Source organism: Euprymna scolopes, chromosome 24, assembly GCF_053919585.1.
Source record: "Euprymna scolopes isolate OS-2025 chromosome 24, ASM5391958v1, whole genome shotgun sequence".
Taxonomy (NCBI): Eukaryota; Metazoa; Mollusca; class Cephalopoda; order Sepiida; family Sepiolidae; genus Euprymna; species Euprymna scolopes.
This window is the reverse complement of record NC_136505.1, coordinates 111,259,352-111,496,851: the sequence shown is the minus strand read 5'-3', so window position 1 is coordinate 111,496,851 and position 237,500 is coordinate 111,259,352. Positions and strand designations below refer to the sequence as shown.

Genomic DNA, 237,500 nt, shown 5'->3' with positions numbered 1-237,500 from the left:
AGAATGTCTATAATATTTAGCATAACACATTTAAGTTTAAAAAATTACATTAGTCTGTGATGCTTATTAATGCAATAGCGTGTCCGTTGACCTGTCGTGTATTCTATGAATGTAATTTATATCTTCTGTCAACCTTGATTTTAACTATATTTTTATTTTGTCTGTCATGTTTGAGTTTGACATAGATGTTCATACAGTTCATAATAGGCTATGTTTTTGTACGGACGGTTATTCCCTTTGTCAGGCTTAGGTTGGAAATATTATTTTCTTTGGTCTATCACGCATGAGTTTTAAATGTCGTTATCTTCGATCTGTCTAGGTTAAGTTTCAAATAACATTTTCTGTAGTCAGTTTTAAATACCAATTTTATTTAGTCTGTCACCCTTAAATAAAAATATCATTTTATTTAGTCTGTAAGGCTTTAATCTCATTTATAAATTTCTTCGGTCTGTCACGTGCATGTTTAAATATGGTTTCTGTTATCTGTCACGCTTAAGTTTAAATATCATTTCTTAGTCTGTCACATTTAAGATTTAAATATATCTGTTTGTCCGCTCACACTCAAGTTTTAAATAACATTATCTTTAGTCTGACAAGCTTAAGTTTTAAATATTTTATTTTGTCTGTCCTGCTTAAGTTTTAAAAAAATTAGTCTCTAGTATGTCCCACTTAAGTTTTAAATAATATCATCTTTAGTGTCTCACGTTCAATTTAAAACGTTTCTTTTGTTCATATTACTTGTATCAATCGGATTAGTGTTCTCATCTTGAGTGTTATTTGTGCAACGTTTAGGTCGGATTGTCCTTCGGCCGTCTTTAGGCATGTTAGTTTTTGTTTGGAAAAGAAAAGAAAAAAGTAATGGCACCGAAATTTTTCGTATTCTGTGATTTAGTTTCTATTTTACGGTTTTAGTTTCAAGTTTATGAAAAAATGGTTGACAAAAGAGGAAGCCACCTTAATAAAGATCGGTAGGGGATTATCTCCTTTTCATCACCAAGATTTTAAGCGTGTACACTGCTTTTTGTTTTCTATAATTAAAGGCCCCCAAATGCTACTAAAATCTAGTACGATCAATACAAGTAATAAAAATAAGCAACCCTTATCTAAAAAATTCAGAACTTTAATTTCTTTTGTTCGTTCATTTTTAATAATATATGCCTGTCTGCCGGTCTGTCACATTTTGTTTTGAAATAGAATTTTCATTACAAAACGCAAGATATGTAGGACGTCTCCCACAAATCTCTGTAACAAACAAGAAAAATTGCTTAATAAGAAGGTCGGAAAATAAAACAACCAACACGTTCTAAATAGAGCAGCCATAATAAAAATAACAGTCAGAAACGTAAATCAGAACAACAATTAGTCTCATAAATATTGTGGAATAATTCATTGCAACAACGTGCACCCCGCCTTGGGAAAAATAATTCTAAGATATTATCTTAGGCATATGTTTATGTAATAGACTTAAAACCTAAATTAAAATATATTTGTATGATTTACAAATGGAGAGGGGGTTCAGATAACAAAAAAAGAACAAATATCTTAGGCGAAATACAAATATGATCTTAAAATTTGGATAAGAAAAATTTATGAAATTTACAGAAATTGGTTTGGAAAATGTTAAACGTATGAGAAAATAATAGAATGCAGTAAACTTGTTTTTAAATGATATATAATGTTTATATATATATATATATATATATATATATATATATATATATATATATATATATATAATCAAACGATATATGCTTATATATACAAGGGTAAAATAAAATGTTAAACAACTTTCATCTCAGGTAGACAAATGCGAATTTGACCCTGGATAAATGTAAACGTATAAAACACAAAAGAATTGTTTTGAAAGCTCTTAGGAATAAAAAATTGGGAAAACCATATAAAACAACCAACAGAAGAGTCTTTTTTGTGATAAATTATTTTTAAACAACCTTAACGTTTTTACCAGTGATAAATATGATGATGCATCCAAAAAGTCCTTTTATATATATATATATATATATACATATATATATATATATATATATATATATATATATATATATATATATATATATATATATATATATATAAATTATCTTATTTATAAAAACATTACTCAATAAATATGTGCATACGTTTTCGGCTGCGATATCCTTTTAAGCTGGCTTCCTCAGGGAATCTTAAGTTTATATGATCTTAGAAATGAATTATATAAAATTAAAAGTTTGCATATCCTAGAACGAGATGTAAATAGTTGAATGCATATATACATACGTACACACACACACACACACACACACATATATATACATATATATAAACATATATATATATATAATATATATCTAATTATTAATACTTTTTTATTTTAATTTTTTAAATAATATATATATATTATTTTCGATTTTTGTAGCTGATGAATATAAAACTTGTATTTTTATGTAAATACAATAAAATCTGTTTTGTGAAATTTTTAGAACTAATTTTGAAAGATATAAATATAATTTTGGAAATATAATTTTATTATAAATAAAAATTGTATATTTTTTGACGTTAGATAAACTATAAAAGTACAGCAAAAATAATTATAGTGTATAGCTTTTAAATAGATTATATAAAATAAAGTAATTTCTATAACCGAGAACAAGGTTTAATATTACAATATTAATAATTTCTTAGTGGAAAAATTAAAATAAAATACATTTTGCTTTTTAGGCATTATCATCTGATAGACCTAAAATATAACAGTATTGTATAAGAGGTAAACATTCGTAAAATGATTTGAACTAATGGAATTTGTAGAAGTTGTTTTCAAAACACTCAAGGAATATTCGAAATGGAAATTTTAAAAACATTTAATAAAAATGAAATCACAGTAAAATGAATTTTGGCGTGGAACTTATTAATCATTTGTAAAAAATAAACAGTTTATTCGTGAAAAAAATCGAATATTATTATAAATAAAATACATTAATTGAAGAATTGAAAAAAAAACAATTTTTCTTAAAATACAACAATAACTGTGTCTGAGGTAAATATATAATAAATATGTTTGGTGTCAAAATTATTTCAACGTTTTATAAAAATTTATTTGGAAAAGTTTGGGATAATTTCAAACTTAGGAATATTGAAAAATTTAGATTTATATTACACAGGGTAAAGTATTTGAACTTATATATGATTTATGTAAAATATAGTGTTTTAGATATTTGATAATGAGGTTAAAGATAACATTGAGTACATTGACTCGAGCCAATAACAAGTGAAAAATAAAGAGAATCTCTCAAGCTGCATACAGTCAAAAAATGCTGAGTAAATGTCGATCACAGTGACATTGAAACATAAGTAAAAACTATAAACCTAGTACATTCCTTACCAAAGATTTTTAACTGTCCATGTTATGCAATACATATAAGAGAAAACAATATATATATATATATATATATATATATATATATATATATATATATATATATATAAAAAGTGTTTTTGGTATGAAATCTAGAATATCATCTAGCATTATATTGCATTATGAACTATAATAGCTTTGTACACTATTGAGCTACTACATAATCTTTGTGGAAACTTAAATAATTTATTTATGTATATATGTGTGTATATATGTATGTATGTGTGTGCGTATGTATGTATGTATGTATGTATGTAGTGTGTCTTTGCATATACGTTCAAATTATTAAAAGTAAACCGATCAAAATAAAAGCTCAATGGATTGGATGTTCTGTGAAGGTAATGCTCTTTTAAAATGTTTCGAAGTTTATATTTTGAAAATATAATCAGAAAAATAAATAAAATATTAGTCACTGTAATGTAGCCTGAAAGTATATATATATATATATATATATATATATATATATATATATATATATATATATATATATATATATATATAACTGGAATGTTAGAAAAATGCAAACATGCATTAACTTTTTGATTGATATTTTAAGCTGTGATAACTTAAAGCCAGAAACCGGTCATATGTCATAAAATTTCTATATGTATTAAAATTATTCAATAATGTTATGTAATCCTGAATAATTATTTTTTTAAATCTCAGGAAAAATAGGAATGTTTTAACACACTTGATAAATATTATGTGATTAAAATTAACTTCTGTTTAGAAATGATTTATGTAAAATAAATATTCCTAGATGAAAAAGAAAGATAACAAGTTCGAAATGCAGAGGGTCTCACAATGAGAAAAAGGCAATAAATGTCTAGTCAGTTTTGATCACAATTCATTTGAAATACATTACATTTGTATATAGATACATCATAAGAGTAAAACAATATATCTGATCGCGCATTCAACGTTCGAGCTTCTAAGAACACTATTCCCTCTCACCCTAACACTATCAATTATTTTATTCCCTCTGACTTCGGGTTATTCTTTTTTCAAACACCTCTTCCAACTTTATGTATATCTGTTCGACCTTTTCAATAAACGATATTTTTGACAAAGTTTCATCAATAATACGAAATAACGAAATCCAGTAAGTACGATTTTTGTCTAATTATTTTAAACTATTAAATTTGTTCTGTGTTTATTAACATTATTTCTATTTGTTTCTGCACATATTAAAAAACTAATTAAACACTAAAATTAATTTACATCAATCATTGACAGTAATTGCACTTACAAAACTGGCGCTTTTATTTAACTAATATATTTATGTATATATATTATACATATCTATACGGCATAATCACGTTCGCACATCGGCTCCCGCTGAATCACCGTACTTAAGAAACGTTGAACCTAGTCAGTACTAAATGAGTGACCATTTGAGACTTCCAGGTGCTGTATGTTCTCTCCGCTTATCTCGGCATTATTTTTACTCGCCCTGGACTTCTCCTTGCCACTAGAGTCAAACAGTGCCAATTCAGAAAGGTGTGTTTGGTGTTTGCGCAACACTTGTCTCACAATTACACGCTAGCTGCCCTAGGGGGTATCCTTTGTCTTTCGACACTGAACGGAAACATCGATATTTATGCCATATATGTTCCTTGTACAGTATAATTACTCACAACAAAGATTTCATCAGATGATAACTCTGTATGAAGCATAGTTTCAAAGTCGAAGCTTCATCACCAAATCAGATTCCACAGCGGTTTCTCACGATACTCTCACACTTTGTTGAGATGAAATCATTTTCTGGAACTAACATATTCATTCTGATGCAGATAAGCCGTGCCTTGTGTCTTCTTTATGCATGTTCTCTTTTCCGATGGGAAAATTCCAAGATTAATCATAAATGCGGAGCTTGATTTGGCAATAAGTAGTTTACTAAATATTTCCAAAATGTGCCATCTTCATACACAGTGAAATTAAATGAAGTAAAGTAATTATGCATAAAAAGTCAGCATTGATAGTCAGATTGGACACATATTGCTTCGTGTTGTGAGAAAGAAAACAGTTTCAATCGATTTCAAAGATAGTAATAGTGTAGCTTCGCCTTCAGATATAGAATTAACATTAGTGTTTGCAATTTCAGAAAGGCAGTAATAAATAAAAATAATATAGATTTGGCTTCTGATATGTTTCCTAGCAAATGAGGAAAATTTTGCATCGTACTTTTTGTGTATTGTTTACCTCATATGATGTGTCTATATATTACGAAAATTTTAAAATAGAAAACTTCCTAGATTGTTTATTTCCTAGGAAAGTGTAATAAAAAACTTGGTTGATCACAGATGAAATTGAGAAGTTTAAAATTTAATTTAATTTAGACTTCGATGGACAGTACTTTTTAGTGAATAAAGCGATAGTGCGCATGGAGTTAGACGCACTAAGACAGGGATGCTTTCATATCAAACAAACTAAAATTGGGGAAAAAGTGAATTTGGATTCTAAAACGTGAATAAGTGAAAAATGTATTATGCATTAAAAGCTATTTTACAAGGCCACAGACGGATATATTGTGACAAGACCCAACAGGCAAAAATATCTACTAGTCCAAAAATAATTTCCTTTTTTAAAATAAAAATTCACCCTTAATACGTTAAAAATAAAATCAATAATGTAAGTTTAACACATAATATTTATAGGCAACAGTTATTTACAAAATAGTACAATTGCGTGAGTTTTTGCAATTCATTTAGTGACTTAATAAGTAAAGGTATTACTTGTAAACACGTAATAATTGTAATTATATCGAAAATAAATTTCTTTCTTCTCCCTAAATGGTACGTTAACTCATTATACATTTTGTTATCATATAAAAAAGAAAGCATGTTTAAACATAATCGTATATCGTATTATAGTTCTAGTTAGTAATATAAAAGTACAAAATTGAAAATATAGATATATATGAAAATTAAACTTTATATTTTAATATATATATATATATATATATATATATATATATATATATATATATATATACGTAGAGTATATATATATATGGTGTGTGTGGGTGTGGAGCATGTGTACGTGTGTGTGGTTGTGCGCATATATATATATATATATATACGTAGAGTATATATATATATGGGTGTGGGTGGGTGTGGAGCATGTGTACGTGTGTGTGGTTGTGCGCATCTGTGTGTGAGCGTAAAAGGAAAGCAAATAAAACAGAATATGTAACTAAAAAAACTAGAGCAGTACCGGTTTCATTCGGAACAACAGATTTTTTCTCGAAGAATTCTGTTGACCAGAACGAAATCGGTAATACCCTCGTATTGTATTAGTTATTTCAGTTGACGTTTTCTTTTTGTCATTTTTCCTACATTCTGTTTCCGTGGTATTTCATTTTATGATTTATCGTGTATATATATAAATATATATATAAATAAATATATATATATATATTTGTAGTCATCGACATAGAGTCTTGTTTCGTTGTATCACAACTCATCAGTGCCGCTAGACTAGCACCCCTCCCAAGCCAAGGATCGAAACTAGGACCGTCGTCTTTAGAGTCGGTAGCTCTACCCCTCGACCACGGAAGCGACGCCCGTAAACAACCCCTCCGAATGTCTATTTAAACAAACATCTGTCCGCTACTTGTAAAGTGCTCGAACCGCCTGTTTGTAAACAAACCGTGAGCTTCGCATTTTTCAGCCAATTAAGTAGCTAGTTAAATTAATTACGACAGTGCACAACCGAAATAGTGAGGCTTTTTTGTGTCTGAGAAGTTGACAACCAAACTCAAATCTCCATGCAGTGGCCACTCCAATACCTCAAATCAAATAACTTTTTTCTTTGAGAACATTTCTAATCTGTTATGCACTTGAATCGTGAACCCGTAAACTAATAAACGGGAAAATAAATATATACTTTTTTTTTATAAACACTATAATGATGTGCAACTTCTGGGACACTCTCTCTCTCTCTATATATATATATATATGTATATGTATATATTCATACATATATGCATATATATATACATATACATACATATATATATATATATATATATATATATATATATATATATATCCAAAAAGCAAAATAAATCCATTATTTAATATATTATCAAAGAGAGAATATGCTAAATCAAGTATTAATTTTAGATGTTGCGATGACAATTTCAGTCTTTCTACATTTCTATATATTTATATATTTCTAAACACAGGTAAACTCAAGCTGCTTCATCAAAAAGCCTCTTCATAAAAAATCAAAATATTTTTCTTCATTTTTACAAGTTTACTTCTTGATACGTCATATTTAGTCCGTGATTAATCCTTGTAGAAAAATGTGTAAAAAAATTTTTGCTCAGAAATTGTTATTATATTATTAAAATATATACTCTTTAACTTTATACTATATATATATATATATATATATGTATATATATATATATATATATATATATATATATATATATATAATCGCATTCCATGAAAGATTCGAAATCCGCTCAACATATGCAGACATGTACTCTGAAAATAATAATTCCACATATAAAAGTCGTATTCGAACCATATTAGCAGATGTTTTTTTCTGATATATATATATATATATATATATATATATATATATATATATATATATATATATATATATCCAGATTGAAAGATATCTAAAAATTAAGAATAAATTCGAAAAGAGGCATTTAATGTGCATTTTGTAAATCTTTATTTCTATATTCGACAAGATATATATATATATATATATATATATATAATTAGGGGTTTCTTTTTTTCAGGGGAAAGGTTACCAGTGAAATGTAAGGAGGTTAATACAAGACTTTCACTTTCAATATAAGGAGGTAAATACAAGACTTTACACTTTCAATTTGTCTTTACATAAGCAGTAATGCTTATATAAAAACAAGTTGAAATTATACTCGCTGATAGGTTCATAAGAGTAGTGATTGGAGGGCAAACATCAGAAGCTCACAGTATTAATGCTGAATCCCTCAGGGGTCAATTGTGGGTTTAACTCTCTTCCAAATCACAGCCTTAGATAATGTGTAGATATTAATGATGATGACACTACCATCTATGGCAGCACATCAAAGGCCGTAAACGACCAAGTTATCTCTAATTCTTTTTCCTCTGATCTTGAGCATATGGTACAATGGGGAAAAAGTGGCTGGTGACTTTTACAACATCTTAAACCAAGCTTCTATCTACACCATCACTGCTCTGATACCCATCAGACATGCATTGAAATGAATGTCTCTCTGCTTGGTGAGGATCTATGTTTAGATAAGCTTCTGGGTTTGACCTTTACCCCTGATTTAAAATGAAACACATACATCAAATCCGTTGCCAAGGTCGCTGGAAAAATGGTGGGATCCTTCTATCGATCCAGTAGATATCTCACTCATGATGCAATTCTCTACGTATATAAGAGCCACGTACGTCCAAAGATGGAGTATTATTGCCACACCAGGGCAGGAGCTAAATGAAAGACCTTATCTTGTATTTACAGAATTGAAAATAGACTTCGTAGCCTAGCGGGGGATTTCTTTTTCTCCTTTCCTGCAATCTCTTTCTCAGAAAAGAGACGTTACGAGCCTTCTCTATTTTATCGTTATTTTCATGGCAAGTGCTCGTCTCTGCTTCAATCTATGCCCCCACTCGCCAAATATTCACCAGAAACACTCGTCTAGCTGAAAACACTATCAATAATTTCCTCCACTCTTTATCTGTTCTTAACCTAAAAGTAGATTCCATGAACAAAACTTCTTTCTTAGAAATGCACACCTGTGGAACTTGTTCTGTTTGCCTTCTTTCAAGGTGACTACGATTTGTTCGTCTTAAAGTTCAACGTAAACAAGTTCTTGATAGGCCGTCCCCCTTAAGTAATCCAATTTACCAAATTTACACTACTACCGATTACTATATTACCCCATTGATTACTGTACACTCTTTAACTCTTATCATTGAGTGGCGTCTGGGCCTTGATAAGTAGTGACTTCTTTGTAAGAATATATATATATATATATATAGGTATATATATATATATAGATATATAGATATGTAGATACGGTAAAATGTTACATTTTGTGAAAAAGTCTGAATAAAGTATTTAAATTTTATTTTGTGATATGCTGTATACATGAATATATATACGATCGGAAAAGTATTTAACATCCAACAGAATATGTATAAAATTAATTTACATATACATATACAGTTATACGTGTCTATAACATACACACAGACATATATATAATGTATATATATAATATTTATATATGAATAAATATGGATAAAATCCATTTATGTACACATTTGATTATATACATGTTTCAAAGTTTTAGCGGAATATAATTAATTATATAATTAATTATACAAAATAAAGCAGTTATAAAGGCCGAAGTTTTTTTTTTATTTACCAAAACAATTTAGATATAAAAAATTCATGATCATTTTGTAGGGTAGTGGGGTTGTTAGTGGTTGGGTTAAAATTACGATATTTAGGGATTATTTAGATAAAGAGATCGAATGAGGAAATATCTCACGGTAATTATTTTTTTTTATCTATAAAACATTGGCTTCTTAGACTTACTTTTTTATTATTTATATATATATATAAATGAATATACATATCATATTAAGATTATAAGAGAGGGTTTTATAAATTCATGCTCACTATTAGAAACAGAGCATTAATATAGTTTAAAGAATGTAAATAAACAGCAAATATATATATAGTTACATATTTATTTCAAAATTTCGCAATATTACAAAAAGAAAACAGAGGAAAATCTATATTATATAATTTATATTATTTTCAAATAATTATTTTAAGTGGATTCTTTCTTTCCAAAATTAACCTAATCATTCTGACGAGAAGATTATTTGAAAGAGGTTATATGCGTTCACTTCTGTTTTTGTTGATCACTGAGACATTTTGAAAATTAATACGTAGCTATATATATATTTGATTATTCCATTTCTCTTTCAATTAAAAAAAATCTCTCTCTCTATATATGTATATATATATATATATAACATATACAAACTGTGTTAGAACATACATTTTTAAGACTGATACATAAATGCATATTAAAGAACTAACACACGAATGTGTATGTCCACATAGAAGTGAATACACAGAGATATTGACACGCACATAGATAATTCCGTAACGCATATAATACTGAACCAGACGTTCACTGCCGGGGCCGGATTTCGAATCTTGGAACGCTCGCCACACTACTATATATAAAGGGATGTATGTGTGTCTGCCTATGTGTACATATACATGTATATATATATGCATATATTCGTTATGCTAGTACGTTTACATGCATGATTATACATTTGTTCAGTAATAGAAAGTGGCAGCAAACACAACCCAGTTCCGCGAATCTCGACTATATTTGTACGGTAATACCCAACGAGCGACCGACACTCTTTCCAAACTAGCGTATGAGCCGACAGTGGGTATTCTGATGCCCAAGAGTGTTTTTGACTTGAGACCGGGAATTAAATATCGCAAGTGCACCACGATCAAGCCCACAAGCATAGCAAATGGAGGCAAAATAACATATTCAAACCCTGCGATATGAGGCGGGACTACGAACGAAAGAAGATATATGTACACATACATTTTGACTAGAATTCACAACACTCCCCTAATCTATGTGAATCGATAGGTTCTGTTGCAGGTGCCCAATATTTACTTGCTATCGAGTGTCGAGAGCCCTCTTGCATCCCTTTTTCCTAAACGGTGTTTCACTATATTGAAACGAAAGTAAATCAGATAACGCGTTTAAGGTAATTTTTATTTTTCCTCTATCTTATATATATTCATAGTTCATTTGTAATGCTTTACACGAAATATCATTGCTTCTCAACTAAAAAGGATAAAACATATGCATACATGTACTCCGCAGATAATAATTCCACATATAAAAGTCATATTCGAACCATATTAGGAGATGTTTCTTTTCTTTTGATATATATATATATATATATATATATATATATATATATATATATATATATATATATATATATATATATATTCCAGATTGAAAGATATCCAAAAAATAAAGAATAATTGAACTTTAACAAAGGTCGTTGATAGTGCTCAATCAAAGAGAGCAAATTATAGTTCTTCTTTTTCTTCATGTCTTTCTTTATGTAAATACAGTAATGACTGTATTTAACTAAAGAAAAATCAAAACTCTATATATGTATATATATATGCATACATACATACATACATACATACATACATACATACATACACACACATTATATATATATATAATGTGTGTATTTAGGTAGCATTTTCTACTTACGAAAACATTGTTAAACACAGAAACATTCTGTGATTTATATTATAAATATAACTTTTCAATTTTTCTAATGATCGTGTAATAAAGTGGAAGTAATTAGTGTGTAAGTAGCCAGCAAATCTTATTTTTGATAGAACTTTATTGCACTAACAAAAACCACCAAAACAAATAAATAATCAAAAGGCGCCATCTTAACAGTTGTTAGTAGAATATTTTTTAATTATATATTGTTTTCATATACACTCATTATTATATATAACATATTATATACATTGTTATATGTTTATATGTAGTATACTTATATTGCTATTAATTCTGCTTTATTACATTTATATTGTTATTATTTCTAATATACCATATTTATATTGTTATTGTTTAAAATATATTATATTAATATTATCATTTTTAATACATCATATTTATATTGTTATTATACATATGCATTATTATGTAATACTGTTATATAAAATTACACACATACAAACAAACACACTCACAAACATACACACATATATTTAATAAACTAAATTATCTGATAAATTCGAGTGCTAAATATTCTATGACTGCTTCCATTAATAATTATAAAAAATATTTAAAAAACAGTTAATATGTTTCAAAAAGCTGAAAACGTTCGAAAGTAATTTATTTCATCAAGAAAAGACCTGCCTGCAGGACTGTTAACAATTGATAAAACTTTAGTACGCTGTATACATAAGTACATATATACACATACATATATATTAAACATTACATATATATATATATATATAAACACACACACACACATATATATATATGTATATGGATGAATAGATATATGTACACCATTATTTAAAAATTTAGGCGAATTGCCAAACGTATAAAATAACAAATGTCAGAAGCTAATAATGCGCAATATACAAATTTACAAACTTATTTGAAAAATGTTTCAACTAACATAGAAGCAAGTGAGTTTCTTCCTTGCGCGTCTGAAGGCGCGATAACAGATGGAAGTTGCATTTCGTTACGTTAGAAGCTTCACCCGTCGACTTTTCTAATACACGATGAAAAATGGAGACGCAAAAATGACGGGGTGTATAGAAGAAAAAGGGGGCCATTTGAAAGTAATGCCCATTTCAATTATGAAAGATTATCAAAACTAGACAATATAAAAAATAATATATATTCTTTAGGACAAAAATATGTTAGTATTTACGGATTTATATGTTTTCTTTTTCTAATTTAAAAAAGTACAAAATATTTCAGGACAAAGATAAACATATTTAGGAAGGGAAAACTTTGCAGACAGTAACTGATTGAAGTATGAAAAAATTGTAATGACTATTTACAATTTACAATTAAGTATTCTAAAATAATAATAATAATAATAATAATAATAATAATATATATATATATATATATATATATATATATACACTTAGAAACGTTTATCAATACATGTTTGATTAAAGATAATAACATTTTCTCTTTTCGTTAATTTCTTAACTGTTGTTTTTACTCTGCAATATCGTTTTTCAGTTTCTGGTATTCATTTGTTGGGTTTAGATCGGAAATTTTGTTTATCTGTCACGAGGGATTTTCATCTTTATGATCAATTTAGAGCTGTTTTTGTTGCAAAATTGTTGTTATTTAAAGTATGTAATTATTGTGGTATGTAGTTATTGTATGAGAAACATAGTTCTGTTTGCTGTATTTTTTATTATGGTGACTCAGAAAATTGATATCAGAGTTGAGATAACGATTAAGAAAGTAACGAAAAGAGAAAAACATGGTTGCCTTTATTCAAACATGCACCCCCCACACACACATATATATATATATATATATATATATATATATATGAATTCTCAAACACATTAAATATTAGGAAATAAAGCATATGATTAGGTATATGTATAAGTTATCTGAACATCCCCCGATGTGTGAAACCAATGCTCATGACTAGATATCTAATAACAAAAATCTACCTCTCAAAATCGGAATAGAGCCGAATCAAAATATCAGACCTTGCACACAAAGCGAGCTCAATATTCTTTAAGCTAGAGCTATATAAAAATAAGAAAAATAACTGTTCTTTTATATTTATATATATTTCTGTGTGAAGACCAAATGTACAAGAAACAATTTGAACAAGTAAGAGAATGTTCCGGTATTTTAAAGTCAATATATTCAGAAATTGCTTATATATATATATATTTACATAATCCATGAATTATTAAAAAAAAAAACAGGGAAAGCATAAATATGTACATAGATTCAGGTTAATTAATTATTTATTTTACAAATTCATGCATGTCCTTACTAGTTTTAATATATTTATGCATATAATGTTCGCTCAAAAGGTTCTAAAACAATTAAAGTCGTCAGATAACCTTTCCCTAGCGTGTATGGTTACTTTAGTTAATGAAATTAGAACTTATATTATTGTTAAATACCAGAAGTAAAGCTATACATAGGGTGCTTGGTAATTTTATATGTTTTAACCCGTGAACGCTTCTGGCATATGTGGGTATATATACATATATATATATATATATATATATATATATATATATATATATATACATATATATATATATATATTAATATAAAATAATGGGAATAATATTTCAACGTGGTGGAAATGAATAAATAAAAGAATTAATCATCCCGAGAAAGTCTTTAAATGGTAAATAATTAAATTTTATTTAATTTAATGTTTTCCACACACGCAGCCACACATACACACACATTTACATACGCATGTTACTGCAGTTTTCTCTCTTTTTATACATACATTCAAGTATATTTGAGTTTATTAATAAAAAAATTTTCTGTCTAATTCTATTTTTTCTGTTTTTTTTCCTGTCTCTGCCGTTTTCCTATTTCTATTTTTTTTTAATTTCTAGTCGTTTCTATTATTATTATTAATAATAATAATAATAATAATAATAATAATAATAATAATAATGATAATAATAACTAGCCTCGGTTGCTACAGCACAAAATTGCCATGTATGGTGGAAAAACAGAGGACAGAACACTAACAAGACCTCGGTTTGAAGAGTGCGGAATATACTATGACATTGTTGAGATATATTACCATCCAAAATTCTGACAAAGGACAATATACACGGACAGGCAAGAATCTAAATCAGTTGTAAGTGGTTCTTGTTAAAACGCATTATCATTAGCAATGGTTATCGAAAAATGTGGAAAATGCTAGGAATCTGAAGAGGCAGTGCCACTCAGACAACAGAGGACAATACTAGTTATCTTTAGTGAGCAATCAATGATAATTACCTGCGTCAGTAAATAATAATAATAATAATAATAATAATAATAATAATAATAATAATATATTATTATTATTATTATTATCATTATTATTATTATTATTATTATTATTATTATTATTATTATTATTATTATTATTATTATTATAGAGATTAAATCCTCTGTTTAAGTTTCTATGTTTGTAGACATGTCTACGTGTTTTCTGTAGTTTCATTTTTTGTCATCCTTATGAATAATAATAATAATAATAATAATAATAATAATAATAATAATAATAATAATAATAATAATTATTATTATTATTATTATTATTATTATTATTATTTAGGATGACAAATGATGAAACTACAGAAAACACTTAGACATGGCTACAAACGTAGAAATTTAAACAGAGAAACTAAATCTCTAATAACCGCACAAGATAACGAGATTAGAACCAATCACATAAAGGTCGGCAAGACACAAGAAAACAGTAAATGCAGATTTTATGGTAAAGAGACAAAAATAAATATAATAAGTGAATGCTGCAAACTAACCAAAAAAGAACATAAAAATAGACACGGCCAAGTGAGGAAGGCAGTACACTGGGAGTGATGCAGACAACGGCATCTTGACCACACTTGGGCACAAATCGGCATCAGTACGTAGAAACAGAAGTCACAGAATCCTACTGAATATGAATATACAAAAAGATAACTCCATCCAATCAAGACAATCAAATGTCATAATAGTCAACAATAAGAAAAAGACCTGCAAGGTCGTAGATTTTACCGTTCCAGCAGAGTACAGAGTTAATATTAATAGGACAGAGAAGCGAAGAAAATAGACGGAAATGGCCAAAGAATTCAAACGCATATTAGAGATGAAGAAAGTCAATATAACACGAATAATAGTAGGAAAACTAGAGGGATGGCTGAAAAGTGCAATGGATAGCAATAATGAAAACAGCTAAAATATAAAGGAAATCCATTGAATGAGAAGACTTATGCACATAAACTACAAGCGCAAGTTGGACATACAGAAACTGTTACATATGTAAAATACAGAAACACCACATGGAATCAAGACAACTGAAACTGTATAATTGTAAGACCACTCGCGACCCCGCCATTTCCCTTAAATATAAATAAAAATAAATAAATAAAACAAAAAAATGTAGTGTGAGCATAAACTAACACCACAATAAATAATCGAAAAAGTCCAAGGAGGATAAAAAGATCGAGGAGAAAAATCACAAACCAGACCTCCACTGGATGAGTACAAAGAGGTCTGGGACCTTGAGGAAGTTTGTTATGACCCAAATTCCGGTGAAGACTAATGGTCGCTGCCAACAAGAAGTCAATGGTAAACAGCTATTGCGATAACGCAATCTAATTTGCAAAGTTTATCGAAACAGGTGGGGAGTATTCGAAATTTGGGGAGACAAAGGAACATCACAGGTTTTTCTCAGAGAGAATTCTTTGATGATGACCAGTGTGAAAATTCCTAGTGAGTAATGATGAAAAGACGAAGGAAAGAAGTAAAGTTTACATCCTCTTTCTCTCTCCACACACATATACACGGACATACACACACACACACACACACACACACACGAAGTCACCAGCATAGTTTTGTCCCACAGAACCTAGTCGTGATGAGTTTAAGAGAATGTGCAAAGCCAAAAATTAGAAAGCACCACCCAGATATCGATTAGCAAAGTATACAAGTATTGGAATCTTTTAGGCATATTTCTACTTAAATCCAAGAGAAAGTCATTGCTCATTATCAGCGAGGATTCAGTGCAAATTGATTCACAATGGTAATCGAAAGAAGCAGAGAATAGTGGAGCTGTGAGATGACTGGTTGCCACTCGAGCTTCACTGAGCGCTACCTCTTCTTTGATTATGCGATCATTAGTAATTATACATGTGAAAACTCCTAATAATAATAATAGTAACACCGGGATATTTACCTAGGTTAAGCTAGGAACTAAATATGGCGTCACACTTATTTTTAGAGGGCCTGTAACTTAAATATTTTAGTGGGTTTATAGCTCTGTAAAAATGATGAATTAAAACAAAACCTTACAAGGGGAGCAGAAAACAAATGAAAAAGCCCAGATTTCATTGGTTACGATTATATTATATTAATTATTCGCCATTTCCTCTTTGAGGTACATCATGATTGTATTTCTTCGATCGAAATGCCATGAGGCAGCGAAGCTTAAGCAAGAGCTCTCATTGTACACTCTCGGCGTCTGGTATTTACAGGTAAGAATCTTCACGAAGGCCCGTCGGAAGGACGTGTTGAACATAGTGTAGATGAGTGGATTAGCTAACGAAGCCACATAACCCATCCACAGAAATATGGACATCATCTCCGGCGTCACGTTGCTCATGCAGTCAGTACACGTTGCTGATATAATATTCACAATGAAAAATGGGGTCCACAAAACTACAAAGACGGCGAAGATAATTCCCAGAACTTTCAGAGCTTTCTTTTCATTGCTGGCAGTCTTGTTGCTAAGCAGATGTCGAAACGCTTTCTTGATTTTCGGTTTTTCGTTCGCTCTCCTCAGGTGGGCCTTCAAGAAGTTGCGGAACGTACGCGTGACTTTGTTGTGATAGTTCTTCTTGAGAAGAGTTTCCTTGATCCCATTGGGTATATTTCCGTTCGCTATGTTCCCGTTTGGTATGTTCCCGTTATAAGCAACCGGCTGTTGTCCTAGGTTCTTCTCCGGTGTACTTTTTGTCGTCGTCGTCGTTGGCGGTGACGGCTTGGTTGGGTTGGCGTCGGTTTTCGTCTCGACCTTCACCTGCGAATCGACCTCTTCGTCCTTTTCTGAAACGGTCTCGTCGATCGATGATACAGACACGCGCAGAGGTATCACAGGATTTTGGATAGAACGGCAGTGTGCAGCTTCGTCACCTGCCTCGAAGACATCATCGTTCTCGTCTTCGTCCTCATCCACCAAGCCAATAAGACACGGAAAGACATCGTCCGGCAAGTGGTCATAACTTCGTTTGGGATCGAGACCGAGATTATTGTTTAAACCATGGTAGCTATGATAATGACTACCCTTTACAAGCGAAGAGACATTCCATTGGTTGATCTCCATCAAGTGTGAATAAGACTTTGACGGATATAAGGGTACGGGAGTTGGCTCTTTCACAGTATCAGCAGATGGTACTCTCTCAAAATGCACCTTAGAACAGCGACGTCTCTGTAGCGGCAATTGTAAGCTTTTCCTTCGCATTTTATGGGGGTCAATTAAAGGTGGAAATGATTCAGAACCAGTACGACTTGGGGCGATACTAGTGCCCTGTTCAGATCCAAGGGTGCAGGTTGTGATTGTTGTCTGGGCTGAATCGAAAGAATTCCGCACACTGTCACACTGTGTCCAGTGGGCCCTGGCCGCTCTCATCTCATGGTGTCGAATAAGAGCTTGGGGTATTTCAACTTGACCGATTTCGCTGATTCCTACAACATTAGTATCTGGTCCATCTGTCTCGGACATAGCAGTGCGGTTTCGATTTTCGGGGGTTGTCTCGGGTTGCGATCGGGAAGTGATCGAGTATTCTTTCTTTTCGGGAATCGCTTTCTCCGATGCTCTTTTGTCAAGTTTCTCAATACGGGTCATGAGATTCTGATTTTCCCAAAGGATCTGTATTGTCAGAGCGTACGTAACAATCATAATCAGTAGAGGGATGTAAAACGCAAACACCGAGCCAGAGATGAGGAACGTAGGTATGGTAGGGACACATTGACCATCATTGAACACTGTCCGAGTGTCCAGCAGTCCTGCTATGCTAACCGGGCAGCTAACAGCTATAGAGACAAGCCATACGAATAGGATTTTCACACATACCATACGTTTCGTTTTATTGCGACCGTAGCGCATGGGATACTTCAAAGTGAAGAAGCGGTCCATTGACATCGTGGACATATGCCAAATAGAAGCAGTGCACATCAGGACGTCTGTTGTCACCCAAAATATACACATGTGCGCACTCATCGGAAAGAAACCTACAAAGAAAAAATAGAAAGAATATCATTACTGTAAGCATAAATAATTAAATAATAACATAAAAGTAATTACTCCAGAATTTGCTTTATAGCGTTATTTCTTCACCTGTTCTCCGTTTTATAGCTTTAACATAGACATACATTAACTAAGAGAATCCGTGGAAATTTCACGGTGTATTAAAAGATTGAAATATAATCATTTTATTTGGTTATTGGCATAAACAGTTTACCCTCATATAGGATGAATAGTAGTTTCAAATACGGTAGGCATATATACGTATTAACGAAAACCAAATGAATGAAGGAAAGGGTTAACTTCATCATACCTGTTTCTGAATTTGTGTAATGAAGAATTAGTATTTTGTATTGTTTGGATTACTCGGTCTGTGATTGTTATTCTCATAACGTTTCGGTCGATGTAAGCTCCGATCATCTTCAGATGTATCTTATCGCACTAGAGAATCTCCATTCGAACTCAGGAATCTTCACGGAATTTCAAACAAAACACTTTATATAATCAATGACAACAGTACTCTATTTTAGGACGTACTTGGCTCTATAGAGATAGAAGATGGCATCGGTAGTGAGATACCTACTGGAGCGATAGAAAGATCAAACCATTTTTACAGCGATTATCGAAATAGATTTGGTATATGTGTTTCGTGTTAGACCAGAAGTGAAGGTTATTCCCATAAGCTTGTAAATACCTGGCGCTTTCCCAAGACGAGAACCATTCACTTCAGTTAGTGCTTGATAGGGTGTAAGAGCGATTATGGTGAAATAAGAGAAGCGTTGTTTTAGTTGCATTAAAATGAACCAGCCACCATTTTCTCCATTGTACCACATACTCAAGATACTAGGAGAGAGAATCAAAAGATTCTGATCATTGCTGGCCGTTGAAGTGTTGCCATAGATTCTGATTGTCTATCAAAAGCCTCTGCTATATCAAGAGTTATTTCTCTAAAAACGAAGGTCTCATCGAGAGATTCACTAATCTTGTATGATATTACAGTTTGTACATCAACTGTAGATCTAGCGGAACAGAAACCATATTACATGTCATTGTGAAACGTGTTTTTGCTATATATATACATATATATATATTTTAATACATTTCCATTCATATATATATATATATACATATATATATATATACATATATATATATATATATATATATATATATATATATATATATTAACAATCATATTCTTTCCAGAAAGAATGTCTAGCTGTACCCTGCCACGCGTTGCTGTGGCTTAATTTCGTGTAATGGAAAATTCTAATAAAAAGAGAAAATGCATGTTTCTTATATTCTTAGTACAGCAATCCACTCCAAAAAGTTAGAAAAAAAAAAAAAAATAGGCGAAAATGAAAAAAAAATATCGTACTCTTGCAGAATTGGATCCGGATCCTCGGGAGTTACCATCAATCATGGTTTGTGCTCGACCAACATTCAGTGGATTAAGCCGAAAGTTGCTAAACCATAGAAACGCTAAATAGTTTTCTTTTTTATTGTATTAAAAAAATGTGAGTTTTTAATTAATATTTGGGTAAGGGGGTGTTACTATTCACAGATTCGGAAAAGTTGTTCAAAAACCAATAAATGAAAGCAAAGGTAAGGTAAATTACGTTTCTATCTAACTGGATAATTTTTTAGTGTTTTTATTTAATGTAAAATGTATAATCGGCTCAAAAACGCAGTGTTTATCTATGTATTTGAAAAAGACGAATGGTCGCGGACTGTGTTGAATACGTTAAGTTTGGGAAAATCTATACAAAACAATGTCAGACACCTACTGATTACATGTTATTGTGACATAGGCTGACATATTCGGTGGGTTTCTGATAGTATTTTGTTTATTTTTTTATTTTTAAATCATTTTCTCAAACTTAACATCATCAACAGTGTCCATCACCGTTTGTATTTTTCAAATTTCCAAATTTAATTAAAGTTTTATGATATGTTTTTTTTTATTCAATTGTAAGGTTAAAGTACAGAATAGATACAAAACACCCTCCCCTCCCCATGTTAAGAATGGCTTTTTAAATAATAACGTTATTATTTCAGCACAGATCACTCTCTACATGAGTACCTAATATTTTTTTCAGCCATTCTTACCATAGAGAGGGGATGGTGTTTTGTAACTATTCTGTGCTTTTTTAACTAACAATTTATTATTAAAAAAAGATATTGTGAACTTATAAAAAAAATAAAAAGATATTGTGAAAGTTGAATTTAACTTGAAAAAACCCCAAAAAACAATGTGAACGGCGCGTTCAACATTGTAGTCGGATCTTATTTGGCAATAAGGTCACGTGAGTCGATTAATGGGTGTTAATGCACTTACTGAGTCGCGCTATTTTTAAAAATCGTTTTTTCAAGCTTAATTAAAGGTTTATGTTTTTTTTGGTATTTTTTTAGATTAGGTCCACCTCCACAACTTTCTTTTAAATGACGACTTTTAAAGGGTTTAGACTATGCTGAATACAGAAATCGCATTGAAATTTTGCAGAAATAAGTAGTTATCGAGATATAGATAGTTGTTTTATGCATTGTATTATTTGGCGGCCATCTTTGTTACGTGCGTAGATTTGTTTATGACGCGCGCAAGCGTGTAAAAAGACGGCTGCCAGAGATTACAATGCATTATACAAATTTTTAATATCTCGATAACTACTTATTTCTGCAAAATTTCAATGCGATTTCCGTATTCAGCATAGTCGTCATTTAAAAGAAAATTGTTGAGGTGGACCTAATCTAAAGATTTACCGTTTTTTTCATTGAACTGTAAGGTTAAAGTACAGAATAGGTACAAAACACCCTCTTCTCCCAATGTTAAGAATGGCTTTTTAAATAATAACGTTATTACTTCAGCACGGATCAATAAGTGCACGAGTACCCAATCTCTTTAAAAGCATTCATATTTTCTTATATAAAAACAACTTCTGTAAAAAAAAAGTGCACTTTCAATCTTTGTTAAAAAAGGTTTTCTTGAAAAAAAACCCCAAAAATACGGTAAAAAAAACAAAGAACAAAACGTTAATCGGTATTCATGCAGAGAGTGATCCGTGCTGAAATAATAACGTTATTATTTAAAAAGCCATTCTTAACATGGGGAGGGGAGGGGGTTTTACCTAATCTGTACTTTAACCTTACAATTGAATAAAAAACATATAATAAAACTTTAATTAAACGTCGAAATACGATTTAAAAAATAGCGCGGATCACTCTCTGCATTAGCACCGAAAGTACAGAATAGTTAGAAAACATCCTTCCTCTCCATGTTAAGAATGGCTTTCTAAATGATGTTAATGCTTCAGAACTGTGACTTGTCTGCTTAAGTTTAATTTTTGTTTATTAAATTGTTAGGTGAAAGTCCAGAATAGTTACAAAACACCCTCTTCTCCCAATGTTAAGAATGGCTTTTTAAATAATAACGTTATTATTTCAACACGGATCAATAAATGCACGAGTATCCAATTTCTTTAATAAAGAAAAAGCATTCATATTTTATTATGTAAAAACAACTTCTGTAAAAAAAAAGAAAAAACGTGTACTTTCAATTTTTGTTAAAGGTTTTCTTGAACCCCCCCCCCAAATACGGTAAAAAAGCAAAGAACAAAACGTTAATCAGTATTCATGCAGAGAGTGATCCGTGCTGGGAGTGTGCTTTGTACCTAATCTGTATTTTAACCTTACAATTGAATAAAAAACATATCATAAAACTTTAATTAAACCTGGAAATACGATTTAAAAAAATAGCGCGGACCACTCTTTGCATTAGCACTACCAACCAATCTTATATCGAAAAACGAAAAAAATAAAAATAAAAGAAAACTCAAAAAGCAAGCGACGTTTTTTTTACCTTATATAATAAAGAAAAAATGTTTAAATTAAAAAATATGGAAGATAAACAAATGAATTATGTTTTTTTTGTTTTTTTTTTACTTATCGAGTAAACAGAAAATGAAATCTACTTCGTTTCGTCAATTCGTGGCTGTGAAATGAATCGAACCGGAAGTTCAGTTTTATCAACAGAACAGTTTCGCACTAACAGTTACAAAAATATATTTATTTTATTCAATATTTTAATAATTCGCGAGGAAAATTTATTTTAATAACATAAAAACATCCCTCGACTCTAAAGATGGGTTGTCTGAAAATTTCAAACGTAGAAATATGGGTTTATTCACTTGTAACGAACCAAATTTACATTTATATATATATAGATATATATTTTAACAATCATATTCTTTCCAGAAAGAATATCAACTGCGTTCATATTTTTGAAAACATGTTAACGACTATATGACGTTATTAAAAATCTCCCTCTCTTTAACAACGCAAGCTCCCCTCCTTTTTTGAATTTCCAACGTCTGTTTTCGTTTCTGAAATAGAACAGCGTTACATGGAACATTTTCAAATATTTATACTGGTGCTTTTGTTTTCTTAATCTCATTCATCCAGAGGAAGTCTTGAAATAAAGACGAAACGCAGAACTCGTTTTTTTCTTATTTTTTATTCCTCTATTTTGTCGGAATACTATTTCCATTATTCTCATCATATATATATATCTATATACATACATATATATATATATATATATGTGTGTGTGTGTGTATGTGTGTATGTGTGTATATATATATATATATCTATATATGTGTGTGTGTGTGTCTAAGAAGGCCGTCCAGCATTGCCCAGAAGTAAAATACACATAAATATTATATTTTAGTTAATACAGATTTCTTATAAACAGAAATATTCTAAGTATTAAACGAAACGTTAAATTCCTTTGATAAAACTGAAGTAAAAAATCAACGAATATAAACTGAGACATGTGCAAGCGAGTATTATGTTTTTCATTGTTCACTTTATATAAGTAAAAAAATATATAATCGAGCTTAGATCGAAACCAAAACCTGAAGATAGTTAGTCAAGTACGATAACCATTAAACCAGCGTTACACAACGTTTTAAAAGTAGTTTGAACCCTACTTTTTCTTAACAAAAGGAAGCTGCCATGTTTCAGAACCGCGTATGCGCAGTCGTAGAACAGTTGATAAATCCGATGACGGCCATGTCCAAATTTTAAAAAAAATTATCCATTAATAGCCCTTTTTTCCTGATGAAGACATTAAAAAGTCTTCTACATGTTTGAATACCTATATTTCACGTCTATAAATAAAAAATCTTGCAATTTTATAGGTAGAGAAGTATCCTTACTCACAAACATCCTGACTTTTATATATATACTAGAAGATGTATCCAGCTTTACGCTGTATTAAACGTAATCTTAAATTCTTAAAACAAAAATAAAGTAAAAAAAAGCGGAAATAAACTGAGATATGTACATGCGAGTATTATGTTTTTTCTTAAGAGTTTACTTTTTGTCAGTAAAAAAAAATATTTGAGCTGTGATCGAAACCAAAATCTAAGGTAGTGAGTTAAGTTCGATAATTATTACCTAGCTAGCCACGATCTTTAGAAAGTGTTTTCAAATCCGATGACCCACCCCCAATTTTAGACGATTAGCAGCATTTTTTTCGGGATGAAAACCGATAAAAAAAAGTTTTCCACCTGTCCGAATACCCGATATACCACATTTCAAGTCTGTAGATCAAAAGTTCGTTGAGTATATAGGTTGAGACGTGTCCTCTCACACACACGCACGTTCTTCATTTTATAGATATATCGACTAGCGGACAACCCATCGTTGCCAGGTCTTAAAATACGCATAAATATTTTACTTTAATTAATACAGAAACCGTAGCTAGGATTGAAACAAAAAAACAAAATACAGTGAGTCAAGTATGATAACTATTAGACCAGCGCGACACGTTCCTTAAACGGTGTTTTTAAACCAACATAAGTAATATCTAATGTGAACTATTCCCCCATGTGTATTCGTGAAACAGTTAGCAAACATAAAAATCCGATGACTCCACGTACCAATTTATACCGATGCACATAATCGGTAATGTGGCTGCAGCAAAATCTATTTTGATTAGGATAGAAAAAATAATTATAGGGCTCTAGTGGATACAGGGGCAGAAAAATCAACAATACCTTGCAGTGTTTTCAACTCACTTAGACAAGAACCTGTATAACGAAAGAAACTAGTAAATTTAAGGACAGCTAATAGGTCTCGATTAATTGTGGAAGGTCTCTCCCGATTAAGGGTACGGATAGGAAGTCAGTTCACCATCATAATTTCTTTGTTGTGTACGATCTCGACAGAAGTAACCTGATTGGCTTAGGCAAAATGAGTAAAGAATGTATTTCGGTTTAAGGACAATTAGCTGGGTGTATTACACCTATTAGCATTACTGAGTTTACTATGCCGAATGAACAAAATAACAGTATAACTGATGAAAATTTGAAGGATATAAAGGTACCGAGGAATTCAAGTTGGAAAAGATTTGTTCATTACCACAGATAATGAATTGGGCATAACCAATATTGTAGGGATGGTAATTGATACTGGAATATATGAATCCATACAAATGTGCCTGTATCAAACACTGCTAAAGCAAAATAAAATGGTAGATTAAGTAGTTTACAAAATGATACAGGTAAGGGTAATTGAAAGATCAAACAGTTTTCCGATAGTATTAGCTGAAAAGAAAGATGGAAATAGGAGATTCTGGGTAGATTTTAGGGCACTAAATAAAATCATGAAGGATGCCCGAGCATTACCGGTTATTGACGATACATTAGCCTCACTTGTGTCAGCAGAATTACTACTCAAAATTAGATTTAAAATCATGTCACTGCCAAATCAAACTGAGTACTGCGTTCACTTGCCACTGGAGGTTATTTCACTTTAATGTGATGCCGTTCGGACTATCGAATAGCCCCAGAACTTGATGTTCATAGTTTTACAAAGACAAGAAAAATTTGCTTTACTGTATTTGGATGATATACTAATACTCTCCAATACAATCAAAGACCATTTAAAACACGTATATATCGTACTAGGTAGTTTATGCAAACATAATCTCAGGTTAAAAGCAACGAAGTGTAAGTTCCTTAGAAAAGAAATCTAGTATCTGGAGTAAAAAAGTTAATGGGAGGGATATACAGTCAGACTTGAAAAATTCACATCTATAAAATCGATTTCGACTAAAACCACTGTGGCACAAGTGAGTGCTTTCATCGCCATTACTTCATACTTTTGGCAATCTATACATTTTTTCCGATATCACCAAGCCATTAGTCCGGTTGACGAGGAAGCATGCGCGTTTTCAATGTCAGTCTGCCTTTGATAGCTTACAACGAAGCTCTTAGATATGACATTCTGGAGTTTCCTGATCCAGATAAGGACTAAAAACTGTACGAATTGCCCCAATCATTTGATTAGAGCATGTTTGCCACAAATGGTCTATGATCAGAGGGAGTATAGAAAGATTAAAAAAAAGTTATTTTTTTATCCAATGAGCTGAATAATACGCAGGCAAGATGATCAACCATAGAAAAGGAAGCATATGAGATACACTAAACCCGAAATAAATTAAACCACTACTCGCATAGCGCAACCTTCATCATCTATACAGATCATACAATCCTAGAATACTCGCTGGACTCACCAATACAAAATAAAGATACAGATGTTGCCTTTATGTATGGCTGGCTATACTTGCCCCATACAATACCTTAAACGTAAGGAACAGTTTTATACGGATCTTTTGTCATGCTCAATGGATTCGAGTCAGGACAGTTATGATTCCTCGGTAGAAAAAGCCAGTAGAAATTATCTGGTTAGTGCAATAAGCTCGAATCTTTTTAATCCGGCATCATATAAGTATTTTGAGAAGTTATCAGTAAAGGATGAACGACCTACGTTATCGGGTGTAGATTTAAATTTAAAGCAAAACAAGGACATAATAATGGACGAAGTAGTTTATTATTATCGCAATCTGACAACAAATCGCTAGTTAGATGGTATGTACTGTCACATCTTAAGAAAAAGTTGTTAGTTAAACACTATGACGACAATTATGACAGATGTGTGGATAAAATGCTTCACACTATTAATCAGCTATCATTCTGGAATTGTTTATTTAAGGAGGTAAACAGATACATAGACAAATGTATTCCCTGGAAAACCAGAAATCTTAGAAATCAACAACTCCAAATGCAGGAGTGCGATTTGACTCTTTTTAGTTCGCTTAATTGGGGTTAGATGTTTCCAGGCGCTACCTAAAGACTCATTCAGGTAACCAGGAAAATACTATAGATATGTACAACGGTTTACCAGAGGCTTTTGATGTTCCTAACAAGAAGGCAAAAACTCTGGTGCATCTGTTGATTATCAAAATTCTCCCCAGATTCTGGACACCACTCCAGTTTTTACAAATAATATAAATAAGGTAATGAAAAGAGCTTTGGCGGGCCTTAATATACATTTTGTGACCACATCATTCTATCACCCTCAGAGTAATGAAAATATTGACCGATTGATAATATTTTAGCAAAACAAATGGGGAACAAAAAACAGTCGTGAAATATTTACATTAATCAAACTGTTAGCGGCTTTTAGGTTCCATTAGAGCGAAACAACACAGTTCTCACCATACTAATTGCTCCATATCAGAAGTGGTATTATGGAACCTAGATAACATACTGTGAACTTCTAGAGTATATTATGAAAATAGTCATCACGAAATCGCTCTATATAAAAAAATATTGACTTTCATTTTATTAAGAACAAAATTAGAAAGGCCAGGAAAAAGATGAAAGACAATAGCAGAAAAATACTGTATAATTTAAGATCAGTAATTTACTTTATTATAATAAACCACCAGAAGCCGTACTATGTAGTGATAGAGAAAACTGGACTTGTCTCTTATAGAATTAAGATCAGTTAACGCCCCACGCTGTACATCTTTGGGCAGCGTCTATCGGGGATTTGGAAATCCACATTACAGAGACGCCGTTGAGAAAGACTGTATTAGCGGCCCCAAAGGAATCTGGCGATTCCGACAGCGAATCGGTTACAAAAAAGGCGTTTTTTTCATACAGAAGCATCGACACCAACGCGAGAAATCGGACGAGAAATCTGACATACCCTTGATGGGGCGGAAAATCGTGACACGTAGAATGACGTTATGACGTGTTAATAGCATAGACGCAAGCAGTGCCCTATTTGCGTCCCTTTCAAATCATAAAGATAAAAGTAAGATCAAAACAGAAATAAATAAGATAGCACTGAGACTGGAAGAACAGTGGTGTCTTTTGTATGAACTGTGACAACGCAGTCTTTTTTAATATATAATTTTTATTATTGGGACAATAATCATTTCATTATTCTGTTTTGTTTGCTCTGTTTTGTTGTTTATGTTCGTTCTTGTGGCTTGGGTGGAGATTAGACTGGAACGAAGAATATATATTCATTCCATGGATACATAGTTTGGAAATGAGGAGAGAAGGGATGTTTTTTTTACACGGTGGTCACCACTTATCAAGGCCCCGAAGCCACTCAGGGATAAGGGTTATTGCAAGTACAGTACGTTAGTGTGGAGATTTGATGACGTGTTTACTTAAGGGGGCGGTTCATTAGGAATTTGTTAACGTTGGACTTGAACACATCCAAGTTGTAGTCAGGTGGGAAGCATGCAGACGGAACAGAGTTCCACAGGCGTGCAGTTCTATGAAAGAAGCTTTGTTCATGGAATCTACGTTTTGATTTAGGCACAGATAAAGAGTGGGGGAAATTTTTCACAGTGGATTCAGCTAGACGGGTGTTTTTCGTGAAAGATTGGCGAGGGGGGAATAGAGATTGGAGTTCAGACGAGCACCTGCCATGGAAATAACGATAAAACAAGGATAGGCTCGCAACGTCTCTTCTGTGGGATAGAGGTTGCAGGGTAGAGAAAAGGGCATCCCGCACTAAGCCACAAAGTCTACTTTGTACTCTGTCAAGGCAGGATGGGCTGTTTTTAGCAGCTCCTGCCCAGATATGGCAGCAGTATTCCATCCTTGGACGTACTTGGCTTTTATATAGATAGAGAATTGCATCAGTAGTGAGATATCTTCTGGAGCGGTAGAAGGATCCCACCATCTTTCCAGCGACCTTGGCAAAAGTCTTGATGTACGTGTTCCATTTCAGATCAGGAGTAAAGGTCAAACCCAGAAGCTTGTAAAAACACGGGTCTTTCTCCTAGACGAGAGCCATCCATTTCAATTGATGTTGTATTGTGGTCGGGTTGTGGAAGCGAATAACTTCAAAAGTATCAGATATTTTTCACACACAAACAAGGGCGGATCCGGGCAATGCCGGGTATCATGTTCCGATTGGTAACTGGCTAACGTTAACCCATTGAAACAAAGTTCGTTTAATTTTAGGGTGAACAAAGAAACCAACCTACATTTTCACCTCTTACGTCAAGTACCAAAACAATGAGAGATCTATGGAATGTCAATATAAATGGATTGTTTTGCACAGACAAGGCGTTTTAGGAATCGTCGCAGTAAACGCGTGGACACATTTTGGTTGCAGCTGTCGCCACCACATAACACACACGCGCCCATCTTTGTTCCGCCTCGTCGTTGCTGTAGCCGCAACATTAAAGCTTAAATAAATGTAATTATTTTGATTTACTAGTGTCTTACTATTTTAACCACTGCATATTTCAACGAATTAGTGTTATAGTTTGCAAGCACGAAAACACGTAATGCGAATTATATATATATATATATATATATATATATATATATATATATATATATATATATATATATATATATATATATATATATGTTCAGCGCACGGCAATAAAATAACAGACTCGTTTGTACGTTATATAGACCGACTATATAACATGGGATTAGCCGAAGAAACGAAAAGGAAAAATGAACAGAAATAAAAAAAAAATTGAAACGTGATTACTATTTTCTATTTATATAAAAATGTCTTATTAAAGTCTAATAATCGAGAAAAACTAAGCTGCACAGTTTAAGTGCTACCAAATCAGATTATCTGGATGTACTTTCTTCTTGATTTAAAATGCACCAAACATTGCCTTTTCCTTTCCTTTCGCAAAACTCAGTAATGTTATACAAATTCAAACAACAGAACAGCTGTGACACCACATGCATCTTTTCCTGCTCGAGAACTTACTGACCACAAGGTTATGTGTCGTGGATTTTTCTTTCATCTTCTTTCGTTCCGGTTCTGGTCGTGTCGTCGTCTTTTACGCATTGGCGGCCATCAGCATAGTGCGTACACTTTCACAAGTATAAAAATAAAATAGAACACAACTCCAAAAGAAAACACCCACCTCGATGCTTTCTGTACATATTTGTTAGACTTTAAGTGCGCATGTGAAAATCACAACATCTTCATCTACTGTCAAGCTGTTTATTAGTCATTACCCCATATGCTTCGAGACAGAAACTGTCTTAAACTGTCCCCAACTTTTCAAGTGTCTAACAACCGACTCAAGTTTAAATGTCATCAACTGTTGCCAAAAACCGCTATCAACGTCGTAAAAACTCATTGATTGTTTAAAACACATAGCCACGCTCCACAGTGCCCGCAAACCAAATCTAAATATATCTACATCAATTGTTCTGTTCTTTTATTATCGTCATCGCTTCATTTTTATTAAAAACTTACCTTAGCTCTCTTTTGTCTGCAATAAGGACCTAATTCTGATTCATTGTCTACTTATAAACTATATTTCCTATTTCATTTTGTTACATTTCTTTCTTTATTTTTTCTGTTACTTCCCAACACTTGGTAGCGGTAGGGCGCCAGTACTATCACGCCAGCAAACTTAACACTATGAAAAAATATTTAAGAATATAAAACACTTGAAACACCAAAACATCTTCCAAAATTACTGGATTGTATATTAATTACATCGGAAAATGATTGATATACCGTAAAAAAGACACACTAAACATAAACAAATTCTGTGTGATTATAACTCTATTCTATACTTCCGTTATTGTTATAAAGACACTTAGTCAATGCACGCTACTGTTGTGAATCTTCTGTTATGCTGGGATAGAGCCAACATATGTTTAAATTATTACATTTAAAAGTTAGATGAATGTACGTCAATTCCTTATAAAGACTTATTTTTAGAGACATTTATTTGGTTGATGCCGCATAGTAATTTGTAGTAGCAACGCGTCGATATTTATTAATTTTAAACTATATATATATACATATATATATAAGTCTTTATAAGGAATTGACGTACATTCAGCTAACTTTTAAATGTAATAATTTAAACATATATTGGCTCTATCCCAGCATAACAGAAGATTCACAAACACACAATCTCTCTCTTTACGCAGACAACACAAGTGACTTTTATATAATAGTAGACATATATATATATATATATATATATATATATATATATATATATATATATATATATATATATATATATATATTGGATTAGGTCCTTGCTAATGGAGTCAGAGATGGCTTCTTTTGTCGAGGTTAAATCTATCGACCGGTGTTAATCGTGACACCCTGCACTGATGATGCTCGAAAGGATGAAACACTAGTGTATGTGGGTATTTAATAATTATTATTGTAAATAATTATGTAAGCCTCGTTAAGAAACTCGTTATCTTTCAGTTTAAATAAAGTCAGCCAATTTAGCTCGTATGTGCAGATAGTCATACAATGATTTGATAACTCTGTCAGACGTTAAAAACAGTTTAAAATAAATGTTAAATTTCAACAGTATTTCTCGCGGTCATTGCTAATTGAGTCAGAGGTGGCTTCTGTTGCCGGTTTCGAATCTATCCACCGGTGTTAATCGTGACACCCACCACTGATGATTCCCGAAAGAATGAAACACTAGTGTCTGTAGGTTTTAATAATTATTGTAGTAAATAATTATATATATATGTGTGTGTGTGCGTGTGTATGTGTGTGTGTCTGCGTAAAGAGAGAGATTGTGTGTAAAGAGATTGTCTGCGTAAAGACAGAGATTGTGTGTTTGTGAAGAAGAGAGAGTAGTTCGTGCTCCATCAACATAAATACCCACAACCAAATCAACAATGCGCAAAATCCCATCGTTTCTCTATATCGGTCCCCAGATATTGGAACATTTTATGCTTATGGATTCTTTTCGTTTGCAGTGCTTGCTTTTGGAATTCCTTCACTCTCCTGGCCTTGATTAAAGGGAGACGAAAACTTGTTACTATGGTTTCAAATGATCTGAATTAACAACAAGGGGGAGACTTGATTCCAAATATTTCTCATATGTTATATCCCCTCTCTTTTCTTTTCACACAAAAAGTAAATATCACAATGTATAAGGATTATTTGATACTGGAAATATTCATAATCTTTTCCTGCTTCCAAAAGTGTGAAAATATAACACATGAGAAATATTTGAAATCAAGTCTCCCTTGCCGTTATGTATATGACAAAAGGGGTTTGGGAATATATATATATATATATATATATATATATATATATATATATATATATATATATATATATATATGCGGCACTTTGTGAGTGTAAGAGAAAAAGAGAAAATGTGAAAGAGAAATAGATATAGTAAGTTCGTTCTCTATGGGCTCCGAAACAGTTAGAGCGATTTGTACTTAACGCGTTTGACAATGTTCTTATCTTAGATTTGTATCAAAATGCACCCAATCTGTATCACAAACTGATAACCGAAAAAATTCGATTAAATGATTTTCCTTTTACGTTTTTTTTTTAGATGTAGGTGTTTTCTTTGCTGGTTCTATAGATTCTAATTTATTTATTTTTTTATATTCACTGTTTACAAGGGGCCTATTGTAAAAATGTTATGTTAATCAAATATTTCCTTGCATGAGGAGTTAGAGCTAACTCGTCTTCTAATGGATTTGGAGATATCTATAATGATAGCTTTAGGGTAATTTGAGAGAAGGTGGACATATACAGGGTAACTGTTATCTTTTGTAGAGTCCATAAGTTCCATAGTTTAGGTTTAATGTAACATCTTGGAAGTGAACTATTTTTATAATCGTGGTAATTTCAACCTTAAGTTTGATTCTTTTGAATTATTTATGATATTTTCTGATTTTATCACATTTAAAGCCGCAAGCATGTTTTACTAAAAGAAGACCATCATCCCTCTATAAGCCAATTGTATCTACTCTTATATCTTAAGTTAGTTTGTACAGGATATATAATTCAACTAAGTCCGTGTATACCCTACTCTACTTCGGTCTTGAGCATTCTTATATAAACCTCGTGAGTCTTAATTGGCTACTTAACCTCGGGAAAATAATAAACTTATATATATATATATATATATATATATATATATATATATATATATATATATATATACTATTCGACGAACAATTATATACGTCTATTATGTTACGCACATTTCATATTTTTACATATCAAAATTAATTTTCCCCAAAGAAATTAATTATGATTTATACTACTTGATTAACAATGAAATATTTAATTGAAACCAAGTTGCTTAATCTATAGCCAACGTGACTGATACGTGCACGTTTGTGATACATCTGAGAGTATCAGAACTCGGACAAATCGATTCGATAGTTAAAGGTGTTTCTCATTTGATCATTAATGCTGACACCCCTTTACCTGGACGATACCATTAGGCAGCGTTGGCGTGTGTAAAGAGGCTGACCGATTTATTGGCAGTTATTCAATAGCTTTGCTGAATCCCCGTCGTGATTATCGATAATCAATAATCTAGGACAATCGATAGATTTAATAAACGACCAACACCTGACCTGGCTCGACAAAGATTCACAACATCTCGTGCATGATAATAGGAAACACATTTGTATTAATAACCCAATTTAAAATCGGGTTATGCATAACTAGAAGATAAATTAGGCCATTTTAGTGGTTTTTATTATTTTATTATGTGAACAACAACACAAAGGGTTTATTGAGTACATCGTAAATTACATGATATCATTCTAGTTTTTAGTAAAACCTCACCGATATTATATCTTTTATACATTTGCTCCTTAAGGCGTCAGTTGATTGGGATAATAATTGGCGTTTTATTTTGTGAAATTATATAACTTGTGGAAAAAGATAATTTCCCTCTTATGGATGACTACTCATGCAGACGAACACAAAACCTAGCAGAGTCCTATGAAAAGTGTGGCGTTCGCACACAATGTAACTCGGTGTAACAATTTAAACAATCATCCGTCTACTGTTCTTTCTTTCTGCAAGATCCTTCAACCTGTTTGTGTCAGTTATTGCATATCTTTATAAATGTCTTACAAAAATTAAACATCGACGTCCAACACATTATGTCCGTAGACTTACAAAGACTTAGGGTCATGCCACTACACACAACGACAACGAATGTCTATATACGACACTGTCAACTGAAATTGCGTAACGATGGAAATTTTTTTTCTTTAGGTAAACAATGGCAAACGAACGTTAGGTATGCTGGCGAATGCCCCTCTAGTTCGGAATCGGCAACTGGGAAGGGGAGCTATAATTCCCCGACAGTAGAAAGTTCAAAACATTACTCCAAGACATACGCCATAATCACGTTGACACACTGGTTATCATTAGATCACCGAAGTTCAGAGACGTTAAGTTAAGGCGATCCGTGTAATACGTCAGGGAGATAAACGCCCAAACATTGTAAAAGTTTCAGTAAATCCTTGGGTAAGGCACTCGTTAGCCCCCCCTCTGATATTCTAGAGGATCATCATACATGGGGGTATATAAAGTTTTTCAACCATATATATATATATATATATATATATATATATATATATATATATATATATATATATTATTGATAGTAATCCGAATGAACTCAGAAAAAACGATAGAATACCCCCCAAATTCTATAGATACTAATTCAGTTCAATTGTTAAACCTTTAGGTTAACCGGAGCTATTAGTGACCATTTCAAAATAAGCAATATCATAACACACTTATATTTTTTCCATGTACGATAATTTATGGGGAAAAGATTCATTTACTTATACGTTTTCCTATCAGTACAAATGCAAAGACAACAACAAAATGCAAAGACAACAACAAAACACTTTTGCATTATTTAAAATTAACTGAGAAAAAAGGGGTATGGGAGTATATTTATTTTCTTCATATAAAGATGATATTTTTAAGATAAATATAGTACTTCTGTAGTTTAAAGCCCGTTTTCCATTGAGTCTCGCTTAGCAACGTCCATCTCACGACGGAAACCGCCGTATTATGCCGAGCGAACGGAAGTAAAAAAAACAAAAAAACTTAACAACCTACTGTAATAATTTAATAAATTTGACTGTTTTATTTATTTTTTACAGCAACTGTATGCTTTTCTGTTTTTTTAATTTGTTTTTTTTGATAATAAAAGTTTTGTTTCCTTGAATTAGTGAACAAATATATTTTTTGTTTTTTTTGTGTAAGAAAAGTAATTTTGATATATTTTTACGACATGCCCCAGCGTAGTATAAACACACCTAACCTCCCCATGTTAATAACGGCGTTCGGAATAAACACCCCAACCTCCCAATGTTAAGAACGGCTTTCGATGTTGGAGGTGTTTATTTCGAAAGCCGTTATTAACATGAGTAGGTTGAAGGTGTTTATTCCCAAACTCTTACGTTTGCTTTTTTTTCTTCCAATTTTTACCATCTGCTGGCTCGCGTTTCTTTTTGATCCCTCGGTACAATCCGATGGATCCCGTCGTTTTCTGGGCGTTGCCGAGCGAAACTCATGGAAAAAACAGGCTTTAAACTGCAGAAGTGACAGAAATATTTATAATGGGTTTTAAACCTGTTGATATATATATTTAAACTTTCGTTCTCATTAACGTACGAATCTATAAGTACTATCAGCCTAGAGATATGAACTCAGTCAAATACTCATTCTTGACTTCGTACTATGGTATTAACATCCAGGCTACCAGTACTTATCACAAAAAAACAAGGAAATTAAGTTCTATTATTAGGCGGAATCCACAATAACTAATCAGATAGTATTCAAGGACACGTGTCGTAAAAATGCATTGCGCTAGGATTAAGCACTTATTGTTAATTTCTCAAAGATAAAAGATAATCCCTCCTTAAATGTGTAGCCAGAGCAGTATATAGGAAATTTATTGCTGTGAGTCCAGAATGAATTTACATATTGTTTCCGCTAGGAAGATATCCTCTGAAGATGAGGAGAGATCCGACTAGCTTCGTCAGAATTCATAGTCGGACTGAGTTTTAATACCAATAAGAATGGAAAAAATCGTTGTAGATGAAGGGGAGTTAGATTAGAAGGAGGGAAGTTGGAGGGGGGAGAACCTTGGTTTTAAAGTAGTATGAGTGTACATAATGAGAGGGGGTTATTAAATATTAATTATGTGTTTATGTTTATAGACGCCGTTGTAATTTATAACGGTTTAAGGTTAAAACTTTGAAGATAATTTTATTGTGTATCTTTAAGGTTTAAATTTTTAGGTGGAGAAAACTAATCTATCAAAGAATAAGAAATAGAGGCGAGACCAGGACAAAAACAAAAATTTGGTTGAAATAAAAGTAGGCGATGGGGGTGGGAGAGAGAAATTAGGCAGAGAGTTAAAGTTGTAAGTAGCGGTTAGTAGTAATTTATACAGCCATATACCATGGCAACTGGCTGCAAAGTCAGAATTAGTCGGCGTGGTGTGGTGGGAGGAGGGAGAACAGGTTGTATACGGGGTTTAAAGTGATAGTGAGAGCGTTAGGCGGGGGGGATTTGAATAATATTTTCTACTTTTTATTTTTATTTTTTTAATTGTCGGAGGCTAGGTTTGAAAATAGAAGGAGAAATTAAGGAATTATACGTTACAGGTTTTTTTTTGTAATATAAAAAAGTAAGAATATCAGTAAATTAATCAAATGATAAAATAATAAAAATATTTAGGGAAATGTCTATGATAAGTAAAGGGTTAGTGGACAAAAATAACCAACTAATAATTAGTAAGAAAGGACCAATAATAAACAGATGTGGGATTTACGAATCAATAAATATTGAAATGTAGATTATAATGTAACAAATAACTAGTTGGTTAAAAGGTAAATATTAATATTATTAAGTAATAGTAAGATTGAAATTAATGGGGGAAAGAAAAAATATATACGTACTTACACACACTGGAACATACATATACACACACATATACACACATACGCACATGTACACATATGAACACACATCAATGGAAGAAAAGCACATACGTAAATATATATATACATACACACATACATATATATACATATAAGCTTCGGATCAAAAAGATAATGATTAAAGAGAGAATTACTAAGAGGTAAATATAAATATATATATATATATATATATATAAATGTAGATGGTAAATTAAATAATTAGTTAAATAATGTAGATGGTAAATTAAATAATTAGTTTTTAACAAGTAAATAATAAACAGAAGAGCATGTCAGGGGATTCAAATTATGATAAGGACGTAACTAAAACATTAGCAATCAAAACCTAGCAATCAAATTAGCCAATAAGATTATATGAGGCTAGAATTCTTAGCGGATTATTAGTATAAACATATTACTGAAAATTACGGGTTGTAAACGTGTGGTAGATAGGGCTACAGGGTCATACACGAGTGTATAGTATTCAGGTTAAGGGACTGAAACTTAAGGGGCTTAGGGGGTAAAGTTAGGAGGGGTTTGGAAGCTATTGTGGGTAGCACGTTGAGGCAAATTTTTGGTGTGAGGAGGCGGTATAGGGAAGTGAAAGTGGGAGCCAATTTATAGAAAAGCGACGTGTAAAATGCGGTGTGTTAATTAAGGCCAGTACTTGTGTGGTGTTATGAGGGGGAAGGAGGGTTAAGATGTGATTAACGGTTGGGATTTAGATTTTAGATAATGAAATGAGGAGTGAGTTAGGCAAAGAGATATACAGTTAACAACTTGTGGGAGAAAATGGTGGGGGTTCTGTGACGAGGTACTTTTAAAGTGCATGGGGGTATATACAGTCTCGGTTGTAAGTAGGGTGTGTGTAATTAAGGATCAAGTGAGTTGTGTGTTTACTATAATTGGGCAATTACGTTATTGGTATGCGAACGGTATGGTATTTTATTTTAGGGGTGGGTTATAGATATTGTTAGAAGAGTGAGAAGTTACTTAAGAGGTGGGATTTATAATGTTTGTAATTAAGTGAGGTTTCGGTTTTTTATTTAAAAGTTTGTCTCTATCTCTAAAATTCGTAATCAGTAATTTTTCAGTTAAGCATAAGTAACATGGGGAGTTTAGTGATTTACAGGTACTAGATCTATTCAGAATTTCCCAGCTAATAATTGGGGTGAGGTGGTTACGGGTAAGTAGTAGATAGTGGTTAGTTAGTGAAGTACTATTGGGGTAGTTGGCGTTATTTAGGGAGCATTTGTGTACCCTAAATCTGTCTTTGAACGCAGTGCTTAAGATGCCAATGTAAAATGTTTTGTTTTGTGGGTCTTCAACGGGAGCAATAGTTGCTTTGTAAACTACATTAGTTGAGAGAGAATTTTGTTGGAGCGGACATTGAGCTTTGTTAAGGCAGTTACAATTATTTTGACTATTGTTTTTTTTTTACACAGTGATCACCACTTATCAAGGCCCGGAAGCCACTCAGGGATAAGGGTTATTGCAAGTACATTACGTTAGTGTGGAGATTTGATGAAGTGTTTACTTAAGGGGGCGGTTCATTAAGAATTTGTTAACATTGGATTTGAAGACATCCAAGTTGTAGTCCGGTGGGAAGCAGACAGACGGAACAGAGTTCCACAGACATGCACTTCTAAGAAAGAAGCCTTGTTCATGGAATCCGCGTTTTGATTTAGGCACAGATATAGAGTGGGGCAAATTTTTCACAGTGGATTCAGCTAGACGAGTGTTTTTCGTGAAAGATTCGCAAGGGGGGACCAGAGATTGGAGTTCAGATGAGCACCTGCCATGGAAATAACGATAAAACGAGGATAGGCTCGCAACGTCTCTTCTGTGGGAGAGAGGTTGCAGGTTAGAGAAAAGGGCATCCCGCACTAAGCCACGAAGACTATTTTGTACTCTGTCAAGGAAAGATAGGCTGTTTTTAGCAGCTCCTGCCCAGATATGGCAACAGTATTCCATTGTTATTATAGTTGTGGTTATTTAGTATTTTATTCTTGTGTTTTTTATTTTATTTTCTAGATTAGTTGTGCAACTGTAGCTAAGTTTAATAGTGTTCTTATTAAAAAAAATTATGCAGGATATTGTTGGGGGAAGTGATGGTTTAGGAGCATAAAGAATTTTTTACCTAATTTAGTTTTATCATATTATTATAGGGAGGGTTAAACCAGAGGATTTTGCAGGATCTGTTATTCTTATTTGTATTATTGGGTTTATTTGGGTCCAAGTATATGATATTAGTGTTGGGGTATCCAGATTCCTTTAAAGGGTTTTCAAAGAAGTGTTTGTGTAAATTAAAAATTTAAAAATGCTGGGATTAGATGAGTTTGTGCTAAGCCTTTTTTCTATTGATTTAGGGATATGTTTAATAATGTGTTTGGGGTGGTTGGATATAGGATATATATATAGGGGGTTTGTATTATTTTTGGTGTATGGTTAGTATGTATTAATAGGGAGGTTAAAGGTAACATCCAGAAAATTTACTGTTTTTAAGTTGGAAGTCATTTCAATCTTTAGGTCCATATTCTTCAATTCCCTGATTATGTTCTGTTTAATGCCTTCGTACTTTGGGCCGTTGGAGTTTTCAACAATGATGAGGCCATCATCTCTGTAAAGTCCCACGTTGTTGTTGGATATATACTGTGTGAGATTGTATAGGATGAAAAGGCCTACTAAATCAGTGGCCCCCGCTGAATCAAGGGCACTCATCACAAGGTCGAAGGAGGTGGGTTGGTCTTTTTTAGTCCATTGAGAGTCTTGGCTTAGTAGGATAATTTTACGGCATTTCATAATGATGTCGGTTTCGAATGGTTGAATATCAGAGAAAGTAGAAACAAAATCCAAGATAATGTCTTTGATTTTGTCCTGGTCTCGCCTCTATTTCTTATTCTTTGATAGATTTGTTTTCTCCACCTAAAAATTTAAACCTTAAAGATACACAATAGAATATCCATCAAAGTTTTTATCTTAAACCGTTATAAATTACAACAGCGTCTATAAGCATAAACACATAATTAATATTTAATACCCCCTCTTATTATATACACTCCTACTACTTTAAATTCCAACGTCCTCCTATCCCTTCTAATCTAACTCCCCCTCTTCTACAACGATTTTTTCCATTCTTATTGGTATTAAAACTCAGTCCGTCTATGAATTCTGACGAAGCTGGTCGGATCTCTCCTCATATTGAGAGGATATCTTCCTAGCGGAAACAATATGTAAATCCATTCTGGACTCACAGCAATAAATTTCCTATATATATATATATATATATATATATATATATATATATATATAAGATGATTGTCACGTCTTGTCAGACTAGTGCTGCTCCCTCAATCACATGTGCTTGAAGATGATTTTTCAGTCTTGCCAGCGACTTGCACACCCTTAAGCAGACATGACACTGAAGACGGTCTTTGGTTTGGATGGAACTAACAGCAACGGAACCTGTATCATCGTGCACTTTCAAGTGATTAACGAAACATGCCTTTGACAACAGAGCCCGGTCACACAGCTTACAGATCCAAAGATGTCAATGATTGGGCGGCAAAGATTGACGTTTCCTACATGCTCTCTTGAGCTTCGATCGATCGATCTTGGCTGCTTCAAAGTATTCTGCTTCCCTGTATATCAGTCCTTTCCACTGCTTGCGATCATACGCTAAGGACTACTAACTGTCAACAGGAACCTGAAAGCTCACCAGGCTCCTCTTGATGCTATCAGGAAAAGGTTTTGTTGGGCTTGTGATTGGAGCTTTTTCCAAGAAGGAGCTCACGATAAAATAACGGTTTTGCGTGTCGACTATTATCAAGCCGGACAGGATGACCCGTCCAACGCATCTGGCTCTTAATAACAATGGTAACAATACTGGTTATTTTGTCCTTATTTAAGACATATGTATTAGGGACAAAACTATCCTACTTAAAACCAAGAATGTGTCCAAGGAAGTACCGATGAAACCTCTCGCACTGTTCTACGTGTGACTGGTACAAAATCCATGTTTCAGAGGTATAGAGTAGGAATGGCAATATACATATTTATATAATGACATTTTAGTTGTCAGAGATAGATCACTATCAGACCAAACTCTTTCTTCTAACCGTCTAAATGCGCCCAGTGGCTTGCTGATTCTCTGTCTTATTTCCGCATCAAGAGTGCGATCATTTGATAAGGTACTACCAAGGTAGACAACATTTTTTACGATTTCAAGACGATTTCGATAGACGAAGATATCAGATTCCACATACAGATCACCAGAAGCGGGAGTGTACATGATCTTAGTTTTCTTAATGCTAACTGTCAGGTACAAGTATTCGTGAAAAGATACATCACTAATTGCATATCAGCTGGGGAGTGTGTCACCTTGTCAGCGCCATCAGCATACAGCATCACCCTAACAAACTAATCACTAACAAGTGTTTTGGCTTGGAATCTTTTGATGTTGAACACTTTTCCAGTCGTTCTGAATCCAATATAAACACCCATTTCGCAATTGCTGAAACCATGCCAAAGCATAGCAGTCAAATAGAGCGAAGGCAAGGTTAGTATATTTATATATACAGTAACGTCAAAAAGTAAGGGTAAAATTTTAAAACCTTATATTTGTTAGAATTAAAAACTCTGAAAAGCTGAAATTTTGACAACTTGTAGTCGTTATCATCCATAATAACATACTAAAATTTGAATCATTTGCAAAGGATAGAAAAAGAATTAGAACAATTATTTATTTTCAAAATAGGAACGTCCAAAAGTAAGGGAGAAAATTGAGAAAACAATGTAAACAGTATGCTATATTCAATTTTTTAAATTTCCTCTAAAGAATAAGTCTTACTTAGTCATTTGTAAACGTTGCATCAGCCGGCACCATGGCGAAACGCCAAACTCTTGATTACTCTGTGAGACAAGCTATTGAGAAGTTACACAAGGAAAAGCACACCATTAGAGAGATTTCAGCGGAAGTGAAACGTTTCAAGAATGTTGTAGGCAGGCTTGTTAAATCCTACAATGATATTGGCAAAATAGTTAGTGCTTTTAAAACCGGCAGACCCCGCAAAACTTCGGCAAGAGAAGATCGAATAATGCAGCATATGTAATTAAAGGGCCGTTTTAAGTCTTGCACAGAAAGTAAAAGGGTTATGAATAGTACCCCATGTGTTAATGTGTCAAAACTGTTTCTATACGACTGCAAGAAATAGGACTGTTTAATCGAACCCCAAGAAAGAAACCACTTCTTAGTTCGAAGATAAAAAAAGAAGAGATTAGAGTTTGCAAACAGGTATGTAATTTGGACATATGAAAATTGGGCAAAAGTATTTGTCAGTTATTAAAGCAAGTTTAATTTATTTGGAAATGACGGAAAAACAATGTAAAGAGACGTATTGATGAAAGATTAAGTGCAAAGTATACTAAGAAAACTGTCAAGATGGGGGCGGAAGCATCATGGTATTTAGAATGTTTTCTAGCCAAGGTAGAACGCCTCTTGTCCGGTTACAAACTCGTGTAAACGCGCAGATCTATAAAAACATTGTCCAAGATCATGTTATATCAATCATACAGAATTCAGGTTTCGATAGGGCGACCTTAATGCAAGATAATGCCCCATGTCACAAGGCAAAGGTGGTAATGAGTCAACTTAGCGACCAAAATTTCGAAATTATGGATTGGCTACCGCAAAGTTCTTACTTAAATCCAATAGAAAATCTTTGGAAAACCTTAGGAGTGAAAGTTATGGAAAGAAATCCCACTAACACGGAGGATTTGTGGGTGAAACTCAAGAAGATGGTCTAAATTTAGTATCGAGGATTGTTAAGTAAGAACTGATTCGTTCTTGTAGTCGAAAATGTGCAGCTGTCATTGAGAGCAAAGGCCCATTTACTAAATATTGATTTTACATGTATTTTTATTGTTTTTCTCAATTTTGACCCTTACTTTTGGAGTTTCTATTTTGAAAATAAATAAATAATTTTTATAATTCTTTTTTATCCTTCCAAAATAATTCAAATTTTAGTATGTTATTATGGATGATAACAATTACCAGCTGTCAAAATTTCAGCTTTTCACAGTTGTTAGTTCCAAAGTTTTGGACGCCATTGTATATATATATATATATATATATATATATATATATATATATATATATACTAGCAAAAGTACCCGTCGTTGACTGGGTTCAAAAACAGCCGACAGAAAATGGACTCTTATTTATGAAAGTATGAAAGCAAAATATGATGAAATTAAAAATAAAATAAACCACATAATTTATTATACCATACCTGTTCACACTGAAACACTTATCACAATATTCTGTGGATCTATATTAAAAAACCTTGTTAAACTTTGTGATATATTTCCATTCTATGGAGGTCAGGCGCGAACGAACACCCAATAATTATATTATACCATATTTCTTCAAAATGAAACATAATTATCAAAGTATACTTACGCAGATAAATATGAAAAGTCTTTATTAAAGTTTGTGCCTATTTCCATTCTATGGAGCCCAGGTGCGAACGAAGACCCCAAAATTTTATCATACCATCCCTATTTATATTAAAACATGCTCATCAAAGTATTATTATGTACATCTATATCAAAAACACTTGTAAACGTTTGTTTTTAATTTTTAATTTTTTTATTTCCATACTTCGTGGACCAGGCGCGTTCGCAGACTCCCCAATTTTTATGAATCATCATTATGCCAGATCAAACATACATTATTCCTGTGTCTCGATACATCTTCTTTCATTATATGTGATCAGTTTTCTATAATAGTCAACCATATAGGAGCCTATTCGTGACCACACACACACACAGACGTTCAGCTTTATATATATATATATATATATATATATATATATATATATATATAAGGTATCAACAAAGTCTGGCTAAATTATGTAGCGAGACGTTTTAGGCATCAGCATCATGTAGATTATGTAACCAGACTTTTTGGACAAGTGTATATATATATATATATATATATATATATATATATATATATATATATATATATATTGATCTGAAGTGTTCCGGTCTGGTCCTTCTTTATTCTCATTGGAGTTGCTTCGTAATTGTAGACTTTCTATCTACTTCGTGTGTCACGCCATTTATTTTGACGCAATATCTATTTCCTTATTTTACAGATAACCCCTATGTATTCTTTTATAACATACGTTGCTATGATGAAATCAGCAACATGTACCACACATATAATTATACCTGCGAGAATCATTGTCATAAAACATCTTTATATTATGGGGCAAAACACATAATTGATTTCAAGCAATAACTAAGTACTTTAATCAAATGTTTTATGTGAACTGAAATGTCTACCGAGATGGACGCGTCTATACTATTATGTATTTGTTTGCATATCTGCAGTTAGCAATTTCATCTATGCTCTATGCTCGTTTATGTAAAGAATGAAACTCCCATGATTCCACCTATATTTAAATTCTATAAAAAATATATGTATGTTACACGTTGCTGATTTGAATGTATATCTTAATATAGACACTGAAGTCCTTAAACTAAACTGGATTGTATTCCTGACCCTCCTATCTAATTCCCTGCTCGTTCCCTTGCCGTACCTTCATCCCCTAACTTATTTGTCCTTACGAACAACACTCATCTTTTCAGGGAAAATTAATGAACAATAATTTTGGATTCAGTGTCGTTCATTTTCTTGTCTAATGAGGTGGATTCTTTTAAATTGAGATTCCACTGAAACATGTATGTGCATATGTAGCCAATAATGTTTGCATGATAAACATTATATATATATATATATATATATATATATATATATATACCATAGAATGGCTTTCTTGTTTGGAATTTAAGAATTTTTAGTTGTATAAAGCTAGAGGATCACAACCATGCCAACATGCACGTGAAACGTTTTTGCATTCCTTAAATAATCCTTTACTTGTAAAAGAGTTGGTGCTTATGCACATTTGCTAATGTGCCATATTTTTTATATAGTCTTTTCAAGTAAAATTAACGTTTTACGATATCATTTATATGAAATTGTTAAGTGAAAGTAGAGAATAGTTAGAAAACACTCTTCCCTCCTGATGTTAAGAATGGCTTTCTAAATAATAACGTTATTGCAGCGCGTTAACATAAGGGCATTAGTACCAAACAGTCAATTACGTCCTTACATGCAGTAGTTTGCACATGTCTGGAAATACTGCTCAAATCCTTTTCCTACATTGACAGAGTGCAAAATAAACTTCGAGAGAGAAAAATATGAAAGCGTTTCCATTTTCTCTGCTTATTAAACCCATCTTTTTCTCTTCATAATTACTCGTTCTTTTTCAGTCCCCCCTCTCAATTTTTGTATCATGTATATCTCTTTTTATATCTCTCCAAAAAAACATCTCTTTCAATCTCTTATCTCCCTTCTTCCTGTTTACGTCGAGTTCACTATATATTTCCTCGTTCTCCAATCCCCTATTTCTCTGCCTCTTTTTCTCCATCTGTTTTTTTCCTACAATTTCCTCTCTGTTTCTGCCTCGCTATCACTATTGACACTCTTTTTGGATTTTGGTTTCTCTTGCTGTAATCATCTATCCTCTTTTCAATATATTCTCTATATCTATTTACTTGTTAGCTTTCTCGTCTCATTCTTCTTTTCTCTCTATCCTTCCTTCCCTTAAAGTTATACACGAGCCAATAGAAACGCCAGTTAGCATCTACTGAGCCGACAATCAAAGATATATAATAGCTAAACAAATCATGTTGAAGCGTGGGAGATGACATGGAGATAAGGAGAAACAGATATGGTAAGGCATAGAGAGAGAGAGAGAGAGAGAGAGAGAGAGAGAGAGAGAGAGAGAACAAACATTCTTCACAATCTGATTATGTCCTTAGTTGCGCTGGAGAAGTCGTTCCAATTTTAGTCCTTCCTAATCTTTTTATCCTATTTTTCCTCCTTCAAACAAGGTAAATGCAGCAGGATCAGCTTGCCACCCACGCAAAAAGACGCCCACGTATTCACACGCACATACATGTACACACACGCACATATTAGAGATTATTTTTAATCTTGAAAAACAATGAAAACTTCTGTGTTTCTCTCAGGAAGTATATGGTGAAACAAGGCTTGCGCATTCACCAACCTGTGGAATTACTTGGTGTCAGTGGCAACTAAAAGTCCAGGATAAGTGGAAGCAATGCTGAGATACTATACCTTTGACTTTTGAATCATTTCTTCTCCTAACTCCGTTACTCTACCCAAACTTCAGAGTCTATGTTACCCTACTAGGTAATCTTTAACTGCAAGGAGGATATTTAGTTTCATACGTTTCCAATTGATATTAGTCAATTTAATGTGGTTGACCTGAGGTAACTCAAATGCTCGAACAATTCGAGTCACGAGTCGGCCATGTTCACTTTCTTTATGGCTAACATGATTCTCTTATTATTTCAACGTGTATGGCACCATATAGGTTCTCTTCCCACCGCCATCAAACTGTTTTAGTAGATGATATAATTTTATATTAAATAATTATGAAGAGAATATATTCGTTTCCTATGGCTCTGTTTTACTGTGTGACGTCATTTCTGCATGACGTAATCGAGCACAAAAGTAGACAAAAATCACAGCTTCTGTTTAGTCTTGATAAGCAAAGAACACATACGCCAGCTGGTATTCCCAAATGTCCAGTCTTAATATCGTTTAACTGCGGTGATCTAACGGAAACCGCTGTGTCTACGTGCCATACGCAAACATGATCGCAAACCAGATAATAAAAAATAGAAACGGACTTTTAGCAGCATATATATATATATATATATATATATATATATATATATATATATATATATATATATATATATATACAAACACAGACACACATACACAGACACACATATATATATATTTGTGTAAACAAATTGAGCTCAGGTATTTGGACAGTGTCAAAACACTGTTAATTCACTGCCCGAATAGCAGCAGCTGAATGGTTAGAAGCTCCGACTGTTGTTTCGATTCTGGCTCGAAGTAGTTGCTTGTCTAGCTGCACTGATGAGCTGTGAAACAGCGAAACAATACTGTATATAGATGACTATAATGCTCCCTATCTTAGTTTGAGCATATTGAGATGTGATATACAAATTACCATTAGAACAGTAAGCGAAGCTTTTTGTGTAAACAAATTGAGCTTATGTATTTGGACAGTGTCAAAACACTGTTAATTCACTGCCCGAATAGCAGTAGCCGAATAGCGCAATGGTTAGAAGCTGCGACTGTCGTTTCAATCCTGGCTTGAAGTAGTTGCTTGTCTAGCCGCACTGATGAGCTGTGAAACAGCTAAACAGTATTGTATGTAGAGGACTATATATATATATATATATATATATATATATATATATATAGATGTGTGTAATACAGCGAAACAGTTTGTATATATATATATATATATATATATATATATATATATATATATATATATATAGTAAGTTATAAATTATATATGGCGATTGAACGCGGAATATTCTGTGTAGCTTAATCGCCATATATATTTCATAACTTATTACCTAGCTCTACCTACGTATTCAGCACTGTTGAAGTAAATACTTAAAGTTTACGCATAAATTTATACTTTCGTATATTAATTTATGTGATTAAATGAAATAGTTATATATATATATATATATATATATATATATATATATATATATATATATATATATATATTACTAAAGGGCCATTGCTTATTAAGACCAGAGGGGCCACTGGAGAGTAAATGTTTAAGAGACTGTCATCCAGACGATTGTCATAACGAGTGAAGGACCAGCAGATTAGATTGAATATCAAAGATGACCCCCAACTTGTGTACATTAGACTTGAAGACGATGCTCTATTGATTACTTTATGTTAGCCAATACATAAGAGTGGAGCGCTGTCTTGGTCCAGTCTTATAATATGCTTAAATATCAGATTTTAATTTTTGCAGATATAATATGTATTATGCTAGAGCCAATATTTTATTAATTATTATATTGTATCCAATATATAGTAGCTATTTCAAAAGTAAAACACAAAATAAATTAGGAAACCGATGCTATCAGATAGAATCGAAATTAAAAATGAGTCGACTTTAACGTATAAATGGATATTTTCACATGCGTAGAAAAGTACTTTATGTGGACTTGCAGCTGTTAAGTTCCACTTCTTCAATTCTAACCCATTATACGCTATTTTAATCGGTTAAGGACATAATTATAAATCTACAAAGAACACGTGGCGCAGTGGTTAGAGTAGTTGAAAAAAAGCAATTGTAAAAAGTGGTATTCTCCTGGAGGTTTAAGGTTCTATCCTCAGTGTAGGTGATTGAAAAAATACAATTGCAAATTACTTCTATCTAGTCATGGCTGATTGAATAAGAGCACGCTACCCCCCGTGAAGTAAATAAAGGTTTCTGCTCAGTATTCCGTCCAAATTTCCGAGTTCGACAGAAACATTCCCCAATTCGACAAGATACACCTAAAGAAGGACAGAGGTTACATTGACAGAAACATTGTGAAAATCACACTCACGATGCGAATAGTAGTCAAAATAATAAGTATCTGTACTATTTTAGAACAGAAAAAGCCGTTGCCGTTTTAAAATGTGTACAGCGCTGAAGAGTAAAGGGAGTTATTTAAAATTATATAGATCTTTAGATATTTAAAAAAGATATGATGCAAGTTACGTTCTTTTTTGGAATAAATATAGCCGTTAGGATTCAAATGTGGATGTGTAACTTGAATGAAATGAGAGGATCTTTGTATTGTTATTTATTGACTGATAATATGCATATATGCAATTTTATTGATAGTACACACATGAAACTCGTCCTCTTCAAATTAATCTGCTCCGGCTGCAATGCACTTATTGTACCGTTCCAACAACTTTCGGAAGGCGCATAAATGTCCTATAGTGGGAGAATTTCAATGAGCCTCTTTCATCTCCTTAATTGTCTCATAACACAGCCTTTAAAGTTTTTCATTAGCTTGAGGAATAACCAAAAGTCAAAGTAAGCAAGGTTGGGACTATAGAGAGGGTGCGGAACTGTCTTAGTGCCTATTTTCGTCAAATAGTCTGTGACAAGGATGGAGTTGTGGATTGGTGCATTCGCGCAAATCTTCTGCATCTTTAATCTCTCGCCAATAATCGTGTGTAAAGTTACCACACTGGTATCAAATTGTGCACTTATTATCTCTATAGACACACAACGGTTCTTATCCATGAAATCCTTTATTTGGCCAATCAACTCTGGCGTTGTGACTGCTTTACTCCTCCCACACAACTCATAATCTCTCACAGACTCCCTGTATTTCTTGAATTTCTGATGCCACTCAAAAACTCGTGTTCGCTTTATGCAAAATTGTCCAAAATCAGTTTTAAGTATTTCATATGTTTCTGTGACATTATTCAAGTTTAAAACAGAATTTTATTGCATATTGTTCTTCTAAAATGTCTTCACGTACACATCGCATTTCTGAAATTCACTAGCTGTGCCAACTAGGCTTTAGTAGGTGGTATTTTAATTCCTGTTGCACCTATTAGTTTGAACCTGAAATTATAAAAATTGGTCAGTCATCTAATAAGATGTATAGTAAAAACATACTGAATTTTCAAAAGTTCACGACAATTTAAAATGCTTGCATAAAATGTTTGGAAACTCATTTAAGGAACTTCGTATATATAAATTATTATAGGTATTATTGTTCATGGTTTGAGTTATCCCGCGTCCAAATTACCATTTCGTTCTTTTAAGACAAGTTTACTTACTAAAGGCGATAAATTGTAGCAACATCCGAGCTGTTTATTTGTGTTTGAGATTTCGATGACAGCAAGTGTATTTTAAAATATTGTACTGATATTTTATTTTTAATTGATTTACCCTGATGAAGTATTGAAATATAGATGAAACGTTAATGAACATATAACTAGGTAACATACAAATATCCGTGCATGAGGTCGCCAAGCTAATCAAGAACCTTGATTCCAGTAAAGCAACTGGCCCTGACGGCATCCCAATTATTGTGTTAAAAAAGCTTCAACCAGAACTTGCTCTCATACTTACGAAACTGTTTAAGCGCTGCCTTAAGGAGAAGTGCTTTTCGACTCCCTGGAAGACCTCATCAGTTTGCTCTGTATTTAAGAATTCAGGTGATAAGTCATCTCCCTCTCAGTACAGACCAATAAGTCTCCTGTGTGTTATGAGTAAGTTGCTGGATTCCATATTAAATAGAGAAATAGTCAACCACCTCAGCAGAAACAACTTTCTTAGTGACACACAATATGGTTTCCGCTCTGCAAGATCTACCGCAGATGTGCTGACGGTTATATCTCACAGGATTACCGAATCTCTTGACAAAGGCTTTCTTTCCAGGGCAATTGCTTTTGACATATCAAAAGCCTTCGACAAGGTATGGCATAAAGGTCTACTTCACAAGATTTCCAGCTACGGTATCTGGAAATATTCTCTCAATCATTAAATCATTTCTCTCCGATAGGCTCATAAGAGTAATGGTCGATGGACAAAAATCAGAGGCCTGCAGTATTAATGCTGGAGTCCCTCAGGGGTCAATCCTGGGCCAAACTCTCTTCCTGATCTACATCAATGACCTCCCTAAACACATACTTAAATCATTCGTTGACATCTATGCTGATGACACGACCATCTACGGCAACACATCAAAGGCTGTAAATGACAAAGTTCTCTCTGATTCTCTCTCCTCTGATCTCGAGCGCGTGGTTCAGTGGGGGAAGACGTGGCTGGTTACCTTTAATGTATCCAAAACCAAACTCCTATCCTTACATCATCAGCTCTCTGATCCCCATCTGGCATCAATTGGGATGGATGGCTCTCGTCTGGGAGAGGCCCCGTGTTTTGACAAGCTTGTGGGTTTGACCTTTACTCCTGATCTGAAATCGAAACACGTACATCAGGTCTGTTGCCAAGGTCGCTGGAAAGATGGTGGGACCCTTCTACCGCTCCAGAAGATATCTCACTACTGATGCAATTCTCTATCTATATAAAAGCCAGGTACGTCCAAGGATAGAATACTGCTGCCATATCTGGACAGGAGCTGCTAAAAACAGCCCATCCTGCCTTGACAGAGTACAAAATAGTCTTCGTGGCTTAGTGGGGGATGCCCTTTTCTCTACCCTGCAACCTCTCTCCCACAGAAGAGACGTTGCGAGCCTATCCTTGTTTTATCGTTATTTCCATGGCAGGTGCTCGTCTGAACTCCAATCTCTGATCCCCCCTCGCCAATCTTTCACGAAAAACACCCGTCTAGCTGAATCCACTGTGAAAAATTTCCCCCACTCTTTATCTGTGCCTAAATCAAAACGTGGATTCCATGAATAAAGCTTCTTTCTTAGAACTGCACGCCTGTGGAACTCTGTTCCGTCTGCCTGCTTCCCACCTGACTGCAACTTGGATGTGTTCAAGTCCAACGTTAACAAATTCCTAATGAACCGCCCCCTTAAATAATCACTTCATCAAATCTCCACACTAACGTAATGTACTTGCAATAACCCTTATCCCTGAGTTGTTTCCGGGCCTTGATAAGTGGTGACCACTGTGTAAAAAAAAAAATAAAAATATAACTTGTTTGGTCCTTTTAAACGAGGAAAATTACATATAATTTTGTTATTTGATCGGGTCAATTAGAAAAGAATACGTGATAAAACCCATTTAGGCCATTGAATTTTGAAGCTAAATGCTTTTCATCAACAAAGGAGGGTCAACAAATATAAAATATGAATAAAATCAGGCTTAAGAACATTAATTTGTAAATGAAGTATATATTAAAAGGTATTAAAGAAAATATAAAATACAAAAATAAAATATTAAATTATGACGCCAAATAAAGAATTAAGCGTAAGTCAATGTTGAGGGAAACATGAAAAACAGTATATAAGTAATAGTAACAAAAAAGAATCGCGAAGAAATAAAGGGGGATCATTAGAAAATACAATAAAAAAGAAAAGGGAGAAACAAAAGAGGAAACAGTGAAAAAAAATAAAACTGAGGATTGAAAGAGAATTTAATATATACGGAAATGCATATAAAAAGAAAAAATATGTATGATAAGAGATACATGAAAATTTAAACCAAAAATAGAAGAATGAAAAATCCAAACTCTATAAAAAGTACACACTAAAGTCTTAAAATATCAGCATTTTATAAAAGCCCTGTGTAATAATGGTATTTCAGAGGTAAAATAAATGACAACTATTTAAAAATAAAAAGGTTCATATGAGTTGAGAGTGAACTTTATACATACACGCACGTTATATATATATATATATATATATATATATATATATATATATATATATATATATATATATATATTGCTATTTCATTTAATTTCATAGATTAATATAAGGAAGATATAATGTTATGCGTGAATTTCCAATATTTACTTCAAATGTGCTCAATGCATAAGTAGAGCAATGAAGTAAGCTATGAAAACATATATGGCAATTTAAGCTACACAGAATATTCCGCGTTTCATTCTCGTGAGAATTCGTTAGGTTCATTGTAAAAATTGTGGTATCGCACATTTTTATATAAACTCATCGCATAGAGTAAGCTATTCAGATTTTTTAGTTGTAACTGCGTCTATCTATCAGCCAATCGTTGGAAACTTGCAGGATAAAGGTACAGTTGAACTCAGTTTCACATTTTTTCTTTGTGTGTTTTATGGCAAGGGTAGTTTTATTTTGTGAGAAGAAAGCTGACCTACATCCAACCTAAGTGTAGTTAGATACTTTATTTTGTGTTTTGGCTTATATTTCGGATATTATTTTAGTTTTATTTATAAAATAATTTATTATATTATATATATTATATATATATATATATATATATTTATTATATATTTATATATATTTATATATATTATATAATGTGAGTTGCGAGTGAAATTTATACAGAAATGTATCTATATATTAAGAGTGAAATATATATATATATACACATACATATGCATATATACATATATACATATATATAAGCATATACGTATATATACATGCATACAGATATAGAGAGATTTAAAGTAATATATTCTTGGATTGTAGTTCTAATATTCACATCTGAAATGTTTGTTTCTAAAAAATCTCTATTTCTATAAACATTCGCAAATGTATTATAAGAGGTCGAAAGTGTCAGAATTCCCTTCTCCATCCGTACCAAGTTCAGGGCTTCAAATCTGATAATCTTAGAAAAAGGATTATGGATCTTGTATCAAGATTCTTTTAGGTCAGACTAGAAAATTTAATCTCTGTTTTGTCCAACGTATGTCACTATTGTCAATAAGATTGTCTATATATCGGTCTTTACATTTATGCTAGCAAGGATAACCGCAGTTCCCAGTTTACACAATGCGTCTGTGTCAGCATGTTCCCAGTATTGCATATTGGTGGCAACGTATGTTATGTACACATACGGTATAATTCACGTTGACACATCGGTTTCCGTTAAATCACAGAAGTTAAGCAACGTTGAGCATAGTCCGTACTAAAATGGGTGACTTTTTTTGAAATTTCATGTGGTTTATATGCTCTTCGCTTATCTCTGCTTTTTCCAGTCGTCTAGCACTTCTTGCCACTAAACTCAAGTAGTGCCGATTCGGGAAGAATGCTGTGAGGGATTGCGCAATCCTTGCCTTACAATTACACGCGCAGCGACCTTTACATAGGTTATCCATTGTCTATTGAAACTGAACGTATGCTAGTACAAATATCAATGAAATCTATTTTTTGCATGGTTCTTAGATTCGTAAACAGGATATATTGCAATATTTTTGCAATTATTTACTGGTTAGATAAGGTTTACTTCTTTCTTACCGAAGGAAAATGTGACACAAGGTCAGAAGATGATGATACTCACGCCAGCACACCTCAACAGGGAGCATTTTGGCCTAATGAATACAGCCTGGGGAAGCCTGTCGATAGTCCTCGGTCAGAACATATCAGACAATAAGAAATAACGCTGTTTCACCCGAAAGCTGGAGCAAGACTTGGGAGTGTGGACCCCCTATCTATTGCAGAGGACGGATACCTCAATCTGACAAGTAAACAGCTATCGAAATGTCACATAATCTGTCAGGCTGATTCTTGAGAACGAATACGCAACTGGCATTGCAGGTGAAAACCTCTAAGCAACCGAAGCATTTAGGAGACCACTAAAATAATTTACTGGGTATGATTGTTTATTGTGCAGACTTAGACAAATATATTTCGAACCATGGGCGATAAGAACAAACTAATCAGATATAAGAATCACTGTATGAAATATACAAAATCACTTTGGATTTTCAGTGATAGCTTGACACAAAACAGGAGGCACTTTGATCTAAACTGGATTAATACTATTATTCTTTAATACTGTTACTTTTTCCTTGGGAAAACTACCTTTAATATTCAGAGTTGAATAATTTTCTTTTCTCTGCAATAGTTATTTATTTTTGCCATCCATTCTTGGCTCATTTTACTATTACAAAATGGCATTACGTTCTAGATAATATACACAAGATAAAAAGCCATTAATATCTCATGGGGATGACATTTCAGAACATAAGAATTATTTTCGTAAGTATAGGAAGCGATAAAACCTAGACGGAAGTGACTTCATGTCGGTGATAAAGTGGATAGCGGTTACAATCTACATAATCTAGCTGAGAGATTCGAACAGACAGAAACTGTTTTAAGATTTTCTTATGAAGCGTTACAATAATTAAGTCATGCGCTTAAATAAGCTTTTACCTCTCCCTCTCTCTAGTTCGCTGTAATTTTATCTGCTCCCTATTGATTTGGAGGTCAAATTTTGATGAATAAACAACCCGTTTTTTTTTGTTTTTTTTTAAAATTACTTTTGTTATATCTTTCTTTATTTAAATAAATACTACTATAATCATGAGAGGGGTTTGATTACAACTACAAAATTGTCCACAGCTCGGAAGGATCTCTTTAACATGAACGTAAAAATCAAACACTGGAGAAAAACAAGATGATTTGAAGTTTAATTAATTTATATAACCATACGTAACTAGGTACTATGATTAACTAGTCTACAACTCCATATTAAAAAGAAAATTGTTTAAATGAATGTAAATAACGTGAGAAATTTTGTTTCGGTATCTTTGGGATGACGATTGATAATTTGTAATTTTTGGATTATTCGAACTACTATTCTAATTTTAGATGCTATACTAACAACGTTTGACCGATGAAACATCTGCCCTTTTTAGAAGCATCTTGTCGGACTCGGGGATTTTTATGTCGAGTTAGTGAATTACTGCATAATTTACATGTAGTGCAACTGTCAAGTAATGTCCAGTTCTACGTGACAATCTTCTGGAAGCTGATGGTTCAGTCCGCACTAAAAGCGATACTAATAACGACCCAAAATAAATTTACTTAAAGACTTCTACCCGGCAAGGCCTAATAGAACGATAACAATCAAACTCCGTGGAGTAAATCAGACATGAGTTAGATGTTCCGTATAGATTCCAAGTTCGACAAGGTTACATCACTCGGAACGTTTTAAAATAACACCCCCAAAATCCCAATGTCAGGTTAGACAAACTGTACACTAACATAAGCATCCTCATCACAGTTTCTGAGCCTTATTACTTCCATGCTGGTTCATGATAAATTCGAAGCGGATGTTTTAATTGAGACACCATCATAAAAAAGATTGACGTACAGGACAAACGGATTGTGCCTAGTTAGTTTATTTTTTAACAGAGACCTGATTTCCTAGATTTATTTTCTTTCCCATAGCTGAGAAACTTTACGTGGTCGCTGCATGATAACTCTCCAGATTATCAATGGAAAGCTAACAAGCGCTACACCTTGTCCAAGAGTAACCTGGGACTGTTCAATTCCTCCGAGTTATTATTATACCGGCTTATATGAACACATACAGCACCTAGTATTTTAATAGTCAGATATCTGGTACAGGCCAAACACAACGTCGCTTAATTTCGGTTATCTCACAAGAAGCGGTGTGTCAACTTAATTATGCCGTATAAATGCGGCATAAAATTGAAATAATACACTGCTAAAGTTCTCTTAGCAATTTATTAGTTTCTAACCCTACGATATTTTTTATCAAAAACCTTAATACAAACTATATGCCTCTGTTCGAATCATTGTAAAATGGCGCGGAAGAAAAATCTATGATTGATCTTTTTATAGGGCTTTCTTTACAATTGCATCATTAATCATACAGAGTGATAGAGTAATTACAACTACTTGAAATGTTGACTAGATTTTAATTAATTTCTAGCACCTAATGCTACCGTGATAGATAAAAATTCCGATCGTTTCCAGAATAATGGTGGTTCACTCATAGGTAAAAATACTTTCTTGTCGGGTAAGAACAGACAGTTGTGACACAGTGAAACAATATGTTTGTGGGTTACTACATATGCCAACTTACATTCACGGGTTAAGCACTGGGGTAATATAGATCGTTAGCAGCTTTAACGAAAATTAATTAATCATCGTTTTTTAATCAATTTTCACCCCAAACAAGGCACAGTGCCACTTTGAAGTAGGGGGCTACTATCGGGGACATAAGTTGCAGGGGCATTATGAAGGGAGATGAGTAGAAAGATGTTTGTTCACATTATACTTGAACTTTTGCATGTCAGTACAGTTGGGAAAGCAGAATCCCGGAAGGGAATTCCAAAGTTTAGCAGTTCTGGGGAAGAAACTATTGGAGTAAAAGGCTTTCTTACACCTAGGGATATGTACCGTGAAGAGGTGGGACTTAGCTGCTTGCGGGGTTTGTCGAGGGCAGTAACGTCGAGGGGATACATGTGCTTGTAGTTTGTCAGAGCATTCACCATTAAAGTACTAATAGAACATGCATAGTGATGCAACATTTCGTCGGTGTGAGTCTAGATGACAGCCCAGGACCTATCAGGTTAGCGACTGTTTTTTTAACCCTGTTCAGGAGTGAGAGACAAACAGCAGATGCACCAGCCGAAATGTGACAACAGTATTCCATACATGCGGGAATGGTGGCCTTACAGAGGTACATGATATTTTTAGGCGTAAGTAGTTTTTCTAGCACGGTAGAGAGAGCCCACCTGTTTGCAGCAGTCTTGGCAATGCTCTCAATGTATCTATTCCAGTTCATGTTCCCTGTAAACGTTAGGCCGAGGAGTTTAAATGAAGTACTTTCGGGTAATGTGTTCTTGACCATTGCTCTTGGTGGTAGAGAAGGTTTCTGGTAATTATTGAAAGAAATAAGTTTCGTCTTGGCAGCATTGAAAGTGACAATCCATTTTTGTCCCCATTCCACTACAGATTGTAGGTCGAAAATTAATTCCGTTCTCTCGGTCATTGAAAATTCTTATGGATATATTTACTGATCACTCTACGCTCTATCTACAACAAGCAAGCAAATAGACGCACACATACCAAGGTAACGGCTAAATCCTTGGAAAGGGAGCCCTAGTCTAGAGTGAAATAGATTGTTACATTTAATTGTATCAAAACCAAGCTCATTCCTTTAACCTTACTAACCACCGATTGGCATAGCTAATTTGCACCCTACCAAAGAGACCAACACTCAAATATCCCGCTCTAACATTTACAAGTAACATTAAATAGAACAATGACATAAAAATACTTAGCAGTCTACTGTAAAAAAATGACTCCTTCTATTTTGCTAATAAACTTCTATCAGCTGCTAGTTTCCAATATATCTACAAGATATCTATTCGCTCATGCATGAGTCTTTATTGTCACATATGGGTTGTTGCACCAACAACTAGTCTCTCTCTTTTAAATAAGGTACCTCATAATGTCTGAAAACTATAGGTCTTACACTGCCTATAAAGCTGCAGCACTGTCACATCGCTACCTCACTTCCCAACTGAGGATTCTCTATTTTTCTATCCTCTAATTCACACGTTACCTTTACGTGTAAGTGGTAACGTTTGGGTGAATATAATTGAAAAAAAAGATATTTGCTTAAACTTTAAGTGTTAAAATCGACGTGACGACATAATTTCCGGGCGGAAACAATTAATTTAAAAATAAATAAAGTCGGAATTGCTTTCTTTAGCGACATCAGATTAAATTCTAATCATAGTTTTAAAATGTGTGAGACAGGTGATAACACACTTACAAACATGACATACATTAGGTATTATTATACAGATGTTTTAGATTGGATGAAAAATGAAATTTGTATTTATTTATTTATTAAAGAGAAAGTGAATAATAACTTTGTCACTTTTGTTGCAAAAGGACTTATTATTTCCTCAAGGAAAATATCATTAGACTTTGTAAAATGTCAAATTGCGATCAAAATGATTTAATTAGTTGTTAACAAACATAAACGAAATTAAATGGAAAAGGGCTATCAGAGGAAATAAAGATCTTCAGGAAATATTGTTAAAGAAGCATAGCAAGTACTACTGCAACTTGAGTGGATTCTTAATTCCTAATATATTGAGAGCATTTACATTTTCTCTTGTTTGCAATTTCTGTCTCTACTATCTTAATCTGTCTGTTTACTCTTTTTTCTCTTCTTATATATAACTAGTTGGCTGCACGGCGATGCTCCATCGTAAAATACGGATAAATATTACATTTTAATTTATACAGAAACTGCGACATATGCATGCGAGTATTATGTTTTTTTTCCAAAGAGTTAACTTCTCGTAAATAAAAAAAATACTTGAGCTGAGATCGAAACCAAAAGATAGTAAGTCAAGTACGATAACCGTTAGACTAAGTTGACATGGTCTTCAAAATGTGTCTTTGAATAACTTATTTTTTAACATAAGTAATATGTAATATGAACTATTCACGCATGCGCATTCGTAAAACAGTTCGCAAACAAATAATAATCCGGTCACTCTAGCGTAACAATTATTCAAATTTGACTCCTTAGCAGGTCTTTCTTCCAAATAATTACGGATTTAAAAGTTTAGATGTTTGAATATACTATATACTAAATTTCAAGTTTGTAGATCAAAAATTCGTTGAGTATATAGTTTGAGAAGTGTCTTCAAACAGCTGCTCACTCTTATAAATATATAGAATATATATATATATATATATATATATATATATATATATATGGTAGCTTCCTTCAGTCTTGGCAGACTATGGATGCCTACTGTAAAGGTGCTTGCGCGTGGAATTTTTGTGGCAAATGTTGTTCAATCTCCAAGCACATCTCTACTGAGACAGTGTTGTTAAATACGCGAGAAAAGTGGAGGTTCAGTACGACTGGAAGTAATGCTGAGATAAGCAGAGGTCACATACAGCGTCTACAATTCTCAACGGTCACCCATCTGGTACTAGCCAAGCTCATCGTTGCTTAACTTCGGTGACCTGATGAGAACCAATGTGTCAGCGTGATGATGCCGTATATATCTATATACGGTCAGAGAAACTATACTTTGTCCGTAATTGAATGATGATGAACAGATGTTTCATCCTGCCATATTTTTGTAATCGAAATCAGTGAAATCGCCCATTTTTTAATTAAATCGATTGATTGCCTTTTTTAGTTAGCGATCCCCCGCAGTGTAATGGGAGGAAGCTTCACATGCCTTAGTCTACAATACATTCTAGGTTATATAGCACTGCACAGAATAGACTGTTGATTTTCTAAAATTATCTGTAAATAATGGCTTCAGTTAAAGTTTAAAATGCAAAAGTCATGATTGTGTTCTATAATAAAATATTGATTTCAAACGCGCCCATGCTTTATGAAAGAACCAATTGTTAATTTTAAAAAAATCTGTTTTAGATAATCATTGAATAAAGATTAATTGTAGAAAAGTCAAGCATTATTGTCCAATTATCTTCTAAAAGGAAACCTTCATTTCGCACGCACCCTGTCTACAGTTTATATTATAGGCTGGACCTTTCTGCTTGTGCACTGATAAAACTTTTTGCATTGAGTCTTGATGTAAGGTTGTATAAAAGTGTAAACTTTGGTCAAAATCGGACTTCCTGTTTTAACCGGAGTTTTTCGATCATTGATTTTCGATGCTTATTTGATGCATTCCGATATAAAACCAGAACATTTAAAGATACATTCGTACTTTCGTGTGAAATAAAAAAAATGGCTCCGCCATTTTCGAGTCCACAGGAAATAGATTAATCATATCGAAAGAAATCCTACTATCTAGCTAAATTTAACTCAAGAGTGTTTTTTGTTTTGTGTTAGCTCTCCCAACTTAAAACCCGAGGCATCATGCTGATCTAAACGTCTGGAATATAAATAAATATTACCCTCGCATAACTATTTGGATTTCTTCTGCATAATGAAAGCAAAAATTATATTCATACGAATACACACACACACACACACACACACACACACACACACACACACATATATATATATATATATATATATAATAAATTCCACAGCCAAACAACGTTGCAGCCCACAAGAGCCATGACAGTAAACGAACCGGAAGTCCAAGACTATATATATATATATATATAGATGTTGTCTGTTTTGGTTTTAGCTATATGTTTTGAATGAATTCAATTATTTACGAAAGTGCATTTTTACCTAAATGCGAGTTAGGATTAATTTTCCCTTTAACCAATTTGGTACCCCCATATGAGGAGCGGAGCGGTATATATATATTATTTTTAAATATAATTATCCACTGACACGTTTTTCGTCGTCTAGGACTCATCAGAGTAGCTGAATCTAGCGAGATTCGAAATAGAGACCCCACGGTAATGAAGCTAAACCCCTTACCGTTCACCCATCTCGCACGACTGTCTTGATATATCGCGATTTACTTAGATGTTGTTTGTTTTGCTTTTAGCGATATGTTTTGAACGAATTCAATTTTTTACGAAAGTGCATTTTTACCTAAATGCGAGTTGGGAATACTTTACATTTTAAAAATGATATATATACCCCTCCCTATGTGGGGGGGTACCAAATTGGTTAAAGGGAAAATTATTCCCAACTCGCATTTAGGTAAAAATGCACTTTCGTAAATAATTGAATTCATTCAAAACATATCGCTAAAACCAAAACAAACAGCATCTAAGTAAATCGCGATATATCCAGACAGTCGTGCGAGATGGGTGAACGGTAAGGGGTTTAGGCTAGATTCAGCCACTCTGATGAGTCGCAGACGACGAAACACGTGTCAGTGGATAATTATACTTTAAAAATAATATATATATATATATATATATATCTTATTCGAGAAAGAAAGCAGTACGTACATAAATAAATATAAATATATATTCAACATTTATAATGCAATACCACCAAAAAATATTCGAATGTTTGGTTTGACAAGATACACTAAAAGAAGTTAGGAGGTTACATCGACTGAAACGTTGTAAGAATACCACTTAAAATAAGAACAGTAGTTCAGATAATGAAATAATACAACTCATCCTTACTTGACATTTTTGTGAGCAGCAATATCTAATATTAGTTGTGATACTACGCTTCAGCTTTACTGATTTAGGTCAGTGAAAGAATAGTCCCTCTAGATAGAGGTAATTATTATTTTTGTTAAAATCCTGAGTACATCTTTTAAGGGATTTAAAGTCTCTTTTCATTAAAACTGACCTTGTGTTTAAATCCCTTCCCCGCTTGAAAAAAACAAGTATAAGGGAACAAAAAGGATTTTCACATGATTAAAATATTATAAAACCGTAATTCAAGAAAAGCGGGAAGAAAGAGGGAGAGAGGGAGGAGAGAGAGAGAGAGAGAGAAAAGAAGGGACAGAGGGAGAGAGGGGATATTCAACAAGCAGAAAAAGACTTATTATGAAGTGTTTTCTGTTTTTTTTTAAATATATAACAATTTACTTTTCAAAGTAATCTTTTCCTAGTTCCAATACGAACTTACTAGGTAACCAAACGTGCCAAATATCTTGTGTATATCTACAGATAAAGTTCTTTTTATAATACATTGAACTTAATATAGGTATCTCTAGATCGTCCCTTGAAATGACCATAAGAAAATGGTAACCATACACGTTCTAAATCTGCCACATGAAACTACATAGCGTGAAAATGATGGCGATATTTTGCAACAGTCTCTGATCGCCAACTTTTTTTCATCCTTTTCAAAAAATCTCGGAATCGAATCGAACCGTTGCGGATAGACTAGAATCAAACAATTGCTTTTGTCCACGGTGTACTACACTGTAAATACCACCTGCTTCTCTGAGAGGGAGTGCTTATTTTTTTCAACCCCCTTCCTCCTCCCACTATGTGTTTCATGCACCCTCGACTGTCCTACTTTATGAGATAATCAATACATGATTTCTTTTTCTTTTAAATAGGTAATCATTATTGGCTTACTCTATGATAAACACAAGATCTCGCTGTGCTCGATTCTTTGCATTATGCGATCGATAAAATTCCACTTTGCGAGAGAGTAAAAAAAAAACATGGAGCCTGAATTCGTCAATATTTCAGCGAAGAGAAATTCGATATTCTCCCGCGTAAAGAGTACTTTTTTTGCACAATGCAGGCGCGAAACAGCTGACGAATTGCCCGACGATATTTTCCCCCAGCAAAAGACAGTATGTTAAATTTTAGCTATAAAGAGACAGATGTATGGATAGATAGTTAGCTAGCTAGCTAATTAAACGCATTATATATATATATATATATATATATATATAGTATATATAGTATTTTTCTTTATGTAAATACAGTCATATCTTGCTACGATATGCAGACCGTTTCGATCATAATTGATCTCACCAGGCCAGAAAATTCAAAATTAAAAAGGTTCAAGACCATTTTCAATTTTAGAGAAGAGAAAATATATTTTGCCATGAATTGCGTGAAGCAATGTTAATGTTCTTATGGATTTAAATTTAATTGCAAAAATCAAATTTCTATTAAGGAAGGGTGAGGTAAAAGAATAGTTTTTGGGGAAGATTATAGAAAGACATAAGAAGAAAAAGGATAACAGAAAGGTATAGAGAGGGTATGAATTCACTAAGAGGGAGAAAAAAGGCAGAAGGGAGGAGCAGAAAGAAGGTCATACAAACGAAAACAGTTGGCAGGTAGCAAAAGAGAATCTCATGGGGCGATATTAACTAATTCACAATTAAAATAATTTAAAAATGTCTCGACCATGAAGACTAAATTGGTCCAATCGTCTGTCTATAAAACCTGATATCATAGCAAGATAATAACTATTTATATAATGGAAAAATAAAAACTATTATTTACTCTCTTTGATTGAGCACTATCAACGACCCTTGTTGAAATTCAATTATTCTTAATATTTGGATACCTTTCAACCTGGAATATATATATATATATATATATATATATATACACATATATATATATATATATATATATATATATATTCAAATGACTTAAATTATAAAATAGTAAATATCTCTTCCTGACACCAGCGTCCTTGCATGTAAACTCTCCTTCCCACCTCTTCTTTTTCCCTTTCTCACCATTAGTGAATTCATACCCACTCTATATCACTGTGTTACCCTTTTCCTTCTGATCACTCTCTTTGATCTTCCATCAAGACTATCCTTTTACCCCCCCTTCTTTTACTGAAATTGTAATTTTGTAATTAAATTTAAAACCTTGCTTCACGCCAGGCATGGTATATTATATTTTCTATGGTCTTGAATCCTTTTTAATTAAAATTTTTCTCGCCTTATGAGATCTATTAAGATCGAAACGGTCTGTACATCGTAGCAATATATGACTGTATTTGCATAAAGAATAATAAAAAAAAACTATATATATATATATAAACATACTCGCAGGACCCGTTAACTGGCGTTTCCCGGTGGAAGCCTGCCCTCCACCTTGCAAAAAAAAGTAAACTACAATAGTTATTGGTGGCGATTGCCGTCCCTGAACAATTACGGAAACTGGCGGCCGTGGCCGAAATTAAATAACATGACACTTAATTGTTGCGTAAATCATATTAAGAGTTTAGCTCTTTAAAACCAAAGTACCATTTAAACGAAACGTTGAGTTTCAGGTCTTCCATATTCTTATTTTAATTCCTACTTATAAATCACACTGTTTCATTTATTTTATTCTTTATTTTTCATATATGTACGAAGGAAATATATGACGTTTTTATTAATACGATATTGAGATATATCAATATCGTATTAATAAAAATAGATAAATTTAATGGTTAAAATTTTAAGATGCGAAGGATTTTGAATGACCACGTGAACTATGACGATAGAAAAAACGCCGGCGACACCGAAGAGAAAACGCTGATATATTTAAAATTCAGAAAAATGTGTTCAGCGTGTTCATAAAGTTGACCATTAAGAATTTGAAACGCAAGCCAGTTGCAGAAAAGATCTCAAGAACGATAGGTATCTATGCGACTCCGCTGGTAAAAGGAAGACAACACTACGAGAAATATGAAAAGGAAAAACATATTTGTTGTCAACCAGTATAAAACTAAAGGTTGGTTAATCCTTTACTCTTTTCATTTGTCAGTCATAAAGATATATATATCGAACCAAGGTAAGAGAAACTATAAAATATCAAAAACTCAGAAGTCTAGCTAGAGCTTGATAAAAACATATATCATACGAAAGAAAGAAAAACAGACAAAAGAAATAAACAGGAAATCAACCGGATTAACGTCTCTTGGTCTATTATAAAAAATATCATATGAATTAATTATGAAACGGGCATAACTCTGTAAATTATCTTTGTTGTAAACTTGTCTTTACTTTTTTGCTGGGAGTTTGGTCTGCGAGACATATCTACACGTATACATATACAAAAAAAGAAAAAGGAAAAAGAGAAGAAAGACTTATGAACTTATATATATATATATATTATCATCCTTTAAAATTTCTATATATTACCTATTCGTTCTTTGATCCTGTTCATTAAAATAAAAAAGTAATATATATGTGTTGAATTATTTATCTTTTCATGTTAAAAATATATGCTAAACCTCTCTGACCTACCATTTCTTATAACGACAGACAGCCGATTGCTTAACAAATCTATCTATCTATCTATTATCTATTTTATACAACAAACAAGCCTATAGACCGTATTTTAGTCAAAAAGAGCAGATAATTGTTATCCCCATTTAAAATGCTCTTTTTGATAGAGGAAGTCAATTAAATACAGACTGGCACGTAGCACCTTAGCGGCCTTCCATGCGAACTGAGGAAATTATTTTTTTAAAATTAATTCACCACGATCGGATAATAAAGCAAAACCTCAGAAGGGGCACGTCATACGTTTCATATGATGAAAAGTGGTGAAGACAGAAGACATAGACTTTACCATTTTATGGTTATATATGCGCTGTTATTAAATAATAACATTAATCGAGTTTTCATCATGAATAATCTATGTCAATTAAAAGATATACGCTAAAATATATATATTTACACACACACACACAAACACACACACACACACATATATATGCATATATATATATATATATATATATATATATATATATATATATGTGTGTGTGCGTGTATCCGTGCGTGTGTGTTGTTGAGTGTATATTGTACACAAATATAGGTGGGAAGGAGAGTTTACATGCAAGGACCATGCTCATGTGTATCCAAATTGTTACGTATGAACCTGGCAGCCAGACAAACTACTTAGGGTTATTTCGTACTTGTTTAACTTAACGAATATTGTAATCGATTTTATCACCACGTTGAATAAACAAGAGTGGAAACATTCTAAACGCCCAATCCTCACACAGTACACACACAACAGAAACAAGTGAATAAATGGCTAATTATTATGAACTACACTGGCAGAACCAGTGTTTTACCGGTGTCATTTTTTTGCGTTACTAAATATCAACGTATATCAATAATCGCTTCAAGTAACTTCTCTCCAAAACAGCTCCATTACTAATCAAGTACAAATGACGCTTCAAGCAAATTAAAACACGATAACCCCGTTACATCTGGGTACATATTACACACATTGTCATATACTACACATCTTGTTACATGTTACAGAACACATGTTGTTACATGCTGCAATACAAATTTTGTTAGATACTAGTAGACGTATGTTGTGACATAAACATATTTTGTTGCATATTACAATAAAACTAATTTTGTTGCATATTACAAAAAAAAGAACACATACTTACATATAACATAACCGTTATTACTCTGAATTAGCCACAATACGGTGTAAGTCAAGAAATGTATTAATAAAAGACAAACAAAGAGATACAGAATAAAAAGAGTGTTTTGCATTCCACTAAGCAAGCGAAGTTAACTCCGGAACTAGACCCCTACCTGAGATCGTTAAGAGTTCTGTATATATGGATGATGGTTGAGTCCATTCAGAGGGTGGTCCCCTCATAATAATAACACATGTTGTTTAGAAAAGAAAAAAGAAAAAAAGAAACTGGAAATATAGGAAGCTCTCCATAGTTTCATTAAATATAACAGTAACCGAACTTAGGGAAAGAATTACATAAACTACCTGACAAATATGTTACACATAAAACCTATTTTGTTTCAGATGACAATACACATATGTTTACAGAATACAAGGCACATTTTGTTACATTTAACAAGACACGTCTTTTTATTAAGTACGGACTGATTTTTTTGTCACTACGACCAACAGACTCTTATCTGCCCTGGTTGCAGACATCATCTATTTACGAGGAGCGTGCAATAAGTAATGTCCCTGACCCACTTCCAGTTGTCTGATCTAGCTGAAATTATGCATGTGCAATGATTTATACATGTCTACAGGTAATGTGGCAAATTACAGCTCTGAACTAATTAGGGTTTCTGTTTTACAGGTGTTTGAACTGAGTCAGGTGTGAAATTGAGCCTGTTGAATGTCGAGCAGTGATACGGTTTTTGTATTTGAACGGACGCACACCACAGGAAATTTTGATGAAATGAAAGAAGCTTATGGTGATAATGCCAAATCATATGACCTTTAAAACGCTGGCATCGTGAATTCAAACTGACTGAGGGTACCCCTGTGAGAAGGACGAGCATATGCTGCTCCATCATTGGTCTGCACAATCACAGCAGCAAATGTCATTACTCAACATGACAAACTTTAGGCGCGGTTTTCTATCGACTATTCATACTGAAGGACGCCAACAAAACTAAAGACGAAGAAAGGGAAAATCTGAAGACATCAGACGTTATGGAACTTTCTAACCAAGAGGGGATGAGAATGCTCAGTGAAAATGACATACATATCTATGGGTTTTAGAAGCAGACACAATTAAATCTACAGAAATAAAAGCTAAGTTTGGAAAAGAGTACCTGAGAAAAACGAGGAAATGCTTGAAACGAAGCTATACAATAGAAATTTAACTAACAGAATAAACACTTGGGTAGTATCGCTATTAAGGAACTCCGAACCGTTCATAGAATGGACCTAGGCACGTTACTCAAAGGGCGAGAAAATTAATGACAATGCACAATCCATTACGCCCAAAAGACGATACTGGTCGAGTCTTGTGAAAAGAAGCGAAGGAGGAAGAGGAAATATAAATGTAGAATACTGCGTAGAAAGCACAAAATGTACATTTAAGAACATAGGAGTGAATGCAGCACACTAGTCCAAAAGGAATGTAAGGACAGGCACGATTACATGGGGAAGGCAGAGCACTGGAAACTCTGCAGACGATTACACCTCGAACATGCTGATAAATGGTTCAAACACAAACCAGAGAAAGTACAGGAAAATGAAAAACAGAATCCTTTGGGACATGAAGATACAAACAGATAAACCCATTTAAGCAAAAGATCGGATGTCATAATAATTAACAAGAATAAAGGAAACGGCGAAATTGTAAATGTTGCTGCCCCAGCAGACGACAGAGTGAAGATCAAAGTGACAGAAACATGAAATAAATAGGCAGAACTTGCCAAGGAATTTAAAGGAATATTGAAGCCAAAGAAAATTAACACCACTAAGTGTAGGAGAACTACGAACAATCCCAAAACCTTGCACAAAAGACTAGGAGAAATCGATTCGGGAAGACTGAGATGTTGCAATGAACAGTAATTGTGAGAACTGCTGCAATCTTAAGGAAAACTATTGAATTCAGAAACCAATCCACATTAGCGACAAATTCTAACCGGGCATATATAAACTGCATCAGAAGAAAGCAAGAGAACTAATACACCAAAAGTGATAAGTGCCTATTTCTCTTCCCCATCCGCCCTTTCCCTCCCACTCCCCTTCCTTTTCTCCCTCTTCCCCCAAAACCTGGTGTCAGTACGATTAGCACCGCACTAAATAGTCAAAGGGTCAAGAAGGATAGAAATACTGAGCCTCCACCGGATGAGTGCGAAGAAAACTTGGGCATTGGGGAGGCTTCTTGCTACTCAAATTCAAGATCAATGATCCCTACTAACGAATAACCAATGGTAAACGGTTGTTGGGATAACACAAATTAATTTGCAAATGGTATCAAAGAGGCGGAGAGTATGAAACATTTGGGGAGACTTGTTGTCACTCAAACAAAAGGGAACACTACAATTCTTTCTCCAGAGAATTATCTGACGATAACCTGTGTGAAAACTCCTAGTGAGTAATAATAATAATAATAATAATAATAATAATAATAATAAATCGTCTCTCTGGAAAGGGATGGTATTAATTTCCAGAGGATTTCCCTTAATCCCGGCTTCAAAACAGGAGCTTCAAAGATCAAGGGTTTTCCTAAGGATGTTAGCGGTACCCATAATTGCAGAGGTCTGAAGGCCGCCTAAAACATCGGGGATTTACAGTTATTAGAATTGTCCTTCCAGACGACTTGATACTACTCCTAGTGTACCAATTACGACCGGGATTATTTGTGTTTTAACCCCGTATATACGCCTTATCTCCAAGGCCAATGGAGCATAATTGCTCCACTTCTCATTCTCCTTCTCTCTCATATTCCTGTCCCAAAGTACTGAAAAGTCAACAATCTGCCAGTTTTTTGAGACCTTGTCAATGACGACCAAATCCGGACGATTATGTTCCAATTTCTTGATCGATATGACACTTTTGTCCGACCATACCTCTACCTCGCCATCCTAACTTGTTCTCACTTCATCAGGCACCTCCTCAAACCATTTTCTAGCACACTTAACTCCAACCCTCTTACACACCTCCCTATATATCCGGAGTCCCATACGATTGTGTCTTTTGCGGTACTCTCTCTAGGCCAGTCCCCTACATCCTGTTGCAAGCTGCCCAATTGACTCTGAGGTCTTACTACAAATCCAGCATTCTGCATCAACTTCCTCTTCTAGAACCACTTTTCTGAACAATCGTGTTCCTAATGCCTACTCTTTTGCTGCACAAACAAAAGCTTCAGTACTCTTAGCCAGATACCCAGCTCTAAGCCATTGCCATGATCTTACATCAGCCACTTCTGCTATATACTGGAATAACCTTCAATGCATTTTCTTCCTAGTCAGTTCCTCTGCCCTTTCTCTATCCACACGTTTCACATAATCAGCCTTGGTCTCACATACCTGCACTTCATTGGCCACCACCTTAAGCATCCACTCCTCACTTCTAACCTGATGCTCCTTCAACGACACCTCCTCGGTTCTAACACAATCTTTTACACTTTTCAATCCTCTCCCATCATTTTTCTTCTTTTTATACAGCCTTGTTACGCTACTTCGAATGTGAAATATATCAAACATTGCTAAAACTTTTCTTGTTTTGATTTCCATGACATGCAAATCCTTGTCAGACCATTCTAAAATTCCTGCACTGTGTTTTAAAACATTGACTGTCCATGCGTTACTGCTTTCATTAAGTTTCCTCCATACAGTTTCGACTTTGCAATTAGTTTCACTCTTCTGAGATACTCCTTCCTGACTTTCTCCTTCATTTCTCTGTTCATGATGCCTACACCCTCTAACTATCCCAAATACTTACATCCTGTACCTTCTATTTCTTTCATGATTTCTCCATTTGGCAGGCAGAACTATTCCATTCGAATGAACCTTTACTCATCTTTTCATCACAAGCACCGCATATTTACAAATCCCAAACTCCATCCCAATGTCTTTTGAGTATGTCCCCACAAGTTTTACCAGTCTCTCCATTTCCTTTTCATTTCTACCGAATATTTTCAAATCATCCATAAACAGTAGATGGTTGAGACGTTTGTCACCGGATCCAAAGTTATACCCCAGTTTTCTCTCTTCAAGATGATGCTCAGCGGCATCATTATCATTACGAAAAGAAGTGGCGATAACGAATCTCTTTGAAATATTCCACGTTTAATGCCAACATGCCCCATCTCCTCTCTGTTTGCTGTCAGCATCGTTTTTCATTGAGCTATACTTGCCTACAAAAGCCCTACCACATTGTCAGCAAACTTCATCATCAATAGTGTTTCACGTATCCAGGAATGAGGAACCATGTCCATAAGCCTTTCTGTAATCGATCCATGCTACGCTCAGATTCCTCTTCTTCTTCGCATCCTGCATTAGGACTTTACCAATTAGTAGTTACTTTTTGGTACCTCTCGAGCCTTTCCGGCACCCCTCTTGTTCGTCAGGAAAAACATAATTGCTCTGTAGATGTTCATAAATTTTCTCCGCAAATATTCCAGTCAACAGTTTCCACATCAATGGCAGACATGTAATTGGTCTATAATTATTGGCATCTGTTCCTTTTGCAGGATCTTTCCTAATCAGTGTTGTTCTTCCCTTCACAAACAAATCAGGGAAATCTCCTGACTCTACAACCCTTTGCAGAGCAGCAGCTATAGGTGGATAAAGGCATGAAAACTGTTTAAACCAGAAGCCCATCACTCCATTTGAACCAGGTGCCTTCCAGTTTGTCATCTTTCGTATGCGAGCCTTAACGTCATCGATAGTTATTTCAACGTTTTTCATCTGCTGCATTTCTGATAGCCTCTCTCTGACCTCTTCCAACCAGCTAGCCTTCTTATTATATCGCCCTTCGACAGACCAAATCCCACTCCAGAACTTCCTGGCATCTTTTGCATTTGGGGTGTTGTTATTTCACGCCTGTTTACTACCATTTAATTCTTTATACAGTTGAGACTGATTGTTCCGGAAAAGGTTGTTCTGCCGAAATGCAACACTTTTTCCAACAAAGTTTCAAATTTTCATTTCTCTTTCAACATTGTTAGAACGTTCATCGTTCCATTTTCCAGCAATCTATACCCCCTTTCAAGCTCGTCCTTGACTTTCTGACCTAGTTTAACTCCTTTTCTTATTTCTTCGATTCTACCAATGTCTTTCCGCCACCGTTTAATACTTTCCTGAAACCGCCTCTGCCAGTATGGCCTTCTATCCTACATTTCTCCGTTTTTCTTCTTTAATAGGCCAAAACGATTCGCAATAACGTATGGCGCTGCATACAGAAGCCTGTAAAGTTTCGTAATCGATATGTTTTTCTTATGATGTTGTGAATTACTCCTTAAATTATTTTTACCTCGTTTTTCACCTTCCGCCTATCACTATTCTTCATACTTGGAATCTCTATGATATCGTCTCTAAGAAGAACCTCTCTTAATTTCTGAAGTACTTCTTTTTCTATAGAAGTCAAAGTTCGAACTTCATCACCACTTCTCCATACATCTGCTCCTTACATTCTCTCAGAGTCAATGATCTAATCTGCCTTAGATCCTTCAAACTCTTTCTCATTACTTCACCTAACCAAAGGATTCCATACCTCCTCAGTTGTCCGCCTCCCATCATCACTTACATTTCCCTTCTGCACTTCCACCCTCTCAGTTCTTTCATCAGAGTTAGTTTCATCAATTTTACTTCCGTTATTCATTTCATTCCTACCCATCCATTCAATCTCTTCTCTTGCAATCACTGAAAGTAGGTTGTTATTTTTAATTTGTTTTAACTGGGATACCAAACTCGCGACACTTCTAGCTCCTCTTCCTCTCGATTCCCATTCTTCCTTCACTTTTCGGATATATCCACCAGATTTGGTACTTTCACTTCTTACAAAGCATTCCCTCAGTACTCTCCTTTCCTCGTCCGTCCACGTTTTTTTTTTTACATTTCCTGTTCCAACTCCCTTCGTGCCTTGGGACCCTCTCTGGCAATTCTCACTCCCACTATATCCTATTATTATTATTATTATTATTATTATTATTATTATTATTATTATTATTATTATTATTATTATTATCCTATAATATTATTATTATTATTAATAATAATAATAATAATAATAATAATAATAATAATAATAATAATGTAGAATAAAGGCCTGAATGCGATTAGAACCAAAAGTGAAGGGCCAACGCCCGGCAGGTGTATCTTGGAACAGCGTGAGCACCCGGTTGTTATCCTTCAACTGCTAGAATAGAGTAGAGTAAAGAGATTAACGAGTTAATTATGGAGTGCTTCTTTAGAAGCAATCCTTATAAAAATGTAAAGCCTATAAAGGGGTAAAGAAAACGTATGCTTAGAGAATGGGAAGAACGCGTAGCATTTAAATTAGCAGAACAACGCATGCGTGGTCAGGCAAGAGCAATACGGAAGAATCGATGTTTATCAGAGCTGGGATTGGACGGTCATAAAAAGACAGATGATAGCAGAAGTAATGGGGGGTGACACAGCCAAGTTGTTCAGACTGATGAGGAAAGGGCAAAAATGTGGAAGATGTGGATAAAGTGGTAGGAAATGAAGAGGAAACAATTATATTTAAACTTTTGCATGTAAGTAGAGCCAGGGAAACAGGGATGGAAGTCAAAATCTCTAACTAAAGAACAAAAGGATTTCCGACATTTAGGGTCCTCTACAGTGAAAGGGTAGGATGTTTTGCTAGACGAGTTTGTCGGAGATATCTACGCCGAGGGGGTACAAGTGGAGTGAGTTCTTCAGAGCACATGTCGTTAAATACTTGTAAAACAGGCGTAACATTGCGATGATAAGGCAGTGTTGAAGCGTTATTGATAGTGCAGAAATCATTAAATTGTAACAAAATATTGAACAAATAGACTTGTTTACTAGGAAACATAAAAGCATTCTGATGGATTTAACTCTGTAACGAAAAAATACTTACCAAAGATTTCCACAACCATGCCCAAAGGCATCACCACGATTGAGACAAGAAAATCAGCAATTGCTAGCGACATTAGAAAATAATTTGTCATGTTTTGGAGCCGCCGTTCCCAGCATACGGCCATACACACCAATAAGTTGCCCGATGCGGCACAGATAATAACTAACACCAGCGACAGCATTCCCCATCGGAGATGCGTCGGCTGTCGGACACTCGAGACCAGGTCATCTGTCAGATTGTTCATGTTCATGTTTATTGTGTTATTCAGAATGAGTTGGAGCATTGTGCTGTTGGAGCAGGGTTGCATCGTCTTGGCGAAAGGTAGATATTGGTTCAAGTGAAGGATGGGTATCCAGGCTTTTCAGTTATTCTTCTTTGGCAAAAAGTCCTGGTGTTCAAGGATAGGATTGGTAAAATTGAGCGTTTGTTCCGAATGTGCGTTTTAGTACAGCGGCCCAAATGGTATAGAATGGATAAAAAACGAAAGATAAAAAGTTTTACTTAGACATAGCCTTTCTATGGCGGAAAGGCTCCATCACGTTGATAGTCCTGTGTGCAGAGGATCTGAGCAATGTTTTAATCTGCAGAAAGAGAAGAAAAAATACTTAAGTAAAAGCGAAATTGAAATATTAGGCATTTCGGTCAAAGAACTTCATAGGTTTGGTCATACTAAATCACAGAAACGATTTTTTAGAACTTTTTAGTTAAGGATTGATAATTTATATTTTGATTAACATGATTATCTATCGTTAGTCGGGATAAAGTGTAAAATTTAAGTATTAAAATTTCTCTCACCCTCTCTATCTGGCTCTCTATCTGGCTCTCCTTCACTCCCTTTGTCTCCTCCACCCAAACTATTTCATATATAGTTGAACATGCACAACCCTCTTTTATATAATAGAATAATGAGCCGGCACTTTCATTTCAAAATTAATAGATAATAAAACTAAAACCTGGCGAAACCTGGTCCAATTGATCCAACGAAGAATAAATACTTTTTCTAATTTTTAGATACTATTTATCCAATCGCTGATCAAGAAAACACCAACTTTCTATGTCTTTATTTTGTAGTTTTTAACTTTTACATGACGGATAAACATACACGCCACGTTCATTTATATAATGTATTATTCTAACTACTACAATCGTCTTCGATGTTATTCTCAAAATGTTAGTGTAGAAAATTGCGACGTTCGACAACATACACATGAAGAATGTTGGAGGTTACATCGTCTGAAATGTGATATATATAAAAGTTTTAGCCGATGTATAGTACAAACGTACTACAAATATAATAAGAAGGTTCTGCTACAGTTTATGGGTCGTGATGAAATATGTTATTATTTAGAAACCCATTATTAATATTGGAGGGAGGCTTTTGAAAATAGTTTAAATATTCACTGAACAAGTTAATAAAATACATAGGCCGTAAAATCTAGATTTAAATTTAAAATACTATTTAAAAACAACACAGTCTATAAACTGCAGAAGTACAATAACATACTAAATACGTTTATCCAGTGAAGGCTAACGCAACGAAAACAATTTATTATCGTGTATTAAATAAATATTTCAGTTAAAAATTCCGCGCAGCTTCCTGAGTTCAGCAAACAACTTCCGAGTTCGCAAAAGGCAGATAGAAAATATAGAAAGTTATAGTGACCAAAGCATTATGTCAATAACATTCACAATGACAAAAGTAGTTCGAATGATTCAAATAATTATGACGCTATCTTAAACTACATAAGAAGATTTGCTAGTAAAATTCTAATTACTAATTTATCTTCAAAAATATGCGTTATCTCAACCAAAAAAAGAAAAACATATATGTAATGGTAGCAAAGGTCAAAGAATGCTTTGTTCGCACGTGTTCGCAGTTTACCGTATAATTCCCCAACGAGAAAAACTGAAATGATGATTAATTGGATTCTACATGTTCTTTCTATTAAATAATAATAGAGCAGAATCAAGATACACTTCTTCAAGCTCAGTGTAGGGTAAAAAAATCAAAGTGAACGTAAAACTGTATCTATTTCAAGTCTGTTTGATGATATAGCTTCAAGTAAGTCCATAGTAACAAATGTAAACTTAGAGCATCTAGACGCCTAAATAAACCTGGAGACTTCAACTGCATGTACTAGAGAAATACAAGAAGAACACTCTAAACTAAAAAAGAACAAACTCCTTATTCATAAGTACACAAAAGAACTCGATCATTATGTAGTTTTACCGTTACACGCAAGTAATGATGATCCATTTCAGTGGTGGGAAAAGGCACAAAAGACCCTACAACAGCTAAGTAAACTGACTTCAAAATATTTTAGCGCATCACCTTCATCCGTGGAGAGTGAGAGGCTTTTTAGTACAACAGGTAATGTGTATTATCCTACGAGGAACAGAGTATGTCCCGATAATAAAGAAACTCTAATATTTCTACATTACAACTTAAGAGTATTCACATTGAATACTGATGCGACTATGAGAACAGAATGGGACAGGCAGCAAGAAAAAAAGGAAATGCAGCAGCAATAGGTGCAGAGCAGTGGTAAACACTGCATCATGCTCTAGTGAAAGCAGACCTTCAGATTATAGCTATTCACTTAAGGACCGGACTTTGTACTTTGTAGTATGTTTGCAATTTCTTTTTATAGATATTGTCTGATTATATACATTTACGAATTGAACAGCAGCCAGACACTTGACAAATATCAGTTAAATTGTCAGTTATTTTGTTAATGTGTTAAATCTATCTGGTAAGTCACTTGGCAATGATGAAATTGTTTTTCTATTTAATATATTTATAATCAACTGTTACTATAATTGTAACTGAAATCTACAGTGATCTTAGCTGCGTCACTAGAACTTTTTTTCTCAATAGATACAATGTTTTGTCCCCAAACCTTAATGACTGCCTATAAATATGAATTCCGAATCACGACGAAATAATTGTTTCTCTTTACCTCCAAGACGACTGCCTATGTCTAACCTGCATGCAAAATAGGGAAAAGGGAAAATTTTATTCCTTTCTCCAAAGCTAAAACAATACTTGAAACTCTAAATTCGAATGAAACTTTACTGTATTCTGTAAGTTAATAACCCCGACCCTTGAAAGCTAACAATCTGCCCCCTCTCTAGCTGCCACTAAAACCCTACATTACACACGCCTTAGTAGTGGAATCCTTAGCCTCCAGCTCCTAAATTTTCACATGCTAACCGCCTAACAGTCATCACTAAACATCTATACATTTCTACCTCTGACATGCATTAGAGTTCATTCATATCCAGTTTGGTACTTACCAGCACACGTATGCACTCGGATGCAAAGCGATCTTCATTACATAACAATGCCTCTCCCTAGATGGTATTGGAACGAACAATACTAAACCAAATCCGATACTCCTTGTTATGCAAAACGCTCGGTGACTTTTAAATGAAAACTGAAATTATCTCCCTTCAATAGTAGAAACACTAACACAACTTCTATCTATTTGCAGCGACTGAAAACTTGCCCAAATATCTATTTTAATTATACATACGGAATACGCCATGACTTAAAATGTACCTCCAGTTATACCCTTACTGTACTGAACTCAAATCTTACCCCTCCTTAATATAAATATACAGTGACCGGGCAAAATTCTTAGCTCAAATCCTAATACCTACTCACATATAACGTTATCCTGTACCTAAACTAACATAAAGTTAAATGGAAAAATCTAAGGTAAAAATTTTAATCCGCACTAACGCTTTTCTAACAAGCCTGCTCACATAACTACTTCCACTGCATGTCCCTAAATCACTTTGAGGAATGTAACTATTCATTAGATATATAACCTCTACAAACTAACCCTGTAACATTAACTAACCACGCGGGGTCCCAGAAATACATGGATTAGGACCCAGGCGCGGAGCAAACCCTCTCAGGGCTGATGGACCCAGATCTTCCCAGATCACCCGTCTAGGAGAAGGAAAACTCCGAAATTAAACCAAAGAGGAGGGAGGCCTCTCCAGTCTTTGATGACAACCTTCCTAGAGCTGGTGACTCAAAATAATTACCAGTCTGCAAACCTAAATTGCTTAAGAAGTAGATAGGCTCTGTCTTTCGCCCGGCTTCCATATTCCTTCTTTGCCTATTAGTACGGCGCAGAGATACTACCACAGTGAATCGACAAAACACTTAGTGGTAGATCTTGTTTCCTGTCTAGGGCAATGAATGCCGTTTCCCCACTCCCGACACATCCCGCCCCTAACAACTGGGCACTTGGGAGTGCTTGAGTACCACACATGCCTGTGCAATTAGATTAGGGTGATCTTTTTCTGATGGGTTGAGGGTACCGGATTGACAGTTCCTGGCTGCTGTTTCCGACTGGTAGTACAGGGCCCTAACTCTTTGATAGCGCTTAGAGCGGCTGCTCCACCAACAGTTGTATAATATCGGTATGTTTGTAGTGCCATGTCGCGCATGGAAAGGGACCCTGCACTCATCCCTGATGGGCTTTCCTGAGGCCACAGTCCTAGTTGAAGAAAGGTCAGCTAATGGGCTACTTGTTTTGCATGTCTTATACCCTGCATAACCTCTTGTTTAGCTCCCCCTTACCTAACTGAAACTCTTTAAAAACATGATGACAGTACAATAAAAAATAAGCTTAAACCAGGCCTAGGGACAAACAAATCCAACTTGCCTCCTCCCTTGAGGCTTGCATTCACTAACATCCGTGGGCCGAGAACTAATTTAGCTGATGTTGAAGCATTTCTCCTAACAAATACCCCGGATATCTTAGCACTAAGCGAGACTAACCTACACTCCTCCGTCCCCTCTAACTACTTTAACATGCCTGGCTATCTCCCACTCTGCCGTAAGGACTCTGCCGTAAGGACTCTGACATATACACGGACTCTGCCGTAAGGACTCTGACATATACACGGACTTGGAGTCTACATTCGAAACACCCTCCCCCTGACTAGAGAAACAAACCATGAAACGGACGAGCAAGCCTTTATGTGCTTTAGACTAAACATACAACATAACATTAGCTACTTTTATTTTCTGTACCGCTCTTCCTCGACCCAGGACTGCAACATAATAAACAGTCTCTGACAGCATAGACACAACACTCTCCCTCGATACTAGCGCACAAGTACATGTATTTGGTGACTTTAATGTTCACCACAAAAACTGGCTTGGATTCTCTACTCACATAGATGCAGCGGGCAGCACACACATAGCTTCGCTATATCTCACTCTCTATCACAAATGGTTACGTTTCCAACCCGTTTCCCTGACCAACAAGAACAACACGCATCACTTCTAGATCTGTTTCTGACCACAGTTCCCGAGGATTGTATTATAAATGCTGACAGCCCACTCGGGAACGCTGATCATGCAGTGATAATGGTCGAAATCGGCCTAAACTCTAGACCCAAAACTGAAGAGCCAGTACTCAAAACAACGAGATATTATAAAAAGGCTGTCTGGGAAGCCATCAGAGATCTTATCAGAGATGCCCCATGGGGAAATATTTTTCTCTTCCTGCTGAACAGTGCGCAAATGAGAACACTGAATGGTTCAAAATAGCAATTGAAGCACATGTTCCCATGCGGAAATTTTATAGCAAGTCCCACTCTCCCCAATGGTTTACTTCTACTTGTGCAAATGCCATTGATCAAAGGCAGCATGCATACTACAGATTTAACCGACATAAGTGCAGTTCAAACAAACAGAATTATATAGAAGCTAGATGTAATGTTAAGAAGGAAATAGCGACAGCTAAGAGAGAATTTACTGAAACCACTAAAAAACCCATAGAAGCACAAAAATTAGGAACTCGTGACTTCTGGAAAATCTACAACAGAGTAGTAAATAATGGGCAATCAACAATTCCACCACTAACCAACAATCACAAGGTTGTTTGCTCAACAACCGACAAGGCTAATATGCTTGCCAGACGGTTTGCCTCCAACTCCACACTGGACCCTTCCAACCACCCCCTGCCTGACTTTACTTTGCGAACAGAAACCACGCTAGACGATCTAAAAATCACCCCTGCTCAGGTGCATGCTATCATAAAAAACCTTGACACCTCAAAAGCATGTGGACCTGATCTCATCCCAGCTGTGCTATTAAAAAAGTGCTCAGCCGAAGTAGCTCCAGTTCTCTCCAAACTCTACAACAAATGCCTTAATGAATCGTGCTTTCCGGATTGTTGGAAAACTGCTTCTGTGGTACCAGTATTCAAGAATTCTGGCGAAAGAACTGATTCATCAAATTATCGCCCCATTAGCCTCCTCCCACTTTTCGCCAAAATATTTGAGACCATAATTAACCATGCTCTAGTCCGTCACCTTACAGATGCTAAACTTCTGACTAACAAACAATATGGATTTAGACAAGCCCGTTCCACCGCAGACATCCTCACTGTAATCTCTGAACGTATATCCCAGTCACTGGACAAAGCAAGGGAGGGCAGAGCGGTAGCTCTAGATATATCTAAGGCTTTTGACAGGGTATGGCGTGAGGGGCTCCTCAGGAAAATTAAATCATACGGTATCACTGGTAGAATATTAACATAATTAAATCCTTCTTAGATAAGAGAAAAATCCAGGTTGTCCTCGACGGTCGTACATCTAAACAATATGATATAAATGCGGGAGTGCCTCAGGGGTCTATCCTTGGACCTCTATTTTCCTAATATTTATGAATGATCTCCCCGACAAAACTGCCTCTGAGATGGGTATATATGCTGATGACACCACACTATAACAGGCATGACATGAAAACAAATGAACACATAACTAAAAAAAATGGCAAAAACACTAGAGGATGACCTCCGATCTTTAGTGGAATGGGGACAAAAATGGATGGTCACATTCAATGCTGCCAAGACTAAACTGGTTTCCTTCAATAATTACAAGAAACCTTCTCTGCCACCAATAGCAATGGCCAGTGACTCCCTATCTGAGAGTACATCTTTTAAACTGCTTGGCCTAACGTTCACAGGAAACATGAGTTGGAACAATTACATTGAAAACATTGCCAAGGCCGCCGCGAAGAAGGTAGGTTCTTTCTACCGTGCTAGAAAACGACTGACACCTGAAAGTATCCTGTACCTCTATAAGGCCACCATTCGCCCATGTATGAAGTATTGCTGTCACATTTGGGCTGGTACATCTGCTACTAGTCTCTCGCCCCTCAAAAGATTCTATTGCTAGCATTGATTTCCCCAATATTTTTTCTGGTCAGAAATTTTTCTGAAAACACATCTTGTACTTATGAGAGGGACCATGTGAAGGTTGCCTGCATCATAACTGAAAAACATTTTTGTGGAAGAAACTGAATTCGAACTTGGCGCATCGAGATTGCCAGCCGTGTCGTTGACCATTTGACCACCGTCACCTCCCCAGAGTCTTCTATAGTATCCTTTACCCAATCACGAACACCTCATCGGCGTTTTGTCTGAATCAGCTAAAGATTATTTGGCTCCATCTAAACTATCGCCACAAGTAAACTGCGGCCTGTATTTGAACAATACCAAAAATAAAAATGTAGTAAACAATTGAAAATATTTATTTGTTAAAAATATTTTCCTCTCGGCTTCAATAAATGTATTTCTATGTCGGCTGTTGCTGTTTGCCACGAAAGTGATTCTGTAAACAATGATAAAAATTAAGAAAAAATACATCGAAGGTTTTTTTTTTCAATACGATCTATTTTCGAAGAAATTTTACCCGTAAAGAATTGTAATAACTTATTTAAAAAATGATAATTTCTATTGAGAATAATAATCGACTGCAATAAATAATTGCTTGAGATTTCTTTTTCCTGATATCATCTTTGTTAAATAAGATATGCGATCGCTATTTCGGAAACTGAATCTCTTTTTGTAATTATCTGAATATTGGCAATTTTATTCGTTCATCATTTAAAATGCCAGTCTCAATCTGTTATTTATATCTCTCGACATCTTTTATTAAATATAGTAGAACCTTCATTTTTTAACATAATTCATTTTAAAAACGAATTGTTCAAAAGCCAGTATTTTCCCATTAAGAATAATGTAAAATAGATTAGTTCTTAAATTCTAATTTATATACTATTTTGCTAGGTATTTCATAGGTGAATATACAAAGTTAGTAATATTATTAATTTTAATAGTTACTATAGTTATAAAAACACTCAACATTTTTTGCCCCTTAAACAAGGGCAAAATAAACTGTAGCTCGTTTACCTAGAATTAGTGCTTAATCCAAAATTGATAATTGAATATGGTTATATTTGTGCTCAATTTTGCATTAAATACTAATCCCTATCAATCCTTAACTATACATTAAACGAATATCATAATACTTAGTTCGCTGCACCTAATCATAATAAATGACCATACAAAATTTCAGCAAGATCAATCAAGCAGTTTATAAAATAACGTTGAACATAAAGACAGACACAAACTTCCGAAGAAATATATTATATATTATTTCTTTAAAATATATTGTCTTAACATTTTATAAATTAAGACTATTTTACTTTTTAATTTTGTAATATTAAAAATTAACTGACATTAAAAGTATAGTTTCTAAGAAAATCTCAGAAATTTAAAAATATAAACCTTAATTGGTAAGAAAAATAGAACTCAATGTAAAAAAAACTCGAGCGAAACCTTGCATAGAACCGTTGACATTTCATCTGACGGTTGGCGTCAGCGTGGTAGAGAATGGGAATTTTGTTAGAAAACCGTGACATTTCCGGCTTAAATTTCTGTTATATCGAAATCCGAATTGTTCCAATTCTGAACTGTTCAAAAGCCGAGGTTTGGTCACATCTATATCAATATGTGCATATGTGTTTGCTTCGAATATATTATTTGGATTATTCTGACTACTATTTTCATATTACTTGTAATATTCACAATGTAACCGACCTTCTGGGATTCTTTACATCAAACTAAGAAACCTAAACGTACTGATATTTTTGTAGCATATCTTTACACCCTAAGACACTCAATTATCGATGCTTATTGTATCATGCCACGGACGTTCCTGTAGTCAATTCATATCATGACTATGTTCTGTCTTCTGTTTTTTTTTTTTACATTTTTTAAAAAGCCTTGGATCAATGTATAACAGGCCGCACGATCCTACTTTAGCTTTGCAGCACCATTTCTCCTCCACATGGATTAATACACGATTATTAAGGAAGTCGTCGATCTTTTTCTGTCAATTTTGCCACTGAAATATTCCACAGGATGGTTATGAAGGTTATAGGTTTGAAGTTATTTGGCATGATTCTCTTGTCGTTGCGTTTTTGTATTAAAATAGTTCTTCATTAGTCATCCAATTTGATATTTCTGTTTTATATCTACGATTTTCTGTGTTTTATTTAGATCAGCGTGAAATTATGACATTCATCATATCAGAAAAGCTTAGAGCAAAACTACGAAATTCATTTAAAAAATTGCCTAAATTCAGGTAAATTCAAATGGCAGAAAATATCAAGTCTTTTATTTAAAACAGTGTCTTTAAAAAACCTCTGGTATCACATGTGTATACGTTGACACATGTTAACAAACAGAGAAAAATCGATATATTTTATTGATTCGAGATTGTCTCTTAATTATCATCCAGTTTTAAGTATGCCCTCACTCCTACGAGAATTCGATTACGTAATAGACTTCAACATAATAAATAGTGATCTATATCATAAAATAAGAATCAGATCATTAGGATTAAATATGTTAAGAAAGAGAAAATATAAAGTGTTTATTGGTAAGAATAGCAAAGTGCAACACGCGATGAAACAACGACGGTTAAAAAAAAGAACTAGTTGCTCAAAACATTGTATTTTGTTTTTAACATGCTCACGAGGCCATATTAGTTTCATTAATTTTGACTTCTTAACAATTCGCTCACAAATACAATTACAAGAAATTTAACGTTTAGCAAACTCTTTGAATTGTTTTTTTTTACACAGTTTTACTTATTTAAATATAGATTGTGTCTGTTTGTCCGTCAGCCACAATTCTTTTACGTAACGGATACATTTATTACTTTTAGATATTGAGAATATTGTATGTATATTAAATAATAAATTCCCAACAAATTAAGCGAATGGCATGATTGGAAATCGGACGCCGAGGATTGTCTTATCAATAGAGTTCAAAGCATTATTTTAAGAAAATAATCATAACTCTTGTGTGGCATCATAGATTTATAATTTATGTTATGTTTCAAAACATAAGTTCAAACATAAGTGATCATTACACATAAATGTATGAAAGACATTAACGGTAGCATTGGAAATTAATAGAAATCGATCCGGCAAGGTGTGAAGTTTGTTGATGCAAGGAGCTAACAAAAATAAAAGATGATTATCACAAAGACAAAAGATGCTTATTAGCCTTTCAAAGACCAAGGTTCTAGATAAGAGAAAAACAGTTACCAGGAAAAGAGTTCTACGAGTTTACAGTTATTGGAAACAATTTATTTTACTTTAATTAAGTATAATATGTTATTCTTTTACAATTCTAAAATCTTCGTACCTTACAAAAATATGTAACCAAAGTGGGAACATATACTATTTAGTTTAATTAAAATTGAATATTCGTATTTCATATTTAATGGGGGTTCTTTGTTTAATGGGGGCCAAAATATTTCCATTACAGTGTACGCGTTTTTTTTTTTTTTTTTTGGACCACTATCACTTATTTTCCCGGGTAATTATATATATATATATATATATATATATATATATATATATATATATATATATATATATATATATATATATACTAACAAAAGTACCAGTCGTTGACTGGGTTCAAAAACAGCCTACAGAAAATGGACTCTGATTTATGAAAGTAGTATAGGTTATGAAAAGAAAGGGTTGTAAAGAGATAGCTTCGAATTTGGGGGAATCAAAACCAAAGCAAAATATGATGAAAGTAAAAATAAAATAGGTACACCCTATAATTTATTATACCATACCTGTTCACACTGAAACACTTATCACAATATTCTGTGGATCTATATTAAAAAACCTTGTTAAACTTTGTGACATATTTCCATTCTATGGAGGTCAGGCGCGAACGAACACCCCATAACTTTATTATACCATATTTCTTCAAACTGAAACATAATTAGCAAAGTATACTTTCGCAAGTAGATATGAAAAGTCTTTATTAAAGTTTGTGCATATTTCAATTTTATGGAGACCAGGCGCGAACGCACTCCACAATTATACCATCCCTATTTAAGTTAAAACATACTTATCAATGTATCATTATGTACATCTATATCAAAAACACGTGTAAACGTTTTTTTTAATTTTTAAATTTTTTATTTTCATACTTTGTGGACCAGGCGCGTACGCAGACCCCATAATTTTAATGAATCATCATTATGCCAGATAAGCATACCCATTCCTGTGTCTCGATACATTTTCTATCATTACATGTGATCAGTTTTCTATAATAGTCAACCATATAGGAGCCTATTCCTGACCAGACACACACAGACGTTCAGCTTTATTTATATATATATATATATATATATATATATATATATATATATATATATATATATATATATATCTCAGTAAAAGTGTCTGTCGGTCTGTGTATATTTCCCTACACAATAACTCTGTCAATTTTCAGTCCACAGACTCGAAATTTGATATACAAGGTAGTGAAATTTGGAGAAAATCTATGTAATCGGTTTTCGGTCATAAATTTGGCTGTTAAGGGGTCAACGTTCAACGATTGGGGCTTTGAGAACTCTACCAAACTCCTCCGACAATTTTGGGTCGAAACACTTGACATTTTTGATATAGGTTCCTTGGACATGGATCTTTGTTAATAACTTGATTTGAGCCCCAAAACAATAAATGTTAAGGGGTCATAATAGCGGTCAACGTTAAAAAAAATTTTGACCTCTGCTGTCTCTACAAAATTACTCAGACAATTTCTGGTCTAAACATTTGAAATTTTACATAAAAGGTATTCAGAGATAGGCCAAGCGTTTTAATCGGTTTGAGTAAAAAAATTGAGCTATAAATATATAAATCTATGTATGTATGTTTACATGTCTGCCTAAAACTTTTCACAGAAGCGATGGATTTTCACAAGATCAGTATCGTTTTGAAGCTCGGCCCTTCAGACGACTAATACCCAAACATTGGCTAAAAACATAAATATCTTAACCCTCAACTGGGCACTTTTCTTCAGGGAGGGGTCGCTTTTTTCGCCGATATTTTGGAAAGTCATCCCCTCTTTTCGATTGTCTAGCCTTAATTTAAACCTACGTCACTTCCGTTTGGCGGTGATCGTAACAGCAAAAACGTAACGTTTTTTCCACGTTCTTTTCCTCATTCGCAGTACGGGTTAGAGCCTGCCTTCCTACTACCACCTTTTTTTTTTTTGCTCAACTGACACCTCCAAACACCCGGGCAACGCCGGGCAACGCCGGGCAACGCCGGGCAACGCCAGGAACCCACGCTAGTATATATATATATATATATATATATATATATATATAATTAAAAGTTTATCAAAATAAAATATATTTGATGTTTTTAGTGAGATTTTACGGATTTTTAAGGACTACTTACATTATCTTCCTAGAAAATTTTTATTGGTATAAGTTTAATGTTATCAAACACAGCAAGGTAAATATTATTAACACTAGTTCCGACTTTTCCTCCCGTTAATAAAGAAAGATTGTAGAGGAAGACGGAAAGAGGAAAACGGATACATTCTGGACAATACGTGGAAAGTATCACGGAATCTTTCTTAATTGATGCCCCATTAAGTACTATGGAGCAAACTCAATACAAATGTGAGATATTCTAATTTTTATATAAGAGGTTGAGTCCATATAATGACGTAAAACGTTTTAAAATGCACAATGGATACAGAAATTAGATGAGTATTTATTTATGGATGTCTACCAATAATTGTCAAAATTTCACAAATATCGAAGATATCCAAATTTCACGTAGAGTATCCATACTCTTGAAACTAAATGAAAATAAATATAGCATACATTTTGATACCCTGAGCCCAGCAACTGTGCTCAAAATTCCTATGGTCCTGAATATGACCTTAAACTATATCCAGTGGTGAGGCCTTTTTTTTCTTCAAAATCTTTGGATTAGGCATTAAATAAGCTGAAAAGGCTTGATATGCCGTAAAACAAAAACAACCAACCAACCAATCAAAATTCCTAACGATCGGATAATTAGTTAAATAATGAATCTTTTTGTATACAGATAAATAAGCATGAAAACATATCTAACTTTATAAAGATATTGATAGATATAGAAACATACCCGATATACAAACATACCTGATGGATATCTAAATAAATGCACAGATGTATCAATCTTGGATCTCACCATTCTAACATTAACATGCTTGCTATTAAACATGATTAAATAATAATAATAATAATAATAATAATCTATACATTAATACGATAGCGTGTGTGTTATTTTGTGCCTCACGTTTACATCCGGGTCGATTAATTGTTATGTTCTTCTATTTCTTGTCATACATAATTTCATCAAAAATTCTTTGTAGGTTTTGATTTCGGTTTCAATTATGGCCGCAGGAACTGAAGTTATACACATATTTTTTTCATAAGTTTTTATTTCGGTTTCGATTCAAGCTAATGCACTCAAGTCATATGGATATATTGTTTTATTTTTGAACTCGCAACTTTATCATATATAAAAAAATCCATAGAACAGTAACTCTATAATAATATACACGAACTCTGAAAACATTAAAATATCATATTTAAGCGTACTTTACGACCGGGCTTCACCAGACATTTGTACTGGCTTAGATAAATACTTTTGCAGTTTTAAATTAAAAGCTACATTAATGCCAGAGCGTCTCCATTTACACTGAACATCTACAGAATGCCAACATCAATATATTACATATGAATGAGTCCCCTGTGGAATTTCCACAGGTCCGGCTAGTTATTATTATTATTATTATTATTATTATTATTATTATTATTATTATTATTATTATTATTATTATATAGATCTACTTCAATATTGAACACTTAGGAAAACATTTGATTTCAACATGCACAAGAGAAATGGTTTTGTTTCTAAAATTCGAGGGAAATTCCAAAAGTATTGCCTCCTATTTTTCATTCTACCTGAATGAGTCAGAGGGAATTGCAAATGACATCGTTATGATAACTTTAGTCATGCATTTATAACCTGAAAATTCTATCTGTCTGTTGCATATATTGATGGTGGAAACTCTAAGAAAGCAACCTCTGTTATGGACGTGGATCAAAAGCAGAGATGTGTCATCAAATACCTCTATACAGAGAAAATTGAACCGATCAGAATTCACCAGCGTCTACTGAACGTTTATGAAGCCAATATTATTGATGTCAGTACAGTTAGGAGATTTGTTCGTCGATTTCATGGTGGTGAAAGAGATGGGAGTGATAAAGCGAGTTCCAGACTTTTATGATCTAAGCATCAAAATGGGCTGGCAAATTGCATTGAGAATTAATGGTGACTATGTAAAAAATAATTTGGAGCTTGTTTTAATGGAACTACTTCCATCTTCGTTGCTATTCAACGCTTTAGGCCTTACTTTTGGAAGGACCCCCTATGTTGCTACTCTTAAAAAACTCTCTGAATATACTCTTTTCTAGCCAGTTTTCAACTAACGAGTGCAAATTAAGTATGTAACCAGCGCACCAATAAAACAATCACTTGATGTGCACCCAGTCGATATGTACTGACGTCGGTTGGGAATTCTGAGCTAGATAAAATGTAAGTTTGAAATTATATTATTAGCCATCTGTTGCGCTTTAATTTTTAAATATAATATTCGTTTGTCTGACATCATTATATTTAAAATAGTATTATTCTTGGTCTGTCAAGTTTAATTTGAAATAAGGCTTTTGCGGTAAGTAAACTTTATTTTTAGGATAGGGTTTCTGACGGAAATAGCATTTTCATTGGTTTGTCATGTTTACAGTTATAATTAATTTTTTCGTTAGTCTGCAGTGTTTAAATTATATTTTCGTTAGTCTGCCACGATTAGATTTCCAATTTAATTTATGTCGGTCTGTTATGTTTAAATTACAATAAAATTTAATTGGTCTGCCATACTTCAATGCAACATGGTATTTTCGTTAATATGCTATGTTTTGTCTGAAATGCTATAATATGTAGACCATAATATGTAGACCATATGTTTGTAAAATAATTTGTTGTAGCTCAGATTAGAAATAGCATGTCTGCCTTGTTGAATTTAAATACATTTTATGTTGGTCGGCTATGGTTAAGTTTTAAATGATATCTTCAATTAGTTGGTTGCATATAAATTTATTAATCATTTCATTATCTGGACGATCATGCTTTATATGATGTTAACATTTTTGTCGGATTATCATGTCTAAATTATACAAAACAATTTCTAATTCTTGACAGATTAAGTATAACATAGCTTTTTATTCTCTCAGTCGTCAGTTTAAATACTTTCGTTTGTCTGCACAGATTATGTTCTAAATAGCATTTTTTTTATTGATCTGCTAAATTTAAATTTAAAATGACATTTCCTTTGTATGTAATTAATAAGTTCGAAATACTATTTTTGCACGTCTATCTCATTTAAATTTAATATCCAATTGCATTTGGTGTGTCATAGTAAAGTTTGAAATATCATTCTTTTAGTCAGTCAGATTTAAATTTGAAATCTAATTTTCATCGGTTTTCCGGTTTAACATTTAAATAGCAATTCCATTGGTCTGCCATGCTTCGGTTTTAAGTGAATATGTAAACGTGTCTATGTTTGAAATAGCATTTTCATTGGTCTGTCATGTTTCAATGTAAATGGAATATTTAAACGCGTCTATGTTTTAGATAGAATTTACATTGTTCTGCCATGCTCCAGTTTCAAAATAATATTTAAACGTGTCCATGTTTTAAATTGCATTTATATTGGTTTGTCATTTATATTGGTCTGCCATGCTTCAGTGAATAGTAAAATGTGTCTATGTTTTCAATAGAGTTTTCGTAAGGTCTGTCATATTTGACTATATAGTAACATGCTCATTGGTCTCTCATACCAGAGTTTGGAATAACATGTCCGATTGGTCTCTCGCTCTTAAATGTATTTTGTAATGTTTTGGATGTATCACATTTTAGCTTAAGTATAATTTTACTTGGTCCATCAGGCTTAAGTTTTAAATAAAATTTTCATCGGTTTCTACGGTTTAATTTGAAAAGAATGTGGTCTCTCTAGCTTAAGTTTGAAGTATAATTTGCATTAATTTCTTCGGATTAATTCTTAAAAGAATTTACCCCGTCAGGTCCCGGTTTTAAATGGATATTTAAACGTCTCTATCCATTATATTATATGGAAGGCATTAATTACCGGAGGGACAGTTACAAGACTCAGCGTTCCTATCCCTTTGCGGTTATTCACGTGAAGAAGGCCAGAGGATGAGTTATCCGACACGTAGTGAGACCCCCCCCCACACACAAAAAATCAACTATGAAGATGAGGATAATAGTCTACAACAGAATGAATACACAAAGTGTCTATCTATTTTTATAAGATCTTCTGTCTGTTGGTCTGCCATTCGTTTTGTATGTTGATTTTTCATTTAGTCTGTCATACTTAAGTTTGAAAAATAAACCTCAAGTCTTATCACTTAGAATGAATGTATGTTAAAAATATCTTTTCTCTTACGTCCATTCTTGATATTCTGCGTTAATTTCTCGCCATTATCCTGCTGCCATTTCTGCAAACACAGAGGAACTGCGGCCGCCACCTTCTCTCCCTGCGACACTTGCAGTGACTACTAAGATGCTCTACGTCAAGTCTATATCGCTTTCGTCTTATAATGCCATACTTAGAAATGCTTCAACTATTCTTTTCCTTATAAAGACACATAAATTAACATCGATCCATGCACTCAGTAGCGCGTATACCTCCGCCAAATTTCGACAGGTAAAAGTAAAAAATAAATAAATAAAACAATAAACATAGGTAATAACAATATGTTGATAGTTTAATGTGTTAATTTAAAACATTCTTTTTCATACAAGTGCCCCCATTTAGAGTAGCATCTGTACCGCACATTAAAAACTGATCTTGTGTTTAATTTTGCTCCCGTGGGGACGCAGGTTAATAGGTCCTAAAGAATTATAGATACAACATATAAAGCAAAATAAGTAAACACAGCAACCGCAACTCCACTGAGAAGAATTATAAATATGAGAATTAATATATAAAATAAAGCAAAAAATAACGATTATGCTCCCAGTTCTCTGACTAAGAACTGATTCTGGTACTTTTTTCTTTCTCAACTGGAGGAGAGCAGAAAGTGAATCTTTCTGTTACTTTGGACAACATTGTAACTATCGCTTCACTTATTTTGTCTTTTAGTCCTGAATTCCATTAGCAATATTTCTGACAAAGGGGAAAGGATTACTATTGTTTTGGCTCGGAATCTACCAATCTACCACTTCTATGGCTAGTTTTTAACATTAATGTTTGGTTAACTCATTTAATCAAGTGGCTTCGTGCGTTGTCTGAAGCGAATTCCTTAAAAATAAGGTAATTTTTATTTTTGTTCCATCTGGAGCGCTCTGTTTTGAGGAGCTTGCCATGTTTACTTTTATATGTGAATTGCGTCTGCTCTCGTTGGGAAACGGAAAGTAAATAAAAACTAAATCTAAGGAACATGCATCAACAAGAAACTTTCGGAGTTACTCTTGGTGGATGTAAAAAAAATCTATTTTATTTTCTAAGCCATTGAAAAAAAAACACTAATTTTTCACGATACTTTAGATAATTAGTTGTCCGGTATGTTGCACTTATTTTCAAATAAACATTTTCTGTTGTCTGTCACACGTAAGTTTTACATGATATTTTATTTGAACTATCATACTCAAGTTTTAAAAATATTTTCTGTTGTCTGTTAAACTTACGTTTTAATATTTTATTTACTCTACTACGGAATAGCATTTTCTTTAGTCTGTCACAATTAATTTTGAAATGTCACGCCTAATACTAAAATGTTGTTTTATCTGTTCTGTCAAGCTTAATATTGAAATAACAATTCCATTGCCAAACGTGAAGCGCGAATGGACGTATCTGAGGTATAGTTCTTTTGTTTAGAGATTTGATTTCTTTCTTGATGTTAATCTATGACGTCTTTAATCACCAATCAAAAACACGAGCATAAAGCAGAAACAAAACTACGGCACTTTGAAATAACACGTGACTAACACCTCTTCTTTGCTGACTAAAACAAAAAACGTGGTTTTAGCGTATTCTTTTGTACTCTTCATCTTTTGCTTTTATGCCTGTTCCTTCTAATTGAATTTGGTCAAAGCGTCCGTGATTAGCACCAAATGGCTGGCATTAGTAACTATATGTTATCTCTACAGGGTTCAAATCAAGTTAGATTTATTGCCTTCATCCAATGAAAAGACATACTACAACATTGAAAACTACATGCAAAAGAAAAAAACTGCCACGACTTAAGTTATGGTCTGAGAAATGTTTTACGTGCTCAGAGAAATGTTTTACGTGCTTAAATATTTTCGATATTTTGTTGTATTCTTTGGTCTACTATCATTGAACTATATTTTTTCCAGATATTAGGTTAAAATTAAAGATGTGATTTTAATCGACTTTCGTATTTTCCTTGTTTCAACTAATTTTATAGATTTTAACAAAATATCAAAATCCACGTATGCTTTTAGAATCAGTATAATTTTGTGTAATTTATACATTTGCAGTGTTCGGATGATACTAACTACTGTTTTCATGTTGATGTTATTATCTCAACGTTTCATTCGATGTAACTTCTGACTTTCTTTAGGTATATCTCACTATACACAGGGAAATGTTTGTCAAATCGGAAAACTGTAAGGAAGGTAGACGAAACGCTTTATTTAATCTACAGGAGCAGCTCGCTTTCGTTTCATCAACCAGCTTCTATCTTTACATTATAAACGCTCTAATCCCCGTCTGGCATCAATTGAAATGAATGGCCCTCGTCTTGGGGAGGCTCTATGTTTTTATAACCTTCTGAGTTTGACCTTTACTCGTGATCTGAAATGGAACACGTACATTAAATCCGTTACCAAGGCCGCTGGAAAAATAGTGGGGTCATTCTACCGCTCCAGCAAATATCTCACTGCCGATGCACTTCTCTAACCCTATAAAGCCCAGTACATTCAGGGATAGAGTAATGTTGTTAGAGGTAGCTTATCCTGCCTTGAAAGAGTGCAAAATAAACTTTGTAGCCTAGTGGGGAATGCCCTTTACTTTTCCCTGCAACACCTTTCTGACAGAATAGACGTTGCGAACCTTTCTCTGCTTTATCGCTATTTTCATAGTAAGTGCTCGTCTGAGCTCCAATTTATAGTCTCCTCCTCGCCAAACTTTAACGAAAACACTCGTCTAGTTGAAACCTTGAAACCGCTATACCAAAATTTTCCCCCACGTTTAATCTGTGCCTAAACCTGAAGTACATTTCATGAAAAAAGTTTCTTTCTTACAACTACCCGCCTGTAGAACTCTGTTCCGTTCGCCTGCTCTCCAGCTGACTAAAATATGATCGTCTTCAAGTCCAACGGGAACAAGTTCTTGATCAGTCGTCCCTTTTTAGTAATCCAATTTACCAAATTTCCACTACTAACGATTATTAGAATGTTGTCCCATTGACTACTGTACACTCATTACCCTTATTCTCGAATGGCCTCAAGGCCTTGATAAATGGTAACTCCTTTGTAAAAAAGCAAAAAAAAAATGGCCGGGTATACGTTTTAAGTAACTCACAATTGTATTCATAGCATCGGCCGTACTGAGGATTGACCCTATAACCCCAAGAAGAGTGTGGCGTAGAACTGATTTTTTACTTAGTGTTTTATTTATAACGCCTCGTTTCCGTGTATAAATTATTCAGAATCATAGTTTACAAGTGTTTTAAGTGTAAATCAATGTTTCATGATGCATCAAGAATCGCTAAGAAACAATAGATATGACCTCTTCAGGAGTATCTAGTGAATTATGCCTACTATACCATATTTTTCCCGGATATTTTCGATATAAAAAGAACCCACAGATAAATATTTGGATCGCACGGTGATTAATCAAAGTGTGAAACCTGTTTCTATGACCGATTGAAAGCCATGTAATTTATTCGCCGTGTCTCAAAACGCATCGAATATAGCATACAAATACATGTAAATTCTATATTTGTAACAATGTACAGTAGTATCTATCTTTCTATCTATCTGTATATATATCTAATTACATACATACACGCGCGTGCACACACACACACACACACACATATATATATAATATAAAGCTGAGCGTTTGTTTGTGTGTCTGGTCACGAATAGGCTCCTATATGGTTGACTATAATAGAAAACTGATCACATATAATAATAGAAGATGTATCGAGACACAGGAATTGGTATGTTTGATCTGGCATAATTATGATTTATTAAAATTGTGGGGTCTGCGTACGCGCCTGGTCCACAAAGTATGAAAATAAAAAATTTAAAAATTAAAAAAAACCGTTTACAAGTGTTTTTGATATAGATGTACATAATAATACTTTGATAAGCATGTTTTAATATAAAAAGGGATGATATAATAAAATTGTGGGGTCTGCGCTCGCGCCTGGCCTCCATAGAATGAAAATAGGCATAAACTTTAATAAAGACTTTTCATATCTATCTGCGTAAGTATACTTTGCTAATTATGTTTCAGTTTGAAGAAATATGGTATAATAAAGTTATGGGGTGTTCGTTCGCGCCTGATCTCCATAGAATGGAAATATATCAAAAAGTTTAACAAGGTTTTTTAATATAGATCCACAGAATATTGTGATAAGTGTTTCAGTGTGAACAGGTATAGTATAATAAATTATGGGGTTTATCTATTTTATTTTTACTTTAATCATATTTTGCTTTGGTTTTGATACCCAAAATTCGAAGCTATCTCTTTACAAGTCTTCATTTTCATAACCTATTATACTTTCATAAATCAGAGTCCATTTTCTGTAGGCTGTTTTTGAACCCAGTCAACGACGGGTACTTTTGCTAGTATATATATATATATATATATATATATATATATATATATATATATATATATATATATGAGAATCGTTCAAAAAATAGCTTCTTTTTTATAACCTAAAATATTTGAAGAACTAAAAAAGCCCAGAACTGTACTATAAAATCGAGCGTCATGCTCTAGAATTTATTTTTCTACATCGTTACTACCATTTTTAATGACCTTTGCCAGGAACTCATGATGCATCTCTTATTCTGAAGCTAGTCCATGACAGTCGTTGTTTTTTAGACACCGTCAATATCTGCAACAGCGAAATAAAACTTATAGGACATACATGCAGGGGCTAAGTCATCATAATAATGCAATTAGCAATCTTCTTTGGTCCCTTGGGTCTGAATAAAAATATAGGAGGCATTACTTCAGGAAACACTTCTTGAATATATATATATATATATATATATATATATATATATAACATTCGTTGTTATTTTACTATATTTTTTTTATTTATGCAAAATTTGTTCATTTTTGGGTACATATATGCATATATACTTCAGCTGCGACTTTATTCAGAATCCTGCCATTAGAGTCACAGCAACTATTTTTTATGAATCAAATTGAATCCGCAACATGTATAAACATCTATTAAAAATATTTGTATGCAAAAATTTACTATAAGAATCGATACTATATATATATATATATATATATATATATATATATATATATATATATATATATATATATATATATTAAAGGAGATTAGAACAATAGTCTAAAGAGCTGAGTGTATTTTAATGTAACAGTGAAATTACTAGTTTAATTAAAATACAGGAAAATTGTTGTTGTTCCTTCTTATGAAACGGATTTTTAATTTAATTAAAATTTGATTTTTAAATTTTAAATTATAAATCACATTACTTAATATATATATATATATATATATATACATACATACATACATACATACATACATATATATATATATATATATATATATATAATCCTTATCCTCGAGTGGTCTCTGGGCATTGAAAAGTGGTGATGCCTATATATATATACATATATATATATATATAAATATATATATATATATATGTTATTTTTATATATTGTTAATAGTGATAATATTTAAGTAAAAAAGACTTATCCTCTTACAAGTATGTCACAGTTTGTGAATAAATGGTGGTAGTTAGTGTGACCAAACGGTTCATAAATACATTATCATAATTATCATCACGATAATCTTTCTTCAATCTACCTTTATCTTTCTCTGTATATATTATACTATATATATATATATATATATATATATATATATATATATATATATATATATATATATATATATATATATACTAGCAATGGGTGCTCGGCGTTGCCCGGATGTTTGGAGGTGTATGCTGAGCAAAAAAAAAAAAAAAAAAAAAAAAAACAACAACAAAAAACGGTAATTTTTTAAAACTTTGACCCTTATAATGACCCCTTAATATTTATTGTTTTGGGCTCAAATCAAGTTATTAAGTTAAATCCATGTCCAAGGAACCAATATCTAAAATGTCAAGTGTTTAGACCCAAAATTGTCGGAGAAGTTTGGTAGAATTCGCAAAGGTCAAATCGTTGAAATTTGACCCCTTAACAGCAAAATTTCTGGCCGAAACCCAATCACATCAATTTTCCCAAATCTCAGCACCCTGTATATCAAAATTCGAGCATGTAGACTAAACATTGACAGAGTTATTGCGTAGGGAAATGCACACAGACACACACGCACAGGCACACACACACAGACACATTCACTTTTATAGATATATAAATATTATCTCTTTATATCTATAATAATGATAATCTAGAAATAAAGAGATGTGTTATTTTTAATGTAAGAAGAATGTCTTAACATATTTGTCACTGCTTATGAATTTCGGATGAAAATAAATTAAAATAAATTGTAGTTGTGACCCAATGGCTACCTGTTAATCAAGCTGTGTTATATATATGATCGCATAATATATTTCGTTTATATATTTGGTCTAGTAGCAATGCTGAATAAGTACATGAGCATAGCTCAGTAGTTGCATGAATTAACGAAGAAACAGTGTTTAGTCATATTTCATCTAACGTTATGTTATTTTCATCGGCGCACAATCTTCATTACTGTTCAATGCTTCTTGCACGCTTTTGTGGCGTTTCATTAGCGTCGCAACAAGATCGGCGGAATATCAACGAGCGATAACTGCTAAGTCTGACATGGACACCCTATTAAACAAACATATCGAAACATGAAGCGGCTATTCGATCGCGCCTTATTATACAAACCCTTCTTTCTTTCTTTTCCTGTTTTCTCATCTCGCCATTTCTAACCCCCCCCCTCCACCAGCTTGACATTGACACTGCTATGCGACTGCATCGGGGATCCGTGTAGCCAGAAACGATCGCGTGTCGTGTCTTCACCCATTTCGGCGCCGCCTTTTTTTTTTTCACGTCGCTTGTTTACCTGGTGTTGATTAAATGACAGGTATACACGGCATTGGAAACGATGGAGTAAGGGAAAGGCGTCATATGGGGAGCATTTGGCCGTTTTTTGTTTACTATTCACTTCAACAACTAAGTCTCTAGATATAGATAGATATAATTATTAGGACAAACGGAAAGAGAAACTTATGTAGTTTAGCATGACTCAATAATTCAGGGAAAAGAATATAGTGAAGTAAATGGCTAAATACATAGATAATTATAAATAACGTTAAAATGCATATATAAATATATAAATAAATAATGCATATATAAATAGATAAATAGATAGATAAATATATAGATAAATGTATAGATCGATAAGAATACACAGGTAGATGTGATAAATTAGAATACAATTAGAAAATAATTACACACATGCAAGCATTATTGAATAGACAGATCTATATAACACACACACACATACACGCACGCACACACTTACACACACTCACACACACGCATACACACACACACACACATATATATATAGCGGCATCAAAGAGCTGTGATACAACGCAACTGTATGTGAATGGCTAAATGTTCCTTATCTTGGGCTGAGCATATTGATAGGTAAAATAAATAACTGCCACTATCGTATAATGCAATACTCAGTGTGTAAACAAAGTGGGCTTAAGGAAGTTGGATAGTGTTGATCATTGTAATTTCACCTTCCTACTTAGCAGCATCTAAAATAGTGCAGCGATATAAACCACTGTCTATCGTCTCGGCGATCGTGTTTCAACCCTGGCTTGAATCAATTGCAAATCCAGCTGCTCTGAAGAACTGTGTTATTCTACAGCAGTCAATCTGTGGATGACTATATATATATATATATATATATATATATATATATATATATATATATATATATATTAGAACTATCCACTTTTCTTGTGCTTCCTTTTTAAAATTAAATGTGTTTTTAACTCTTTTTCAAAATGTTTTTTAACATGTTTTATTAATCATTTGTTCACATATATATATATATATATATATATATATATATATATATATATATATATTCTTTTCAACGTCTTTAATTTTCATTTCGATACTTTTTTGTGACGAAGAGAGGAAAATTGCTTGAAATATAAAAATTAAAATATTAAATACAAAAAGTAACATCGTTTTCATGCTTCCAAAAAACCCTCATATCCTTTAAATCACTATATATATATATATATATATATATATATATATATATATATATATATATATATATATATATATATATATAAAGAGAGGGAGAAGGAGAGGGAGAAGAGAGAAATAAAGAGAGAGAGAGAAAGAAGGAGATGTTTCATCTGTATGCCTATTTTACCAATTGTTTAATGTAATGTGCTGTAAGGAACTCGTTGTACCCGTGCCCCCCAACGTACAAACATGCTAACCATCAAAATCAAAGCCCTTTACTGTTGAGGTCTCTAAATGCTAGAAAGCGTTCTACTCTAATAATTTCTTTATTCGAACAGCTTGATTTGGAATTCCCTTACTGCTTCCTGCTTTTCTGACTGTACTGATATGCTGGAGTTTAAATGTAACGTAACTCGATATCTCGTTAATCTTTTCTCAGCATAGATTCAAATAGTAGCCCCTTAAATCCAAGTAGCGATATGCCTTGTTAGGTGTTAACGTGAGTAAAGAGAGAGAGAGAGAGAGAGAGAGAGAGAGAGAGAGAGAGAAGTGAGATGGAAACAGACTGAGATAGAATAGATGTTTAAACGTATAGTTATATAAAGAGATAAAAATCATTAATATAAAGATCTATCTATCTATCTATCTATCTATCAATCTCTCTCTCTATATATAGACAGACAGATAAATAGATAGATAGATAGATAGATAGATAGATAAAATAATGAGTTAGATAGATATCTAGATAACCGCAGGTAAATTAGTTACATAAAAAGATAAATAAATAGATCACTAGCCTAGATAAACTGGGTTACTCGGATTGATAGATACGTAGAGAAATTATTATATAGATATATAGTAAACCAGCAGCTCAGCCCGGCTTTGCTCACGCCCTATATCATGTTCATAACTTGCCCTACGTGTGAATACACTTTATGTAAGATTTTAAATGTTTAGACCAAAATTTGTCTCAGTACTTTCGTAGAGACCGTTTATTATTTTGGTTTCAAACCTAAATACAAAGTTTTACCCATGTCCAAGTTACCGATATCTAAGATTTCAAGTGTTTAGACACAAAATTGATGGAGGAATTTGGAAGAATCTGCAAAGGTCAACACTTTCAATTTGACCTTTTGTCAGCCAAGTTTTCGTCCCCAAACTGATTAAAATTGTTATCGCATGTCTGAATACCTGTTATGTATAACATTCAAATGTTTAGACCCCAAAATGGGCTGAGTAGTTTGCTAGATACTGCAAAAGTAAAATCTTTTGAACTTTGACACCTTCGAAGTTCAAATGTTCTACCCAAACCGATTAAAAAGCCCGACCTATCTCTCAATACCCTTTATGTAAATATTCAAATGTTTAGACCAGAAATTAACCGTGGAAGAGACGGCAGAGATCAATTTTTTTTTAACTTTGACCCCAATTTTGTACCCCTTAATATTTATATTTTTTTGGCTCATATCAAATTAAAAAGTTGGTCAATGTCCACGTAATCTACATTTAAAATTTCAAGTGTTTAGACCCAAAATTGGCAGAGGAGTTTGGTAGAGTTTTCAAAGCTAAAATCGACGAAATTTGACTCTTTAACAACCAACTTTATATACATATATATTTCTCAATTGGCAGAGTGCTTGCCTCGTATCCAAGAGGCTCGGGGTTCGAATCCTGAGTTCGGATGTGTCTAACTGATGAACCCAAATAAAGGCGAAAATCGATTCTTGGACTTCCATTCGTTGACTGTATGGCTCTTGTGGGCTGCGACGTTGTTTGGCTGTGAAATATTTAATATATAATCTCTCACATTCTGAGAAATCATGTATATATATATATGTATAAGCTTTCTAATGTTCTAAAGATATAAGCTTTCTAATGTTACCACTATAGATATCTCCATATATATATATATATATATATATATATATATATATATATATATATATATATATATATAACTACTTCATTTACTCATATAAAATTAATCTACGAAAGTATACATTTATGCGTAAAATTTAAGTATTTACTTCAAAAGTGCTCAATACGTAGGTAGAGCGATGAAAATGCATTTAACAGGTCAACCAATATCTATGAAACAGCCTTAAAAAATAGTGGATACAAAAATATCGATATCATATATAAGCAACAAAACACCAATAGCTATAATAAAATTAAAAATAGAAGAAAAAGAACTATAATTTGGTATACGGCCCTATATAATAAATGTTAAAAACAAAACTTGGCAAGAAATTTCTAGATCTTATTGAAAAACACTTTCCCGCAACCAACCCCTTACACAAAATTTTCAATAAAAATACCTTAAAGTTATCCTACAGCTGCTGCGAAAATTTAGACATGATAATTAAAGCACATAATATCAAAATATAAAATAAAAACAATGTAAACAACAACAAAATAAACAATAAAAAAGTAGACACCATGACAAAAATAAAACTAACACTAGCAGAAATAATAATAATAATAATAATAATAATAATAATAATAATAATAATAATAATAATAATAATAATAATAATAAACCAACCGCGGACAAGAATAACCATACTAGAAATAAAAATACTAATAACGAACAAGGTAAATGTAACTGTAGACACCGTACACTTTGCCCACTTCAAAATAAATGTCTAACCAAAAGTGTAGTTTACCAGGCCACAATATTTTCGAAGGAAAACCCGAATAACAAGAAATATTTCGTAGGTATGACTTTCTTAGATTTCAAAACTCGATATTATGACCACAAAATACATTCAACAATAAAAAACACCGTATGAAAACAACGCTAGCAAATAAGTACTGTGAACTCAAGGAAAGCGGACATTCGGCGGTAGTCGAATGGGAAATAATAAGACAAGCTACCACGTGTAGAGACATAGACAACCCATGTAGATTATGCCTTCATGAAAAATTTTCTATGCTGTACTTTAAAGAACCCCAACATCTATAAAACTGTAGAAGAGAAATAGCGAACAACTCTGTTCACAAGATAAAATTTACTCTAGGATAGCGATACAAAATAGTTTTAAAACTAACAAAACCAATAGAAAATAAACAAATGAATAAATTAAATAAACATGACTATACATAAACAATCACACATATATGTATGCATATATATATATGTATATATATGTGCATATATGTATGTACATATATATATATATATATATATATATAAACTAACATAAAAAAACCCTAACCTAGATTTAAAACAGGTCAAGAACGGAAAACTCCAGGGCAATGTTTATAAGTTCTTCTGATATCGAGGAATAGAAATCTATGATGTCGAACTGTAGAATCGTACATTTATTTTTGTTTTCTATATTTGTAAACCAAGTGATTGCTTCGGCAGTATTTGCCCACTGGTTAAATTAATTATCCTATGTAGTTTAATTACCATACATACTTTCATAAAGTTTATGTTCTTGTTTTAAATGTTATGAATTAAGATATACACTACAGGCATTTTAGATATGGAGACCTGAAGATGTTGAGGAAATCAGAGATGTACACACGAGCACATTCTAGATAGATTTTGATCTATATTCTTGTGTCCCATACAAATTCCGGAATTGTAATTGTCACAAAAACAAAGCAGAGTTTACGTGCAACGCAACAATATGATATAATATTTTAAGTTCGGATTCGCTTACAAATTCAACATTAGAGCGGGGGTTTATCTCCCCATACGTTATTGATTCTGTTATGTTATGACTATCTTTTATTTATATCGTATGTCTCAGATGATTATTGTTAGCATTTGTTTCTTATTTGAATTCCTTCTTGATAGACATCAGGTGCTTGCAGGAATGTTCACGTAAATGATTACAAACATCTTTACGAGCATGTGCTTCTGTGGAAGAAATTGGATTCGTACTTGACACACCCTTGTTGTCATTTTGTGTCGTTAACCATTTTGCCACCGCCGCAATCTTGTTGTTTTTCTTGGAATTCAGTTTTTAATTTCAAATGAAAAATATGAATGCTCTTTTTCTACTATTTGTTTTATTTTGTATTTTAATGTTTTTTTTTATTAAACCTTACTGTTTTAAATTAAATCGAATCTGGGATATTTGTTTTGTATTGCTGTATTGTTTCTATTGTGAGCAAAGAAAACTTCTCAGTGTGTAACAATGTTAATAAAAGTGTTTACCTGTTTCTCTGATTCCGTAGGTGTTTATTATGAATAACGAAATATTTTAGCCATTCTGTGTGCAACTTAAAAGACTTTCATTCTTTACTATTTTAAAATCTTAAATGACTGATATTTGATGTCAAGATGGTTGCCAAATTGTTTTTCTAAAAGACACGTTAACATGTAACAAGTTTTGTTTCAGATTAACTTGTGTATCATGTAAGCTAGTTTGTATTTTTAACAGATGGGTTCGTAATAAATGCCACTAATGGAATCATTAATAAAATTTATAATGGTTTTTCAAAACTAACTAGAATGCGAATTAGCTTGAGTGTATGTCTGGCTTACACTGGGTCTTAGGTATGAAATGCCAATAATACAATACTTGTTTTATACGGTGATGATTTTGGGCGCTACGGTTTTATATTAGTGTATTATTCACGATAGTTTCTCTTTTTCTCATTATTATTATTATTATTATTATTATTATTATTATTATTATTATTATTATTATTGTTCTTTTATTGATGTAGTTAAGTATACGTCTATTATTCTATTGTTCTTATTTTGTTTTACTTAATGTGAATAAATCGAATTTACGACGTCTGTTTTTATTGCTATATTACTTGGTTTTCTATTCTTCATACAAACATTCTCGAAATGCGACAATATCCATGTACGTTAACTTCATCAATTGCTTGTTTTTTCATTTCTGTTAGTTTTATTATTTTGCTGCGAATGGCAACGCCCTATATGTGATTTAACAAAACTACTAAACAGACGCTTTTAAAGTTCAAGATGGCTTCCAAAGTATTTCAATGGAGCAGAATTTTACATGCAATCATTGTTGCTGCTGATTAAAGTGTTTATTATATTTATGTTTGTATTTTATACTAGTGAACCTTAAATAACTTTCCAGTCATTGAAACCTTCCTGGCTTGCCACTGCCATTATTCTTCATGCGATTGCACTTCTCAGTTAAGAAATAGTTTTGTTGATAGGTATTATCATTGAGATAGATCTAAAAGTAAAAGTGTCCTTGCCTTCATTTGAAGTCTATTTGAAATATAGGAAGATAATCTATCCTGTTAAAAGTATTGTAACTTCATCATTACACATGTTCGTCTGTTTAAGACTACTCAAACTTCTTCTGATGCCCATTAAGTAGCTTTCAGTATTGATTGAGACAAAAGTGCAGATTTTGAGCATATCATTGCATAGCAATAAGATAATAACAATAGAACATTCATGACTGGAACTTAATGGGCAAGTCAGGCATAATGTCGGATTGATCTGGGTGAAATATAGGTTGGATTTAAGAAAAGATTGTGATTTGAATTATTTCATGTTTAAAGATTCAAATGACTTTAATACAGAGATACATTGCACGATAGACAATTAAAGTTGATCAACAATTAGAATTACATGTTAAATTTTGTTTTGTGTAAATAATTTGGTGGCCATCTTGAAATCTGTTCTGACCCCATGAAAGAGTAATAAAAGAATACGCGAACAACAGGTTTACATAAGAAGAATATATTGTACACAAAAGTGTAATACAAAGAGAATTTGTCGGTATTTAACGATTATCGAATTAGACAGTCTGTAGCCTCACGTTACGTTGCGACATTTCCCACATGAGAGTATTAGCCTCATGGTTCATATTATGGTTAGCAGAGTCCATTATGAGCGAATGGATAAATCTCTATAACAAAATCAAATGGCATCAATCTTGAATTTTGAAATGACAAATCTAGTCGATTTGATCAGTTATATCAATTGTGTTTCTTATCTTTGATAAATAGTAAACATCAATATTTGCTTATTGTTTATAGAAACAATTATGTTAATAGAGCATTCAGATTAAATTCTATTTATTTTGATTTATTGGGTAGATTTTAAAATAATTTGAATTCACCCTGATTTGTTTCGATTCGATTAATTCGGTTGCCATTTAAGAGCTGTCAGCAACATAGAGTTATTTATAAATAATACAGTGCCGTTTAGTTAAGTGACCTCAAATTAGAATGTTATTTCTTTGTAAGTAGTAATTGTTTTTAAGAAAGCGACCGATCCAATGCTCTCTAATGATTTAGAAACCTTATTTTTAACTATTATTTTGAGCAAAATTGTCAACGTGATAATATTTAAAATTGTTACTTTCCTATCTTACAGTAATATTTATTATCTGTTTAGTGTTGTTTGCTATTTCACTTTTACAGTTAACTCGGTTTTGAGGTCGTTAACATTTAGAATTTCAAATTTCTCATTCAGACATAATCTATATAGGTCAATCAAATTTCTATATGTATTGGTTTGCCGTACTAATTTCCACTCGATTATTGGCGAGCATTTGCTTTCTTTGGCTCACAGTTATGCGTCTATAGTTCTGTTTTTATTCGGAGTTTTTGTTATAAATGTACTTTTCCCTTCGTAACGTCTGGTTTTAATATCGAGCGAGGTGATATCCTCGTAGTACTTCTTATTATAAGAGGTTTGTTAAGCAAGTACTGTGGCTTAGTAAACATGTGTTTTGGTTAGGCAGTTATTTTGTAGTGGAAAAAGTGAACAAGTTTTACAATTACAATCTTTTTCTTCAGTATTAACTTATTTATCTTTCTCTCTCTCTATCGATCTCTCTCTCTCTCTCTCTCTCTCTCTCTATATATATATATATATATATATATATATATATATATAAGATAGTATACAACACAATATGTTTCCCTGATCTCTTTTACTACTGTCATTAAAACACTGTTTATTTGAGAATAAATGTATATGTATGTAAATCTAAATGTTTCTTGTTCTCATTTTTAGTGTTAATCTGACAACGTTTTGGCCGATGACCTGCCCGAGAGTCTTCATTGATATTGTCGAACTCAAAAAACATTTTGTTGAACTCGGGTAGCATGCTTTCGTTCTATCAGCCATGACGTCTTATGTAAGTCGCAGTTTTATTCGCATATCGTCCGCACTGAGGATTGAACATTCACACCCCGGAAGAATTTAACTTAAGGCTGAATTTCACTTAATACTTTATCCATTTCCTAATGAGTCGTTGAGGGCGAGACTAAAAATACAATTGTAGATTACTCAAAACTTTTACCCGGTTATGGCTGACTGACAAGTAGAATACTTTTCCTGTGGATTAAATAAAGTGTTCCGTTCGAAATTCCCTGCAGATTTCCGAGTTTGACAGTAAGATTCCCGAATTCTACAGAAAGATTCCCAGGTTCAAGATACACCTGAAGGAGGTCGGATGTTACATCAGTCGAACTATTGTGAAAACAACACTGAAGATGTACACAATAGTCTGAACATTGTAAATAATACAAATTATCAATCCTCATCTAAAAATTCGGAATCATAATGCTTCACCACTCCTTATATTTTCCCTTTCTTTTAAGATCACGCGTGCTTCTAACGATAATAAAACACATAAAATGTTGACCTCATGTGCATCATGCCTGAACACGTTCCTACTAAAAACGCAAAAGCTACTACATAAAATAATTATAGACTTTTTAAAGTGTTCAGTTCAACATTTTATTTGCAACTGGACTTTCTTTTACTCATGAACGCATGGACGTTAATTTGATATAAACTTTGATTTACCAAGTCTTATCAAATTGTTCGAACCGCAAATAGTCTGGCTAATTGGAGTTTATCAGATAAATCTATTTATAGTAAGAACGGATATCCGGAAAGGATTGGGTAAACTTTCAGAGTGAAAATTAGTCATCAACAATTTTAATAAGAGAAAAATACCAACTCCATCTTACACGAGTAAAATATCTGTTCTAGGACAGGTAAAATACATTTTCTGAATATAATCATGTTGCACCAGTTAAACGTCCCATTACGAGATTAAACTCGAGATATTATAATACTAAATTTTAAGTCTAGAATTCTTATTCTAATTCGAATAAAATCATTTACATTGTTTTGATTCTATACCATTTGAAGTTCAAAATGATAATAATCAGCTTCAAAATGGACTTTTTTCAACTAAAAAAATTAATAAACTTCAAAATCGATCAATCAACTTCAAAATGGAATAATCAACTTAAAAATGGATTAATCGATTTCAAATTAGGAATCAACCTGAACATCCAAACTAATACACCTCTGAAATGGAAAAATCTACTTTAAAATGGATTAATCAAATTCAAATTGAGATATTTTTTAGTAAATTGATAATTTTTTTTCAATAAACTTACCTTATAGGAAAGGGAATTAAGAGACCGTTTTTATTCTCTCTCTCTCGCTCTCTCTCTCTGTATATATATATATATATATATATATATGTAAGTATAAGTATTGATATATTTGTCAAAGGGTATAAAATCTTTGTCATACTATGGTATTTCGATACCTAATGCTTCACGTCAGAATAAAAAAAAGTAGCTAAGTTACAGTTAAAAGTATTTGCGACATCTACTATATGATATATTAGCTTACAAATAAAACAAACAAAGATTAGAGGAAAGAAAAATAAAGGATAAATACTACATTAAAATCAATAATTTTAAAATGCAATAAGATAGATATATAACTGGGGTGATGGTAGAAGATCATAGGAAATAATGGGAGGAACATCTAATATGGAGGTAGTAATGTAGGGATTAATGTATGAGGAGGTTAAAACAGAGGATACAGAGAAGATTTAACAGAGTGGGGAGATAATAAGAAAATAAAAATAATACAGCAGAATGCATAAATGAAGTACAATTGAAAAAATATAGATGAAAATGTAGACATATAAGCTATAGAAAATAGATAGAAACTTTAAGGCTGAAAGGCAGAAACTTAGTATAATATGATAAGCCATGTGATAAAAAGTCCGTATGTGTGTTAGTAATATTCTTAAATGGTGATAATAAAGCCAAGGGAATAATCTCCATGAGATAAATCGTTGAGGTGTTAGTTCAGCAGTATTAAGACATAAGTGCCGGAAAGTGACGAAGTCAAAAGGATTAAGGTTAAAAATCCTTTCTGTAACGTTATGTATGTGTAAATATGCAATATCGCCCCCAGGAATCAAGTAAAACACTGCTTGTTAAGAATGTTCACGTCTTTTAGATTTAAATGAATGTGACGCAACATATATTGCCCGCAAAAGTGGCAATTTAAATTAAAAGAATTTGTTGAATTAATTGAGATATAATGAGAGCAACAACTTTACAAGAATTGCTTAGGCAGCACAGAGATGAAAATAAGTAAGTAAATGCAAAAGAACAACAGAAAACAAAAATGAAAAGCAAAAACGATAGTTTTAAGCATGAGAGGTAGTATGAGTGTGATATTATTACAATCAGTGATTTTTTCGGCTTAGCGGGTATTAGGGTGATTATTGGAAAGATAAGAAGGGCAATAGGTATAGTTATTAAGAGGAAGAAGTATACAATCTGTTCTAAGATAAAATGCTGTGTTAAGTCCAAAAACCTATAAAGGAAAACAAGCAAGTATGGTGGAGGGCTTTTTTCTTAAATACATATTCGTTCGTAGACAATTTAGATAATCTGTTTGAAACTGATTGGATGATCGCATTTATGACAGATTTAGGGTCGTTAAAAAGTTTATGGACATAGTAAAGGGAGAGGTTAGGCTTAGAGTATGAGCTATATCAGCCACAGTTTGGATTAAGTGTTTCATCTAAAAAGTAAGTTTTTTTTCTCTGTAAATGGTTATAGCCTGACCAAAGTTTCCAAAGAAAACGTTCAATTCATAGATGCACTTATTGTACAATCTAGCCTTAACTCTAATAAAAATAGGGGTGTCGTCTCTGGATACACCGCCTTGCAGATTTCTTACTTTAAATTTGGATCTCAGATAATGCAGAATTAGACTCATCAGATCTATAACCTGGCCAGGGTCAGAACTAATTATATCGATGCTATCAAGGGAACATTTTCTCGTCCACATGTTGTTTTCGAATAATATAATTTGATTTATATTATTTTTAATTGGAATTAATTGAGATGAGTATTATTTATTAATTTTATTTATGGCGGACTATTATCCACATCTTCTGGCCTTATGTTGCATTTACCCCTATGTTACAATTTATTTTATCACAAGTCTTCGCTTTGAAAACAATTGAAAATTGGAAACAGGTCCTCATCATCACAGCACATTAAACAAAATGTTTTGTTCTATTTTTATCAGTTTCCAGATTCTGCCCTTGACAAATGCGCGTATGGATGCTGAGGTGAAGTTAAAAGATTCGATACATTGAATTGAAACGGGCAGATAATCTTTTTTTGTTAAATATTTATTTGCAAAAACATCGCTTTTAGAACCAATTCAGAAGAATGATACTGTTATGCTTCAGTTACGCCATTGAATAAACGGGAGTGTACATGCACGCACGAGCGTGTGTCTGTGTGGGAGGTAGGCATCGCGGCTAGGTACATCCAGAATAAATGTCGGTAAAAGATCCGGGACTTACAATACGATAGAATACAGAAACAATAGAAAGAAGACAAGCGGGATAATCGGAAAAGAAAATCTCCAAGGAAAAAATGAAGATTGTTGCATGTTTTGATAGTGTTCGCAGAAGTGTGCTTGGGCAAGCGTTTGGTGTATTTGTACTGAGGAGGGTGTTGGAAGAGTGATGAATAAAGATAGGAGGTAGACGGTGAAAGGGTTAGATAGGATCAGGTAAGCGTTTGGTGTATTAGAATAAAAAGAGAAGGAGAAGGAGGATGTTGGCTTGTAGTAAAAAATGTTAGCTTATAGTAAAAAAAACCCAATGCATACCAAACCCTAAAGTAATAATAAAGAACCATCTCATCTATAAGCTTAAATGACCTTTTGAAGAGTGTAATTCATAACAACCGTAAAACAGATGGTTACGTTGGTTACACAATCACTATCCTATCCCATCGCCTTACCATGCATGTAGAGTCCAGTGCAATTGATCAATATCTATAAAAACAACATAACTGTCTACCTCGAAAAATCTTCGTTTGTAACACAAAGATAATAAATCATGAAGAAAATTTAAAATAGCTAAAATACTTGAAGCCATGTACATAAAAGCTCCTAAACCTGGAATAACTCACACCACATATCAAACATATAATACAATTCTAAAATGCTTGTTGTAACTTCTCCACCCATCTCCTCATATACGACCTAATTACTGACTCCAGAATTCGTGTTCACCTGTGGCATCAAAAACATCCCGGTGCAAGCAACCTATAAATAGTGACCGCTGCTGCTAGTACTGATTTTTCCTCATAAGCCTTGTTCGACACATACTCTGACGCTCACCTGAAGATGCTATCGGAATTGGGCGAAAACATTTGTAATACATATTGGGCATATGTTAACATTGTTGATTTTTATACAAAATAAGATAATAAAAAACTTCAAAAATTAAAAAAACAAGTTTTCCGAATTTGCAAAGTAACAGCTATTAAATGACACGGAACGCAAGGAAGCAAGGTTCATCTATTGTACTCTCTCAAGCGGTGGAGAGGCAGTGTACAATGTTTATGTTTTATCAGTGTCACAGTATGATCTCAGAAAAGGAGATAATTGCGCAGCTAGGATTTATCATTATTGCATCATATACATATATATATATATATATATATATATATATACTCAAAAGGGTTATTATTAGTTTATTAATTGAGTATTTCTGTAAACTTAAATCGAATATAAATATAATCCCGAATATTTATAAGATACTCCAAACCAGATTAAGAAGCTCAATCAACCAAATAGGGAATAATGCTGAAAAAACCTGCTTTTATGCTAATATGATTCGCTGCATGTTTTTCAGTTTCATTTCATACGTTAAATAACAAAGTCACAGTTTATATATAAGTAATATTTTGCTTATATTTCCTCTAAACAGAAGATTTCATTCTTTGAAACTTCTCCAAATTAGGGATTTGTAAATGTTCATTGTGCATTTTACAGCGTTTAAATTTTATACTTTTATGTTTAATAACGCTGACATATCTCAAGGTTCCATTCTAGGCCCAACTCTCCTCCTGATGTTCATCAATGATCTCCCAAATCACATTCTTAGATTATTCGTAGACATTATGCAGACGACACCACAATCTATAACAACACTTCAAATGTCAGCAATAACCGAGCTCTTTCTGATGCTCTCTCTTCTGATATTGAGAACGTAAAACAAAAAGGACAAAGGTGTCTGATTAATCTTAATGCATCGAACACCAAGCTTCCCTCTTTTCATCCTAATCGCTCTGACTTTCATCACGCTCCAAATAAAATGAATGGCTGTCGTCTTGGAGAAGATCCATGTCTTGACATGCTTCTGAGACTGACCTTCACTCCTGATCTGAAATGGAGCACATACAAGATCGCTGGAACAATGGTTGGATCACTCTACCGCTTCAGTAGATATCTCACTACCGAGACAATCTTCTATCATTATAAGAGCCAAATACGCCATAAATAGTGTACTGTTACAACATCTGGGCAGTAGCTGCCCGGCGCGCTCTATCCAGCTTTGATAGAGTTTAAAACCGGCTTCGAAATCTAGTAGGTGATACCGTTTTCTCTCCCGTGAAACCTTTTTGCCACAGAAAAGATGTTGCGAGCTTATCCCTGCTCTATCGTCATTTTCACAGCAAGTGCTCGACTGAACTCCAGTCTATCGTTCAACTTTGCCAAACTTTCACAAAAAACACTTGACCAGCAACAACATCTATATAGGATTTTCCTCACCCTCTAATTGTGCCCAAGTCTAAACGCAGATTCTATGAACTAAGTGGTAGCCTTCAAATCCAAGGTGAACAAATTTTTGTGGAACCATCCCCATAAATAATTAAATTCTGTCAAATTTACAGCATTAACGATTGCTACACTATCACCTTACAGTCATTAACCCTTATCCTCGAGTGGCCTTCAGGACTTAATAAGTGGTGACTCTCAAGTAGAATATATATATATATATATATATATATTTATATATAGCTTGTCCATAATAATCACCCCCAAGAGAAGAGTAGAATATATTTATTTAATAGAGTACATGGCCATCGGTCGCAGGCGGTTTAGTGTATAACTGTGTCTGATAATATGAAAATATAATAAATTAATATGCATTACAGATCGATGCTTATATACGTGTATATATAATATATATGTATCAATATTAAAATTACATATATACACAATGTATATGAATGGTACACATGAGTACATATTCCCCGATACACTGAAGAAAGTCGACGGAAGCTGCCGAAAATCTATTTTTAAAGGGAGAAATTTTGCATACCTATACGTAAGTAAATAAAAAATAAATAAAAAAGAAAAAGAAAATAATTAAGTAGAGAAAAAGGTTATCATGAAATGTCTGAGTTCCCATCTGAGAACGGAATTAGAACAATCTAGGGAGTAAATATTGGGAAGTCTCTAAGACTGTGGAAATTCTCTTAAATGGGGGGGGGGGTGACAAGCTTGTTCGTGAAATTCTTCATCTTATTACTGATGTCTGGAAGGGTGTTCCCATCCACAAGGACTGGGTTGCGCAATTCTTATATCATTGTCCAAGTGAAAGGGGTCTAAGACCGACTGTGGGAGTTATCGTGGGATGTTTGTTGGAAGAAGTAAGCAAAGTATTTTCCAATATTCTACTCAATACATTATTAAAATATATTTATTCATCAGTCGTTCCAGAAAGTCAAATTGGCTTTCATCCGGGCAGAAAAAACATGCACATGATCTTCTTTTCCCGGCCGTTGCGGGAGAAATGTACTAAACACCGTGTTTTTCTTTATCAGGTTTTTGTTGATCTGACCAAGGCATTTGATACGGTGAACAGAAATGCCCCATAACCAATTCTAAGAAAGTTAGGATGTCCACCTCAATTCTAGTTACTCAGGGAGCTCCACTGATATGAAGGCTTGCCTGAATTTCAATTCGCATAACCCTGAAGAGTCCTAGAGTGGATGAAACGCGGAATATTCAGTGCAGCTTAATCGCTATATATATATTTTATAAGTTACTATATATATATATATATATATATATATATATGTATATATATATATATATATATATATATATATATATATATATATATATATATATATATATATATATATATATATATAGGTAACTGTTGGTTCGTTCGGAATTAATTGTCTAAAAAACTACTGGACGGATGGCTTCCACATTTTGGTATATGTTTACTATATCCATGTGTGTTTTATATATTTCTTTTTAATTATAACATTATACTTAATTTTTCTATGATAAATAGGTGGATTTCTTTGTACCGAGAGGCCATTTATTTTATTTAGGGACAATTATTTATTACCGCTTCCTGTCACGTGACCAGTGTTACAATTTAGCGGTTTTCCTACTAGATCTGGAGATTTCGTTTACAATCTAGCGGGAAATTCTAGAAAATCTGGAGGTATTAGGCACCCACAGACCCGCATTAGATTATTAAAAAATAAAGAAAAGAACTTGAAAATACTTTAAAACATAAAATAAACTCATTCATGTAAGTAAAAAAAAAGTAGCATTTATTGCCTTTGGTAACAATTATTTATTGATTATTTGTTTTGTTTTTCACCTTTTTTTCGACTAACCATTCTTAAATCTCACTATAAAATCGATTTTTCCAAGTACATTTTAGGTGGGTGAGCATTCCAACTTCCGAAGTTTAGTTTAAAATACGATCTAAAAGTGTAAAAAGCAAGAAACAACAGCAAAAAAAAACAAAAAAAAACGGGTTTGTATTACTGTATACATAGATTCGAAAAAGTTGTCAAAAAACAAACATATAACAAATAAATGTTATCAAAGGCAAGATAAGTTACTTTTCTGCCAAACTGGATATACTTTTCGTGTTTTTATTCAATGTAACATATTTATTCAGCTCGAAAAACATACAGTGTTTACCGATGTATTCGAAAATTCAAGATGGCGTCTCACACCCTCTTTAACACCGTAAGTTTGGAAAAAGGTGTTATAAATAAAAAACTATACAAAATTCTATTAAAAACCCGCCGAATATATGTCAACCTATGTCACAGTAACATGTATTGAGCGAGTTTTTAACAGTATTTTATCCGGTTTTTTATTCATAACATCTTTTCCCAAACTTACCGTGTTAAAGAGAGAATCAGACTCCATCTTGAATGTTCCAATACATCGGTAAACACTGTATGGTTTTCGAGCTGAATAAACATGTTACATTGAATAAAAACACGAAAAATATATCCAGTTAGGTAGAAAAGTAACTTATCTTGCCTTTGATAACATTTATTTGTTATATATTTGTTTTTTGACAACTTTACAAACCCATAGTGAGAAAACACGGAACATTATGGAGTTTTTTTTGGGGGGGGGATTAGCGATTTTTGAAAATTTCAGACGATAAGTTGGGTTAACCCGATAAATTAAAAATCTAGCGATTTTCTGGACATTTCTTTCTCCTGATCTCGCGGGTTTTTTTTAAAATCTCAGTTGACAACATTGCATCACTAAAAAAACACTACAGGCTTAATGTAAACAGAATGTGTTTACAATATCGGTAAATTTTCAATGGGTTTAATTACATGATTATTGATAATGTAACCATGAAATTGAACTTTAATTTAAATTAACCACACGTGGTCGCAAAATGAATGCCGACGCTCAAAGTGTATACACATTTTGACTCCTCCCTTTATTTAAAAATTCACCAAAAATCAGGAAATTAAGGAATTTTAATGAAAATTGCAGTATTTTTCAAATAATGATCGCATAATATAATGAACTAATTATTTTACTTAACTCTTAGCGAAAATGCTTTATTTTGGTTAAACAAAAAATACCTTTACTAAAGTTATAGTTTTCAGTAGTAAATAAAAAACGCAAGAATTTATTTTTGCTTTTTTTAAAGTATCGTAATTTGTAACAATAAAAATAATTTTTACAGTAACATTACGAAAAAAGCCCCTAAAGTCCGTATTAATGTATTCGATATAACTCGAAGAAAAATGAAAAATACTATTCAGGAAATTAAAGATTCAATTAGATTCCTATTTCAGTCACCTAAATTATTTAGGGTGAAATGAGTTTAGGAATTTATAGCCAAACCTAAATATTTTTTTTTGGTAAATATCCAGATACGCTACTACAGAACACCGACCACTCTAATTTGTTTGGGGGGGATGTGATGTTGGGGCGCGCGCGCCAACATCACATCCCCCCCGCTCGCGCCCCAATGTACAAAGTAAAATCTTCGGAAAATGTTAAATGGTGTTCTAATTGGTAAATGTCGGTGCGTTACTTACGGAAAATTTGAAAATTCGATGTTCCAGGTAAAAAACCAAAAAACAAAAAAAAACAAACAGATAAATAACCCCCCCCCTACTCCAACTTGGTGTGCTTTCCTTTTCTTATTTTATTTCTTCTTCAGCTAATTTTAAATTTTCCACCCAAAAAGCGCTATAATGTATTTTTGAAAATTAGAAAATTCTATGTCCTGGAAAAAAAAATCCCCTCCCCCCAACGTAGTTTGCTTGGTGAAGCCGTCGTTTATGCTACAGCGTGCATGCGCGTAGCATAAACGGAAGCTGCAAAATGGTGGAAAGAAGTTCGTGGGTTCAGGGGTAAATACCATGCAAACGGTAAATTTGCCCCAAGTTTGACTATCAGATTCGTTGTCAGCGACCTCAATTACCTATAAAAAAACAAATTAGAGTGGTCGGTGTTCTGTAGTAGCGTATCTGGATATTTACCTTTTTTTTTTCTTTTTTTATTACGTTATAAAAATGCTTTTAATATGACTAGAATTTGCCGTGGTTAGAAGGTACACAGCTTACGTTTCCCTTTTTCCCATCCCTGCTTCCTTCCCTACCATTCCTATATACATTTGTAAAGAAATAGGGAAGATTTTATTTTTTTTCATTTTTTTTATTTTTCCTTGCTTTCCTCTTTCCTTCTTTCTTTTTTCTTTTTTCTTTTCTTCCTCGCTTCTTTCACTTTTCTTCCCTATTTCTTTACAAATGTATATAGGAATGGTAGGGAAGGAGCAGGGATGGGAAAAAGGGAAACGTAAGCTGTGTACCTTCTAACCACGGCAAATTCTACTCATATTAAAAGCATTTTTATAACGTAATAATTCCGGTTAAATCTAAACTCCTTTTCGCCTAGATATTTCAAAACAGTTTGTAAAATTCACACTCCCCTACTAATTGACCCTATACGCATTGGTGTGTTGAGGATTTCGGGCGGACATCAAACGCATTCCTATACCGTTCTTTCCAATCTTTAATTATCTCCATTTCGGCTTTTTAACCTCCATCCTTTCTACTTTACTCCTGTATCTGAACAAACCCCTATTTAATCTTCTTTCCATACAATCAAATTTTATTCCTTGTTCCTATTTTAAAAAACATTTGACATCACCTTCTGATATTGACTCCCTGTGACTTGAAATACGTGAAATTTTCATTGCAAACGTTGCTCTCGTATAAGCTGTATCGCCTGATGAGGTCTCTAGTCACTAAAACCTAGCTGACCGAAACATGCACCTGACTGTATAACAACATATTACGGCTTATATACAAACATAAAAAGTATACCTTGCCCAATTCGGTATTAAGCACTCTTGGATTAACCCCGTTAAACCTAATTGCTTACTTTACCATTGAAAAATAAGTACATTAGAGTATATATATATATATATATATATATATATATATATATATATATATATATATATATAGTAATTTATAAAATATATATGGCGATTAAGCTACACTGAATATTCTGCGTTTCATCCAACTATAGGATTCGTCAGGCTTATGCGCGAATTCTGTCGTTGCTTCTTGTTTTTATATATGTTGAGGATTTCTAGTTGGCCAATCAGCTTTCTAGTATCCACCGCGCCCCTTCCTATCAGCCAATGGGCATGCATTTTATCAAACAAAGGATCTGTTTTAGAACTAGGTTAGTGGTTTTAGGTGGCCGTTCTCCTTTTTTTTATACATATAAATATACCTATGTGTACACAATAATGCACATATATATACATATATATATATATATACATATATGTGTGTGATCGTTTATGTATATTCATGTTTATTTAATTTTATTTAAATATATATATATATATATAGTCTTGGAAGGTTTTTAACTTTTAAAACTATATAAGAACTTACTATTTATTTTTTATATTTTTATCACACGTTGGAAAACTATTTAGTCAGTAAGTAATTTAATCATTTCAAATCACTTTATGAACTTGTTTATATATATATATATATATATATATATGCATATATAAGTGAATTTAGTTTACAAACAAATGGCTACACATAAGAATACATGTTTCAGCGAAAACACAGTAAGGGAATCGCTTCGTCAGGCCAAGGACAACTTTGACTGTTTCAACTCAAACATTGCCTATTTATAACTAGGACTACATCATATTTAAGTGGAAAAGGGCGAGACAGGACCTAAAGAGAAAGTATATACATTAAAATGTGATCATCCATTACGTTAATTATATTAATTAATTTTTTTTTTAATTATTTTCTTTAATTTATAGTGCGTCAAGAGTTTCAAGTAGAGTTTCAATATTATCAGTAAATTCCTAGTTCAGTAGGTAAGTTGTGTAGAATAGGAACCCAAGTTTAAAAAAAAGGGAACGGCTGTATTCAACTGTAATATGTACATCATAAGTATAATTATATATTAACATTAATATTAATCAGTTAAAATATATAGTTATGTAAATAATTCATTAGGCCACTAACGTTTAAATAAAATAAATAGTTTAGGTTTTTTGAAAAAAGTTTACGATGTAATGAATAATTAACGAAATAATGTCAGTTATATTATTCATTGTAAATGCTAACGTTTAAAAAAACTTACGTATAAAATAAATGGTTAATGTGTAAATAAATTAGTGTCCGTATAATATTACTTTTGTAAATTCTAACGTTTCAAAAATTACGTATAAAAATCGGTGATTAAAGTATAAGAATAAAATAAATTAGGCTCGATGAGGTGACTATTAAAACCTACGTTAAACGATTATGAAAAGTATAATTATGGTAAGATAACTACATTACGATTAAAGATAAATAAAATAAAAATAAAAAAATATCTTTAGTTAAAAATTTAACTTATTAGGTATAGGGTATGATTATTTGAGGTTAAAATACAAATGTTTAAAATAATTAACGTTTAGAATAGTTTCAGTATAGAATAAAATTAATTATGGGAAAAGGATAAAAGGGGCGAGGGAAACTGGAAAAATTATAAAAATATTATTTACAAACTTAGGCGTTTTATAATTTTTTAAGCGTATGTATCTGAAAATGCTTGCAGGAGATGGCCGATTCTTGTTTTATATTTAAAAGTTTGTCACGGTCTTTAAAATTAGTAATCTCCATTTTCTCATGCAGGCATAAGAAACAAGGTGACTGCAAAGAGTAACATGCTTTAGCCTTTTTTATTATTTTCCAATGTATTCTAGGCGTTTTGTTTTCTCTAATTAACTTCCAATAGTGTATAGATAAGGAAGTATCGTTTTCGTAAGTTAGGTTGTTCATCGATCTTTATGCCCGTAGTATCTTCCTTTGAACGTTAATTTTGTACTCCCTATATAAAATTTTTCATCATTAGGGTTTTCTTCTGGGAATATTTTAGCTAGATACACTACCGAAGGTGTTAGGCACGTTTTGTTTACGGGACAGGTCGTAGGAAATTTACAATTACAATTGTTAACTACTTTAGGATCATTAACTGTTGCAACATTAGATTTCATTAACATCTTATTGTTATGCTTTTTTATAATTCTTTCCAAGTTGTCGCAACAGCTGTAACTCACTTTTATGGTATTTCTGTTAAAAATCTTGTGTAGTAAATTACCTGGAGGAAAGTGTTTGTCGATTAATTGCAAAAACTTTTTCCCAATTTTCGTTTTTAGTGAGCTATTGTACGTAAGTGAAAACCAAATCACTTTTCTAGATCTATTATTAGTATTCTTATTATTGTCAGAACTGCCGTCATTTTCATTATTACTATCATTATTATTATCACTGCTACTGCCCTCCTCCAGATTATTGCTTTTATTATGTATATTATTGTTATGTTTATAAGTAATATTAGCGTTTTTGTAACCACTATCTTTTAGTGCCCGGTTATAAATATTTTTATGATTATTAAATACCTCTTCATTAGATGAATTATTATTAATTCTACTTTCTATGGAGACGGGTATATGTTTTATAATGGCCGGTGGGTGGTTGGATTGGGGTTTTATGTATATAAGGTTAGCATTATTTTTCATATAAGGTTTAAAGTTATTATTAGGCAAATCAAAGCTAACATCTAAAAAGTCCACTCGTTTCAAGTTACTATTAATTTCTATCTTGAGTCCAAAAAATTTCATTTTTTATGTAACAATTTTCTAATATGGTCACATTTTATATTATTAGCATTATTTACAATCATAAGTCCATCGTCCCTGAACCAACGCTGAACTAACGCTTCCTACTTCAATATAATTATCATTAGTTAATGTGTACAATATGTATAGACCCAGCAGATCCGTAAGTTCGCAGAGTCTAATGAACCCATGGATACTTCAAAATAATTGTTAGTAGCATTTTTAGTCCATTGCTCGTCATTATTGACTACAACTGTAGTTCTGCATTTTGTTATAATATCAATTTCTTCATCGGAGATATCGGCATAGTTCTTAACAAATTCCAAGGCTTTATCAAAGAGACATTTGGTGATTGATTGGTAGTAGTCGCAAATATCAAACTGAATGAATGCACAATTCTCTTTGTTTTCAATATTAAGGAACCATTTAATTGAATCAGATGTATTTACCCATAGGTTAAGGTTAAAGTGTTGTTTTAGAGCTCGATTAGTGTTTTTCTAATAATTTTTACTGATTCTACCGATCTCAGGTTTAGTAGGATTTATTAATCTAGTAGTTGGTTTAGAATTAAAGTTCGGTTTATGGTCCTTTAGAAGGATATAAGCCTGGTTACCAACCAGCTTACCCACTCTATCGCTTATTAGTAAGCTATCCGTTATTTTTTTTACTGTTTTTATTAATCACATTAATACGGTCAATATTGTTAGCCTTGTTATAGTCCTTGGTCAGGTTTTTAAGTAAGAAGTCATTGTATTGTTGTTTGTTTAATTTATAAAAATTGTTTGTTTTATCCGCTTTGATGATGGATGATCACATTTTAATGTATATACTTTCTCTTTAGGTCCTGTCTCGCCCTTTTACACTTAAATATGATGTAGTCCTAGTTATAAATAGGCAATGTTTGAGTTGAAACAGTCAGAGTTGTCCTTGGCCTGACGAAGCGATTCCCTTACTGTGTTTTCGCTGAAACATGTATTCTTATGTGTAGCCATTTGTTTGTAAACTAAATTCACTTATTTTGGCCCTGTCTAAACATTGATCACTCTTTTGGGTGACACACTTATATATTTTGTTTTAAACAAACAAATAAGTACTACCAATATAATATATGCATATATATATATATATATATATATATATATATATATATATATATATATATATATATATCAATAGAAAACGAATAAAGAAAATTTATGAGCTTTTATACATTTCGTATTCTTTTTATACATTTGCTCCCAAACTAGTAAACTCAAGACACAGACACACCCACCCAGACAAACAGGCGCGTACATCTATCATATTATTATAGATTATTTTTATGATATTCTCAAAGAATTAGCAACTAAACAATCTGCCGCTTCCAAATAACCTGTCTCTGATTTCCTCTCACCTGTCTGTATACTTGGATGAATGTGTTCTCGTAATGTACATTTGTATTGATTTAATCCTCTGTCTTCGAATGTATCCATCGAGCAGAAGTCGCACCCATATTTCAACTAAAATAATTTCTGTTTTAATTTTTGTATCTCGCAAATTTTATTACAATCAGATAATCTGCTTACCAACGATTTCTAGAGTTTACCTCCACTTCAATAGACGGTATATGTATATATATAAATATAAATTCATTATGCTTTTTGGTCTGTATGTAGCCATTATAAAATTCTGTACCCTCCCCGGAAAATTTTCATATATATATATATATATATATATATATATATATATATATATATATATATATATATATATATATATTACTTAAAATCAGAATAACATCGGTATCGTCGGTTTCAAATCTCAAGAAAGTGGGGCCTATATTTCCTTTTTTTTATCGCACACTCTTCTGCCTCTCTCTGTCTCTCCCTCTCTCTCTCTCTCTGTCTGTCTGTCTCTCTCTCTCTCTATATATATATATAATATAAAGCTGAATGTGCGTGTGTGTGTCTGGTCACGAATAGGCTCCTATATGGTAAACTATTTTAAAAAAATTATTACATATAATGATAGAAGATGTATCGAGACACAGGAATGGGTATGTTTGATCTGGCAGAACGGTGGTTCATTAAAATTGTGGGGTCTGGTTCACAAATTATGGAAATAAAAAAAATTGAAAAATTAAATAAAAACGTTTACACGTGTTTTTGATATAGATGTACATAAGCATACTTTGATAAGTATGTTTCATCTTAAATAGGGATGGTATAATAAAATTGTGGGTCTGCGTTCGCGCCTGGCCTCCATAGAATGGAAGTAGGCACAAACTTTAATAAAGACTTTTCGTATCTATCTGCGTAAGTATACTTTGATAATTATGTTTCAGTTTGAAGAAATATGGTATAATAAAATTATGGGGTGTTCGTTCGCACCTGACCTCCATAGAATGGAAGTATGTCACAAAGTTTAACAAGGTTTTTTAATATAGATGCACAGAATATTGTGATAAGTGTTTTCGTGTGAACAGGTATGGTATAATAAATTATGGGGTTTATCTATTTTATTTTTACTTTCATCATATTTTGCTTTGGTTTTGATACCCCCAAACTCGAAGCTATCTCTTTACAACCCTTCCTTTTCATAACCTATCATACTTTCATAAATCAGAGTCCATTTTCTTTAGGCTGTTTTGGAACCCAGTCAACGACGGGTACTTTTGCTAGTATATATATATATATATATATATATATATATATATTCCCTAGAGTTCTCTTCCATTACCATTACAAACACATGCTTGCACACATGCATATATATTTATTATAAATATTTATTATTACTGACATACACGAGTGTTTTACGGTTACGTAATCTTCATTATAGAAAATAATGATTACTGCTTGTCGAAGAGTTTAAACCGTATCATGAGAAACACCGGGAAAACTGCTAATAAAAGATTATATTTATTTATATATAGATTGATACTCAATGGTGAAAAATACAAGTAAAAAAGAACATATTGTATTGGAACAGTAAAAAAATTGTCTCAGTCTAAAACTATTTATCGTTTGCTGATCGAGGTAATTAAAGTTACATTTTAGTCTCATAAAAGATACTACACTTTGCTCCTAGCTCAAAGGTCAAGGAAATACCTATCTACATACACACTCTCCTCCTTACATATATGATAACCTCTCCCATTGATTTCGACGTTTGAGTGCCTAACAGTTTAATAATCAGTTTAAATATTTATGTCGCTGATGACATTTATATCAATCGAGTTGTTTGCAAACTGAATATCGCTGTTGGACTACCCCAACAAGATTTTTATAGTGGGGGAAGTTTGTGTAGCATGACCTACACGTCTTAAAACTGTTGATAGAACACAATCGGTGCAAAGGCTTGGCTTAGATAACATGAACAACTGACCTCAGATTTTATATCGGTTTTCCCTCTTGTAGGTTTATGCCTTAACAAAAAGGCTGAGAGTGCATCGCTCGTGGTGTATATATTGTTAAACTATCTATCTATCTATCTATCTATCTATCTCTCTGTATTCTATAATAATTTTGCATATTCACATGTTAATTTATGTCTACCTATCTAAGTAAACATCCTTAAAAGCATCAAAGACTCAGAAAAGCAACTTGTTTTTAATTTTTATTAAAAAGACACGCACACAGTCGTTTATCATCTTTCACTGAACATCATTTCTATTTTTGGAAATATGAGGTAACTTACTCTCCGCCCTCTCCGTATTAGTCTTTTTTGCACTCTCTCTCCCCTTACTCATCCCTGTGCCCTCCACTCAAATCCCATTTAATCACGCAATCACCTACCCCCACTATCACCAGCACTCGCAACCGGCTCTGTTTGTATTCGTATTCTTCAAACGCATCTTCACACTTGTCTCCCACCATTACCCTTTCGCATCCATAGACTTTTTCAAAACTAAAATAAAATAGAAGAAAAGAAAAGCTTTTCTAGTAGAGGTGGAAAGGGTTGGAGTAACTTGTCGTTATTTTCATCTCGTCAACCGAGCGACTCAATATTTACACGTTAAGATCGTGTCACACGACAGCACAAAATGGAAAACGGACAAGCTAAATCATGTATCTGCACAGAAAATGAAATATATATTAAGTTAAAGATTCCGGGGTTCAAATCTTGCGAATAGGTTGAAAAGTTACCAACGCAATAAAGAGTCCTTATATAAGCATACCTCAATGAGAATTAATATAGGTCATTTTTAAGTGATTTGGTAAACAGCGTTAAGACGGCTAACCATGTTAGTCCGCCTGATTTGATATAAAAGGGTTCATTTCACTATTCGTCGAGTAACAGTTGAAATTAGCCTCAGTGGATAAAGTAGTTAAAATTAAGATTAAGGTGACCCGAATCGGGAAAACAATATGTTCAATTATCTTCACACTGAAAATTTAGCTAGGATAAAACGTATGTAGATAATATTTAAATATTATATATATATATATATATATATATATATATATATATATATATATATATATATATTAAATTGTGATTCAATGAATTTCAAAAACCCTTTATTGAAATAAAGTTGTTGAGTTTTTATTATTCTAAGCAAGACAAAGAATAATTTAGATTAATATACTAAAGTATCCTTTGTCTTGCTTAGAATAATAAAAAAAATCTTTGATATGAAACTCAACCAATTTAATTTATTTGCTCTATCTTGCATATCGAGCAATTATTATTTAGATGGGATAACTTATATAATATTACCGCCAGTAATATTTGTAAACCTTATGATCACCGGTTTTCATACTAACTGATTGTTAAAAAAACTATTCTGAAGCATATATATATATATATATATATATATATATATATATATATATATATATATAAGTACAAGTAGTTAATAAAACATGTTAAAAAAACACTTTGAAAAAGAGTTAAAAACATATTTAAATTTAAAAAGGAAACACTAAATAAGTGGATAGTCCTAATCCGTGAAGTTTCGAAGAAATACTTTCCTTCTCATCATCCTTCACTCTCATGAGAAGGAAAGTATTTCTTTGAAACTCCGCGGATTAATGACTATCCACTTATTTAGTGTTTCCTTTTTAAATTTAAATATGTTTTTAACTCTTTTTCAAAGTGTTTTTAACATGTTTTATTAACTACTTGTGTTTATTATAAGTTCTATCCCCTTATTTTGTTTTATCGAGCTTTTATATCTGGTTGAGATTATTTTATAAATATTCTTTAATATTTATAATTTGTTCGTCTTAATTTTTCTCTATACATTCCCCTTTCCTTTAACCAATTAAGTATAATTTAAAATCCTAACCATTTTAGTAACCACTTCAGTTTCCTTCAGTTAGTATTGTATCCCCTTCCAATATAAATGTAATTTCCAACTTTCTACACTACTTCTAAATTTTCTATTACTTCAGAACCTCTCTGACGTCATACTATATATCTCTTCTTATCTAATCACAATTAATAGCTTTCTTTTGTTCCTTGTAATAACTTCTTTCTACCTCATGTCTTATGTATATGCATTTCTTGTTCTTATTGATATTCTTTCTATTTTATTTTATTATATTTCTTTTCTTTTATTATTATTCATTTAGTATTAGCTCTATAATTATCTCCCCCTTACTCCTATTTTTATAGAAATCTCCTGGCTTTTATTTTAATATCTATTTTAACATTCGAACCTTTCCTTTGTAATGTAACATAAGTTCAAGTTCACATTTCCCATATTTATAAGCTAGCTCAATTCTTTCTCGTTCTCTGATAAATGCTCGCTATAAAAAGCGTTTGTAACCCCTCCTACCGATGATGTTTCTTTCATAAACCAACAACGTGCTATGCGTTCAGTACTGATTCCTGGGCCAAACACTTCATTGATATTGTAAACTGTTTCAGCAGCTTTTCAATCTAGCTTAAATTGAAATAAAAACATCTTGCGAATTTGCTTTGTTTCATCTTTTATTCAACTTTAATATAAACTAATGTCCAACGAAAAAAGACGACATAATTCTTTTAAAACTATTGTAATTTAACCGGTTAGATAGAGATAAAATCGCTCTTAAACATGGTCTACAAAGTAAAGGTATTATAACGAAAACTGATTTGAAAATATATAATTTGAAATCAAAATTAAGAAATCCTCAAGAACTTTATTCTCAATCTAATATATATATATATACATATACATATATATACATATATATATATATATATATATATATATATATATATTTGTCTGTGTGTGTGTGTGTGTGTGTGTGTGTGTGTGTGCGCGCGCTGCATATAGAGATTTTTCCTATCTTGTATCAAGATAGGAAAAAACCTACACGGTTAAGTGGAACAATGATTATGAGAAAGAAAGGGATGATAATTCAAGTGAAAAATAAAAACAAATCAATACATGATCAAATCAATAAAGAAAAAAAATTAAAAAGAATCTTATTAGGCCATGACATTTTTATGCCAAATGCTTCTCAGTTGAATAAGAGAAAATCTACAAAAACTAAGGGCATTAGTTCATATATATTTTTATATATTTTTTTATATTTTGTATACGTTTTACTACGTTTTACTAGGCCTTATATTTCATTTTGTATTTCTTTAGAACCCCTCCCCTATATATCCATTATACTACTATGTATGCCCCTATCTCCCTTACTTTTTTATTGCTTTCACTCGTAACGTTCTTACCGCTGTTGCGCGCATATAGTCGTTCTGTAGTTCATTTCTGAGCTAATGTCATCAAGCAAGTGTTTTTGTAGATTTATAAAGCTGGCTTTTCTTATGAAAAGAATTCAGACTACCACGGTCTGAACAGGATCTATTTTCCTTTTTCTGAAAATTGATCTGATAATTTTAAGTTTTTAACATCGAATTTCGATCCTCTCCTGTATATATATATAAATATATATATTTCGTCGGACTCTTGTTACAATTTTTTTTCCTATTTTTCATCGGGTACTTTGATTCATGAAATAATCGTCATCCGGCATGTTAGTCTATATGTTTTTACAACTAGGTCTCGTTTGATAGGTTTTGTAACGGCTAATCATTTCCGGTTTGAACTTTTTGCGTCTATAAAAAATAAACCTTGCAAGCGAATGTGATTTCGCACAAAGCATGCGCACAATTCAAAAGGACTTTTGTTTAATGGCTAAACATTTATTTTAAATGTTTTTTTTTCATCCTAGAAAATGCACTGTGCCACTTTTGTGTATTATGGATCAAATCTACAAGAACATCGAGTAGGGAGTTTTGTAGCGAGATGTCCGTTCACATGTTATACACTAGTTTTGTAGCGAGATGTCCGTTCCATGTTATACACTTGAATTTGTGCATATCAGTACACTCAGGGATCCAGGAGGGAATTCCAAATTCTGGCAGGATGATAGCAAAATACGATTTGAGTAGAAGTTTTACAGGCATCTAAGGATTTCTATAGTGTAGAAGTGGGATTCTGCTGCTTGCCAGGTCAGTCGGATATTTACATCGATGGGACACATATGCTTTGAGTTCGTTGGAGCTCATACCATACCAATGTAAATTACTACGTTAGACACTTTAAAATGTTGTAATTAATTAATAATCGTAACTAATATTATTAATTAAGAGATATCTAGCTATAATGCAAATGTTGGTATCATGGTGTATTGTGCTTGTATTATTAACTGAAATTTCTGTAACAGGTTGACACCAACATAGGATGTACATTTTAAATCTCTACTTACATGACATTTTGCTAATATAATGGTTTTCAGACACGCACATACATATGAAGTGCTATAGCTGAGTATTTATTTCCAGAGGTCAAGTCAAATATTTGACATATAATTAATATGCTTTGAGTATTTTAACCGTATAAAGACCCATAAAAGAACGGTTCGTAATAAAACTCAATCATTTGAAGTCCCTAGCACCGCTTAGCGACTTTTAGTTTCGGGAGATATAGAGCTTGAAATTATGGAGACAGACAGACAGAAAAAAAGACAGAAATAGAGTATTTTATGTTAGATTAGCGGTGGGGATAGTACCCGGCTTTGCACGGGCGTAAAATACGCTTAAATATCACATTTTAATTTGTCTAGATTTCGTATATATTATTGTCGTGAGTCGTGATTTTAAAAGCAAAAAAAAAAAAAAAAAAAAAAGAAAGCATTTGTATGCCATCAGCTAGAATCGAAACCGATGCACTCAAAGCTAGTGACGTTTCCACTGTACCATCGTGACACGGATATGAACTGCTTTAAAATTAAAAGTTAATAATAAAATAAGATGAATGTACAAAATGTATAACGATTTTTTTTTTCAATTTTACCCATTTTTGACCACTTAAAAACTATTTTAACCGGCTAAAGACCCATACAAGAGCGGTCCGTAAAAAATCAAATCCTTTGAGATCCCTAATGCCGCTCTGTAACTTTTAGTTTCGGGGGAGATAGAGTTTGAAAATATGAAGACAGACAGATAGACAAACAAACAGACATACATATAGCCTTTTATATGTTAGATTTACCGCGTTTTCTGTTACGTTATCTGCTTCACTATTAACTAGATGTTATTTACAGTTCACGCGTCACTGCATGTGATATCTTTGGGGGAGGGGGAAATACGCCGCACGGCGCCTTCCGTAACACGTTCCGATTCATTGAAGTGAAACGACTTACAGGAGATTGAGTCAGCACTAAATATTTATTCTCTTTTAACGAAACATATACAATTGCATAAATTGCTGCCCATAAGAATGCTGCTTGCTTATAAAAATGCTACTTATAAAAATATTGACGTTTTTTAATTTTTTGTATGAGGATTCGTTATTCGTATTATTCGGACTAGTACTCTTACCTTGAGTGTGAATTTTCACAACAGTTCGGTCGATGAAACTCCCGACCTTCTTCAGGTGTATCTTGGCGGAAATGTTTCTGTCGGACTCGGGAATTTGGGCGGAATTTCGAACATAACCTTTTATTAACTTCATGGGAGTAGTATGGTCTTCATATTTTTGTCATATATATATATATATATATATATATATATATATATATATGCGTGTGTGTGTGTCTGCGTGTGTGCATGTGTGTATACATACATATATGCATATATATATAGTACAAATACATTTTTTAGTTTATTATATTTTTAGAAAATATTGAAATTGAAGACTAATATGAAGAGCGCCAAAATTTACATATTAATATCAACACAGGCAAATATGAATATAAATGAGATATCGCGAAGGCGCATTAAAATAATTGAGAAATGTTACGTGGGAGTAAATTGTGACGATAATTCCAAATATCATAATCGTATTTTGTCGATTGTGCGGAAGGCAAATAAAATGCTTGATTGGATTCTTATGAATTTATTTTCAAGGGAATCCCAGACCTTATTGTATGATCATAAAACTAAACTCACAAATTCAAGTTACACGATGTTTACTCTGAGGGACAAATTCTGATTCATTTCATGCACGCCACCACCTTTCTTGAAAAGAAAAATAAATTAAAAAGTTTGCCTTACAATGAACATTTAAAATTTCCAAATGAAATCAAATTTTTTCTTGAAAGTTTAAAAAAAACATCTTTCTAACTATTTAAAACATACAATAAAATAATATTTATTTCTAAAACTTACGTTACGTTGTTATATTTTATTTTATTGTTTTTCAATGAAAAGTTTTAAATTGTAAATAATGCCCCATGTATGTTTTTGTTTTTGTTTCCTAGCGTTTGTAAATTTGATTGGCACTCGGCATATTCCGGCGCTTTACGTCAGCTGCCGGTCGAGCCCGAGCAAGCACCATGGAAATCCGGTGCACTAAATGAAGTTTATTTATACACAGCAGTGTTGTCGTCATTCTTTGAAGAACAGTACAAATAAAACCCAAATTTCAGTCATCAATATCAAACTATTCCTAAACTTATATTTTTTTACGTCATATCCAGAGGGTTTTTTTATTCACCCAAATGAGGCATATTGCAACTGAAGCATAATGGGCTCATGTGAATTAGCGCTCATATTTATATAGATATTCTAAGTTAGAAGTCGTGCCACAACATGTTAGTTAACATTATTTTTTGGATTTCTGTAATTTGGTACAGTTGAGGAAACAGGGATGAGGAAAAAATTCCAAAGATAAGCAGTTCAATGAAAGATTCTACTAGATAAGTTTTCCGTCATATGAAGACTTATGTCATGAAGAGGTGTGATTTTATTACTTGCCATATTGATCGTTGTATTGACATCAAAGGAGAACTACAGCAAATCTGTTTGAGCATATTCCTTTAAAGAACTTGTGACCTTGCAACAAAAACACGAACATGATAACCAGTGTGAGACCTATTGAGAGGCTCTTTTTTTAAACCCTGTCTAAGAGGGAAAGACAAGTGGTTTATGCATCAGTATAGATATGACAACAATACTTTGTGCCTAGACGAATGGTTGCTTTATAGTAACATAGGATATTGACAGGTGTAAAATATTTTCTAGAAGAAGGCTACCTTCATTTTCAGCATACTTGGCAATCTTATCCTGTCTCTAAGAGGTTAGACACGAAAGTGTGGGTTTGATGAAAGTGTTTTTATGGAACGAACTTGGCTTCGAACTTTGTTCGTCTAGGTTTTCACTCCGTATCGATAAGCTCTGTTCGAATTTATGTTACCTATTAAAGTTAGACCGAAGAATTTCAATTTTGGATTTTGTGTGTGTGTGCTTATTATTGAAGGTACAGACCAATAAGTCTCCTGTGTGTTATGAGTAAGTTGCTGGATGGAATCCATATTAAATAGAGAAATAGTCAACCACCTCAGCAAAAATAACCTTCTTAGTGACACGCAATATGGTTTCCGTTCTGCAAGATCTACCGCAGATGTGTTAACGGTTATATCTCATAGAATTAGTGAATCTCTTGACAAAGGCTTCCTTTCTAGGGCAATTGCTCTTGACATATCAAAGGCCTTCGACAAGGTATGGCATAAAGGCCTACTTAACAAGATCTCCAGCTATGATATAACTGGAAATATTCTCTCTATCATTAAATCATTTCTCTCTGATAGGCTCATAAGAGTAGTGGTTGATGGACAAAAATCAGAGGCCTACAGTATTAATGCTGGAGTCCCTCAAGGGTCCATCCTGGGCCCAACTCTCTTCCTGATCTACATCAATGATCTCCCTAAACACATACATAAATCATACGTTGACATCTATGCTGATGACACGACCATGTATGGCAACACATCAAAGGCTGTAAACGATCAAGTTCTCTCTGATTGTCTCTCCTCTGATCTCGAACGAGTGGTTCAGTGGGGGGAGACGTGGCTGGTTACCTTTAATGCATCTAAAACCAAACTCCTATCTTTTCATCATCAACGCTCTGATACCCATCTGGCATCAATTGAAATGGATGGCTCTCGTCTAGGAGAAGCCCCATGTTTTGACAAGCTTCTGGGCTTGACCTTCACTCCTGATCTGAAATGGAACACGTACATCAAGTCTGTTGCCAAGGTCGCTGGAAAGATGGTGGGATCCTTCTACCACTCCAAAAGATATCTCACTACTGATGCAATTCTCTATTTATATAAAAGCCAAGTACGTCCAAGGATGGAATACTGCTGTCATATCTGGGCAGGAGCTACTAAAACAGCCTATCCTGCCTTGACAGAGTACAAAATAGACTTCGTGGCTTAGTGGGGGGATGCCCTTTTCTCTTCCCTGCAATCTCTCTCCCACAGAAGAGACATTGAAAGCATATCCTTGTTTTATCGTTATTTCCATGGCAGGTGCTCGTCTGAACTCCAATCTCTGGTCCCCCTCGCCAATCTTTTACGAAAAACACCCGTCTAGCTGAATCTACTGCCAAAAACTTTCCCCACTCTTTATCTATGCCTAAATCAAAACGTGGATTCCATGAACAAATCTTCTTTCTTAGAACTGCACGCCTGTGGAACTCTGTTCCGTCTGCCTGCTTCCCCCTGACTACAACTTGGATGTTTTCAAGTCCAACGTAAACAAATTCCTGATTAACCGCCCCCTTAAGTAGAAACTTTATTAAATATCCACACTAACGTACTGTACTTACAATAATCCTTATTCCTGAGTGGCTTCCGGGCCTTGATAAGTGGTGACCACCTAGTAAAAAAAAGGTAATAAAAGAAAAGACTTGTGAATATAATGGTCTCTAACTTAATGGACAAGTAAAACATGAATTGGGGTATATTTGTCTCTAACATGAGTGGAACTCATGGCAAATTGTATTAATGATCCCATTTTTAGAGCTAACTCTTTTCCTTTAATGAATACCAAATGTATATAAAACAAAAATAAAATCATATTTAGGATTATGATTTATCAGGGTTTTCGCATTTTCATAAATGAAATGTTACAAGTAATTTGGTGATAGTCTTATCAGTAAAAAACGTATACAAACTCTGATATTGACGCCAAATGTGCTACACCCTATCGCTAAACAGCCCATTACGGCTATTGCTGTTAATTTTTTTAACCAAACATCACGCCCCCCCCCCCAAATACATTTAAGTGAAATTAACGGTGTATAAGCTTGCACAACTTTTTTTTTTTATCTTTCTAAAATATAAGAGAACCACACATGTGCACTGACTGATATTCAATAAATTAGCATACAATTACATTTGCATGTAACTACGCACGTGTGGAATCATCCATTTTGAAAAGAAACATTTATTTAAACGCTGTTTTTGTAAGCTATAGAACATGGACACAATGGTGATCTCATTGGTTTTAAATGTTATTTTAACTAATATGTCACCGCTAATCAAGGCTCATGGGCCATTCGAGGCTGAGACACTTTCTAATCCATTATATTCTCGTCAGTTTTCATTTTTGGATCGGGTTTTCAAGTTAAATTCAATTTTTACGTTAATTTTGATTATGAAATTGTTAGGTAAAAGTACACATAAGTAAACAAAGTTCACTCTCCATGTATAAATAGATTTGTAAATAATAACGTTATCATTTGAATACGGTCTGTAAAATGCCAAAGTACAAAAAGCAAGTTATCAATGTAAGCTTAATTTCCTTCTTTTTTTTCTCTCTCTCTCTCTGTTTCTATATATCTCTCTCTCTCTATTTCTTTCTCACTTCTTCCTATGCAGCTATGGATTGAATTATATTACTCCTTGCGGTAAAAATCCCTGTTTATAATGGATTATTCTAACCTTTTTATTCTTTCCTAAACACATAGACAGATACAGAGGGACACACAGAGCTGTTAGCGAGAGTTATAGATACTGCATTAATTAAGGACGTTGTCAAACATCATGCAATGAGAGTGAGTGAGACTCACGCATAGAAACTTAGTAAAAAATAAGTTTCTTGCTGAAAATTGCATCTAATCAGAACATTAAGTAGATTTTTCAAACTCAATCTCAAAACTAAGCATCGAAAAAAATGATTACATCAGTTTTAGTATAATACTAGACGTACCTGTTTCCTGTTAGTACACTTTTTAAAATTATACTCTGATTTCATTCGAAAATTCATAAAATATGACATCTTATATAGGACATCATTCTTGCATAACTAAAAGTGATAAGTCTGTTTTCTGTATTAACACCCTTATTCTTTTTCGTCTGTCTGAGCTTCGTCTTTTTTCTACTTTGTACGCACTATGAGTTGTTACACTAGTCATCATCACTTATTGTTCACTGATAAACCCTTTGGTTCTCCCTGGAGTGTCAGTGACAAGTTCCCTAGATTTCCAGTATTCGCACCTCCTTCGATAACAAGTGTAAATGACTTTCTGTTATCACAGACACTGCTTACTATTGATTTATTGCTGGTAACAACCGTTGATCTACTCTGAAATTTGATAGTAATTTGTCTTCCTAAGGTTCCAGTACTATCTACATTTTTCCAATGGAAGTCATTATTGCTTTCATTTTAGTCTTACCATCTTCCTTGATTTTCATAACTATTTTGTGTCATATCAGCCAATGATTATGGTATGTTTGTACGTAGAGACAGTTTATTAGATATTTTAAAAGCTTCAGCCTTGTCCATGATTTCGTTTTATTTTTTCTGTAATGGCAATGTACCTTGTTAGTGTTCATAATTTATAATGGTTGGTTTCCGAATTCAATATTTTTCCTTATCATATCAATATTACTACTACTACTACTACTACTACTACTACTACTACTACTACTACTACTACTACTGCTACTACTACTAGTAATACTAGTACTTCTAGTACTACTACATAGAAATATTATTTTTATTACTCTTTTGTAGAATAGACACTTGTTATTTTGCTGTCTTACTTATATACGTGTTTGTGGAATGTACATACACCCGTATGTAAATTAAATAACTACGCTACAAAATACAGTTACCTTCTTTCTTATTTTCATAGGAACATTAAGAAATATTAGAGATTATATATATATATATATATATATATATATATATATATATATATATACAGTGTGACCCCCCAAAAGCGGGCCACGTGTACACTTTATGTGATATCTCCATTATTTATTCACCGATTTACCTTATTTTACAGGACATGGCAGAATCAACGACAGTGAGTACACAAAGACCCAGTGGGAGCTGGGCCAAAGAATACACTGTGTTATATTTTACTACAAGACAGGCTCGTTTAAGAAAACCCAGGACTGTTTCATGCGTCAGTTCCAATGTGAAAAGGCTCCATCCAAAAGAAGAATTCAGAACTATGTGGACCTCTTCGAGAAGTATGGGACCGTGGAGAACCTCAACGCTGCCAGAGAGAACCGTCCAAACCACTCGGGACGTCCCAAGAAGCGAACAGCCGAGCTGGTCGAAAGAGTGAGAGGGTCTCTTCAGCAAAGTCCGAAACGCTCTGTGCGTAAGCGAAGTCAGTCCCTCGGTATGTCCCGTGAGACTTGCAGGAGAGTGCTAGTGAACGATATTAGGGCTTACCCTTACAGAATAAATACGCTTCAGACCCTTACAGCCTCAGACAAGAAGCAGAGGAGGGCTATGGCAGTCAAGATGCTCGAAAAGATCGAGGAGACACCAAATTTCCTTAACCTCCTTTGGACCCCAGATGAAGCTCACTTCCATCTTGATGGAAAAGCGAACTCCAAGACAAATTCCTTCTGGGGGTCCTCCAGACCCAATGAAGTAGCCACCAAGCCCTGCACTCTCCTAAGTGCACGGTGTTGGCTGCAATCTCGGCCAGAGGCATCATCGGACCACTCTTCATCGAAGAATCTGGCGCAGCAGTGACAGTCACCAAGGAGCAGTATGTGGAGGTCCTTAAAACCTTCAAGAGTGAGCTCCAGACCATATACCCGTCGCTCATGAGCAAGTTCTAGTTCCAGCAGGACGAAGCAAGTTCTCACACCTCAAACCTGTCCCGGGATTGGCTGAAAGAGAACTTCGGAGGCCGAGTGATCAGTCTCAAGACTGATTTTGAGTGACCACCCCATAACCCGGACCTAAGCCCCCCCCCCCTCCGATTTTTTTCTTTGGGGCTATCTTAAGGACGCTAGAACTGATATTTTTTAATTGAAATTCTACTCAATAATTTTCCTTGACTTTTGCTGTAGATACTTATTTTTGACAGATTTTTAAGAATATCAGAGTTATAACTGCGATTTGTACTTGTGTAACTGCGATATTAAATTTCGCTCAATAGTATTATCAACACTATCTTTTAAAACATAACTTAATCCCAGAACTAAAATATACTTCAGCACCTTTTTGTTATTAAAGAATATAGGAAAATAAAAACCTCTAGAGAATCAAATGATGCTGAACTTACATTTCGTATAATAACAGAAGGTAATTTTCAACGTATTACTCCCGGGCAACTACGAGTTTCCTTGTTGGTTTTGTAAATGAATCATCTGATCAATAAAGGTTTGCTGGTGCAAGGGATTGATTAACCCATAAATTAAAACTTACATATCAATAATCAATATGCGATTTTAATCACGCAAGCTTTTTTTTCTTTTTAGAAGCCGTAAATCGACCTTTCAACGGAATACTAAACGTCGCAGGAACAAAAGCCGATCAGTTGAGAATACCCGCAGGCCAGGCGTCCATTAATTTGCTTTTTAAATTAATAGAAATATTAAACGCTTCTCAGATTCGTTAAATGAACATTACTTTTAGATAGACCAACTGGAATACGCATTAAAAAAATAGCTGGACTACACGCCGTTACCCTGGAAAGTAGTAACTTATGTTTACCCAGAAACTATTGAATTCCTACTGTTAGCTCACATGATGTACACTTTACTAAAAACGTAAAACAACTAATTAAGGTAAAACTTATATAAAAAAGAAAAATATATTTGTACAGTATGGGGCACAAGTACGAAAAAACTATTTGGTATACTTACGCATTATGCGAAGAAAAACTATTCAAGAAATAATTAGAAAAACATATCGAGTTTTAATTAAAATATAAAAAAAATCAGTTTTAGTATTTTGCCAAGCCATCATGTATTATTACTTGGTTGAATGACAGATCGATTTATCTCCCCCTACTTTACATGATTTCCTCTTTAATCAATGGCGGGGTAATCGGTGAAATACGATTTTTACTGATTTTTATTTTAAATTAAAATTCTACTCAATAATTTTTCCGTAATTTTCGTGCATATACCTATTTTTGCCAGATATGCAAGTGTATCAAATAATTTTCCTGTTAATTTATTTGGAACTGTAATTTCCCCTGTGCCCGCTATTGTATAAGAACCGAAACTCAACAAATATGCAAGTTAAATCTTACTTTAAAAAAATACGTAAGATAATATTTACTCATTAAAATCTAGTTCACTCTCTATTTCTGTCCACCACCTTTTCTCCTGAATTCGATAAGTAAAGCATCTATCTGTTTGTAGAATAATTCTGATTTTAACCATGAACATTTCTCGAAAAGGAGAATCTGTTTATTATGTCTATTTAAAAAATATCCATTCGTTTACTTATTATTAGTAGTTAGTAAGATAAGCCTTTCATTTTTTCCCGTAAAATAAATTGGCATACGCATTTAATCTATCTTTCCTATCAGTTATTATCGGTCATATGATAGTTAATAGTAAGGCTATGATTCTTTGCTCATACAAATAAACTATCATGCGTAATTATTTAACCAAGCCGAACATTTGTACGTTCGCTTTTACTTTATTAGAAGGGACAGAAGAAGACACAAATATGCTTTTGTTTTCGTGTTGTTTTTGTTTTGTTTTACGGCATATCAACTATCGTTGCGACATTTTATGACGAAAAGCATGCATAATCATATCTATAATTTAATAATTTAAACTAGCGGGACCAGTTGAAATTCTACAGCGGCATCTTTCAAATGTAATATATTGTTCCTAGGCATTCTGTGGCCGTTCAGCGCGAATTGAAACCGCGCGAAATTTTGTAGACCTTTTGTTAAAACTGTAAAAGTATTTATCTAAGTATTCTTGTTAATAGTGTCAAAATATATGTTAAGGTGTATCTCCAATATCTTTTTAGAAGTCTGTGGCATATTTTCACTGTGAAGACATTCATCCTCTGTTTTAATAAGTACGATCTTCCAGACAAATAATTTATAATCTAGAAACCGTTACTCATACGTACCTACGTTAAAGATACTACGTTATTAATATATAGATATGGATATATTTTTGTCATTTACTGCACCTGCTCTTCAGAAATGGTCGCCCATCTAGTACTGGGCAGGCTCAACGTTTCTTAACATTTGTTTATCTAACTGGATCAAATCTGACTATACATCTGTATCAATAATTGTGTAAATAGGATGTGTTTTGTATACACTTGCTATTTAGATTACTTTGATGATACATTTGTTATATATAGAGAACCTGGTCTTTCAAAATAGTCACTCATTTAATAATGACCAGATTTTATGTTCCTTACTATTCCTTATCTGATGGGATCCGGTGTGTAAACGTGATTGTAGTCATATAAAATATTCGCTCCCTTGATAGAATGATAAATATATTTGATCAACAAAGATGTTTTAATAAAGCTGAAATTCCTTCTTAATAACACAGAAAACTGAGTTTTTTAAAGAAAAAAACCCAATAAAATGAGTTTAACATTCCAGTGAAAATAGTGTCAATTAGATTTTAAACATAGAACTGCCCAAAATGAGATAAATACTCCAAAAGTAATACTGTGCTACATAGTTTAATAAAAATAATTAAAAAATCGCATTGTAAGAGATAATTTTTAATCAACTTCTTCATTTCAGCGCCTCTTGAACGACAATAATTTTTGCCCCGGTTCTTTCGAATTCTCCCTTTTTACGTAATGTTTAGCTGAATTATTGTTCAGTTAAGAAACGCTGCACGTCGAAATTATTAGGAATTATTGCACCATTGCAACAATGACCATATATTATTATTATTATTATTATTATTATTATTATTATTATTATTATTATTATTATGCTATTCGAAAGCGAAAATGCATCAAGAGAGATCATTCCCATATTCTTGTTCAGAGTTTTCAAATTGGTATTTTTATGCCCAAATATCGTGATTTTTGGACTTTTTTTAAAAGCAGTTTGACCTTCTAAATTTCTAGTTGGTATTTTTAAGCGTAACGTATGAACTGAATAAAGAAAAACCAAGTAGAATATCATATAATTTATTCTCTGAATGGGATTCGATAATTTATGAAAACCAATTATTATAATTAAATACAGTCAATTTCTCTCATAAAAACTAGCATGCCAGCCAATACTGTTTGAACACTCGACTTACGGTTATTATTGACTGAAAGTTTAAGGTTAAAGCCTAAGCGTTCACGCTTCGGTTGTAAAACACCACACTTATGAGCCCTCAAAATACAAAAATGTGCCTATGTATGTTAATATTTAAATAACATACATTTTTATAAGAGCGGACTTTCTGATCTGAAATAAAGTTTCTCTCTAAACTAATATGCGATATTCTTCCCAAAACAAGATAAATCCAAAGAATATGCGTAAGCAGACAGACGTAATTATATAATCTATGAATGAGTGTCAGCATTGCTTAGAGTGTAAGATATTGAAAATCATTAGTCACCAGAGTCTAAGGTACGAATCATAAAGATGAAACCAACTAGCAATATTAAAGAAGGGCAAGTAATTTTACATGTTTAAAGCTAGCTGGCCAAGACAGGTAAGATGTTACATATCCGAAGGCAATGATGATGAAAGATCAAATTTCCAACATCCATATGAATTAGGCTGTTGAATGAAGTCTGATTAATCTTTAAATCTTTAATGTTACCCTCTGCATAAAATATATATTTATACAATATTTTTAAACATTTGGCAATCGTAACTGTAATATTAAATGTGATTGAAATGAACAGTATATCTTAAATGTAGTAAGTCTCAAAAAGTGTTCGATCTGCTAAAGGAAGATAACTCTCGAAATATTGCTTGAAAATTATATGTCCCTTAATATTCATCAATTCCAACGAACACACACACACACGCGCACACACACACACACACATATATATATGTATAAACATATATTGTACTTCTATACGTCAACGTATAAGAAATATAAGTAAATTATACAAACATATGTATACTTTTACAATATTTTATACACACATATATATATATATATGTATATATATATATAGACACACACACACACACACACACATATATATATATATATATATATATATATATATATATATATATATATATATACACTTGTGCCCGATATTATTCATACCCCCCTTGAAAATTGAGTTTATTAGGTGTAACTTTTGTAAGAATTTATTGTTTACGTCCATATTGATACATATTCTTAATAAACCTCTTCTGATCATTTTCGTCATTTTAAAATCTCGGGATACTTGTAATAAAAAAAATATACAGCTATTTATAAAATCTGCAATGTTCAAAAATAATCATACCCCCTTATTTTTTCAGTATTAATCGAGTTTCTGACTGTTTGTTTTCTGTTTGATTCTTATTTTGAATGCTTTTATACAACCTTTGATTAATTTCATTTCGTTTTTTGCATTTTTCAGAAATTAAAATGATATCAACTGAAAACCAATAAAAGAATAAAAATTATTAGAATGGGGAAGAAAAAAGAGCTTAGCAATGATCTTAGGACTAAAATTGTGAATTCACATAAGGATGGTTTAGGTTACAAGTCAATTTTCAAGAAATTTGAGGTCCCTACAGCAACAGTACAGAGCATCATCAAAAAATTCCAGAGCCACCACACAACAAACAACTTGATTGGTAGAGGAAGGAAAAGGAAACTGTCTGCTAGAGCCACCAGGAATATTGTAAGAAGTGTTAATGCAAATCCAACCACCACTAATAAGGACATTTTAGAAAATCTGGAGTCTTCTGGCATAAAAATATCAAGGCAAACATTGCAAAGGACTCTGCATGAAAATGGTCTGAAAGGAAGAAGACCAAGAAGGACTCCATTGCACACCGGAAAACACCTTGCAGCACGTCTAAAGTTTGCTAGGACCCATGTGAATTCTCCAGAGTCCGTTTTCTCAAGTATTTTGTGGATTGACGAAACAAAAATTGAATTGTTTGGCCATATGGATGCTTCTTACGTTTGAAGGAAGAAAGGAGAAGCTTACAACCCAAAGAACACCATACCCACGGTGAAACATGGTGGTGGTAGCCTAATGTTTTGGGGCTCCTTTTCGGCTAGTGGTCCAGGTAGTTTGGTCAAGATAGATGGAACCATGAAGAAGGAGCAATATTTGGAGATACTCAAGAAAAACATTAGACAGGATGCGGAGAAGCTCCATTTAGGACCAAACTGGGTCCTTCAACAGGATAATGATCCAAAACATACTGCCAAAATAGTCAAGAAATGGTTTGAGGATAATCAAATTAATGTTTTGGAATGGCCTAGCCAGAGTCCCGACCTGAACCCTATCGAAAACCTCTGGCACATATTGAAAACTGAGGTTAAAAAGCGGAAACCTAGAAATTTGAGGGATTTGGAGAACTACTGCATTGAAGAATGGTCAAAAATCAGTGTTGATGCTTGTAAAAACCTTGTTGATAAATATCCAAAACGGTTACAGGCAGTTATTAAGAATAAAGGGCATGCTATTGACTATTAGTAAGAGAGGTATGAATAATTTTGAACTAGTGCCATTATTGTTTTTCTTTGTATAATGTTTCAACTTGCATAATTTATTTATTTGTTGAGTTTAAATAAAATGCTTATGCTTGATTTATTGTTTGAAATCCCTTTAATATTGTCTACCTTCTGGTTTGAGCAATATTCTTATAGAAATCTCAAAGATCCGAGGGGTATGAATAATATCGGGCACAAGTGTATATTAGCGTATAAGACGACCCTTAAAGTTTAAAAAATCATCTTTAAAAAACAATATTTCATAAGATACCGGGTATTGCAATCTATAGCCTATGCTAAAGAAAACTTGATTTCATGATTTAGCAGTCGTTTTATGCAAGCGATATATGATAAATTTATTTAAATTTGCTCCAATGTCGTCTTATCTGACGGTCGCGTTATACGCCGAAATATACGGTATATATAGGCACACACACACACACACACGCACACACGCACACACACATCCACACACACACACACACACACACACATATATATATATATATATATATATATATATATATATATATATATATATATATATATATACTAACAAAAGTACCCGTCGTTGACTGGGTTAAAAAACAACCTACAGAAAATGGACTCTGATTTATGAAAGTATGATAGGTTATAAAAAGCAAGGGTTGTAAAGAGATGCTTCGAATTTAGGGGTATCAAAACAAAAGCAAAATATGTGTAAGTGTGTGACTGAACCTCGTCACAGCCTCTTTGATCTCCTCAATTTTCTCATAATGACAGCTTCTTAAGTTTTCCTTGGGCTTTGAGAATAATCAAGTAACAGGAAGCAAGGCCTGGACTATGGGGAGTGTGAGGAACTGTCTTGATAATCATCTTGGTCAAATTATCTCTGACAAGAATGGGGTTGTGGTCTAGTTCATTTTTCCAAGTTTAAAACAGAATTGTATTGCATATTGTTCTTCTAAATTGTCCTCGGGTCCAGACTTCATTTTTTAAATAAACCAGCTGTATCAATCAGAATTTCGTAGTGTGTATTCCAATTCTTGCTCAAGCTATTCATTTGAACCAGTAATCATACTGATTGGTCAATCATGACACAAGAAGTATAGCAATAACATTATGAATATGTAAGAGTCTACGACAACTTAAAATGACTGTACAAAAAACGTCTGAAAACTGAATCAAGACACCTTGTATATATATATATATATATATATATATATATATATATATTAGCAAAAGTACACGTCGTCTACTGGGTTTAAAAACAGCCTACAGAAAATGGACTCTGATTTATGAAAGTATGATAGGTTATGAAAAGGAACGGTTGTAAAGAGATAGATTCGAATTTGGGGGTATCAAAACCAAAGCAAGATATGATGAAAGTAAAAATAAAATAGATAAACCCCATAATTTAGTATACCATACCTGTTCACACTGAAACACTTATCACAATATTCTGTGGATCTATATTAAAAAAAACCTTGTAAAACTTTGTGACATATTTCTATTCTATGGGGGTCAGGCGCGAACGCAGACCCCACAGTTTTATTTTACCATTATTATTTAAGTTAAAACATACTTATCAAAGTATTATCATATCAAAAACACTTGTAAACGTTTTTTTTTTAAATTTTTTAATTTTTTTATTTCTATACATTGTGGACCAGGCGCGAATGCAGACCCCACAATTTGAAGGATCAACGTTCTGCAAGATCAAACATACCCATTCCTGTGTCTCGATACATCTTCTTTCATTAGATGTAATCAATTTTTTAAAATAGTCAACAATATAGGAGCCAATTCCTGACCAGACACACACACACAACCCCCCCACACACAGACATTCAGCTTTATATATATATATATATATATATGTATACATAACGTAATATTAGATCACATTTGATATTCTCTTATATAAATGTTGCCACAAAAAATTGTTTTAAGGAAAAAGAGACAATGATCTTGGAATTTTTATTTACATGTTTCTAAAATCGGTAAACTTCTTCCGGGTTAAAAAAAAGAAATCCTACGTAGAACATTCATTTTGTTATTTTATTTTCTCTATCAGCCGATTGGAAACTAACTTCTGTAATGTGTACAAATTTTATATGCGCTACAAATATTTATTGAAAAGAGCATACCTATTGTTTTTTTTATTCCTTAATAAAAACATGCAATCATTTTGAATTGCCTTTTTATGTTTGCAGTAACCATACGTATGTAGAGATGAATAAACCGAAAATAAACAGTAACGGTTATCTAAAAGCACAACATGGAAGTCAAAACTTTCAATCGATATTTCGCCTTAAAGCTAATAATGCTTTTTTAAGATACATGATATTTGAAACACTTGATATATATATATATATATATATATATATATATATATATATATATATATATACATATATATATATGCAGCAGTGGTTTATAGAAGTATGATTCTAAAAAGCCTTTGGACATGGGTAGATATTTAGGAGTATGGAAAGGATAGGAAATAGAATGCAGAAATATATGAGTATATATACATATATATAGAGAGTGAGAAGGAGAGAAAGAAACCAAGAAAAAGAAAGGATACAGACAGAGCAGAGGATTGATATATATATATATATATATATATATATATATATATATATATATAATTTAAAGGAGATTAGAACAATAGTCTAAAGAGCAAAGTGTATTTTAATGTAATAGTAAAATTACTAGTTTAATTAAAATACAGGGAAAGAAAAAGTGCTCGTTGTAATTTAGATATATAATAAGCTCAATAGGTAAAGTATCAATCTCATTTATATATATATATATATATATATATATATATATATAACGTATATTTGGGCAGATTCAGTCAGAAAGGCATTGTTAAAAACAACAGAAATTTTCTGTTTAGTAATAACTTTAAAAAAAATTTTTTTTCGGTTTTTCGTATTATCTTTTTTGTATATACATTGAAGCTATGACTGTAATGTACAAAGCATTTTTTTTCTCGGAGTGTTCGCAGTTTTTAATTTTCGTGTACGCATCATCAAAAATGTGTGTTACGCTCTGCTGGGAATCGTTGGAAGGTTTATTTAAATATAATATAATATGATATAACATAATATATATATATATATATATATATATTATGCTATATCTATAGTTTTTATATCTATAGTATTTCAAAGACTGAAGGACCCTTTATATCTATAGTTTTTTAAAGACTGAAGGACCCTTTATATATATATATATATATAAAGGGCCCTTCAGTCTTTGAAAAACTATAGATATCCGCGTAGGAGTGCCTTCGCGTAAAATCTTTGTCGCAGCATGTGCGCAATCTCCAACCACATTTCTCCAGAGTCGACATTGTTAATTACCAGTCGCAAGAGAAATGTATGTACAGGACGGCTGAAAACAAATGCCGAGATGAGCGGAGAGAATATACAGCGCCTAGAATTCCCAAATGGTCATCTGGCCATATTATGGCACTAACCAGGCTCAACATTGCTTAACTCCGGTTATCTGATGAGAACCTGTGTGTCAACGCGCATTATGCTGTATATAGTTTTATATATGTTTTTAGTTTTTTGCGACTCGATATTTACTATTTCGGTTTTTGGTCATCGCATGAAATGACGTAATTTTAGGGATAGAAAAAGCAAACTTTTTACTCGCTTAGAAGCGTGCGGAATTGTAAGAATATATGTTCATATACAAATATATATATATATATATATATATATATATATACATGGAAAAGGTGAATCTTTTACTTGCTTAATTTTTGTGCGGGGATGTCAGTATATATATTCATATACAATTATATATATATATATATATATATATATATATATATATATATATATATATATATATATATATATATATACTTACATCGCGCACGCAAATTAAGCAAGTAAAAGATTTACCTTTTCCATCTCTAAGATTACGCCATTTCCTGCAGTGATGAAAACCGAGATAGTAAATATCAAGTCGCAAAAACCATATAAAACCTTATCAGCCACCTTCAATGAATCAAAAAATAATTTACAAATGAATCATGAAATAAAGTGATAACTCTTTTTTTCTTTAGTCAATCAATAGTTATATAGAGACTTTAACGAATATTTTATTAAAAGCTAATGCGAAAATGGTGAGCATATCCTTCCGTATTTTTCGGAGGATGTACACTGCTATATATATTCTGATGGAAAGCATTAAACTTCGAAATAAAACGGCCCAAAGTGATTCTTTTTCCTTATTGATCTACTGGTGTAACTAAGTTTAATTTACCTTTGTATTCACAACTCTTATTGTTTGCTTTATTTCACCGTGTAGATCATAGTTTTGTTTGTAAAAGATTATTTGTATCTCTATCAATTATATATATATATATATATATATATATATATATATATATATATAGAGAGAGAGAGAGAGAGAGAGAGAGAAAGAGAGAGAGAGACTGTCTGAGTGAAAATAACATAAGATTTATGGAAATTAAAATACACCGAACTGTTCACACTTCTTTATCTAAAATTTTAGATGACGATTTCGTGCGCAGAATCTCCGCGTTTCTATTGCCAGAGATACGTAGTAAGTTATTACTTTATATCGTAATAACTTACTACGTATCTTTACACAAGTAATGAGCAATATTTAAGTAAATACTGAACATTTACACATAAAATATTACATCTTATACAGTTTATCAGGACATATAAAATTATCTCTCTCTCTCTATATATATATATATATTTATATATATATATATATGTAATATAAAGCTGAATGTCTGTGTGTGTGTGTGTGTGTTTGGTCACGAATAGGCTCCTATATGGTTGACTATTGATAGAAGATGTATCGAGACACAGGAATGGGTATGTTTGATCTGCCATAATGATGATTCATTAAAATTGTGGGGTCTGCGTACGCGCCTGGTCCACAAAGTATGGAAATGAAAAATTGAAAAATTAAAAAAAAAAAAAAGCGTTTACAAGTGTTTTTAATATAGATATACATAATAAACTTGATAAGTATATTTTAACTTAAATAGGGATGGTATAATAAAATTGTGGAGTTCGCGTTCGCGCCTGGCCTCCATAGAATGGAAATTGGCACAAACTTTAATAAAGACTTTTCATATCTATCTGCGTAAGTATACTTTGATATTTATGTTTCAGTTTGAAGAAATATGGTATAATAAAATTATGGGGTCTTCGTTCGCGCTTGACCCCCATAGAATGGAAATATGTCACAAAGTTTAACAAGGTTTTTTTTAATATAGATCACCAGAATATTGTGATAAGTGTTTCAGTGTGAATAGGTATGGTATTATAAATTATGGGGTTTATCTATTTTATTTTTTCTTTCATCATATTTCGCTTTGGTTTTGATACCCCCAAATTCGAAGCTATCTCTTTACAACCCTTCTTTTCCATAACCTATCATACTTTCATAAATCAGAGTCCATTTTCTGTAGGCTGTTTTGGAACCCAGTCAACGACGGGTACTTTTGCTAGTATATATATATATATATATATATATATATATATATATATATATATATGCAGCGTGTGTAAGGTGTTTAATAAGACAACTCATATTTGTATAAGTTTAATTAAAATATACCAATAAATGTTTTTTCTTTCAGAAGGTTCCATAGCAGATATTACTATAACTAATTAAATGAATAGAGACGCTGTAATAGTGACTATAAAAGCACAACACAGGCATTCAGAAATTGCAAGATTCCTAAAAGTCGGCAGTGATGGTTTTTGGTACAGTTAACAGTGAATAATACATCATGTTTCCTCATTTTTTTGCACAAGGCCTTAACGTTAATGCAGATGCTCATATCGAGACACTTTAAACCATTATTTCGCCTTGGATAAACAACATAGCTAATGGAAGGGCATATGCTTTTCAACAAGATTCAGCACTATCTCATAAAGCTGTCAAAACCCAGGATCAGATGGCCGAAAACTTTCATGATCGTTTCACTACTGATCGTGTCACCTTACTCACCAGACCCTAATCCTTTAGATTATCACGAGTGCCGCATCGTTGTACATAAAAAAATCAATAAGCATCCTCATACCACCAAATTTTCCCCGATGGAAGCAATAGTCCGAGCAATGGAGAACATAAATAAGGACCACCTGATAAACTCGGACTCGAACTGAGTCGGTGATAGAAGCCGAAAGAATCTATATACAGAATAAAACATAGATTAATATTACATTTATTTGTTTTGTTATACAAGAAATTGTAAATTCCAACGACAAATGAAGAACAATATAGTTATCTTCCAAAAAATTAAGTTTTATTGATCATACCATTCGCTTTTTTTTCCCCAAAACTTTCGTACATTTTACAAATCTGTTTCGTTACGCAGTAACAACTATTTTCACTTTTGATATGTTAAAAGAACGGAAGGATCAGAAAAATAACACTTTGGTATATGAAATATAGTTATATTAATATGCATTTATTCTGTTTTTTATATTTAACAAACAGAGTTTATAAACTAAAAAGATTGGTATTCATAAAAGGTGAAATATAATTGAAGAAAAGCAGACACAAGTATATACTACTTATTATATGATACATGTTTTATTACAATTCTATTATAATCCTTATGCGCTTACTGGTATTTCACACGGCTTTAGTATTTGCAATATTTATGCCGTTCGTTCGGCTGTCAATTGTGTCTGACGATGATGGAAGTCTTTGAGTGTGAACGATGATATAGAATAGAAGGGGTCAGCGTCATGGACGTCGATATCATTTCATGTTGTCATAAAGGCCAATAGGCGACCCATAAACTTGTCTACAGGTTGGTTAAGGGAGCCAAGATACTAGCGCACAGCCAACTGGACGTTATTGGACATGTCTTTCATATCCGAAAACGTTTTTATTGCCAATTCAAATGGAAAACTTGGTTTGCAAAATTATAAATAAGACTGATGCACTTAGTACAAATAAACTTGAATTTATATTTTCTTTGTCAACGAAGTATCATTCATAAATGCCCCACAGGTTTACCACCATGATAATTATTCATAAGCGCATGAAGGTTTCTTCTTTATTGCAAGATTTTCTTAAGATAATTTTGAATTACAATATCTGAAAATAGGGTATTTTGTGCGTATTACGATAATATATATAGTATAAAACTATACTATGATAAATATGCTACACAGAAGCGTACATGTATTAACACCGCACGCAATCGCCGGTCAAAGTGTAAATAGTTTTGTTATTAATTTGTTTATATACGTTTATGCGGTATTTAGTCTATACGACCAACAAAACACTTCGTTATTTTTTTCTATTATTAATAACCTAATAGTCATGTTTTGCATCTGAATATTCTTAATGTTTGTTATGTTTACTTTTAAAATTTAGGAAAGTTAATATTCTTAGTTATTATTATTTTATAATCTCGCTTTATTTAGCAAATATTTTGGCTAAGTAAACAATGCCTTTCATTGAACAGTTATTTTGTAGTGGATAAAGTGCACGAGTTCTAAAGTTGCAGGTTTTCTCTTCATTATCAACTTTATCTGGAAATATGTGCTACATTTTATGATAGAATTTATACATAATATCAATATATATTTATGGCAAGTAAGCTACACAGAAGCAGCCATGTTTCATCATTGCAATCAGTCCAAGAGGACATTTTTTATTGATTGACTATTATATATTCATGTGGTATTTCGCGCAAATAATCGATAATATTTTTCGATATTTCTCCCTCTCAGTAATGATCCGCTAATAATGTTGTAATAAATGTTTTTGTTGTTGAATACTCGTTATGTTTATTATACCTGGTTTTCAAATCTAAGAAGATTATTTTTACGTAGTTATTTTATTTAGAACATTTTGTGGCGTAACTGTTTTTAAATGGACACAGTGCATGAGTTAACAGAGTTTTCTCTACATTATTAATTTTCTTATTTCTATTCGGTGACTGCTAATAGAGTTTGTGTTATTACTATTTCTTAGAAATAAGGTTAAGGAATTCACATTAATTCTAAGCGTGTAGCCTTATGAAAACTTAATAACGGAAAGGCAATAGAAAAGTTTTCAAATCTATAACTTTCCCACTACGAGGGCGGTGAAGAGCATATCGCCTTTTAAGTCCAAAATATAACTAATTTTTGAATGAAAATCATAGATAGAAAATGTTCTGTGGAAGACAATGGAAATGGCCTCGAATCTCTAGTGCATTCTTAACTTAAAGAGCTATGGAGAGCAAAACTCGTTTTAAAACTTCATATTTATGTTATTTTAGTGAAATTTATATTATATGTGTAAAATTCTCCGGAGAAGTCGATGGGAGTGATCCGAATCTTTACTATACTTTCTATCTGCATGATAATTACTTATCACCTTTTCTGAGTAAATCGTTAGCCCACAGCCAGACTAAAACTTCAAAAAAGTATATTCGATAAAGCATATGCACGAAGATCGTTCCAAAAGTAACATTCTATTTTTTAACTAAAAAAGTTAAAGAGATACAAAGACGGAAGCGGTACTATTAAAACGCCTGACCTTTTGTACTCTAGAATATTACTCACCGCCATTTCCAATACACTTTTTTTATCGAATGAACGATAGCTGTAGATGGGCATCTGAAACGTCATACCAGGGTCGTTCGCAATTAAAAACCTCCTATTTTTTAGCACAAAGTGTTAAAAAGTTACAAGCACCTAAAGGGTACCGGAAAAACGAGTGACCGTTTGAACTCGAGAATTTATTTTCTACGTAGTCACAGCCATTCTCAATGGACTTTTGCAACTAATCCAGTGATGAATCTCTCCTTCTAACGCACGTCTATGACAAGGTGTACTTTCTTAGAGTCTCACACTGTCAACACCTACAACAGAGAAATGAAACGTTCAGTTCATGAATGCATAAGTTCAAACATCAAAATAATTCAGGTCCTGGATATGACCTTAAACTATAGCCGATGGTGAGGCCCCAGCTTGCGGGATTTGGGGAGTGTGGAGCCACCCTTTAATTGTCATTGCTCCCAAGTCCACTCTAACCCGAAGTGGTAGTACCTGTTAGGGTCCCAACTATGGGTTTAATAGGAACCGACTTAAAAAAACAAATATACTCTATTAAAAAAATTGTTCTTCAAAATCACGGGATTCAGCATTAAATGACATGAAAAGGGTTGATAAGCCATAAAACAAAAACAAACAAACAATAAACAAACAAACAAACAACAATTCAATTTGCAATCCAAATCTAATCCATGCAGGTGGATACAGGAAGATACAGGAGATATAAATATTGATCACCTTTGTGTGTATATATATATATATATATATATATATATATATATATATATATATATATATATATATATATATATATATATGTATATATAAACATATATATACTAGCGTGAAGGTGTGTTTTGGGCGAAAAAAAGTGGGAGTAGGAAGGCAGGCTCGAACCCCTACCGAGAATGAGGAAAAGAAGAGGAAAAACGTGACGTCTTTGCTGTTACGACGACTGACAAACCGAAAGTGACGTAGGTTTAAATTAAGGCTAGACAATCGAAAAGAGGGGATGACTTTCGAAAATATCGCCCAAAAAAGCGACCCCTTCCTGTGGAAAAGTGCCCAGTTAAGAGTGAAGATATTAATGTTTTTAACCATTTTTTTCGGTACTTCTCGTCTGAAGGGTCGAGCTTCAAAACGATACTGATCTTGTGAAAATCCGTCACCTTTATCAAAAGTTTTAAGTAGATATTCAAGCATACATACATACGTTTATATATTGGTAGCTCTAATTTTCGACTCAAACCGATTAAAAAGCTTGCCTTATCTCTGATTATCCTTTATGTAAAATTTCAAATGTTGAGACCAGAAATTGTCTGAGTAATTTGGTAGAGACCGCAGAGGTATTTTTTAAAAAAAGTTTTATCCCTATTATGACCCCTTAACATTTATGGGTTTGGGCTCAAATCAAATTATTTAGTTAGATCCATGTCCAGGGAACCTATATTTAAAATTTTTAGTGTTTAGTCCCAAAATGGCCAGTGGAGTTAGGAAGAGTTCTCAAAGGTCAAATCGTTGAACTTTACCCCTTAACAGCCAAATTTCTTTTTAAGCTTTTTAATCGGTTTGGGTCGAAAATTTTGTTTTACGACTACCACGTTTTTTTGTTCAACATACACCTCCAAACACCCCGGGAAACGCCGGGCTGAAATGCTAGTATATCTATAAAAGTGAAATTGTCTGTGTGTGTCTCTCTGTGTTTGTACATTTCCCTACCAAATTACTCTATGAGATTTCACATAAAAGGTATTGAGGTTTGGGAAAATCTTTTTAATCGGTTTCCGACCAGGAATTTAGCTGTCAAAAGTCAAAGTTCAACGATTTAACCTTTGAAATCTCTACCAAACTCATCCGCCAATTTTGGGTCTAAATACTCGAAATTTTAGATGTAGGTTACTTGAACATGGATCGAACATCTTAACTTGATTTGTGCCCAAAACAATAAATCTTAAGGGGTCAGAATTGGTGTCAAAGTTTTAAAAAAATAACCTCAGCCAATTTTTGGTCTAAAGATTTGAAATTTTACATAAAATATATTCAGACATAAGGCAAGCTTTTTAATCGGTTTTAGGCTGAAAATTTGACTACCAAGGATCAAAGTTCAAAAGATTTGACGTTTGCGGTCTCTAGCAAACTATTAAGTAAATTTTGAATCTAAACATTTTAAACTTTGCATAAAGCGTATTCAAACATGTAGCAAGCTTTTTTTAATCAGTTTTTGGGTGAAAATCTATATGCTAAAATTTAAAAATTGAAATGGTTTATCTTTGCAGACTCTACCAAACTCCTCCCCCAATTTTGAGTCGAAACACTTGAAATTTTAGATGTAGGTTATCTGGACATGAGTCAAACATTTTAATATATAAATACATATGCAAATAAAGTTATGAACAGTACATAGGGCCCGAGCAAAGCTGGGATGAACTGCTAGTATATATATATATATATATATATATATATATATATATATATATAGTAAGTTATAAAAAATATATATGGCAATTAAGCATATATATGTATATATATATATATATATATATATATATATATATATATATAATTAAGAGTTTTCACATATTTCCACTTCTTCTGACTACATCAGGGAACGAAACGAGAAGGAGGAAGATATTATAAGAAAGTAATATAATGTTATAAGCTTAGTAGAAAAGTTAAACATAGTGAGCCACATTGAATCTCGTGCAACGTCGTGTCTGCCTGCTTGTATATTCTGAAAATGGTCATCCATACACTTGACATTTCTAGGTTGTAAACTTTCTAGTACAAATCGTGTCTCTTTACATGAAATTAACGAACGCGAATATTAAAAAAAAAATCAACTATTTCATTCCTGTTCTACTTTTTTATTCTTGTCTTGGCTCTTTAAAGAAATTATAATAACTACATTAAATTATTAATTATATGTTAAAGACATAACGAAATTTGTGCCGTGATTAAATCATTTTTTGAAGGAAGAGATGCTACATATCGGGTGGACTAGATTCTAGAGTCCGGGTGTCCAACTAGTTTTTTTTTCCCCAGGAGAATATAGTAAATAATTACGACAATTATCGAAGGCTGTACTCATATATAATTTAACTTACAAGAGTAGTTCTAAAAGTAAAGCTATTAACTAAAAATGGTAAAGAGCTATAAAGACGGAATATGAATTTTAAAAACGAACTTTTGTACCCAAGAATTTATTTCTACATTTTTATTTTTATTTGTGTTTCAAACAAAAGTTGCCAATTGTAGAGAACTGAGTTTTTTCGGCAACTCAAAAACAGACATTGTGCTCAACTCTGCTTGTGGGGAATTAATTTATGTACTATAGTAACTCAGCAGGGCCTGGTAAGTTATATGCTGACCAGTCGCAGATATGTCTTCAACAGCCATTTCGACAGTCAGACACATTTTTGAGTAGGGTATGACTTTGTATCTGTCAGGCAGTTCTAGGCAGTTCAGTCTCCCAGGTTTAAGAATGGGTTAGTTTATTGTTATTAACCTGAGATGCTCTTACCAGAGAATACTAACTGAGCTGCTCAGTTTTTTTTGTAGGCCGTAGGTTGCATACTATTAGGTACTTGCTTTCCCTTCACTACCTTTTATCCTATTGTGTCACATCTTCCCGTGGTGGGAAATAGAATGTCAATATCTACTATATTATATACGATAGTAAGACCCCATGTGTGACGTCAGTCTGATGAAGTCCAGTAAAACAGCGGAAGAAGATATGACGTTCAGAACTGATGTCGTATGACGTCAGCCATTAAAACAGATGCGGTGGAAAATATCAGTAAGATATCGTTCATATAATTCCATAATAAAGAAATGGCGACATACATTTAAGACGAGAACATAGACGACTAGAAAGTCGGCTTATATGATATCCTCCACACACACACACACACACACACACACACACACACACACACACACATATATATATATATATATATATATATATATATATATATATATATATATATATATATATATATATATATACTAGACTTATTGCCCGTCTTTTTTTGTAAGCCCGTGACTTACAATGAGTACTTTATTCTAAACTGGTCATTTTAGCATTAAATATTAATCCATATCAATACCTGTGTATAGAATGGATACCATAATATGTAATTCCCTCCACGATATAATAGAAAAGGTCCATACTAAATTTCAGTCAAATAAGTAAGTATTTTCCGAAAAAAACCTGGAACGGACAGAGAGCTAAACTATGAGAAATAATATATATATATATATACTTGGTGTACAATTATGACTCGGTGGGTGTAGCTATTTATAAAAATATGAAATAGGATTAATCTCATTTTAATAAATGCCGTTTAAAAAATATCACAATGAAGAAAATGGTGAGTACATTGTAAAAACCAATAACATAATTTTTATATTACGAATAAAAAATAAAAGTATCATCGGCTTTCAATATAGAGACAGTTTTTTTTTCATTTAATTCCAGATAACACGGTTTATTTCTGCTCGTATTTGTAACAAATTTGGTTAGAATTAGATGACAAAATAATTTTAAAAAAAACATTACTTGTATGTATTGATGTCGGTTTGAGCCATTCTTTTACAGTAAAAAACAAAAACCAAAAAACCAAAAAACAAAACATTTCGGAATTATTTCTGATTATATATATATATATATATATATATATATATATATATATATATATATATTGGACCGCCTTGTCATAAACTATGCTTGTACATGACATTTAAAGTCAGGCAGATTTCCTATTTATTGTTATATAGCTAATGTTTTTCTCGATTAATATATTGTACCAATATATAGAAGTGACTTAAAATAGTGTTTTCTGAGTGAGAAAGCTCCCCAGGATTATTCATAAATCCACATGTATGTCAAAACTTTAAAAATTAACATAATTAAATGTTTACATCTATATTTGTGCATGCGTAAACGTTACAAGTGTAGTAGACTTACGCTTGTCCAGTTCCAATTTTTCAATTTTGCCGCTTAATAGCTATTTTGTCGGCTAAAAACTTAATAGTTATTTTTCCGGCTAAAACCATAGTCGAAGTTGTTCAGTGGATCTGAATCTCCTATATATCAAGTTTCAAGTCTGTATATACAAAATTGATAGACTAGTAAAGATCGTTCTGCACACACGGAAACAATGTTTCTCTCTCTCTTTCTCTTTCTCTCTCTCTCTCTTTCTCTCTCTCTCTCTCTCTCTCTCTCTCTCTCTATATATATATATATATATATATATATATATATATATATAAAGTTGTATAGTTCTAAACCCCTTCATGACATTTAAGTGTAACCCTGTTCTGTGAGTTAGCAAAAGCTGTCAGCTCTACCACATTTCGACTTCCTGTCGTTGGATATTCTCTAATTGACTACTAGGTGCTCCTAGATTAAGCATTTTTACGTACTTCATGTTCTTAATTTCTTTTTTTAATTGACAGTGATCTTAAGGTAAGATGCTAGCTTACGAAGTCCAAGTAATTTGTGACTAAACTCCAATCTCCCCCAAAAAACAGTAATTATACCTTACGCCACTGATAATTGTGTGGGCATTAAATACTAGTGCCAGTGGGTATAAAAATCATGGTTAACATTTATTTATCGTTGCTCATATTCGAAAATAAAAAAAATATGCCATAAAATAAAAAAAAATTGGGAATCTACAAAAATAAAACATAACTTTTCGAGTTAGGGCTAACCACAATTTTTAATATATATATATATATATATATATATATAATATTTTTATTAATATAAACAAATATTACATTGTCGCTACAGTGAACATGCTAATGTTTCGGACAAATTGGTTTGCAAGAAACCAAAAGTCACTCGTCAGGCAACGTAAAAAATCCATTGAAATAAACATTTACGTCGCCTGACTAATTAGTTTTGTTTTCTTGCAAACCAATTTGTCCGAAACATTAGAATGCTCAGTGTAGCGACAATGTAATATTTGTTTATATTAATGAAAATATTATATATAATGTTATTGACCTGATAAGAGCTGATATTATAGATGGTTTATAGCCATGTAATTATCATTTCATATATATATATATATATATATATATATATATATATATATATATATAAAATGGGTTAAGAATTTCCAACGAAAGAAAGATGTATATTTAAATAAGAGGGTAGTCACCAGCCTAAAAACTGTCTAAAATCAATACCCTAATATATATATATATATATATATATATATATATATATATATATATATATATATATATATATATATATAACTATTTTCCTGATCTACATTAATGATCTTCCAAATCACATCCTTACATCATTTGTGGACATTTATGCTGATGACACTACTATTTATGGTAGCACATCTAAGACAGTAAACGACCAAGTTCTCTCTGATTCTCTCTCCTCTGATCTTGAGCATGTGGTACAATGGGGAAAGGAGTGGCTGGTTACCTTTAATGCATCTAAAACCAAGCTTCTCTCTTTACATCATCAACATTCTGATCCACATCTGGCATCAATTGAAATGAATCGCTCTCGCCTTCAGGAGGTCTCAAGTTTTGACAAGCTTCGGGGCTTGACAAGTACTCCTGATCTTAAATGGAACACGTACATCAAATCTGTTGGCAGGGCCGCTGGAAAATGGCGGGATCTTTCTATCGATCCAGTAGATATCTCACAGCTGATGCAATTCTCTATCTATATAAGAGCCAGGTAAGTCCAAGGATGGAATACTGTTGCCACATCTGGGCAGGAGCTGCTAGAAAGAACTTGTCCTTCCTTGATAGAGTTCAAAATAGACTTCGTAGCCTCGTAGGAGATATCTTTTTCTCTTCCCTGCAACCTATATCTCACAGAAGAGATGCTGCGAACTTCTCTCTGATGTATCGTTATTTTCATGGAAAGTGTTCGAGTGAGCTTCAGTCTATGGTCCCCCCTCGCCAAACTTTTGCAAGAAACACTCGTCTAGATGAAAACACTATCAATAATTTCCCCACTCTTTATCTGTGCCTAAACCTAAACGTAGATTCCATGAACAAAGCTTTTTTATTAGAACTGCACGCCTGTGGAATTGTCTTCCGTTTTCCTGCTTTCCGGCTGAGTACAATATGGTTGTGTTCAAATCTAACGTAAATAATTTCTTGATGAACTGTTCCATATAAGTTAACAAATTTACCGAATTTTCATTACTAATGATTACTATATTTTCCAATTTCTACTGTACACTCTTTAACCCTTATCCTTGAGTGGCCTCTTGGCCTTGATAATGTGGTGGTGCCTGCGTAATATATATATATATATATATATATGTGCATACACACAAACACACACATATATATATGCGTCATGAAATTTGAATTAGGCGTACATTGAAGATACCTACGTTTCAGTATGTGTTTCAAGGTTTTATACACTTCATTTATGCAATTTATTTTAGTACTTCTTCAGAAGGTGAATATCAGTTGTATAATAATAGTAATAATAATGATAATAATAGAAATAATTGTAGTAGTAATAATAATAATAATAATAATAATAATAATAATAATAATAATAATAATAATTTTTTAAAAAAATAATAAAGGGTCTTGAGAAGAACGAGCAAACTGTTAGAAACAAAGCTATGCAGTAGAAATGTAATTAAAGAAATAAACACTTGGCAATATCGCTAATAATTACTCTGAACCGTTGATATGGTGGATTAAGGAAGAAATTAAACCTTGATCAGAGGAAATTAATAACAATGCACAACTCATTACACCCAAAAGAGGATGCTGACCGACGTGAAAGGGGTCTAGGAGTAAAAGGACTTATAAGCGTGTAGAAGACATAAAATAGACTTGGAAAAGTACATAATTCAGAAAACAGAAGCATTTGAATATCGCAACGAGTGACACCATCAGGAACAGCAATACAGGAAAGGATGATACCAAAAACAAAAAGACAAGAAAATAAAAGTGGGAAGGAAAATAACTATAGAGACAATTTATCAGAATAATAAAGAAAAGAACAATGAAAGCACATGGGTTTGGCTAAGAAAAGAGTACATGAACAGAAAAATAGACTCCATACTGACAGATACACAGAACAACGCAATTAGGACCAAATTAAAGCTAAAATAGTTAAAACACAAGAAAACAGTAAATGTATGCTCTGTGGGCAGAGAGAGGAAACAGTAAATCACATAATGTGAAGACAGCAAACTAGCCCAAAAGAATCATAAGAGTAGGTACGACTACATGGGAAAAGTAGTGCACTAGTAATTTTACAGATTCGAACTTGCAGATAAATTGTTCAAACACAAACCAGAGGCAGTATAGGAAAACTGAAACAACAACATACTTTGGAATGCAGAGATACAAACAGAAAAACCCACCCAAGCAAAAAGAACAGATGTCATAATAAATTACAAGAAGGAAAGAAACTGTCAAATTGTAGATCTTTCCGTCTCAGCACACCACAGGGTGGAGATCAAAAAGACAGGAAAACGAAACAAATATGTGGAACTTGTCAGACAACTTAAAAGAATACTGACCCTGAAGAAAATCACTATAATATCAATAATTGTAGGAGCACTAAAAACAGTCCTCCACAAACTTGGAAAACGACTAAGAGAAATCGGAATCGACGAGAAGACTGAGATTATACAACGAAGGCTAATGCTTAAAACAGCTAAATTTATGACGAAAATCCTTGAGTGCAGAAACTTGTCAACATGTGTTACAAATTCTAACCGGGTATATATAAACTGCAATAAAAGGCGCAACCAAAAGAACTGGTAACCCAAAAGTGAAAAGTGCCTATCCCACCTTATTTTCCTCCCTTTCCCTCTCTCCCTCCCTTTTCCACTCCATTTCCTTTTTCCTTTTCTCTCCCCCTCCAAAAACTGGCGTCAGCACGACTGACCCCACACCAAATAGTCGAAAGGTCAAGAAGAATTATAATACCGAGGAGAAAAAGCTATAACCAGGCCTCCACTTGATGAGTGCGAAGAGGATTAGGACCTTGGCGAGGCTTATTGACACTCAAATTCCAGTAAAGACAAATAGCCGCTACCAACGAGAAATCAATAGTAAACAGTTGTTGCGATAACGCATATTAATTTGCAAATAGTATTGAAAAAGATGCAGAGTAATGGAAATATAGGGAGATTTGTTGTCATTCAGACTTTATGGAATACCACAAGTTTTTTCAAAAAGAATCGTTGGATGACTGACTGTTTGAAAACCCCTAGTGATTAAATAATAATAATAATAATAATAATAATAATAATAATAATAATAATAATAATAATAATAATAAATTTAAAATTATATGATAACTATGAAAGGTGCTACGTATAATCAAGTTTCAATTCGATTATTCAATTTGGTGATCTGATCAGATTTGCCTGTGAAATTATATGCATGTTCTGTAATCATTTCAGTATAATTTACACACACATACATACATACATACATACATACATGCTTATAAATTACCCATGTATTTTATGTATATTTACGTAATTATTCTGTATTCTCTTTCTCTATACCCCATCTCTCTCTTCATCTTTATGCGTAGATTGAATGGCTGTTATCATATGATAAGTTTTATATCATCACGTCACACACACATACACACACACAAGTATATATATATATATATATATATATATATATATATATATATATATATATTGACAATGCTTGAACATTGTTAATTAGCATACCGACCTTAGTAGCAGCCGAATAGCGTAACCGTTGGGAGCACAGACTGTCGCCCAGGCGGTCGAGTTTGAAACCTGGCTTGAGATGATTGCTAGTCAGATGAACAATGATACTGCGAAACAGTATTGTATGTAGATGACTATATATATATATATATATATATATATATATATATATATATATATATATATATATATATATATATATACTAACTGTACCCGGCCACGCGTTGATGTGGCTCAGTTTGTTAAAATGGAACACATTCCTCAAGAAAAATTGCATTTTGTTCGTTTATATACTTTTTATTATGTTTTGCAATTTTTTTTTTATCAATAAAAGTTGTTTTTTCCCCCAAAATATTAATTTTTTACCAAAAATTGTTAGGTGAAAGTTGTTTTTTTTTTTTTAGGAAAACTTGCACTTTTTTAAAGAAGAAATTTGGCAGTAAACGTTTCTTTTTGAAAACGGAATTTTTATTATATAAAGAACAGATGAATGCTTTATATGAACATTGTAAATAGTTAGTTGAAAGTAGAGAAAAGTTTGATTTTTTTTCAAGAGACTGTACAAATTATTTTTTTTCAACAGATGTTAAGAAAAACAGAAAACATACTTCCATCGTTAATTATGAAAAGAAAATAAAGTGGAAAACTTTCTATTATTAATGTTTGCTAAAAAATAAACACAGTAAACTTCGCTGAAGTTTTAGCATATGCTGCATCTTAAAAAGTTGGTTCATGCTGACAAATAAATAAAATAAACGTCTAAAATTTAGTAGAAATGAGTAAACTCATGAATAACGGCTCTTGGGGGGGAGGCAAGTAAGTAGGAACAACACAATCATTTGTGTAAAATAATTAATATTCGAGAAATTGTAAACAATAATAAAAATACCTGATACCAAATGCAGTAAAATTCAAGTATCTTTTATCCGTGTTGAAACTGTTTAAGTTATTTTTATTTCATTTCTTTTATTAAAAGTTGTTTTTCCAACAATTCACTGGTTACATGTCATTTAACAATAGGGACTTCACTCTTGGAAAATTGTATACAAAATCTATGAATATCACTAACTCTAAATTTGGGAGTGCAACTCGAAATTAGGGTTAGTGGTAGATAAGTAATTTGTTAGGTGTGTCAGAAATTTCGTGAAAAATATTGAATAATTCCACCCAGTTTTCCAAGCTTATTACTCCTCGAAAAATGTAATTCAAACCCTAATTTTTTCACTTAAAGGAGCAAGGGCCAAGGTTTCATTTAAAAAAAAACAAACAAAACAAACAACGTGTTTTTTTTATAAAAAAGGGTTTTAAACTTCGGACTTTAAAGGTAAATTTCTAAAAAACACTATTTTTTAAATTTTAAATTTGAATATATTATTTATGGATCCTTTATCTTAAATTTATGACATATAACACTTTAGTGAGTAAATTAATTATTTACTTTTTAATAGACATTTCAAAATGGAAGGCGTGAATTAATTCGGCCCCCTGTATTTCCAAGCTTATAACTACTCAAAAAATATAATTAAAACCCTAATTTTTTTTCAATTAAAGAAGCAAGGACCAAGGTTTCATTAAAAAAAAAACAAAAAAAACCCAAACAAACAACGTGTTTAAAAAAAAGAAGGTTTTAAATTTCGGACTTTACAGGTAAATTAAAAAAAACACTACTTTTTTGTTTTACATTTGAATATATTATTTATTGATCTTTTATCTTCAATTTGTGATATATAAAACTGAGTAAATTGATTATTTACTTTTTAATAGACATTTGAAAATAGAGGGGGGATTGAATAAAAAACATTTGTCTAAAATATTATATTCAATTTATTGGAAAGAGCATAAAATTTCACATTGACCCTGAAAATATCGTAAAAATTGAATTAATAGAAAAATTTTGATAGATTTTTAAATTTTAAAAATTGAAAATACTGAGCTCGTAAAATTCAATTAATTTCATTACTGTTTTTTTAAATAAAAAATAATATTTCTTTTACATTTTATACAACTTTAATAGTTTATTTTTGAAGAGCAATCCATATAGAAAATAAACAACCCACTTTTAAAAGAGAAATTACGAGTTTTTTATATTTTATTCGCAGTTTCGTGTGAGGGGTGTCAAAAATTCCTACAAAAATTCTGATACACCGTGTCATTTGTTTACAACTGTTGAGAAATTAAGCCTCCTTACTCCTTAAGGGTTAAGCGAACATTTGTTTATTATTTTTTTATTCAGTGTGTAAAATCCACTTTGAACAACATATTTGGAAATTAGAAAAATAAAAAAAACCAAAAAAAGTTTGTTTTAGCATGTTAAAAGTATTTAGGTTGGTAGATAATTAAATTCTACTGTGTTTGGTATAAATATTTTTGCTGTTGTTTCTTGATTTTTAGAATTTTTGACTTAGGGGAGTTGCTTAGATCGTATTTTAAACAAAACTACGGAGGTTGGAATGCCCCCCGCTAAAATGTACTCGGAAAAATCGATTTTATAGCGATATTTAAGAATGGTTAGCCGAAAAAAAAGGTGAAAAACAAAACAAATAATCAATAAATAATTGTTACCAAAGGCAATAAATTCTACTTTTTTTACTTACATGAATGAGTTTATTTTATGTTTTAAAGTATTTTCAAACGCTTTTCTTTATTTTTTAATCTAAAATTGCGGGTGTGTGAGTACGAAATATCTCCAGATTTTCTAGAATTTCCCGCTAGATTGCAAACGAAATCTCCAGATCTAGCGGAAAAACAGCTAAATTGAAAACACTGGTCACGTGACGGCAAGCGGTGATAAATAATTGTCCATAAATAAAAAATAACTGGCCTATCGGTACAAAGAAAAACCTATTTATTATAGAAAAATTAACTATAATGCTATAATTAAAAAGAGATATATAAAAACACGCATGGGTACAGTAAACATATTATACCAAAATGTCGAAGCAATCATTTATTTAGTTGTTTAGACTATAAATTACGAACGAACCAAGAGTTACATTTTCATATATATATAGATATATATGTAAATTTTTCGTTTTACCCTCGAACAAAATATTCGAACTTTGGCCCGGCAAATGGAAACAACGGCTCGCAAGTGTAACCAACAGGAATTATCCCTGCTGTTAAATGAAACAAAAAATGCATAAATTAATATTAATTTCTCCATTTTTCGAATGGTCGTTCTAATATCTTGGTCGAATTTGTGTAAAAAAAGTTCCATAGTCGTTTTCGTCTATATATTTTTGGTCCTTTGCAAGTACTTTCAACTGATTTATTTCAGCCGTCTTCATGCAGTTTTTGATTACTGTTTCGTTGAAAATCTGGATGTTTTATATGCTTAAGTTCAAATTACATTTGAATTACTTTTAATGGTGAAGCATCTTGTGTGTAAAAAATATGTTTACATGTGTTAAGCACGTGGCTAAAATAAATGTATATATATATATATATATATATATATATATATATATATATATATATATATATTGGATAGTTATGTATCCAGGCATTTTAAATGTTATTACTGTTTTCAAAATTTACATTGTTTTTTTTTTTTTGGCTGTTTCGCTCTCATATACAGTGCTTCCATTATTTTCACGTTTGGATCCATGGGAATTATTTTCGTGTTTTCAACTAAGATTTTTCTAAATAGGAATGTGGGCAGCAATGTTGTTTTAGATGTTGGCAAATCGAGCTCGATAAAGGTATTGGGTTAATCGTCCGGACAATGTGTTGGTATTATAGCCACATTCTTGATACGTTAAAACATATATTTTTTTACACACGAGACACTTCACTATTTCAACTAATTTAAGTGGAATTTGAACCGAAGCATATAAAATCATCCAGATTCTTACCAAAAACTGTCTAAAGACAACTGAAGAAAATCAGTTGAAAGTACTTGCAAAAAAAAACAGCAAATAGACAAAAACAACTATGGAGCTTTCTTACACAAATTCGACCGGGATATTAGAACGACCACACGAAAAATGGAGAAATTGCAAAAAGACGATTAAGCAGAAACACTCAGGTCTGTTCAACAATGCCTGTCTATATATACATATATATATATATATATATATATATATATATATATATATATATATATACACGTTTCTAGAGAAAGATAATAAAAATCGTTTCGAACTTATCTGCCAGCCTTATCTAAAAACCTATTTTAAAAATTAGCCATAGCCTTATTACTTTGATGGAAATATATAGGAAAATAATGTTGGTATAAATAAAACTATTTTCATGTGTATGATCATATATATATATTTTTTTTCGTTGAGCTTTTTTAAACGATAATACGGTTAAGTAGCGTTTTTACTTTGAGGATGTTTTTTCGATTCCTAGAGAGAGAGTCAAGCTAAGCTGAGGAGAGGTAGGGCATCGAAACATGAATATATGTTGATTGCTGTTTTAATAATTATAAATAAATAAATAAAAATCATATATATATATATATCATCAGTATCAGTATATATCAGTAGTATTTACAATTTATTGCTTAATGAAAATTTTGGAAGAAAAGATTACATAATTGTTTTAAAACGGTAGTACTTTAAACAATTAGACAGAGCGAAAACGCTCTTTAAAATTATAGACATAGTAAAGGTATCATAAGAGAAAATTTATTTGAAAATACGTCTTGCAGAATTTAAAATTTTGATTTTAAATGGCGTATTTTCTAATTTTAAATTCTGCAAGAACTATCTACTCAATATATATATATATATATATATATATATATATATATATATATATATATATATATATATATAGGGAAGATAGTTCTTTCAGAATTTAAAATTTTGATTTTAAATGGCGTGTTTTCAAATAAATTTTCTCTTATGATACATTTACTATATCTATAATTTTATAGCCTTTTCGCTCTGTCTAATCGTTTAAAGTACGATCGTATTAAAACAATTATATCATCTTTTTAAGGTTAAATTCAATATGGAAAAAAAAAAGCAAATTCGTACAATTTTCATATTTCAATTTAAGCTAGGCCGAAAAACTGCGGAAACAGCTAGCGATATCAACCAAGCGTTTGGCGAAGTAACCTCTACTGAATGCACGGCACAATGGTTGTTAAAGAAATTTCGTGGCGACGATGAGTCTTGAAGATGATGAGTGGTCGGCCATCGGATCTTGATCACGATCAATTAAGAGCTTTAATCGAAGTCAATCCACGCACAACTGTTCAAGAACTTGCTGCTAAATTAGCTGTAACGTATATGACGACTTCCAACCACTTGAGAGATATTGGAAAGACAATCAAAACTTGATACCTAGGTGCCTAACAAATCGAACGACAACCAAAAAAACGTTATGTCATTTTCTCTAATGTTACACAACAAAAACGAGCTGTTTCTCGATTGGGTTGTGACGTGTAATAAAAAGTTGGTTCTTTACAACAACCAGTGACGCTCAGCTCAGTGGTTAGATGTCGACAAAGCTTTACGACACTTCCTGAAGCTAGAGTTGCTGAGGATTTGTGGTCTGTCTTTTATAATGCAGGTGAAATTATTACAGCAGGAAATACTGTCAACAAATAGATGAAATTCCTCAGAAACTTTAATAACAACACCCAACATTAATCAACAGAAAAGGCCCAATTTTTCCTCATGACAATGCTCCACCGCACTTGCTAAACTGACCCTGCAGAAGTTGAACAAATTGGGCAACTAAACTCTGCCTCATCCGCCATACTCTCCAGACCTCGTACCTACTGACTACTGCTTTTTCAATGCATCTCGAAAACTTTCTTCGTAAGAAATGCTTAAAAAACTTAAGCGATATGAAACCCCCCTTTCAGCGACTTCATCGACACCAGAACGCAAGATTTTTACGTTACTGATATGAATACACTTGTTTTAAGTTTGCAAAAGTGTGTTGATTCTGACGGTGCTTATTTCTATCAATACATTTTTGTTTCAGTAGTGATATGTTTATCTAAGTTTTAAAATTTACCGTGTGTGAACAATTTTAAATCGCAAGAACTTTCGTGTCAATAAAGTAATTGAAAACTGTAAATTAAAATGTATAATCAAATTTACGAGGGGCATGAAATAAGTAATGCCCCTGACCCACTTCCAATAGTAGTAGAGCAACGAAACTTGGCACAGTTATTAGTCTTTCTCTACATAGGAACTACCCAGTTATGCATTTCTCCCATCGTTTGATGCAGTTCTGGAGACCGTTTTTGTAGAACACCCCAGGTTGGTCCTCCTACCACGACGTACCTTCAGAAATCAAGACTGCATCATCTGGGAAACAAAACAACTTCATGGCTAGGAAGAGGTGAAAGTCAGAGGGTGCAAGGTCAGGAGAGTAGGGAGGATAGGGAAGGATTTAATAACCACACGCCCGTGCTTCTGATCTGGCGACATGCGAGTTGTGGACCGGAGCGTTGTCCTACAGGAGGGTAAGTTAGCTGATCTTACCTCGCCTCTTGATTTTGATAGCTTCCCTTAATTTCCTCAAAAGCGAAGCATAATAGGCTCCTGTAATTGTGGTACCTTTGCCAGGAAATCTGTCATCACTGTTCCGTCCTGGTTCCAGAAGACTGTGAGCATGACCTTGCCAGCGGAGGGCTGCACCCTTGCCTTCTTTAGAGGTCGTGAGTCCAAGAGCTTCCACTGCATTGACTGGGCTTTGGTCTCTGGATCATAGTGGTGGACTCAGGTTTCATCCTGTGTAATCAGTCTTTTGAAAAACTTTGACTCATCTTCTTGGCACATCTCCAAATTCATCCTCGAGCACTCGGCGCCTTCTCGCTTCTGGAATGGTGTGAGCAACCTGGGAATCCATCTGGTAGACATCTTATGCATATGCAAATTGTTATGAATGATAGTTTTCACGAACCCTGTACTAATCTTGACATCTTGGGCTATTTAGCGAATAGTAATGCGCCGATCTTCCAAAATGGCAGCCTCAACTTGACGGACAGATGCCTCATCAATGACAGAAGGGGGGCGACCAGGTCTGGAAGCTGTTTCCACAGACTTCCGGCCACGTTTGAATTCACGATGCCAGCGTTTTACAAGGTCATATGATGGGGCATTGTCACCATAAGTTTCTTTCATTTCATCGAAAGTCTCCTGTGGTGTGCGTCCTTTCAAATACAAAAATCGGATCACTGCTCAACATTCAACAGGCTCAATTTCACACCTGGCTCAGTTCAAACACTTGTAAAACAGAAAACACAACTAGTTCAGAGCTGTAATTTGCCACATTACCAGAAGAGATATAAATAATTGCACATGCAAAATTTCAGCTGGATCAAACAACTAGAAGTGGGTCAGAGGCATTACTTATTGTACGCCCCTCGTATTATTAAACAGAATAGTCCAAAAATAATTTTCAAATTCCTTATTCCGCGGAGTTTCAAAGAATACAACCATTGTTATTCTTGTTATCAGAAGGCATTAAGAAATTAGCAAATTATAATCGTAGCAAAGTTAGAATTTTCTGCTTGATGCATTAAATGAAACAGCAATTTATGATATTTAGTCATAAATTGTAAAAAATCTCAGTTAAAAATATTAATGAAGCAAGTGGAAAATTTACACCTGGTTATAATGAGTAAACATTTATTTTCTGCTGTATTGATTGTTTCTTATATATATATATATATATATATATATATATATATATATATATATATATATATATATATATTTATATGTGTGTGTGTGTGTGTGCGCGTTTGCATTCTTAATTCGGCAGGGGGATGTGATGCGTTTAGTGTGTTAGATTAAATTAAGTGTTAAGTTCATGCTTGCATGTCTTCTCGCTTCCATATAACACCACTGGCTAACAGTGAAAAGGGAGCAGCTATGCATAAGTATTCCCTGCCAGTACATAACCTCTCCACCATAAAGACTCCTATAGTGCCTCCACATTGTTCACACACGGTAACTGGGTGCCTTGCGGTCCCAGTCTAAACTTGTAGGAGATCTCAGAGTAGTAGGGGATCCAAAAGGTATTGCGTTATGACCCACCGATGTGTGGACATGCCTTGGCACACTACCAATCCCTAACCCACTGTCTTGGGGGTACCCTTTGTTGGGCGAAGATTATGAGAACCAACCCCAAAATAAAACACCACAACAAAAGAGATGGGAGTTCTGACTTCAAATCCTACTGCTACCTAGCAGTTTTCCTTAAAAGGCTATGGAACCTCATCCAGAAAGAAAAAGCGTAGTAGCGGACACGATAGGACGACTGTTTACCTCACTGAAATTACTTTCGGCCAGAAATTGCTGCCTCCGTTGCCAGTCGTCGCGGGTTCGCTTCACTGGACATGAGAATTGGAGGTTCAGAGGGTGCCTATCTGATGCGCAACAGATACTGCACCTAAACTGCGCAAGCAAGTTTTGAGTCAAGGTGGGAAGTCCTATGGTGATGGAGTGAGACTACGCTAACACTGAGGGATAAAGCGCTGAGGCCCCTAACTAGTCAGCGTCAAGACTGACGTATTGCATTATATATATATATATATATATATATATATGTGTGTGTGTGTGACATTTGCTGTTGAGCGAGCGCATTGAATTGGACATTAAAATCTTGATATTGACAATAACTGCGGATCGTGGAAAACACCATCTTGACAAGTAAAAAGAAATGATATTGTTTGAATTTTTCTGATCATGAAACGTGACACGTTTAGTCTCCTACTGAGTTCGAGTTGAGAGTGTTTAACACAGGTTGAATTTAGTGGAAAAAGCCACACATTTAAATATAGCAAAAGTAAAAAGAAAAATACACATTATAATTCATGTCTTTTCGTTATATTCCCTTTCTATTTATCTCTCTGTCTTCATTTCTCTTTTTCATATTCCAGCTACCATTTGAATACTAGGACTACCACACTGATACTCTATATTTGTTTTTAGTAAACTATCCCGATCATTATATTTTTCACTAATTTTTTTTTATCTCGACTGTTACTAAAAAACACACGCAAATACACACACAAACACACACGCACATATATATATATATATATATATATATATATATATATATATATATATATATACGTTTGACCACTTAGAGAAAGAGAAAATGCCATACAAAATAAGGGCCGAGGACACAAAGAAAATACACTAAGAGAGGGCGAGAGTTATACATAAACCTTTGTAAGTGATTCGTAACTTACATAATTAATTGTAAATTGCTGTTAATTAAACATTAAATAATAGCTAAATCCTAAAACTCAGAGAAATTTTAGCTGATATCTATCTATCTATCTATCTATCTATCTATCTATCTATCTATCTATCTATCTGTACGATGTTATATCGGTTTGTTATCTAAATCGTTATGTTAAACGAACTAAAATTTAAATTAACTTCAATCTTCAATCCGGGTTAAATATTTCAATGGATTTTATGACATCATCAATCACATTTGACACTGTTTTTTTTTTTCATCTGGAGGTCAGTAAGCTTGAGTTATTTATTCTTATTTAAAATTCTGGTGGGCGGGTGTAAATTTAAAATAAAGCCTAGGTGAGGATAGAGATAAATTCTTTAACCAAGTAAATTTTGATTGGAAATTCAATGATCGTATGAATTTTGCATTTGGCTTTTAACAAATAAATATATAAGGAAAATAGCGTAGGGTGGTTAAACCGTACATACAAAAGTCAACATCTGACTTTATTGAAGCAAATGAAAGACGTGAATGGTAATATATATATATATATATATATATATATATATATATATATTGTGTGTATGTGTGTACAACCATATATATATATATATATATATATATACATACGTATGCCTTTTATAAAGTAATATATATATATATATATATATATATATATATATATATACACATTATACATACATTAGGTGACAATAGTAGAATAGCATACTTATAGCACTCAAGCTGTATTAAAGGTTTTTCGTGTTACTCCACGAATGAATTCGTTAGAAAAAAGAATTCTTTCGTGGTATAAAACAAATATTTCTCTCTATCTTACTTGTTATAGGTATATTCCTATGTACTACAAACACACACACCCGCATACGCACCCCCTATACACATACACTAACCCAAATTATTATTATTATTATTATTATTATTATTATTATTATTATTATTATTCAATGATTGAAAATAATTAAATATCCAAAATCTATCTCTATTGCTCGCCCTGTTTTTTTGCTTCCTCTGTTCGCTCTGGTCTATCTTTATATTTTAATGCGGTTTCGATGTGTTTTTTGTATTCAAAGGTGTTGTAATAAATTCCAAAAATGTGTTCATGCAGATGAAATTATATATATGTATATATATATATATAAATATATATATATATATATATAAATATATATATATATATATATATATATATATATGCAAATATATTTATATGCAAATGTATTTAGACTTTTCATGAATTTATCAAAATATTTCCAAACATAGAAGATACCATGCAGCTGCAGCAAACATTTAAGTTACATTTACTGCTTGTTGTTTTTATCAAGCTCCAATTGAATCGAATATTTCGTTCGTTCTACGTGCAATGTTTACTGCTTTGGTTTGGCTCAGTTCCAATTTCATTGGAAGTATTCTGTATATATATATATATATATATATATATATATATATATATATATATATAACTACTTTATTCATTCACATAAAATTAATGTACGAAAGTATAAATTTATGTGTAAACTTTAAGTATTTACTGAATATTCAGCGTTTCATCCACTCTAGGACTCTTCAGGCTTATGGGCATAAGCCTAAAGAGTCCTAGAGTGGATGAAACGCGGAATATTCAGTGTAGCTTAATCGCCATATGTATTTTATAACTTACTATATATATATATTTATATATATATATATATATATATATATATATATATATATATATATATATATTGCAAAGTCCACTGTTTGTTTGTAAGCAAACCGACAGTTTGAGCACTGTGCGACTGGCAAATGCTAATTTAGTAGGCATTTGAAGAAAAATATTCACGGGTGCTTATTAATGGTCCGATGGTTAGAACTGCCGACTGTCAACACGATGATTGTGGGTTTGATCCACGGCTGGGAAAAGGTGTACGTGTAGCCGCACTGATGAATTGTGAGACAACGAATCTGTACTGTAGGTGGATGACTATATATATATATATATATATATATATATATATATATATATATATATATATTTACTGTATTGAGGCAGAAGATTTTTCATTTGAAAAAACAAAGAACTTTTGTATAGTCATGCATTTTCTTTTGTTCGTTTTTTTTATTCTTATATAATCTTATAGTCGTTAAAATAATAAAATAATAATACAAATTTCATAGGTATCACGAACGTTTTCGACCCCTCTTCCAATCATTATTTAGTAAAAACACAAATAAACAGGAATGCTAGTGAAAAAAATTAAAAGATAAGTGTGAAACCGGCGTTTAAAGACAGTATGTTGCCAGGAGAACGTTTTCAGACTGTTCAGGAGAGAAATTCTGTGTACCAGAATTAGCCTCATAGTATAACATTACATAACGTAAAGCATTTCAAATATTAGAATTGGTTTCATAAGCAGCATTATTAATTGTAGGCTGTTGAGTTTTGATATTTATAGCTTCCAGTACATTTAAACTTTTTATAATTGATTTTTAAAATGGTTTTGGAATGTATAATTGTAATGTCATTAAAAAGATTGGTTTGAAATCCAAGGAGAGTTGCTATGTTTTTGTAAATGTTCGTCAACTGAGCTAGAATTTACAATTAATTGTAAGCGGGGAGATAAGCTTCTTTAATGTAAGAATTTCATTTTTCATATTGATCGAAGAAGAACGACGGTCTTTGAATATCATCTCTCACTGCTCAAAAGAAAAAATACAAAGCATTTAAACGTGGCGCGAATTATCATAAAGTAAAAAAAAAAAATAAAAAATAGTCAGTCGCAATGTTGTGTAATTCATTTGTTTTTGTTTTTATTCATCTCCAAGGCAAGAGATTAGGCATAGGGGAAGCAGTCACCGCATTAACGAAGTCATTATTATATCGCATTGTTCAAATCACTTTTCTTAAACTCTTCCAGTCGACTGATATGTATATATTTTTGTAAATTCTTATATATATATATATATATATATATATATATATATATATATATATATATATATATATGTGGGTGTGTGTGTGTATGTGTGTGTGTGCGTGTGTGTGTATATATATATGTATAAATAATCCATATGCATATATATACATACATTATCAAGACAGATGTAAATACCTTAAATTAATTCCAACAACTTTAAGTTCTTTTTATTTCTTCTGTTCAACTTGCTTTATATATATGTATATATATATATATATATATATATGTATATATATATATGTATATATATATATCTGTGTGTGTGTATGTGTGTGTGTGTGTGTTTGGTACAATAAAGCTACATATACTCTTTTGCGTTTGATCTCGATAGAATATCGTTAGACTGGAATCATACAGAGATAAAACGCGGAATATTCTATGTAATTTGTTATATATTTTCATGACTTAATACCTATCTCTACTTACATATTGAGTACTTTTGAAGTAAACACTGAAAAATTATACGAAAGTATAATATCTCATTTAACACATTATGTGGATGCATGAACTATTAACATGTATATAAATATATATATGTATATATATATATATATATATATATACATAAATATATCTATCTATATACATACATATATATATATAATATGTATATACATAATAGATATTGTTATTATTAGAGATAATAGCGCTGATTGGTGTGCTTATATTATTATATTGCCTAAATATTAAATGAATGTTATGGTATTTAGCTTAAAGCTGTGCTTTAGTTTCAGAACATTGCCAGTGCTATGATATATAAATCTATGGATCTTGAACGTAATGGTAGATGCTAAAGAGCACTCAGGTAAGTAATAAGGATTTATAATGCCATGCAACTGCATCGAAGTAGAAATCGAAGTTAAATTTATAATCTACCATCTTTGCGTATGATGTTGTGCCGTTTATTTAACTACACTGTCTATCTGTCTGTCTGCCTCACTTTCTCTCTCTCTCTTTATATATATATATATATATATATATATATATATATATATATAGAGAGAGAGAGAGAGAGAGGTTAAATTACTTCAAACGTGGCGTAACTAAAAGTAAACACTATTGCAATTTCTCTTCCGATTTCCGAATTTTGTAATCATGACCATATTCCTTTTTTTTTCTAGTAAAATTGATCAGTTCCTTTTCTTATTATGCGTTTAGGTGGAATCATTGAAAAAATTTTCATGGTTAGTACAGAAATGATTTTGCACAGCGAAACAGGCGTTGGATATTTTAACATTCTTAAAGAAATATACGGTAAAATAGAGAACATCTTCAAATTTGGAGTAAAGATCTTACGCCATATATATATATATATATATATATATATATATATATATATATATATATATATATATATATATATATATATATACATACACGTGTTGTTCTAAAAGTAATGCATCTATTTGTTTAACTAATAAAGTTTCAAACTGAAAGGCATACTATTAAAATAAGCGAATGTTTGTGCACTAGAATTTTTTTTTTTTTTTTTTTTTACATATTCACCACAATTTTCAGTGCACTTTTGCCAGCGGTGAGGTGGTGGCTGTTTGTTGGCATACGGAGCGCAGTTAATCACCCACGTCTCTGAAATACACGAACGTATCTAACTGTGCTGACATCAACTTTATCGGCTTTGCAAACATTAAACAAGCGCAGATGAATTTTGATAGCTTTTACATTTTATCCATGCAGAAATTTAATAATACATATCTGCTTCTGACACACGTCCGTAACCGGGGTTGATTTATTTGAGTGTCACATCGTCAATATGTGTAAGAGAAAGATGAAACTTTCAGTTCATGAATGCATGTTCAGTTATCATAACAATGCAATTTGCAATCCACTCTGATCCATTCGAGCGGAATAAAAATGGGATGCATTACTTTTGGAATTCCTTCGTCTCTCTCTCTCTCTCTCTCTCTCTCTCTCTCTCTCTCTATATATATATATATATATATATATATATATATATATATATATATATATACGTATGTAGTATCAGTCCGGCAGTGACTATATTATTGTCTGGTCGCAGTATTACTTAGGAGTTAGTTTATTCTAAATTAACTATCGCGGAATGCAGACAGGGGTACTAAAGATTTTCGTAAGCGCTTACATTAGGTCGCTTGCATCTAAAAACATTACCTGACCTTGTGCCTAACTTTCCAACATCTCTAGATAGACTATTTAGAAAAATTGAAATACGAATGTGTTTAAAGCAGAAGCCCTCCGTGTTAATACTCTATATCTAATTAGAAAATTTGCTGCCTAAATTCATACGCAATTTCTATCTATCTATCTATCTATCTATCTATCTATCTATCTGTATGTTTGTGCATGAGAGTGTATATAGAAATATATGCTGTTTTATGCATCAATTTTCAGAATATAGTTCGAGAGTGCTCAATTCCTGAGTAGAGCTTGGTCGTAAGTTCTGAAAATATATGCCTATTAAGCTAAACCGAATCATTTCATTCCTATAGTGAATCGTCAAGCTGGAACCGTATATATATATATATATTTATATATATATATACATATATATATGTATATATATGTATACATATATATATATATATATATATATATATATATATATATATATATATATATATATATAATAGTTCTCTAATTTTAAATATTTTGTTTTCCCAGTTGGTAATTTATTGGTACATACAAATGACAACACTATACATATAACTAACAGAGATATTTTTCAGAACCTTATACATCGAGTCCGACGATACATACATACATACATATATATATATATATATATATATATATGTATATATATATATATATATATATATATATATATATATATATGCATATTCGCATGCGTGTATGTATGTGTGTATATGTGTGTTTGTGTTAGGGTTAGGGTTAATGCATACACGATATATGTATATATATAATATAGCCGCACACATATATACGTATATGTATTTATTTATTTGCATGCATTTATGTATGTGTATTTGTGTTATGGTTAAGGTAAATGCACACGCAACCTATATACATATGTATATCTATATACGCATGTATGTGCGTGTATGTGAGTGTGTGTGCGTTAAGATGAATGTCCATATATGGGTGCGCATTATACACTTACCTGATTAATGATAAATGTTGCTGGTAGCAAGCCCCTTTTTTCGCAAGCGTATTCTTTCTGATCGACATTAAGCATCGTTCGTGTGGTTCTTCGTTTGGCGACAATTGATTTAAAGCAATCCACACCTGCATTGACCTGTTGTTATTAAATTCTTGAATTTCTCAAAAAAAAAAAGAAAAAAAAAGAAAAAAAGACGGATAAAAAAATATTTGATTGTATATGGTGCTTGTGCTTTGTTGTGTTTTTTATACTTTTAATAGCAACGGACTAAACGACAACCACTGCTCCGCTCCGTAAAATATAAATCCATAGACACCCCCGAAAACGCTGTTTTTTTTTAAAAGAGAACCTTGTTTTTGTATCCCTTGTACATATATATATATATATATATATATATATATATATATATATATATATATATATATATATATATATATATACTAATGTCAAGGTGATATATTTCTTTTGTCTTTTATAAATTGGCAGGTTTGTTTCATTTCTATATGTTTTTTTTTTTTGTATATATTTCTTGTATATTTTTATGATTAGGCGTTATTTTTTACAAACTGCAATTCGTCCCTTGTTACGCGCTTCGGTGTAGTCGGTGTGCGTTTCGCTTTCAAACTGGCAAAGTGGAGTTTGCACGTGAGCCGCATCACGTGAGAGCGAACGTATGGGGATGCTAGCGAGACACACACGCACGAAGACGGGAGCGGGAAAGACGAAAAACAATGCAGCGGAGACTGCAAAAGATGATGATGGCATTTCTTCGACGGTGTGTCTGTGTGTCTGCTGCCTAGCCCAGCCTCCTCGTGTGTACACAGCGCACATTCCATTTTACGCACCTGAAAACCCAAACGACAGACCAGCGCTAGGTAAAGGCAAAGAATTAGAAGAATGAACAAACAAGAAAAAAACGCCTAACGCAATAATACATATACATAACAGAGGTTTTTAGAGACAGTGAAATTAAATTAAAATAAATGACAGAAAAAATATTTTTATTATTCAAGTATGTCATTTTATGCAAATATTAATTTTTTTGGCATTTATATTTTAATACAATTTCGGGCATACGGCTCACGGCTCACGCATGTATGTCCAATTTTTACAACTCTGTAAAATTAGGCTATATTTCTGCAATAGCACCTCAAATGTTGTCTCTCAAATGATCTATTGTGTTTGGTTTATCAACGTAGCATTCCACATTACCTATCCACAAATAAAATAATTTAATGGAGTAAAAGCGCACAAAAAAGGTAGCCAGTTGAAAGGTCCATTTCGTAAAATTATTCGTTCATAAAATGTTTACCTCAGTTAATTGATGGTATCATTTGAATTTGCAAACGCTACACGTTTGTCAGTGTCCTCATGATAAAATGTTAAACCAAGCTATACTGGTCAAATCTGCAATTAAAGAAAATAGATGATTGTTTTTAACTTTAAATATTAACCTCGTCTCACTTTCAATTCTTCTATCATCATCGTCATCATCATCATTATCTTCATAAAATTATTATTGACTCACAAGGAGCTTTCACACAGGTCATCAAAGATCTCTCCTTGAAAACATCCTGTGGTGTTCTCTGGAAGCTGAGTGACAATTAGTCTCCCCAGGTTTTCAATACTCTTTTCCTCTTTCGATAACAGTTGCAAATAAATTTGCATTCTCGCAACAGCTGCTTGCCATTGATTTCTCGTTGGCAGCGGCTATTGGTCTTCACTGAAATTTGAATTGCAATAAGCCTTCCCAAGGGCACAGTTCTCTTCGCACTTATCTGGCGGAGGTCTGGTAGCTTCCTCGGTCTTTCCTTCCTTCTTGATTTTACTAAGTTATTTGGCTTCACTCTTTTGGGGGAGGCACTGATGTGGTAATGAGGAGGATGGGGGTGGAGTTAGAGAACTTATAGACATGCGGCTTCCATGTATCACTTCATATTTTGCTTTAACAGCAGTTTGTATGCCCCGCGCTTGTTGCTCCTGTGTGTTAGCTTCCACATTCAAGGGATGTTCTTAAAATTTTAGCTGTTTTCATTATTGCTGTTCATTGTATTTTTCCAGTCATTCCTTTGATTCCAATTTCTCCAATATTTTTTTTCAAAGTTTTCGGGATTGTTCCCAGTGATCTTACTTTAATAAGTATTATTTTGATTTTCTTCATCTTCCATATCCCTTTCAGCTCTTTGGCTAGCTCTGTGTATTTGCTCTATTTCACCTTTTCTTTGATATTCACCCTGTGATCAGCGGCAAAGTATACGATTTGACAGGATTTTTCTTTCTTGTTAATTATTGCGACATCCGGTCTTCTTGCTTGGATGGGTTTATCAGTTTGTATGTCCATGTCCTATAAGACTTTGTGATTCTCGTTGTCAAGTACTCTTGCCGATTTATGTTTGCACCATTTGTCTGTGAGTTCGATTTTTTTACGTGGAAGTCGCCACTTATCAAGGCCCGGGGACCACTCGGGATAAAGGTTATTCATGGACATCTTTTATCTTCTTTTTCTTATTATTTATACTCACTAAGAGTGCACAGGCGACCATAAAAAATTTCTTTGTCAACAACCTGTGGTGTTTCTGAGAGTATGTGTTACAAATTTTAACATATTTCCATTACACTTCACTTCTTTCGATAAGCTTTGAAAATGAATTTGTGGTATTGCAACAGCCTTTTACCATTCATTTCTCGCTGGCGACAACTGTTGGCTTTAACTGGAATTGGGTGGCAGGGTCCCAGTCCTCTTCGCACTGCTCTAGTGTGATTAGTGCTTAATTCCCTCGGTTTTTGGATTTTCTTTTATGACTCATTGATATGGTGCCTGTTGATGCCCACACTATTTTTTTTAGAATTAAACGGTTTTAGTTTTCTTGATTCCATGTGAGGTTCCGCTATCTTTTTTTCGTTACAGTTTCTTTATGACGGTTATCATTTGTAGCTCATGTGTATTAGTCTCTGATTTCAACGGTTTGCCTTAATATTTCAGCCGTTTTCATTATTGTTATTTATTATATCTTCTCAGCCATTTATCTAATTCTAATATCTCCAATTATTTTTGTCACACATCTAATAAACTTCCGGTTAGTGCTTTCTCTCCTCAATCCCTCCATCCTCCTCGCCCCTCCTCACTTATTTGAAGTGGCATCATTTTATGGTGACATAGACACAAACAAAGGGGTGGGAAAGCCTGGGATAAAGGTAGGGTAAACTTACAATTATACAAGTTTAGTTTTCATGATTTTGTCTTATGTTTATTGTGTATGTTTTTTTTTGTTTTTTACACAGTGGTCACCACTTATCAAGGTCCGGAAGCAACTCAGGGATAAGGGTTATTGCAAGTACATTACGTTAGTGTGGAGATTTGATGGAGTGTTTAATTAAGGGGGCGGTTCATTAGGAATTTGTTAACGTTGGACTTGAAGACATCCAAGTTGTAGTCCGGTGGGAAGCAGGCAGACGGAACAGAGTTCCACAGGTGTGCAGTTCTAAGAAAGAAGCTTTGTTCATGGAATCAACGTTTGGATTTAGGCACAGATAAAGAGTGGGGGAAATTTTTCACAGTCGATTCGGCTAGACGGGTGTTTTTCGTGAAAGATTGGCGAGGGGGACCAGAGATTGGAGTTCAGACGAGCACCTGTCATGGAAATAACGATAAAACAAGGATAGGCTCGCAACGTCTCTTCTGTGGGAGAGAGGTTGCAGGGTAGAGAAAAGGGCATCCCCCCACTAAGCCACGAAGTCTATTTTGTACTCTGCCAAGGCAGGATAGGCTGTTTTTAGCAGCTCCTGCCCAGATATGGCAGCAGTATTCCATCCTTGGACGTACTTGGCTTTTATATAGATAGAGAATTGCATCAGTAGTGAGATATCTTCTGGAGCGGTAGAAGGATCCCACCATCTTTCCAGCGACCTTGGCAACAGAATTGATGTACGTGTTCCATTTCAGATCAGGAGTAAAGGTCAAACCCAGAAGCTTGTCAAAACACGGAGCCTCACCCAGACGAGAGCCATCCATCACAATTGATGCCAGATGGGGATCAGTGCGTTGATGATGTAAGGATAGGAGTTTGGTTTTAGATGCATTAAAGGTAACCAGCCACGTCTTCCCCCACTAAACCACTCGCGCGAGATCAGAGGAGAGAGAATCAGAGAGAACTTTGTCATTTACAGCCTTTGATGTGTTGCCGTAGATGGTCGTGTCATCAGCATAGATGTCAACGAATGATTTAAGTATGTGTTTAGGGAGGTCATTGATGTAGATCAGGAAGAGAGTTGGGCCCAGGATTGACCCCTGAAGGACTCCAGCATTAATACTGCAGGCCTCTGATTTTTGTCCATCGACCACTACTCTTATGAGCCTATAGGAGAGAAATGATTTAATGATTGAGAAAACATTTCCAGTTATACCGTAGCTGGAAATCTTGTGAAGTAGACCCTGATGCCATACCTTGTCGAAGGCCTTTGATATGTCAAGAGCAATTGCCCTAGAAAGGGAACCTTTGTAAAGAGATTCGGTAATCCTGTGAGATATAACCGTCAGCACATCTGCGGTAGATCTTGCAGAGCGGAAACCATATTGTGTGTCACTAAGAAGGTTGTTTCTGCTGAGGTGGTTGACTATTTCTCTATTTAATATGGATTCCAGCAACTTACTCATAACACACAGGAGACTTATTGGTCTGTACTGAGAGGGAGATGACTTATCACCTGAATTCTTAAATACAGGGAAAACTGATTAGGTCTTCCAGGGAGTCGGAAAGCACTTCTCCTTAAGGCAGCGCTTAAACAGTTTCGTAAGTATGGGAGCAAGTTCTGGTTGAAGCTTTTTTACCACTTTAATTGGGATGCCGTCAGGGCCAGTTGCTTTACTGGAATCAAGGTTCTTGATTAGCTTGGCGACATCATGCACGGATATTTGTATGTTACCTAGCTTGTTCTGTGTTACAGGAGGAAATATGGGGAGTTGATGGCTTTCGTCGCATAGGGTAGAATTAGCTGCAAAGTTCTTGGCCAATAGTTTGGCCCTGTCTGACGCTGAGGAAATGACCTCTGGTCCATTGATAATGCTTGGGATAGAACGCACACTTCTGTTAAGGATCCTATTTGTCATTTGCCAGAACTGGTGGGAACCAAGCCGCTGATCAGCTTCTTTGGATTTAACAGACTGGGCATATAGCCCTCTTGCATTTTTATTACTCTTTTACAGTGGCAGTCCTGAAAGCAGCTTTAGTCTCAGTGCATCTATTACGTTGGTAGCCATGGAAAAAGTGATTTCTGTGCGCGATAGCAGCAGCACATTCTGGGGAGAACCATAGCTGTTAGGTTTTTGTTGGAATTTTTTAGATGGTATGGATTGGTATATGCCTACAATTAACCATTCAGTCAGATCTGATACTATAGAGGACACATCCTTTTTAAACATGGAGTGCAGAGGTAAATCAGATATGAATGTACGGTGGAGGGGTACGTCTGGGGACTTATTACATTTCGTTTTTATCAACTGATACAAAGGAGTGGTCGGATGATCCTAGAGGAAAATGAACGCAACATGAACATAGCTCAGGGGAAGTTGAGAGAAAAGGGTCTAGGAGGCTTGCATATTGACCGGGTGTATCGGGCACACGGGTGGGTTCGCGAACAATCTGAGTGAGGTCATAAGCAATGGCAAAATCATAACAAAACCTGCCCTCATCGTCTGTCTTATTTGAATGGGTCAGCCATTTCACGTTATGGACGTTGAAGTCACCACAGATGTGGATGTTAGCCGAGGGATGTGCACACAGAATGTGGTCTATTTTCTCAGATATGCTCTTAAAGATAGTAACTCCGCTGTTGTGGAGCCGATAGAGGGATAATATAAATACAGTGGTGTTAGCAAGTGCAACCCGGAAGCACATTCTCTAGAGATATCCCTGCCTCACGGGAAGCCATCTTTAATGTAGGCACATATTCCATACCCATGGCGATGTTGGGGGTTAGATTTACCTGTTAAATTTGAGTATCCGTTAATTAAGAACTCATCTAGGGAAGTGGTCGGCCCTATTCCAGTTTCGCTTAGAAATAATATGTTCGGTTTCGTCTCCTGTAATTGGGTTTCCACCTCTGGAAGGTTGGAACGTAGACCTCTGATGTTGGAGAAGGAGACCTGGTAGCAGGGGCCTGCGTTAGAAGATGGGGTTCTAGGTTTATTCGAGTTTTTTTCTGGAGATATTTCATGTTGAGGTTCTGGGATTTGTGGAACAGGTCGGCATATTTGATTAGAGCAGTACAGAGAGGGAAAGGAAGATAGAAAAAGACAGGAATTCTTTTTTTTTTGTAGCACACGAAAAGGTAAGGCCGTAACAATTACCCACTAGTATGGCATCGAGAGGCCCCACCAGAGACTACTGCATGGTCCAGATCCACTCACCAAATGGCAATACAGCAGTCCCAGTACTTTGCGCCTGCTGATAGGACAGCCTCTTTAGTGGTTAATCCAAGGTTCGGGTCCCTGACTATCAGGCGGATAACGTCAACCCAGACAAAACGTTTACCTCCAGCATCCTTACTAGTGACATGGCCACAAGGACAGATATAGAGACAGAAAAATTTCCGACATCTCAGACTACTGTTCACCAAGTACTACAGACCTTTAAGCAGCTTTTTCTTCACCCTTTGTCAGAAAAATCACTCATTGAATGAGGACTGCGGGACAAAAAAGGAGAAGCGAGAGTTACTGGAACTGCCGATAACACATCCACTGTATTATCTACTCTCCATTAAAAAAGTGGAGGAGGAGGGGAATAGGTACAAGTTACTTATTTATATCTAAGTCGTAAGTCTGGTGCTAAGTTATCAATTCAGGACACTTTTGATGATAATCTCCCCTCCCATATTAATGGGTGGATGTTTGTCGTTATCTATCTCGAGTTTGCTAATGTCACTGTATTATATTTCGAATATAATAGAAAATAAGACTAACTATATTAGATGGTTTGATTGGCTAGCAAGGAAGCAAGCATTTTCAATATAGGCAAGCTTGCAGTAATAGTATATATTAAGTATATTACTTAAATAAAGTCCTAACTTTATCTACTCTAATAGAAAAAAATAATTCCTGCCATTTTGTTGTTTTTTATCGCTAGTTTACTTTGTAGCATGGGGGGGGGTGACGAATAAGACAAGAAAGTAGATACAAATAAATAAATGTGTTTTATATCTGTAGAAATTTCTTTATGTCTGGCTAGTGCCCGGAGCTCATGTGTGTTAGTCTCCGCATTCAAGATTTTTTCTTAATATTTCAGTCGTTTTCATTATTATGCGTTGTATTTTCTCAATCATTTCGCTGATCTCAATCTTTCCCATTTATTTTTTAATGTTTGTCTGTGTCGATTCTAGTGCTCCTACTATTAGTTATGTTATCTATTATTATTATTATTATTATTATTATTATTATTATTATTATTGGCTCACAAGGAGCTTTCACATAGGTCATAAAGATCTCTCCCCGAAAACAGCCTGTGGTGATCTCTGGAAGCTGGGTACCAACACGTTTGCAGAGTTTTCCAGTGCTCTCCACTCTTCTGATAATATTTGCAAATGAATTTGCATTATCGCAACAGCCACCCACCATCAATCTCTCGTTAGCAGCGGCCATTGGTCTCCACGGGAATTTTAGTGGCAATAAGCCTCCTCAAGGTCACAGTTCTCTTCGTACTTGTCTAGCGGAAGTATGGTCAGTGCTCTCTCCTCGGTCTTTCCATTCTCCTTGACCCTCCTCGACTATTTTGCATGATTGTTTTGTGGCAGGCGGTGATTGAGTAATGGGAGAGGATGGGAGGGAAGGGAAAGCATAGAGTACTTATAGATATGTATCTTCAATGTTCTTTGTTCCATGTAACGTTTCTTCATGGTTTGTCTCTGCAGCAGTTTTTCTGGTCTGCGCGTGTGGCTCATGTCTATTAGTCTCCGCATTCAAGGGTTTTCCTTAATATTTCAGCTGTTTTCAATAGTGTTATTCGTTGTACCTTTCTAGCCATTTCTCTGATTCCAATTTTTCCCAAGAATTTTCGGAATTGTTCCTACTGCTCCTACTATTATAAGTACTATCATGTTTTTTTTTCATCTATATCCCTTTCTCTGGCTTGTTCTGTGTATTTGTTCCGCTTCTCCTTTTTTTTTGGATATTTGTCCTGTGGTCAAAGTCTACGATTTGGCAGGTTCTTTCTTTTTTGTTAATTATTACATTAAGTTTTATTGCTTGGATGGATTATTTCGCTTGTATATCCATGCCCCATAGGATTTTGTGATTCTCGTTTTCAGTTATTTTTTCTGACTCGTGTTTGTACCATTTGTCTGTACGTTTGAGATGCAGTTGTTTGCACAATTCCCTATGTACTACTCTTCCCACTTGGTCGTGCCTGTTCTTGTATTCCTGTTGGGCTTGTTTGCTACATTCACTTACTATATGGTTTATCGTTTTGTCTCTTTGTCATCAGAGTCTGCATTTATTAGTCGTCGCTTGAATTTTGGTTTCTCTTTGTTAGCGACTATTGGTTGTTGCTTGAATTTTGATGGCAATAAGCCCCCACAAGGTTCTTTTCACACTAATCAAATGAAGGTCTAGTTAGTGCGTTCTCTCCTCAGACTTTCCGTCATCCTTTACTCTCCTGGGTTATTTGTTGTGTTTAAACCGACCCTTTTTGGGGTAGGGGTTACTTACAATTATACAGTTTACGTTTTCTTGATTCCCCGTGGTGTTTCTCTGTGCTTTACTTCTGTAGCAGTTTTTATATGCCCGGCTAGCGCATGTAGCTCATGTCACCACATTCAAGATTTTTCCTGAAATATTTAAACCATTTTAATTATAGTTCATATGTATTAGTCACCACAATTAAGGTGTTTCCTTAAATATTTCATCAATTTTTATTATTTTATCTGTTGTATCTTATCAGACATTCCTCTGATTCCCATCTTTTTTCAAAATGTTTCGGGATTTTATTTTGGTGATTCTACGATTATTGGTGCTATCCTTACTTTATCCATCTTTCATATCTCTTTCAACTTTCTGGTCAGCTCTATGCATTGCTCCGCTTCTCCGTCATTTTAATATTCAATTTTTGGTCTGCTGGACTGCGCCATTGAACGTCTTGCAAGACCTTTTCTTCTTGTTGTTATTATTATAACATCTTGTGTTCTTACTTGGATAGAGTTATATGTCTTCACATAGATGTCCTATAAGAGTTTATAGATAACACTTACAATACAGCTGCAGACTTGTGCGTGTAATATTTGTATGGTGTTCGATATGCAGTTGTCTGCATAATTCTCATCGTACTGCCTTTTCCACTTGATCATGTCTATTTTTATATTTTTGGGAGGTTAGTTTGCTGCAGTGACTTATTATATGGTTTATTGTTTAGTGTATTTGTCCACATAGGCTGCATTTGCTGTTTTCATGTGTTCTGTCGATCTTTATTTTGATATGTTTGGTTGTAATCGCGTTATCTTGTGCGACTGTTATTAGAGATTGTGTTTTTCTCGTTATATTACTTTTTTAAAAGTCATATCAACTACAGTCTCTCTATGTTATGAAAACCGGCTAAAAGAAAGTGTAACGAAGCGGTGCGCTCTTATGGTAACATACCGAGTATAGGCGCGTTGGAGAAAATCAGCAGCAACATATAATTGCTGAATAGCGAGAATATTAGCATTAGTTGGCTTAGCATATAGGAGAATTCAGCAGGCGTTGCGCTGATGTCACGGAAAACAAAGAGAGAAAAATAAAAACGACAGCACGTGGTTGAGTATAGATGGTGATCGGACATGTTTTAACTCTTGGACGACAGAAGAAAAATGCGTCACGTGGTCGAAAAAGCGGAAAGACCAACGAGGACAAAGCACCTGCGTAAAAGAACGTCTCGGCAGGCATGTTCAACGAGTGAGTGATGTTCTGAGACGCAGTACAGTATACGGAAATTAGTGGAATAAATGCTTTTTGTATTCACCTGGAAAATGCTGAGTCGTATTATATATGTTCTTCCTTGTGTGTTTGTTTCTGCGACAGTACTAGACAACGTGCGGATCCGAGTGGTTAGAAATGTAACAACACGATTCGAGTGTAACGGAACATTACCTTACAGAAAGTCAGAGGGATGTTTTTAACCTTCCTCGATAACCCACCTAGTGATACTGGCTCGGTAAAACTCTCGGCAGTGGTCTAACCTTAAATTAATATGGGACATTTTTGAAGATAGCGACGTAGATAGGGGTGAAACATCTTGCAAGGGTCCCGCGTCCGGCAAATAACGCACTGTTAAGCAGAGATAGTCTGGTCGCCATCATGCAACGGTTGGAAATTCAGAGGATATTAATGGTGGTAGAAATGAGGGGGTTGCCAATGAGTGTGTCAAGACACAAAGGAAGCAGGAACAGGGAATTAAAACAAAATTGTAAACAGATGGAGAAAAAAGAATGCTGTTGGGATGCTTTCTAAGAAGTGGAAGTACCAAATTTAGTGGATATATCCTGAACGCGAAAAGAACTGAAAATCTATAAGGGATGATACTAGAAGTATGGCGAAATCATTGTCTCAGTCAAAACAAATTGAAAATAACAACCTGCTCACAGTAATGATGAAGGATCAGATTGCAGAGATAGTTAAGGATAAAATAAATAGAAAAAGACAAGATGATGAGAGCATTAGGGTGTAGAAGTACAAAATAAGAATATAGGTGATGGTGTGATCTGGTTGACTGAGAAGAAATGGTATGCTCTTTTTGGGGAAAGTGACGACGAGGCATTGGAAGGCTTTAAGGCAGTTTCATGACCCCAAGACAGTAGTGCCTCTAAGAAGAGCAGGTATATAGAGAAGCAATGATGAAGTACGAGACTTGACTTTGGTTATTTCAGAAGTCAGGAGAGGTTTTCCTGGGTAGCATATATAACCAAAAACGAAGAGTATTGATATGTGGAAGGTAGAAGGCCAGGTGAATATAGTTCAAGGCGTAATAAACAACGTACTGAGAAAGAACATTTCTATTAAGGAACTTTACAGAGTTCTTTACGTGGCCTCGTACCTTGTTGTGGGTCGTCTTGATGCAGAATAAATTAAGACAAGTAAGACATAAAGCCATGCTGGCTTAACTGGCTTAAGGTAAGTATTACAAACGGTGGTAGAATGACATTAGCTAAATTGAAGATACAAGAAAGGTAAGACTGCTAGGGCATAAAACCAAGGACGTGCTTGAAAGGAGGTATGGTTTGACGGAAAGAGGGACGATGGCAGTTCTATCAATATTAAGAAAAATAAACGTACTAGTGATGTATAGATTGGGAACTTTGTTGGGAAAACTGTTGGTTCCGGCAGAACACCCTGTTCCTTAACAAATAGTATCAGCTCTCTAAAGAACTAAGTGGTACTAAGAAGGTTGGTACTAATGCAAATGATGCAAAATTGTCCTAATGTGGGAGTTTATCTGTCAGAAAAGCGTTGGCTTGTTGGGCGATGTCAGTGCAATGTTCTCATGAACACAGGAAATAGAGAACGTTGTGATAAATCGTAATAATGTTAACGCCGGTATTCGAAGGATCGCTCATTGAAAATGGAGTGAGTGACTTCTGGTTCATAGAGCTCTGTATTTATTCGCCAATAGATGCTGCCCTGCATGGGGTGGTTGACTCGAGGGACGTTCCTGATTGGCTTGTTTAGGGAAGCACGGCATTGATTGGGAAGGAGCCTACAATGGGAACAACTCCCAGCAATTACAGGCTGATGAGGTATCTGCTACTAATGTGGAAGCTGCTGAACGGAATCCTTGCAGACAAAGCTTATAGCGATCTTCTTCCTCTTACAGTTCTCCCAGATAAACAGAAAGGATGTCGGTGATGATCGAATGGTACTAAGGATCAGTTAATGCTTGACAAGGCAGCGTTGCAGAATGAAAAGAGGGGGAGGGAAAGAATTTGAGTACAGCATGAATCAATTACAGGAAGGCGTACGACATAGTCTTTCACTTATTGATCCGTAAAATACTATAGATGATAAAGGTTGTTAGAAATGTTTCAGGATTATAGAGAGCACTATATCTAAATGAAAATCTCTTCTGACAGCAAACATTGATGTGCTTGGGAGGATTGGCATCGAACGCAGCACATTCCAAGGATTCCATTATCTATTTTGCTTTTTATGATGGTGATGATGCCAGCGTGGGTCTTTTTTCAGAGGAAGAAGCTTGGTTATGGCTTTAATTCTTTGTCTGAATCTGTGGATTATTTTCACATTGAACGCCAGCACGTATCGTAAGTCATACTAGCTAGTCTTGTGGGGTAGAAGTCCTCGACATACAGTACATGGGTTGCATTAGTTTCCTTATTCTTAAGTCTAGGTAACTGAAATCTACTGTCGTCCAGTTTATGAAGGCTCTGGGATATTTTACTGGGAATATTATCAAAATATTTATTACAATTATTAGGTTCTTACTATACGAGTTAGTTTATCGGGGATTTCTTCTAAAGTATTTTATCTGATAATTAGTGATGTTTATTTAAATCTTCTGCAACTTCAGTACACTATCGGATGAGATTTTAAAAAGCTAGCACATTATGTGATGTGCGCATTTGCCTTCAAAAAGGCCTGAACAGCTCCGCCTATATTTTCTGGATGGAGTGCATCAGGTGATAAACAATCCCTGAGAACTGATGATATGTTTCGAAGACTTACACAATCTTTATAGAGATTGTGTTTGTCAAGTATACTATTACTACCGTATTTGGGCGAATGACTGTCACTGGATTTATAAAAGAATATATTCATTGTGAGTTTTGGTGATACGCGACGATGAGTCCGATAAAGGGACCGGATGATAGGTTGGTAGGAGGACGAAGCGCATACTGAAATTCGCTGACTGGCTCTCGGTCTCTCTCTCTCTCTCTCTCTCTCTCTCTCTCTGAAAATAAAAAAAACTAACTTCAACCTCATTCAAGCCGTTGTAATGTAGTTTCCCGTGTACTTTGACATCTAACCTTCCCCTATCCCTCTTTTAATCGATTCCCAGCCTCTATGACGATCCATTGTTGTCAGCTTCATTCCCTTGATTTTTAAATGCTCTATCGAAGGTTCATTTAATCTTTTCAATTGTTGTTAGCTTCATTCTCAAGATGTTTAGTACACTCAATACAAATCCTTGATCACTGTTCAATTTCTCAATATCTTCTTTCTTTTCTAGTTTTGCATTCCATTTTGTATATTATTTATTTCACCCCCGCCCCCCGTGAAAATGTTAGACGCAAGGTCAGGTACGTTGTCAAAAGCATGCGACTGAGGTGATATATATTCTAGGCTACAAAAATGCTTCAGTAGTAGTTGTAGTATTTTACTCACTACTAGTTCTTACATAGGTTATCATTAAAGATTGCCGGTAACAACCAGTAAGTGTCCTTAGTTTCCAGGATTTTCAACCTCTGCAAACACATTTTTATTATCGCAACTGTCGCTTGTCATGCATTTCTAACTGAAAATGACCATTGGTTTTCACTGGAATTTGGGTTGCAATAATCCTCCGCAAGGTCCCAGTCCATTTACACTCATCCAGTTGAAAGATTTTTTTACATCTTTCCCGACTATTTGCTGTGGTGTCAGTTGATACCGACAGTAAAACTTGGGGGGCTTAGTTCAACGTAAATTTGCAGTTTCAATTTTCTTGGTTTTATGTAATATTCCTCGATTTTTTAAAAAATTCTGTTAGTCTCTGTATTCGAGAGATTTCCTTAAAACTTCAGCCGTTTTATTTATTGCTATCCCTTAAATCTTCTCAGCTTTTCCGATGATTACAATTCGTTTTCGAAGTTTTTCGGGATTGTCGCTAGTACTTCTGCAATTATTGGTCTTATTTTGACTTTCTTTGTGTTCTATATCCTTTTTAGCTCTCTGACCAGTTTAATGTATTTGCTTCCCTTCTCTGTTTCAATGATGTTCACTCGTTGTCTGATGGAACGGCGAAATCTATGATCTGGCTGGACATACGTTCTTGTTAATTATTAGGACACCCAGTCTCATCGTTTGATTGGTTTATCCGTTTGTACCGCTATGTCTCATACGATTCAATGATTTCCGTTTTAAGTATTGCTACCGGTTTGTGTTTGTATCATTTGTGTTGGTGCTCAAGATTCAATTGTTTGCGTAGTATCCAGTGTGGAGCCTCCCCCACCTGCTTGTGTCTATTCTTATATCTCTTTTAGGCTAGTTTGCTGCATTCACTTATTACGGGGTTTATCTATTCGTCTGTTTGTCCGCAATGTCTGCATTTACTGTTTTCTGTGTATTGTCAGTCTTAGTTTTGATATAGTTTATTCTAATCGTATTATCTTGTATTATTATTTTTCTCATGGGAGAAGCTGAGTATAGAAATCCATTGCCAAGTTCATAACCTGCATTGATATTTCGGAATGAAAAGCGCCATCAACATCAAACTAATGATAAAAAGCAAAGAGAAAAACTATCGGCCTGGAGAATTCTTCTCTTGATTTTCATTTTACCTAATGCAAACATTCTGCAGTTAAATTAGTTTTACAATTCTTAATATTATTCTGGAATTTTTCAGTTTTTGTATGTGTCTATGTATGTATATATATGTGTGTGTATATGTATGTGTGTGTATATCTGCATGTATTAAAATCATAACTCGATCAGACTGACTAAACTCTTCCTTCCATTCTGTGTCTGTGTGCGTACGGCGTGCACGCGGAGAGGAGGCTGGTCTGGCAGACGCATTAATCGTATTCATTCAAAAGATACGCACCTAAAAAAGGAAGCTAGATCGTGTGCATTTCTTACAAACAGACAGAACTTCACCAATGGTCGAACGACACATACAAACAGATTTGGCAAAATTGAAAGAAAACGCGAAGAAATATGCTGTTGAATTGTAGCTTAAGCTGAAACGTTCCTAGAAACTCTCAGTTCTTCTATTAACCGTCGCTATGCGGTACTAATCGTTTAGTCAACGATGTTTACTTAATGTATCGTGATATTTATTTTTTTTTACCTTTATTCACTCTAAACAAGACACATTGTCACTAAAATGTTAGGGTACAGATTTATATCAGAATCTTATATAGGGAGTTGTGCTGCCTGATGTTTGTACACATTATATTTAATGTTTGTTTTTGTATTTTAATATATTTTAATATTTTTTTCTCACAAGTAAACGTAATTAAACCCCGTTGTTTAACAAAACCGATTTAAATATACAATATATACCCCTTAAGTAAACACAAATATGCAATATACCCCCTTAAGTAAACACTTCATCAAATCTCCACACTAACGTAATGTACTTGCAATAACCCTTATCCCTGAGTGGCTTCCGGGCCTTGATAAGTGGTGACCAGTGTGTAATATATATATATATATATATATATATATATATATATATATATATACATATATATATATACTATTATCATATTTATAACCATATTTACTGCTTTTAGTAGCGATCCTGTAGATTCTGACGATTTATTCTTTTTCAGGCCTTACTTAAAAATATTCTCTCTTCAAAGAGGGTCACGTAGAAACTTGGTTTTAGTAGTGCTTTTAGTAGGCCCTTCTTAATCTTTATTAGTGCTTGCAGTAGTGATCTGGATCTTTCCTGAGTTTTATTTGTGTCACTTATCACTTAAAAATGTTTTCTCAAGACAATAAAAAAACAATACGATCTCAAAATCCCTTTTTATTTTGAACTTTTTACATCTAACCCTTTAATGATCAATGGATAGACTAGTACTAATAAATGCAAAACAAACTTTTAAAAATCGTAAATAAATTTTAAAAAAATAATAACTTGGGGGATAGACCGAACTTTGCATCAACACGAAAAGTCGAAAATAAAAGAAAACAATAATAATAATATCGGGGGGGGGGGGCTAAAGGAACCAACGTCAAATGTAAGCTGTAAATCGGTTCTGAAAACAAGTGATTGATTCACTAAAACGTTGTATGTAAAACTGAACCCATTTTCAAATCTTTAAATATTGATTTCTAATTTATTTTTAATCCGTTAATCCGCAGAAATAATTGAAAATAAATAACGGAAAAAATTGTAAGAGCGGTTCTTATTGTTCAGATGCACCTACGTATTTAAAAAAAAATCGCTTACCTAAATTGTGCGTGATTAAAACTAGAACTGAATTTAAAAGAAAAACTAGGTTTTTCTGTCTATTTATTGTTATTTTATTTGCATTTTTCATAGCAAGTTGGAAGTATTTTCAAACAAAAACAAAGCAAATATGTTTTTCTAATGTAAAAAAATAATTACTTGATAAATTTACAGATTAAAAAAAATATTTGGGATTTTTAACGATCTAATGTTATAGGTTACAGGAAGAAACCTGTCGCATGTCGCGTGTTCCGTCTGCACAACCATCGGTGAGTTCGGTTTTGAGACGCCAAAAAGACAAGAAGGGTTAAACAAGTCCCCACTTTAGTGAGTGGCAGTTTATAAATGGAGACAGAGAAAACCCAAGCAAAAAATCGTGAAATGAATATGTAAAAACACACATGGTCTTGGTCTGTCTGGTGAAGCGTCTCCCATAATACAGATCCTTCTCCTCATGATGGTTGAAGAAACTGCGAAAATAAACAATAGCACAGCAGGTATATCGTTATATATATATATATATATATATATATATATATATATATATATATATATATATATATATAACTTATAAGTAATATACGGAGTTCGTGTAATTGAGTAAATTTTCATATACCAATAGGTTTTAAGCCAAAAAAGATTGACTTAAGTATTAAGCTACAAAATTATCACATTTCATAATTGAGCATTAATATACTGTGTTCAAATCAATACTTCAAGACAAGGTATTGATGGCAACGAAAAGTGTATTTCATTTTATGGTACAATTGTTTCAATGTCCAGTTCGACAATTTCAAGCATTATATCGTTTGAAAATTAAAAAAAAAAACAGCATTTCTTCAGACTTTATGAATGAACACACTTTTGGCAATGTAGCATTTTTTTAATAGAAAGAAAAAAGAGGGGGGATCCCTAACGGGAAAAACATGCGAGAAACATTTACCTTGGTTGTGGTTACGGAAAAGCCCATTTAAATATTAATGTATCGCCTAATTTTCGTATCCTTATTTAAGAACAGAGTTATGTTAAGTTTCTACGGGGAGCCCTAAACCATTTAAAAAGAAAATTAAAATATATATATATCCTATTTGTTGGGTTCCTAAATTCCTTTATTTCCCGATGATTGATTTTTGTAAAAAGAATTTTTTTAAATTTTGTATCTATATTTATATTATGTTCGTAGCAACCTTGTAAAGATGTTACGGTTAGTTTTAGTTCCGTATTAGTAGCAAGTAATGTTTATAGATTATCGTTTTATTATTATTCAATCAAATTCTAAACCTGAAATGGTCTTAAATCCATGTACTAATAAAATAATATAACTAGACACAAAGAAAAATAGACAATAAATAGAAAGAAACATTCTAAAATGAAAAAGAAAGCACACACACACGAAAAATATTTTAAGCACAATTAAGAAAAGTGCAATATGCCGCAGAAGAAAAAGAGAGACAGTAGTAGAAAAGGAAGAGGAAAGAAATGCACAAATTACAACAGTATAGTAGAAGAAAAACAAAGAAATTAAAGAAACACACATATAGATAGTAAAAGAAAATAGAAAACGAGAAACACACACATAGACGCAAAGAAAAGAAAAAAACTAGTTACATACGAAAGAAAAAAATTCGAACTGCACACACATATATGGTAACGATAAAGGAAAACAGAAATAAGTAAAAAATATTGAAATTCGCGTGTTCAAAAAAAAAAGAAGAAAATTGTAAAAGTTAACAAAGATAGTGTTCTTTTTTGTAAGAAATTATAAGATATACATAGACATATATATATATATATATATATATATATATATATATATAGAGAGAGAGAGAGAGAGAGAGAGAGAGAGACAGAGAGAGAGACAGAGATGGATAGATAGATAGGTAGACCAGAATTGAATCATTTCATCAGAAGGCATCCCGCCGACCTCCTTCAAACGGCTGTAATCAGCAATCTTCGAATACAGAAGAACCTGTTTCCAGTTCCTGTTGAAAATAAAAGAGCTGAGTTTATGAACAGCTCTATTTCAGAGGTAAAACGAGTATTCCCTTTTTACAACGAGGAATTAATACAATTTATATTGAATTTTAAGGTAGGCTTTTGTTGTACTCTTATTTTTGCCATTGTCTATGAGTTAAAACATGAGTGAATAATATCTCATACTGTTTTCATTAAAAAAAAGGAAAGATTATATTAAACTTGTAAACTCTTAACATTGTAAAATTGAAAGGATTTAGTAAACTGTTTATTGCAAAAAACAAACAAACATTGTTCTTACGATATTAAATTTGTAAAGCCCACGTAGTCCTAACGCTTGTTAAATTATTTAAGTTTAACGCTTAACCTTGATAGTTAAAGTTTGCAGATTAAAATTAATTCATTCGCATTTAATATTATCTTAATATTTGATTTAAGTTTGAAAAAAACTCACCTTTAAATCAGTTAATTTTGCTAAAGTTGTTAACTTACAGTTTCGAATAACATTGTAGTTGAGAAACAACCTTCGTTATTATTGTCGTAATTAGTAGAAAAAACGTTCTATCATAACATTAAAATTAAATTTTATTGCCACATTATGGCTGATAGTTAATCAAATTATTTAATCTTGTTTCCATTTAATATTGCAATTCTTGCTCCTGATTTTCATTAAAAAAAAAATGTTCGCTTATGATAAAAGGAAGCATTATTAATAATTCCCTTTCAGTATATTTAATGTTTTTTTGTAGTGAACTAAACTACATTTTATCAAATATTTGTGTTGTCTGCTGTTCTAAATATTAGGACGTTTTTAATACTGTTTGTTCTTTTTTCTTTCCTTCTCGTTATTTGGTCACACGCAGTTCTAAAAAAATATGCTAATGGCGTTAGAGTTATTTTTCTTGGGTCGTTAATTATAACGGTCGTTTCTTTTCTTTTTCTTTGACCTTTGTTTTTCTTTACTTTAGTTGGAAAGGTTTAGAGTTATTCGCAACAATTAGCTTCGCCGTTCATTTTTTCTTTCCTTCTTATAAGTTGGAAGGGTGCTTAGGAAGTTTTCTCAACCCATTACGTCCTTTTTGGTTCGACCCGCTAATTATGGCGTGTTTGAACGACCTAATCTTCCATATCGAAACGAAGAACTTTCGTATCACCAGCACATTAGACGGGCTGATTAAAAATACTACTGGCTGACCTCTCTCTAGTCGAACTCTTCAAATGTTGATAAATAGTAAACTGAGTTCGACTCTTTTTTTATCAGTTGATTTTAAAATTCCATCTGAAGAAAGATAAAATGCTGTGTCGTGAATCGGCGCAGTTCATGTCTAACGTGAGAAATAAAATACGCGGTGTGATGTCTAGCTTAGAAGAATCTTCTTTCAAACAAAATACTGCTATACCGATGATATTGGAATTGGAGTGTTCTATATTCAGCGGGCCCCCCTCAGCGGATAAAATGGAATTTCGCAGTTTCTTTAGGAGATTTGAATTTTGTTCGTTCAACATAGGGAAGGCAGACAAGCTGCTTATATTAAAAAAAAAAATAATGGGCAAAACGTTCAACCTTGTTTCCAACTTATACATAAATCCTGATAATTGCGATCAGTGATTAGCGTGTTTATAGGAGAGATTCGTTAATCTTACTTTGATTAAAAGTCGAATTTTCGAGGAAATTATTCCTCAGCCAGAACGTATTACATTGTAAAAGGACCTGAGGGCTTTCCTCGGGCCTATCAAACTAGACTTACGCGAAATGTATAAATTATTTAGTACAGACATCTTTTTGAAGAATCCTACATCTGGAACTAAGAAAGCCCATATCTTGTTCGCGAAATTTAAAAACGTACGTATGGAAATAATAAACAGGACGAATAAATGTTTCCCTTCCCTTACCTTTATAATGTCATAGTTTCGACATTTTGAAATTTATAATAACGAATCAATTGGTACCACAAGCCGCGAAAGTAATCCACCTAAAATAACGGCTTGTTTATCATCGAAATTTAAGTCCAATATGACGGCCGGTTCCTACTCCAAACCTTTTAATGTACAGAAGAGTAAAAATACCTTCAAAACGCTCGCTAATAATTGCGAGACTAGTAAAATTTGTAAATTATGTAGGGTTACAGACAACTCTGTTAAAGACTGTCCCAAATATAAAAATTTTGATAATAAATTTCAAAGGGGCAAACAAATCAAATTGTGTGCCAGGTGTCTTCGTAGGCACTCTGAAATTAATTGCAAAGGCATTCAGGGATTTCCATATTTTTGCGCTGTTTGTGGACTAATGAACCACTATTCTATTATGTGCCCTACAATCCCAAATCCTTTATGGGACAGGAAAAATGTATTTTTCCTGTAATTAAAATCTCATTAAGAGACTAAAGGACCACTCTGTTTACTTCTACTACCTGTTTGATACAGGTAGTCAGAGGTCATTCTATTCGCTGGCAGTTTTCACCTAATTAAGTCCCGGGAATAATAAAATTCAGGGATGGTTGAGATGCCAGTAAAAACTCTTATTTGGTGTTATTCTTTGAAATTTTAGGAGGTTGAAGTCTCCCTTAAATTTGGTTTTCAAAAACCCTTTCTATCTTCTGCTCTATCTGCTAACGACCTGAAAGTGAAATTTCACGTGGGCGGGTTTGACGAAATACCGTCAGAATTGACTAATGAGGGGTTCCGTCTTTGTCCAGAATACAGAGTTAAATGGTTGTGTTATTCATGGAATAGTAGGTCTGGATCTAATTCAACAGATAAATACCCTCCGTTTAATCAAATGTTTTGGAGGTAATGCTTGGAAGATTTCTAAGTACACAATTCCCTTCCGTAAAGTGTCCAAATTTTTTAATTTTAGTTCAAATGTTAAGGAAGAGTTATATATCTTTGATAAGGTGCTAAACGCTTCCCTGAGATGCAATTTTTATTTTATTAATAACGTGCTAAATCTTACTGTTACTTATGATGATGCACTACAACCAGCCTTTAATGAATCATCTGTAGAGCGTGGAATCGGGAATTTTTTATCTTTAGATTCCATGGAATTAATGAGAAAAATATGTTATCGCCCGGTACTGAAAATAAAATAAATAATTTTAAAGAATTTATTGTCGTCAGGGACAGAAAATATATTGATTTGCTGTGCGACTCTGAAAAACTTTCTAAAGTAGAATCTAATCATATGCACTCTCTGTGAATAATGTAGAGGGTGGCAGAAACCTTAAATAATAAGGGCTTGTATGATGATTATCTGCAAGTTTTCAGAGAATAAGAAGACTGTGGAATAATTGAACCCTTACTTGACGAAATGTACCAGAAGCTCCAACGTATGTGCACGAGATTGGTCAATATGAAGGGACCAATTCTCCTCTATGACAATGCTCGCCCGCTTGTTGCTCAGCTGATCCTGCCGAAACTGAACAGATTGGGCCACGAGATTCTACCTCATGTGTCAGCTTCCCAGGACTTCTCACCTCTCGATTATCACTTTTTTCAAGAATCGTGACAACTTCCTGCGCAAAAAAATGCTTCAAAAGCCTTAATGATACCGAGTCGGCCTTCAATTGCTTCATCGCCTCCAAAACTTAAAATTTCTATTCTAATGGGATAAATAAACTTGCTTCCCCTTGGAAAAAATGTGTCGATTTTAATTGTTTTTATTTATATTAATAAAGTGTAATATAAAAGAAGTTATGATGTTTTGAAGTTGAAGTCAAAATACCACATTATTTTTGCACAAACCTTATAATTAGAAAACAGTAATGAATAAGCATTACTATTTTCTCCTTTTCTTGGCAGTGTGTCAGAAATTTTATAATTGCAGCATAGACCAATCAAATTGGTCGATTGGTTTACAGCAGAACGATTCGTTTTAACGTTTTTTTAGGGGAGGGGGCTTTGTTTGCATCCGTTTCTTTTTTTAGTTCCAGAAAACAGCCGAGAAGAAAACATCTACGGAACTCACTCTCCGCATATGAGGTTTTGTGTGCCTCTAACCTTCGTCTTCTTTATTTTAAGCCTAAAGAATTAGGTTCAGTAATTATTATGTGTTTCCCAGAGACTCCAAGGTTTGAATTGTCAACCAGCAATTGAGGAGTTTCCCTTCGAATGAACATTAATTATGAACTTCAGAAATTAGATTTAAGACGAGAATTGAACCATTTCATCAGAAGGCATTATACCTATCCCCTTCAAACGGTTGTAATCACGGGTATTCGAAGACAGAAGAAACTGTATCCAGTTCCTGTTGGAGATACCTTTCGAGTTTGTTAACAGCTTTATTTTATAAGCAAAACAGGCATTCCATTTTTGCAACGAGGTACTAAGAAAATTTGTATTAAATTTTAAGGGAGGCCTTTGTTGCACTTTATCTTATTTTTGCCACTGTCTTTGAGTTAAAACGTGTGATAATAATATCTCACAGTTCAAGTATAATATAAAATACATCTTGCTGGTTAACTCCTTACAAAGTATCCTTTCAATTTTTGTTCCAGATAGTAGCCCCGCTACATCAAAGTGTCACTATGTCTTGTTTGGGGTGAAAATGTAATAAATAAATGAATAATAAATAAATATTGCTTTAAAATTTTCCGCGAGCTAACTACAACTTGCTAGTCAGCTTTGATCATCGCGAGGTTAAATATTTAACTGACGTACACTTCTATTACACGATGTTGTTAATGGCGTCGATGCCTTTTGCCTTATGAATGACGAAAGACGCGAATAGTTCTTGTAAAAAGATTCTCTTCAATTCTCTAGATATTTCATCTGGCGAGAATTGTGACGTTATAGATGATATAACTAATACGAAGACAGATAATACATCGAAGACACTGAGAATTGAACAATTTGAGTTTCTGACGTTACCATGGTAAATTTCTGGTCAAGCTTTGGTTGAAATAGATGTTTTGTTGGTTTATCATGCTCACGTGTATTTAATGAACTTTGAAAATGAAAATACACACGTTTGGTGCGTTTATTGTACAGTATATGAGAGCAAGTACCTGCAATTATAGTTCGATTGACTCAAGCGTATAAAAGATAATTTACTATGTAATTTTGCTTGGCTTGTCACATCTTATCAGTCTGACACTTAAATAAAAAAAACGTATTCTGTTTGGCAGGAACTGCTGTTATTAGAAGTAGGATTTATGGATGTTTGTGACTCTAAAGTTCGGAGAATAAATCTTTCTAAACTGACATAATCGGTCACCTCGAAACTCACGCTTCCCTTATTTTTCTTTTAGTCCTCACATGCCATGAGCGATGTTTTTGACAAAATGGGGAAAATTGTTGTTTTCTGGGTCTAAATCTATTTATCTAATATCGTTGACTAGTTTTAGAGCTTTAATTACTATTTTAACGCCTTATATGAAGTGGATTAATGCCTTGTCTGGAGTGATTTCCATAAACAACGAAAAATACCATGATGCAACACTTCCAAGACCTACTTTCCGATATACATAGCTAGAAGAATATAGGTCTAACATGGGAAAAATTAATTGTCAACCCAAACTATTTTGCGCCACTTCTATGTCCATTTAAGAAGATAAAAATCAAGCAAGAATGTGAATCATCTTCATATCTAGAGTTCTCACAGAAATTTTGATTAAAATCTATAAAATAATTTTGTAGTTATATGGTTTACGACTCGATTTGGCAACTTCGGCATCTTCCGGTATGTTACATAATTAGTCGGGAGATGCTGAAACAATTAACCAATCAGTAATCAGAAAGTGAAGAATTTCAATAAAAGAGTGAAATTAATTAGATAAAGAAATGTTTTAAAACAAAAAATAAATTCAAACATACAATGTAAACATAAACTTCCCTTTTCCCCATGTTAAGAATAGCCTCCTACATAGAAATATATTCTTTAATATTGAAAACGACAAACGCCACGTTTTGAATTACTCGTCTCGCTGTCTGTGGTTCGGCTGTTTACGTAACTTAGAAGAAAATTCCGACGCGAATCTATCGGAGATTGGGTCATAAACTGGATAAATATCCATGATTTTAATTCTATAAAATATCTAAAGTTTAAGGGGCCATAGGAAAAAATTGAAACTCAAATATTTTTATTAATGGAGTCTAATAACTATGATAAAAGTAATTCAAATCGAATAGAGTTTTGCTCTCTAAAAACTCTTTCAAAACTTTTATTAATTACTCTCTATATACGTATGGTAAACATTACGCAAAATCGGAGGTATTTTCTACTCATTTCATTAAAAATTCATAAAATTACATGTAGCTTAACTTTATAAGATAAGTTAATCAATGTAGGTGTGAATTCTGTACATACAAATATATAAACACACTTGATATTACAGATATAAAAATACATATTAATCGTAGAGTCCTAATGTGCTGTTGTTTAACTCTTTTGCCTTCTTCAGAGGTCAACACGAATAATTAATTCCTAACATATCCAAAGTAAAGACTAATTTTTATTTCGTCACCGAATTCGGAATATTCATGCCATTTAAACGTCAATGTATACACGGAGGAAGATGGTTCAGGATATTTGCGATAGCATAGATTAATAGAAGGTCACCCTAGCCATGATTATGTCCGAAATGTATAAGGACCACTTGAGCAGCAAATGTCAACGCTTCTCGGCCGAGATTGTGTCGGTTATTGATGTTTAAAAAGGTTACGTTGAAGACACATAATTAAGCTATTTAAGGGTATGTGTCCAAACATCATACTTATTGTACTGTCAGATACTGTATATCTATATCCTTTTAATATAAGTTATGTTTGAATGTTTGTATAAATATATTTGTATGTATATGATTTATTCCTTAACAAAGTCTACGATCAACTTTTGGAGTTACTATAAATAGGGAGCTTTACTTTTGGAACACCCCTCGTCTGACAAAGCGGGTCCGGGCGCCCATGAAAGGCCATAATTCATTGTTGCCAACAGCGCATTTAGGATGGTTGTGACTATGTAAAAAATAAATTACGGATCACAAAATGTGGCTCGTTTTAATCATCCCACTCTCGTCTTCATAGATTTTCAACTTATTTAGTTAAAAAATAGGAGACTTTACTTTTGGAACGACAATCGTAGAATAAACATTTCAGATGAAGCTGCTATTTCGATTTTATCGTACATAGTGATGTTTTTAGTAAAGATTTGAAAACAATAACATTAATAAGTAAAGTATATAAGTATCTATGCACGAATGTTTAATCAGTCCACATTTAAAAAATAAATAATACACGAACTAAAATGTTAATTGCTATTATATTTCCCATAGTATTTGGAGAAAATCCTGCACATGAAATAGAACTGAAATAAAAAGATCTTGCTTGGTAGATATTAAAAGCAAACTGTACAGAGAGTGTCCATTGTTTCATATGAATGGAATTTGCATAATTATCAAAAGCCAAATGGCGAAGTTTGTTATTTGAACCATGTTCTATACCATAGGTAGACACTGGTTTTGCCTTTGGAGAAAACTTATATTTTCTTTATTAAACGAAATATAAACCTCTGCGGGTTAATTACCTTACTTGAATACCTTTAATCCTCAAAGGTAAATTTCCATTCAAAATGCTGTTTATATAAATTAGAGGATTATGATTTCTCCCGGGAAAAAGCGAAGATAAGTTAGTGTCTGTTTATACAATCGGACAAGCGTGTTTGCTATGAGTTCATTATTTTTTTTTTTTTTTGCATGATTCAGATTTTTTGTCATATTAACAACGATTCGACTGTTTTACACTCCAGACTTCTTAAGGTGTGTGTACCGGCCTCCACAGAAATGGAATTAGTTGTACAATGTGTACATGATGTCGAACTGAGTTTTTGAAACTGAAATAGATTCTTATTTTTATGGCACCTTAATGAAATTTTAACATTATATTAGGAAGAAAATGGAGATTTATTTGTACTAAGAAAACAACCATAAAAATAGAATTTATTAAAACATTATCATAGTCAACTAATACCGAATGCGAAGTATATCTATTCTTAGATCACTTCTCGTTGCGAATGTAATCGTGATCATAATTAGTGTCAGCAAAATTTGATAATTACTTAAACAGTGTAAGATATACTTAAAACTAGTAAAAACCGGTTTCAGGGATGAGTAATGCCTAAGTTTTAAATAACATTTTCCATTATCTGTCACGCTTTAGTGTGAAATAAAATCCATAACAGTTGGCTGCGTTTGTTCGAAATAGAATTTTAGACGATCTGCCTCACTCAAGTGTGAAATAGCATTTTCAATAGTCTGCAACGCATCCGTTTGAAAGATAATTTTCGATGGTTCACGATGACTAAGTTCGAAATAGCATTTTGGCAGTCCTTCATGTTAAACTTTAAAAAATAAATACTCACACCCCTGTCACGCTAAATAGATTTTCCCATTTTTAATAAATTAATTAATTAAACGCCAAACTCTGTGTCAATCTCTTATATCATAAGGGTGAAACTCTATAAGTTATTCGATGAATTACATTCCCAGGAAAATATTAGTGCATAAACAGAAAGTAGATGTCAGAGGCGAAGTAGTTAGAGGAAAGGACGTCACGCAAGATTAGGTAACGGAGGAGAGCATGTTCACTGCTTTGGAAGAGTGAGACGAATGTATAGGATCAGAAAGGACGTAAAAATCAATGATAAATGAAAAGGCCAAACCACAGAAATCTGTAGTTCTGGTATTTTCCCCGTCACAAGCAAAGTGTCAATGACTTAATAAAATAGTCCTTCTCTAAAATCGGAATCTATTTATTTTTTATGTTGTTGTGTTAATTTGGATTCCAGAGCGAGTATGTGATCCTATGAGAAGCTAACCACCAGCATACGACAAAAGACGATCTAACTTCTTATAGTCAAGTTTTGAAGACGAAACACATGATTTATTTACTTGTATCGAATAGCATACTTTATTTGATCGTGACATGCAAAACATTGGACCACCTCTTTGAAGGAATGCGATGTCTAATATCAAACTTATAGTAAACGAAAACAAAAACATGAGCAATTTAAAACTATCTTTTTATTATTACTAAAACTTAGTTGGAGAATTATTATCATTTGTGCACTATTTTCAACCGAGAGAAATGCAGAATATAATGTTTAATGTTTTATTCTTACTATTCTATAGACTATAACATTTGACTATGTTTACTGACATGAATGTGCATCAAATGTTTATAGATAAAAAACACTTATTTCTTTAATAAAAAATACTAATGTTAAAACAGTTACTCAAGACAAAAATTTGGCATTGTCGGCCTTTTTTCTTTGTCGGCACTCATGTTGATATCTCATCGCTGCTTCAAATCTCCTTATTGACAGATTCTTTTCGTGTCTTCTCTGGTGATGACTTCTTGTTTATAAAACTTTGTGGAGTTAGAGTAAGAGAAAATTTACTAAAAGTAATAGGTTAAATAAATAACATATTCAATTTACACTTAGTTACGTAAGAGAGAGAGAGAGAGAGAGAGAGAGAGAGAGGCAGGAATCTTAAATTGGGTATATATTAGAAAAATAGATAGATAAGTAGATATGTCCAGGGCTCTGTGACACTCTTTAACTACTATCTCCTCACTTTTTTTGCGGCCGCCTGCGTCAACTTCCTAAAGCGGTCTCCTTACAAATCTAATTATAATTCCTCGCTTTCGTCTCAGATAGCGTCATATCCGTGACCCAACCATGCGCATTTATTATACTTCTCTGATTTTACTATTTTATTCTAGAATTCACTCTATGAACGTTTTTCTTGATTCACCACGACATTGTAGAGTGATGAATGGGCATACAATGTTTAAATATAAATTACAATTTACGGTAACAGAAATAGGCTTTTGTTGACATCTGTGCTACCAAGGTAGCGAAATGATACGTTGTGATATGTTTCGTTGGAACAGACAGCACTAGATAGTTAAACGCTTACTGACAGCACTTCCGATGACATTTCCTAAAAAGTAAACAATAAGAAACTGTTTCATGGAAAGTGAAAACTACAAACATTAAAATCGTTTTTTCATCAAAGCATTTAGAGCCCCCAACCATCATCATCATCATCATCGTCGTCGTCGTCGTCGTCGTCGTCGTCGTTGTCGGCGTCATCATCATCATCGTCGTCTAGAAACATTCAAAGAGTATACAGCAGATGGTTACTAACCTTTTATATGGAACCAACAAGAATGAAAGAATCAACGGTATATTCTTGATATGTTATGTCTTGCCTTTTTTGTATAATCGCTATATAACCGTGTCTATATCGTCTTGTTCTAACGTGTTTGTGGGTGTATTCTAATGACCTCTATGTGATTGCCTCTTCCAGCTTGCCCACGGGTATCTGCCCCCATTTCATTATATAAAAGTCATATATATGCAGTTTATTTACGTCATGTCAAATATTCCAGGCGATGCTCATGGGAGAGTGTTTTTTTGTATGACGGTGGTGAAATGATTTTGTGTTTCTGATGTAGACTGTGGTGTGCTCAAAATGTTGTGCTGACATCCCAGTGAATCTATTCAATCATTTTTTGTTGTAGGTATTAGTAATCAAATGAATAACGACACAGACTTACGACCTGACAATTATTAAATGACTAGATGTTAATGGCCAGTCCAGATGTTGGTTTGTAGAGATTAGTAATTGAACATTTTATTCCCCCGATTATGATACAATTAGTAATTATGTTCTAACTTCCAAATTGCGGTACAATTACCGATTCCGATTCTAAAATCACCTAAAATACCTAATTAAATTTAAAAAGAGGGAAGTTTAGCGGTGAGTACTTATCTACTTTGGAATATTTGCATATTTTCTCTTTAATCTGAACACTTTTGTGTTCTTTTCCTTTTATTTATTGTATTTGTTTTTTGATAAACGCATTATGAAATATTCATGTATATTTTCATATATGTAAAGTCGAGTCATTCTTTCCGTATTATCTTTCTTGTGCTATTTTGCAATTTTAACTAAAGTTGTTATTATGATCTATCGACTTTTAAATCAATAAACATTTATCATTTTAGAAGAAGTGTCAGCAAAGGAAAATCAAGTTTGAAACAAAAAAACAAACAAAATGAAAAAGTCGGTTTTGCAATCGGAAATTAAGCCAATCTTTTCCAATTCCGATAATGATCCAAAACCCCCAAAATTTCAAATTTTTTCGATTCACGATTCCGATTATTCGTCCCAATACTAGTAATGATATGCGATAGTGAAATGTATGAGAAAGTAAACTAATTGCAGCAGACTTGGCAGTGCCTTCTGCGTATTATTTTAAATTTATGATAAAACTTGTAAATATTGCGCAATATTTTATGAAAGTTCAAAGAGGCTGAGATTTCAAATACTTAAAATTCAAAAGCTCATATTTCATTGGAAAGTCTAATATACGAACTGACTTACCAATTTGTTATAATCATGTTTTTTATTTCATGGGATACGCAAGTTGAAAATGGATAATTCTTTCTACTCATTGGCTCCCTAAAGTAACTTTTGTAGGTGGACTCGAATTGTTCAACAATTATTTTATTCTCAATGAACAATCCTGTAGCGTTTCTTCTATGTAGGTGGGCGTCTGTGCTATGTATACCTCAGTACTGCCAGTTGACATTTTTATAGGATGTTCAACAATTCGATAACATTTTTTAAGAAATAAGAAATCAGATGCTTTCTCTTGAGAAAACACCCAAAAGACATTATCTTTGCCAAATTTACAGCTCACTGGTCCACAAATAATTGTTCTTTAGCGACGGGGTCGTGAATGATATGCCCTCTTGTTGCAATGACTCTATACACCATTATAAATTCTTGTCATTGCAGTGAATGCAAGTTGTTAGATCATCTTCGGATACAATCACTCGGACGATGATGTTGATATGTAAAAAATATATATTTCAAAAGATAAGAACAATCGCAGAAAACATTGGAGAAACAAGTTACTTATATACTGTGAGATTTAGCGTAAGAGAGATAGAATCAGACAGATAGAGAAACGAGTATACAACCTTGCTATACCCAGCTAAGCATGGGGCAGCGCCTATGTTACCTACTTACTTGACGTTGCAACTTACTCTCGCGGGTGCATAAACATTATACACCTGCGCGTCTTCGGTCATAATCCAGGTTTCGTCAATGTGGTTTAATTCGAGTGATGATCGGTGACCATGCTGATACGAGTTTGGTTTTAAAAGTTTTATTTATGGCGGAACAAGAGCAGAAAAACAGATGTGTGCGTACAATCGAGCGAGCGAGAGAGAGAGAGAGGAAGAGAGAGAGAAAGAGAGAGAGAGAGAGAGTGAGGGAGATAGATACAGAAGGGAAGTATTAATCGGTGGGGAAATATACTGCTTATATAATTATGTAGACAGTTTTAGCAACCTGTGTCTCCCAGAATCTCTCCTTGTCGATGCCTAAGAGCAGAAAGAGCAAGCAACTCTTCTGGGTTGACGTATTGTGATTTCCTACTTCTTCTTTTAGGCTCCCCCTTCTTTTCATGTACCCTTTCCCACGACCCCCCCCCTTGCTATCGAACACCTGGGTGCACCATTTGTGCTTGAAGTTACGCAAACAAAAGAGAATAAAAATCCTTGTTGATTCCCGTTCTGGAGCATCACATGGCCTTAAAATGTAATTTAAAGATTTTTTTTATTCAAAGCTTCAGCCTTTTTTATATAACACTCACATGTGTCATTTCTCAGAATTGCTGGTCGTGTTTTTTTTTTGCTGCGATATGAAGCACGCAAGAGACGAATCAGTTCAATCCCACTTACGGGATAAATAGGCGTTAAATGTATCAGTACGAATAGAAGCCTGAAAAAGTTCTATTGAATGTAAATGAGCAATTTCATGTGTTCATTTAGTGTCCCCAATACGCTTATGTGACAGGCTGTTGTCGTTGTTGTTGTTGCGTCTCTTGTGAACCTGTTTCTTGATGATTGAACGCCTGACAGATCGATACAATTTGATGGAGTGATCTCTCGTCATGCGGTTAGGAAACAGCTTCAGATCGAGGCTCGCGTTTATTGATCTGCCAGTTGATCGATGATCTGATTGATTGGAAAGATTTGAAAACTATGAGAAGGCTTAAAGGTAACGAGGGAAGAGAGGAAAGTGGGTGGGAGATGTGTGTCGATGGGAGAAAGGCGGAGAAACAATAAGAAATCGAGTTAAGATGGAGAAAGTTAGAGGTTATTAGGTAGGGAAGCCAAAACTAACGAGAGAGGTAGAAATACAGATTTGAATCAAAAGTGAGAGAATGGATGAGAGAAATAGAGAAATTGAGAGAGAAAAGTGTGTGATAAAATAGACGTACAAAAGATGGAAAAATAAATCCTGAAAAAAGTGAGAAGAGAAAAACGAGAAAAAAAAACTAAAGAGAAACAAAATAATTATACTAATAGAAAGAAAAGGAATAAAAATATCACCTACGGAAAGAGAGAGAAAGAGAGAGAGAGAGAGAGAGAGAAAGAAGAGATTGTATGAGAGAAAGAAAGGGAGTGATCAAAAAGAAGATTAAGAGAGTTGCGACTAAAGATTGTGGAGAATGAGGGGAAAGTAGATGATAAAAGGCAGAGAGGTAATAAGAAAAGGAGTGATAAATTGAGAGGTAGTGAATGTTGTGATTAACAGGTAACTGCGAAAGAGAGAAATAGAAACACATATTGAAATACAGAGAAGGAGAAAGACAGAGTGAGGGAGTAAAAGTGAGGGGCAGACAGATAAAAAAGAAGTGTGAGAAAGGAACAGATATAAAGTAAAGGATGAAAAGAAAGAAGCGAAGAGATAAAAGAGAGCGATATACGAGAGTAAAGAGAATGATATATGAAGAAAGAAAGGAATCTACAGGTAAAGAGACAGTATGTAGGTTTGAGAAAAACAAATAGGAAGTTAAAAAGTTAAAGACGGTTAGGATGAATGAGTGTTGAAAGTGAGGGAAAATGGAAAGCAAAAAACAAAAAACAAAGAGACAATAAGAAAGAGAGGTGGAAAAAGTTAGGGAGTATGAGGTAGAAAACGTAAGCAAAAGAAAGAAATCGAAAATACAGTATGAACTCCAGAGTGGTAGAGATAAAGATAGATAGATACATAGATAATAGATAGATAGAGAGACAGACAGAGAGAGAGAGAGAGAGAGAGAGAGAGAGAGAGAGAAGCGAGAGGGGTAGGCAAAGATACAGATCGATAGAGTGATAGAAAGAAATAGACACAAAAGAACCATAAAAATAATATATAGAAAAAAGAAGAGTAAGCAAACATTAACTAAAACAAAATAAAAGAGAGTGTCTGGAAGAAAGAAATTGTCTAAAAATGAAAGGTTAAGAGAGCGATGACAAAGAAGTATAGAAGATTAGAGGAAGTGGAAAGGAGGTAATGAAGAGACAGGAAGATATAAGTAAGGGGATAACAAACTATTCTTGACACAAACTAACTAACCTTAACAAGAGAAGGTTTTTTAATTTCGGTAGAATTTGTACATGACTATGTTATTTGGTGCGTCTGCATCGTTTGGATAATCCTCATCAAACTTAATAAAAATATTTATTCTTGTAGAACTTGGAACAAATTAAATTTTTTAACTAGATGGGCACAGAAAAATGAAAACTACACTTTCTTCAAAGAGATACGCTACTAGATCCATATTATAGTCAATGAGGTCTCGTATCCTATCTAATCTAGCGTTTGAAGAGTTAGCTAATAATTATTTTAAATTACGATGTTTCCAATTTTGGTATGTGAATTTGACAGACTTTAATGCAGTAATCACAATGAAAATTTAAAACCAAGTAGGATTTGGGTTATAAAAGTTTCTATAAAATGACTTCGGGAATGCGTTATACAATATAGAAATATAAACCCCAGATAAGTCTTTGGCCAATCCGTACATTGTCACGCAGAGGTATGCCTTTTTACATATATGTGTACGTGCGTGTGTATATGTGTGTGAGAGAGAGAGTGTGTGAGAGAGAGAGAGAGAGGGAGAGAAAGAATGAGAGACAGGCTTATTAGTGGACAGATAGTTACACTGCACGTTTACCTCCCTATTGAGAACAGCATTTTATATAAATAAACACTTATTTTAAATGATTTTCTAGCCTAAATATAACTCAGTGAGACACAACAATTAAATAAATTAAATGAATAAATAAACATAGGTGTCTTGTCAAAGCCGTGCGTTGTAATCTGTCTGTTGGATAAGTATAATGTAATTTATAACCCTTGCTCGCACTTTTGCGTGGGCTCATAAATTTGTATCCATCATGCCTCCTTTTTCCTCTCCCGTTGCGCCATTATCTTTTTCTCATTTTCTGCTTTTTTCTCCAATCTACTTCCGTATTTCTGCTATGTTTTGTGCTTTCAATTTTGTTTGTTGTCTAATTGTTTTGTTTATGTGTTTATATTTAACTCATTAAAGGTTTCTATTTCTTTTTTTTTGTTTTATGTTGATGTTTAATATCATATTACTACTCGCATGATCTGAGTTTCAGTTAACTTTCTCTAAAATCCATTAATGTCTGATCTTCTGGAAAAAGCTACATCGTCTTATGAAATCTCTAGGTACTAGTAACTAGGTGAATGACACATACTCATAATTGTGTGGCGATACCTCAGTGTTAATGTAAAAACAATAAAAGTATATATATATATATATATATACACACACATATATATATAAACATATACATTCATATATATATACATATATATATATATATATATATATATATATATATACATTCATATATACATATATATGCATATATATATAAACAAATTCAATTATATATATATATATATATATATATATATATATATATAAAGCAATTCAATTAACTTTCTTGAAGTTATATTTTTGGATTTTACCGTCATTGGATTATTTATCTTTCACCAGAATATCCATTCACGTGTAATCACCCTTTTCTTCACCATATTCCCTCTACTTAACATTTTTTTGTTATCAAGTAAGATCTTTGACTTACTTGTTGTTTCATCAAATACATTTGTATGCAAAATCCGCTCCCGCATTTTGCTAATTCCTACCCTCTGATGAGAAGGAAAGTATTTCTTCAAAACTCCGCGGAGTAACGACTATCCACTTATCAAGTGTTTCCTTTTAAGATTAAATATGTTTTAACTCTTTTTCAGTGTTTTTTAACATGTTTTATTAACTGTTTGCTCGTATATATATATATATATATATATATATATATATATATATATATATATTTATATATATATATTTATATATATATATATATATAAATGAAAGAATAATAAAAACATGATCGTGGACTGATACTTTATTTTGGCCATCAGAATGTAACTTTCCAGCATATACGAGGTACCTTCAATAAGTTTCAAGATCTGTTTCGTGTGTCCACTTTTATTGATTCCAAACACATAACACTCTAGTCCCTTTCGATGTAATTTTCTCCGATTGTACCGTTTAAACAATTTCTGGAAGGCGCCATTGAAGCCCTATTGTGTAAGTGTGTGACTGAACCTCGTCACAGCCTCTTTGATCTCCTCAATTTTCTCATAATGACAGCTTCTTAAATTTTCCTTGGGCTTAGAGAATAATCAAGTAACAGGAAGCAAAGCCTGGACTATGGGGAGTGTGAGGAACTGTCTTGATAATCATCTTGGTCAAATTATCTCTGACAAGAATGGGGTTGTGGTCTAGTTCATTTTTCCAAGTTTAAAACAGAATTGTATTGCATATTGTTCTTCTAAATTGTCCTCGGGTCCAGACTGCATTTTTTAAATAAACCAGCTGTATCAATCAGAATTTCGTAGTGTGTATTCCAATTCTTGCTCAAGCTGTTCATTTGAACCAGTAATCATACTGATTGGTCAATCATGACACAAGAAGTATAGCAATAACATTATGAATATGTAAGAGTCTACGACAACTTAAAATGACTGTACAAAAAACGTCTGAAAACTGAATCAATACACCTTGTATATATATATATATATATATATATATATATATATATATATTAGCAAAAGTACACATCGTCTACTGGGTTTAAAAACAGCCTACAGAAAATGGACTCTGATTTATGAAAGTATGATAGGTTATGAAAAGGAACGGTTGTAAAGAGATAGCTTCGAATTTGGGGGTATCAAAACCAAAGCAAAATATGATGAAAGTAAAAATAAAATAAATGAACCCCATAATTTATTATACCATACCTGTTCACACTGAAACACTTATCACAATATTCTTTGGATCTATATTAAATCACCTTGTAAAACTTTGTGACATATTTCCATTCTATGGAGGTCAGGCGCGAACGAACACCCAATAATTATATTATACCATATTTCTTCAAACTGAAATATAATTATAAAAGTATACTTACGCAGAAAGATATGAAAAGTCTTTATTAAAGTTTGTGCCTATTTCTATTCTATGGAGGCCAGGCGCGAAAGCAGACCCCACAATTTTATTATACCATCCCTATTTAAGTTAAAACATATTTATCAAAATATTATTATGTACATCTATATCAAAAACACTTGTAAACGTTGTTTTTTTAATTTAAAATTTTTTTATTTCCCTACTTTGTGGACCAGGCGCGTACGCAGACCCCAGAATTTTAATGAATCACTATTTGCCAGATCAAACATACCCATTCCCGTGTCTCGATACATCTTCTATCATTATATGTGACCAGTTTTCTATGAGAGTCAACAATATAGGAGCCTATTCAGGACCAGACACACACACACAGACATTCAGCTTTATATTATATATATATATATATATATATATATATATATATATATATATATATATATATGCAATTATACAAACATACAATAATACAGACCTCGTATATACAGTATGTTAAAAAATCACTGAAGGGTTTGGAACCAAAAATAATCTTCATTTTTGATGATAAATTTCTGTAATGTAAACAAAGTCTAACTAAGATATTGGGAAATTTTGTTTACAAATGCAAAGTTCAAGCAATCTTTATTTATGAAAAATAGTATATTTTAATGTTACCCATTTTCAGCTTGGCATATTTTTGCTCTTTTTATAAAGTTATTCATGACAGATTGCAAAATTTCTTGATTGCGATTTAACTTCCTTATCTCGTTCCTGATGTTTTCCGTCAATGTTGTCAGTGTTTAGGGTGTTCAAAAGGTCATTGCAAGATTTGATGGAAAACATCAGAAACGAAATATTTAACAAAAAGGAATGAGAAGAAAGCTTTTGAAACGATAATGCAGATTAATTATTGTTTTTTCGAACCAATCTATTTCTTAATGGATTCTGTTGAAAATGTAAGAAAGGAAAGAGTACACTAATTGCTAATGCACCAATGTTAACCGATTTATTCGAGTAATCTTTTTTTTATATAGCATTGATAGTTTGTAGTTTATTCACCCACTAGTTTTTATTTTCTTTTTAATCTGTCTGTCTGTTAATTAATCTTCTTGCTTATATAACGATTGACGTAAATAAACATTTCTACTGTTTTCAACGTTTTCAATCAAGTATGGAAGAGAATAGAGGGTGGACTTTTTCGAAGCCCTGTACTTATCGTTTAACTTATTTTACCCTTTTAGAACTTTCCGAAAACGACGTTTCTGACAAGGAGTAAAATAAGTACTATTTTTTTCGGCCAGAATCAATATATCTAATACTTAGTGTTAGCTAATTTTTAACCATCGGAGTAATATTTTAGCTCCTGAAATTAAGCGGCTTCGTTCTCTGTCTGAAGCGATCGGTTAAATTCAAAATTACTTTACCCATGGTTGATAAATTATTTCTGCAGGTCTGTTAGTTGACCCGTGAAAAGTCCAAAAAGCCCCTTCTGTTTTTTATACATATTTTAAAAATTTTTAAAATGAAACTTGGTGTTTTACTAAAAGGAAACGACGGTATTTATTTACTACAAAATGAAAATTAGGTGAACTTAACTATATCTTTATTTAAAAAAAGGCTATTTTTATGTAAGCAATTATTAAAAAAGTCTTCATTTTTTTGTCTTAATAAAAAATACAAGTTGTTTTTTTATAGTTACATTAAATAAAAAGGAAACGGGATTTTTACTGTGAGTTCTAAACCATACTCTGGCAAAAAACAGATACAACTTTTGTAGTAAATAATACCTAATTTACCTGGGTATGGCTGCCGGAGGTGAGGAGTCTCTTCCAACAGCCAAGAAGAACAATAGCCTTGTACTTATTTATACTAATAGAGTAAGGAAATTGTTATAAAAACCTTCCTCCTTTGTGAAGAGTAAATTCATTCATTTTTTTTTGTATGTTACTGTGGTTACCAGAACTGAGAAGAAGGCCGCGAAGAAGATTGTATTTTTCCCAACCTCACTTCAGGTTAGCTACTCTCAGTTATATGATTTTTTTTCCAATAATTTTCGAAAAAATACATCAGTTCAACACAATTCCTAACGGAACCTTGTACGTCATTAGTAACAACAATTAGTGACAATTCTGGAGATTATTCAATTACCCTTACAAGGATATGGGGACCTCTGATACTTCAACTGTGGCAGATTACAGGGAGCGGCACCTTAACCGGATTTTCAATCGGAAGATGAAAATCATGGGTAGGCTTCGTTTGTCCCGTGGCACAGAGATTACTCCTGCTATATTTTCTGTATTCCACAGAGAAATGTTGGAGTACATCATCGAAATTGAAATCTCCATCTGCAAGTTGCAACTTTCCTGTGTCTTAAAGGAGGAAAGAGAGCTTATGGAGTCCGATTGGTTAAGTTACCAGCTGAATATACGGAAAGAATTAGAGGATTTCCATCTCCAGTTACATCCTCCGAAGGCTAGTTGTTTTTTGGAGCAACCTTCCCTTCCTTATACGACTGGACCTTCTATGGATAGAGCTCATTCATCATTTTTTGTTAGACTTCCTCAGGTCCAGATCACTGGACCAAGGTTCAGTGGTTGTGAAATGGAAAACGATAGAATCAGTTTTTACAATTTTTTGTCAAGATTTGAAAATTGTGCTGCAGGCATGACAAATGATGCAGAAAAATTGAACTTTTAAAAAAATTCTCTTTCAGAGAGACCTCTGCTGCTGATTAATCACTTGAGTTGTGTCAATACAAATTATCAGCAAGCACTTGCAGTTGTAAAAAGGGAATATCTATGACCTTTTCACCATAGGGTCGGTCCTAGGTTACGGGACCAGGTATGATGTTTTATTATGACGTCACAAGACGAGAGAGATAGACAAAGAAAAAAACCGGACGACTTGTTATAAATAATAAGTCTAAATGTATTACAAAAAAGATACAATAAAACACTAATTTACATTGTTACATCAAGTCGTTTAAGTGTGAACACTATAAAAGTCCGTGTTTGTGAATGTGGTGGTGGTGGTAGATGCGGCATGTAGACGCGGGGCGGTAGGTGCGGTCGGCGCGTCTATATCTCTCCCGCTTTTCTCTCTGACTGCTTCTCGCAAAAAAAAACCGTGTTTTATATATTTTTGGCTAGCCCGTCGCACATCGCCTTTGACCCGAGGCTGCTGATACGCAAGATATTAATCTTCCATTCATACGTATTAAGTGTTTCAACCTGTCAATTATTCGGGTCGCTCGACCGATATTCAATACCGTATTTATACCTATCAAATGTCGAGCCGTTCAACTTTTCTATTGTTTACTCCGTACTATTTTTAGTGATGATTTTCTGTTTAAAAACTTTGACTTCCTCTTGTTTCTGTTTAACTCTGTTATTTATCTACCAACTATTATCAGTAATTCTAAAACCCATTAGTCAAGTTTGATTTCTCGTCCCGCACATTCCAAATCTTTTAACTTAGACGCTTTACAGTATTACATGAAACCCCCTTTTGTTCGTTACCTGTAAATGGCACCGCCCCTGCCCTCGTTCATGAGGGGCTGAGGGTAAAACGGAAATAGACAGTCCTGTCCGGGTCAATTCATGTAAAAAGTTCACTTCTTCATCGTCCAAGAAAAAAACCTAAAAAAATATATAAATGTCTCTTCTCTTCATTTTTTTTTCAAAATGTTGGAGCCCTAACTACTCCTTACTTAAATAGAGCACTCAAAAAGAAAGCCGCTCCTCTTTTCAAATTGGGAGTCCTAATCACTCTCTCAGTTACTGTCTTTCGTTGTCATTTTTTCCGCTCGGGACAGCGCTTGGTTTCTCCTTACGAATACGTGGTTCTCCCTCTGGGCTCGCTTCCTCTTCCAGAGATACAGTGGCCTGCTCGCTGGCAGTCTCGTCGGATCTGTCGGGAAAGAGAACACCCCTTGGCTTCCTTGTCTCACTCTTAGCCCTTGCTACCAGTCTCCCGTTCCTAGCCGGTAATTTCCTATACTTCTTCAGCAAACATCCTACCGAGATAATCAATAATACGAGGGCGAGAACGCCAAGCCTTTCCGACCAAGTGATAACATGTCTCGTAGTACAATTTCCTGATTCCACAACTCCCATTCCGTCTAGTCTATCACTTAATCGATCTATATTGATCCTCTCAACCGGTCTCAACAACTCCGGGATTTTCTCTAGTTTCCTTTCTGGAAATCTTTTAACTATGGGTTCCAATAACTTTGTCCAAACACTCCCATTCTTCTGTGTAGCCTCTTAAACGTCCTCCTTTCCTCGAATTTTCCTTCCATCTGATAATATGGGGGGAGGGAGATAGCTGCCCAAACGCCGAACAACTCATGGGTAATAATCGTTTAAGGGGGTGCTATTCTTATAGTTTTGGAAGGCTGTCCTTCACATACACGTGTTAACCTCAGCTCCTTCTGCGTGGCTAACGCCCAGACTCTATCGGCTATTCTGATTGCTCGAGGCAGCATTGCGCTTGTCAGTACCTCTACTTGGCAGTGCTTCCTAATTTTCTCATCTTCTCCCTTAAACAACCCTAGGACACACAAATCGTGATTTCCTGTTACATAAATCGGGCTTGTGGACTACATGCCTCTAGAGCACCCCACTTACACTTTATGGCTTCCTCTCGTGTGAGAAGCATAAACTTTGTTCTCGCTAGGTTCAAGGCGATATATTCAGTCTCAATCCTATACTTAGCAACCGCCTCCATCCTCTCCTGTACTCGGGGGTAGGGTATAGGCCAATCCATCACCTGATGAATCTCAAATACTCCATTCCGATCTAACAACGGTAAGGATGTAACTACCAGTAATTTTCTACCTTCCAACAACGTGACACACCCATACTTCCACAGCCCCTCAGCGGGATCAACCGGCAGCCTCAGATGATGAGGTAACTCTGTTTGTATTCCTAGTAATACTTCCCTGAGATGATTCGGGGCCACAATACTCGGGGAAAAATGTCCCAGCGATAGTCCAACTGAGCACTTACGTGCTCTAACAATGTTAGTAAGGCTTGCCCCATTTGGCGCACCTTATTTGTAACCAGTAGTAACTGAAGAACCTGTTGTACAAAACCACCCAGCGCTCGCAAGTCATCTGCTAGCTCCGTTATCACATTCTTTACCTCTTCCGGCAGCGAGTTAATATTAAATATCAACGCATTTATGCTGGCCCGATTTTTGGCCAATTCTAACCAGGTAACGTTTAGTATGGAGACGCTTTCCTAGCTACCTGGGCTAACTGTCTTTGCCCCCTTTCGACCTCCGTAAGTTTCCGTTTAATTAACTTCATGTCCTCCATAGTCATAGTCCCGAATAGTACACTTAGCGCCTTGCCAACGATGGGAATCACCGTCCTCTTTCCTCGGGATTTTAATAGTTTGATGCCCCCTAGACACCCACTCATTTTCCTCGATTGGGAACTTATCGAAATTTCTCGATCGAATGAATCCAACAACTTCTCGTATTTTCCATCGGTCTCATGTTGTCTAGATAGCTGCTCTTTAATGTTGCGCAATTTCAGTACTTCGTTCTTAAATCATCCAACAACAATTCATACGGTTTTAAAGCAATCACCAACGTAATCATCCATCTTGATCGGGTTATGGTCACTTCGCTGGTCTTCCCAAGTCCGGCCTTCTCATTCGAGTCTTACCCCTCAGACCTTGCACCAAATCGGACCTGATCAACGAGACTGATGTTCCTATGTCCAACAAGACCCTCATTTGTCTTCCCTTCACTTCAACTTCGCAGGTCAAGTTTTTGGCTTCTGATAGCACCATACAAACGTGGGCTTTTCTATTAGGACCCACCTGCCGTCTCATTGTTTCTCTTTTTAGGGCCCAACCGGCCATAGGTGCCGGCAAAAGTAGCTCCTCGTAAGCCTCCTTGCGTCCATCCTGTCTGTACCGAGCTGGCAGTCGCTGCCTACTAAGGGAATAATCACCACGATCCCCCTTACTCCAATCTCTTTCCGTGTGGGTTGCTTGTCCGTGGCCCTTCTCATTCGGGACACACCTCACCTCCTGGCTGGGCAATCCCTCTTTGGGTGCCCTATCTGTTGACATTGCCAACACTGTCATTCTGCCTGTCCTTTTAATAGGGTCACCCTGTTATTTTGTGAAGATGGTCCGGTGGCGTTTCCCGACGGCTTTTGAGCACGCTGTATCTGGGATACTTGATTGGTCTTCCGTTTATCCAGGCACCATCGAGGACCATGGTCCCGTTCCCCAAACTGATCCAAATGATCCTACTATTTACACAAATCGTGAAGAAATTAGCTAGAGTCTTGATAAAGTTAAATTCACGGCAGTGAATGGAATTAGTGAACCTTGTTTCATAATAATATTTTTATTATAAAGTTCAAATAAAGACTATTTTTGATGTTTACTACTTTTAAAATATACTTGTGTTCGTTTATTTATTACAAATATTTTACAAGTAAAAGCAAAATATATTTTTATTATAATATGAAACAGATATCTGATTTCGTGTACTATTAAAGAAAACATTAAATAAAATCCTCGAATAAAACAGATGGTATTTTGCAGAGATTTAAATAACAGATAAAAAAATCGTTTCTCCTCAACGGGTAGGGGGGACTAATTTTGAATTTTACCGAGCGATGTCTGTGAATAAAAGTTCTCAGATTGCTTGCATTTAAGACACGCCAACTGGAACAGAGCGCGGACGCGCCTGGCGCGGCTATACCAAATAGAAACCGTGTGCGAAATGAAGTCACGGTAAGGAAAAAGAAGCCTATAAAAAGGAAGGAAAGCACGTTAGAGACGTGGGTGGCGTCACAGCCGTAACAAGTAGTCACGCGTGGCGGGAGAAAATGATAGAAGGAGTCGAATTTTTACTTGTCCTATATTCCTTGCAACCTGCTCAACTGCAACGTGTTTATTATTGATATGTGTATGTATTAACGAGTGTGTAACGTGTATAACGTTACAAAATATTGTTAGGTTATTTGTCTGCTGAAATCGAACACATGTTTTTATATTCGATTGATTTATAGTTTATTTTTTGTCGCAGGCCCATGTTTCTTCAATAAATACTCCCTATTTACTTACCTACCGATGAGGGTAGGGTTAGGCACAAGATCGATTTTGAATATGGGGAAAACTACTTGACTTCCGGCAGTGACCTAGTTCGTAATACATTGTAATCTACATTGTACTGTTAATAATCTACTGTTGATTTTATAAAAATATTTTTGAATAACTTTTTCTCTTAAAATTTAAAATGCAAAAGTCAACTATGATGGTTCGGTCGTGCTCTTACTAGAAATATTCGTTAGAAACGCGCATCTCTCTTACAGAAGAACAAACTCTTGATTTTATTAAAATGTTTTTACATGAATTACTTGAATTAATGTTAAGCGTACAAATTTCAAGTATCATGGTTCAGTTTTGCTCTAGAAATAGACATTCGTTTTGGACACACCCCTGTTTATAAAAAGAAAATGTTTGAGATACAAATAAAAGTTGTCTTAGTCTTAATATACCACTCATTCACCGACTTCGGGCAGAAAAACTGAAGCGTTTTATCAGAACAGATAATACGCTTTGCTCCAAGCAAAACATAATCTGTAAACGATATTTTTTAATTTATATACTTAGACGAGAGACTACCAGATACTACAAAGGAAGTGGATCATAGATTCATCATCGGCAGCCTCGTAACTTTCGCTTCCCTTTATTTTGTTCTTTAGTCCTAACACGAGGTGACTTAAATAAGTTTCCAGATTTTTTTACAGGCATTAAAACATATAGCAGGCTCTAGAAAATTCAGTATTTTATTGCTATACATCGTATGAGATGACCGAGCAATTTTATGATTTCGATTCAAATGAACAGATACAGCCGGAATTAGATTACGCACTGCTAAAGTTTGATTGTCACAGTTAGTGAATTTCAAAAATGCAATCTGGACGTGAGGACACTTAAGAAGAACAAATCTGTTTTAAACTTAAAAAATGATACAGAAACGTGTGAAATGCATAAGACAGCTTTAGGACCATCTTGCATGAATCGTACACCAGCTTTTGAGTAGCATAAGAGATTCAAGAAAGGCAGGAAGTATGTGAGGGGTGATGAGGAGGTATGGAATGACTAATGAAGTTAGAAAACCAGAGTTGATTGGCGTAATAAAGAATTTTCTGGATAAGGACCGGCGTGTGTCGTATGTATATAGCAGAAGTTGATGCCAGTGTGGAACCATATAAACAATTATTCGCGAGTAATTGAAAATGCGAAAGATTTGGATAATGCACTCGTCCAAAACTCCACCCTATTTAACCAAGATGGGCATTAAAACAATTCCTCACCCTCCGTATATTCAAGACCTGCTCCCCGTGACTTTTGGTTATTCCCTGAACTCAAAGAAAACCTTAAAGGCTGTCGTTATGAGACAATTGAGGATATAAAAGAGGCTGTAACGAGGGTCACTGACACCCTCACTCAATAGGACTTCCATGGGACATTTCAGAAATTGCTGTAATGGCACAGGAAGTGTATTGCATCGGGAGAAGATTAATTTATATGGGAAATAGTGTTTTATGTGTGTACTATTAATAAAAGTGCCCATACGAAAAAGTCTGGAAACTTATTAAAGGCACCTCGTATTCCACGAGCGATGGTTCTGACAATGAGTGAAGAGTTGCTGTTTTCTAAAGAGGTATTTTGCAGTCCTTTACACCAAGTGTCTTCATGCCTTTTCTGGAGCAATTTCCATAAAAAAGTACTGGTTGTAATTGACCCATGAGAAGTAGCAACTTAAGAAAATTACCCCCCTCCCCCAAAAAAGTTCCTGAATTTACAATGCATTAAGGTTGATTAAAGTCACATAAAGTCGTTTAAAACGTATTACGGCATACTTACATTTCAACACTGGTATCTTTAAAGTTATCGGAGATAAGTCACATTGACACAGTTGTTCCAGAGAGAAACCGAAGCTAAGCAGCGTTAAGAAAGGTTAATACGAGATGGAACACTAGAAATATAAATACATTAAATATGGCTTTCCGGGTGGTAGGGATATCTCCATAGAATACCCTAATTTACCTTATATGTGCTTCCGGGTTGCATTGCTTACACCACTACATTTATATTCGCTCTCTATCGCCCCCACAACCGCAGAGTTACTATCCTTAAAAGCATATCTGAAAAAATTGACCACATCCTGTTTGCTCACCCTTCAGTTAACATGTACATTTGTGGTGACTTCAATGTCCACAATGCGGAATGGCTGACCCACTCTAACTAGACAGATGATGAGGGGAGGTTCTGTCATGATTTTGCCATTGCCTATGACCTCAACCAGATTGTCCACGAACCCACCCGAGTGCCCTATACTTCCGGTCAGTATGATAGCCTTTTAGACATTTTTCTCACAACTTCCCCTGAGCTATGTTAAAGTTCCGTTCTATCTCCTCTGCGATCTTCCGACCACGCGGTTGTATCAGTTAAGATAAAAACCTAATGCAATAAATCTGGAGATGTACCTCTCCACTGTACTGTATATCGATACTCTACCGCTGACTAGGATAGCTTCCGTACACTTATATCCGATCTACCACTGTATTCCATGTTTAAAAAAGATGTGTCCTCCATAGTATAAGACCTGACCGAATGGCTAACTGTATGCATAGACCGATTCATAAGATCCAAAAAATTCCAACAAAAACCTAACAGCCAGCCATGGTACTCCGCAGAATGTGCTGCTGCCATCACGCACAGAAATCACTTTTTCCATAGCTACTAACGTAATAGATGCACTGAGACTAAAGCTACCTTTAGGACTGCCAGCAACAACTGCAAAAGAGTAATAAAAAAGGCAATAGAACTATATGCCCAGTCCGTTAAATCCAAAGTAGCTGAGCAGCGGCTTGGTTCTCGCCAGTTTTGGAAAATAGCAAACAGGATCCTGAACAGAAGTGTGCGTTCTATCCCAACCATCATCAATGGACCTGAGGCCATCTCGTCAAACTATTTGCAAAGAACTTTGCAGCTAATTCTACCCTATGCGACGAAGGCCATCAACTCTCCAAATTTCCTCCTATGAGGGACAACACGCTCTGCAACATACAAATATCTGTGCATGATGTCGCCAAGCTAATCAAGAATCTTGATTCCAGTAAAGCAACTGGCCCTGACGGCATTCCAATCATTGTGCTGAAAAAGCTTCAACTAAAACTTGCCTTCATACTTACAAAACTCTTTAAGCGTTGCCTTAAAGAGAAATGCTTCCCAACACCCTGGAAAACCCGATCAGTATGTCCTGTATTTAAGAACTCAGGTGATAAGTCCTCTCCCTCTCAGTACAGACCAATAAGTCTCCTGTGTGTCATGAGTAAGCTGCTGGAATCCATATTAAATAGAGAAGTAGTCAACCACATCAGCAGAAATACTGTTCTTAGTGACATTCAATATGGTTCCCGTTCTGCCATATCTACAGCAGATGTGCTAACTGTTATATCTCATAGGATTAGCGAATCTCTTGACAAAGATTTCCTCTCTAGGGCAATTGCTTTTAACATATCAAAAGCCTTTGATGAGGTATGGCATAAGGGCCTACTTCACAAGATTTCCAGCTACGGTATAACCGGAAATGTTTTCTCGATCATTAAATAATTTCTCTCTGATAGGCTCATAAGAGTAGTAGTTGATGGGCAGAAATCAGAGGCCATCAATATTAATGCTGGAGTCCCTCAGCGATCCATCCTATGCCCAACTCTCTTCCTGATATACATCAATCATCCCTAAAACACATACTTAAATCATTAATCAATAAATCGCTGGGAAAATGGTCCCCCCTCGCCAATCTTTCACGAATAAACACCCGTCTAGCTGAAATCACTATCAAAAATTTTCCCCACTCCTTATCTGTGCCAAAATCAAAACGTAGAACAAAGCTTCTTTCTTAGAAGTGCACGCCTGTGGAACTCTGTTGCGGTTGCCTGTTTCCCACCTGGCTACAACCTGGATATCTTCAAGTTCCAATGTGAACAAATTACTGATGAACCGCCTCCTTAAGTAAGACACTTTATCAAATCTCCAATACTAACGTACTGTACACACAATAACCCTTATCCCCCAGTGGCTTCCGGGCCTTGATAAGTGGTGAGTACCTTGTGGAAAAAAAGAGACGTATGAGGACGGACCATTACAACTTGCGCAATCAAAAGCATCGACTATATATTGGATACATGTGCAACTGTTGAAAACTATTTCCTTAGAATCTTCCTCCTTTAAAGAAGTAAACCTACTCAACTCGCTCAGTGTTGATCACCGATATATAAAAAAGGGTTCTAAAAGTAATGTCTCCTATTTTTTCATTCATAAAAACCACTCGCAGATAAATATTATTTAGATTGTATGATTGTACTTTGAAAGAATTGGAAACAATTGGTGCCGTGGCAAGGTTCGTTTGCTAAAAAGGACAGCTTGACAAGTATTGTAATAGGATTTGAAGACGATCAAGTTGTAGTCATCAAGGAAGCAACATCACACTGTTGTGCTCCACATATAGATACATAAATATATTGGAAATAAACTTTGTTAATTAACGTTCCATTTTTTTTTTCGGTACACAGAACAATAAAAGATACATCTTTATACTCTTGGAGCAATTTCTTCTTTTACAGAGGTGCTGCTTACATCCTATATTAGTGCTCAGTGAAGCACCTGTTATATACTGAAATATATCTAATCGAGTGACCGGCTGGCCGACTGACCTAATGCAGGGAAAATTTGGCCATAGAGATCCGTGGACTCATTTTCAAGGCTTGCGCCTATTTGACTGATTTTCGTCGTGCCATTTCTCCGTGCTTAAAATACGTTGCCGTTTGATGACTCTCGCCAAGAATTCAAAATACGTCGCCAACGTAAAATAGCGCAACCTCTAAAAAAATCACTGTCTTCCGTGGCGGCATTACATGAATGAATATCCTCGACGCTCTAATAGTAGTACACGCCGGATACTTCGGATGACAACCGAAGCTCCGCCTACTTTCCTCATTATTTATACTTCTTAAAATTTTGATCTCATTCCTTTGCATAAACGTTAATTCGCCACGCCTCGTCCGTCCGTATGTCTGTCTGTTTGTCATACTCGATTTACGTATGGAAGCTAAAACAATCAAATCAAAAGAAACAAAACTATTATCGTATTCTAATGTTCATATTGCCTTCCGTTCACTGCTTGCCGTTTTATCCACTTGTACAACATGTGCGCCCGCAACGCATTTAACGTATGCACGTGTATTAGATATCAAAAGCAATTAAACATATACACGCATATATATATATATATATATATATATATATATATATATATATATATATATATATGTATATATATATACGTGCATATATATATATGCACGTATGTATATATATAACTTATAACGTGTAGTAGATATCTCAAACATGGAACATACACGCATACATTTACACACACATACACACAAACGCTCCCCCCATATATATACATATATATATATATTTATATATATATATATATATATATATATATATATATATATATATATATGCTTCTTTATCTAAAGAAATCAGTCCACAATCATATTTGTTTACATTTTGTATGTCGGTAAATGCAGATATTTTATTCTTTATGCTCTTCCCCCCCCCTCTTTCTCTCTTTCTGTCTGTCTGTCTGTCTCTCTCTCTCTCTGTCTCTCTCTCTCTCTCTCTCTATATATATATATATTCATATATACATATATATATGTATACTATATGTTTATATGTAAATATTTTAGCAAACATTGTAAAAATAATAGAATTTTATTCTTAATTATACCTATTTGTGTTTTTTTAAATTTGTATTTGTGTTACAATCAGAAAATCAGAAAAATTGAATAATATTTACAATGGTCAACGGAAGAATTATGTTGTTTAAATAATAATTGATTTTTTACAAACAAAATAAAACAAAATATTACATCTACAAAAACGTAATATATTTCAGAATTAACGGGAGTTCGCTGAGTTGTAGAGATTCAGACTCTCGCCCCTGGTTTCAAATCTCTCTTAACGCCAAACACGTACCCGTAACTCGTTGTGTTCTCACCACTTCTATTAAATATGCTATCATATTTAAGCAAATTATTAGTGCATAACTAAATCATCACTTGACGTCTATATATACTCGTATATTATTATTATTAGTAGTATTAGTATTATTGTTGTTATTATTATTATGAATAATATTATTATAATCCTTTAATTACGATACTGTTATCATAATCAATGCTATTGTGTTTGCACTATTATTAATGGTATGATTAATTTTTTGCTGATACTTATTGTTAACAACTGCTAATTTTATTATCGTTACTATTATCATTAGTACAACTATTATTATTACTATTAATATTATTATTACTACTACTACTACTTTTACTATAACTATTATTATAATTATTATGTTACTTTGTCGATCGTTGTACGCTGTTTGCACTTTTCTAGGGGTATGTCAATTTTCATTTTTACCTCTTTTCTACTTTCTAGTATACGAATAAATATATTTGCGAAATTTCGCAGAAAAAACTGCGATGAATTTCTATGTGCGGAAAAGATCACCTTCTTAAAAAATCTATATACTGTTATTAATTATGTTACTATTAATTCCATTGTATCCATAAAATAGATGAAAATGGTTTAAAATAAGGGGGATTCGAACTCGAGTAGAGTTTGTGTAATTTTTCTCAAGGTATAATTGCTCAACATTTCCTTCAATTTATTTAACAAACGCAATTAGTTTGAGATAATTGTATAATGTTTTATTCTGAGCAATAAAGGTATTGTTTCACGAGTAAGAATCGCAGAAAACTACGAGATTAGTAACGTGGAGTCTATTTTTTTAAATAAATTACGTATTTCTAATTGCGTCCGAACAAACTTCCAAGAACACCATATCATTTTAATAGCATAATTATTATTATTATTATTATTATTATTATTATTATTATTATTATTATTATTATTATTATTGGCTCACAAGTAGCTTCCACACAGGTCATGAAAGATCTCTTCTGGAAAACAGCATGTGGTGTTTCCTGGAAGCTGAGTGAAAACAAGTATTCCCAGATCCACAGTACTCTCAACCTCTTTCGATAACATTTGCAAATGAGTTTGCATTATCGCAACAGCTGCTTGCCATTGATTTCCCGTTTGCAGCGGCTTATTATCTTCACTGGAATTTGAGTGGCAATAAGCCTCCCCAAGGTCCCAGTTCTCTTCGCATTTATTCGGCGGAGGTCGTCAGTTACTCGGTCTTTCATTCTTGACCCTTTTTTCCTATTTGGTCTCACTCATTTTGTGGGGTTGCAGTGATGTGGCAATGGGAGGATGGTGTTGGATTGGATTAGAGAACTTATAGATGTGCGGCTGTTCTTGGTTCCATGTAGTGTTTCATTTTTTGCCTTTGCAGCAGTTTGTCTGACTCGCGCTTGTTGCTCCACATTCAAAGTTTTTCTTAATATTTCAGCTGTTTTCATTATTGTTGTTCTTTGTATTTTTTCAGTCATTCCTTTGATTTAAATTTCTCCCATTCTTTTTTTCTAAGTTTTTCGGGATTGTAATCGAACTATTATAGGTATTATCTTGATTTTCTTCATCTTCCATATCCCTTCCAGCTCTGTGGCTAGCTCTGTGAGCTTGCTCCGTTTCCCCTTTCCTTTGATATTAACCCTGTAGTATTCTGGAACAGCATTATTATTATTATTATTATTATTATTATTATTATTATTATTATTGTTGTTGTTGTTGTTGTTGTTGTTGTTGTTGCTGCTGCTGCTGCTGTTGTTGTTGTTGTTGTTGTTGTTGTTTACTCTATAAGGGATTTAATACGGTAATTATCAATAGTGTACGCTTAGAGTCTAAGTTACGGTAAATCTCTCCAGATTTTTAGTATATTTCGTATTAATAATTGCACATAACTTTACATTATCGCAAAAGCCGCTCACCATTGATTTCTAACTGTTGGTCTTCCCTCGAATATGAATGGTAAAGAGCTCTATTAAGATCCTAGTACGCTATGTATACTACAAGTGAAAGTCTGGTTAGGTCATTACTTTTCAGCATTTTCTTCGATTCTTTACGTATATGGTCTGACGTATTCGCCGGCGTTATCATATTTCTTTTTAATATTTTATTTTTATTACATTTTCACCCCAAACAAGGCATATTGCCACTTTGACGTAGGAGGCTTCTATCAGGGACCTAAATTTCAGGGGTACTATGTAGGGAGTTTAGCAGCAAGATGTCTGTTCACATTACACTTGAACTTCTGCATATTAGTACAGTTGGGAAAGTAAGAAACCAGAAGAGAATTCCAAAGTCCTACAGTTCTGAGGAAGAAGCTATTAGGCTTTCTTACATCTAGGGATCTCAACTGTGAAGGGTTGAGACTTTGCTGCTTGACGGGTTTGTCGGGAGTATTTTCGTCGAGGGGGTACAAGTGCTTGCAGTTTGTCAAACCATCCACCATTAAAATACTTGTAGGCAGAGGAATGCAACATTTCGTTGATGAAAGAGGTAGTTTGTACGATTTCTTGCTGTTTCAGTTTCCTCAAGTTGACATCATGTTTCTTCCATGTTTTTGTTAATTTCTGTTACAATTTACATGTGGCTCATTAATCTTCGGAGTTTGTGAAGATTGGTTTCCGCATTCGAAGATTTTACTTAAAATTTCAGGTGTCTTCATCATTACGCTTTGTTGTATGGTTTAATCTTTCCTTTGATGCTTGTTGTTTGTGTTGTTGTTGTTGTTCTTCTTCTTCTTCTTATTATTATTATTTTTATTATATTCTTATTGTTATTATTGTTATTATATTCTTATTGTTATTGCTATTAGGGACTCACGCTGGCCATCATCATAGATTGCTTACTGGCAAAAATCGATGGTGTTCCGTGAAGTCTGAGTGACATCAAATCTCCTCAGATTACTAGTACTCTTAACCTGTTTCGATAACCTTTGCAGATGCTTTTGCGTTATCGCAACAGTCGTTTGCTATCGGCTGTTCCTTAGCAATGGCCACTAGTTTGGGCCAGATTTTAGGTGACAATAAGCTTTCTCGAGGTCCCAGCCTCTTTCGCACGCATACAGTGGAAGTATGGTTAGTGCTTTCAAAAGAAAACAAGAAATAAACAACTCAAAAGTTTACACAATAAAATATAATTAATAAAATCCAAATAGAAAATATCTTAGTGTATGGTTTGTTTGACATTTTAATTTTATACTTTTTTCGTTAGAAATACATTTTTTATTTATTCTTCTTCTTTATTTATTTGTAAATATGAAGGAATTGCAACATATTTTACTGAATATTTGGAGGCAACGTTGTAATACGTTGAATAGGGAAACCTCAGTTAACTCTTTAAATAGCAAAGATGCGTGTTCTTTTTGTATTTTTAGAAATTTCACTGGGGCAATGTTGATGTGTTTCAGCTCGATTGTACAAGAATTCATTGTAAATGTTAAAATATTTTACAAAACCAGTTAAATAATTTAAAACCTAATCAAGGTTTGGATAATCTTTAATGTTTATTGGCTGTAAATTTAACAAACTAAAACGCGATATTTTTATTTTAGTAATTGATATGTCATGTATAACGCTAAGCAAACGTTCAACAAACACCTGTTCTAGTTTTTTTTTCGATTTACAAATATGAGCTATCTGCTCATATGTAAATTATACTTAATTTGCATATCACCACATCTCCCTATAACGGAGGGGCTTTATGCCACGAGTACTTCTTGAATTTCTTCTCGTGCCCTTCTGAACATCTTTTTTTTATCTCTCTTTTTTTCTTTGGAGATCTAGACCTATCACGTATTTCCCTATAACTGCAGTGTTCCTTCTGCTTATTCTGACCTTTCTCTTTTGCCATGTTTTTTTTACATAGGCATCACCACTTATCAAGGCACAGAGATCACTCGAGGATGAGGGTTAAGCGTGTACTGTAGTCAATGGGACAATATAGTAATCGTTAGTAATGGAAATTCGGTAAATTTGTTAACTTAAGTGGAACGGCTCATCGAAAAATTGTTTACGTTGCACTTGAAGACAATCAGATTGTAGTCAGCTGGAAAGCAAGAAAACGGAAGACAGTTCCACAGGCGTGCACTTCTAAGAAAGAAGCTTCGTTCATGGAATCTACGTTTAGGTTTAGACACAGATAAAGAGTGGGAGAATTATTGATAGTGTTTTCAGCTAGACGACTGTTTCTTGTTATGGCGAGGGAGAACCATAGATTGAAGCTCAGTCGAGCACTTGCCATGAAAATAGCGATAAAGCAGAGAAAAACTCGCAACATCTCTTCTGTGAGATAGAGGTTGCAGAGAAGAGAAAAATACATCTACTCCGAGGCTACGAACTGTTTTTTGAACTCTATCAAGGCAGGATAAGTCCCTTCTTGCAGCTCCTGCCCAGATTTGGCAACAGTACTCTATCCTTGGACGCACCTGGCTCTTATATAGATAGAGAATTGCATAATCAGTGAGATATCTACTGAATCGATAGAAGGATCCCACCATTTTCCAGCTGTCTTGGCAACAGATTTGATGTACGTGTTCCATTTCAGGGCAGGAGTAAAGGTCAAGCCGAGAAGCGTGTCAAAACATGAGGCCTCCCCAAGACGAGAACCATTCATTTCAATTGATGCTAGATGAGGATCAGAGCGTTATTGATGTAAAGATAAAAGCTTGGTTTTAGATGCATTAAAAGTAACCAGCCTCTCCTTTCCCCATTGTGCCACGTGCTCAAGATCAGAGGAGAAAGAATCGGAGCGAACTTGGTCGTTTACAGTCTTAGATGTGCTAACATAGATGGTAGTGTCATCAGCATAAATGTCTACCAATTATGTAAGGATGTGATTTGGAAAACATTAATGTAGATCAGGTAAATAATTGGGCCCAGGATGGACCCCTGAGAGACTCCAGAATTAATACTATGAGTTTCTGATTTCTGCCCATCAACTACTACTCTTATGAACCTCTCAGAGAGAAATGCTTTAATACTGAGAAGACATTTCCATAGCTGGAGATCTTGTGAAGTACACCTTTATGTCATACCCTATCAAAGTCCTTCGATATGTCAAGAGCAATTGCCCCAGAAAGGTTTCCTCTGTCGGGAGATTCGCTAATATTATGAGATATAACTGTAAGCACATCTGCTGTAGATCTAGCAGAACGGAAACCATATTGTGTGTTACTAAGAAGGTTATTTTTGCTGAGATGGTTGATTACTTCTCTATCTAACAAAGATTCCAGCAACTTACTCATGTCACACCGGAGACTAATTGGCCTGTACTGAGAGGGAAATGAGCAATCACCTGAATTCTTAAATACTGATAAGATTTTCCAGGGTGATGGTAAGCAATTTTTTTAGACAACGTTTAAACAGTTTTTAAGTATGGACGCTAGTTCTGGTTGAAGTTTTTGAGTACTATAATTGGAATACCGTCATGGCCAGTTGCTTTACTGGAATGGAGGTTTTTGATTAGCTTGGCAACATTACGTACATATATTGGTATATCACATAGCGTGTTTTCTGATAAAGGAGGAAATATTGGGGGTTGCCGGCCTTGGTTGCAAAGGGTGGAATTAGCTGCAAAGTTCTTGACAAAGAGTTTAGCTTTGTCTGATGCTGACGAGATTACCTCAGATCCATTGATGAAAGCTGGGATAGAGCACACGCTTCTGTTCAGGATCCTATTTGCTATTTGCCAAAACTGGTAGGAACCACGCCGCTGCTCAGGTACTTTGGACTTGACGGATTGAGCATACAACTCTCTTGCGTTCTTTATTACCTTCTTCCAATGGTTGCTGGCAGTCCTGAAAGCGGCTTTAGTCTCAATATATCTATTACGTTTGTAGCAGTGGAAAAAGTGATTACTGTCCGCAATGCCAGCAGCACATTCTGGAGAGAACCATGGCTTGTTGTTAGGTTTTTGCTGGAACTTTTTCGAGGGATTGGAACGGTCTATACCTACAATTAACCATTCCATCAGGTTTGATAATATAGAAGGCACATCCTTTTCAAACATGGACGCCGAGATAGATCTGATATAAATGTACGGAAACTATCCCAGTCAGCCATAATGTATTGATATACTGTACGATGGAGAGGTACGTCTAAGGACTCATTACATTTCATTTTTATCTTAATTGATACAACATAGTGGTCGGAAGATCTAAGTTGAGACAGAACGGAAACTGAACATAGTTCAGGGCAAGTTGTGAGAAAAATGTCTGAGAGACTCGCGTACTGGCCGTCATTGTCGGGCACACAGGTGGGTTCGTAAACAATCTGAGTGAGGTCATAAGCAATGAAGACATCATGACAGACCCCCCCCTATCATCGGTCTTATTTAAGTGGGTTAACCATTCCACATTGTGAACATTGAAGTCGCCACATACGTGAATGTTAGCTGAAGGATAAGCAGATAGGACGTGGTCAATTTTCATAGATATACTTTTAAAAATAGTAACTCCGCTGTTGCGGGGGCGATAGAGAGTAAATATAAACGCAGTAGTGTGAGCAAGTGCAACCCAGCAGCACATATAGGGTAAGTTAGGACCTTCTCTAGAGACGTCCTCACAACATGGAAAGTCATCTTTAATAGAGGCACATAGTCCAAACCTATGGCGATCTTGGGGGATAGGTTTCGAAGTTAAATTAGAGTATTTTCAATTACGAACTCATCTAGGGAAACAGTCTGTCCACTGCCAGTTTCACTTAGAAATAATAAGTCAGGTTTAGTCTCCTGGATTGGGGTTCAACATCTGGGAGATTAGAACGTAGACCCCTGATATTGGAGAACGAGACATGGTAGTTGGGGTCTACGTTGGAAGTTGTCCTATTCTACTTCTTCCTCTTCTACCTCGTCCCTCTGTACTTCTTCCTCCGCAATCTCATCATGCAGTAACTCTTCTGTTACATCAATAATGGGCAGCTCTTAAGGCATTTCCTCATCCGATTGTTCTCCTTGGGATATTATTTGGTTAGCATGAGCTAGAACACTGTTCCCATTTTCTTTATTTAATATTGCAGTATTATGTCCTTTCTGCATAATAAATCCTGCTGTCTCAGCTTCTTTATTCCTATTTCTTTTGTACCACATCTTTTGATTTGTGGCACATGAAATAGTCAAGGGAGACCTTTATTGTCTGCCGATTAAAGGCAGTTGGATTCTGGCCTGCCTGCATGTGGACTTGTTCTTTAACTTAGTAATAATCTTGGTAGGAAAGCATCGATTTTCTCCTTCTGTTGCTCGCATGCTTTCATGCCCTTCTTTACTGTCTGGATCATCTCTTCCGCTATCCCGTTACTTTGAGGGTGGTAGGGATGGGTCTTGTAATGACTGCATCCTATTTTTCCTAACCATTCATGCAAATCAGCATCCGCATGTTCTCGGTATCCCATTTCTCGAAAATATTACTCTTAATATTTGTTTTATGGTGGTACTTTTTTATCAGGTACTTTCACCACTTCAGGCCAACCTGAATACGCGTCTACTAATATGAATAATAGTCCTATCTCATTGATATAGGCACGATCCATGTGTTCTATGCTACACATGTATTTTCTTTTGCTTAAAATTCCTGATTTCTGTGCATTTTGTACATCTTTTTACGTAGTGCTCTACGTCTTTTGAGTATCCCGGCCACCATGCTTCCAATTTTAATATTATTTGCGTAGTTGTTACTCCACAATATACATCATCATATACATTTTTGATAACCTGTATCTTCTGTGTTTCTGGGGGAACTAACAAGTCTCCATTACATATTACCCCGTTTTCTATAGTCAGTTTATGTCTTATTTCTTTGAATGGTCTTCAAGCCATTGAACGATTTTCCAACATTTCTCTTTTATGCTCAACACTATTCTGTTTTAAACTGGCTCATATGTAGTTTCAATAGCCATTTTATCTACAGATATTACATCGGTTTCTACAAGGTGCAGGAATGTGTTTTCAAATTCCTCATTGTTTTTGTCCTTATCTTCTCAATAAAACATCAATTTAGATAACATATCAACGTGAGGTCTCGTATTTCCTTTAACATACTCAATGTCAAAATCGAATGCCGTTAGTCTGATCGCTCAACCTAATATTTCGGACCTTGTAACTTTCGGTAGTTCTTTTCTTGGGTTGAAAATAAATTCCAGTGATCTGTGATCACTTTTCATCAAGAATGTTTTTGTCTTTTGTCTTGCTCTGTCCGTTGTCTACACTATGGCTAGCGCCTCCCTTTCTATATTAGAATAATCGTGTTTAGTCGTTGTTAATGTCCCCGATAAGTACATTACGGGATGACAATATTGTGACAAAATACCGGATACGGAATGCTCACCAGCGTCAGTAGTTAGAGTTATGTCCTTCTTAGGGTCAAAAATTTGTACTATTGGCTTTTTCGCCAGGATACTTTTTAACCCTTCAAATGCTTTCTGTTGGTGTTCTAAATAAATGAACTCCACATTTTTTTTCTTAACTTCGCAAATGGTTCTCTCAACTTGTTATATTTTAGTACATATTTTCTGTAAAAAATTACCCAACCCAAGAAAGACTCCAACTTTTTTATTTTTTGGTGTAGCCACTTTTAGAATTTTCTCTATTGGCGCTTCATCTGGAGAGATCCCTTCCTTTGATATTGAGTAACCCAAAATCATATTTCATTACTGTTGGTTCCACACTTTTTGGTATTTACTGTCATGCCAGCGTCTCTTAGCCAATTCAGTATATTTTCAGCTTTTTTCTTTAAATCATCTTCATTTAAATCTCCAATACATATATCGTCTTGATAACAGATTGTATTTTCAACATTTCCAATTACTTTTTCAATAGCTTTTGGAAAATTTTCACTTGCCGTTTTTATGCCATACGGCATCCTTTTCCACCTTAACAGACCTAGAGGTTTGTTTATCGCCGTCACTTCTTTAAAATTTGCACCTATCGGAATTTGGTGGTAAGCTGATTCTAGATCTATCTTCGAAAATACTTTGATTTCGGCAAGTTTATGTAAAGCTACTTCTACATTCGGAATAGGATACGAGTCGGCGCAAACTTTATGGTTCACTCCTATTTTATAATCTCCACAAATTCTCAACTTACCGTCTTTTTTTAATACCACAATGCGTGATGCCCATTTACTTCCTCTTGAAGGGGCACGTTCTAATAAAACTTCTTTTATTAACTTTAGCAACTTAGCTATTACTAACGGTAATAAATGCACTGGTACTATTCTCGCTCCGTAGTAAATGGGAGGAACATTTTCTTTTAATTTCAGGCTAGGTTCATAATTTTCCTGTTTTGTCCATTTCTATCCCATTAATCATCTTCGTTGAATTTATTTTTAATACATCATTCCCCAATAGTCTATGTGTTTTTCGACAATTTGTAGCTATAATGGGTACTACTTCATAGATTTCTTTTAGTTCACTTGAAGTAACCCATAATTCCTATAATCGAGCCATCAAACTGACGTAATGATACGCTGCTTTTTTAAAAATGGGTTTCCCATTTTTACTCACAAATTTATGGGTATTATGGTTACTTCACTGCTGGTATCGCTGATTTTCATTTTTATTTTTGTATGTCCATTTCTTGATCCAGTATTTTGTATTTGATCCTTCTTTACATTAAATATTTGTCTATTTTCATCCTCTATTCTTTCCACATTTTTCCTTTTACATACTTCTTTGAGGTGATTCTTGCTTAAACACTTTGAACATGTTTTTCCAAACGCTGGGCATTTTTCTTTTTTCCTTTCATGAACTTTTCCACAGTACATACATTTTTTTTTCATTTCTACCATACGTGGCAGCCATTATTTCTTCGTAAGAGTTTTTCTTAAATTTTGGTTATAGGTATGTATTAATTCCCGCTGTTGTATAAATTCTAGACACATATTCAAGGGCATGTTTGTAAGTTGTAACTGTTCCATTAGCTTATATCGATGTGCCGAATTATGCATACCTTCAATAAATCTAAGTTGAATTAAGTCTTCTTCTTTTGTCTGTTCTTCTGTTCCTAGTCGTTCAAAGTCACAGTATTTTATTCGCACTTCTTAACCGGTGCAAATATTTTACTATCGGTTCATCCACTTCCTGCTTCATTGCCATAAATTTGGCCCTTTCTGCAATCACCAGTTTTTTCTTTGGCCTCATATTTCCCTTGATAAACTGACTTATTTCTTCGAAAGTCATTTCTTCTAGTTCTCGAGGGTAAACCATTGTAGCAACCTTCATAATTGCTTCACAACCAGGGTTAGCCATGAACAAGGTGATTTTATTCTCACCTCCTTGTTTTTTGTTGTCTTTAACCATTTTGCTTCTAGCAATAGCAGCAAAGCAACGGATCTAAGTATCTACGTATTTCGTGTCTTCACAGACCAGCGAACATTCTATCGTCGACGCCATTGATATGTCCTGTATAACGCTAAGAAAGCGTTCAACAACCACCTGTTCTAGTTGGTGTCGGTTTATAAATATGAGGTATCTGCTCATATGTAAATTATACTTAATTTCCATATCACTACAGTAATAAAATCAGTTTATTGCGTTTTTGCAGTCTTCATAACACATATATTATAATGTAACTTAACCGGATATCAATGTCTTATACCACAATTATTGCCTTTGTCCTTTTTCGTGTCACAATAGAGGGTGATAATTAATCATTGGCACTTTTGTTATCTCATGCAAACACTTTTTTCACTCACTACTCTCTGATTTCCGCTATCCTCTAAGCTTTTTCTTAAACTGACCTAATCACAAGTTCAGTCCCTAATGTCTGATAGCTAGGTTACGTTCTATATCCGGTAAATTTGATTTGTTTTCCAAATTATGTCGATAACTTTCGGACTGTCCACAGAAAAACTTCGTCACTATTTAAATTCTCCATCTCTATAACCTAGGACAGTGAGTACTCCAAAGTGGCAGTGTTAACTGCTGCACCTTATTGTCATAAAAGTGCCTGTTTTAATTACCTTCATGTCAATTGCCCTACATGACAGCAGGCGTTCTTGTTATATATTTCACAATTAAACTGATTTAAAATTGTAATATGTCAGTGTACACTATTTATCTGAAATAAAGTAGCAAAACACCGACAAAAGCACCAGCCACAGTTAAAAGATAAAAAAATGAAACAATTATTTATAAGTCGCTCAACATAGCCTGTGCTAAGAATGAACGCGAGTTTTTCCAGTTTCTTATTAAATTAAAGTTAAAATAAAAAATACGACGTCTTCATATTTAATAAGCCATTTTAACAATGACATTATGAATTCTCAATTAGAATGACCTACAACCTGAAAACAAAATTACTACTCTTCGTAGAAATAAAGCAGATTTAATTTTATTTGAGTACTAACTTTTTATTATTTAATACTACTTTAGTATTTATATTTACTTTTTTTGTTATAATTGTTTAAACATTTATTCCAGTCTTGAAAACCCTTCACCAAATTTTAAAAAATTTGAAACGTCAGTAATAAAAAATGTAAAGTTGGAGATACCAATTAAATAGCCCGATTATTTAATAGTTAATTTATTACTATATATTAGCGAATATGTTTGAACATATTATCTATTGTTTATGATTAATATTTCCCAGCATATGTGCAGCTTCTTTGAGTGGTCTAACTCTCCGCCGTTCTTTTCTATCTATAATTTTTATTTCGTCCCATATTGGTAGATGGTTTCCCTTTACCTTCTAGGTATTGTCGTCTATACCTGATTTTTCAATCTCACACTGTAATACAGCTTTTTGATGTTCTTCTAATCGTACTTTTAGTGAACGGCACGTCTTAGCTTGGTATAGTTTTCCACATTTACATGGGATTTCATATACACGGTTCTTAGTCATGATTTTTATGTAGGCGGCTTGACGCTCATAAGCTATTTCCGAATAGGGTACCACTCCTGAATGCTGCTCTGATGCCATATGGATAACGTATTAGTTGAAGTTTTTTCCTATAAGCCCTTTATATAGTGTATACAGACTATGGTTATTTTCTGAGTGGTGTCCTTATGTATCTGGTCCAGCTATCTTAGAGCTGATGTACTGCTCTTTAGGGGAGTTATTTCGGTGATGGTTTTCTCTTAAACTGTCCATGCCTTCTTGATATACACTATGTTACTACATATTGCTTTTGATCGGTGTTATACGCAACGGGCGATTCCATTTTTTACATTATATGGATTATGGGAGTTGAATTTTAGGCACTGTCACGTGAAAGTTGGCTTTCGGTATGCAGATGGCATAAACCCCTGATCAGTACGGGTTATTAGCACATCTAGGAACGGTAGTTTGTTGTTATGTTCTTTTTCCGTCGTGAACTGTATAGTTGTACGGATCGAGTTCACATGATCTAATAATGTTTGAATATCTCTTGATGGGGTGAGAGTATGAATGTGTCATCTACAAATCGCAAAAACATTGTTGGCCTTAGTGGTGTTGATCCTAATGCCATTTCCTCAAAGTATACCATATATGCATTGACCAGTACTAGGGACAATTGTGATCCCATCGCCAGACTTTCTACCTACCGATATATATGAGATCCAATGAAGAAGTATGTAGGTTTTTCACAGAAGGTCAACCTGTCCATTTTATTGTCAATTGGGATGCAAATGCGTTCCTTTAGTGAGGCATTAGAAGTCAGCTTATCCCGTACCTCTGTCAGTCTCATAAATGGGTAATTTCGTGAACAGTCTCGCTACATCTAAACTCACCATCTGCTTTGAATAAATGAGAGCAAGTTTATTATTTGCACGAGGTGAGCTGAATTCTTAATGTATGATGGAGATTTTCCGATGATTATGGTAATTATATCTACCCAGAATTGGCTCAATGGATGGCATGCTGAGCCTCGGACACTGAAAATGGGCCTTTATTACCGAGTTCGACAGAAACACTCTCGCGTTCGACAAGATACACCTGAAGAAGGTCGGAAATTACATCGACCGAACGTTGTGAAAATCACACTCCAGATAGAACAGTAGTCCGATCGATCCAAATAATACGAATAACCAATCCTAATCTTCAAAATTCAGAAACGACTAACCGACTTCTTTATTTTTTGTTAAGTTCTCTACTCGCGGATGTGTTAGTTTTTACGTCGCTCTTTTGCGACTGTATTTTTTCGTTGTACGTTTATTTTTCTTTATTTTTCACTTTGACCATTTTTGGTAAAAGGCCTGGTCGCGTCATCCAAAATAAATATAAATGTAACGTCGCAAACAGACAAAAATGAATTTAAGAGAAAGAAAAATCATACATGGAATTTTTAAGTGCAAATGAAATGCATTTAATCGTGGTTCTCCCAAAAGAACGTATTTCAGTATATTTCCAAAATCTTTTCGCACACATATGTATGTGCTTTTTAAAATTCTTTCTTCTTGCTACCTCGTATTTACAAGTCTATCTTAACATCACGCGACTTGTTTCTCTTTTCGACCACGTGGTGTATTTTATCTCCTGTTTTATGACGCAAGGTCGTGCACGCTTTCTAATTTTTATACGTGCTTTAACGACTACTGCTGCTAATACCTCTGCTAGCCAGATATCCTTCGGCTGCTACTGCTGATTTCTTTACAGGAGCTCATACACGCTCTGCTACATTGACCTCAAATGTATGTTGATAACAATTGAAAAGTGTTTATTATAATATATACTTTTGTGTATCATCTCAATGCCTAAAAACATAACAATCAAACAATCATAATTTTTGTATATATTTTTATATTTTTTGTTCTGGCAAACGCCTGTATTTTCAGCTTTAACGCATTAGACGCGTTTCGCAGCTTATAATAAAAACCCGTTCTGTCGTCGATCTGGCTACTCGACAGAGACAACAAATATCAGTAAAGCTAATACAGCGTGCAAAAACAAAATAAAAGGAAAATATTTTGTACGAAAAATACGAAAACTCTAAGTAAATACAAGAAACAGTCATTTTAAAGATAACAATCAGAGAAAAAAATCCGGCAAAGACATCTGGCACGATAATAAAAGATTCTCAACCGCCAGTTGGGATTTTGTAGCTATCAAAATATCAAGTAAATATACACTGAAGCAGAAAATATAAAATTGTTTATTTTGTCTTTAGAGATATTATAATGGATATATAAAATAAAATCATATTTTATATATTTACTTATATATATATATATATATATATATATATATATATATATATATATATATATATATATATATGAAATTTATTACTATGAGTCCAGAATGAGTTTACATATTGTTTCCGCTAGGGGGATATTCTCAAAAGAAGAGAAAATATTCCCCTAGCAATATATATATATATATATATATATATATATATATATATATATATATATATATAGTAAATTGGAGGTAAACGAAATTATTCCATAATCATTTACATACGTGGTATTATAACTTAAGACCATTATCTCTTTACACAGACGCGCGCACACACATGCACGCGCGAACACACACATCATTCAAACACTACCGTGTTTGAATATATGGTTAAGTGGCAGTTTTAGTCATTTAGAACTGCTTTAAAGCTTCACCGCTCACTTATGTTTATAGATCACTTTCTCAGCTGTATTGTGAAAAAACTCTCCAATGTTCGTTCAGTAAAACAAAAGTTGATGAATTTACTAGTGTTCAAAATCGTAAATATATGTAAGGAGGAGAGCGACGCTTTTTCTGACTGGTTTCCATAGCAACTACGTCGCTTCGTCGATTACTGTTGCTACTAATTTAATGCTGTTGCAAAAAGAGAAGTAACAAGTGCAACAGATAAAATGAAAGCATGAAAAGGGAAATAATTGGGAGATTTTATTGAAAGCAGGCGAGTGCAGTACATTGTTATTACATATGTGTTTGTGGGGGTAAAAAATACTCCTGAAAGTAAACAAAGAACAGGTGAAATTATTCGCATCCGGGAAAAATCATGGGTTACAATAGAAAAATGCGAGCATGAGAAGCAATATAGTTAAGCTAATGCATGGAAAAGTAAAGGACTAGTTGTTAAAATTGGAAAAGTACAGGACAAGATATTCTAGTAAAAAATATGATAAATTATAACTTAAAATATTGCAGCGTTAAGATTTTTAAAAATTCAATTTATAACATTATATAATCAATTCTTAATGCTGCAATATTTTAAGTACTAAATTTAATCTATTTTATACTAGAATATTTTGTCCTTTTCTTTTCCAGTTTTAACAACTAGTTCTCTACTTTTCCATGTTTAAGCTTAACCATATTACTTTTCATGCTCGCATTTTCTATAGTAATATATATATATATATATATATATATATATATTATAATATAAAGCTGAATGTCTGTGTGTGTATGTGTGGGTGTCTGGTCAGGAATAGGCTCCTATATGGTTGACTATTTAAAAAAAAAACTGATTACATATAATGATAGAAGGTGTATCGAGGCACAGGAATGGGTATGTTTGATCTGTCAGAACAGTGGTTCATTAAAATTGTGGGGGTCTGCGTTCGCGGCTGGTCCACAAAGTATGGAAATAAAAAATTAAAAAAAAACAAAAACCTTCACCAGTTTTTTTGATATAGATGTACATAAGAATACTTTGATAAGTATGTTTTAAATTAAATAGGGATGGTATAATAAAATTGTGGGGTCTGCGTTCGCGCCTGGCCTCCATAGAATAGAAATAGGCACAAACTTTAATACAGACTTTTCATATCTATCTGTGTAAGTATACTTTGATAATTATGTTTCAGTTTGAAGAAATATGGTATAATAAAATTATGGGGTGTTCGTTCGCACCTGACCTCCATAGAATGGAAATATGCCACAAAGTGTAACAAGTTTTTTTTAATATAGATCTGCAGAATATTGTGATAAGTGTTTCAGTGTGAACAGGTATGGTATAATAAATTATGG

At 33.6% G+C, this 237,500-nt stretch overlaps 1 protein-coding gene across 1 annotated transcript; it reads right to left on the bottom strand.

Annotated features, from left to right (window-relative positions):
• Positions 1–16,399: 16,399 nt before the first annotated feature.
• LOC145246900 (D(2)-like dopamine receptor) lies at positions 16,400–173,424 on the bottom strand. Its single transcript, XM_080108771.1, has 3 exons — positions 173,099–173,424; positions 73,204–73,784; positions 16,400–19,010 (listed from the first exon to the last, which is right to left on the bottom strand). Exons 2-3 carry the CDS (start codon positions 73,508–73,510, stop codon positions 17,131–17,133), a joined length of 2,187 nt encoding a protein of 728 aa, XP_079964897.1. The 5' UTR covers positions 73,511–73,784; positions 173,099–173,424; the 3' UTR covers positions 16,400–17,130.
• Between the last annotated feature and the right edge of the window lie 64,076 nt (positions 173,425–237,500).

Bases quoted from the DNA above. Each gene is read 5' to 3' on its own strand.
- LOC145246900 (XM_080108771.1), bottom strand. From the start codon at position 73,510: ATGCAACCCTGCTCCAACAGCACAATGCTCCAACTCATTCTGAATAAC. The intron at 19,011-73,203 runs GTAAGTATTTTT...TTTTCTTTGTAG, and splicing joins CATGGTTGTGGAAATCTTTG to GTTTCTTTCCGATGAGTGCG.